This window comes from Phocoena phocoena, chromosome 6, assembly GCF_963924675.1.
Source record: "Phocoena phocoena chromosome 6, mPhoPho1.1, whole genome shotgun sequence".
NCBI classification, from domain to species: Eukaryota; Metazoa; Chordata; class Mammalia; order Artiodactyla; family Phocoenidae; genus Phocoena; species Phocoena phocoena.
In genome coordinates, this window is record NC_089224.1 from 68,662,672 (window position 1) to 68,918,444 (window position 255,773).

Consider the following 255,773-nt stretch of genomic DNA (forward strand, 5'->3'; position numbering starts at 1 on the left):
TCCTACGTGTGGGCCTTGGAAGAGAATATACTCACTTGAAGCCATTAAGGGAGCAGGTAATAGTTTCTCAAAGTGGCAGGTGTTGTTCTCCTTTGTATGGTTTATAATGATCCTAAATCACCCTCAGAAAAAAAATCTCACTCACTCTATACTCTTTAATTAAGATTTCTGTTTCTGCAACATTTTGGTGGTATTTATGTCAAATGTTTACTTTTCAGAATGTCTCCCTTTTTCTGTCTTTTTTTTTCTGTTTTGATCAGGCTGTAACCATGCTCTGTGCTCCACATGGGTGTTCCTTGGAAACAAAGCATTTTTGAGATGGCAGGATTGGGACTAGTAAAAGAAAACAGGAAGATCTGTGAGCAGAATCTCCTCCAGTACAGATGGTTAAGGAACATAGATAGGGGAGTGTGCTGAGTGACCTTTGTTTAATGGGGTGTCCAAACCACTGGGTACTCTAGCGTGGGTGGCCATCCTGACTGACCCCATGAGTCAAGAACTGCTATAATGATACCAGGGATGCAAAACAAAGATGTGAGTATGCTGCAGAGACTGCTCCTTTTACAGAGGCTGTACACTTCTCCAGCTGAAAATTTTCCTTTGCCACAGTCCCAGTCAAGCCAGATTGAGTTGATGATCCAATTTCAAAGAATGTTTCCTTTTACAAAACGCATTTCATATCACTCTTTTCTCCAATAATATGGAATCAGTTTTGAAACTCAACTGGAAAACTTATCCATCCACAGGGAGGTTGTAAAAGGCCACCTGCTAACCACAGGAAGCCCAGACGGATATAGGGTGCCAAATTAATTTAAGGTGGATAATGGTTATTTCCTTGTCACTTTCTACACCTGTCCTTGCTCTGCAATAGGGGTTATAAGAAGTATGATGCATGCCAAAGGCGAAACTTTATAAGTCAACTCCTCCAAGAAGTATTCTCTGCGCACTCTTTCTGGAGTCCCCAAGTGCTCTCACATCTCCCTGTGTGTTAGTCAGGGTTTTCCAGAGAAACAGAAACAATAGGGCATGTAAAAATATATATAAGAAGAGAGTTATTATAAGAATCTCCTCACACAATTAAGGAGGCCAAGAAGTCCTAATCTGCTCTTTGCAAGGTGAAGAATCAGGAAAGCCAGTGGTGTAATTCAGTCAGAGTCTGAAGGCCTGAGAACCAGGGGAGCCAGCGTGTGAGGGCAGAAGATGGATGTCGCAGCTCAAGCAAAGAGAGCAATTTCACCCTTCTTCCATTGTTTTGTTCTACTGAGGCTGTCAGCAGGTTGGATGATGCCCACCTGTATTAGTAAAGGCAGGCCTTTACTCAGTCTACTGATTGAAATGCTAATCTGGTCTGGAAACACCCTGACAGAACACCCAGAAATAATGCCTTACCAGCTGTCTTGGCATCTCTTAGTCCAGTCAAGTTGACATATAAAATTAACCATCACACTGTACTCACTCCCACTGTGGGAGTTACTTACTCATTGTAACTGTTCACTTACCTGTCTCCATCATCAAGCTTAGACTCCTGGAAAGGCAGGGCCAGTGCTGTCTGTTTGATTTCCCAGACCTAGCACCAAGCCCCCATGTACTTGTGGGCTGATTTTAGTGGCTAGATTTGGGTTTGGGGACTCAGCTGCCAATTGTCATGAGGCTCTTATACTTCTTTAGGCCAGGCTTTCCCTCCCAGGCCCCACCGTGACCCTTTTACCTCCATCACTCTGCTTAAAAGGAGATAAATAATACTACATTTGTACAGTGGGTTTACATGTATTGTCTCATTTGTATTATTATTCCACAGTAGTAGATGAGGTTTAAAAACTGAATACCATGTTCTTAAATTTGCAAATGTCTGGAACAAGAATTGGGAACAATGGCAATATTCTGAGCTTCCCAGAAGGTAACAACTATGGGGATTTTGTGGACATCTGAGAGAAGTACATGCACAGATGGTTTGCCTTTTATTGGCCCATTTTGCCCAGAAGGCAACACTAACTGAAACAAAGGAGCCTTATACCAGAAGGGTATGGGGTCACAGCCTTCAGGGTGGCTGTGGATCCTTGCTCTGGTCTCTCTCTCTCTCTCTGCTCTGTTCTATATTGCTCATCTTGTTACTTCACAATCCAGGACTTATGACATTTTTCTTCTCTGGACTGGAAATGACAGAGCTGTCAAACATTAGTTTCTGATTGGTATCTCTGAGTCAGGTAAGAGGGCTGGGGTGATTAAAACTGGGCTCACATGTATCTTCCCAACAGCCAAACAAGTGTTCAGAAGTATAGGAAGAACTTGTTAGGGAAGATACCCAGGAGAATGTTTTCGGTGGTAAAGTCAGTGGAAAGCAGGCTTCCTTTGTGCCTAAAGAGATGGCACCACTTGGGCAGGAGCCCTGTGGCAGAATCTCCATTAAGACGTCAAAGTAAACTGTATGAAATTACTTCTAGAAAGCAGCTCAGATGAAAAAATCCAACTTCATAGAGCAAGAACTGTGATCATGGTAAGCTCTGACAACTATAATATAGTTGGCCGAGAGTGGAAAAATACACTTGAATTCTGAGGAGGCCTGTAGATATCTTGGATAATCTCAGCTTGTGTGCCAAATGTGTCATGGTCTTTTCTTTCCTTTCTCTCTTCTCGTTCCCTTTTCCCCTCTTCTCCTCCCCCTTCCCTTTCTCTTTCCTTTGACCTCTTTCTCTAGACCCTCTTCCTTCTGTTCTTTCCCTTCCCTCCTCTATCTTCTCTGATCATTACTTCCTCCTGTCCTTCAAATGATCAGTGCCCCTTTGCATCAACAAATGTGTACCAAACTTGTGCTTTTGCCAATTACCACGCTAAGAGCTGGGGTGTCAGAGTGAATCGGTTCTATTTCCTCCCCAGCACCCAGGGATGATTTCATGGGCTTTGCCTAGCCCCTTCCTGCATCCCCAACTTCTATTTCCTGGAACACTCCCCACTGTTATAAGGGCAGCTTATCAAAAGTATAATCTAAGGTTAAATAATGTGCTTATTGTGCAACCATTGTTTCAGGTCAAGTCCCCTGGGTACAGCCTCCAACTGCTCCTTTTCTAGTATCATCTCTGCCCCTTTCTCCTCCTCTTAGAAATTCTGGAGGTGCTATTGCTCCTGCCCTCAGGCGGCTCACCACCTAGGGGAGCAACATTTAGATTAATTGCTTTAAAATTCTTTAATCACTCTGGTAGTTGACAAGACTAGCTGGCACAACTGATTTAGAAATGCCCAATTTAGCAGACTGTTGTGCTTGGGCTCCAAGGATGGGTGAAACAGAGGAACAAGAAGCCAGTTCTCGGGGTACTCACTCTGATTGCATAACAGGGAGAAGCATCAATTAACAGAGATTCTGGCCAGAACACCCCATAATGCCTCCATGTCCAGTCAGATAAAAACAGTTCACTCTGTAAGTAAATAATAGCTTAGTTTCTGTTGCAGCCTGATTGAGATCAGCTAACCTTTAGGCAAGGAGCATGACTCTTGCTAAAGCTTTTGACAAACTCTTTTCAGCTTTATGCAAGAGATTAGGTTAACTCTTGCAAAACTGGTTCACCAGGAACAATGACTAAGTGGATTTTTTCAGTATCTGGCATATTATGTCTGAGTAGCTATAAATATATTTACAAGTTGGAATTTCAAGGGAGAGGAGTATTAGCTTGCTGGAAAACAAGCCAACTGCATTATGGGCCTACACCCAGCCAGCATGCTGTGTTTTCATCTTCACTTCTTGCAATTTTGTTTTCTTTCTCAAGGACTTTGACTATGTCATTTTTTCTTTAGCACTAATAATTTCTCTCTACCCTGCTCCCATTGTGAATGTGCGTGTGTGTTATGTGTGTGTGTATCTTTCTACAGGGGGGTGGAGAATCCCATGCAGGTGTGTTCATGTTATTAAACGTATATCTGCTTATTAATCTCTCCAGTGACAAAAGGCAACGGACAAACAAGCGATGCTCTTATCCCTCCTTCGCAGTGGTGAATCTGAAAGCCAAGAGAAGTTTTCTTTCAAACAGGAACTGTTTTGGAGTCTGAACAACTTTGCATTTAGACAGTGCAGCTTTCAGTTCCAGATCTTGGCAGTGGGGCAAGCAGAGGGTGTGGCAAGTACAGACTTTGCCACAGGGCAGTGTTTCCTACCATGTGTTCCCTGGAGTTACTGACAGGAAGGATGCTACTAATCAATTTATTGAAATAAGGATGTCCAATGAGGGAACTTTCTTGAAGTATTAAATATACTACCGTGCCTTGGGCGTAGTCAAGGGTGAGTTATAATACGTGTCATTTTTCATATTTATCATTGAAACCACATCACCCGCAGTCTTTCTCTAAGCCCAGCATTCTGAGAAATACTTTAGTGGTGCCTGAGGGCCTAGGGAAGGAATGGAATGAGTGAGGCATCCCAGAATAGAAAACTAACCTCATAGTTCCTGTTGGTTGGTGGACGATTTTCCACTTTCCACCAATGAAATTGATCTGAGGAGAGTAGACCGAACTGGGGACTCCTGTTTGAGGATCCAGGGCTTCTGGAATTTTCCCTGTTCCTTTATACTTTGCTCTACCATGTTCAGCTCGAAAAATCAACATAATCCATTTGATTACAGAGCTGAACCTTTCTCCAGAGTGAGGGATTTTAACCACGCATATATTTAGACATCATTTATCATCTGTTCATTTGTCTTTTTTAAAGTTCAAGTCAAATCCTGGTAACCTAAGCACATACTTATACTGATCCTTTTACCACTCCCCTTTCTTCTCTGCAAGTTGCTTTCTCTGGTTTCTACGAACTCATTACTGCCCTCAAATTTACAACTTTGTCTTCCCTGTGTCACCTGCTTGGTCTCAGCTGTCCAGGACTCTGCCTTGGAAATCTCAGACTCACATTTCTATATGTCCCTGTGCTCAATTCTGGCTGGCCTCAGAATCCCCCAGTCTCCATGCCAGTTCTGCCGACAATGCTGTCTTTTGTCTCAAGGATGAAGCCCCAAAATCTCCACTTCTAAACGACACCCCAGTGGATTCTGATGCCCACCCAGGATTGAGGAACACTGCTCTAGGTTCTGGGCACATAGCCCCCTGTCTTTTTTTCCTGGAGCCCCTCGTGGGTCATGATTCCATTTCCCCTTCCTCTGCCCTCAGAAGGGATAATGATGGAAGTATTTGTAAAGTTTCTCCTATGTCCCAGGTGCTTTAAATATATTGTTTCATATTTCACAATACTCTTATGGAGTATATATCATCATCTTTATTTTAAGGATGAGGAAAACAAGATTCAGAGAGTCTGGGTAATTTTCCCAAAGGTACACAATTAGGAAATGGCAGGGCAGGGGTTCAGACTCTGACCTGTCAGCATCTACAGCCTTACCACTTAAAAAGACTGGTCCCTGGACCAGCAGAATCAGCGTGCCTTGGGATCTTGCTAGAAATGCAAATAACCTGGGTGGCGTCTCAGACCTACTGAATCAGTTTGTTTGAATGTGGGGACCAGAAATCTGTATTTTATCAAGCCCCTCAAGTGATTTTGATGTACCCTAAATTTAAGAAGGACCGGGCTTCCCTGGTGGCGCAGTAGTTGGGAGTCCGCCTGCCGATGCGGGGGACGCAGGTTTGTGCCCCGGTCCGGGAAGATCCCACATGCCGCGGAGTGGCTGGGCCCATGAGCCATGGCCGCTGAGCCTGCGTGTCCAGAGCCTGTGCTCCGCAACGGGAGAGGCCACAACAGTGAGAGGCCCGAGCACAGAAAAAAAAAAAAAAAAAAAGAAGGACCAATCTAGAGTACCATGTATTTCCCCACTCTTTTGTCTCTTTTTCCTCATTTCTTGCCTCAGAAGAATTGCCTTATTTCTTTCCCAGTAACACCACTTTCAGCTTACTGTGCAGCCTCACTCATATCTTTCTCAACCAGCAGTTTTATTATGCACACCCCTCTCATTTCCTTTACAACATTTGTGGTATCTGACTGAGCAAACACAGGGCTCCAACCTGGCTTCAGGTTTTGCCCTATCTTGCCTCAGTCTCTCAATATCTTCCCTTGAACATTTTAAGGCATTGAAGACACTGACTTGCAACTCTCTTTTCTAAACTTGGGGGTGCACATGTACACATGGGCACATGCCATGCACAAAGAAATAAGTTTGATCATACCAACTAGGTGCCTCATTAATGTCTATACACTACAGCTGGGAAATCCCTACTTGTGGTCTACTTCAAGTTCGGGTTCCCAGACAAAGAACTGCAAATATCCAGTGGCTTTGGAAAGTTTCATTTAGCATTGGACTGTGTCTCTTCCAAGTGAAGCAGTGGTGGGGAGATTTTTGAACATGGATCTGCTGATAACATGGCACCTCCTCAAAATTATAATCTCATTAAGGGTTGGATGATGTCCAAATCAAACCAGAAATGCAAGACCAAAAGACAACCCTCAGAATGGGAGAAAATATTTGCAAATGAAGCAACTGACAAAGGATTAATCTCCAAAATTTATAAGCAGCTCATACAGCTCAATAACAAAAAAACAAACAACCCAATCCAAAAATGGGCAGAAGACCTAAATAGACATTTCTCCAAAGAAGATATACAGGTTGCCAACAAACACATGAAAGAATGCTCAACATCATTAATCATTAGAGAAATGCAAATCAAAACTACAATGAGATATCATCTCACACCAGTCAGAATGGACATCATCAAAAAATCTAGAAACAATAAATTCTGGAGAGGGTGTGGAGAAAAGGGAACCCTCTTGCACTGCTGGTGGGAATGTGAATTGGTACAGCCACTATGGAGAACAGTATGGAGGTTCCTTAAAAAACTACAAATAGAACTACCATATGACCCAGCAATCCCACTACTGGGCATATACCCTGAGAAAACCATAATTCAAAAAGAGTCATGTACCAAAATGTTCATTGCAGCTCTATTTATAATAGCTGGGAGATGGAAGCAACCTAAGTGTCCATCATCGGATGAATGGATAAAGAAGATGTGGCACATATATACAATGGAATATTCCTCAGCCATAAAAAGAAACGAAATTGAGCTATTTGTAATGAGGTGGATAGACCTAGAGTCTGTCATACAAAGTGAAGTAAGTCAGAAAGAGAAAAGCAAATACCGTATGCTAACACATATATATGGAATTTAAGGGAAAAAAATGTCATGAAGAACCTTGGGGTAAGACAGGAATAAAGACACAGACCTACTAGAGAATGGACTTGAGGATATGGGAAGGGGGAAGGGTGAGCTGTGACAAAGCGAGAGAGAGGCATGGACATATATACACTACCAAACATAAGGTAGATAGCTAGTGGGAAGCAGCCGCATAGCACAGGGATATCAGTTCGGTGCTTTGTGACCGCCTGGAGGGGTGGGATAGGGAGGGTGGGAGGGAGGGAGACGCAAGAGGGAAGAGATATGGGAACATATGTATATGTATAACTGATTCACTTTGTTATAAAGCAGAAACCAACACACCATTGTAAAGCAATTATACCCCAATAAAGATGTAAAAATAAATAAATAAATGAAACAAAACCCAGAAATGCTCCCATGCCACTCTGCCCTTAGTGAGAGGTTTCAGGGTGGCAAACACCTCTTGGTGACTCTGCCTCTGTCTACACGTGCAGAAAGTCCAAGTTGCTTGGCAAAAGTCTGATTGCTCTAGAAAAACAGTTTGATCCTAACTTCGAAAGAATTTTTATGCTATTTGGAATATATTTGAAAAATGAATTTATTATAATATCTTTAACCTCATAAATAATACATAATGATTAATGAAAGATTAGCATTTTGGAGTTCAAAATACATAGTTTCTTTGGACGGTTGATACATCATTGTTATTTATTTATTTACTTATATTGAAGTATAGTTGATTGTAAGTGAACTAATATTATATTAGTTTCATGTGTACAGTATCGTGATTCAGTATTTTAATAGATTAGACTCCATTTAAGATTATTACAAAACGGTGGCTGTATTTCCCTGTGCTCTACAATATGTCCTTGCTGCTTATCTTTTTTTTTTTGCGGTACACGGGCCTCTCACTGTTGTGGCCTCTCCCGTTGCGGAGCACAGGCTCCGGACACGCAGGCTCAGCGGCCATGGCTCACGGGCCCAGCCGCTCCGCGGCATGTGGGATCTTCCCGGACCGGGCACAAACCCGTGTCCCCTGCAACAGCAGGCGGACTCTCAGCCACTGCGCCACCAGGGAAGCCCTCTGCTTATCTATTTTATACATAGTAGTTTGTACCTCTTAATCCCATACCCCTATCTTGCCCCTTCCCACTGGTAACCACTAGTTTGTTCTCTATATCTGTGATGCCTCATCATTAGGTAGAATAAGAGGAAATAGAAAGTTGACAGGGGAAACTTAGTTTAGTTTAACCCTAAACTAAATTATTTAGTTATTTTTCTTTAGTTGCATTTAGCTTCCAGATTGTTTCTTCAGTGCCACCTTTCACAAGAATATTCCATGAATAAACATTAGGCTATATCCCTGGCTATCTGTAATGGTCATGTTATTCTGTTCAGTGGCTTGCTTGTGGGATTGTATCCTAACTGGAATTGCAGTTGGTATATCAAGATGCATTGTATGCATTTATATCTTTCTTTTTTCTTTCTAAATGTTTCCTCACTGGGTTAGAGCTCCTAGCCATGAGTAGTCTCGGATCAGCTTAATTACTAAAAGAAGAATTATAGTTTTACTGTACAGTGACCTTGTAAGAAGTACCAGTGTAGCTCAATTTCAAATTCTGCTCACATTTCAATATATTTTTGATATATTTTGCTTAGCAGTTTATTTGTTTTCTCATTGCCACTGTTTTTCCTGATCATACAACTCTATAAAACTCAATAATGGGGAGTGACTCAAAAGTTTGGTTATTTTTACTAGTAAACTATTTCGGGCGTAAGCACTTCACGTTTCACATCCTTATGCTCCACAGCACTGTAAATAAGTCTTATTTTTTTTCCCCTTGGGTTCAAGAGAATATTTTGGAGATAATTGGCAGAAAATAGAATTAACAATGCTATCAATTTTCATGTTGAATAACTTTAGAGGGAATGATGGCATCTTATACTTAAGAATAAGCATGCAAGGAGTTGTAAAAGTTGGCAAACTGCAAGAATAATACATTTATAAAATTGTGCTATGATTAAGTGTCCTGGCTATATAGCTTATTTCCTTTCTAAATGTTTAAAATGAAATTTAGAGCACAATTGAGCTTGGCTTGGATAGGCAGACTGTATATTAACTGGGGATTTAGTTAATATCCAAGAGCTGATCTACTTCTGACAGTAAGACCCAAATAGCCCCCTTGGAAGTTTCCATAGAGGTTGATTAACCTTTTAAAATCCCTCTTTCTCCCCTTCTTTTTGGCCTCTGCCTTCTTTAGTTGTGTGCTAATTTGCTACATAGAATCTTGATTTTCTAGAATTGCTACCTTGATGTATGGGGGAAAAGAAAATTTAATAAAATCCTTGATTTTGAAAATCTTGAATTTTTCATATTTGATTTTTTGAGGAGAAATTATTTAAATTTATTTCTGTTTTAACAGTCTCCATGGAGTAATGATTAAATGTAAATTGTTCAGTATGCCTTTTCAAAGTTTTACTTGTTAAACCTCAGAAATATTGAGTCAATAATCTCTAATTCCCTGTTGAAAATTTCCACAAAGCAGAAACATAAATGTCTTCATTGTTAACGACAGACAAACAAAACCAATAACAACAACAAAATAATTTTTACACTTCTAGGATTCTATATACGGTATTGCATGAGTTTTATTTATTAGATATGTTCCAATAATCTTTGTTATTTAAGAGCAGATGAATTAACTTCACTACTTTAACCTCTTTGGCTCTGCCTATTGCCACATGACTCTTCATTAGCAGTCCTAAGAACAAATTATGCATCAAAATTCCAATTAAGAGTCCATTGTTTGCCTACTCAATATCCCCTAGGAGAAATCTTATACAAGAGCTTTTGTTTCAGAACTAAGTGCCAGGAAAATTTTGCTGTCCTCAAGTAATGGCATGTTTTCTCCTTCTAGACAATGAGACCCATGTAATTGATCATATTTTCCTCTGTGATTTGGCTGCCGGGAAGCGCAGAGCCAAACTTGCAGCCCAAATGTTATGGCTATGTAAGGTCCTATGGCCCACATAGCTGGGATCTTGATATTGATTTTCAGTCTTGACTCTGGTTGACAAAACATGCCATTATAAAAAAATTATAAAAGTATCTATAGGCTATCTGAAATTATTATAAAGTAGGCTATAAATAAACCAGTCAATTGTTTAAAAAATAATTCCGTTTTTGCAGGGAGATGACTTTATGAACGATCTTTAGATTCACACTTCAACCCTCAGAAGCCCATATCATTTTCAGTATACATTTCATGTGCATTTACCATGTGCCGGACAGATGTGCTCCTGGCAGGGAGGTTTCTAAGTATTAACAGAGTTCAGTCTCTCAAGGGCCTTTGGAGGCTCTAGAAGGAGGGACAAATACAAATTATGCAAGACTAAATAAAATAGGTGTTGAATAGCAGTAAACTTTTTTGATATAAGGGTACAGAGAAAGGAACAATTTATTCTCCAAGGACTTAAAAGATAGAGGTTTTCTCAAAGGCAAAAAACTGAGGTCGTTTCAAGCCAAAGAGGCTATATGAAGAATGCATAATGTTGCTAAATTGTAGTGAGAAATGACAAAACAATGTTGTTACAGAACATTATTAATGAGCAACAGATTATCATTAATACTGCTTCTTGAGGAAGACGGGTTTATGTAGAGGTGGGTAGAGTTTTTTAAAGAGAGCTTCTGGGAATTTCACTACACTAGTCCTTATCATATGCAGTTCAGCTTAAGAATTGTATTTCTCCTTTTTCTTGATAGAGGACTATCATTAGGACTATCAATCATAACTGGGGCTATTTCTGAGTTGACAGTCATAATGAAGAGAGGAAGCAAAAGAGGAAAGGAGACAATACAAGAAGAAAAGGGAAGGAAAAAATGATGACAGGGATTAACTGTATTTTCCTAAGGTGGAGAGAGCACATGAGGATAAAAAGCGTATGGAATTCCTCAAGGTAAAGAGTTTCTCTGGATTGGAATTGACCAAAATAGAGAAGGGTGAAGAGACTATGACATATGGAAACTTCTCCTCGGGAAAAATGTCAGTGGAAAAGTTATTGGGTCAGATAACATGGTGGCAATTTGACAAGGAACACAGTTGGGTACAATTAAGCCATCAAGCTTATGATATGTGTTGTGTAGGGATGGGGAGGTGGGTTGGGGCCCAGGTGGGTGGGTAGGAGAAATCATGTATCCTGGGTCTTGCCCATATATTGATGTTAGATTCCACTGACCATGTCACCACCTGAACTGTTTGACTTTGGTAGCTAATTTATAACATCAAGAAGAGTTGCCTAAGCAGAATCAGAGGGCAGTTTCATAAACAGCAATTGCAGTGATTCCTGCTGGCCGGGTGCTTTCGGAAACAATTTACACAAGGGCTGATTTCGACATGCACTAATGTATACAGTTTAGCTAGTGTTTTATATGGAAACTGTGATAAACCGTTCTAATTGGTGCTTAATTTACATAGATTAGAGAGTTCCACAGGCCCACACATTAATGCTTGGGGATTTTGGGTCATTTAATGGAGATGCCAATTTGATTCAGATAAATAACCAATTTTAGGGAATCCTGCTAAAGTTTGCCTGATACAAACTAGACTATCTTATTTTATTTTAATTTATTTTTTTGTACCAAGTTATTTATTTAGGCAATGATTGTAATAGTAAAAGCTTGGAGACAACTTAAATGCCCATCAACAGGAACTGATTATATAAAGTATGTCTATCCATAAAATTAAATCTGTGCATTTAAAATAATGAGGCATGTAATGATAGCACACTGTCTAAGATACATATTTAAGTTAAAAAGGAAGATGCAGAACAATGTATAAAGTATTCTAACATATGTCTTTTAAAAAGAGATGGAGTCCTGTATATATGTATCACATGTGTATGCCTAGTGTTCCTCTGGAATGCCACTAATGACAGAAACGAATTGACAGTGTCTGGCCTAGAAGGAAATATTAAGGGTCAAGAGTAGGAAGGAGACTTAACTTTTCATTGTTTCTTTTCAAACTAGTCAGTCTTGAGGTTGTTTTTGCTTACTCTTGTCCAGTGGCCTCAACTAGCTTTCCATCTCTTTGCAAGATTCAGGACAAAGGGTATCACTGTATCAACACGAGGCAGGAAAGCTTTGATTTTCTAGTCCTGTTCTATGTGGATGTATCCCAGATTCCTCCACAACCTGGATCAGAGCATCTGTGGCCTTAGTATGAAGTTTTGTAAAAGGTTCTTCTTCAGACAGATGAATGAGAAAGATTTCCTCCTTCTGTATGAAGATAGCATAGCAAGCAGAGTGGGATGGATCTCATCCATGGCTTATCTCTGAGGTTAGGTACTGTTGTGCACTCTGCACACTGCACAACCATTTGTGGTGGCCCTGAACTGGGTCACCTTGCTGGGAGAGACTATGAGTTCCAGGCACCTCACTTGGTATATCACTAACAGAAAACTCAAGCTCTAGGTAGATCATTACACCTGCCCTACTTTTCCACCTGCTCTCACAGTCTTCAGGGTGGCAGAGTCCAAGGAAGTAATTATAAGTTGATGTGGCAAATGATATGAGTGCTATGGAGGAGAATCTATGAAAGGCTTTCAAAGAGTGAAGAGGAAGCCATTCTGCATGGGGGCAGTTGCATCAGGTGGAGCCGTCTAAGTCAGTGTTTCTCAACTGGGGCCCTCTAAGGGATCTTTGGTAAAGTTTGGAGACATTTTTGGTTGTCTCAACTGGGGGTTATGGTGCTACTGGTGTCTAGTGGATGAAGGCCAGGGTTGCTGCCGAACATCCTACAATGCACAGGACAAAGAATTATCTAGCCCAAAATATTAGTAGTGCTGCCATTGAGAAACCTGGTCATATGCTGTGGTAATAACTTAAAAAAATCTCAGTGGCTTAACTCAACAAATAATGGTATCTCCCTCATGCTGTACATCCAGTCTGGGTTGGCAATGCAGTCCTCCTCATTGTAGTTCCACCAGGGAGTCTGGCTGATGGGGTCTGTGTGGGCTTCCACCATCACTGTGACAGGAGAAAGGAACTTAGTGGATGGCACAGGAGAGTTTTAAACTTCTGCTCAGAATTGGCACGTGTCCTTTCCAATCACGTTCCATTGGCCGTTATCTATCATATGACCAAGCCTAGATTCACAGCAGGTGGGAAGTTCATTTTTGTCTTGTACCCAGAAAGAGGAAAGAATGGGAATTGTTTTGAACTGCCCTCATGACTATTGTACTGATGATAGCAATGGTTGTGGCAGTGGTGCGGGGATTTAGTCAAGTCTTCTGCTGCATAACAAACCACCCCAAACTTAGGGGCCGAGGACAGCAACAGTCATTTAATTAGCTCATGAAGCTGAAATTTGGATAGGTCTGGAAGGGAACAGCTCATCTCCACACCATGTGGCATCAGCTGAGGCAGCTCGAAAACTGGGAGCCAGAATCATCTGAAAGCTTGATCACTCATATGTCTGGCAGTTGATACCGGCTAGACTGAGACCTCAGCTGTGACTGTCAGCTGGACCACCTACACATGGCCTCTACATGTGGCTGTTTGGCTTCCTCACAACATGGTGGCTGGGTTCCAAGGCAGAAAGTAAATGCTGCCAGTTTCTTAAATCCTGCTCCTGGAAACTGGCACAGCATCACTTCTACCGTATTCTCTTTATTGAGGAATTACAGAGCCCAAATTTAAGGGGAGGGAACATAGACCTCATGTTTCAGTAGGAGGAAGGTCAAAGAATCTGGGGGCTATGTTTTAAAACTGTTTCTCAGGTCAGTGACAGGGTTGAAGAAATGGCAAGATTTCTTTAGATGGAGTTTGGGGAATGAGCATTCTGAACAAAAGCACATCATATCTGAATTATTCTCAGTTTTCTAGGTGGTCCTGCCTCCTAGCTATTCACTCCTAGTGCTGACATAAGCCTTATAGAAATGTTTTGATCGAATTATAAAATATATATCAAGTGCGCTGTTTCACTAATGTGAAGTGCAATCTGGGTTTATTCTGATTTAATTGTCTAAAATTATACATGATTCATTCTAATGCAAACAAATGAAATTTTTAAAAAAGCATCACCAAATTTTTCTGTTAAATTTTGTTTTTCTTTAATAATAATAATAGTTTAGTTCATAATAATAGTTTAGTTTACCTCAATTTTGGGATTTAGTAGATTAGTGGCACTTATTCTGCTTTGGATTCATTTTGCTATGAACTTCATGGTTCAATTTTGACTTTAAAGCAGGCTGGACTTGACCTGAAACACTTTCTTCAGGAATCAGATGCAATAGGGGTTGAGGAATAGCATAAATGGGCCATCCTTTTTCTGATTTTGAGAAGGGGATTATTACCAATATCCATGTGTTTTCCTGTCTTTTCAGAGTAAGTTCTGGCAGCGTTGGCTGTGGGTCATAGAACCGCAGAATTGTACAGCAGAGAGCATCTTTCAAGGTCATCTAAGTTGAGTTTCCTCATTTTGCATATGAGAAAAGTGAGAATCAATGAGGCAAGGTGACCTCTTAGAGTTACAACTCACTATTACGCAGAAAGAGGAAGGGCAGTTGGTACATGGTGGAGGGGCCCCATGTTGGTACATGAAGGACAGTTGGAGGGGACCCACTGATGTATTACAGGGAATCGAATGTTGCCCCCTATATTTTTCACTGAGGAAGAAGCAGCTTCTTAGCTTCTACTGCATTGGCTTCTCTTGTGACCCCTGTCCCAGCCGTTGGCTCCATCTACTCCACATTCCTAGCCCTGGACCATTCCATCTGCCTTCTGTTTATGTGCTGACAGCTGCCTTTCCCCTCATCCTTTGTTCTTGTTCTTTTAAATCCAAGGGGGAGTTGCTCCAGTGACAGCATTTGAATTCAGCTCATGAAAAATTCTATAACAAGTATACTTGACTGTTCGATCTCTGGCTTCTCCCACATATTTGCCCTTTATACCCTGACATCCATAAGCTTCATTTCCTTGGAGCAGATTACAATTTCAATGGAAAGGAAATGTGTAGCTTTCAAGCTGAGCTCAGTTCTAATAAGAATCAAGCAAAGCTCAGTCCTGGGCCACTGTGGATACTCAGGCACTGAATCAGGCTGTGGCCATCTCTCTGAAAACACAGCTTCATTGTTATGATGCTGGAAAATCCCTGACCTCGGTTCAAATTCCAGCCACACCATTTACCTGCTGTGTGATCTGGGCAAGATGCTTAAACTCTGCAGACTCAGTTTCCCCTTATATAATTGGGAACACTAATATTTGTTAGTGCATCCTGTGTGTCAAACTCTTATGGTTTATGATCCAGTGAGGAAGATGGACATGAATCAAATGATCACAAATAAATATAAAATTATAAATAGGTAAATCCATAAGCCATGAGTCCATAAATCAGGACTTCCTGGGCAAACTGGGATATATGGATCCTCCCCATCCTACCTTTCCCATGACAAAGAAGGTTGGGAAAGACTTCCCTGGGGATGGGAAGATGGAACTGAGATCTACAGGAAGAGTGAGGATTACTAGGCAAAAGGGGTAAGACAGGAACATTTAGGCCAAGAGAGCAAGCAGCATATGCAAAACTCTAAAGCAAGGGGAAGCATGGAGCCTACAATGGATTGAAGACCCGTATGGTAGAAGACTAGAGGAGTGTGTGGCAAACGTAGGGGCCAGAGCACTTGCCTGTCTCATAGGTGTTAGGAATGTGGGCTTGATCCTGGCTGGTTTTACACAGGGGAATTGCAAGACTAGATTTGTATTTTAAAAAGATCAGTCTGTCTTCAGAGTACAATTGAGTTCAGTAGTGGTTGTCAGTCTTGGCTTTCAAAGTGAAGCTTTTACACAATACCAAAGCCTGGGCCCCACCCCCAGTGATTTGGATTTAGTTGGTTTAGGGTAGATTCCTGTAGGTTATAATGGTTGCCAGGGCTGAGATTTACTGTAGAAAGCGGCTTTAATGGATGTGGGGAAGAACAACTGCAAAGCTACTCCTGTAGCCCAGATAAGTAATGATGAGATAGGTTTATGGCAGTATCAGGGACCCTGTAGCTATAGAGCAGTGATTCTCAAACTGCACTGGACTTCCAGTTCCTGGAGGACTTGTTAAAATGCAGATATCTCGGCCCCCTTGATTAGGCCTGGGTTGGGGCCTGAGAATGTGCGTTTCTGACCAGTTCCTTGGAGATATTAATGTTGCTGGTTTGGAGACCACACTTGGAGAATCACTGATCTAGAGAAAAGCTGTCAGATTTGGTAGATAAATTGAACAGAATTTGGTGATAGATGGCCTATGCACCTAAGGGTGAGGGAGATTGCAAGGACTCTTTTTAGTTTTCTGACTGTATGGGTTGTGCCATTTATTGACATTCAGGGAACAGCCAATCAGACCAGAAAGGATCATGAATTCAGTGCTGTGCATGTATTTGAGGATGTCTCTGAAACAACTAAGTGGATATATTAAGTAGGGACATATATAGAACTTGGAAGAGAAGGTGATTAGAGATGTAAATTTGAGAATCATTGTATAGATGGTCACTGAAACCAAGGACTTATCTATCAGTGGGACCGCTCAATTTTCCAACCTTCTTTTGCTCTTATCCTTAGTTTCAAAGCTCTGGCTTCTCTTTTTCTTAGCCTGTCCAAAGTGTCATAACCCTTCCAGCCTCCGTGCCTTCTTATACCTTCTTAAAGACTATTCCTTCTGTTTGGAAGAATGTTCACTCTCCCTCTTCAAATTTAGCTCCTTTTGCTCCTTTTGGATTCCACCCCTCAGGCTTGGTCATTAGCAACCAGGAAGCTTTGTTTCTCTGATTTGTAGCATAAATCAAAGTTGGTGATTATGTGTTTATTTGTGTGATAATTTGCTAAATGGTCATCTCTCTTACTAGATTCTAAGAGAACACCACTGCGTCCTGAGGGCTTAGCTCAATATCTGATTGCACTTAAGGAAACCCTCTGAGACAGTTGTTAAGTGTCCAACAGGTTAGTTACAGAGGTGGTCGTTGTTAAAACTGGTAATTTCTCAGGAATGGGGAGACGCAGTCGCTGGTGTTTTTTCAGTGATGAGATTAAATTTTGTAGGACTCCGAATGTGTGAATCAGCAACAGCGCCATCTGGTGGAAATAAATGATGCAACAACTACGACCTGACAGTCCAAGCCCAGGGTTTTTTAAACAAATGCTGCTCTGGGAGAAAAGACTTTTTTATGCTTAAAAAATATGAGTAAAATTTATAAGAGGGAAGATGGACTCTCTTTTTGAGAGAGACAGTTGGAATAATTGGATATTGAAAACAGCGTTTAGTTTTCCAAAAAGAACGACACTGTAATTCAGAGGGGTTTATTCAAAGGACACATATGGAAGGAAATAAGGAAGTTAGAGATCTCCACCCAAAGCCAGCATTACAGAAAAACGGGAACAGGCATATAGCTGTGCTTCTCAGACTGATTTGCATTTGGGAATTGACTGGTCAATGCGGATATTGCTATCTGGTTGTCTTGTAGTCTCCTCGGTGGCAGATGCAGGTCTCAGTTACTTTCTCCTCCCTTGCTCTTGTGGGCCTTCCTCCTGCAGAGACATGGTGTTACTAAAATGGTGATGTCAGGGGCTTCACAATATGGGGGCTTGAAGGTATGAAAGTGGACTCATAATTTTTTTTGTTTCTAAATTTTTCTCAGAATGGGGAAGATATATGGCTTTTTAATTCTGTGATAGGAAATGAAAACTGTGACTAGAGCCCACAGTTTATGAAATTGATTTCACAATGTGCAGCTCTCCTCTGCTTCTAATTCAACTATTCTTGTTGCTATCAGTAGACTTAGTGAAGGACTTGAAGCCAGGTGGATTGATATTGGTCAGTCACTTCCCTGGGTATGATGTCCCTATTGGACAGAGCTTTTGTATCCATCTACTTCACAGACCATTGTCCAGCCTGCACATCGTTTGCTCAGAGGTCTGGTGCCATCCATGAACTGAATGCCTTCCATTCAGTTACGGCATTGTTGGGGGTCATATAATACAGAATATAATCACTGTACCAGTTAAGTGGTTTCGATTCAAATAGCTTAAATTATAAGGGAATTTATTTCTTATATAACTGGTAAGTCTAGCAATAAAATGGCCTTTCTGTGAGGGATGATCCAGTGGTTCAGTGATGTCAAAAACCCTGTCTATTTTTCCACTTTGCTGTCTACAATGTTGGCTTCATCTTAGGGTTGTCTTCCTTTATTGTCATAGGTTTTGTATCAGTCAGGATCAACTGCATTATGCTATAGTAACGTTATGGACTGAATGTTTGTGTACTCTCAATCCATATGTTGAATCCCTAATCCTCAATGGGATAGTATTAGGAGGTAGGGCCTTTGGAAGGTAGCTAGTGAGCAGAGCCCCATGATGGGAAGTGCCCCTATAAGAAGAGGAAGAGACATCAGAGTTTCCTTTCTCTGTCATGAGAAGACACAGTGAGAAGGCAGCCATCTGCAAGCCTGGAAGAGGGTTCTCACCAGACACTGAATCTGTCAGTACCTTAATCTTGGATTTCCAAGCCCCAGAACTGTGAGAAAATAAATATTTGTGTTTAAATTACCCAGTCTGTGATATTTTGCTCTGGAAGCCAGAGCTGGCTAATACAGAAATTGGTACCATGAAGTGGGGTGCTGTGGAAATGGCTTTGGTACTGGGTACTGGGTAGAAAATGGAAGAGTTTTGAAATGCATGCTAGAAAAGCCAAGATTACCATGAAAGGACTGTTAAAGGTAATTCTGGTGAGAACTCAGAAAGAAAAGAGGAACTCCATAAAGAAAGCTTCTATCTTCATAAAGCATAATAATTAATCATGAATAGAATGATAGAAATATGGATGGTAAAGGCCGTTCTGATGACGTCTCAAACAGAAACGAGAAACATGTTATTGGACAATAGAGAAAAGGCAGTCCTTGTTATAAAGTGGCAAAGAACATGAGTGAATTTTGTTCACATTCCAGTGTTTTGTGGAAGGTAGAACCTGTGAGTGGTAAACTGGGTATTTAACTGAGGAGCTTTCTAAGCAAGGTGTTGAAAGAGTAGCTTGGTTCTCCCTGACTGCTTATAGTAAAACACAAGAAGAGATAAATCAATTGTAGAAGGAATTATTATGCAAAAAGGAACCAGAATTTAAAGATTTTGAAAATTCTCAGTGTATGCAGAGAGGACAGTGTGGTGGGACAACTGTTTGATAGGACTTTAGTATGAACCATGGACCTAATCAGCCACCTCAACAGAAACTCTGCCAGTTTGAACTGAAGGAGATGACTGTAGGACTTCTTAGATCCCACAGGACTGGACCATGGTGCTACTCAGCTGTGAAGGTGTGCTATTCTTCAAGACAAGGGAAGAACAACCCCGAAGGTGATTTAGAGGTCATCAGAGCTGCCTGCCTCCTTGATTCTATTCGTTTCCTGTCATGCATTATGTTCCCTCTCTGTAATATTCTCTCCTGTGAAAATGAAAAGGATAAGATTCAGTCATTACAATAAACTAGTTACGCTACGGTGTTGATGCTTCACATCTACCATACTTCATTCTATGGTCTCCATGGAAAAGGACCTTTGATAGCTGCTCACTCCACTATTCTTCTCTTCCTTTCTTTTCCTCCAGCTAGGAGCAGCATCAACGGCTTTTGCTCAAGGCTATCCCCAGGATCTTCTGGTGAGGGTGGGACTGTCTGGCGCCACATACTTTTTTGAGCCACAGACCAAGGGGTTCAATTCCATGGAGCCACTGTCCCTCTACTAATGCTGTCACTTCTGACCCTCCCCCAGCTCTCTCTCCTTAAATCTCTTTGCCTTAGGACAGATCAGTTTTTCCTCCACTTCTTCTTTACAGGGCTCTGTGATGCTGATGACTCAAGGCCAATGCTCGTACTTACCTCTTTTTCAAGCCGCATCATCTCAGAAACTAGGTGATAGTTTTTCCAGCCTCTAAAACATGGAGATAGCATTCTCAGTGACTGAGTGTCATTGCTTTATGGCACGTCGAAGACTAGTTAAAGAGTGGATGTCGGAATTCTCAGAAATCTCTTAAGTGGAGGCACCAGGGGAGCAGATATGTGCTACATTTAGTTACTCATGCAGGTGTTTATTTAATTGCCTACTAAAGATGGAGACTAGTTTGTTTATTTTAATGTGATATAACTTAAATGCAATAAGGAGCGTAATTTTAAGTGTACAGTTTGATGAGTTTTGCATATGTACACATTTATTTAACTACCATCCTGATCATACAGAGAGCATTTCTAGCATCTCAAAAAGCTCCCTATGCCCCTTCCTGGTCAGAACATCCCCCAAGGTATTTACTTTTGAAAAAAATTATGTTATAAATGTTTCAAACATAAAAGTGTGGAGAACAACAAAATGTACCCCTATACATATATCATCCTTATACTTATTACCCAGATCCAGTGTTTTTAAAGATTTTGCTGTACAATATTTACCTATTCCCCTTCTCTTTATGCATGTGTGTTAACTATTTTAAGCACACCTCAATTATCACATCATTCTATTTTGATATACATTTCCAAAAACATGGATATTTTCTTACATAGCCATAGCTTTATTGTACTGTGCGTTAAATGATGTGGAATCATTTAACACACAGTACACATTACAATCTCCCTAATTGTCTGTGTATAATTTATTTGGTCAAATTGAGATTCCATCAAGGCCCATGGTAGTCCTCTCTCTCTTTTTCTCCTTGTCATTGACTTGTTAAAGATACTATGAGTTGACCTGTAGAACGTCTGTTTCCTTTAGGTGGTGTTTAACTTGTTCCTCCAGCTGCCATTTTCTTTTTTGACTGGAATTCAGCTCTAAAGCCTTCATCCAACGCAGGTTCAGGTTTTTGCAAGAGTACGATGTTATATATTTCACATCACATCACATCACTTCGGGAGGCACATCGGATCTGTCAGTTTCATTTTAGTGATATTAATATTGATTCTTGAATTCAAGTGTTCACAGCCTGACCTCTCCCTTTCCTTATCAACCTTTCATCTAATGATTTCCACATTAGCTTTAAACATTTATTCTGCAAATATTTGTCAGAGCCTCTACTGAGTACCATTAATGTGCAAGATACTGGGGTTACCAAGGTAGACAAAAGGAACTAGTTGCTGACAAGTATAAAGGCTATTCATGTATCCTCAGCCTAAGAGTATACCCCCCAAATATGGAGTTTCTATTTTTAGAGCAGATTTTTCTAGCCAGGGAAAGATGTGAATGGAAAATACAATTGGACCCCAAAGCTTCCTTAATGTCTAATTAATCCTATTACCTTTTCTTCCTTTACTTCTTCCTCATTTTGTTCCTTTCTCTTCTCTCTTCCATTTTTCAATTATTTTGCTTTCATAGTATGCTGGGTATCCTGAAGATCGGTATTAGAAGTAAGGTGCACTAAATTATTCTTGTTTGTATGCCACGGTGATTCATGAGGGAGTTGGTTAGATAGCAGATCATACAACAACCTAATTTTGTCAAAGATAAAACTAAAATACAAGACCTTGTTACTTTTCTAAGTTTACACAATAACTCACCCTAATAAAGGCTGTCTTTACTGGAAGTACCCAGTAAAGTACCTTCTGACAAGCAGCAGGGACTCTTCCAAGAAGAAAGTTAGTCAAAGGCACATAGTGTAAATCTACACCAAAGCACACCTGATAAGGAATTGTATACACTGTCCCCTTTGGAAACTCAGTATACTGTGTATTTAACATAGTTGCTTTCAGCAGCTTAAAGTAGTTGAGTTGTGTATCAGTAGGTGTTCTTCATGGAATTCAAATATTAAAGGCTTTCACTCCACCTTGAAGAAAATGCACAACTAACTAAAGAAATTCACGTTTAAAAAGGAAGAAAAAAGAGCAAAGAAAAATCCACTAGGGTCTCTAAAATAGAAGTGTGTGAGACACTTGACTGTCAGTGGCTTATAGGTGCCATAAAATCTTATATCCCTCCTTCAGTGTTGTGACAGGGTGGAAGGCACATTGGCCACTAACATCTCTGGCATATATTTGTGGATTTGAATTTCATAAAGTGAAATACCATCAGCTGAGGGCTTTGCTGCTACTGTTACAGAGCTGTGGCATCTATCACAAAACTGCCACGTGAGAGACTTCTCAGATGACAAGATGTGGAATTCCTAATGAGAAAAGTTTATTAGAGAGTGGGAGGGAGGGAGACGCAAGAGGGAAGACACATGGGAGCACATGTATATGTATAGCTGATAATTGTATAGCAATTATCAGCAATTGTAAAGCAATTATACCCCAATAAAGATGTTAAAAAAAATAAATAAAATAAATAAATAAATAAATAATAAAATTTAAAAAAAAACAAAAAACAAAAAAAAAAAGAAAAGTTTATTAGAAAAGACTCTCTAATGCTGCCTCTTTAGAGAAGCACGTTTTACGTTTGTAATGGACCAAAGTTCTAGCTGTTGACTTTTCTTCCTGCACAGAGAAGAAAGGACGACACAGTGCTGTTCACGTTGGGCAGGGAAAGTGCTCTTGCCAAGCGGGTCAGCGGGACACAGGGACTGCATGCCTCACAATAGTGCAGACTGGCTCATATTTACTCAACTCTGTGGCCTCGCAGTGCTCTGTGACAGATTTCAGTGTCTGGAAAAGGAAGGGCTACCTTGAGGGCACCTGCTCTTCACCCTCTATTAGATTAAGATTGAAGAACGATAGTAGCCGTGTGTAGCAACTGGCATGAGGGCATCCTGGATACCCACATGTCAGCTCCAGGAAACGGCTACATTCTCCAACTTTCTCACCACATGGCCCTGCGAATGAATAAAAGTCAGTGCTTATTAGGGGTGTATAAAGAGTTGGTAATATACCTCTCACAAGTCCCTGACCCAGATATAGGAGCCATCGTGCCTTGGTTGTTATTGGGAGCTGTGTTGTGTGTGTTCTGTTTAGCTCCCTAGTGGAGAATAATAACAATAGCAACAGTATTAATAATGAAACCCAGATGTCAGCGCAGACCCTCTGTTCTCCGGTCTTCTTCAAGATTTTTACACATTTCCAGGGATTAATGTTGGTTCAGGGCTGGCTCCTACTTCCTGCTTCTGGGAGAACTTATTCCACATTCCTAGCCTCTCATCTCCCATATAAGTTCCCTTCTCTCCACCCCATGCTGAACGAACAGTGTACTCGTCCCCTTCTCTTTGAATTACATGAAAAAAAAAAAAACCTCTCATGGGGCACTTATGTGTAATAATCTTTACTGCACGTTTGAGAACACAGAAGGGGGTTTATATCCTAGCAGAGCAAATATCTTAAATGGAAAATAGAAAAAAATGAAACAAAACAATCCTCAGCTACCACAGTGTTGCATTCCTATTATCTTTTTGCTCCCTCCTTTACTTCTGTTGCCTCCCCCTCAGAAGTGGAAGTAGACCCTACCATCCTCAGTCTCTGCTCTGGGGATCTTCTTGTATATCCAAAGAAGAATGAATGTGCTCTTGGTCTGCTAAATCATCTACTCTGGGTCTCAATCCTTCTCGCCCACCAGTCTCTGCAATTGAAAGGGGGCAGCAGAGAGATTTATTTTCCCAGTGACATAAATTAATTCCTCCCCCTATTCTTCCAACTTGGAAGGCAGATTTCATTATGGTTAGTTTTGATTAAAAACAAGCTTTTTATTTTTTCTCCACTACTGGAATAATAATGTAAGGGAGCATTGCGAGGTATGATTATTCTATTTTCATAATGTTATCTATTATTACTAATATCTTTTTCTTCTCCCAAATGTGGCTGAATAATGTAGCAAACACTACATTATTAAAGATAATAAAAAAGTGGAGTCAGAGCTCTGATAATAAAATTACTGAATTCTCCAAGGCCGAGGACCTGGTTTTCAGTCATGAGTTTCCTAATCCTTGCTCCTACTGCTAGGAAGGCTGAACTGGTTTCCCTGTCTTTATCAGTGAGTCACATTTAGGAGGGACCAGGGACTTCCCTGGTGGTGCAGTGGTTAAGAATCCGCCTGCCAATGCAGGGGACATGGGCTCGAGCCCTGGTCCGGGAAGATCCCACATGCCGTGGAGCAACTAAGCCTGTGCGCCACAACTACTGAGCCTGTGCTCTAGAGCCTGTGAGCCACAACTACAGAAGCCACTACAATAGAAGCCCACACCCTGCAACGAAGGGTAGCCCCCGCTTGCCGCAACTAGAGAAAGCCCGTACACAGCAACAAAGACCCAATGCAGCCAAAAATAAATAAATAAATTTATAAAAGAAAAAAAAAGAGGGGCTGGAAGACAGGAAGGTGATGACTTTTGGGAGAATGCAGAATTTGTATTGTGGAAACTATTCTTTCCTACTCAAAGAAGGACTTTGGACTTGTTCCTCTCCTTTTCCTGTACATTTGGGGATGTATATCTGTTTCCTCCTCTCAACTTGGTTAGGTGCTGACAATGTTCTCTTGTCTTAAAGTTGCTTCCTATTGGACCAGAAGAGTGTTTAATGCTAATGAGACAAGGAGAAAGTGGTAGGAGAGACATGGCTTAGCCAGAGGACACCTGCCTTTCCCACCATTTTTTTGCAAAGATATTTAGATTTCCCTCCATTACATGGATGCCAAAGAAGATGGATGGGGCAAAAGCCTTCTTGCAAATATCTCCCAAAAGGACTGTGGAAGAGTGGATTAAAAAAAAAAAAAGTCTGTAGGTTAAATTTCACAAGGAAGGGGCTGGGGAGTAGAGGCCAAGTTGAAGCTGGATTTTCCATATCAAACGGTATGCAGAGGAAGACCCCTCAGGACCCTGCAATGAACCAACAAATGCACATCCAGTCCCTGGACACCTGCCATGCAGAGGAGGCCCTGTCATGTTGGTGGATAAGAGACAGCAACAACCTCCAGAAAGGGATATCAGAGTTTCTGAGAGCAGCTTGCTGCATCTCAAGTAAGTCAGTGTTACCTGCTCCCACATCAGTTGCCTGAAGTTTTGTGGGTAAATGCAGGTTGGAGAATCAGAGAGGAGAAAGGGAGAAGGCAGTCATGAGAAAGTAGACCATGCCTTCAGTGGGGTGCTGGAAATAGTTCATACCTGCTCAAGAGACTAAGTTTAAATTTTCAGGAATTTTGCCAGTTGTTCATTGGTAGTTTGAATCAGCCCTGGTTGGACTACTCTATAGCATTAATACACAGTGGAAATCAGTCACTGCTACAAATTGGGCACTTTGGATTTTTTCTCCCCTAAAGTTGGTCTACCAGTGTGCCACTGCCTTCTCCCCACCCCAGACAGGTGCTGTCCAGGGACAGTGAGAGCCTGAGGGTGTGTAACTTGTCTGATTATTTTAAGAACAAAAGAGAAATTAAATTGAAATATAACCAGGGAATCCTGTTCCTCAGCAAGAAAAGGGAGGTCAACAAAACAAAATTGGGTCAGTTATTAGAAAAACAAAATACCATTCTATACTGTATTCTTACCACAATTGGCTACTCTGCTTCTGCAGGGGAGGGAAAATAACTTCCCTCTACTTTTCTGAGTTCTCGGTGAGACTTCTGTAATAATAGATTAACAAGAGAAAAACAAACAAGTTTATTAATATGCATACCTCATGGGAGATACTCAGAAGAAAATGAGTAAGCCCGAGGTGGCTTAGAATTCAGACTTAAATACTATCTTAGTAGGGAAAGGGGAAAAAGGATGTAGGCCTCTCAGGGCAGAGTGAATGATTTTTAGGAAAGTTGAATGTGTCCTTAGAAGAATGTATATGGGAGACTTGATAGTTTGTGGCAAAGTTCGTTTAGGCATGGTGTTGACCTCTAGCCTTCTCTCCGGTAGTAAGTCAATCTTCTCTGCCTAATGAAACTCCCAGGGAAGGGATTTATGGCAAGTGAGTTCCTTTTGGAGGATCTGTGTTTAGGCACATAAGGGAAGTTCAGAGAAAGTCTCTACCTGCGTTTGCTGTTTTTCAAGTGCCTTCAGCTTAAAATAGTCAATACACCAAAGTGGCATATTTTGGAGTGGCATGTCCTGAACTCCTACAGTCATATTTTAAGGTGACATATTCTGCTACCTTTCAACTCTGTTATGGATTGAATTGCGTTCTCCCCAAAAGATATGTTGAAGTCCTAACCCCCAATACCTCAGAATGTGACCTTATTTGGAAATGTGATCTTTATGGAGGTAATAAATGTAAAATGAGGTCATTAGGCCCTAATCCAATATGACTGGTATCATTATAAAAAGGAGACATTTGGACATAGAGACAGATTAGCACAGAGGGGAGATGATATGAAGACACACAGGGAGAAGATGGCCATATGACTTAGAATGATGCATCTACAAGCCAAGGAATTGAGGATTGCCGGCAACTACCAGAAGCTAGAAGAGACAAAGAAGGCTTCCCCGCTAGAGCCATCAGAGAAAGCGTGGTCCTGTCAACTCTTTAATTTTGGTCTTTTAGCTTCCAGAACTGTGAGACAATAAATTTCTGTTGTTCTAAGCCAGTTTTTGGTACTTGTTATGGCAGCCCTAGGAAACTAATACAGGCTTCAAAATACAGTTGCAATGGCTAGATTGGCTACCATTTGTTGATTATTTACAATGTGTATGGTGTGTACCAACACCTAGCTTTCTTTATATTATCTGAATGAATCCTTACAGAAGCCCTGTAAGGATGAGAAAACTGAAGCTTCTGTTGGTCATTGCAAAAGAGCATCAGAAGTTTCCAGGCAAGGAGGAGCCTCAGATATCTCAGAATCAGTGGCAGGGAACTGTCACTAGATTTCTCCAGGCAGACAGTGAGGAGCTGGCTACTTACAGGGAGAGTTATTGTCATTCTACCCAGACCCATCCATCGCTCCAATTCACTTAAAAACTGAAAATGTGTCCTTTGGCTTAAGGGATATGACAGTAGACAGGGAGATGATAATGAGCAAACAAACAAATAGGATATTCTCAAACAACTTGCGATTAATTCAAGGTGTTGTGACTCAAGCATCGAGTGCTCCAGTGAAGGAATTGGCTTAAACATTTGCTAGGTGTTCCAGCAACCCTGGGCCAAATGCTTCGGGGCTGAATGATTCTCAAGAATAAAATACCAGGGTATAGAGCAGAGCCAAGTGGAGAAGGGAAAGCATTCTAAAATGCCAATCTGAGAGGTTGTGAAATGGTAGCAGGGCTGTGAGGGAAGTAAAATGGAGAGTGATGAGTTGTGGATCAGCAAATAATTACAGTGATTCTGGAGCCAGGAGGATTACTCAGGAAGCTAACAAACGTGGGGTCGGCTGCCTTAAAACTGCTACACCCAGCTTATTTTGCAATTGTGACTTAAGTATTGAAACTGTAAAGCTCATGACACGCAGCCTGGGGTAAAAATCGGGGGTTTCAATCAATACCAACTGACATAGTAACTTTGGGGGTCAGAATGTCTTAAATGAAATGAGTTTTAGTGGCTCTCAGAAGATAGTGGGAACAGGACATTCTATCTTGGATACTGTGTCTGCTAGAATGAGAGTGACACAGGAACCTTGAAAGTGGCAGAACTTTTTCTCAGAATTCAAAGATTTTGGTTGTAATATGGGTAGAAAGATGCTCCAGGTGATGGCTGTATTTTTTCTGGGCTGATCTCTGGTGCACGTATAGCTCTTACATTTTAGACCCACAGAATGTCTTTATTTACTAAGTGTCTCTTTTGTACTGGGCTTTATGCCAACTGCTGGGGACGCAAAAATGAAAATGTGCTTCTTGCCGTCAGTAAAAGTTAAGTAAATGTCTTGTTTAGAGACCGACGTTCAAACAATTATAATGTAATGTGAAAATGACTTCTAGAGGTCTGCACACGGTGCTCCAGGAGCTCTGAGTTAAGAAGGACCAGCTCCCTAGTGATGACGAGTGGGCTGTCGAGCAAGGCTCCATAGAGGAGCTCTAATTGTAGGACTGGGGTCTGTGAAATAAGTCAGCAGGTGCCAGATTACAAAGACTCTCATGCCAGGCTTAAGGGAGCCATTTAAGTCTTTTAAGTTGTATGGTGACATGATTAAATGTGTTCCTTAGAAAAATCTCTATGGCAGCAGTGTGGAGGATGAAGTGACAAAAATACACACTGGGGCTTACTTTGTTCCAAACAGCAATTTTACCTTTAACTGTGCATACACCTTATTGACTATACTCAAGCCACAAAATGCACAGACTTAGAAACCCTGCATTACACTCCTGCACCTAGGTTTGTCACTGATTCAGCATATGCCTATGCCCCAATCTTATAGTCCTATGATTTTGTTTATGGAATTGGTTAAGACTAATGAGTAATAGGCTGTGTTCAAATGTATAATTTCATAATTCTCACCAATACTGTAGGCTCTCTCTTTTGAGTTTTTCCATTGTATCTTTGGCTTTACAAAATACATTAACACAATTTAATAATAGATCTCTTGGAATATGGTTGTGTGGCCTACAGGAGTCTGTCTAAGCAAAGTCAAAAATAAGATGGGAAGAGTTATTCTACGGAAATCCTACTGTTCTCAAGCTACTGCTGGGTTTCTTTTTTAGTTGTTTGGAAAGAAATAAAACCAAGCATTCTTCTGCATTTAAATAGTCACAAAAAACCAGAAGTTCTTAGTGATGAATTGTATTAGAACTTCTTTTTTGTGTAACCCTATATTCTATAAGCATGGTTCTCATTTCAGTGGTTACCAGAATCGCCTTCAGGGCTTGTTAAAACAGAGTGCTGAAAAAAAAAAAAAAAAAAAAACAGAGTGCTGGGTCCTGCCTCCAGAGTTTCTGATTCAGCAGGTGTTGGATGAGGCCTGAGCATTTGTATTTCTAAGTTCCCAGGTAATGTTGCCGTTGCTAGTCCAGGGACCACACGTGAAGAAACATCGATCGGAAATAATAATGGTTAACTTTTATTTGGCACTTTCTATGTTCCAACTGTGTTCTGAATACCTTATTTACCTTAGCTCATTGAATCCTCATGACAACCTTAAGACTCTCCAATGGTCTAGGACGTCTCCCTTTCTGTATCAGAAAGAGAAATTTGATTCTGAATCACAAGAGAATCTTACACATGGAGAAGGCACCAACTTAAATCTGTGTAGCAAACTTATCCTTGTTTACTGTGCTAATAACCTCCTGTGACTGACCTTTTCTCACCTTCCCTTCTTTGGCCTTTAGGTGAAGATGGTATTTGAGTCAGAATTCTAAGCCACCCTGGAGAGTTACTCATTTTCCCCTGTGTATCTACCATGTGTATTTGAGGTATACGTGTTAATAAACCTGTTTGGTTTTCTCTTATGAATCTGTTTTTGTATTACAGGAGTCTCAGCTAGAACTCAGAAGAGTAGAGGGAAAATTTTTTTTTCTCCTCTACAACATCATAACAAATGAAACTGAGACTTGAGAAAGTAGAGTAACTCAAGTTCACTCAGCCAATAAGCAATGGGTGAGGACTAAATCCAGAATTATACATGCTAGTGAATTGTACTGATTTTCCTGTTGGTGAATTCCTATATCCCAAGTATGCCACGCATCCAGAAACTTTGGGACCCTAAAAACATTTTGTTGTTGTGTTTTGTGACTAATATTTCCTTGTTCTAAGATGAACGTTTTTCTTTGTAAAAATACTCAAATTTTTAGGTAGAGACTTACTTCCTCCCCAGTGGACATTTCTGACTAGAGAGAAATTGCCAAACTTGTTGACTCACAACAAAAATAAAGAGCATCTGCTATTTAGCTTATGGCTTTTAGTTTGGGGAGGTGGTAGGAGGAAGACTAGATTGCCACCACTATAGATCATTTCATTTTTATTTTATTCAATGTCGTTTACAGTACTGTATATAGAGGTGGTCTTGAGAGCTTTATGGAGATTATTTTTTCAGTAGTACAGATGGTTCTGCTAAATATTTAAGGCGTCTTGGCGAACAAGAATATGATGCTGACTCAGGGGAACTTGGTCATGTAACTCACTTTGTTTCAAGTGCTTTGACCTATGAACATTTAAAATGGACACATATTTTATTGGCTTATTAACTCATTGCTGGAGCCACTGAAGGCCCAAGCTACAGCTTCATGCCTGACCACAAACCAAGGATTTTTTATTGCTTATTTTACTGGCTCTTTGCCTGTTTTCCTTTCTCTATCCATAACCACGTATGTATAATGTCCAACAAACACTCTCTGTCTCTCTTTTTCTCTCTCACGAACACACACATACATTAACACATCATTTTTCATGGATTTGTTGGGTCAGAAAAAATTTTTATGTTCTGAAGCTAAGTATAAAACATTTCCTCTGACCACAGCAATGCCAAGTTCAGTTTTAAGCCTGTTATTTTGTTGGAATATAATGGGAGAAAGGGCCATCATCACTTGGTGATAAAGTTTCTTGTAATTATGAAGGAGAAAACATTGATGCCCAATATGCTTTTAATTTTAATGCCAGTATGTCAAAATTGAATACATTTCAAGTATTTACAATTCTTCTGCTGATAAGCTCTCATTGTAATCCTGAACATAACTGCAAAAAAGGAGCTATATACTGAAATTCGCCATGAAAATTACCTTAGAAATGAGCCAAGCTGAAACAAGAGTATACCCCCATGCTTCTGAAAGTTTACAAGATTTACTAAATATTTTTAATATGGAATGGTCTACAAGAGCCTCCTCTATTCACTAGCTCAATATCGTCACATTTCTACCCTCCATCTAAGGGGAGTTGATCATGGCTAGAAACGTTTCTAAGTGCGGGGTTGCAATTTACCCCCACATTTATCCTGCATTTATTTATTACTTATTTATTTATTCCTGCAGTTATCACATATTCAGCAAAATATTACAAATTTTACTTATTTTTCTTCTTTTTTCTGTCTCTTTCCACAGGTCTACGAGCAGGGATTTTCATCTGTTTTGTTTACTACTATATCCTCAAAGCCTGTAACAGTGCCTGACACACACTAGGCATTACATAAGAACTTGGTGAGTTAAATAAGCACTTGTTGAGTGAATGGATAATAAACAAATCAGTGAATAGATTAACTGTGTTGGTTTACTATTCATCATCAGAACTGAAAAAGTTTAAAGAACCTCTATTTAGTTATGTTATGGGATAGAGATCTCTTCCATCTCAGAGACCTTCCTTTTGAGAGGAAAATAGGATATGTGTTTACATGTGCTCTGTCAAATACCTAATAAGTCAGACAGAGAAAGATAAATACTGTATGATATCACTGTATGTAGAATCTAAAAAAGCTGAACTCACAGAAACAAAGAGTAGAATGATGGTTACCAGGGGCTGAGGGTGTTGGTCAAAGGGTACAAACTTGCAGTTGGAAGATGAATAAATTCTGGGGAGCTAATGCACAGCATTGTGACTATAAACACACAAACACACAATGGAGCTACAGCATGAGGTACGGGAAGGGGAGTCAGAGAGCAAGCATGGATGGGTTGGGTTGGTGTCAGGTAATGAAATAACTTTAACATCAGACCACTGATTTGGGATTTCATTGTGTGGTCACTTAAGGAGGTTTTAAGCAATCAAAATGATGATTTAGGAAGATTAATCTGGTGCAATTGTGAAAAGTAAAATGAGAGGAAGGCTTCAGGCTTGGCTTGATTTAAGGTTCAAATAATATCACCAAGATACATCTCTCATTTGTTTATTGTTGTTTCCATTACTCTAGGAAATGGATGCAAAAAGATATTGCTGTGATTTACGTCAAAGAGTGTTCTGCCTATGTTCTCCTCTAGGAGTTTTATAGTGTCTGGTCTTACATTTAGGTTTTTAATCCATTTTGAGTTTATTTTTGTGTACGGTGTTAGAGAATGTTCTAACTTCATTCTTTTACATGTAGCTGTCCAGTTTTCCCAGCACCACTTATTGAAGAGACTGCCTTTTCTCCATTGTATATTTTTGCCTGCTTTGTTGTAGATTAATTGACCATAGGTGCATGGGTTTATTTCTGGGATTTCTATCCTGTTCCATTGATCTATATTTTTTGTGTGTGCCAGTACCATGCTGTTTTAATTACTGTAGCTTTGTAGTATAGTCTGAAGTCAGGGAGCCTGATTCCTCCAACTCCATTTTTCTTTCTCCAGGTTGCTTTGGCTATTCAGGGTCTTTTGTGTTTCCATACAACTTAAAAATTTTTTTGTTTTAGTTCTATGAAAAATTCCATTGGTAATTTGATAGGGATTGCATTGAATCTGTAGATTGCCTTGGGTAGTACAGTCATTTTAGCAATATTGATTCTTCCAATCCAAGAACATGATGTATTTTTCCATTTGAGTCACCTTCAGTTTCTTTCACCAGCATCTTCTAGTTTTCAGAGTACAGGTCTTTTGCCTCCTTAGGTAGGTTTATTCCTAGGTATTTTATTCTTTTTGATGCAATGGTAGATGGGATTGCTACCTTAATTTCTCTTTCTGATCTTTTGTTGTTAGTGTATAGAAATGCAAGAGATTTCTGTGCATTAATTTTGTATCTTGCAACTATACCAGATTCATTGATGAGCTCTAGTAGTTTTCTGTTGGCATCTTTAGGATTATCTATGTATAGTATCCTGTTTTCTGCAAACAGTGACAGTTTTACTTTTTCTTTTCCAATTTGGATTCCTTTTATTTCTTCTTCTTCTCTGGTTGCTGTGGCTAGGACTTCCAAAACTATGTTGAATAAAAGTGGTGAGAGTGGACATTCTTGTCTTGTTCCTGATCTTAGAGGAAATGCTTTCAGCTTTTCACTGTTGAGTATGATGTTAGCTGTGGGTTTGTCATATATGGTGCTTGTTATGTTGAGGTATGTTCCCTCTATGCCAACTTTCTGGAGTTTTTATCATAAATGGATGTAGAATTTTGTCAAAAGCTTTCTGCATCTGTTGAGGTGATCATATGGTTTTTATTCTTCAATTTGTTAATGTGGTGTATCACACTGATTTGCAGATACTGAAAAACCTTGCACCCCTGGGATACATCCCACTTGATCATGGTATATGATCGTTTAAGCTTAAAAGCTTTTGCATAGCAAAGGAAACCATAAACAAAAGAAAAAGACAACCTACAGAATGGGAGAAAATGTTTGCAGTGATGTGACTGACAAGGAATTAATTTCCAAAATATACAAACGGCTCATGCAGCTCAATATCAAAAAAAAACAAACAACCCAGATAAAAAATGGGCAGAATATCTAAGTAGACATTTCTCCAAAGAAGACATACAGATGGCCAGCATCACTAATTATTAGAGGAATGCAAATCAAAACTACAATGAGGTATCACCTCACACTGGTCAAAATGGCCATCATCCAAAATAAGTGCTGGAGAGGGTGTGGAGAGAAAAGAACCCCCCTATACTATTGGTGGAAATGTAAATTGGTACAGACCCTATGGAGAACAGTATGGAGGCTGCTTAAAAACATAAAAATAGAGTTACCATATGATCCAGGGATCCCAATCCTGGGCATATAACCAGAGAAAACTTTAATTCGAAAAGATATGTGCACCCCAGTGTTCATTGCAGCACAATTTACAATAGCCAAGACATGGATGCAACCTAAATGTCCATCGACTGATGAATGGATAAAGGTGTGTACATATATACAATGGAATATTACTCAGCCATAAAAAAGAATGAAATAATGCCACTTACAGCAACATGGATGGACCTAGAGATTAGCATACCAAGTGAAGTAAGCCAGACAGAGAAAGACAAATATCATATGATTTTGCTTATATGTGGAATCTAAAAGAATTATACAAATGAACTTATTTACAAAATAGAAATAGACTCACAGACATAGAAAACAAACTTATGGTTACCAAAGGGGAAAGGGTGTGGGGGAGGGATAAATTAGGACTTTGGGATTAACAAATATACACTACCATATATAAAATAGATAACCAACAAGGCCCTACTGTATAGCACAGGGAACTATACTCAATATTTTGTAATAACCTATATGGGAAAATAATATGAAAAAGAATAGATATACATATATGTATAACTGAATCACTTTGCTGTATACTAACACAACATTGTAAATCAGTATACTTCAATTAAAAAAAAAAAAAAAAGAAGAATATATGGTGCTTTGGAAGCCAGAAGAAGTAAATCAAGATGGAAGGAATAATGGCAAGAAATTTTGATGCAAAGAAGTTAAGGTTGATGAAGTTTTAGGAAAAGGCTATCAGATTTGGTGATTAGGATATTCTGGCAGTTTTAGTTAAGGGCTGAAAGTCATGGGAAGCTGAGCAAGCAGTTAGGCCCCTGTTATCTGATATAATGACATTGTAGGGATTCAGTAATCAGGGTATTTAAATTCTTTCTACCAATGTTTAGTAGCTTGAGGACATGAACAGAGAAGGTAGCAGGCAGGAGACAGATGCGGGCATGTCTGGTAGTTGGGATTTAAGGTTTGAATGGGAGAAATGGGTTTAAGGATTGAAGTTTGTTAGAAAAGACAGCATTGAAATATCTGACTATGGGATTTTGCTTCAGAAAGGAGACAAATGAAGTGAGAAGGCCAGAAGAGGATTTAGGAGACTTTTCAAACTGTGCTCTCTATTTCACCTTGGACCAGTGGGTTCAAGATAAGGCCAACCTGTGCTCATCTCAATACCTTCCTCCACTAAACATCACAGAAACTTTGCTTTGATCAGTTTCGGTTATTAGGGCTCTATGCTGGGTTTCTTTTCTGTTTGTCCGCCAGGTCTACTTTCCACCCTCTACATTCTGCTCTGTGACCTGGTAGGCTGATGAATAAGGACCATATCCATGGGTTATCCTGCTCTCCTGCTTCTGTTTGGATTTAGCCATTGGGGAACACTGGTCTGAGACTGGAGAAAGGGAGAATGTGAGGGAGGTATTCATTCTTCTGGATCCCTTCCTATAAGGTCGTTTTGGTCCTCTCCCCTTCAGGCCTAGAGACGGTAATAATGCCCAGCTTTCTTAGCCCTTCGTGATTTCTCTATACTCTGACACACATTTGAAATTGCCTATATAAATTATTCTGCATATGCTTTACTTTCTCAAATTACCCAAGTTGAAAGTTCCATCTGGACCCTGTCTGACACAATTTTTATGTAAGATTTCATTATAAAAAGTTGTCATCACTAAAAAAATGTTTGAAATCAGTAGACTAGTACAGGAGTTGGCAAATTTTTTTCCTAAAGAGCCAGATAGTAAATATTTTTGGTTTTATGGGTTATACAATACCTGTCACCATTCCTCGATTCTGCTCTTTTAGTGAGAAAGCAACATAGACAATAAGTAAGTGAATGAATATGCCTGTGTTTCAATAAAACTTTACTTACAAAGATAGGCAGTGGGTTTTATTTTTGGCCTATGGGCTGTAATTTACTAATCCCTGATATAGGACAAGCAGCCTTCTGTTGGATGCATGAGACTGATTCTGAATCTGAGAAGATTTTACCCCTTAGGGGATGTTTGGCAATGTCTGTAGACATTTTTGATTAGCACAACTGTAGGAGGGGTATGCTTGGGGAATGTGCCATGAGCTAGTTCTTTTGTTGTTTTTGGTACACGGGCCTCTCACTGTTGTGGCCTCTCCCGTTGCGGAGCACAGGCTCCACACGCGCAGGCTCAGCAGCCATGGCTTACGGGCCCAGCTGCTCCGCGGCATGTGGGATCCTCCCGGACCAGGGCACAAACCTGTGTCCCCTGCATCGGCAGGCAGACTCTCAACCAGTGCGCCACCAGGGAAGCCCGAGCTAGTTCTTTTGATTATAATCTTCTGGGGCTCTGTGTTTAAGACTGGCTACCTTAACATTTCAGATGGAGAAGGAGAGGAATTGATAACTCCAACATGGGTTATTGTACTATGAGTTTTAAATGAACCTATATATCATCCTAAAACTATTGAACCAGAGCAAAACGGTGACATTTGTATTCCCTGAACTGAACTGATATTTCTTTCGACTAATGTCTTCGTTAACTGACAGGGGACCATATCTCACTCCCCACACACCCCACCACTATATCATTAATTGGTGGACAAGTTGAAGAGCAAGGACACACAGAGATCTGTGTCTGGATGACATCATAATTTTGATCAACTAAACAGTCTGGCAGTAGCTTTGAAGAGATGCTTAACTTTTGGAAATCACTTCTGTATTGCAACCAAAGCTATTAAGTTTAAAGGTCCATAAAGATGAGATAAACAGTCATAAAGACGTTTTGAAATTCATACACAGTGTGTTAAATGGATTTAATCACTGTCATTTAAATATGGTGATGTTTTAGCAATGTCCATACACTGGCAAAAATCAGATCATTGACTGCTTAATGGAGGACAAAAATTTGGAGAAGAGTGGATGAGATGTTACTTATGTATGACTTCTGAGTCATTTTTACAGGGTTTTCAAGGAAATAACTTGACTCTAGTGTACTACAGTGGAAAACAGCTCTATACCTGGGTCCATTCTTTTTAAAATTAATTTTAGAGTTCTTTTTTTCTATTGGTTGCTTTTATCATAGTCTAACTTATAGATTGACAATCCTTAAAAGGTCATTTTAGAATAATTCTGACCCTGAATACCAGGGAAAGAAATACAATTGAAACATGAAACCAAATTTAGCCAATGTATCAAATACACAATATAATCTTAATCCTAGCTAGTATTGATTATTTCCTATGTGTCAGACAATATACTAAACAGTTTTCCTGGATTTACTATTTTAATTCTCCTGGTAAACTAGAGGTATGTGCAGTTATTGTCACCCTCATTTACTAGATGAAGAGAACTGGGGCATGAAGAGATTACATAATTGGTTCAAAATCACAAAGTAGCACTGTTGGAATTTGCACCCAGGCAATTTAATTTCACAGCCTACACTTAACCACTCTCTTACACTGCTTTCATTTTCTGTATTTTTGTGGTGAATATGATAAGATAATTTTGAAGGCATTATGGTATGTTTGATCTTAATAACCCTGGTAATAAAGCTGTCTATAATACAAGTAAGCTGTGTGGTCTTGGGGAAATCACATAACTTGCATCAGTAAAGTGAGGGGGTAATACTGAGTGATTTCTAAAATGGCTTTTCTAATCCAACATGGTATTTCCAAGATAGTGTTTAATATTTTTTAACCATATCCTTCAATCAAATGGTCATCCTTCAGCATTAAAATATTTGGAGGGCTTCCCTGGTGGCGCAGTGGTTGAGAGTCTGCCTGCCGATGCAGGGGACACGGGTTCATGCCCCGGTCTGGGAAGATCCCACATGCCGCAGAGCGACTAGGCCCGTGAGCCATGGCCGCTGAGGCTGCGTGTCCGGAGCCTGTGCTCCGCGGTGGGAGAGGCCACAACAGTGAGAGGCCCGCATACCGCAAAAAAAAAAAAAAAAAATTTGGAATAGACGCTTTCCAAATTTGCTGAAAAATTTCCCAGTCTCTCTTTGACCCCATTGGTTGATGCTTAGATGTAATAAGAAACTCCACAGCCAAAAAAGGAAGAATATTGTTTAAGTCTTTACTCTGTCATAAAAGAGATGTTTTGCCAATATAGAAAATTCACAGAATTTTACATCTGTAAAGCCATGATCTAATCTGGCCCTCTTACATTGCAAATGAGGAAGATGAAATCCAGAGAGGTTCAGGGACATGTCCAAATTCACAAAGTTACTTCATAGTAGAGCTGGGCTACAATTATCTGGATTCAGATCCCAGGTCTCTTTCAGTGAATCACAACCACTTCTATTTTAATTTCCCCAAGTCATAAAAAACCACTGGTGTTTTAGTCTGGGTTGTTTAGTGGAACAGAAAGATCTGGGTTTGAATCTCAGCTTTATTGCATACTAGATGTGAAACGTTGGGGAAAGTTAAAATGTAAATATGTATGTGTGTGTATATATATATATATATATATATATATATATATATATATATATACATATATAATGTCCGGGGTTCATATAAAGTCATCCCGTGTCATCTTTGGAGGATTGGTTCCTGGATACCACCCCGCATCCCCAAAGGATAGCTGTTGAATATAGTGTATTAATGTTGTAAGTCTGTTTGTTTTGAGTTTGTGAAGTCTTGTTATTATATAAGAATTATCATTATAAGTAGTTTATATCTCATTTTGTATTACACATTTAAATTAAGCAAAATTAAGTAAAAAAATTAGAGAGATAGAGAATTTTTTCAAGAACTATTCATACATTTTCTTCTAAGGCATGAAAATGCTTAATGGTCCAGTATGATGACTCTTTTTAAGTGTTAGAGATTTTCTTAGACCCTCACATGATGGCGGCTGCATGATTCAAATACGTTATCTGAGACAATACCAAATGTTAAAAGACCACTGTGAATTTCAAAGCTTCCAAAATAATTTCATTCATCACACAGGCATTTACATGCGTTTTACAAAATGACAGCACATGAAAAGGCTCTCCACTGCAGCATGACTTGTAAGAGCAAGAGTGGAAACAACTCAAATGACCACCAATAGAGACTATGAACTCGTGATGTTATATCCATATAATGAAATATTATGCAGCTGAGAGAGGGCATGAGGACTATTTCTATACACAGCCAGAGGTAATCTTGAGGATAAACTGTTAAGTGAAAAAGCAAGATAGAGGAAACATGACTCGTAAACTACCATTTATCTAAGAAGAATATGTGAGTATGGATATGTGTTTGTACACATACATATGAACATATGAATATAAATATATATATGTAAGGTGATGGTTAATTTTGTGTCATCTTGGCTAGGCTATGGTGCCCAGTTGTTTGGTCAAACTGGTCTAAATGTTGTTGTGGAGGTATTTTTTATGTGTGAGTAACATTTAAGTCAATAGACTTTGAGTAAAGTAGATTACCCTTCTAATGTGGGTGGACCTCATTCCATCAGTTGAAGGCCTTAAAAGAAAAGACTGAGGGTTCCCAAAGAAGAAAGAATTTGACCTCAAGACTGCAAAATCAACTCTTAACCTGAATTTCCAGCTTGGTGACTTTCCCTGCAAAGTTTAGACTTGTCACTCTCCACAATTTTGTGAGCCAATTCCTTAAAATCTCTCTCTCTCTCACGTTATATATATATATGAATGGAGATGAAAATGATGAAAAGGATGGGGATAGAACAAGTGAGTCTCTTCTGGGTATAGCTTGCTAGTACATAAGACTTTGGAACCAAGTTAATATTTTCTATAATTAAAAAAAGGCAAAGTAAAACAGAACAATTTCTTAAAAGAAAGTAAAAATAAACATATTAACTATGAATCAAGTTGGTGGCAAAACTACACAAGATAAATGATTTCAATTGATTTTAAATCATTGTTAAATCATCTCCAGTGAGATTAAAAACAAAGGTAGGAATTGAGGTGTCCAGGGCAGCACTTCTGCACAGGGCTGCACACCAAATTGTCGTGTTGCTCACAGCAGTTCTTCACTGGGAACACTAATCCCATGTGTTAGGTGCAAGGCTTCTGCACACAGCCCCACTACAGGCAAACAAAACTAGACTAAGCCCTAAAGAAAGCTGTGTGGCTGACAGGGTCTTGGTGCTCCGGCTGGGTGTCAGGCCTGTGCCTCTGATGTGGGAGAGCCGAGTTCAGGACATTGGTCCACCAGACACCTCCCTGCTCACATAATATCAAACGGCAAAAGGTCTCCCAGAGATCTCCATCTCAACACTAAGACCAGGCTCCACTCAATGACCAGCAAGCTACAGTGCTGGACACCCTATGCCAAACAACTAGCAAGACAGGAACACAACCACACCCATTAGCAGACAGGCTGCCTAAAATCATAATAAGGTCACAGACACCCCAAAACATACCACCGGACGCAGTCACCAGTCCCCTCTACCAGGAAGCCTACACGACCCACTGAACCAACCTTAGCCATAGGGGGCAGACACCAAAACCAACGGAAACTACAAACCTGCAGCCTGTGAAAAGGAGGCCCCAACCACAGTAAGTTAAGCAAAATGAGAAGACAGAGAAACACATAGCAGATGAAGGAGCAAGGTAAAAACCCACCAGACCAAACAAATGAAGAGGAAATAGGCAGTCTACCTGAAAAAGAATTCAGAGTAATGACAGTAAAGATGACCCAAAATCTTGGAAATAGAATGGAGAAAATACAAGAAACGTTTGACAAGGACCTAGAAGAACTAAAGAGCAAACAATGATGAACAACACAATAAATGAAATTTAAAATTCTCTAGAAGGAATCAATAGCAGAATAACTGAGGCAGAAGAAGGGATAAGTGACCTGGAAGATAAAATATTGGAAATAACTACTGCAGAGCAGAATAAAGAAAAAAGAATGAAAAGAATTGAAGACAGTCTCAGAGACCTCTGGGACAACATTAAACACACCAACATTCGAATTATAGGGGTTCCAGAAGAAGAAGAGAAAAAGAAAGGGACTGAGAAAATATTTGAAGAGATTATAGGTGAAAACTTCCCTAATATGGGAAAGGAAATAGTCAATCAAGTCCAGGAAGCTCAGAGAGTCCTATACAGGATAAATCCAAGGAGAAACACGCCAAGACACATACTAAGCAAAAAGTCAAAAATTAAATGCAAGGAAAAAAATATTAAAAGCAGCAAGGGAAAAACAACAAATAACATGCAAGGGAATCCCCATATGGTTAACTGCTGATCTATCAGCAGAAACTCTGTAAGCCAGAAGGTAGTGGCAGGACATACTTAAAGTGATGAAAGGGAAAAACCTACAAGCAAGATTACTCTACCCAGCAAGGATCCTATTCAGATTTGACAGAAGCATTAAAACCTATACAGACAAGCAAAAATTAAGAGAATTCAGCACCACCAAACCAGCTTTACAACAAATGCTAAAGGAACTTCTCTAGGCAGGAAACACAAGAAAAGGAAAAGACCTATAATAACAAACCCAAAACAATTAAGAAAATGGTAGTAGGAACATACATATCGATAATTACCTTAAATGTAAATGGATTAAATGCTCTAACCAAAAGACATAGACTGGCTGAATGGATACAAAAACAAGACCCATATATATGCTGTCAACAAGAGACCCACATCAGACCTAGGGACATATACAGACTGAAAGTGAGGGGATGGAAAAACATATTCTATGCAAATGGAAATCAGAAGAAAGCTGGAATAGCAATTCTCATATCAGACAAAATAGACTTTAAAGTAAAGACTGTTTCAAGAGGCAAAGAAGGACACTACATAATGATCAACGATTCAACCCAAGAAGAAGATATAACAATTGTAAATATTTATGCACCCAACATAGGAGCACCTGAATACATAAGGCAAATGCTAACAGCCACGAGAGGGGAAATCAACAGTAACACAATCATAGTAGGGGACTTTAACACCCCACTTTCACCAATGGACAGATCATCCAAAATGAAAATAAATCAGGAAGCACAAGCTTTAAATGATACATTACACAAGATGGACTTAATTGATATTTTTTTAGGACATTCCATCCAAAAACAACAGATTACACTTTCTTGTCAACTGCTCATGGAACATTCTTCAGGATAGATCATATCTTGGGTCACAAATCAAGCCTTGGTAAATTTAAGAAAATTGAAATCGTATCAAGTATCTTTTCTGACCACAATCCTATGAGACTAGATATCAATTACAGGAAAAACTCTGTAAAAAATACAAAAACATGGAGACTAATATACTACTAAATAACCAGGAGATCATTGAAGAAATCAAAGAGGAAATCAAAAAATACCTAGAAACAAATGACAATGAAAACACAATGACCAAAAACCTATGGGATGCAGCAAAAGCGGTTCTAAGAGGGAAGTTTATAGCAATACAATCCTACCTCAAGAAACAAGAAACATCTCAAATAAAGAACCTCACCTTACACCTAAAGCAATTAGAGTAAGAAGGACGAAAAAACCCCAAAGTTAGCAGAAGGAAAGAAATCATAAAGATCAGATCAGAAATAAATTAAAAAGAAATGAAGAAAACAATGGCAAAGATCAATAAAACTAAAAGCTGGTTCTTTGAGAAGATAAACAAAATTGATAAACCATTAGCCAGACTCATCAAGAAAAAAAGGGGGAAGACTCAAATCAACAGAATTAGAAATGAAAAAGCAGAAGTAACAACTGACACTGCAGACACTGCAGAAATACTGACACTGCAGAAATACAAAGGATCATGAGAGATAACTACAAGCAACTATATTCCAATAAAATGGACAGCCTGGAAGAAATGGACACATTCTTAGAAAAGCACAACCTTCCAAGACTGAACCAGGAAGAAATAGAAAATATAAACAGACCAATCACAAGCACTGAAATTGAAACTGGGTTTAAAAATCTTCCAACAAACAAAAGCCCAGGACCAGATGGCTTCAGAGGCAAATTCTATCAAACATTTAGAGCAGAGCTAACACCTATCCTTCTCAAACTCTTCCAAATATAGCAGAGGGAGGAGCACTCCCAAACCCATTCTATGAGGCCACCATCACCCTGATATCAAAACCAGACAAAGGTGTCACAAAGAAAGAAAACTACAGGCCAATATCACTGATGAACATAGATGCAAAAATTCTCAACAAAATACTAGTAAACAGAATCCAACAGTACATTAAAAGGATCATACACCATGATCAAGTGGGGTTTATCCCAGGAATGCAAGGATTTTTCAATATACTCAAATCAATCAATGTGATAAACCATATTAACAAATTGAAGGAGAAAAACCACATGATCATCTCAGTAGATGCAGAAAAAGCTTTCGACAAAATTCAACACCCATTTATGATAAAAATCCTCCAGAAAGTAGGCACAGAGGGAACTTACCTCAACATAATAAAGGCCGTATATGACAAACCCACAGCCAACATCATTCTCAATGGTGAAAAACTGAAACCATGTCCACTAAGATCAGGAACAAGACAAGGTTACCCACTCTCACCAGAATTATTCAACATAGTTTTGGAAGTTTTAGCCACAGCAACCAGAGAAGGCAAAGAAATAAAAGGAATCCAGATTGGAAAAGAAGTAAAGCTGTCACTGTTTGCAGATGACATGATACTACACATAAAGGATTCTAAAGATGCTACCAGAAAACTATTATGGCTAATCAATGAATTTGGTAAAGTAGCAGGATACAAAATTAATGCACAGAAATCTCTTGCATTCCTTTACACTAATGATGAAACATCTGAAAGAGAAATTAAGGAAACCCTCCCATTTAGCATTGCAACAAAAAGAATAAAATACCTAGGAATGAACCTACCTAAGGAGACAAAAGACCTGTATGCAGAAAACTATAAGACACTGATGAAAGAAATTAAAGATGATACAAACAGATGGAGAGATATACCATGTTCTTGGATTGGAAGAATCAACATTGTGAAAATGACTCTACTACCCAAAGCAATCTACAGATTCAATGCAATCCCTATCAAAATACCACTGGCATTTTTCACAGAGCTAGAACAAAAAATTTCACAATTTGTATGGAAACACAAGAGACCCCGAATAGCCAAAGCAATCTTGAGAAAGAAAAACGGAGTTGGAGCAATCAGCCTCCCTGACTTCATACTGTACTGCAAAGCTACAGTAATCAAGACAGCATGGTACTGGCACACAAAAAAATATATATAGATCAATGGAATAGGATAGAAGGCCCAGTGATAAACCCATGCATATATGGTCACCTTATTTTTGATAAAGGAGGCAAGAGTATACAATGGAGAAAAGACAGCATCTTCAATAAGTGGTGCTGGGAAAACTGGACAGCTGCATGTAAAAGATTGAAAGTAGAACGCTCCCTAACACCATGCACAAAAATAAACTCAAAATGGATTAAAGACCTAAAGGTAAGGCCCGACACTATAAAACTCTTAAAGGAAAACATAGGCAGAACATTCTGTGACATAAATCACAGCAAGATCCTTTTTGACCCACCTTCTAGAGAAATGGAAATAAAAGCAAAAATAAACAAATGGAGCCTAATGAAACTTAAAAGCTTTTGCACAGCAAAGGAAAACATAAACAAGACCATAAGACAACCCTCAGAATGGGAGAAAATGTTTGCAAATGAAGCAACTGACAAAGGATTAATCTCCAAAATTTACAAGTAGCTCCTGCAGCTCCATATCAAAAATACAAACAACCCAATCCAAAAATGGGCAGAAGACCTAAGTAGACATTTCTCCAAAGAAGATATACAGATTGCCAACAAACACATGAAAGAATGCTCAACATCACTAATCATCAGAGAAATGCAAATCAAAGCTACAATGAGGTAACACCTCGCACCAGTCAGAATGACCATCATCCAAAAATCTACAGACAGTAAATGCTGGAGAGGGTGTGGAGAAAAGGGAACCCTCTTGCACTGTTGGTGGGAATGTAAATTGATACTGCCACTATGTTGAACAGTATGGAGGTTCCTTAAAAAACTACAAATAGAACTACCATACGACCCAGCAATCCCACTACTGGGCATATACCCTGAGAAAACCATAATTCAAAAAGAGTCATGTACCACAAAGTTCATTGCAGCTCTGTTTACAATAGCCAGGACATGGAAGCAACCTAAGTGTCCATCGACAGACGAATGGATAAAGAAGATATGGCACATATATACAATGGAATATTACTTAGCCATCAAAAGAAACGAAACTGTTATTTGTAGTGAGGTGGATGGACCTAGAGTCTGTCATACAGAGTGAAGTAAGTCAGAAAACGAAAACCAAATACCATATGCTAACACATATATATGGAATCTAAAAAAAAAAAATGGTTATGAAGAACCTAGGGGCAGGACAGGAACAAAGATGCAGACATAGAGAATGGACTTGAGGACCCGGGGAGGGGGAAGGGTAAGCTGTGATGAAGTGAGAGAGTTGCATGGACATATATATACTAACAAATGTAAAATAAATAGCTAGTGGGAAGCAGCCACATAGCACAGGGAGATCAGCACAGTGCTTTGTGACCACTTAGAGGGGTGGGATAGGGAGGGTGGGAGGGAGACATAAGAGGGAAGAGATATGGGGATATATGTATATGTATAGCTGATTCACTTTGTTATGAAGCAGAAACTAACACACCATTGTAAAGCAATTATACTCCAATAAAGGTGTTAAAAAAAAAAAAAAGAAAAATGGCCAAATTTGGTACAAGTGAATTTATCATGGACTGATGAATAAGTGACTAAAAGATTGATCTCCAGGAATCCCAAGATCTGGTCAGTGTAGATTTATAGTGATTACGTTGCACCTCAAGAGGTATTTTGATGTATTGGTATAACTAGCTGGCAGTTCACCATTTAGAGAGATTCAGCCTTGGAGGAGACTCCTCCCAATTCAGAGTGCCTCACATGCTTCCAAGGAGACTGACACCATCGATCGACAATCCCGATTCAGCCAAGGAAAGCACTTTGACACAAGAGAAATTGTGCGAGTGTTTATACCAGGCATAGTAAACTCATTTTCAGCTGACTCAAAGCATAAATCAAAAGCATTTGGAGGGGCAACAGAATATATAATCAGTCACAATTTAGGGTAAAAGAAGAGAAATGACCAAGGGAGAACAGGAAAAAAACTTCAGTAGGGAAATTACCTCAAACTTCAATCTTCAAATTAATTGTATTTCAATAAGTTGCAAGTTATTTGTGTTAAAAAGAATAAAAGAACTAGATAGAAGAAAGTGAAAATGCAGTTAAAAACTGAGAGAATAGGAGACCTGTCATATCTTTTTATTCTGGAGTGAGTTGATGGACTCTTTAGCCAGACTGAGGAGAGCAAAGGGGCTTATCACTGGTGTTCCCTCCTATCCTAACTTTGAATCCAGAAAGCACAACTGGAGAGCTTTTTTTCTGCCCCAATTCAGTGCTCTGTTTTCTCATCTTATCAGACTTCAGTTCTGCTCTAATTTACTTTGGTCGTTGGCTGAACTGAGGATGCAATAAAAAACAAAAACAAAGGTCTTGCAGAAAGAAAACCAATGGTTGCCAGGCACTGGGGGAGAGTGACATGGGGAGCGACTGTTTAATGGTAGGGTCTCTTCTTGGGGTGATGAAAATGTTTTGAAACTAGATAGTGGTGATGGTTGCAAAGCATTTGAATGTACTAAGTGCCATAAATTTTACACTTTTTAATGGTTAAAACAGTGTATTTTATGTTAGTGAGTTTTACAGTAAAAAAAAAATTAAGGGCTCAAATGCAGTGCATGGGGGGGGAATGATATGGGAAAGAATGGGGAGATGCTGGCATCATGGAAGCCAAAGGGAGATAGAGAGTGCGGAGCTCCAGGGACTGAGCTAGAATCAGTGGGACTTCTGGCTCAGAAATGAGTCCTGGTTTTCTTTGGTGAACTCAGTTTTAGTTCTTTCTTAGCACTACTTCAGCATCTAATTCAGTTTACCCAAGATTCATACAGAAGTCATAAGTGGGCTAACAGTCTAATGTAGGCTGTAGATTTTTTCCCCTAGTATCTTTTGTTTTATTTTGTCATTTAATTTATTTATTTTGTATAAATGTATTTAGATGGGGTAAGCTTTCTCCAATTTTGTATGTCCCCCGTGGATCCCTACTATTTTAAATTATTCCAGTTTCATTTATTTATGATAACATGCCTGGTCCATGAAAGCATTTGTGTTTGCACCCCTGATATTTAAGGAACTTACACATATAAAGCACAATGCTAGAAATATTGATAATTACTCCAAATGGGCTTTTGCTTCACGGAGTCTTCTTAAAATGAAGACACATGTAAATGGTTTATTACAACATAGGCAAGATAGTCATTTTCCTCATTAGTATAGTGGTGAGTATCCCCGCCTGCCACAGCATAGGCAGGATAAGTGCCCAAATGGTAATAAAAATTAAGTGCATTGGGAACAAAGACAAATGTAAAGAACATGTAATATCTGATTCCCTTCCACTTTCACTCATTGCATTGAGATTTTATTGCAGTGAATGCAGTTAAAGACAAATGGTATTTGTTAAGAAGTTGGAAAGAAATACCATCAAATCTGTAATTAATAGTCATCAGGGCATAACTTTATTGTAGCACACTTATAGCTTGGGAATGAGGAGTTGTATTTACATCATTAATGAAAACAACTTTGGCATATATATATATATATATATATATATATATATGGAAAATATATACACTTGGATTCTTAGCAGTTTAACAGCAATGCTCTCGGGAAATAAAGCTGCTATGTATTGACTCCTCCTGGGTGTTTTATATATGTCATTACTGATCCTCATAACAACCCTGCAAGTTAGTGTATGAGAATCTTGACATTAGTGAGGAGACGTTCTAAATATGTCCGAAGCCCTCAATTTCAAAATGTGGACATGGACCTTGGCTTTCCTGAATCACATTTTTTTCAAGAATCAGATGTCATTTGTGGATTGTCTCATGTTTCATTAAAAACATTTTTTCCAACTATTAGAATCTTAGCTTTATCTCTGCTTTGCTAGCTATTTTAACAAACAAACAAAAAACCCACAAAATCACCTTAGAGAAAGACTCCACAAAAAAATGAGTGGAGAACAGGAGCTGGCTAAGCTGGGCAGTCAGCTAAGATCACTCACTCACTGTGTGAGGATTTGTTCCAACACATCAGCCTCCTAGAACTGCCCAGAGTGTGCTTGTTCTTCATATCATATTCTGCTGGAATGAACATAAATTTGCACAGCTTTATAGAAAAGTTTTATTATTATATATCCAAAGTTGTTTAAATGAGTCTTTGGACTCAGTAATTTATCCTAAGGAAAATAATAAGATATCCATAAAGATTTATGTGAATGTTGATAATTGTTAGTTATAACAGTGAAAACGTACAAGGTGACAGTTATCAGTTTATTGTCTCTGAGCTCCAAATTCACCCTTCTTTGTCTTCCTTTGTGTTACTCTAGCTAAGTCCTATAAACGTTTCTTTTGCCAGCTGGCGGGATAGTCATTTCATCAGTAGAGGGCACTGGGTGCAGTAGTTGCAAGAAAACACTTCTCTTCCAGGTTCCAGTCCTCCGTATGCATTCTGAGCCCCACAGCCATAAGCAGGAGCTTGAGCTGCACCCTCAGGCCATCTCTCCCTATCTGCAGCCACTTGAGAGCAGCTTCAGCTGTCTGCACCCACAAGCAATGCTGGCCACTTCAACAGGCACACTCTGGCCCGCCCACACCAACCAGCAAAGGCAGGTCACTCCTGCAGACCAGCTCCCGCCTACCAGCTCCCGCCTATCCACACCCAGCAGCCGTGATGAGCTGTTTTTACAGATCAGTGCCAGCCTGTGCCCTCAAACAAGTTTTTTTTTTTTTTTGCCACTGCAGGCTGCCTGTGGTAGCGACTCCCTCTTTGAAGAGGTTTGAATCTGAGCCTTGGGGCCCAGAGGGCTAATCCTAGTCCTTTATTGTTCCTATTCCTCAGGCTAGAGGTAGTACCTGCTTTTTTTTTTTTAATTGGAGCATAGTTGATTAACAATGTCGTGTTAGTTTCAGGTGTACAGCAGAGCGATTCAGTTATACGTATACATTTATCTATTTTTCAAATTCTTTTCCCATTTAGGTTATTACAGGATATTAAGAGCGTTCCCTGTGCTATACAGTAGGTCCTGTTGGTAATCTGTTTTAAGTATAGCAGTGTGTACTTGTCAATTCCAAACTCCCAATCTATCCCTCCCTTCAACCCTTCCCCCCTGGTAACCATAAGTTGTTCTCTAAGTCTGTGAGTCTGTTTCTGTTTTATAAATAAGTTCATTTGTATCTTTTTTTTAGATTCTGCATATAAGTGATATCATATGATATTTATTTTTCTCTGTCTGACTTAACTTCACTTAGTATGATAATCTCCAGGTCTATCCATGTTGCTGCAAATGGCACTATTTCATTCTTTTTAATGGCTGAGTGATATTCCTTTGTATATATGTACCACATCTTCTTTATCCATTCATCTGTCGATGGACACTTAGGTTGCTTCCACGTCTTGGCTATTGTAAACAGTGCTGCGATGAACATTGGGGTGCATGTATCCTTTTGAACCACGTTTCAAAAAACCATGTTTCAAAAAACCATGTTTTTTTCTGGATATATGCCCAGGAGCGGGATTGCTAGATCATATGGTCGCTCTATTTTTAGTTGCTTAAGGAGCCTCCATACTGTTCTCCATAGTGACTGTACCAATTTACATTCCCACCAACAGTGTAGGATGGTTCCCTTTTCTTCACCCCCTCTCCAGCATTTATTGTTTGTAGTTTTTTTTTTTTTTTCGGTACGCGGGCCTCTCACTGTTGTGGCCTCTCCCGTTGCGGAGCACAGGCTCCGGACGCGCAGACTCAGCGGCCATGGCTCACGGGCCCAGCCACTCCGCGGCATGTGGGATCTTCCCGGACCGGGGCACGAACCTGTGTCTCCTGCATCGGCAGGTGGACTCTCAACCACTGCACCACCAGGGAAGCCCTGTAGATTTTTTTAATGATGGCCATTCTGACTGGTATGAGGTGATATCTCATTATAGTTTTGATTTGCATTTCTCTAATAATTAGCAATGTTGAACATCTTTTCATGTGCCTCTTGGCCATCTGTATGTCTTCTCTGGAGAAATGTCTATTTAGGTCTTCTGCCCATTTTTTTTTTTTTTTTTTTTTTTGCGATATGCGGGCCTCTCACTGTTGTGGCCTCTCCTGTTGCAGAGCACAGTCTCCAGACGCACAGGCTCAGCGGCCATGGCTCACGGGCCCGGCTGCTCCGCGGCATGTGGGATCTTCCTGGACTGGGGCACGAACCCGTGTCTCCTGCGTCGGCAGGCAGACTCTCAACCACTGCGCCACCAGGGATGCCCCTGCCCATTTTTTTATTGGTTTTTTTATTTTTTTTTTGATATTGAGCTACATGAGCTGTTTGTAAATTTTGAAGACTAATCCCTTGTAGGTCACGACGTTTGCAAATATTTTCTCCCATTCTGTGAGTTGTCTTTTTGTTTTGTTTATGGTTTCCTTTGCTCTGCAAAAGCTTTTGAGTTTAATTAGGTCCCATTTCTTTATGTTTGTTTTTATTTTGTTTATTTTATTATTTTTCTTTATTTTGTTCCTGGTGGACTTTGACTGAAGGGCACTGACAGCTCCCAATATTATTCCATTTTATGGATGTATCCTCGTTTATTTAACTAATCCTTTATTGTTGAGCTTTTAACTTCTATATCAGTCAAGGTCCAGTTGGGAGACAGAAACCACGACAGTTATTTGAACAGGGAAAAATTAATACCCCCACAAAATAACTACTAAAATAGGTAAAAGTGGGCTTTAAGAGATCCAAGTATCACAAATTAAAAGAGCAGGTAATTTAAAGTTAGAGCCCCCTTAGAGCCCACTCGTACCTCTTTTAGTAGTTATTATTTTGGTATTAATTTTTCCCTGTTCAAATAACTAGTGGTTTCTGTCTCCCAACTGGACCTTGACTGATATAGAAGTTAAAAGCTCAACAATAAAGGATTAGTTAAATAAATGAAGATACATCCATATAATGGAATAATATTGGGAGCTGTCAGTGCCCTTCAGTCAAAGCCCACCAGGAACACGCTTGTAGCTAAACAAGTTGGATTTGTTACTTTGTAGAAAGGGAGAATGCACATCAGGGGAAAACCACAGGATGTTTCAGTAGGAATGTGTTAGAAAGAACCCATTACAGGATTTGCAATTTGGTTGGATGATTTGGGGGAAGGTTTAAGAAAGAAATTTGGTCTAGATTGTGTGTTGTCAGAATGTGGGGGTAATTCTATGGTTGGACATTTTGCAGTTGCCATAGTGATGTGTTTTTGTCTGTACTTACACAAAGTTAAGAAGAGGCCTTTCTTTATTTCATCCTGTCATGATCTCAGAGTAACCTTGTCTAAGGTTGGTATTCTGTGAGATTGTTTATGTCCAATAGGAAACTAACATGGCCTTGCTCTGAATGTTAGATTGGTTCTGAACATGAGTTCTTTTTCAGAGCTTTCAGCTATCATGTAAGAAGTCTGCCTACCCTGGGGCCACCACATGGAGTGACCACATACTTACATATAGAGAGAGATGGCCCAGAGTTCAAGTCTCCAGCTATTGAAGGCTTCCATCCTGGCTAACAGACAATTGAATGAAGAAGACTTTGAGATGCTGTCAGCCCCAACCATTGTCTGACCACAACTAGGTGAGGGACCTGCATGCAGTCAGAACTACCAGCTGAGCCAAGCTGACCTCCAGACTTGTGAGTAAAATAAATAATTACCATTGATTTGAGTTACTATTTGGGGGTGGTTTGTTTTACAGTAATAGATAACTGATACAATGTCGGATAGGCAGTTAGCTCTATAGTTCTGGAGCTCAGGAGAGAGATCAGACATGGTGGTACAGATCAGGAAGTCCTTTAGCAAGGAGAAAGCACTTGAAGTCATAGATGAAGTCATCAGGGAGATAATGTACATTGAGAAGAAAAAAAAGAACCCACAGTGGCACCTTTACAATAACACTGAAGTGATCAAGACGAAAGAAGAATTTGCAAGGAGACTGAGAAGGAGTTATCAGATGACATCCATGAGAGATGAATGTTAAGGAAGTAAAAATGAGAGTATGAAGAAAGAGGGCATTTTCCACAGAGTCAAATGCTGTGGCGGGAGATCAAGTAAGACAAAGACCGAAAAGTGTTCTTTGGATTGAGCAACAGTGAGTTTACCTTGTTGGCAAAAGTAGTTTCAGGGGGCTTCCCTGGTGGCGCAGTGGTTGAGAGTCCGCCTGCCGATGGAGGGGACACGGGTTTGTGCCCTGGTCCAGGAAGATCCCACATGCTGCGGAGCGGCTGGGCCCGTGAGCCATGGCCGCTGAGCCTGCGCGTCCGGAGCCTGTGCTCCGCAACGTGAGAGGCCACAACTGTGAGAGGCCCGCGTACAGCAAAAAAAAAAGTAGTTTCAGGGAAACTAGGGGCTAGGCAGTGATGGGGGCAGAAGCCAGATTGCAGAGATAAGGAGAGAGGAGAAGATCAGAAAGACACCAAATCCCATGCTGTTTTACTGCATCATGCTGACTTCCTGCATACTATTCGTCTGTATATAATTTTTTCTACAATTCAGTAACCCAATAAAACACTCACATCATGTCATGAACCTTACAATGCCACAAAAGCATGGGTATATCATGTCCTGGTATATATTTAGTGTCATACTTTAACCTGCAGTTTCCAGTTATAAATGCATTACTCTGTGTGTTTGTCTGTCATTATAATCACTTTAAATCTCTCATTGTTTATTTCTCTTGAAAGTAAAATAGCTCATCATTTAAAATAGTACTCAGTGTTCATTGGTGCCTTGTAATTACTTCAGAAAAACAATCTCAGTTTACAGGTTATAAACTCCTGAAGCATCTCTGCAGGAGGAATAGCTTACTTTCACCAGAAAAGTCTAGGGAAAATTATTCTAGTCATAGCCTGCTAATTCATTGGCCTGATTGTCGGAGCTCCCATGACAGTTCACTCTCTTGGGAGGCTGGTGTGGGGCTCTGCTTATCCAAGGGGGAGGTCAAGGCCTCCTTGGCAACAGGGAATGAGTTGCAAGGGAGTTGTGGAAAGAAATTCTGTTCAGTTCAACCTGTAAGTAGATCTGGACATAATGGCCTCATCTGGCTCCTCTAAGTCTCTCTTTCCCCCCTTTTTTCAGGGCGAATCTTATCCCTAACTCTTTCATTATTTGCTTGTGGTTTCCTTGCCAAAGATGTGTGGAGGTAAGCACTATGATGAGGATGGGAGTTAAGGGTTTTTGAATGAAGAGTTTACGTTTCAAAGGACTTGAAATTTATATTTCAAATGTCACTTCCCAATGAGCCTTTACACGTAAACAAAACACGATCAACAGACTTGGAAGGTGAGGAATAGCATGCATGTTTGACTCCTGTTGCATTCCTGGGCTATACTGGCTGTAACATTTTTTTTCTTTTTTTTTTTTTTGCAGTACGCAGGCCTCTCACTGTTGTGGCCTCTCCCGTTGCGGAGCACAGGCTCCGGACACGCAGGCTCAGCGGCCATGACTCATGGGCCCAGCCGCTCCGCGGTATGTGGGATCTTCCCAGACCGGGGCACGAACCCATGTCCCCTGCATCGGCAGGCGGACTCTCAACCACTGTGCCCCCAGGGAAGCCCCTGTAACATTTTTTAATAGATTCTATAGTTACCTTGTAAATATCACCATCGAGTATATTATATTTAAAAACATTCTTTTGTTAGGTGTAGAAGTTTAAAAGGTACTATTATTTTTAAAAATCTGGTTTTGGCATTTTTTCATATTTTAGGATATTAGAAGCCTCTAAAATGGAAATTTTGTGGGCAGTTCTCAGCATTTGAGAAGCCCTGCCTGGGGCAATAACTTTGACCCTGTGTGGAAAGGTGTGGAGGATAATTCTGTGAGTGCTCAGAGGGGTTTGAAAAGTTGGAAACGAACACTTGTGCATTGAGCACGTTTCGTTGTGCTTAGCACCATACTAGGGGCTACACATTCTACATTTAATCATGGAGAATTGCCTGGAATGAGGCCTAAGAACACAAAGTCCTGGAGGAGATGATTTGAGCTGTCAGCAGAAGGGAAACTGCAGTATGTGGGACTTAAAAACAGCTTGCATGCGGTATGGGATAAGGGTAGAGGGAAAAAAATCTTGGCAAATTTATTCTGCACAAATACTTGTGTCATCCTCATTTGTGTAGACTTTGTGACTTTTTCCCTGGGTTCATCTGGTTGGCAGATGGATGTAAATGCCTTTTAGCCTCAAAGAAGGCACACAGAAGGCACGTACGAATCTTGGCTGTGTGATAAACAGAAGCTGAGCTTCAGAGAATTTCTGGTATGTGTGCGTGTTTGTGTGCACGCGAGCATGTATGCACGCGTTGGGGCTGAACGTACCACTGGTTTAAATCTGATTTTCAACTGGGAAGATTTCATGTACTTCTTTAGTGTGGCCCAAGTGAATATCATTTTGGCAATGAAAAGTAGAGCATGTTCCAAAAGTTCTTTTCTTTTGCCATCAGGGATAGCAGTACTTTTATTTATAGTAATTTCAGGTCCCCAAATACCTTCAGCAGTATTAATGGAGCAAACAACAAAAAAAAATTAAGCAGCAGATGATTAGATCATGTGTTATTTTATGGAGTACTTTATTTTCTTGCCTTTGGAAAATACAGGCCTTTTTTTCTCAACTGTGGTAATAGCTAATTATTTTTATTTTAAAACATCTTTATTGGAGTATCATTGCTTTACAATGGTGTGTTAGTTTCTGCTTTATAACAGAGTGAATCAGCTATACATATACACATATCCCCATATCTCCTCCCTCTTGCATCTCCCTCCCACCTTCCCTATCCCCCTCGAGCTGATCTCCCTCTGCTATGTGGCTGCTTCCCACTAGCTATCTATTTTACATTTGGTAGTATATATAAGTCCATGCCACTCTCTCACTTTGTCCCAGCTTATCCTTCCCCCTCCCCATGTCCTCAAGTCCATTCTCTACATCTGCATCTTTATTCCTGTCCTGCCCCTAGGTTCTTCATAACCATTTTTTTTTAAGATTCCATATATATGTGTTAGCATACGGTATTTGTCTTTCTCTTTCTGACTTACTTCACTCTGTATGACAGACTCTAGGTCCATCCACCTCACTACAAATAACTCAGTTTCATTTCTTTTTATGGCTGAGTAATACTCCATTGTATATATGTGCCACATCTTCTTTATCCATCCATCTGTCGATGGACACTTAGGTTGCTTCCATGTCCTGGCTATTGCTGCTACTTTACCAAATTCATTGATTAGCTCTAGTAGTTTGCTGGTAGCATCTTTAGTATTCTCTATGTATAGTGTCATGTCATCTGCAAACAGTGACAATTTTACTTCTTCTTTTCTGATTTAGATTCCTTTTATCTCTTTTTCATCTCTGATTGTTGTGGCTAAAACTATGTTGAATAATAGTGGTGAGAGTGGGCAACTTTGTCTTGTTCCAGATCTTAGTGGACATGGTTTCAGTTTTTCACCATTGAGAATGATGTTGGCTGTGGTTTTGTCATATATGGCCTTTATTATGTTGAGGTAAGTTCCCTCTGTGCCTACTTTCTGGAGGGTTTTTATCATAAATGGGTGTTGAATTTTGTCGAAAGCTTTTTCTGCATCTACTGAGATGATCATGTGGTTTTTATTCTTCAATTTGTTAATATGGTTTATCACATTGATTGATTTGAGTATATTGAAGAATCCTTGCATTCCTGGGATAAACCCCACTTGATCATGGTGTATGATCCTTTTAATGTGCTGTTAATATTTTGTGCTGTTAATATTTTGTTGAGGATTTTTGCATCCATGTTCATCAGTGATGTTGGCCTATAGTTTTCTTTCTTTAGGCCATCTTGGTCTGGTTTTGGTATCAAGGTGATGGTGGCCTCATAGAATGAGTTTGGGAATGTTCCTCCCTCTGCTATATTTTGGAAGCATTTGAGAAGGATAGGTCTTAGCTCTCCTCTAAATATGTGATAGAATTGGCCTGTGAAGCCATCTGTTCCTAGGTTTTTGTTTGTTGGAAGATTTTTTTTTTTTTTTTCCCAGTACGCGGGCCTCTCACTGCTGTGGCCTCTCCTGTTGCAGAGCACAGGCTCCGGACGCGCAGGCCCAGCAGCCATGGCTCACGGGCCCAGCCGCTCCGCGGCATGTGGGATCTTCCCAGACCGGGGTACGAACCCGTGTCCCCTGCATCGGCAGGCGGACGCTCAACCACTGCGCCACCAGGGAAGCCCTGTTGGAAGATTTTTAATCACAGTCTCAGTTTCAGTGCTTGTGTTCGGTCTGCTTATATTTTCTATTTCTTCCTGATATAATTTTTTTCTAAGATTTATTTAAAAGGAATATTCTTGCCTGTGCAACAGGAATATGGACAGTACAGTTGACCTTGTCTCTTAGTCTTGATGATTTAAAGAAAAATACATACATAAGAATCAAATCCTTTGAATTTGTTAATATTTATTATAATGGAAATATACATGGAATGGAAATATACATGAAATGAAGCTATATTGGAAACATACAGCAGTAACTAGAAAATGTCTATTATTTATTGAGCAACTACCATATACTACATTCTTTCATATACTCATTACCTAATTTATATTCAAAGAATCCTATTAAGGTAAGTTTTAGGATCACCATTTGTTCCAGTTTTGTCTCAAAAATATTAGGTAATTACTCCAAGGACTCTGAATAGCAAAGCTGGGAGTTTGAACCTAAGTTCGGCCAACTCTGAAGTTTATATTCTTTCCACTCAAACATGCTGCCCCTTAAAGTCATGCAATTACTGGGAATGACACTCAGTTCTATCACTAGGAAGGCAACTGTGTTTATTAGTCAACACTGTTCATATTCAAAGAACCATTTACTGAACTTCTGCTTTCTTCTAGACATGATGATAAATGATGTGGAATCTAGAGATCAAAGATGAGGTGTCCCTGCCTTCACAGAACCCACAGGTTAGTGGGAAAGTCTAGAAAGAATATTAATGATTATGATGCAGGATGTTAGACATTATGAGAAATATAACAACAAGCTACTACTAGAGCCTGGGAAAGACCACAGGCTCTGTGTGCATGTGTGGTGTGTGTGGTGTGTTTGACTGAGGTAAGATAAAGGACATTCAAATGGAACAGCATGTGCAAAGTAAAGTGATGGAGAACATATGGCTTATATGAAAAACTGCGAATTGTTTGGTTTACCTGAAACATAGTGGTAATGGGTGGCAGAGTGATGGGAAATGAGAATAAAAGGTTTTGAGAGGGACTTCCCTGGTGGTCCAGTGGCTAAGACTTTGCGTTTCCAGTGCAGGGGGCACAGGTTTGATCCCTGGTAGGGGAACTAAGATCCCACGTGCTGCATTACCAAAAAAAAAAAAGCCTTTGAGAATGGTGAAATCAAGGATTTTACTTTTTGTATGGCCATAAACTTTCAAAATTGTCTTGATAAGATAAATATTTTCCTTCCTATCTTTTGAAGACACACTGTACTCTCATAGTATTTTCCCAAAGAGGAAATGCAATTAGCACACAAGTATATGGGAAAAATAGTCTTATTGGTAATCAAAGTAAAGAAAAATATTAACCCAACCAAAGGATGAAACTATTAAAAATATCCAGTATTGATAAGGATAAGATGAGCTAGGCATATTTGTATTTTGCTGATTGTTCTATAAACTGGTCCAACACTTTTGTAAAGTTAAATATATATTAAGATATTTTAAATGTTTATGCCCTTTGAATCAATGGCACTAGTTTTGGAACTCTGTAATAAGAGAGCTATAAATATTTATTGCAAGTTTCTTTAATGGTGAATCATTAGAATCAGCCTAAGTCGCCAGAGTACATCACTTTGATGCAACTTAAGATACCATTAAAAATTATGTTTATGAATAGCATATAAAATGCATCTAACACAATTCTAGCTAAAAAAGTAGGATACTGAAATTGTATATATACATATATATATATACATACACACACGTATATATCCCTTCTCCCACTCCCCTACACCATATAAAACTATGCATTTTGTGTATATATATATATACACACACACACACACACACACACACACACATTTGTATCCCCTGTCTTCCACTCCCCTAACACCCAATAAAAGTATACATTAAAAAAGAAACTGGAAATAAATCCACAGAATGTTAATGGTGGTAGTTGGGTTTTAGTGATAGGACTATGGGGAATTTTTTCTTTTTACTTTTTTTTTTTCTTTTTACTTTTATGCATTTTCCATATATTCTTTAATGATTGTTTAACTGTCAGAAATAGTACTAAATATTTTGTTAATGAATAGGAAAAGATGCTTGTAGAGTCCAGTTTTATTTTTTTGTTTCCTGTTGTCTGGTAAACTATTCTCAGATAGACCTGGCCCGCAAGGGGATAATTCTTTTTAAAAATTCCCAGTATTGGCAAACTTTCTCTTGGAATAGCTCTGCTGAACTCAAATGAGATCTTTTCTCCCTAAGCTACTTGCCCTTCTGTTTTTCTGGAAAGATGGAATTCATGAAAAATTACAATCTATAGTCTACAAATTGCTATGTACTACAGGGTCTATTAAAGAGTATGACATTTTATTTTGAGAACTATATCTCCCAGACTACAATGCCCCATAGCTAGTCTCACATCAAATGCAACCTTCCTGAACAACTTACTTTCTAAAGAGACAGGAGCTTTGAGAAAACAAAGCTCCTGTCTCTTTAGAAAGTAAGTTGTTAGGGAAAGCAGGTGGCTCTGAAAACATCAGCCATCCACACACTCTACCTCTTTGAGAATAGCGAATCTGAACAAGTGTCTCCTTGTCAAGGATGAACAATCACAAAAGACATTAATGAAGCCCATAAAAATAAGAGCAGGGTGTAAGAAAACATGACCATTATGAAATAGCACAAAGCTATGAGGAAAGAACAAGCCGGATGAGAAGATACCAAGTGAGACTGAAAGAGATGGGAGAGATAGTAAAGACTGACAAGGAACTAAAGTAATGCAAAAACAATAAAACATTCATGCCAAGGGAGTAAAGAGTCAATGATGCATATACTCACATGGAAAACAAACTTGAGAAATTTTTGCAGAACATAGAATAAAAGGACAAGAAGATGGAAAAGGAAAAGGTCATGGATATAGAGGGCAAAGAATGGAGTTTAAGCTAAAGCTAAGAACTTTAAGTACTCCTAAGGAACCAACGAAGATAATATAAACAGAATAAATATTAAAAATATAATGGAATAATATTTATTCTGTTGAAAGAAGTCAAAGTATGTAGATTGAAAAGGCTCACAGATTCTAGTAAAAAGCATTCAGAACAACCCCCCCCCAAAGAAATACTGCAAAGTCCATTTTTACAAATACGTTAATTATTAGGATTTAAAAAATAAGTGCTCAGGAAGTAGAAAAAATTTGCCAATAAAGGAACAAAAATTAAACTCTTCCTTATGTAACTCTAAATTCCAGAAGAACTTGGAGATATATCTGCAAGCTTTGCAAGAGGCTGGATTAAGATGTGGATATTCGGGACTTTCCTGGTGGCACAGTGGGTAAGAATCCACCTGCCAGTGCAGGGGACACGGGTTCGACCCCTGGTCCAGGAGGATCCCATATGCCGCGGAGCAACTAAGCCCGTGCACCACAACTACTGAGCCTGCGCTTTGGAGCCCCCGAGCCACAACTGCTGAGGCCCGCGTGCCTAGAGCCTGAGCTCCGCAAAAAGAGAAGCCACCACAATGAGAAGCCCAGCAATGAGAAGCCCACGCACCACCGCAATGAAGGGTAGCCCCCCACTCACCGCAACTAGAGAAAGTGCACGTGCAGCAACGAAGACCCAATGCAGCCAAAAAAAACCTTTTTAAAGTAGATATTCAAAATTAGGTAAGCACACTTTCATTGACAAAGGTGGTAGAAAGATGTACTTTTAGAAGTAGAAGTTCTCTACCTCTATATACTTTTCTGCAAAATATAAGATAAAATATAAATAAAATGGGCTTGACAGTGTACATTAATCACTAACAGATGATTCAAAAACATAATTTAATAACAAGAATGTTAGCATTTAAAAGATGTGTAGAATTTTTCCTTATCCAATTTGCTCAACAAATTTGTGGATCCATAATAACTTGATATATTTTGTTGCTTGAAGGGGAAGCTTGGCCTTATCTTTCCTGTTTTTGCTCTTTTCATGGTACAGGAAATATATTTTTGCTAACCAGTTATTCACTTCATGTTTAAAGTGGCCTTTGTTGCCCTTTTGTATGGCTGTTGTGTTAGGTCAAAGGTAGTTTCCTGCCACATGCCTAGGCCACTTTTATTTATTTATTTATTTGCGGTACGCGGACCTCTTACTGTTGTGGCCTCTCCCGTTGCGGAGCACAGGCTCCGGACGCGCAGGCTCAGCGGCCATGGCTCACGGGTCTAGCCGCTCCGCGGCATGTGGGATCTTCCCGGACCGGGGCACGATCCCGTGTCCCCTGCATCGGCAGGTGGACTCTCAACCACTGTGCCACCAGGGAAGCCCTTATGCCACTTTTAAATGATGTGGCACTGCCCTCAGTTCCTACTGTGGGGACCACATGCTTTGTCCTACTCGGGTGCAGCCAAAATTGGACCATGGTAGGCACCTGACCCATGACCACCAAATTATAGGTGATTAAAAGAATGGGAGCTGAGTCAGACTGTCTAGGTCCTAATCCAAGGTTTGCCACTTGACTTTGATCTTCATTTTCTTCTTTCATAAAATGAGCTTAATGATTATTCCTATTTGATTTGTTTGAAGTAAGGATTTAGAGTTAAACCATATGCTATTTGGTACATGATACCTAATCCTGTTGCATGTTATTGTTATTATTATTATTTGAAAAGATGGGGTAAGTCAATCAAATTCTCTCTCCTCTTTTGAATTTGATTTGGGAAAATCAGAATCAGGCAGCTAGCAATGGGAATAAGAGTTTAAAGCATGCATAGAGAGGAGCTATGAGATAGAGTTGCCAGGGGTGATGGCAATCTGGAGTTCGCAGGTAGGGGAAACTAGATTAAGCAGATTGTGTCTTTAGGCAAATCTGATATAAACCCAGACAGAGTCACATCACCTCACTGAATGCGTGCCCTACAACAGTTGTTTTTAGCACATATACATTCACCCCTTAGAGACAGTTTCTCTCTTCTATGACTGCTGGACCTTTCAGCTTCACGAAATAGGGTAGCTCCCTGTTATGGACTGAATGTTTGTATTCCCAGAAAATTCATATGCTGAAATCCTCATAATGTGATGATATTAGGAGGTGGGTGGGAGGGCCTTTGGATGGTGATTAGATCATCAGGGTAGAACCCTCATGAATGGGATTACTGCCCTTATAAAAGAGACTACAGAGAGGTCTCAAGTCCTCTTTCTGCCAGGTGAGAATAAAATGGGAAGACTGCAGTATGCAACTAGGAGAGGGCTCTCATCAGAACCCAACCATGTTGACACCCGAGCAGACCTGTGAGAAATAAATTTAGCCTCCAGAACTGTGAGAAATAAATTTCTGTTGTTTATAAGCCACCCAGTCTGTGGTACTTTGTTATAGTGGCCTGAACAGACTAAGATACTCTCATTATACAGGGAAATCTGCCAGAGTTAAAGGTAAGAAAAGGGAACCTGGGATCCAGAATAGGGTCGAAGTGATCTTCCATTCTTCCTTTGATGTCTAGTCTGCCTTCTGTCTCTGCCAAGCAACAGAATAAAGACCAAGCTTCTACCCATAGTAGGTAAGGCCTGCCCTGATCTGAGGATGGGCCAGCTTAAAGGAGCCTTACTAAGTGCATTTGGTAAAGAAATTTGTGTACATTTCAATTAGTAACATTGTACAAGTTTGGACTTGTACAATTTCTAAGAATAATTATGAAAAATGAGGTCATTCAAAAGGCTCATTTTCTAAGATTTCAATATATAATTAGAAATGTGGTATGGAATAAATAAAATGGCACAGTTTGGGGGTAGGTGCCTTGTATATTTCTGTCCCAGATCTTTCTAGTGCTTTTAATTCTTTCAATAATAAAGAATACAGCAACGTGTGGATCTTTGAATCTATGGTATATAGTAACTTAGAGCAGTGGTTCTCAACCAGGGATGTTTTTTGTCTCCTGCAGACATTTGTCAATGTCTGGAGAGTTTTGGTTGTCATAACTTGGGGGCTTGCGATTGGCATCTAGTGGGCAGAGGCCAGGGATGTTGCTAAATATCCTACAATTTAGAGGATGATCCCCCCACAAAGAGAATTATTTTGTCAAATATGTCAATAGGGCCAATATTGAGAAACTCTGCCCTAAAAAAAGAAGTCTAGAACTTCTATTGAATGTTCTTTTATTCAATCAACTAATGAGAAGAAATATGGGGGAGACAAGCAAAAACATCAGCAGCCCTCCATGGCGTTCAGAGTTCCTCAGGTCTGGAGCATTTCAGACGTTTGCTGTTTACCAATGACGACCAATTTGTTTATTTTCTAAAGTTCAGAGATTTCACAGGGACATATTATTAAACTGCCTATTATTTTCTCTTTTCACAAGCCTATTTTAATGGCCTACTATTGACCTGTCTGGCATAGAGATCTTATTGTTCTGAGTGCTGGATCTATTTTCACTTACTCAAGATTTTCCTAGTCAATACATCCTTTGACCTGAAAATTCAAGAAGTATAAATCCTACCCATGGTTCTGCTCTGTCTCTGTCCCCAGTTGGCAGGTCTTCTACAAGCTCTTCAGTGTACTTTGGATATAGTACCTCCTATCAGTTTCATAATTAGAACACTTTATTCCTCTGAACTGTTTAATTTTTTAAGTTAATCTCTCTGGTTAGCCATAAACATTCAATTCTGAATTATTCTTCTAGTGTCAGAATAGAAGTCTAAATTATTACAGTATTAGAAGACTAATCAAGATCACCACGAAAACCTCATGAATATCCCACTGTGCCTTACCTAGCATCTGATAGGATCAGATATATCTTGAAAATTTGCCTGACAAACATGTTGACATATAGTTTTATTAACGAATCCTAGAAAGTCAGTGGAAAAATCCCTTCTATTCTAAGTTGTTCAGGCCACATTCTTGGATATAGGGGATTCTGCATAAACATCTTCATAGCTGGAAAAGTATAAGAGAATGAGTATTCCATTAATAAGGAATTCCTGATTTTTTAAAAATATAGTCTAGCACAGAAATTACTACTTAGTAATTTTTTTAAACATCTTTGTTGGAGTATAATTGCTTTACAGTTAGTTTCTGCTGTATAACAAAATGAATCAGCTATATTCATACATATATCCCCATATCCCCTCCCCTTGCATCTCCCTCCCACCCTCCTTATCCCATCCCTCTAGGTGGTCGCAAAGCACCAAGCTGATCTCCCTGTTCTCCCTGTGCTATGCGGCTGCTTCCCAATAGCTAGCTATTTTACATTTGGTAGTGTATATAAGTCCATGCCACTCTCTCTCTTTATCCCAGCTTACCCTTCCCGCTCTCTGTGTCCTCAAGTCCATTCTCTACGTCTGTGTCTTTATTCCTGTCCTGCTCCTAGGTTCATCAGAACCACTTTTTTTTTTCTTAGATTCCATATATATGTGTTAGCATACGGTATTTGTTTTTCTCTTTCTCACTTACTTCATTCTGTATAGCTCGGGGGTAGAACGTTTGACTATCTAGTAAATTTTGAAGGGAAATTTTTTGAATTGCTATAATTTTCAGAGTTTTCTCCTGAAGTAGTGTAGGTGATGATCATGTCCCCCATTCTAGAGAACTTACTGTGGTCCCAATTTAAATGCAGCTTCTCAGACAGTCCCTTCCTGGTCTCCTATTTAAAACATATGCCTTAAGCCCCACACCCCGTCACCTGCCTATACAAGACCAATATTTATCTATCCTATTACTCTGATTTTCTATCTAAAAGGATCTTATTTTCTCGTACACTAATCTATCATTCCTTGTACACTATAATGTCTGCTTTCATCTCATGAGTAATTAAAGCCTGGAAGCCTGGGAGTTATATTTGAATCTTCCTTTTCCTTGCTTTTTCCTACAATTCTTTAAATTCACCAGCTAGTCTTGACTATTCTAGGTCCAAATATGTCTTGAAGTCATCTGACTCTCCCAGCGTTCACTGCTGTCACTGTAGTCCAGGGCCCCCATCGACGCTCACTGCACTATAGCAGTCTCCTGTCGTCCCACTTTACTGCACCCCCATCTCTAACCTATCTGCACAAAGGAGCCGGAAAGAGTTAAATAAAAATACCAACTGTGTTGTTCACTATGCCATTATACTATTCCAGGCCCTGTTATATGTGGGTTCTCAATAGTATTGGCTGAATGAAGGCACAGACAGAAATAAATGAGCAGAGAGAATGAATTGACAGAAAATATCCTTCTGTCTCATCTTACAGAGGGGGCTAGTGACACTTGTTTAAGGTGGCAGAGCTACTACATGTCAGGTTTGGGACTAAAACCCAATTTTTCTAAGAATGGTCAAGGGTTTCTTTATAGAAAACACAGTCATATCTCCTCATTCCTTTTTTTTTTTTTTTTTTTTTTTTTTTTTTTTGCGGTACGCAGTTCTCTCACTGTTGTGGCCTCTCCCGTTGCGGAGCACAGGCTCCGGACGCGCAGGCCCAGCGGCCATGGCTCACGGGCCCAGCCACTCCGCGGGATGTGGGATCTTCCTGGACCGGGGCACGAACCCGCGTCCCCTGCATCGGCAGGTGGACTCTCAACCACTGCGCCACCAGGGAAGCCTCCTCCTCAGTCCTTTTTACTCTTAACGAATTAGTTGCATTTTATTTCACTTTACTGCACAATCATTGTTCATCTGGATTGGAAAATTGATACCCATTTTCTGTAAAAATCATTAAATTACTGAGGAACATAAAGGAGTTAAGAAGCAATTCATAATCCCTCTGAGCATGTAATTTTTACTTTCATCTTTATGCTTTTCTTCTTCATTGTTATTTTTTGCCATAAGTATGCATTTATTTTTATAGTCAGGAAATATAGAGTTATATCAATGTGTTAAGAATTTCATTCATGGGAAATAACTGCTGGTGATATTTTAATGTAATTTATTCTAATGTTTTGTGGGTTTGTTTGCAATTTCTGGGATATGAATTTACATAATGCACAGAAAGATATTTTAAAGAATGCTAACCATAAGTTTAAGAAAGTAGGATTCATAATTTTAAATGTGGTCCACACAATTAATAAATATAGCTTAGCATACTACTTCTAATCCCTTGAATTTTTATAGCAACTGACTTTGACTGCAAAATGTTCACAGTCTTAGAAACCTAATTATTCCTTAGAAAAATCCTTTGAGAAAGGGAAAATAAATTTTCTAGACTTTTTATTAGGTAATGATAGCAATAGCATAACTCTACCTATGTATCTATACATACTTTTAGAAGCCACATTAATATATAAAAAATATTTGACATTTTCCCAAGGATTTTCTCAGCAGAAATTGTTTTTGGATGTATGTATAAAGCCTTGAAGTAATTTATAAGCTTCTTCTCTGGTCTCCACGTATGCTGGCAGACTTACTGATGTAAAATATATGCTTGAAATTTACTATAATATTTGTTATTAAAATAAGCAGTCTTATCTAATAGGTAGAGGAATAAATTAAAGGAATTTTAACACCAAAATTATCTTTTCTTAATTAAACAAGGATTGTATTTATTTTAAAATTACATTGTCATACTCAAGCTGCCCTCAAATGTAATTTAATTTTCTATTATCTACATTTTAAACTAGCTATTTTTTTTCATTGTTCATCTTTCTTAGTTCTTTAGGCACTATCCACCCCTTCCCCAACTCTAGCAACCAAATTAATTGCATTTTGCATCAAAATAATTTAAAATAGACCAAAGAACCAATTCCATAGGCCAATTTGCAAAAGCATTATGCACCTACATATACAATCAGAAAATGCATTTCTGATAAAATGCATTAAAAATAATATAATATAAATTAATATAATTAAAAAAAATTAAGTGCTTAGCATAATGCCCAGCACAGAAAAAGCACTTGGTACATGTATGTCAATGTCTTTGTAATTGTCATTTCTATTGATGATGTGTATTGGTACTACTAAAGGTTAATGGGATGCCTGTATTATGCATGATAATATTACAGTTAGGGTGACTATATGTCATAGCTGGCCTGGGAAAACCATGGTTTGTGTCCATTGTCCCAGTGTCCTTTACAGCTTAATATTTTAGCACTCTCAAAAGTGTCCTGATTTGGATGATCAATCGCATGGTCACTGATGTATAGTACAAAAGTAACCGTGATGAGAAGGCCCCAGTACAGTCATCACTCATCTCTTGATTTGGGCTTAACTGTATTCAGGTCTAGTGAGAGGGTGACTGGCCTGAATGACAAGACACTTTCCAAATGTGGGAAAGTATATTTAACATTAATAAACTCATTCCAGTACCTATCTCCTCTTATGTTTTGTAGATGAGAATCAGACAACATTTAAGAAACTGAGACCACAGCCTTTAAACTCACCTCACCCTTCCTGTCAGAGTTGTTTTTAGTTGGGATTTGGTTTTGGATGAAAATTTAAATAAATTTCTTAGACATGCCCATCTTTTCATTTGGCAGACAAGATGGACTAGAATTGGGGTGGTCATAATCATGTTTGTGGTTGTGGCACAAACCAGTGACACTTGAGTGGCAGCTTTCCCATACCAGCTACTTGTGATTTATTTTGGGGTTGTAGGCACTACTTCCATTCTTGATTTTTTTGTTTTTTTCCTTCAGGGGTTATCCAATCTGTCAACTTAAAAATAGCTATGTAGTCATATACATGTAGTCTGATTGCCACCCTCCAGTTTGATCCATGTATTGCCTCTGTGGTTTGTCGATACACCGCAGTAGGTCTTATAACTTGAAATTGTGCTTTACTATATGTCTTACATCTTTATGACAATGTCAAATGGATGTACCATGTCAAAGACAGTCTTCTTCACTGTCCTCTATTAGAGAAAGTTCAGTGATGGCTCCAGAATCTCCTGGATTTAGTTCTGGCTGCACAATTCATGAGGCTTAGTGCAAATTGAAAATGTAGAGCCTCATGTTAAAAAATTATTAGGAATTTCAAGGTGGCAACAGCAGAACATTAAGTCAAGAATGGGGCCCTTGTATTCGTGAGATCCCGTGCAACTGCATAGATATTGTACCATGCAGTTAGCCCTTTCATCTTTTAGTCTCCATTTTCCTTCCAACTGACAATTATGGACCACTTATTATGTATGAGGTACTATGCTTGTTATTTAATATAAAAATAAACTAATTTTTAGATTCTAATATTCCTGCTTTTAGATTTTGATGATTAAGACCCTCATCAGATAGATAAAATAGCACACAAATTGTGGCTATATTTTTGTCGCCTTCAGATCAAACATTTAGCTGTAATTTCCTATTCATCAGTCCTAAGTTGCAGTTCCTCTCCTCCAGATTCTTATGATCTATGTACTAACTATAGGATCCCAGCAGTCCCCGTCTCCCTGTATCTCTAACCATCCCACACATTGCCTGTTCTATTCCTACAGAGAGATTTATTCATGGCTAGGTAATAGATCATGCTATTAAGGTGTTAGTTGAAATGGGTTTAAAGCAGGGGTTTAAACTCAGATGTCTCCAGGGGTTGGACAGATAATATGAAATGTTCTTTTTCTGTTGTCAATTAATTTCATTTTTAAAAAGACTCAATATAGGCAGAAAAAAATAACTTCAGCCCAAAGTTAACTTAAGAGTTGTCAGTTTCCAATTTTTCTTTTCAGTCAGATTTACTGGAATATAATTCATATGTAATCAGTTCACTCTTTTAAGTGCGTAGTTCTATGAGTTTTGACGAACACCTACATTTGTGTAACAACCACCACAGGCAAGATATAGAATCCCCCAAAATTCCCTTGTGCCTTTTTGTAGTCAATTCCTCCAGCTCCTGAGAACCACTGGTATGGTTTTTGTCTCTGTAGTTTTGCCTTTTCAAGAATGTCATATAAATGGAACCCTACAGTATGAACCCTTTGGAGACAGACGTCTTTCACTTAGCATAAACATTTGAGATTTATCCATGTTGTATTTGGGTTGTTTCTACCTAATTTTCAAAGATATGTTTCCTACCTTCCTTCCCTCCCTTCTTCCCATCTTCTATTCTTCCTTTTCTCTTTCCTTCTTACTTTCCCTCTCTCCTTTTGGGTATCAATTGTACAAAAGTAAATTAATCTTGGTATTTGTTTCATAACACACTATTATTATTGGCCCATGCATAGCTTTTATTTTAATAATTTTATTGAGATAAAATTGATATACAATAAACTGGACATACTCAAGTATACAACCTGAAAACTTAGATAGATAGAAACTATCACTATCACTGTCACTGTATTTTCTAGAAAGTTTTGTAAATTAAATAATACAGCATGTACTTTTTCCTATCTAGCTTCTTTCACTCAGCATGATTATTTTGAGATTCATGTATGTTGTTGTATGTATAAATAGTTCATTCCTTAGTATTATGAAGTAGCATTCCATTGTATGGCTGTATCACAATGTGTCTATTAACTTGTTGATAGAGATTTGGATTGTTTTCAGTTTTGGTTACTATAAATATTCATGTAAAAATCTCTATAGGGACATGTGCTTTCCTTTCTTTTGGTTAAATAAATATCTTAGAGTGAAATAGCTAGGTCATATGGTAAATGTACGTTTAACTTTTCAAGAAGTTGTTAAACTGTTTTCCAAAGTATAGTATGTACCATTTTACATTCCTACCAGCAGTGTATGAGAGTTCTAGTTGGGATTAGCCAGTCTTTTTCATCTTTTCTCCTACACTTGATATAGCCAGTCTTTTTAATATTAGCCATTTAAATAAATCTGTAGTGGTATCTACTGTGGTTTTAATTGCATTTCTCTAATTACTAGTGATGTTGAGTATCTTTTCCTGTGCTTACTTGCCATCATTGTCTTCTTTGGTGAAATGTCTGTTTAAATTTTTTGCACATATTTTATTGAATTGTTTTCTTATTAACTTTTTTTTTTTTTGCGGTATGCGGGCCTCTCACTGCTGCAGCCTCTCCCGTTGCGGAGCACAGGCTCCGGACGCGCAGGCTCAGCGGCCATGGCTCACGGGCCCAGCCGCTCCACGGCATGTGGGATCTTCCCAGGCCGGGACACGAACCCGTGTCCCCTGCATCGGCAGGCGGACTCTCAACCACTGCGCCACCAGGGAAGCCCCTCATTAACTTTTGAGAGTTGTTTTATATATATTCTATTATATATTCTGATTTTGAGTCCTTTTGCAGATGCATGAATTGCAAATATTTTCTCCTTGTCTGCGATTATGTTTTCATTGTCTTAAAGTACCTTTTGAAGAGCAGACTTTCTGAAATTTAATAAAGTCCAATTTATCAGTTTTTTCTTTTATGGATTGAACATTTGGTATTATATCTAAAAAAAAAGATGTCTCTGCCTAACCCATAGTCTTCTGTGTTTTCTTCTAAAATTTTTACAATTTTAGATTTTACACTGGTTTACAGTCTATTTTGAGTTAATTTTTGTACATGGTGAGATGCAGATTGAAGTTATTTTTTAAAGTTGAAGTACAGTTGATTTACAATGTTGTGTTAGTTTCTAGTGTATAGCAAAGTAATTCAGTTATACATATATATACATATTCTTTTTCATATTATTTTCCATTATGGTTTATGACAGGATATTGAATATAGTTTCCTATGCTATACAGTAGGACCTTGTTGTTTATCTATTTTATATAGAGTAGTTTGTATCTGCTAATCCCAAACGCCTACTTTATCCCTCCCCCACCCTCTTTCCCCTTTGATAGCCATAAGTTTGATTTCTGTGTCTGTGAGTCTATTTCTGTTTTGTAAATAAGTTCATTTGTGTCACAGTTTAGATTCCACATATAAGTGATATCATATGGTATTTGTCTTTCTCTTTCTGACTTTTGAAGTTCATTTTTTTAATGTATGGACATCCAATTGTTTTGACATAATTTATTGAATAGACTATTATTTCTCCACTAAATTGTCTTTGTACCTTTGTTAAAAATCCTTTGACCATGTATGTGTGGGTCTATTTCTGGTCTCTCTTTTCTGTTGCAGTGATCCATTTTGTCTCTCTGGATACCAGTATCACATTGTCTTGAATACTGTAGCTTGCTAGTAAGTCTTGAAGTTAGATAGTGTGTGTCCTCCAGCTATTCTTTTCTTTTTCAAAGTTGTTTTTCCAGTTCTAAGTTATTTGCATTTGCATATAAATTTTTGGTTTTAGCTTGTTGATTTATTCACTTTTATTGCTATATAACATTCTGTTTTGTAAATATTCCATAATTTTTATATTCCATAATTTATATATTTTTCAAAGTTTTGCTAAGAGTTTCCTATCAAAAACAGTGCTGATAAAATGCATAGTATTTGAATCCTCATGAATATGTACAAGAGTTCCTTCTGCATATTCTTAGTAGTAAATTTGCCAGGTCATAAGTTAAGCAAAAATTTATCTTCACAGGATTTAACTGGATTGTTTTCCAAAGTGGTTGAGCTAATTTATACTTTTATAAGACACATACAACAGATCCTATTTATCCTAATTGTCCAACATTTGGTATTGTCAGGCTTAATAATCTTGCCAAACGGTGAAGATTGATACCTGTTGGAGGAGGTCATGAAGAGGATATGATCGCTGGTGGACCCATGAGCTGGACTTGGGCAATTGGAGGCTTCTCACCCCCCTCCCCTGTCCTTGGAATGTATGTTCTGCCTACAATTCCCATAGCCGGAGCTGTTTTGAGGACATAGCCTTGAGAGAGTAAGGTGTTGAAACCATCTGGAGTGAATATGTGACTGAACCCAGTTAAGGCCTCTATATAAACTCCTAAGATTCTGGCAGGTGGATGCAGAGACCTACTTGTCTTGTGATGCCCAAGACAAGTTCTCCTGTAAGTTCCCTTGCTTATTAAAATTGCCACCTACCAAGTAGGTGCAAAACCAACCGTTGTTGAACTGGGCAGGAGACTGAAGAAATGGATCTTGGAAAAGAGGCATCCATGGGGGAATCCCAGGGTTGGCCATCATCCTTCATGTCAAGAGGGGTTGCTCACATATTAGATGCTTATGGACCACCACGTGAGTATGGCGATGCCCTGAAAATGCCCACTGGTTTAATGCACTTGTTTGAAGAACTGAGCATAACACAGTGCTGCAAAGGAGAGAAATGAACCGCTGCGCAGTGGGCTGGACTCTAGGGTGGGCAGTACAGCTTGACACTGATGACCAACCAGAGGCTGAAGCTTGAGTTACAAAGTTGGAATAAGAACTGAGGTTAGAGAACGATGTGCACTGTCCACTGCCCTGCTCGCTTCGGGGCTGGCAGACAAAGTGGGAGAGAAGGATGGTTAAGTTGGAGACTTCAGCATGCTGTTTTGCAAGGCCAGGAGGGCTCAAGCTGCCATGGATTAAGGTCTGAGCACCTGTGACAAAGCCCGATTGGGACACTAAGTGGTGGACTCCCTGGGAAAGCGAGGAAAACAAAGGTGGATTTTATGGTGATTGACAGTGAAACTGATGATACACCCCATGTCATTGGACCCGTAATTCAAAGGAAAGCAAAAACACAGCAACAACAATCCCAGCCAGTAAGGCAGCCCCCAATTCAGGAAACATACCTGATGAGAGAATATATGCTCACTGAGCTTATTGATATAATTATCAAGTTCCAACAAAAGGCCAGGAAAATATCCAGGAATGGTTAGTATGGTTACAGGATTGAGGGGCAAGGGAGAGGGGGCAATGGCATTTCTCTGACTGGGCAGGAGGCAGAAAAAAGAGCAATATCACCACACAGCCTTCTCTCCAGCTCAGGGGTGCTCAGGGGTGAGGGGCAATGGGGAGGTCAAGGCACTCACTCCCTTATAGATTGGATTATTCTATTCTACAGGGAAGCTTGACCCAGTAAGGGGGTCTCTCTGGACATATGAGGCCCTGGATATATTTAGAGGAGGTACAACAAATTCTTAGGGAGTGGGAAATGAGGTAGGCCATCTATGCCCCTGTCTTTGAAGGCCCTGATTGGGCTACATTCACTGCAGGAATGAAAGCCAAGATACTCCAGTATGCCTTCGGTACCTGGTATGCGGCACTGATACCCATGCTGAGCCCAGTCATAAGAGGAGACGTTTTTGATGTTGGGCAGGCTACTGCTGATCTGGGGGATACTGACAAATCCCAGGAATAGGTACAGGATGTGGGAAAGACCTGAGGCAGAGAGGGAGCTCAAGAAGACAACAGGCTAACCCAATTGGCTGTAAACGGTCTGGTACGAGCAACCCAGAAGCAAATGTGGTTTGACCTCATTGCTGCAGGGATCACACCTGAAAAGATAGACGGGCAACATAACACTGTGTTAGCTGGCCTGTGGAAAGCCTTGAAAGCTGAACAAGAGCTCAGACCTGCCCCACCTACCCTACCATCCCTGATGTACCTACTGCTACAGCAGAGGCCTCAGGAATACAGTCCTATTCGGGGTGGGTACCTCCCACTCCCCGGGTGTAGGATATAAGCCAAGATGGCCTCCAAGTGAGGGCCGTTGGGGGCAATTGGAGGCCACATGTTGAGCTCACTATTCACTGGTACCCCAGAAATAAACAAAAGGTGACAGCTCTGATTGATACTTGAGCTGAATATACTCTAATACCTGGTAAACTTCAGGAATTTTCTGGGCCTTTCAGCGCCATCGATGGTTTCCAAGGGCAGTTGGTTATGGTCAGGAAGGTCCCTTTGACACTGCAAATTGGATGTTCTCCCCAAAAGAATATGAGGATTTTATCTCTCCAATACCAGAGAACATATTGGGCACGGACATCCTGCAAGGCCAAACTCCGCAAACCTCTATCGGTGAATTCTGCCTCCAGGTTAGAGTAATCAAACCAGTACTGCTGAGGGGAAATGCCAACTGGGAATCAGTAAGCCTACACTTCCCCCTAACGAAGAGTGGTAATTGTCAAGGAAATAGGAGGAACTATCCAAGAACTGCACTGAGTGGGTATTCTACACCATGTCCATAGCACTTTCAACAGCCCATTATGTTCGGTAAAAAAAGGCAGATAGCTCATGGCAGATGATGGCGGATTACTGAGAATTGATCAAAGTTATGCCCCCCATTCATGTAGCTGTGCCCAAACTTGGCACCATCTTAGATAATTTGGCCACAGTCCTAGGAGTGGACCATGCTGTTCTGGACTTAGCAAATTCTTTTTTTCAGAATACCTTGGCTGCTGAGTCACAAGTTCAATTTGCTTTCACATGAAAGGCACAATAATGGACTTTTCAAATTCTTCCCTGAGGCTACCTGTACAGCCCCACAAAATGTCATGGGATGGTGCCTGGAGATCTGTCCCTGTTATTCTTCCCCACATCTGTAAAATGGACCCATTGCTTTGATGATATAATGTCGACATATGAAGCCTTGCTCTGCTGACTTCACACTCTGCAGATTTTGCTGGAACACCTGTGAGCAAGTGTATGGGAGGTGAATACACAGAAAACTGAAGGTGCAGTCACCAATGTAAAGTTTCCGGGAGTCATATGATCAGGTAAGATGTGAATTGTCCCAGAGCTATTATGGACAAGGTGCAAGCCTAGCTAATCTCTAAGAACATGAAAAAGATGCAAGCTTTTATAGGAATTTTGGGGGTTTGGAGGACTTTTATTCTCTACCTGGCACAGTGTTTCCATTCCTTATACTGCCTGGTAAAGAAAGGACATGTGTGAGCCTGGAGATCAGAACAACGAGCCACCTTTGAGAGGGCAAACATACTAAGGAGATTAAAGCTCTAGGCATCTCCCAAGCAGGGCTACCATTTGAGTTAGATGTGTCTGTGACTCCAGAAGGTATGGGTTGGGAACTGTAGCAGAGACAACAGAAGGAGAGAGTAGCCCTAGGATTTTGGTCCCAACTCTGGAAGGGGGCAGAAACCTAGTATAGCCCATAGAACAGTGGCTCCTAGCAGCATACACAGCACTCTTCCAGTAGAGCCTCTCATGAAAGAACAGTGTATCATGGTAAGAACTTCTGTTGCTGTCAAGGTTGGATTGCGAATATATTCCACCGACCTACCTCTGCCATAGTTCAAACTCCCACTTTGACTAAGAGGCATGCCTATTTGCAGAAGAGGACTAACGTGTCCTCCAGCCCACTGTCTCTAGAAATGCAGGTACAACTAGGCCCTATAGAACATGTAGGTTTTCCAAATGCCTCTGTCCCTAGTCCTGTGGCAGCCCCTGTAGGCTGTAGAGAGGGAATAGTGGAAGTTGCTGCTGATGCCCAGTAAACAGAGGGGTCTAGTAGGGGCAACCCACCCACATGGACTGCACTTGCTATTCAGCCCAACACTGACACCATCTGGATGGAAACAGGAACAAACCACAGCAGCCGATGGGCTGAACTCATGAGCCCTGGCCATTTCCCTTTGCACTGAAAGTTGGACTGTGGGCAACTGCCCTCCTCTAGCTTCTTGGGGTTGACATGGCTGGTGTCACCACTGCACGGAGGGAATTGGAAAGCACTAAAGCAGTACATAAAGGAAGAACAAACTAGAATTAGTACTCTTAATTCATCTGACATTAGCGATAGTGATCCAAAAACCTGGCCTGTGGCACACACTATCAATGGGTATTCTTTTTATGTCAGTCAAACTACACAGCCCATCAAATTGCTGACCAGAAGGGTCCTATGAATACCATCATCAGAGCCATGGGTGGCTACACTTAGATTTAGGATGTACTCACCTCGGCTTTTGGACCTGTGAGCACCCATTCAACCCTACACTGGGACCAGAAAAAGCATTTTAAACAAAACCTGCCTTACTGTACCAGGGATATAAGATATCACCAGAACTGTGCATTCTGTTACATCAAAAGATAGTGACTAGTTTGGTACAGAATGGTCACACCATACAGGTATTTATTGGGGAGACCCAAATGAAACCCAGTGGTTCTGTGGCATGAATCTTTGGCCATGGCTTCCATCTAGGTGGTTCGGCCACTGTACCCTGGGTTTTCCCTGGGCACAGGAGAAAATCTATCCCACAGCAACAAAAGTTGCCAACCTCCTTCTCCTCAAGGCCAGAAGGGTGCATTCTGTTTTCCATTGGTACGATCATCTGGCTGCCATCTTTGTTCCTTTCATTGGCCTGGAGGATGGTATAGCTCACATAAAAGCCCTTATTAAATTCACCCAGCAAGCCTTATGATAGCCGACAGAACCTGTCCTTGCTGAACACTAAAATGTCTCTAACGAGGAAAGCTGTCCTCTGAAATAGGGTGGTCTTGGACAATATTACTGCCTCCCAAGGAGGCACCTGTGCCATTACCCAGGTAGAATGTGTGTGTTCACACCATGCAGCATTTTTACTAAAGCACACGGGGATTCAAGTGAACACCCTGAGTAATCCAACCCCCACCTAGGGAGCTTAATAAATCAGTGGTTTGGATCATGGGGCTTTTAATGGAAAAAATTGTTTCTTACTTTGTGAATTGTTACCTTAATTTGTGTTTTCTCTTGCACGTGCCCATATTGTTGCTGTGGTATTTGCCTTTAATGTAGCCAGATAGCCGCAAATGAGCCATGCTAATGAAATTTCTTGTTGACCACTCAGGGCACGTTGTAGAAAAAGGTTGCATGTAAAATTGTAAGAGCCAGCAGGAGGGGTGGAGAGCTGGAGGAGGTTGTAGAGAGGATGTGACTGTTGTTGACCCTCAAGCTGGACCTGGGCAATTGGAGGCTCCTTATCACCTTCCCTGTCCTTGGAAGGTGCATTCTGCCTGCCTTCCCTGCACCAGAGCCGTCTCAAAGACAAAGTCCTGCAAGAGCAATGTGTTTTTGAGACCATCTGGACTGAATACAAAACCTAACCCAGTTAAAGCCTCTATATAAACCCTTAACATTCTGCAGGGCAGTGCCGAGATCTACTCGTCTTGCGACCACCAGAGACAAACCTCAAATGTGAGTTCCCTTGTTTATTAAAGCCACCAGCTATGAATCTGGAGTGGCCTGCCTCTTTCTTTGGTCTCTCCTTGCCCTCCATGCATGGAGCCAGTTTCAAATTTCACCCGGGGAACTTATGAGGTTTAAACTAGCATGCCCCTACCGCTTGTGGTCTTGATTTGCATTTCTCTAGATGACACTGGAACTTTCTTCATATGTCTATTGGCTGTGTGTTCCCTCTTCTGTGAAATTACTGCTGATGTTTCATTCATTTTTTTGTTGTTGTTACATCTTTATTGGAGTATAATTGCTTTACAATGGTCTGTTAGTTTCTGCTTTATAACAAAGTGAATCAGTTATACATATACAAATGTTCCCATATCTCTTCCCTCTTGCGTCTCCCTCCCTCCCACCCTCCCTATCCCACCCCTCTAGGTGGTCACAAAGCACCGAGCTGATCTCCCTGTGCTATGCTGCTGCTTCCCACTAGCTATCTATTTTACATTTGGTAGTGTATATATGTCCATGCTACTCTCTCACTTTGTCACAGCTTACCCTTCCCCCTCCCCATATCCTCAAGTCCAGTAGGTCTGTGTCTTTATTCCTGTCTTACCCCTAGGTGCTTCATGACATTTTTTTCCCTTAAATTCCATGTATATGTGTTAGCATACGGTATTTGTCTTTCTCTTTCTGACTAACTTCACTCTGTATGACAGGCTCTAGGTCCATCCACCTCATTACAAATAGCTCAATTTCGTTTCTTTTTATGGCTGAGGAATATTCCATTGTATATATGTGCCACATCTTCTTTATCCATTCATCCAATGATGGACACTTAGGTTGTTTCCATCTCCGGGCTATTGTAAATAGAGCTGCAATGAACATTTTGGTACATGACTCTTTTTGAATTATGGTTCTCTCAGGGTATATGCTCAGTAGTGGGATTGCTGGGTCATATAGTAGTTCTATTTGTAGTTTTTTAAGGAACCTCCATACTGTTCTCCATAGCGGCTGTACCAATTCACATTCCCACCAGCAGTGCAAGAGTGTTCCCTTTGCTCCACACCCTCTCCAGCATTTATTGTTTCTAGATTTTTTGATGATGGCCATTCTGACTGAGATGATATCTCATTGTAGTTACGATTTGCATTTCTCTAATGATTAATGATGTTGAGCATTCTTTCATGTGATTGTTGGCAGTCTGTATATCTTCTTTGGAGAAATGTCTATTTAGGTCTTCTGCCCATTTTTGGATTAGGTTGTTTGTTTTTTTGTTATTCAGCTGTATGAGCTGCTTATAAATTTTGGAGATTTATCCTTTGTCAGTTGCTTCATTTGCAAATATTTTCTCTCATTCTGAGGGTTGTCTTTTGGTCTTGTTTATGGTTTCCTTTGCTGTGCAAAAGCTCTGAAGTTTCATTAGAGCCCATTTGTTTATTTTTGTTTTTATTTCCATTTCTCTACGAGGTGGGTCAAAAAGGATCTTGCTGTGATTTATGTCATAGAGTGTTCTGCCTATGCTTTCCTCTAAGAGTTTAATAGTTTCTGGCCTTACATTTAGGTCTTTAATCCATTTTGAGCTTATTTTTGTGTATGGTGTTAGGGAGTGATCTAATCTCATACTTTTACATGTACCTGTCCAGTTTTCCCAGCACCACTTATTGAAGAGGCTGTCCTTTCTCTACTGTACATTCCTGCCTCCTTTATCAAAGATAAGGTGACCATATGTGCGTGGGTTTATCTCTGGGCTTTCTATCCTGTTACATTGATCTATCTTTCTGTTTTTGTACCAGTACCATACTGTCTTGACTACTGTAGCTTTGTAGTATAGTCTGAAGTCAGGGAGCCTGATTCCTCCAGCTCCGTTTTTTGTTCTCAAGATTGCTTTGGCTATTCGGGGTCTTTTGTGTTTCCATACAAATTGTGAATTTTTTTGCTCTAGTTCTGTGAAAAATGCCAGTGGTAGTTTGATAGGGATTGCATTGAATCTGTAGATTGCTTTGCGCAGTAGAGTCATTTTCACAATGTTGATTCTTCCAATCTAAGAACATGGTATATCTCTCCATCTACTTGTATCATCTTTAATTTCTTTCATCAGTGTCTTATAATTTTCTGCATACAGGTCTTTTGTCTCCTTAGGTAGGTTTATTCCTAGGTATTTTATTCTTTTTGTTGCAATGGTAAATGGGAGTGTTTTCTTAATTTCACTTTCAGATTTTTCATCATTAGTGTATAGGAATGCCAGAGACTTCTGTGCATTAATTTTGTATCCTGCTACTTGACCAAATTCATTGATTAGTTCTAGTAGTTTTCCGGTAGCATCTTTAGGATTCTCTATGTATAGTATCATGTCATCTGCAAACAGTGACAGCTTTACTTCTTATTTCCAATTTGGATTTCTTTTATTTCCTTTTCTTCTCTGATTGCTGTGGCTAAAACTTCCAAAACTATGTTGAATAAGAGTGGTGATAGTGGGCAACCTTGTCTTGTTCCTGATCTTAGTGGAAATGCTTTCAGCTTTTCACCATTGAGGACGATGTTGGCTATGGGTTTGTCATATATGGCCTTTATTATGTTGAGGAAAGTTCCCTCTATGCCTACTTTCTGCAGGGTTTTTATCATTAATATGTGTTGAATTTTGTCAAAAGCTTTCTCTGCATCTATTGAGATGATCATATGGTTTTTCTCCTTCAATTTGTTAATATGGTGTATCACGTTGATTGATTTTTGTATATCGAAGAATCCTTGCCTTCCTGGAATAAACCCCACTTGATCATGGTGTATGATCCTTTTAATGTGCTTTTGGATTCTGTTTGCTAGTATTTTGTTGAGGATTTTTGCATCTATGTTCATCAGTGATATTGGCCTGTAGTTTTCTTTCTTTGTGAAATCCTTATCTGGTTTTGGTATCAAGGTGATGGTGGCCTCGTAGAATGAGTTTGGGAGTGTTCCTCCCTCTGCTATATTTTGGAAGAGTTTGAGAAGGATATGTGTTAGCTCTTCTCTAAATGTTTGATACAATTCGCCTGTGAAGACATCTGGTCCTGGGCTTTTGTTTGTTGGAAGATTTTTAATCACAGTTTCAATTTCAGTGCTTGTGATTGGTTCATATTTTCTATTTCTTCCTGATTCGGTCTTGGCAGGTTGTGCATTTCTAAGAATTTGTCCATTTCTTCCAGGTTGTCCATTTTATTGGCATAGAGTTGCTTGTAGTAATCTCTCATTATCTTTTGTATTTCTGCAGTGTCAGTTGTTACTTCTCCTTTTTCATTTCTAATTCTATTGATTTGAGTCTTCTCCCTTTTTTTCTTGATGAGTCTGGCTAATGGTTTATCAATTTTGTTTATATTCTCAAAGAACCAGCTTTTAGTTTTATTGATATTTGCTATCATTTCCTTCATTTCTTTTTCATTTCTTTCTGATCTGATTTTTATGATTTCTTTCCTTCTGCTAACTTTGGGGTTTTTATGGTTCTTCGTTCTCTAATTGCTTTAGGTGCAAGGTTAGGTTGTTTATTCGAGATGTTTCCTGTTTCTTAAGGTAGGATTGTATTGCTGGAAACTTCCCTCTTAGAACTGCTTTTGATCCATTCCATAGGTTTTGGGTTGTCATGTCTCCATTGTCATTTGTTTCTAGGTATTTTTTGATTTCCTCTTTGATTTCTTCAGTGATCACTTCGTTATTAAGCAGTGTATTGTTTAGCCTCCATGTGTTTGTATTTTTTAACAGATCTTTTCCTGTAATTGATACCTAGTCTCATAGCGTTGTGGTTGGAAACGATACTTGATACAATTTCATTTTTCTTAAATTTACCAAGGCTTGATTTTTGACCCAAGATATGATCTATCCTGGAGAATGTTCCATGAGCACTTGAGAAAAATGTGTATTCTGTTGTTTTTGGATGGAATGTCCTGTAAATATCAATTAAGGCCATCTTGTTTAATGTATAATTTAAAGCTTGTGTTTCCTTATTTATTTTCATTTTGGATGATCTGTCCATGGTGAAAGTAGGGTGTTAAAGTCCCCTACTATGAATGTGTTAGTGTCGATTTCCCCTTTTATGGCTGTTAGTATTTGCCTTATGTATTGATGTGCTCCTATGTTGGGTGCATAAATATTTACAATTGTTATATCTTCTTCTTGGATCGATCCCTTGATCATTATGTAGTGTCCTTCTTTGTCTCTTCTAATAGTCTTTATTTTAAAGTCTATTTTGTCTGATATGAGAATTGCTATTCCAGCTTTCTTTTGGTATCCATTTGCATGGAGTATCTTTTTCCATCCTCTTACTGTATGTGTCTCTACATCTGAAGTGGGTCTCTTGTAGACAGCATATATATGGGTCTTGTTTTTGTATCCATTCAGCCAATCTGTGTCTTTTGTTGGGAGCATTTAGTCCATTTACATTTAAGGTAATTATCGATATGTATGTTCCTATTCCCATTTTCTAAATTGTTTTGGGTTCATTATTGTTGGTCTTTTCCTTCTCTTGTGTTTCTTGCCTAGAGACGTTCCTTTAGCATTTGTTGTAACGCTGGTTTGGTGGTGCTGAACTCTCTCAGCTTTTGCTTGTCTGTAAAAGTTTTAATTTCTCCGTCAAATCTGAATGAGATCCTTGCTGGGTAGAGTAATCTTGGTTGCAGGTTTTTCTCCTTCATCACTTTAAATATGTCCTGCCAGTCCCTTCTGGCTTGCAGAGTTTCTGCTGAAATATGAGCTGTTACCCTTATGGGGATTCCCTTGTGTGTTATTTGTTGTTTTTCCCTTGCTGCTTTTAATATGTTTTCTTTCTTTGTATTTAATTTTTGACAGTTCGATTAATATGTGTCTTGGCGTATTTCACCTTGGATTTATCCTGTATGGGACTCTCTGTGCTTCCTGGACTTGATTAACTATTTCCTTTCCCATATTAGGGAAGTGTTCAACTATAATCTCTTCAAATATTTTCTTAGTCCCTTTCTTTTTCTCTTCTTCTTCTGGAACCCCTATAATTCGAATGTTGGTGCATTTAATGTTGTCCCAGAGGTCTCTGAGACTGTCCTCAGTTCTTTTCATTCTTTTTTGTTTATTCTGCTCTGCAGTCGTTATTTCCACTATTTTATCTTCCAGGTTACTTATCCGTTCTTTTGCCTCAGTTATTCTGCTATTGATCCCATCTAGAGTATTTTTAATTTCATTTAATGTGTTGTTCATTGTTGCTCATTTCATCTTTAGTTCTTCTAGGTCCTTGTTAAAGGTTTCTTGCATTTTGTCTATTCTATTTCCAAGATTTTGGATTATCTTTACTATGATTATTCTGAATTCTTTTTCAGGTAGACTGCCTATTTCCTCTTCATTTGTTAGGTCTGGTGGGTTTTTATGATTTTTTTTTTTTTTTTTGCTGTACGCAGGCCTCTCACTGTTGTGGCCTGTCCTGTCGCGGAGCACAGGCTCCGGACGCGCAGGCTCAGCAGCCATGGCTCACGGGCCCAGCCGCTCCGTGGCATGTAGAATCTTCCCGGACCGGGGCACAAACCCATGTCCCCTGGCATCGGCAGGCGGACTCTAAAGCAGTGCGCCACCAGGGAAGCCTTGCGGGTTTTTATCTTGCTCCTTCATCTGCTGTGTGCTTTTCTGTCTTCTCATTTTGCTTATCTTAATGTGTTTGGGGTCTCCTTTTTGCAGGCTGCAGGTTCGTAGTTCCCGTTGTTTTTGGTGTCTGTCCCCAGTGGCTAAGGTTGATTCAGTGCGTTGTGTGGGCTTCCTGGTGGAGGGGACTAGTGCCTGTGTTCTGGTGGATGAGGCTGGATCTTGTCTTTCTGGTGGGCAGGTCCACGCCTGGTGGTGTGTTTTGGGGTGCCTGTGAACTTATTATGATTTTAGGCAGCCTCTCTGCTAATGGATGGGGTTGTGTTCCTGTCTTGCTAGTTGTTTGGCATAGGGTGTCCAGCACTGTAGCTTGCTGGTCATTGAGTGAAGCTGGGTGCTGGTGTTGAGATGGAGATGTCTGGGAGATTTTCGCCTTTTGATATTATGTGGAACTGGGAGGTCTCTTGTGGACCAGTGTCCTGAAGTTGGCTCTCCTACCTCAGAGGCACAACACTGACTCCTGGCTGGAGCACCAAGAGCCTTTCATCCACACGGCTCAGAATAAGAGGGAGAAAAAGTAGAAAGAAAGAAAGAAAGAGAGAGAGAGAGAGGGAGAGAGAGGGAGAGAGGAAGGGAGGGAGGCAGGGAGGGAGGGAGGGAGGGAGGGAGGAAGGAAGGAAGGAGATAAAATAAGATTAAGATAAAATAAAATGAAGTTATTAAAATAAAAAATAATTATTAAGAAAAAATAATTTTTTAAGAAAAAGGATGGATAGAACCCTAGGACAAATGGTGGAAGCAAAGCTATACAAACAAAATCTCACACAGAAGCATACACATACACACTCACAAAAAGAGGAAAAGGGGAAATAATAATAAATCTTGCTCTCAAAGCCCACCTCCTCAATTTGGGATGATTCATTGTCTATTCAGGTATTCCACATATGCGGGGTACATCAAGTGGATTGTGGAGCTTTAATCCGCTGTTCCTGAGGCTGCTGGGAGAGATTCCCCTTTCTCTTCCTTGTTCGCACAGCTCCTGGGGCTCAGCTTTGGATTTGGCCCCGCCTCTGCACGTAGGTCGCCGGAGGGCGTCTGTTCTTCGTTCAGACAGGACGGGGTTAAAGGAGCCACTGATTCGGGGCCTCCGGCTCACTCAGGCTGGGGGCAGGGCAGGGTACGGAGTGCGGGAGTGACATTGCACCAGCCTGAGGCGCGCCGTGCGTTCTCCCGGGGAAGTTGGCCCTAGATCCCGGGACCCTGGCAGTGGCGGGCTCCACATGCTCCCCAGAAGGGGTGTGTGGATAGTGACCTGTGCTCGCACACAGGCTTCTTGGTGGCAGCAGCAGTCGCCTTAGCGTCTCATGCCCGTCTCTGGGGTCCGCGCTTTTAGCCGCGGCTCGCGCCCGTCTCTGGAGCTCCTTTAAGCAGCGCTCTTAATCACCTCTCCTCGCGCACTAGGAAACAAAGAGGGAAGAAAAAGTCTCTTGCCTCTTCGGCAGGTCCAGACTTTTCCCCGGACTTCCTCTCGGCCAGTCGTGGCGCAATAACCCCCTGCAGGCTGTGTTCACGCCGCCAACCCCAGTCCTCTCCCTGCGCTCTGACTGAAGCCCGAGCCTCAGCTCGCAGCCCCGCCCGCCCCGGTGAGTGAGCAGACAAGCGTCTCAGGCTGGTGAGTGCCGGTCGGCCCCGATCCTCTGTCGGGAGTCTTCCCGCTTTGCCCTCCGCACCCCGGTGGCTGCGCTCTCCTCCGCGGCCCCGAAGCTTCCCTCCCGCCACCCGCAGTCTCCGCCTGCGAAGGGCCTTCCTAGTGTGTGGAAACTTCCTCCTTCACAGCTCCCTTCCTGAGGTGCAGGGCCCGTCCCTATCCTTCTGTCTCCGTTTATTCCTTTTTCTTTTTCCCTACCCAGGTACGTGGGGGGGGTTCTTGCCTTTTGGGAGGTCTGAGGTCTTCTGCCAGTGTTCAGTAGGTGTTCTGTAGGAGTTGTTCCACGTGTAGATGTATTTCTGGTGTATCTGTGGGGAGGAAGGTGATCTCCGCACCTTAGTCTTCCGCCATCTTCCCCATGTCCTTCTAACTGTATTGACAAATTCTCGTTTTGTTCATTTTTATTAGGTTTTATATCTTCCTATGTGTAATATTTGTTCAAATCATTTCCCATTTATTTCCCTTTTGGGGGTGCTGATTTTCTTCTTGTTGATAAGTAGAAGTTCTTTGTTTTTTATACTTTTATGAAGTGTTGTGTGAGTTGTAAGTATTTTCTACTTTAATTTCTTTGAAACATCTTTCGATGAATAGAAATTTTAAATTTTAACATGCGTGAATTAATCTATGTTTCTTTGTTGGTTTCTGTGTTTAATCTTTTGTTTAGGATTGTTTTTATAGTTTTTTGGACAGGAAGCTTGAAGAACATCTTGTTAATTTATTTATAAGTTTATTATGGTTTTTGTTAGAATAGAATTTAGAGTTATTTTACATATTTTTAAAGTTAATATAAATTAAATTACATACTGTTCTCACTCTAGATTATAGATCCAACAATTTGCAACAAAACTTCTCAATTTCCTTATAAATTCCCAAGTTAAAGAACCACATAACTTTCATTATAAATCTTTAAATGTAAGTACTTGTATCAGCTATATCCTATCTTACTATTACAGTTGAGATCTAATGTCCAGAATAGGAAAAAGCTAAGTGAGCATCACTTTACAGAGCTTTGTTTTAAACCATAATTCCAGGTGTGCTACACACTACTTTAGCTAAAGACTATGTAGTAGGCTTTATATTCTAGAAGGGTCAGATCTGTGCACAAATCCATCTGTGAAGCCAAAAGCTGCCTTGGTGTAATGTGCCACCAGGATCCATTTCAAAACAGTGTTTCCTCTTGCCAAGGTCAGCGGCTATCACCGAAGTAACCAGAGAATGCCCGTGTTCTCCCTCTCAAAAGGCAGCCTCTTTTGCAACATTAGATTTCAGCACTTTTTGTCCCTTTCTTTTCAGTGATGGAAATCTTTTTTGTTTACCATTTTAAAGCAAGGATTACTACCTTCCTTTGAGAAGTGTTAATAGAAAAAAAATTTTTTTTAAACTTCCCAGAAAATAAGTTTCCTGTTATAGCAAGTTTTATTTTCAGAGAATTTGAGAAAATGAACACAATATTTCCAAGTTTCCCCACATTGAGATTGACAGCTAAACTGAATGCACTGTGGCTTTGCAGCTTAAACCTGAACTCCACACATAGGAGTATCTTCTTTATTTACTCATTTAATTTACAAAGTCTGCTTAGTGGTCAGTATTTCTCACTTTTCTAAAAGTGCTTTCCCTTACACTGCCCTCTGTGCATGTATTTAGGATAAAACCCTAGAATGGAAGGTATTTAAAACGAGGCAGGCAAGCACATACAGAATGGGATGAAGCCAGATTTGCTTTGAATACCACTTGCACGATCAGCTTAGTTTTATTTCAGACATGAGCCCCACATACAACCCTTTTGACCTGAGTACTCCATCCCTAAATGGCAAACTAAACATTCATGAAAATTTAATGGTGAGGAAATTAGTACCTTCTTATGTTTCAGACTGTGAAATGGCACCAGGGAGCACTTTCAGCAACAGGCAGAACTGTGTGCATGTGCCGGACCAGACCTGAAACATTTGTCCCTTCAACCTGTCATCCTTCTTCGCGTTAACCGGCAGCCGAGACGTTCTGACAGGACACCACCAGGATGCCACCCAAGAAAGGTATTTCAAAATAAAGACCTGGTTGTAGGATACTCTACCTTTCTTAGAGATTGGGCACTTTGAAAAGTTTGTTTCACAATTTTTGTTTCCTCTTTGGGGTATTCCCCTTTCTATTTTTTCTGTGGGGAGCGTCCCTTTGTTTCTTGAGAGATTGGGAAGGGTTCAATATCTCTTCAACTTCTTTTCTTTAAGGGATGTATGATTTCACCAGCTAGTAAGTGCTTGAACTTACCTTTCTTTCATTTAAGAAGCTAATGGGGGAAAGCAAAATACACTGATATTCCAGTGCAGCAACTCCTACTTGGGGTTTAGTCCATAGCAGTGACCTCTTGTCAGATCGGTGTGTGGGCCGAGTTTGTGAGGGAGACCTGTCCTGCTTCAATTTGTGAATTAGATACAGTTCTGAATTAAGAAAAGCTGAAGAGTAGAGGAAAGAGGATTAAGGCAGAGAAAGCTAAGAAGAGAGACATAAAACCCTATGGGGGGGTATTTATGTGAAGGGAAGCAGTGTGATGAAACATTCTTGGTACCTGTGACTTGCCACAGAGGTGCGTTTTCAGTACTATGGAGATAGTGGGTGGCATATTCAGTTGTCATTTTGTGATGCTAATGCAGCTTACTTTGGATCTGTTGTCATCCTCATTTCAGTCCCCAAAAGACAAACTGGTAAAAATTTTAAATATGGAAAACCTGGAAATGCATATTTGCTTTTCAGCCTAGAACTTCTAATCCAAATGGCCTTGGTCTCTGTCGTTCCTTTAGCTGACTTATTTAATCTTAGAACGGAAAGTGGAGACAGAGATCTCATGTAGAGATAATCTATTAAAGTCATCCAGGCCTGTGTCTTGAGAATCTGAGCAGTATCCTATTTAATATGCTCAGTTATCTTATGGACTTCAAACATCTGGGCAGTCTTAGGAATATTATTATCAAAACAGGTCATTGCTTTTAGAAAACAAAAACAAAAACAACCACTTCTTTTGAGGCTCAACATACTTTTCCAAAGAAGCTATTAGAAATAGCTCATAGTTGTGTATTAGCTTTTAATAGGTGGGGTTGGTTTTCCATTAATAAGTGTAGGGTTCAAATTTTATATAAGATGTTCAACTTCAGCACCTTTAGGGTGTTCCAAGCTGGGGTCCTCAAACTCCTCAGGCTATTTGGTAGTGAAGGTATTGTCAGGCTCTCTTTAGAACTCCAGCAGTTTTTACAAAAACTTGCAGTAAGGCTGCTCAGGCTATCTTAACCATTTGTAAAAATGATGCTAATCCTGAATTGTAATTTAAAATGTAACATGTTGAGATCTTTCCCCCACCCTCTCTCTTTCATCATTGTTTGAAACAGATTAACAGATTAACTAGAAAAGCCCTCAGAAATTTTCCTTCAGTGCATCAAGATTGTGATTTAGATTTAGATTGTGATTTATAGACAGAAACTGCCTATTGGTAAAATAGTGGTCCTAAATGGCTTAGATGAGTTAATGTTTGTGAAAGCCATTTGTAAACTCTGATACAACATACAAAATAAAGATGGCAATCATCGCCTTGTTTCTATACTATTGTTTGGCCATATGATTTTTTTTCAACAATGCAAAAATAAAACTCAGCCCTGCTCATACAGATTCTTCAAAATTCTAGATTTGTGGTGCTCCAATAAATGATCTTTTGTCATATTTAAAGCTGGATAGGTAGCATTTTCTACAAGAGATAAATGATATACAGCTGTTTTGGGATATTAATTCCCATAGAAATTTATTTTATTCATTCATTCATTTGGTCACTTATTGGTGCATTCAACAAGCAATTCATTTGATTCTTTTTATGTGCTCTGGGAAGAACGTGATGTGACAGAGTTCTTCTCAAAGAATTTGTAGATTAATGTGTTTGGAGCAGTACTGAATAATTATCAAAACAAAACCAGAGCCAGAAACATTGCTTTGCAAGTTCTTTAAGGCCTTTAAAAATTAGGAACATTGAGGTATTTGTTTCCAGCTTGGCCTTTGCTTTCAGGATTTCTCTGAAGTCGACAGCACTTCCTGGGTCTGAAGTGCCCATTAGTGATGACTAAGGACAGTATTCCTATGACTGATAGAATGTTGGCACTGTTTTATTTCCATTTTGTTCATTCCACTTTTAAAAACAGTGTTATTGATGTATAATTTGTGCACAATAAACTGTACACATTTAAAATATACACTTTGGCAAGTTTTGACAAATGTATACATGCCATAATGACCACCACGATCAAGATTTCTACTTCCCCCAAGTGTTCCGTATGCCCCTTTGGCATAAATCCACACATTCTACTCCCACCTCCCATATAGTCTACCCCTAGACCTAAGCAGCCCCTAATCTGCTTTTTGTCACTGTAGATTAGCTTGTGTTTTCTAGAATTTCATGTAAACGGAAACATGCAGTATGTACTCTTTTGTGTCTGGCTTCTTATATTTAGCATAATACTTTCTAGATTCATTCACATTTCAGTAGTGTTCCTTTTATTGCTGGGTAGTATTCCATTGTATGGTGTACCACAGTTTGTTTATCCACTCACCTGTTGTTGAACATTTGAGTTGTTTCTAATTTGGGGCTATTATTAAAAAAATTGCTATGAACATTTGAGTATGTGTCTTTGTGTGAATGTCTGAGTTGGAATTGCTGGGTTGTATGGCAAGTGTTTGATTAACTGCATAAGAATCTGCCAAATTACTTTCCAAAGTGGCTGTATAATTTTGTGCTTTCACCAGCAATACATGACAGTGCTAGTGATCTACATCCTCACCAAAAGTTGATATTGCAAGTGAATCTTTGTAATTTTAGCCCTTGGGGAAAGTGTGTAGTAGTACCTTATTGTGGTTTTAGTTTGCATTTCCCTAATGGCTAATGATGTTTAATGTGTTTTATGCTATTTTATTTCTTTTAACCCATATATCTTTGTTCTTTATTCTTTTAATTTCTTTTGGAGTGTTTTTTTATTTCATTGTATCTCCTCTTTTATTGGTATATTAGCTTTTTTGTTGTTGTTATTCTATTTTAGTGGGTTTACAGTATACAGCTTTAACTTATGGCATTCTACCTTCAAATAATGGTATTCTACTTTACATATATATATATATATATATATATATTTTTTTTTTTTTTTTTTTTTTGCGGTATGCGGGCCTCTCACTGTTGTGGCCTCTCCCGTTGTGGAGCACAGGCTCCGGACATGCAGGCTCAGCGGCCATGGCTCACGGGCCCAGCCGCTCCGCAGCATGTGGGATCTTCCCAGACCGGGGCACGAACCCGTGTCCCCTGCATCGGCAGGCGGACTCTTCAACCACTGCGCCACCAAGGAAGCCCCCACTTTACATATATTTTAATAGCATTACTACAGTATAATTTTATTCCCCTCTCCTATACTTCGTGTTATTGTTTTTGTACATTTTATTTCCACATATATTATAAACTCCACAGTCTATCATTATCATTTTTGCTTTAAATACTCAGTTATCTTTAAAAGAAATTTTGAAAAAGTTTTTCATATTTATCAATATATTTACCATTTCCAGTGACTTTTCTTCCATATTTTGGATCCAGATCTCTATCTAGTATCATTTTCCTTTTGCATGAATAACTTCCTTTAATATTTTTTGTAAAACAGGCCTATTGGCAATGAATTCTCTCAACTTTTGTTTGAAAGAGTCTTTACCTTAGTTTTTGAAGGGTATTTTCAATGGAAACAGAATTCTAGTTTGTTAGGTTGTTTTCCTTTTAGTGTTTAAAGGTTTCTGTCTTTCATAGTTTCTGATGAGAAGTCTGTGATCATTCTTATCTTTATATCATTTTTCTTTGTCTACTTTTAAGATGTTCCCATTACTAGTGTTCATTTTAGCAATTTGTTTATGCTCTGCCCTTGTATAGTTTTATTAATCTCTTTTTCTGTTTGGAATTTGCTGACATTTTTGGATATTTGGTTTATAGTTGCCATCAAATTTAAAACAATTTGATCATTATTTCCTCACTTTTTTCTGACTTTCCCTCCAATTACATATATTTTAGACTGTTTACCATCATCTCACAGTCACAAATGTTCTTTTCATTTTTTAATCTTATTTTCCTTCTATGTTTCATTTTGAATAAAATTGATGTCTTCAAGTTTGGTGTTCTTTTCTTCATCAACATCTATCCACTGTTTATCCCATCCTATGTATTTCACATTTCAGATACTGTATTATTCATCTATAGAGTTTGGTTTGTATTTTTAAAATATTTTTTATTTTTTTCATTTTACTCTTAAACATGTGGAGTGTATTTATAATAGCTGTTTTACTATTGTTGTCTGCTAATTCTATCATGCTGGTCTTTACTGGATCTGTTTCTATCAGTTGATTTGATTGTTCTTCTGGGTGGGAGACATTATTTCCCCAGCTTCTTTGCTTACCTGGTGATTTTTAAATTCATTGTTGGAAATGTTAAATTTTACATTTTTGGGTCCTGGATTTTTCTGTACTCCTTTAAATATTGTTGGATTATTTTCTGGGATGCAATTAACTTTAAATTAGCTGGACGCTTTTGAGACTTGGTTTTAAGCTATGTTAGGGTGTTTTCAGAGCAGGGCTAATTTGGTCTGGGCAATAACTTTCTGAGGACTCTAACCAATGCTTCTTGAATTACAAGGTCTCTCCTCGCTGACTGCTGGAAAATCCGAACTTCTCCTGACTCATGTGAACTTCAGAAACTATTCTGCCCATCCTTTCTAGTGTCCTTTCCCTGGCCTTGGTAGTTACCACACATGTATGCACACATCAGTACTCAGCCAACGTTAGAAAAGATTTGTCTGCAGATCTAGAGCTCGCCATCTCCCCCGCCTCTGTGTGTGTTTGTGTGTGTGTGTGTGAAATCAGAACTGTTTCTCCTTAACTCAGTGAGACCACAAGCCTCTGTTTGGGTTCCCCCTCCCTGTGTTGCAGCCTAGAAACTCTCCTCAGACAAAATGATCAGGCAATGTCAGGGTGCATCTCATTTGCTTTCCTTCTTTGAGGAATCACTGTTTTGAGCTTTCTGTTGAGCAGTGTCTGAAGAGATGTTTCATATATTTTGTCTGGATGTCTAGCTGCTTAAGGTAATAGGGTTAATGCATTCCTAATTACTTCATTGTGGCTGGAAGCAAAAATTCCAATACTGGATTTATAGTATGCTTTGGCTTGAGTATTAGAGGATTTCCTTCAGTTACCATAACTTTTAAATGATATAAGGTAAATACCTTCAAAACATATTTTTCTACTTTGGAGTAGTACTCACAGGTATGTTTTTTTTTTACTAAAGATACAGATTTTTAGTATTTGAGTTCCATATGCCAATATTCAGAAATACTAAGTATATTCTTGTAGTGTATTTTAATGGGGAAAAAAAGATAAAGTTCCACTCTTGTCTGATGTCTTCATAGGTCTTCGAAAGGCTTGAAGAAGGGGCATGAAGTCACTAAATAATGATTTATTTATTTTTGTCTAGGACAGTAAAAAGGATCCAAACCAAAACTGTCCTAGACAAAAAAAAATACCCCTATGTAGAGGCTGAATCTCTAAGGCTTTTCCTCTTGGACACATGCTACAACAATTGCTTCAATTTGGAAATTTATCCCTAACACTAATTTAAATATCTCATATTAGTATATGAGAATTCTTTCTCCTCTTCTTGTTGTGGTATTGGAAAAAGTCAGTTCCCATCAATGTAGAGATTCATATTTACCAGTACTATTATTAAATTATCCTCTATTCTTTTGTGTTTGAACAAGCTGTCTTCTTTAATTTTAATTCATTTAACACAATACAACAAAAAGTATAATAGATATTCCTTGACTTGAAGAAGCTCAAAACCTATTTGAAGAGATGAGACAAAGACATAGAAAATATTAAAAAGGAGTGTAAGACCATTACGAGAAAGATGTTTGGGTGCAGGATATGAAGTACCAATTGAATTGTGGAGGCAATATATACTATGCACTTTTTCTCATTTCCAATTATTTAATCTTCTTCTATGGCTCTCTAGTGAACATTCTTCAGTTTATCCAGATCACCCCTTAGCTGTGGAGCCGAAACATTCCGTAGATACAAGTCTGATCAGTTCTGGGTATGTCTGGATGATTACTTTAAAGTTCTGACTGCTGTGGTTCTGTTTATGCAGAACTGTACTTGCTCTTATCGCCACACCATATCATTAACTCTTGGCAGTGTGGGGAGTGGAACAAATGTTGGAATCATGCAGACCTGGGTTTGAATCCTTGCTTCACTTCTTATAGGAGTTAGAACTTGAGTGGGTGTGTTAGTTAAGGGCAATTTAGTTAAAGACAACATATTCCAGCTTAGCTAGCCTAAGCTAAAATATAGGGGGGGGGGATTCCCAGAGCCCAAAGGAAGAATGAAGTTGAGTCTCAGGCTCAGCTAGAACTAGAGACTGAAGCTCTATAGCAAACCCAGGAAATTCTCTTTGTCTTTTACCTCTGCAAATCTGCTTCATTCTTTCCAGTTGCATGTGGTTTTCTCTCTTTTGTAGTAGATGTGACAGGTAAGACTGAGGCTAAGAGTACCTAAATCTTCCATTTTCTCAGCCATGTGGGTGAATAAATGTGTGTATGTTTATGTCAGGATACAATTCACAGAAAATGTTGGGGAGGTAGTAGGAAAGTTCGCATAAAAGCAGAGTAACTGGGTTAATAAAATGATGGTTGTTTACTATAACTAATCATTTCATCTCTTTTAGTCCAGCTTACTTATATATAGGAGGTCTTCTATAAATATTAACTTTCTTGTTCCTTTCTAGCCAGTTTTCACTCTCTATCCTAGATAGTTTTCTGCTAATAGTATATAGTATGTAGTAACCACAAACAGGAGCATGTTGTATGGCTGATTCACTTTGTTGTGTGGCAGAAACAACATTGTAAAGCAATTATACTCCCAAAACAAACAAATACAGAATTATTGAAAACAACTTACATTTCTATCATTTATCAAGGCAAGATTTCATATATTCTTCCTTGGCCAAATAGATACAGTGGAAAGTAACAGTGGTTGAGTGATTTTGATGAGTCTTCATCCAAGAAGGTTGCTTGTTGGAATGAGGATTGTACAGATACAGAGGCTGCCTGTGGAGTGAAATATTGGGGTCATACCTATGGGAGTATTGCAAAAGGCCCTTAGGAGAATGCATTAACCAAGTCTTAGACTGGACTGTGTATTTTAATACCTTGATACCAGAAAATGAGTATGGCTTATCAAAGTGAGGTGATTCTTATAACTGTAAATTACCAGAAAGCTACAGGATCTACCTGAAAGCCAGGGCTGGAAAGTGAAATCTGATGGGATCTGATTAAAGATAACATTTATTTAATTTTTAATTAAATAATCTATGCTTACTGAAGTGAGCTATAGTTATAGTTAGTAGGGCACACAGTAGATTTTGATATAAATATCCAGTTCTTTTTCTTAAGGGAACCAGTTAGAAGCTTTAATCAAGACAGCTAAGGAATTTCTTTCGGGCTGGTATGGCTCATCTACCCTTCTGTGCTCCATTCTGCTCCTGGTCTGATCTTGCCTGGGAACTCTTAATTGTGAAATCTTAATTATCTATGACAGAGAGTTCACAATCTTTACTTTTTAACTCTGAGAATGACTTCATGATGCTATATGTCTTTTTCTACACCTGAGGGCTAATGGTTTATCTGTCCTATTCCTCACGTCTGTCCTTTCTCCTTGAAGGTGGGGGGGATGGGGGTGGGGGAGTGGGGGGGATTATCTACACATTGTGTAAATTGAAGAGGCCTTCCTACCCTCTTGATGTTGATGCTATCTTCTTTCTGCTTAATGTCTAAACTGAAAATGGGTCCCTCATTTATGCACCACCGTGACATTTCCTGGGTAATGAATAATTAAACAGTCTTCCCAGCAAGAGTAGTTCGTTTTGTTTTGTTTTTTTATTCCACGGCTAATATTGTGTGAAAGTTAAACTTGCAACTAGCCCAAGCCTTAAAATATGGTGATTTTGTGAAATAGAATTCTCTAACTTCAAATATACTTCCTTTTCATTGAACTTACTGAACTACATTCAAGTTAATAATTCAGTTCTTAAATATCTGGTTTTTGAGAGGCAGTGACTAATACAATAGCATCTCCTCCCCCAATACTATCTACCTTTAAAAAAATATTTTTGTTTCAAAGAAAAAGAAGTTTTCCTGCCTTTGTATTTCTGTTCCAACTCCCCAGATACACAAACAGGTTTTCATAGTTCCAGAGTTTCTCTGACTCCACATAAAAGATTTCAGTATAGATACATATTGGTAATGCTAACCTCCCACAGAATACTTAGAAAATAATGGCAGGATATACTTGCAAGTTCCAGTCAAAATTATGAAGTGGCCAAAGATTTGTGCCCTCCTGTGGCTTCCCCATATTATAATAATACCATTGTGATCTAGGATCCAGTACTGTAAACTCTGTCCTCCACTTTTCTTTTTAGCTTGCTTTCATTTGATTTTCATTCGGGTATCTGGATGGAAAATATCAATACATTATTTTTACACAAGAATGTAAATTATTGGTAGGTAAAGGAGTGCTTTTTAGTTTTCTGCCATGGCTTATATTTTTTCAGACCTTGCCTAATTCCTAGAGTATCATTCCATTCTGTCTCATCCTTCATCAGAAAGCTTAGATGGTTTCGCATTGTTTCCATGTGACGTTTAGATTTCCCAAACCAGTATGTCAGGGTCTCCTGCTATTTGAACTTCCTCTTACTTTAAGTTCATATTTAATGCATTTGACCCACTCTCCATTCCCTGCATGCCCAGCACATTTTCCAACTTCTATATGTTATTTTACTGAAGTAATCACCTTAGCCCCTCTCAATCTTTTCCTATCATCACCCTGCCCATCTTCAAGGCTCAGGTGATTCCCACCTCCTCTGTGATGCTTTCCTGGATTTCTTCAGTAAAACATAATTTCTTCCTCTTCATACTTCCTGTGGCATTAAGTATGCATCATTAACATGTCACTCTTCTTCAAGTGCCTTGGAGTGAAGATGGTATTTATGTTCCTAATATGGATAGTTACCACTTTTTCCAGACCAAATATTGACACACTAGCCAGATCATTTTTTTCCAATTTGTGCACTTCATATATATATATATATATATATATATATATATATATATATATTTTACAAACTTATGAAATTAAGTTTATTTTCTTAGGTTGAAAAAGTTCAAGGATGAGGTGAGTCAATTGGCTTGCTGCTAAACTCACTGACAGTTAATGTTTGCTGGCCAGCCATTATTACCCTAAAGAAAATCTACATGAGGAACCAGATTATAATGCAAATGTTGCTTGGAGAGCCCATGCTCAGTGCCAGGATAGGTTGAAAGACTTGAGGGATATTTCAGCCAGGTCTGATGGAACATTCCAGTTTTGCCGGCAGGACAAAAAAACAAAAACACAGAGCAAAGACATTAGAATGGCTTGTCTTCTTCAGAATATGGATCTCTTTCCACCTGATAATGCTTAATAAGCACTAACGTCACTTCCTTTTTGGCTTCCCACTTTCTGTGCCTCTTTTTCTAACCAATTCCTCTCTTCCAACTGCTTTTGTTTTTCAAGTACATCGATGACATTATTTTGGCTACTTATTATGCCCTGGGAGCCATTCTATCTCTTTAGAAAGCTTTGCATGTGTCAGATCTCATCTTTTATGTTTTGATGTTTAATAACACTCAAAGGTTTTGTTTTCTTTTGTTCTAATAATATGAAAGTGTGCTCATTTAATAGGCTATATATTTTTAAATGTGTTACTTTTTTTAAATATAGAAAATTCTGCAACAATATATCATGGCTAGCAAAATATTTGTAATCAGGACTCTTTCAGAAATTTCAGAATGTATCATATCACTGATTACACTGGAAGATACGGGAAAGCAGGGGCATGGCTGACTTTTAATACCATGTATCTTCTACTGCCACAAGAATAGTAAGACTTAGTAAATATTTATTGAGTGATCGGTTGACTGTACTATGAATAGGTACATGGATAGTGAGTAGAGTGATCCTAGGCTTTATAAGACACCTCCTGAGACCCACTTTCAGGTAGGTGTAAGAAGGCATGAGTGTAGTCTAGGACCCCACTCCTTGTTCTTAGCTCCTGCTTGCAGGGGGTGTTAGAAAAGGAGGTTGGCCTCTGATACTATTTTCCTTGGTAGGTTATATGGCATCAAAGGCAGAACTTAAGGAAGTAGGTCTATTTTTAGACTTGGTGACTTATTTAGATAGGTTGTTATAGAAGGTGGTGCAAAGATATTCACACACAGAATATCAAATCCAGGGTGCGTTAATGCTGCATTCAGTGACCTGGGAGGGGTTGGGTGGAAGCACCTGTGAACTGAAATAAACCACTGCAAGCTCCTCTTTGGAATCCACGAGTTTGGCAGCTGGTGACTCAGGCTGTGGGTCAGGAGACCTGAATGTTACCTTTGGCACCATGATGCCACCTTAGTTTATAGACTTTGAGATTAATCTAATAGACTTTCAATCATTTGGTTCATCTAAAAAAATCTGTCCAGCTTTTTGCTCCCCTCTAAACTTCTCCTTGTCTATGTGTAGATGTAGGTGAGGGTGCTAGATGTTTGTGAGCTATCAGCATGGACCACTAGGAGGGAAAATTATCCCACTCATGAGAAAGAGGCATTGGTTTCTCTGTGAAGAGGAATGGAATGGTCTGTATAATGGTGTGCAGAAGTGGGAACACAGCCTGCCGTTCCCTGCCATGGTTCCTCTCCATCCCCCTGCAGTGACATTTCCCTTGCATGGAGTAAGCTGGGGTTATATGAGGAGCAGAGCTGCCGGACCGCACAAATGCTGTAGTGAGAAGACAGGAAATTAAAATATATATACACTACCAAACGAAAGGTAGATAGCTAGTGGGAAGCAGCCGCATAGCACAGGGAGATCAGCTCGGTGCTTTGTGACCGCCTGGAGGGGTGGGATAGGGAGGGTGGGAGGGAGGGAGATGCAAGAGGGAAGAGATATGGGAACATATGTATATGTATAACTGATTCACTTTGTTATAAAGCAGAAACTAACAGACCATTGTAAAGCAATTATACTCCAATAAAGATTTTTTTTAAAATTTCAAGAGGAAAAATTTACAGTAGCTACTTTAAAAAGTGCTTTGATATTTAGAGGCACAAGAGATAGAGTTAAGGAAAACACAAGATCTTTTCTAAGGAAGTAAGGGAAGAGCCCTAAGGAAGCAGCCCTGATCTCTTTGGGCAGAGCTCTTCTCTGTTCCCTCCATGGCCAGTGTCTCCTCCTTCCTGAGACTGGGCTCATGATCTTTCTTCCTCTTGGAAGGGTATAGGAAAGGCCCCAAGCAAGACTCAGGGGGAAATGTGGTAAGTCTGAGACTGGAAGGAAGTTACTGTGTTATATCCCTATCGTTCATCGGTGGATTGGTTCATTCATTCATTTATTCACTTCACTCGTTCATGCTACAAATATTTACTGAGTGCTACGGTTTGCCAGGCACCAAGGAGAAAGAGTTGAAGAAGACCAACAAAGGTGGGTCCTGCCTTCCTGGAGCTTACTGCTTGTGGAGAAAATGAACAGTGGCTCAGTTAGCAAATAGCTAGATAACATAATGTCAGATGCTACAGTGCTATGAAGAAAACTAAAGCAGGGTACGAGAACTAGTGACACCTGGCAGTTTTCGATTTCTCCATCTGTCTAGTTGCTCTTGCAACCTCAGTGAGGTGGCATGGCAAAGAAAATTTCCTGTGTTGACTTTCAAGTTAGGACACTTTTCTACCCTATGTTCTTCCTCCAGCCTCTAAGGTCTAATCCCTTGGATTCTGCAGTGTAAGTCAGCTTCCTTCCTCTTAGCTGCCACACGTTCACTGTAAAAATGCGCATGCACTACACTCCTTTGCATGGATACACCAGACTTCTCTGTTTTCTCGTTTTCGAAATGTTGTAGAGATCGCTCATCTGCTGATATTCCTTCTTTCCCTTTGTGTTGTGGGTTAGTACCTTTTAAAATTTCTTCACTACCATGTGTAGTTAGATCTTGGGAGTAAAGGCAAACATATATACAGCCCACTATATGTAAATGGACTTACCCACTGAATCTGTTTAAACATTGGGACAATAACACAACCACCACTGGGTTTCTCTGTGGACTCTGGACATTTTTAATCCCTGTAATTTTTCAGTTGCTTAGCGGTAATATAGTCAGGTATGTTGAGTTGAAACAGACTGCCAGATATTTCTCCAGGAAAGATGGGTTTATTGGGGATCAGCAGAAAATTGCAATTAGGGGTCTGCAACCATGGTGAGCCATGTACAAGTCCCTGCATGGAAGGGAAGGAGAATGCTTTTTTAGAAAGGAGCAGGGGGAGGGATAAACTGGGAGATTGGGATTGAGATATGTACACTACTGTATATATAATAGATAACTAATAAGGATCTACTGTATAGCACAGGGAACTCTATGCAATACTCTGTAATGACCTATATGGGAAAAGAATCTAAAAAAGAGTGGATATATGTATATGTATAACTGATTCACTTTGGTGTGCACCTGAAACTAACACAGCATTGTAAATCAACTATACTCCAATAAAAATTATTAAAAACAAAATAGGAAAGGAAATTGAAAGGGCTTTAGTAAGCCAAGAGTCCATGGCTTTTCACTGGCTGAGTCTGTGCTAGGAAAGGAATCTGTCTTCTTCCTGTTGTGCTCTGTTTTGGTCACAGGGTGTGAGAGCTCCCCCTTCTGGCCTCCCAACTCTATTTAATTGAGGTTTCTATTTATTAATTTTTTACAGGTAACAGCACCTATTGTTATAAATTCCATCTCCCATCCTCTGTTTACCTCACCGGGGCTGTAAGTTCCTCTTTACCATTCTAATTCTTTTTTAGAGATTCAGTTTAACTCTCAGAATTGTTCACAGGGAGCCTTCACCAATTTGTCAATTATGTGTAGAATTTTCTATCCAGTAACAGTTCCTACAGGGGTTTCTGCTTGTAGGGTTTTGCGCTGGTAAGTTGCAGTTCTCTGTATTTGCCTGTCTCTGTCTCTAATTTGGGGGGGGACAGCAGTTTGCCCTGTGACCTCGATTCTCTGACAGATCTTAGAAGAGTTGTTGATTTTCAGTTTGTTCAGCTTTTTCTTGTTAGGATAGGAGTGATTTCCAATCTCTTTACATCTGGAGACTCAGTGTGAGTCTACCTCTTTTATGCACCTTGCTCTGACCATTTCAGTTCCCTGGGATGTTTCCTCTTTCTTAGCTCTTATTTTTGACATTAAGTATCAGGGTACTTACTTACATTCCACCTTACACCAACTATTTTATTTGTGCATAGCCTGTCTTCTAGCTAGACTGCACTTCCTGAAATGAAAGAAAAATATCATATTTACTTTATGGTTCCCCAGATTTCATTAGATTAATATAGAGTTGGGTGTCTTCTATATACCAGACACTGCCACATACATTTTACTTATTTAATTATCACAACACTACTATGAAATTATTTGTTTTTACAGTTTGTTGAGATGAAAGCTGATGCGGCCTGTGGTCATGCTTTTTGAAGTGGCAGAGCTAGGTTTTGAACTCAGGTCTGCCTGATTCTAAGAATGAGACAGTTCCTTCAGCTAAGCTACAAAGCCCTTCCTAGTACTTTGTCTCCATAGATAGTTGTTGTATTCTTGTTCATTGAGTGAATTAATGGATGAATTATCTGGACATTTCACTACTGTTATCTTCTCTGTAAAGTGAGGATGATGGCAGGTACCTGACCTAAGAATGAAATAGTCACCTGAGGTCTCTTACTTTGGTAACCAAGAGAAAGTAGAGTTAGTTAACTGAAACTCTCTCCCATCACTTCTCCTTAAACTTCCAGAATGTCTCAGAGACATTTTTCTGAGCTCCATTGCAAGGTGGAACATTTTAGCCACTACTGAAGAAAGCACTAAACATTTTATGAGTTGGCTCTTTCTTCCTAACATTGTTGGCTAAGTTCTGCCTGCTTTATTCCTGTTTTTTCATGACGTTTTATAATCTAGGCCTTCTTTACAGAGACACAAGGGTATGTTTTATAACTGCAAGGGTCAAGCAAGTAAGAGTTTGAATGAGATTCTAGGAGACATAGTGAAGCAGTAACCTCTTACTTTCTGTAGCTTTTTTTTTTTCAAAAATTTCCCCCATTTTTTTTCTCCCTAAATCTCAGTCTTAAAATTAAAAAAAATATAAAACAAAACACAACTTTGCTTTTTAAAGTATCTTTAAAAGTAAATATGGTAAGTATTTATTTACCTTAATAATTTGGAAATACAGAAAATGTCTAAAGAAGAAGAAACTGACTTCTCACAATCTCATCATCCAGTTATGGCTGCTAACGTTTTGGCATATTTCACCTCAGCCTCCACCCCCTTTTTGCATAAGGCATTTATTTCAGATCACTTATATTCTGTAATATACTGAATTTTTATAATCTTTTTATATGATATGTCAAACATTTCTGGATATCATTAAAATACATATAAATATTATTTCTATTTAACAGACGCATAGTTAATTTATGTGACCATTCAAAACTGGTAATTCCATGTGGAATCAACTTGAGGTGATTGAATATGAAACAAAAAAGAAAGACATGGGAGGCAGCCAAGGCTCTTGACTCATGTTTTTTTGTTTTTGCTTTTATGTATTTTTGGTTTTTTCCCCCCCATGTGACTGGAAGAAAAGAAATCAACTTATAGAATTCTAGAACCTTTAGCATGAATAGATTTCTCATTTGGTCAAGATGGAGTACAGATACTGAATTTACTCTCCTTTCTGAAACAAAAAATGGACAAAATATATGAAACAACTGTTTTCAAGACATTTCACCTCAGACAACAAAGGATAGAGACCTCTAAGAGATGGAAAACAAATGAGGTGAACTCATGATTGCCCCAGCTGACTGTCTAGAGAAAGTCTCCTGGCCACGGTGCAGGTAGGTAGGGATATAAACAGAGACTAATGAGCTCTCTGAGTTGAGGAGATACAGCTTAGAGCCCAGGGAGACTGAGGCAGCTAAAATTCACAGGGAAGACTCCCAGAGAAGAGAAAGCTGGACAGAAAGAGAGAGAGAGTTCTGGAGATCTGCACTGTTCCTACTGACTTTTCAACTGAATAATGGTCCATGCATGCAAGTGGTTGGGGAAAGAACCCCCAAAAGGATTAGAGGGAGCAATCACTAGAGCCTGCACAGGTCTGGGAATAGTTCCTCTTTCCACCAGCAAGAATATAAAACCTCAGAATTCATGCAATACCAGTAGAGTACTCAGAAGCATTTTTCCTCAGCAATAGGGAAAAATGAGCCCTAGACCAAATGTTGTTCTAGTCCCACCTAACAGCTTAAAAGTGAGACTCTAAAGGATAAAACTGTTTTGAAGTAACTTAAATGCATACCAGAACAAAACTGAAGAATATTTATAGGAATATAAAAATATTTAACACCCCAATAAGGAAAAATTTATAATATCTATTATGTAATCAAATATTATCATGAATACAAAGAAGCATAAAAATACACATAATTATAAATAAACATAATTGCCCCATAAATGACACAAATGATATAATTAGTAGACAAACAGTTATTATAACTATGTTACACACATTCAAGAGGCTAATGGGAAAATTAAGTAGTGGCATAGATGAAATTAAAAAGATAAAATTAAACTTCTGCAGATAAAAATTGCAGTGTCTGAGATGAAGCATATGGTACATGGGATTAACATCAGATTAGATATTGCAAAAGAAAAGATTAGTGAACTTGAAAATATGTATGACAATAGTAGCACAAAGTCTGGAAGGGAAGAAATAGAAACATACTGGTGTAAGGTTTTACACTATACATGAAACGGTATATCACTTGAAGATAGACTATTATTAAGTACCACTATTATTAAATTATTATTTACCCTAAATCAGCCACTCAGTATAGCATCAGAAAGAGTATAGATAGTAAGCCATAAGAGACAGTAAGCTAGAATCACTGGGAAAGTCAGTTCATCCAAAAGAAGGCTGAAAAGAGGAAAGCAAAAACAAAGAGATCGGACAAACAAAAATTAAATAGCGAGAGGATAGATTTAAGCCCAATTATGTAGATATGCACATTAAATGTAAATTAACAGTTAGAAACTGTCAGATTAGATTCAAAAATCAAGATTCAACTGTATGTCGTCTATGAGAAACCCACTTTCAGTATAAAGATACAAATAGGTTAACAGTAAAAAGGATGGAAACAAAAAGTCATATGAAACTAATCAAAAGAAAGCTGGAGTGACCATGTTAATACTGGTTGAGTTCTATTTCAGATCAAAGAATATTACCAGGAATAAAGAATGCCATTTCATACAGATAGGGGTAAATTTATCAAGAGGAAATAACAAATTTAAACATTTATATACCTAATAACAGAACTTCAAAATACATAAAGCAAATACTGATAGAACTGCAAGGAAAAATAGGCAAATTGATTATTATAGTCAGATTTCAGAACGCTTTATTGTAATAATTGATAGAACAAGCAAAAAAATTAATAAGCATATAGAAGACCTCCACAACACTATCAACCATGTTGAACTAATTGAAATTTATATAACTCCACCTAAGAAAAACAGAATACACACTCTTTTCAAAGGCATATAGAACATCTAGCAAGATATGCCATATTCTAGGTCATAAAATAAATCTCAATATGTTTGAAAAGATTCAGATTATACAGAGTATATTCTCTGACTATGGTGAAATTAAATTAGAAATCAATAGCAAGAGATATCTGGAAAATCCCCCCAAATTTGGAAAGTAAATATCACACTTCTAAATAACCCTTGGGTCAAATAATAAATCAGAAAAATTAGAAAGTGTTTTGAACTGAATTAAAATAAACACATAGCATTTCAAAAGTTTTGAGAAGCAGCTAAAACAGTATTTAAAAGAAAATTTGTAGTATTATACACCTAGATTAGAAAAAAGGAAAGGTCTCAAATCAGTAATCCTAGCTTCTACTTTAAGAAACCAAAAAGAAAAGGAGTAAATAAAACTCAAAATAAGCAGAAGAAAGTAGGTAATAAGGGCTAAAGATGAAATCAGTAGAAAACAAAATCAACAGAGAAAATGACACCAAAAACTTGTTCTTTGAGAAGATCAATAAAATTGATAACTCACTGGCCAGACTAATCAGGAATTTATCAAGAGGAAATAATAATTTTAATTAAACAGTTATTCACCTAGTAACAGAAGACAGAAATGAGGGAGGAGACATCACTACAAACTCTATAGATAATGAAGGAATAATAAGGCAATATTATAAACAACTCATGACAATAAATTTGACAACTTAGGTAAATTGTACAAATTACTTGTATGATAGCCTACTAAAGCTCACTCAAGAAGAAATAGATAACCTGAATAGAAATTGAATTTATTATTTAAAACTGCCCCACAAGAATATATCAAGTTCTAATTGCTTCCCTGGAGAATTCTTTCTACTCAAGGAATCAGACAGACATTCTAAGAAAACCACAGACCAATGTATAAAAACAACAATCAGAAACTGAAATTTTACAAATATCATTTACAATCAGAAAAAAATTACAAAGCACTTAGAAATAAATCTGATCAAAGTGGTGTAAGACCTGAACACTGAAAACTACAAAACATTGCTGAAAGGAATTAAAGAGGATCTAAATAAATGGATATACTCATTTGTGGATTGAAGTTTCAATATTGTTATCAATTCTTCCCAAACTGATCTGTAGATTCAACACAATTCCAATCAATATCTTAGTTGGCTTTTACAATTTTTTTGCATAAATTGACAAGCTGATTCTAAAATGTATATAGAAATGCAAGAACCTAGAAGAGACTAAACATCTTTGTGAAAGAAGAAGAAACTTGGAAGACATATTTGCCCTTATGGTTCATTATGAAGCTATAGTAATTAAGACAGTGTATGGGCATAATGGTGGACAATCAAAAGAAGACAGTTTCTAGGTCGCGAGAGTTATAGTTCCTAAAAGTAGATGGCAGGCACATATTAACTTTCCCCATTCCCTCAGGATGCCTCAAAGTAGTGGTTCCCAAAGCATGGTTTGAAAACTAGCAATATTATTAACATCACCTGGAAGCTTTTTAGAAAAGGCAATTATTGGGGCCACCTACTGAATCAATATTTGTGGGAGAGGCCCAGGAATCTGTGTTTTCATAAGCTCTCCAGGTGATTCTGAGGCACAGTAAAGTTTTAGAAAGTACTGCCTAGGCCTCTCCCTGCTACAAATCCTCCAGGATTTGGGAGACAGGAGAAGAGGTTTGGAGACAGTGGCATAACTCAGTGTCACAGAGTGAAGAAGAAAACTGATGGCCTTTGACCATGGAATCCATTAAAACATACTCTCAGTGCTGCCAGGCTGAGCTGATGAATAAAAAATAAGCTAATCTCATTTCTGGCCATTAGGCTATTGAAGATAATTGGGCTACAAGGTGAGCAATCAACTTTACCAAGCACAGGCAGTTGGCACAATTTGTTGCTTGGAACTAACTTACTGTAAGTAGATGGTTGAGAATAATGCAGAGGTCATGAAGAGAAATCCACGGTTCTGAAATTTTCCTTAAGTCTTTTAAAATTCTCTTTCTCTCTGTCTCTGTCTCTCCCTCTCTTCCACACACACTAAAACACATACACACACATGCATTCACAGTGACATCTCATGAGACAGGATGTGGAACTGAACAGTTCTGACGAATGTCTGAGTGATAAGATCACCTTCAAGAGACAAGAGCTGAAAGTCTATTCTGGCTCAGTAAGACCTAGGAACTAGTCTCTTGGGGAATACTTGATTATGTTACGTAGGCCAAATAGTTTCTGACGTTAGCATTAGAGCTTTAGTCCTACCTTCAACTGCCTGAAGAATGTACTATATTGGATTAGGAAACTGAGCCTCGTGTAGTCTGGTCCTGCTTTCTGGATTTAGGATGTGGCTTGTCTCAATAACCAAAGTAAGTCCATCTCACGGAAAGAAAAGGAAGGGATAATGGGGAGTTAAAATTGTAATGAGCACCTGAATTTATTTGTTGCTCTTTTAAAGGGGTCTCCTCTTTTTTTTTTTTTTTTTTTTTTGCGGTACGCAGGCCTCTCACCGCTGCGGGCTCCCCTGTCGCGGAGCACGGGCTCCGGACACGCAGGCCCAGTGGCCATGGCCCACGGGCCTAGCCGCTCCACGGCATGTGGGACCTTCCCGGACCGGGGCACGAACCCGCGTCCCCTGCACCGGCAGGCAGACTCCCAACATTGCGCCACCAGGGAAGCCCTAGAGGGGTCTCCTCTTAAATCAGCATCAGCTTTCTTTCCTACCTCCCACCTGGCTGTCATAGAACTAGGTATAGATCTTAACGTTTAACTATTGCCCTTCCCTGTGGGACATAATGGTTACCATTGTACTCCCAACCTTCTGGCATTTAATCAAGATAAAATTGATTACCTTTAACTGAAAACAAAAAATCACTTATAATCAGGATACTGATATATTAGCAGGGACAAGATCCCAACTTTTAGTGGACTTGGCAGACTGTCAGGTACTGTCTTTAAGTACTCCCCACCCTACACCTCTATTTTTCTATTGACAGAGAGTCATAATAATTTGTCCTGTGGATGCCAGTTGCTTTTTGTTCAACTTAAACCTGTGCTACAAGTGCTTCTTCAATCGCTGCAATCAAAAGTTTCCTAGTGAAGTTGCCCATTGGCTTAGGCAGCACGACTTTCAACGCTGGTTGGCATCATAAACAGGCATGGTGAGGGGTAGCTAAGAGTATCAAGAAACGGAGAGTTTAGGGTAATATTTTATTTCTTGTTTTTATCTTTTGATGATTAGTCTTTAACATAATCTCAGACTGAATACTGTGGCAATTTTCCTACTTGCAGAGTGCAAAATATTGAGGTAAAAGTCAAAGTAGATGTGTCTTTCTGTCTTACTAGAATTTTAGGTGAAAGATGTCAAAATTTTGTGTTTAAGTATGTGTCATAAAGCATTTGAACAATCCTTGTCGATTATTATAACCTTTGCTATGTGCCAGGTACTATATTATGTACAATGCATGCATTTGTTACTACATTTAGTTCTCCTTGTATAATGGTTATTATTCCTTCCTTTCTCTAAGGCATAGAGAATTTAAATAAATTATCCAAAGTTATGGCATAAAGTTGTGGCAGAGCCAAAACTCAAATATGATTTTGTCTGAGTTAAAAATTCAGGCTTTCTGCTAGAGCCAACTGCCAACTTGAAAATTCTGAGTTGTCTTTTCTAGTTCTAGGATATGAATGCAATAGTCTTAGGAACCCAAATGAACAAAAGTCCTTTTTTAGGACGAGGCCAGTCATGGAAATAAACTTTGTTCTTTTTGGGGGGCCACACTGTGCAGCTTGTGAGATCTTAGTTCTCCAACCAGGGATTGAACCCAGGTCCACAGCAGTGAAAGTCCAAGTCTTAACCACTGGACCACCAGGGAATTCCCTAAACTTTGTTTTTTATGACCGTGATCTTGAAGGAATTGGAATTAATCCAAATGGAATCAAGTAGTGAAACACATTTATTTATATTGATTAGTCTCCTGCCTATTTCCAGAAATATTTGAAGAAATGTGACAAAAAGCGAATATTCCGAAATTCCCTAATGAGCATAATCTCATTCTCTTATGAACTCTAATAGATCTTTTGCTTGTATTTCTCTGGTGGAACTTGCCAGTATATCTTGTGTTGTTTCTAGTATTTGTCTACTTCCGTCAAGTTGATCCTGAAGGCAGATACTCTTTATGTTAGGATTCTTCCGAGAAACAAACCAATAGGTTCATTCTGTCTCACACACACATTTAATTTCACGAGATTCACTTGTAAAAAGCATTACTCCAATTAACAAACCATCTAGTGTTAATTTGAGATAGAGATGGCTGAAGTGCTTCTGACTAGTCTTTCAGATGTTAAATCTCCATCCTACCATTGTGGATTACTAACTAGAGTACTCAGATGTTAACCAGCTGCCCATAGGATATAAATTAACACATTTTATGTGGGCTATTTCAATAAAATGACAGACTACATACAAACTACTTAAGGGTTTAGTCTTATTGAATATTATAAATTGAGCCTGTGAGGAAAAAATTGGCATGGGTGGATAGGTGGTCACAATGCTTATAAACTCCTGAGGGCATCTAGTATTCAGAATTCCTTTTCATTAACTGAAGACAATGTTGGCTAATATCCCTAGTCAGTAGCAAATCCTGTAGTGTAATTGTTCCTAAGCAGCTAAAGAACAGAAAAAAGAATGATTCATTCTAGTCAATGATTTGCTTTTTCTTTTTTTTTAAGAAAAAATAAACTAAATTATTTCATCCTTACTCCTATTAACATTTTGTCAGAGAGACGAGTTCTAAATTTCAGAAAACAAATCCAAGTTCTAAGCTGCTCTCATTTTCTTTTTTCTTCCTCTGTCTTCTGTTGCAGCACTTCTCTCCCCAATCAGCCTTCATCCTGACTCTGCCCCTGACTCTTCTTGTTCTTTAGAAGACACTCATTAACATTTGCTAATGTATGCTAATGAGAAGTAATTAGCATCTTCTCTGTGAACAAAAGCTGGTGCTAAGAAGGATGTGTAAAAACTGTACAGAGTTCGGCCAGCCTTGCTTCAAGCTTCTTTATGCTCTGAGGACAATCGTCTGCTTTCAGTTGTTTCACAGTTCTTGTGTTTTTTGTTTGTTCTGTTTTGTTTGTTTACCCGTGAATCCTGACAACCCTTCTTCTTCATGATTGGGAATATTACAGAAATGCTGCGGGGGACAGAAAGATTCCTTTTGGTTCTAAGCAATTCAAGGATATATAAGCATAGCCACCAAGGGTTTATAGCACACTATTTTCATCTGGTTAGTAGCACAGAAACTCACACAAGAGAACGTATTTTCATTTCAGCACACTTATTTACAGTGGTTGCCGTTTATGGCGGTAATTGCAATGTGAGAGCACACACTCTGAATATATATTATGACAACAGGGTTAAATAAGAAATGTCCTTTGCCCCAAAATAATCTGAATGCAAAGAAAGACTCACCACTTACTTTTCTGTAACCACAGAGAGCTCTAAATGCCTTTGTAAATAGCTATTTATTTACTGAATATGTGTATGTGTAGTTTAAAAAAAGTCAACCCTCCAAACCACATAGAATAAGAGTTGTTTTTGTTCTTTCTGTAGACCAGTGGTGTCAAGAAATATCTAATTGCAGTTTCTCACAAATACTCCTGTATATAATTTACCATTTGAAGAACTATGCTTCATCATTTCATATTTGCTCTTGTGGCTCAGGGGTGGTAGAATTTGGAAACATACCAGCTACCCATTTCATTCAGCCTGTTTAATTTTAATTTCATGTAACATAAAAACAGAAGGAAAAATTGCCAAACTATTCGGGGTGCATCCCCTTCCCCTCTTCTTATGTGTATAAAAAACATTTATTTTCCTTGTGAAAGGATAGAAGGGGAATCTTTATTTTGACTGAATTTTCTATTTTTCTTTTTGTTAGTCTCTCTGGAACCTCGTAGTAAAACATGTTTCTCCACAGACTTCATTCTTTTCCTGTATTCCTCAATGCAACTACAATATGTTATATTGTGTTTTTAATAAAGCAGGCATCAGCAGCTATTTATTCTCTGCTTCTTAAGGACTAAAGAGCCTCAAAAATAAATATTATCTAAAAGGAAAAACATTAGAGAATGACAGCTACTATTTTTTTTTTTTTGGCCTGCCCCGTCTCCTTCTTTGGTGAGTCTTACCAAAAACCAAAATTATTATTGTTTTTTGTAATTTTATAACCACAGTGATTTAAAATAACTATTTAGTATCTCCAAGATATCATAATGTTTGAAAATATGACCAGCCTTTTGGCATTTATTATACAAGTTTTCATCAGAGTGTTCTTGAACATATGTGCCCCATGGTTTTTTTCAGTGGTCTTAATGAAGACCTTATCGTTTTAAGGTTTTTAGTGGTATTAAGGAAAGGTGCTGGCACCTGCAGAAAGAGTATCAGCCTAGGTTTGTCACATTAAACCTTTCCCCCAGATACCTTGTTTATATTTAAGTGTAATGATCTCATTCTGTTATTTCCACTCCTGGGGATTTTTTAAATGTCTTATAGTTTACAGGTTCATTAAGGTATTTGATTGATATAAGAGCTAAATAATTATTCTTTTTACTCGTTGGCTTCCAAAATATCATGCTCGATTCCATCATTTGAAGGACTTGGGATTGTTATAAACAAATGTCATGAATATCTTCTTATCTGACCTAAAAGTAGCAAAAATAAAAGGAGCTGCTGATTTAAACTGAGTCAGATTTTATGTCCTGGGTAGATATTTGAGAGGAAGAAGAATCACATTCCATCATTTTTGTTCACTTTGACAGAGAGTGGCTTCTGTTCCTTACTTAACACCCACCAGTAATAGTTTTTTCATAGATGAATGGAAGCCGAGTGCTGTGCCATTCTCTACAGGGGAAATGATACTTCAATATGGTTTGGTGACCCCATCTATTCAAATTAAACTACTGAACTTCAACTGTTCCTACCTAAGCTATTCTCCCTAGAGCCTCCTATCTCCTTTCCTTGAAACTCCACCCGCTGCTGCCCAGGCCAAAAACCTTGGAATTGTCCTTGATTCTTCTCTTCCTCTCATATTCCACATTATACCACATACTGATGACACGGGTTCTTCAGCTAAGGTTTGGAAATGTGCTTATTATGGCATAGATTAATATCTGTCTGAGGTGAAAGGTACCTCATTTATTTTTTATTTATTTTTTCTTAGGTAATACAATTCAAATTTAATTAATGAGCGGTTTCTACCATTTCACAAGGGAACATGAAAGTGTGTGTATATGCACAGTTTTGATAATGGCAGTGCCTTTTTTAAAATATCAGAGCTAATTTACTTCCCCTTATTGTATATAAATTTTCACATCATTTTTCATTTTTCCATTTTTTAAAAGGTTATACTCCATTTATAGTTATTATAAAATATTGGCTATATTCCCTGGAAATGTACCCCATTTTATATGCGAGGAGCTGATGCTGACATTTCCTCACACACAAAGGAACCCTAAAAAGAAACACACTAGTACATTGCTAATAAACATAATTAGTACATTGCTGGTATAACCCAAGTAAACTTGAGTTTAGGTATGAGTTATAAAGTCATTCTTTTGCATCAAATAGCAAGACTCCTTAAGGACGGTTATTTCCTTCTACAGTTTACAAACTCCTACTCCAGAGCACTTTGCTCTGTAGACCCTTGTAAATGCACAATAAATGCTAATTGAATAAATGAATTTTCAGTTTCCAAAGTAATGACCTGGTGCTACAATAATCCCTTCAAAAACTAGAGGAACAGGCAACATCATTAAACTCTTCCTGCCACTGGGCCACTGATACTGAAGAACCATAAAATACTTTCAGTACTATAGATTGAAAAAGAAAGCCTGGAACAACATCCACTTTTCTGAACGATTCCAATGCCTCTGAAATGTGACATTTTGCTGTTGTTTCCTTTTACTGTTTTTAATTACTGTGTCTATTTGCATGAAATGAGGATCTGGGTTGCCTAGGAGTTCATCTGCTCCTATTGCATATTCCTCTCTTAAATAAGCGTACTTCAATGCAGTTTTGCTTGCTGCCTTCAACATTTAGACAGGAAACCACTCCCCCCCTTCACTGTCCTCCCATCACTCCCCAGGAGAGAGGTTATTTTTAAAGTACATAATCAATAGGCTTTGGGAAGCATCCAGAACATGAGGGTGGTCATATGATTGGGAGCAAGCTACTAAGGACTGCTGAGAGAAGGGATGGCAATAGGCCGTGCCGAAAATTGTCTGAGAAGGGAAAGACAGTCTGTAACTCCCATTTAAGCGTTCTGAGTTATTCTTTTGCACAGGCTTTTGTCTGGGAGGGGCTTCTTAGATTGGTTCTTCAACAACGCCTTGAGTTGCAGGAGATGCAGATCAGCATTGACAGTTGCTTTTCAGACCAAATAGTGTTCCATTAAAATTAAGCTTGGTCTGAGGCTCTTGATGGAGTCTTCAATCTCCTGGTCAGGGTGCTGCTGTTTAGTTCTTGATGCCGATGATGCCTTTGCTGAGGGTTTGAGTCAATAATAAACCAATTATGATCACAGTAACTATAAAAACAACTGTTCCGTGGCCCCTGACTCAGCTTCCAGACAAAAGGAATGCTGTTGAATAAAGAAGGCACCTACTGAAAATGTGCAGATGATCGTGCACAGATGAGTATCACTGTTGGAAAGTCACCTGAAGAGCAGTGAAGGGGCTATTTCTGCAATACTCTCCATTACATCACTCAGAAACCGTAGCTCTTTTTTCTTCTTTACTTGCAACCACAGGGCTATCTCCCCTTATGGATTTTTAGGTTTTATTTAATGGCCATTTATAACTATCCTTCCTGTACCTGAAAAGATGACCTATGACTCCAGCCCTGCTTTTTCTCTCCCCTGCTTGTCAGAGGAAATTGATTTCTTGCTCATCTCCTTGGCTTGGGACATTTCATTCTACTGCTTTTGTTTAATATATGATCCTTCCTAAAGATTTGCTTGTATTTCTAGTTGTTTAGTATTTTCTTCCATTTCATTATTTAACTTTATTTAATCATGTCTAGTAAGTTGATTATTACAAATCATTATAGCATTTTATGTGAATTTTTGCTTTGGCTATGCATGGTGCAAAAGAGGTTATGTGTCAGACTTTGCTATTTGTCCTCAGCTGTTTCTATATTATGCACGCTGATCAGACCTTGCTCTAAGGCTAATCTTATATCATTAAGATGCCTTCCTGAGTGAATTCTTCTTTGGCTGAAGAAACTTGGGGGCAGCATTAATTGCAAATAAAGACCATGGCCTATTGTTGAATGTAAAATATCTCTGAGAAGTGTCTGCCTTCACTATTGCGAACTCTCAGTAGTGACATAAAGACCTTTGTCCTGTGCAGATCCAGTTACAACCGGTGACAGAAGGCATATGTCCACTCTGAACAAAACAACACTTATTTTCATATTCTATGGCTGATGTTGAGTGATAACATTTTTGCATATCCTAAAAATTTTACACAGATGCTGTTTAAAGGCAAAAAATGCTTTTTACAATAATCTTCTTTGTGAATGGAATTTAAACTCTGAATGTGCTGCCTTTTCAATATGCCTGTCAAGTTCTGAATAATAACCTTTGACAGTGCTGAGCAGAAACAAAACCAGAGGTTGTTTCCTCTGTTCACAGCAACATCATTTGTTATCTTTGATTTTTTGGACTTATGCCCATCCACCTTAAATAAAAATAGGTAAATTAATATTTTAAATGAGTTACTAGACTCATGGTTTAAAGAAATAGTCTACTGCAATTTTTACCATGGCAATTTGCAGATCTTTGTCTCTGGCTGACAACCTGTGATGAATGGACAGTAGTTGACAAGGGGAAAATATCTGCCAATTAATATATTTTCCTATATTACTGTACCAGTAAAATTTTATAAAACCTTTATATGCCTTTATAAAAATGGAGCAAATCTAAAAACAAGGTGCTGAGGATGAGGTGAGGAGTAGACAGAAGAAGTGTTCTTTGTCTTGGAAAGAACTGTAGAATCAATCACCTATCTCCACATAGTCAAGATAAATCATATATGGGAAGATTTAAGCTGTCTGCATATAATACCCATAGAAATAATTCAAATAGGAAATATCAGGTTTTAAGCCTTTTTGAAAGATTCTTTGACACTGGGTACCTGGTCATAATGAAATATTGTCTATTTTAATAACTTTATTTATAATAACCAAGTGGTTTGTGCATGTGTATATAGCTTTGCCAACAATTCCTTTTACCATAGAATGAAATGACCCAACACACCCTAAGTCTGCTTCTTGCAGTACAGAATTTATTTTGGTTGAAGTTATTTTGAATTGAGTTGACAGGTTTATGATTGGTATGTTTTGCAAATCGTTGAAGACGATGAAGCAGAGAAGTCCTTGCACAGCAATGTATAAGATATTGTGGCTGTATATCTTTAATAAGCAATGCTTATTTTGACAAGTTTATTGAAAAAATTTATTAACTGCACAAAAAACTTTACAATGAAAATAATAACAGTAAAAACCAGTTATTAACAATTGTACCATCATTTAAAGAATTACTATATTTTTCTTTCTTCAACAGTGCAAATCCAAGTGGAGGAAAAAGAAGATGATACTGAGGAAAGTTCAAGTAAGTGGGGATGGACATATCCCCACTTGGGATATGTTTCCCGTGGAATAGTGGTGAATTCAGGGGATTTACCCTTTTATCTTGTGGGAATATGCTACCATATGCAAGCAGAGAAGCATGTGTGGATGACTTTCGATGGTCTCACAAAAGAGTTCAAGACCATTAAACAGAATCTCTACTCGAGATTCCATTCAATTGGCACACACACATTCCACCCAATTTATAATTTACTCATGAGTAAGTAGATGGTAGTTCAGAAAAAATTTGCTCTTTTACTTCTTTACTATTTTCCCCCATGAAAATCTTTGTCCTAAAAGCTTTTCTCTAAGGCTGAATCTATTACAATATAACAGATTGACCTTTTTGACTGAACTGATCAGGTGGTTCAATAAAAATGAAAAAACCTGTTCTTTTGTACTGAATTCATGGGTATTTTGTCGGAATTGCTCTGTTGTTCTTACTTTGAGTAGGTTCAGCTCAAGAGCTGTGACCCCTTTCCAGGCATGCAGACCCCTCATGGACTGGAACAGAGAAAGATCATTATATGAGCAAAAGTTTTGAGTTTACCAAAACTGAAAGAGCAGCATCTCAAGAAGAGTTCAATTAGAGAATACATCAACACTGTCAATTAAAAACCTGAGCCCAACATGACAGCCAGTGAATGTTCATGATGACAGTTGGTTTCATTAATTTGGTACATTTTACATGAAAGCAGCCCAGAGTCTCACATAGATCCTAGATGCTATGACTTGACAACTGTCGGGGAGGAAAAGTAATTTTTCCTCTACCCTCCTGAGTTCTTAGCTGATACCCCTATAATATAAGACAGTTTAACAAGAAAAAAACCAAAACAAACCAGAAGTTTATTAACACATACACCTCATGTATACATGGGAGATATCCAGGAAAATGAGTAACTGTGAGGTGGCTTAAAATTTAGATTTGAACACCATCTAAAGAGGGGAGAGGGAGGGCATGTAGGTCTCTTGAGAGAGAATAAATAAGTTTTAGGAGAATAGATGGGAATTATGATAGTTTATGATAAAGTGTGTCTGCATGTGGTGTTGACCTATAGTCTCCTGTGATAGTAGTCTATCTTCCTTGGGGATGAAACTCCTGGGGAGGGGATTTATGACAGTTGAGCTCCTTTTGGAGACTCTGTCTTTAAGCAGCTAAGAGAAGTTCAGAGAAAGTCTCTTCCTGCATTTGCTGTTTTTCAAGTGCTACAGCTCAAAATAGTCAATACACCAAAGTGGCATATTTTGGGGTGGTATATTCAGAATGCCTTTTTGACGTGGTATATTTTGCTACCCTTCAAAACTGAATCAAGCCCATTCCAAAAGGTAATGTATGCAAATCCACATTTAGTAGGCAACTGTAAAACATTCCTTTTTTAAGAATTTGAATATTTGGAAACTAGTTAAAGCACTAAATATAGCCTTTTTGTCCTAAGTGCTAAAATATAAATATAATAATACACTTTTCATCCATGGTCAAACTCTGCGAGCTTAATAGTTTAGCCTTAATATGAAATATACTAAAATGCAGGGTAGTAAGTGGCTGCTAGAGTTTTCGAGCTATTTGTGGGTGAAATTGTTTCTCAGTTCCTATGAGGCTCTGTTCTTTCTACAATTAGTGACTAAAATGAATAATAAAGGCTGGGTAAATTTTCAGAATGCCAGAGTGGGGTTCAAATAACATGTAACATTTGCCACAGTATTTAACAAATGGAAACTCATTCTTGGTTTTGATGACAAAATATAGTTTTCCAAACCTGGTTAGAAAAGTTGCTCTCTGTTAGTCAAACTTTAGTAATGGTAATATTTAGATCTTAGATTTGAAATATCAATAAAAAATTTTGATAAGTAATGTTAAAAAGATAACAAAAAATAACAAAAAGATTTTAAAAGATAAAATAATGACACACACATATGTAAAAATTAAGACATTTAACTAATAAATGTGGAATCTGGTGAGGCATTTATAGCAGTTACCAGTTAAAGGAAAATTCAAAGAACAGATATATATATAGATCAGGAATATTGAAATGATTGTGCAAATAAGGCATGACTGTTTTGGGGATTTTTTCTTTCATTTTCTTTTTCGGTGGTGGAAGGTTGTCTCTGCATTTAGCAGAGTTCACTTGCTTGTCTACAGACAAGAACTATTTTGCATTGCTATCTAGTTATCCGTAACTTACAAAGTTACAAAATAGCTTCCATAGAATCAGAATCAGGTAACACAGAAGGGTATGGTGCAGACAATTCATAGTTTTCCATTAAAGCACAAATTTTTCCCTGAGTAGCTTCTATTTAAGAAGATAGTGATAATTAGGAGTAATATTTGTTTTTTGTAATAAACATCAGAAGTTGACTCTAAATATCAGAAGTTAAAAAACAAAGATGAAAGTGAAGTAGGATGTATGTCATAAACGGTGAAGGAAGGAACTGAATTCTCCCTCTACTCTTTACCTGGAAGCTTCCGAAGAAGTTATGGACATGTGAGTCATTAATTGTTAGTTGATGAATAAAATAAAATAATGTCATTTTTCTCAGTTTTGTATTAAATTTACAAGTTATTTATATCTATTTCTAATCAAAAAGATAAAATGATCAAGCAAAGGTATTTACTATCAATTTCATTTAAGAAACAGGAAGAAATATCTAGGCAAAAGAAGAAATATTTGAAGTCAAGAATGAGAATAATTTTACATAAAATAGGTAAGCAACAAGGATTTACTGTGTAACACAGGGAACTGTATTCAATATCTTGTAAAAACCTATAAAGGGAAATAATCTGAAAAAAATATATATGTATGTATAATTGAATCACTTGCTGTATACCTGAAACTTACACAGTACTGTAAATCAACTATACTTCAATTTTTTTTTTAAAGTAAAAAAAAGAAAAAGAATGAGAATAATTTGAATTAGGAGGAATGTCAAGGCATACATTAATTTCCTCAGAATTTTTCTGGTTTGTAGCATTTCCTTGTCATTCTTATTCTTTGTTCTGAGATAGAAGTAGTATTAGCACATAGTGTTTAAACATTCAACCCTTATGTGTTGAATTGGTAACCTATAAACTTGGTCTGAGAGATCATGGTGTGATATTAAACTCCAACTCATCTAGTTACCCAAGTAAATGAAGGCTGGAATTCTAAGCATTATTAGAATTTGGGGATCGACACTGACATATGAGTAGATAAACCACAAGAAATGAGAATTTAGATAAATGTATTTATTTATTTTAAATTTATTTATTTATTTATTGGCTGTGTTGGGTCTTCGTTGTGGGCTTTCTCTAGTTGTGGCGAGCGGGGGCTACTCTTCGTTGAGGTGCGCACGCTTCTCGTTGCGGTGGCTTCTCTTTGTTGCAGAGCATGGGCTCTAGGCACGTGAGCTTCAGCAGTTGTGGCACGCGGGCTCAGTAGTTGTGGCTCACGGGCTCTAGAGCACAGGCGCAGTAGTTGTGGTGCAAAGGCTTAGTTGCTCTGCGGTATGTGGGATCTTCCCGGACCAGGGCTCGAACCTGTGTCCCCTGCATTGACAGGCAGACTCTCAACCACTGCGCCACCAGGGGAGTCCCTAGATAAATGTAATTAAGTGGCAGGCTATGAAATATATATGGCATGATGCATCTTATCTTGATATGGCAAATTGCTGGATTATGGTCTCAGATGTGTGACAATGATAATTTAAAAGTAAGAATACATTTGGTAGCGGGAGAGCACTTTTCTGATACTGCTCACTGAAGCATTAACTGCTATGTTTAGGTGAAGAGGAAGAGGAGGAGGAAGACAAACTACCTCGAAGAGAGAGCATGAGACCAAAGAGGAAACGGACCAGAGATGTCATCAATGAAGATGACCCAGAACCTGAACCAGAGGATGAAGAAACGAGGAAGGCCAGAGAAAAAGAGAGAAGGAGGAGGATGAGGAGAGGAGAGTAAGTTAGTTCTTATCTGAAATTGCTTCTCATTCAGAAGTGCCTGATGCTGAAAGAAGACCACTCCCTTTAGGCACTCCCTGGCCTTAAAATTGGTAATTAAAACTGCTTTCAGAAAAACAGGCTTCATCTGCCATTTTACTCCACTTAGTTAAATGTATTTTGATATTAAAATAGAATTGTAAAATGAATATATATTAAGAATGGACTTATGAGAAATTCCCTTATGAGAGATCTAAATTGTCATAGGTCATTAACATATTTAGTTAATTTAAATATTTTAAAGTTATCCCATTAGTTAAGTGCATCGTTACTGAAGTTAAGTGAAAAACTCCTAAACAATGAACGCAAATCACTTATCTTACAGAGTAGGAGTTGGCCAACCATGGTTAATTCCAACCCAAGGGCTAAGAATGGTTCTTACAGTTTTAATAAAACTGTAATTTAAAAAAAAAAACAAAGAGGAATATGGGACAGAGCTGTATATAGCTCCCAAAGTCTAAAATGTTAACTAACTGTCCCTTTACAGAGGATTGGGATTGTCATTTCCTTTTTAATATAACCTTGTGTCTTTCAGTTCTACCAGGCCAACGTTTTTCTGAGTGCTGTCTTTGTGTAGAATAATATATCAAATGCTGTTTAGGAAAAATCCAAGAAAATAATTTTCTAGTCTTTGCTTTCTGGAAAATTGCAGATGGCAGGCAGGTAGGAAAAGTGTACATGTAAAACACATTTACTGATAGAAAACCTAGACCCCTTGGAAAGGATTTAAGAGAATAGCTCCTCTGCCACCCCAGGTGGGGCATGGGAATCACCATGAGGTGATGGGATCTCCTCTGAAACAGTCCTAGGACTTTAAATGGTGAGGAACTTTCCAAGATAGCCTCCCAAGATGACACATTGCAGTACTCAATAACAAGCTATTATTTTCCTCTTCAAGTAATTGTAATTAAATACAACTATGTGAACATTTTGTCAGGTAGAGAAGCTTAGCATTAATAGACGATGGTTCCTTTTAAAATAAGAGTAGCCCTACCCATTTCTTCATTATATTTTTATTGATTTAAGTTTTTAAATCTCTCTCTTCCTCTTCTTTCTCTTCTTCCTTTTTCTCCTTCTCCTCCCCAAGTTGCTCCTCTTTCTTCTCTTTGAATACTAAGACATCACCTGCTTTACGTTTTGACTCTGGCATTTTTTATGTCTATCGTCTTTTCAAGTATTTTTATGCTTTGTTCTTTTCAAAAACAGAACACCCTTTTAAGTTCCATGTCTTATTGTGATTGTTATTGCTATTATTATGTAGTAATATTTCCTACTAGCAAAGCTTATGCCTTCTGACAGTGGTATTTCATTGAGAAAACATCACCAATAGACATATGCATGATATAGGTTGTGTTCCACAATTTGCTTTTCCTCTCCACTTGTGCCTCAGAGATGTCCTTTTTAAAAGATGACTTGGGTGGGAATTCCTCTTGTCTCCTGGTCTGTTCAATGCCCTCACTTCAGTGCTCAACCTCTAGGAATAGGACCATATGAATCAACTGGGTCTTGGCCCCTGTTACTTGGGGCAATCTTGTCCCTGTGAAAGTGTCTGTCCTTAGCTGATCCTACTCTCATCCTGATTCTGAGAAGCCAGAATCACCCCTGGCTCCCTCCCTCCCCACTTCTCCACAGAGCCAAACTTGAAACCAACTAAATCCAAGGTTGTAATGTTAACTGTCTTTGGAGATGGTTAAAAAACACTGCCTCGTTTGGCATTTTGGAGTATTTCTAATAATATTACAGGCTTTTCTTGACCCAGTTTTAAGTGAGTAAGTAATATGTTCATAGCACTGAGAAATTCAGCACCTTATACCTCCTTTTTCCTAACAACTGTTGTTTAAATAAATCAAACCTAAGATAGAAAGCCATTCTTACACAGATTAGCCCTAAATTTTAGAAGATAAAGCATGTCAGTGCTATGCCCTTTTAACATGATTAGCACTTTCTTTGAGTGGTTCCTAGAAAAGCAGTTTCCCTGTAATACAGTGTTTTAGTTATGCATTATCATATTTTAATTATGCAAAAATGTAATATTTTAATTACCTGCATATTTGAAGGTAACTTAGCTGGCAACAGCTATACCTTGTAGCACAGCATGATCTTCCTGGAGCAATGAACAATTAACAGCAAAGACTTTAAAAATATACCAGTCTAAGATCATTTAGTGTAGGAATAAATGTCTTTCCATACCATTCTAATCTTGGAAGACATTGTTATATTTTAGTATATTTGATGGTAATCCAATATACAGAAAAACTCTGTACATAAACATTTATTCAATAAATATTTATCCAGCTCCACTTCTGTGGAAGATAATTTGCTAATTTCTTTGGAAGATATGGATATGAATATGCAATTGCCTGCATTCTCTAGAAATTCATACTATAGTAAGGGAGAGGCCACTTAGACACAAATTATTGTGAAACAAGACAGTATAAATGTGCCAGAGAAGTACAAAGTGATTTAGAGTCTTAGAGAAAAGTATTCTCATAGGGATAATCAGAAAAGGGTATTGAAGACATTTCATATCATTTTTGAAGGAATCATAGAATTTGAATATGTTAAACATACAAAGTACTGGGTTTAAGATAGCAGGAAACTACATAATTAATGTTAGGAATGTAGAGAAATAAGCTTTAGTTACATGGTAAATCCAAACATCAAATAGATCATTCTTTGTGAGTATTTTATTATGGTTTTACAGCACCATAGGATTTTATATAATAAATATCAAATAATTAAAATAGAAACAACCTAATGGCAGTCAGAGTTGTATCTTAGTGGATGGTATTTCCATAGTTCTCTTGAACCAGGATTACTATTCTAAGCCAAATGTCTGCATCGGTCAAAAAGAAACAAAGTATCAATGACAAGTGTATTTTAGAGGGTTAATTTAAATTTTTGTTTCAGTAATCATGACCTGATTAAAAACTCTGGACTGGTAGGAAAGAAAGGAGATTGCGAAGTCATTTTATAAGGTGGGCTGTAAAATTATGGGTATGTCCTCCTATTATTCAGCTGAAACTTTCAAAAACATCTTTTTCCATAGCCCTACTGTGTGTGGTCATGAGTTTAGTGAACGACAAAATATGTTTCTGACTAACACTGAGTCAGATTACATTTTTTTGGTCAGTCAGGGTCTAGTTAGGAGAAAGAAACTCCAACAGTTAATTGAAGAGAGAGTATTTAATAAGAGGACTGTTTAGTAGATATAAATAATTGCTAACTAGGTTACTGGAAAGGTGAAAGAGAACACGAAGTATCATGGTGACAGCAACTATAGGAAGCAAATAGCATACTAGGGGCTGGAGGAACAATGGAAAGAGGTTGGAATTAAAACTTAAAAGCATAGAGGAGAGACCCACGGAGCTGAAACTATTGCAGAGGGGGACGATGCTCAAGTGGTGCTGGTGTCTACTGGGAGAATGATGAAGCTGGTTCTGCTAGTGTTGGAAAAGTCGGCAAACTAGTTTCACCTGCAGCTATGGGAAGGCCCTGCAGCTCTTGGGGTGAAGAAGCATCACTAAAGAGTAAACATCACCACAGGAAGCAAACAGGAAACCAAAGAAAGGAAAGACCTAGTCCCTTCTTAGTGTCTTCTATGGGCAGCCGAAAAATGAGCCAACTGACAAACCAGAAATGTACCCTACAGAGTCACAGCCACAGCATCACAATATTAAGTATAGAAGGGTAAATTTGAAGTTAAGCAACAGCTCATAACTGAAACAATCTATAACCAAAAAAAAAAAAAAAAAAAAAAGGATCTCTGCAATAGGCCATTACATTCCTCAATTTAAAAATCACGTTGTTCATGTTTAGATTTTGTTTTCTTTGAGTTTTGGACCCTTTGATATTTTTGCAATACTAGGAACACAGAAAAGATACATCTCATTTGCTCAGTAAGAAACTAAATTCCTTTGAAGGCCTCTACAAAGGATTCACTTCTGTCATATATACTTCAAGTTGAATTTTATCAATTGAAGTTTTGAGTTTAATTAACAGATTAAGTTACCTTTGAGGAATAGATTTTTAAATTTTTTCCTATTTCAGTTTTTCTCTTTCTCTTGAGACAGGGCTAACAAATTTTTTAATGGCACTTCAAAGACGTGCTCACCTCTAATTTACTGTCCTTGTTGAAAAATAAAGTTTTTAAATGAAATGTAGAATTGGTGGGGGAAGGTGTACAGGGGAACAAAGAAGAGAAGAAAATATATTGATAGATCTGTAACTGTTTCCACACATTTTCTAGTTCTGAGAATTTGAGACTATGGACATAAAATGGTTTCAGTACTTCAGAATGTAAACATTATTGTTTAAAGTTATAATATTTCCAGAAATCCTGCATCATTGTTCAGATACAAGCACTAAGGCTTGTGGATCTCAGCACACACCATATATAGTCAAGTTGCTGTACATTGATCATCTGAGTATCTGGTAGCATTCTTTAAGTTTGGAAGTCAAGCAAAACTTAACTTTACTAAAGGAGGTTTTTTTTGTTTGTTTTTTGTTTTAAGGGAAGAAGAAGAAGAAATTGATGAAGAGGAATTGGAAAGATTGAAGGCAGAGTTAGATGAGAATAGACAAATGATTGCTACTGTCAAATGCAAGCCTTGGAAAATGGAAAAGAAAATTGAAGTTCTCAAGTATGGTGCCACTTTTCAAAATTAGAAACATTTTCTCTGCTATTGATCTCCCAAATTCTCTGAGTATTACCTATATATTATAGATAATACTATATGTGATACATCATATATATAATACTCATTATATATAATTTTCATGGTCATATATAACATATATGTTACCTATCATATAGTTAACATATATCACTAGAGAGGCTGGGCTAATTATAAAAGAAAACAATCATGATTAAATTCATTATTTGGAGTCTTACAGTCTCAGATCACTTTTAATAATTTGTTCCTTGAACTGAGAATTTCCTTAGTTTAATACATTCATTACTATCTCTCTGAAGGAGATAATATATTTGAATTTTACAAGTTTGTTGGATTGCACACTCTAGTTTCTCTGCAGGGTTCCAGCCTCAAATGATATATTCATGTGACAGCTCTTATTAAAGCACAGGGAGGATGCTAAGCCAACAGAAGAGTAAATGGGATTCCAATTAAGGATTACGCTAATAGCTATTCCCTGGTAACATGTAAGCGACCCAATTTCACTCTTTGTTGAGTCTTGACACACTCAGAGACACATAGATTTATAAACTCCTGATAAGAAAAGTCAAATGTTTATCCCTTTCCCTTTTGGGATTGGAAGCAGATTCGCTTCTGAGGATCACACTATATTTCTTTGCATGGTGGTTTGGGGAAGTGGGGCATGAATAAAAGGGACCATGTCTGTGATAACAGCCATGTTTGCATCTCACAGATGTGATACAGATTGCAGTTTTTACACAGAACAATTTTTATAAACAGTGGTAAATTTCCAAAGCTCTCCGTCCACAAGCCTATTTAATAACGTTAAACATTACAGTGTATCTATAATAATGTTAAGGTGTTTTTGTCTCTGGTGATGAAAAAATGACTGAAGCAGCTATCAGGATAATTCACTACTAATCCTGGCTCTGCAAGAGTTTGTGTGTTATTTAAGGAAATGGCTTAAACTTCTGGGGCCTCAGTTACCTCATATCCAAAATAAAACAAGATATTCCAGGTTTACCCTATGAGGTGGGAACCTAGGCATCATTTCTAATGTTATTGCTTTGTTTCGTGGAATAAGGTTTCCAAGTTCCAAACAGTGGTCTTGCCAGAAAGCTTTTGGAACACCACACAACTGTAGGCTGGGAACCACTTATGCATGTGCTTGTACACCAGCCATAAATGAAGACAAAGACAAGTCGCATTTCTGGTTCCATGAAGCTATTAATGTATGCGCATATGCATGTGTGTGTGTCAAAGTAGTTTTCATTTAATGAAGTGATAATGATGCTAAATGATAGGTTTAGGAAATATCCTTACTTGGCAAAATAGAAGTTTGGTAACCTTATATTGTTTCCCAAAATATTGGGTGGGCCAAAAATTATCCTCAGTATTTTAAGTAAAAATAAAAGACACATTTTTCATTTTCATCAAGAACTTTATTGAACAACGTATTCACCCTTTTGTTCCACTACCTTCTGCCATTTTTCAGGCAACTTCATAATTCCATCTTCCCAAAACTTATCTTTTTGAGCAAAGAACTGTTCCAGGTACCTTTTACAGTCTTCCAGGGAACTGAACTTTTTTCCATTAAGAGAATTTTGTAAAGACCAAAATAAAGGGAAATCCGAAGGTGCAATGTCTGGTGAATGTAGCAGATGAATCAGAACTTCCCAGCCAAGCTGTAACAGTTTTCGCCTGGTCATCAAAGAAACATGCGGCCTTGCATTATCCTTATGGAAGATTATGCATTTTCTGTTGACTAATTCTGGATACCTTTCGTGGAGTGCCGCTTATGGTTGGTCTAATTGGAAGCAGTACTTGTTGGAATTAATTGTTTGGTTTTCCGGAAGGAGCTCATAATAGAGGACTCCCTTCCAATCCCACCATATACACAACATCACCTTCTTTGGATAAAGACTGGCCTTTGGTGTGGTTGGTGGTGGTTCATTTCGCTTGCCCCACGATCTCTTCCGTTCACATCATTGTACAGTATCCACTCTTCATCTCCTGTCACAATTTGTTTTAAAAATGGAACGTTTTCATTATGTTTCAGTAGAGAATCACATGTGGAAATATGGTCAAGAAGGTTTTTTTCGCTTAACTTACTTGGAACCCAAACGTCAAAGTGATTCACATAACCAAGCTCGTGCAATGATTTTCAATGCTTGATTTGGATATTTTGAGTATGTCGGCTATCTCCTGCATGGTATAAAGTTGATTGTTCTCAATTATTGTTTCTATTTGATCGCTATCAACTTCAACTGGTTTATCTGACCATGAAGCATTGTCCAGCCAGAAATCTCCAGCACGAAACTTTGCAAACCACTTTTGACACATTCGATCTGTCACAGCACCTTCTCCATACACTGCACAAATCTTTTTGTGTGTTTCGCTTGCATTTTTACCTTTCTTGAAATAATAAAGCCTGATATGCCGAAAATGTTGCTTTTTTTCTTCCATCTTCAGTATTAAAATGGCTACACAAAAACTCACCAATTTTGATAAGTTTTTTTTTTTTTTTTTTGGCGGTACGTGGGCCTCTCACTGCTGTGGCCTCTCCCGTTGCGGAGCACAGGCTCCGGACGCGCAGGCTCAGCGGCCATGGCTCACGGGCCCAGCCGCTCGGCGGCATGTGGGATCTTCCCAGACCGGGGCACGAACCCGTGTCCCCTGCATCAGCAGGCGGACTCTCAACCACTGCGCCACCAGGGAAGCCCTGATAAGTTTTTTTTTTTAATGTATGCTGATATGACAGCTGTTACATACAGTCTAACAAAATTGTTTCAAATGAAGTTAAAGACAACTAAGTGCTGCTAGAGGCATCTTACGGAAAAAACCAAATGAACTTTTTGGCCTACCCAATATGTTTTGAAATATTGCTGACCATGAAATTCCCAAACCTGGGAACCACAGGTAACTGTATATAGAAAGTTGTAAAATTGGAAAGTGATAATATTGTGAACTGTCAAAGTGTGGTGTGAAACTGCATTAAAATCCTCCCTTTCCACCTGCGTGGAGGTGTAGAAGTACCCCCTCACTCTTCTTTGCCTGCATCTTCCATATAGGGCAGTGAAGAAGGGATGGGTTTCAGTCTTAAATCTCAGATCTTCCATTTAATACCGGTGCAAATTTGAATGAATTGTGTAGCCCTCTGACCTTGGGTTTCTTATGAAATTTTACTAATTTACAGGGCTATTGGAATCATAAAGTGAGTTATTTCATATGAAACACTTAGCAGGGTGCCAGAACATAGCACAAAGCTGGGAAACACAAGTTGTAATTATTATTTCATCTCAGGACAGACTCAGTGTTGTCTGATTCCCTGTAGTATGACAGGAGAGATAGGAAGGGTACAGGACCTGGCAGGACTAGGTGGGAGCAGACTTAGCCATAGGCAACCCCAGGAGCCTTGGGGGATGGTGGCACATTGGTATAGCAGTCTGGATGGACAACTGATTTTGATGCTCCAACAAAGAAAAGAGGGTATCTTGACAGTTTGGCAGAATCCACGGTCAGCCGCTTTCAGATCTTCCAAAATGTACCCACAGGGTAATCTTGTGGCAGATTCCAGGTCCTGGGGCCTTAGGCTGGAGTCCAGGGATAAAGCCATTTTTAGAGGCGGGGAGAGATATGGGTTGGGATGGAAGGAAGGGCAATACCATGCCCTATTACTAGGGCAGAGGTTGAAAATGGGGAGGCTGCAGCTGAATCTAGACTATAGGTGTTTTTCATTTGGCCCACATGCTTTTTGTTTCTTTTTCTTTTATTGTTTTTTTAAGAATTGTGATTAAATATACGTAACATAAAATTTCCCATTTTAATCATCTGGGGGTGTATATTTTTATAAAAATGTTTTTTCTTTGTTGTTAAATTTTAAAAAGTGGGAGATTTCAGATTTTAAAAATCCAGATGTTCAGCTTCTCCTGGATAAGAAGAAAATCTGGTCCCCATTCCTACATGAAAATAATAGCTGGGGCTAAGCAATTGCTGTCCCCTACTAACAGGGCACTCCGTCTTCAGTGTGCACAGCTCCCAAACAAGCCACATCTCTTATTCACGCTCCTTGGCTGGACCTTATAAGCATTCAAGTTTGCTGCCTCTTACCCCTGTAGCTGGGGAGCAAGTTAGGCATGCTATCAAGACAGTGATTCAGCAAGTTGGAGTGAAAGCCAGCTCGCAGAATGGAAGCACAGATTTAGGCCCAGAGACAAAACAACTATGGCTTCTCACCTGTCAGCAATGCTCACTGTCTTGGGATGATTCTCCACAGCCAGAAATGGCTCCGGCTTTGTGGCTTTGCAGTATTCTGTACAGCTGGTACCACTGGCCATGGTCAGCCTGATTCTCTTGGTTTCAGCCTCTGTGATAAAGTCGTTGGTACTACAGTGCCCGACCTGTCTCCCTTCGTAGGTTTCTGAATGCTGTACTGAGCTTCTCCCCCACAGATTCCTATCACATATTAGATAGTGGTCAGTACTTCTTAGAACATGCAATAAAGGTTCTCTACCCCAGTGTTACTAAAACATGGGAGTCAGGCAGCTTTCCTCCCACCCTTTTATTCCATTCAGAGACATCAAACTCTGAGAGAGTGTGTCTAAGGATTATGTTATTCCCAGAAGTAGCCTCCAATCATCACTTCTGGCTAAGTCTATGGAATCCAAGGCACTAGGCCCAATATAACTGGAGCAGATATTTTCATCACAGGTTTGGATCTGTATCTAGGTTCTGAGGCTTCCCATTTGCCTCTGGACTCTGAAAAACTTGTGAAACTTCTAAAACAGAATTTATAGAGGGTCAAGGTTTTAAGATATGTTTTAGAGTAAAGCCTCAGGAATGGTAGCTTATGGTTCTGAGGATGCTGTGGGAGACTCAGGGGTAGTTCTCATATTTTGAAAGATTATCTACCACTAGGAACTTGAGCATTCTCAGGGCTGAGGGTCAAACATTGGTTAATATAAGCAGTAAATACATAGGCACGAACCTCAAAGAATGGGTTGTAAATCCATATGGACTCTCAAACATGGTTTAGGAACTGGAGCTCAGCATTTTTTTTTTTTTTTTTTTTTTTTTGCGGTACGCGGGCCTCTCACTGCTGTGGCCTCTCCCGTTGCAGAGCACAGGCTCCGGATGCACAGGCTCAGCGGCCATGGCTCACGGGCCCAGCCGCTCCACAGCATGTGGGATCCTCCCGGACCGGGGCACGAATCCCGTGTCCCCTGCATCGGCAGGCGGACTCTCAAACACTGCGCCACCAGGGAAGCCCGAGCTCAGCATTTTTGAGGCAGCAGAATTGGCTCCTTAGGGCTGAAGAGAAGCCACCTCCTTTCCACCTTCACTGTGGAATGTTGTTTTTCAATGTATGTTTTCCTGTGTATTGATACAGGTTCAAACATTCATGTATCTTTAAACCTACTGAATAAAAATATCTGGGTGGAGGGGCAGGGGTGTCTGGCCCAGATCAGGAATGTGTATTTTTAGTTTTACTCTAAAAGTCATTAATGTACGGTCAGGATTGAGCGTCCCTTTCTTCATTTCTGAAAATCAGAAAACTCCATTAAGCAGAACATTCTATTCTGTGGACTGTTTATTGAATGGGTGAGAATGTGTGGGGGTCAGGGCTAGGAAAAGGGAAAGAGTAGTGGATTTTCCAGTTATTTGAAGGTCGTTCCTATTTTTTATTAGTTATCTAACTGAAAAATATCCAACAGCAAGGATTTTTAGCTTAATATGTGTTTAAGTTTTTAACGGATTTAACTCAAAAGTTGGATGAATAGATCTTTCCTACCTATAAAAGTGACTGCACTAATGTACCAGCCAGCATAGGTGAAATAAAACACCTGGATGGAAAATGACAGATTTACTTACTAGTCATCCTGAAAACTAAAACCTTTGACTATATCAGAACATTCTATGTGGTAGATTAAAAGCCCTCATCACTTAACCTAAATAAACAACCACTTTATTTTGTTATAGTGGAGTAGGTTTTGGATTGAAAATTAAGAGATTGGACTCTGGTCTAAGCTCTAACTTCTAACTTTACCTCTCTGAGCCTCAGTTTATTTATTTATAAAATAAAAGGACTGGATTGTAGGCCCATAATTTTCAAAGTGCTGTCCTCAGAGTTTAAGTTTGGTGAAATCCCTTTATAAAGGGCAAAGGAGGCAGAGGTCAGAGGGAGGACTGCTTGGCCACATGTCAGCGTCAAGCAGAGGAGACCTGTGGTTTCTTTTCTATACAATGTACTTCCATATAAAGCATTCATTTGAAGAAAAAAATGCTTCTGTGCCTATTAACATAAGAAATAGCTTTAAGAAACCCACTTAATTGGATATTTAAGGAAACTTATTTTAGGGATGGAGCAGTTCTATCATTCCATGAGTTTACAGATTAAGGTGTGGAAGTACATACTCCAATATACTTTTGCATGGAAATGGCTCTTGTGTAGAAGCCATTTTAAAATTATTTATTTTGATGAAGAAGATGTTTATTTAGCTATTATACTGCCTGCTTTAATTTCTGAGCTTTGTAGCACCCTGACCCAAGTTCCCAGGAATTGTCCATTGGCAGACTAGGCCTGGTGATTTATTAATGAAACACCCAATAAAGCCAAGAAGGTTACTCTTAGAATTTCATTTACTTTTAAACAGGTGCTTGAAAGTGTCACCTAGTCCTTAAGGTAACATTCTTCCTTAATCAATCTTTCTTCGTCCTTCGACAGTGCTTTTTGGTTTTCTTTTCTTTTCTTTTTTGGTAGGGGAAACTAATATAATTCATAGGCAAGAATTGTGATTTCAACTTTAGTTCAAAAAGGCCTTTACTTCATCTGCCACTGTGAAGGAATGAGGGATTCCACACAAGAGGACTTTTAAGCGTGTGTACTCATCCACTAATACACACTTCAATCATTTGAAGTGTGTATTCACCAAAAACTCAACCAAAGCAGAGACCTTTAGTTCTTGTACATTACAGGTATCTTGGGTACATTGATTTTCTCATCCAAAGAATGGAGAGTCTGTAGGCCATTAGTGGCAGCTGAATTTTGTTGATCAAAATGTAACATTGACATCCAATTTTTCTACTATTTAATAAGAGTCCCCTAGGTATCAAGCATTATGCTGTGACCTTAGACAAGTTTCTTAACCTCTGCATCCTTGAGTTTATCCTCTATAAATGGGGATAAAAGTAGTAGTACTTCATAAAGTTCCTGAGAGGATTAAATCATTTAATAGACCTACAGCACTTAGAATGATGCCTGTCACATGGTAATCATTTTCTACACCTTCTTATATATCATCTTCTTCTTAATTGCATTTCATTATACACTACTTTCTCAAGTATTATCAGTCAATGTATCACATATGGTAAGCCACACTGAATTAATTTCCCCAGCTTGCCAAAGTATCCTAGCCTCCAAAAATTTTTGATAAACAGCAGCTTACCTAACTTGCACTCTTTAGAATTTTAGCTGTCAGTGATAGCTATTTTTCACAACTTGTTATTAGACTATCCATAAATATATGATCTTTGAAAACTGATTAAAAGGAGAAATTCATTAATTATGACTTCAAATTATTTAGGAATGCTTTTAAATATATTTGACATACTACATTAACAGTAAAAAGAAAGCAAATGTGCACATGATAAGCACAAAATAAGCTTAATTTGAGAAGCTTATCCTTGTTGTTTTGGGAGAGTATCATACAGATCTCAGATAAGGTACTAATTATGAAGATAACCCTTAACTTTATCATGTTTATAATAAGATAATAAGCAAGGTATTTTTGAGGACGTTTTTATGTATATAACCAAGAAATGGCAAGTAGAACACTACTTCGGGGGACTTAAGCTTGTTGCTATAGAATAAAAATGGTTACACCTTATTAAAATGCATATACTGAAAGTAAAGTTTGGAGAACATTATATTAGAATATCATAAAAAATTAGATGAGCTGAAGAAAGGGAAATAATTTTCCATATTCAATATAATGTGTCTAAGATTCCCTCTGTCCTGAAAATTAGAAACTTTTAAGTTAAATATAAATCACTTCTTTCAAAGAGTCATATTAATTATGATTTTGTAATATATATACACACATATATATGTATATACTACTATACATATACATACATATTTACCCTCAAATATCTATAAAAGATACATGATTCTTGGGCTTCCCTGGTGGTGCAGTGGTTGAGAGTCTGCCTGCCGATGCAGGGGACACGGGTTCGTGCCCCGGTCCGGGAGGATCCCGCATGCCGTGGAGCGGCTGGGCCCGTGAGCTATAGCCGCTGAGCCTGCGCTTCCAGAGGCTGTGCTCCGCAACGGGAGAGGCCACACAGTGAGAGGCCCGCGTACCGCAAAAAAAAAAAAAAAAAAAAAGATACATGATTCTTTGGCTGAATTAAGTTTTATATTTTATGAACTCACTATTATAGTGTTTCTTGACCAGTGGTTGGTCACAGTGATCGGGAAAGCTTAAAAGGGAGGCTATGGAAGGAAACTGTAAAATAGTAAGACTCCAAGTCTACTCAGCAGAAAGACTAGTTCACACAGGAGTATAATATGCTCTGTGGGTGACCTCACCTAAGTTGTGTTGCCAAATGCTCAGGAGAGACTCCAGATGTAAGTTTATCTTGTGGCAAGAGATTAAATTTACCAGGTAGTCTTGATTATTCGCAGAGCTCACTGAACTGCCATCATTTTAAATTTCTTGCCCACTCTTGGATCAAAAGGCAGAACATACTGTTCTAACAGAAAACTAAGGCTTTCTAGTATTCCTAAATATCACCACACAAAATTTTGAAAAAAAATATTTCACAATACTTAGAAATGTTGACCAGGGGCTAAATATGAAGACACAGGTGTTGTACAGAAATATTTTACCAAACCTTTCAAAGCAGAATGGCTCCTCTCACTCTGAGGCAGTGCCCCATGAATCCTTCTGTTTCACAGTATTCAGAATTCATTAAACATGTTTGATTAGAATGCACGTGAACCACGCAAAATTAGCACAATATGTCTACCAATCCCTGAATGTTGGTATATCTAAGAATATGAGATTGTACTTGAGGTTCATGGTGGAAATATCTCCTTTCTTAAGGAAATTTCTGCAAACCGAAGCCTGGAATGCCTTTCTCTGCCTACTCAATTTTATCAGCCTTTTAATGTCCAGTTTAATTCTTATCTCATCTACAATGTCTTCAACAAGCTCTCAAGCCTCCAGGGCCCTCTCCCTTTTTACTTCAAGGCTGCCTAGCACTGTTGTGTAACAATCTTATGGGCCTATATCTCTTTTTTCTTAATGGAGTTTAAGCTTCAGAAAGGAATCTACATGTTTCTTTTAGTTTTTTCAAAACACTTAACTCACTGCTAAAAACATAAAACACTAAATAAATACTTAGAAAAAATGGCTAAGTAAAAAGGAGAATGAAAAGATTATAGAAATAAAATAAATTTACTTATTGATCAGAATTTGATAGGTCCTTCTTACATCTATGTATAGCAATCTGTATTTTCAGTGCTATTTCTACCTTCTTCTGAGTACAATTTTCCCACAGTGAAGGAGGGAGAGGATACACTGACGTTTTGCAAATTTTTGGTGTTGAGAATAGTTGAGGTAAGATTTTAGATTTAACTTTTCTTGTTACTTGTCAGCTCTTGATCTTACAATTCATTTGTGGCTTTAAGGACACATTCTCCCTAAATCTCATTTCTGCTCAAAACAAAGCAATAACAATAGACTGGGATATACCTCAATGTCTTAGGGATATGGCCTAGAGCTCTGCAGCCCACGTAATGCCACCCCTACTTTCAGGGGTATTGTTTTAGGTATTAGTGTTGTTAACTGCATGCTCATTGATTCATTAAAACAAAAGACAAAAATCAAAATAAAATCCTTGATACAGAGCTTAATAAGATCTGGAGAGATATTAATGAAGTTACTATTACAGATTGTTTTAGATGGAGAAAGAATTCTTTATAGCAACTTAGTTGCACATTGTCTCTGCTGACAACGTTACAAATCTTAGAATTTTTTGGTGTCCTTGTATGGCAGAAAACCAGTTTATGCTGTGACCAATATCTAAAACTCCGCAGAAACTTTTAGCTCCTGGGGAAATCTATATGGTCTTCTTTCCCCTCTCCCTGCTATTATAATACAAAGGAAAATTATTAACCATAAATTGATTTTTAAATTAACCAGGTAGAGCAGAATTCGGAAGAGATTTCATAAGCAAGTAGAAAGAGGATCTAGTGTGCTTTCTTTCTTTATTAAACTACTAAAGCCCAGCTATGTTGTTTCTCCCTTGATTCATTTAAATTACTCTGAGATGCTTGACTGACCTCTAGGGTACAACTAAAATATGTTTGAGTTTTTATTTGACATTTAAGCCAGCCATGAAAATTAGCATTGTTTCATAGTCCGGGGAACAAAGAAGTTATCCTAGGTCTGGAGAATTTCTATGGGTAGTAACTTTGAACTTAATACAGATTTGACTTACCCAAGCTTTGCTTTGGTTATTTACCAACACCAGCAGCTGGCTTTGACACTTCTCCATGAATATCATCAGAGCTGATGAAAAAATTGTCTTAAGAACTCTTTGTGCACAGATAGATTATTGTTATGTTTATTGCTGATGAAATGTTTAGAAGTCTTGGTGCTCTCTCTGTCTCTCTCTCCATATATATATATTTTAAACGGTGAAATCTGTGAAGTGGTGCTATTTAAAGGAAGCACACCAAAATAAGCCACATATATAGGGTGAGAGGTTATGTGAATATACAGACAACATTTTTGCTTGTTCTTTGTTCCTTGTTTTCAGATTGTTTCAGACGTTCTCAGTCAGTTACTCTTTAGGGATATAAGATAAAGAGTGAGCTAGGGACTTGAAAAATAAAGTTATTCACCAAAATAAATTTATCAGGCTTCAAAATATGTAGAGTATTACCAGTGCAGGGAGACACCAAAATAATCATATTTAATCATATTTGATATAGTAGCTTTTTAGCTCAAACCTCCAACAACTTGCTTGGCCACGTAAAAATCTCTTAAATTTACTACTCTCAACAAATAATATTTGGTTTAGTTCCGAATTTGGTCCTTAACTAGTTGCACGTTGGAACCATTTAGGGATGTTAAAAAGTACTGATGCCTATGTTTCACCCCTAGAGATTGTGACTTAAGTGGTCTGGGAATGGGGACACCTGGCCTTTGAAATTTTTAAAAGATCCCACAGGTGATTCTGAGGTGTAGGTAGTTTAGGAACCACAGCCAGATTATCATCTAGTCTTCTTTTAGGTGTTCATTCATTACAATAGCATTTGTTGAAACTCACTTCTGTGCCAGGTGCTATATTAAATATTGGGAAATTACAACAAAAGACATGGACCTTGCTTTCAGGAAATCCCAGTGCAGTGGTGGAAATGGACCATGGGTTAACTACAATACATGAGGTAATTACTACATGAAGGTCAGAGGTTAAATCACCCTGACCTGGGGCTGGAGGCGAGTGTTAGAAAGGAAAATCAGGAAAGACCTTATGGAGGAGCTGTAGTGTTGGCCTGGCTGTTGAACTGAAAATGGAAAGGAAGAGAACAGGTGGAGAAGACAGGAAGGGCATTCCAGAAAGAGGAAACAGCTTGTATAAAGGCATTAGAAATCAAGTTACATCCAGCCTCTCATTTTGTTTTCCTCTAATTCATCTTGCACATCATTGTTGCAACAGTTTTCATATAGTACACTGTACTGCACTTATCAGTTTCCTGCTAACAAAATGCTCATGGATCGTTATAGAGATCAGAGTGAATTCTGTACTGCTTAACTGGGCATCAGGGCATGCCAACTCCTCCTCTAAAGTACTTAGAATGTTTTCTTCATCACCCACCAGAAGACCCCAGGTGCATTTCCATCTCTTCACCACTGCTCACACCATTTCCCTGCGCTGTAACGTCCTTCCTGCAACGTTGACCATGTAGCTGAATCCTCCTTTTGTTCAAGGTTCTTTCTAACCACCCCACTCTCTCATCTGAATCTTTCAGCACTTAATTTTACTGTTTATTCATTTGGTAGTAATTAGATGATGCCCTAAATATTTATCTATGTCTTAGCTTTCTAATAGAATTAGAAATGCCTTACACAAAAGCATAGAGCCACATTCTTTTTTTTTCTTCATACAGCACAGTGCCTTGAAACAAATAAAAATCTGTATTTTATTACTGTAAACAAAACTGTATGATAGTACTATAACTTTAGAAAATAGAGGAACTAATTATCTGCATAATTGCCCAGTCTTTGGACATTGACACACACGATTTTTACATAGTTGTAAAGGTAGTGTACAAATCATTCTTTATTCTGAAGTTTTACTCAATGTATCATATACATTGCCCAGAAAAATAATAAATGTCTTTGAATAATAATCAAAAGTACCATTTACCCCTGATATACCAAGAACTGCTTTGTTTATGTTGTCTCAACTTTTACATGTCCTTATACCAATCCCATGAGTTAAATAATGATGTTATTCTGGGAAGAACTGGACATACGAGCTCAATTCCTAGCTGAGCTATGCCACTTACTCTTTGGGTAAATTTGGACACTTCTTTTACTGATCTAATCCTCAGTTTCCTCATATCTGAAATGGGTATAATAATAGTTCCCACCTTGCAGGATTTGGTGGGGATTAAAGGAGATGATGGACATAAATAGTGCCTGGCTTATGGCAAACATTCAGTATGCTAACTGTCATTGCTGTTACTGTTGCTGGTCACATTTTATAGGCGAGAAAGCTTGGGATCAACAACATCTCCCCAAGAGCACACAGCTAGTACGTGACAGAGCCAGGACTCAAATCTGTGTCTCAGTTGTAAGATACAGGTCGCAGAACTGAATAGAATGTGGTCCTAGTCAAAGGAGAGAGCTCTCTTTTTGTCTCTTACCACAGACTCCCCAGCTGTCCAAGCATCCTGAGCTCTCTGCAACAGCACAGCATGGCTGGAGCAGGACTCGGGCTGGCACCCACCAATACCTGCTCCCCAGCAGCATCATAGCTGGGGCTCTGCAGCCGGACACCTGGGCACTCTCATCAGGTCTCAGATGTAAGGCTGAATTCTCTCCTGCTCTTTTGGTAACAAGACCAATTCCCACTATTCTCACATCTCACTAGGGTCACAATCTAAGGGGAAATGGACTGGCTTTCTGCAGGGTTTTGCCTGGAAGTATCTAGTCCTTGCTCAACTTTTTAATTTGGAGAGTCAGCATAAAAATTAAAGTCAGCTCTGTTAGTACTATTGCTGTTAATAATAGTTACTCCTTATAGTGCTTTTCCTGTTTGCCATGGATGCATTACATACATTGTTACTAAACACATCACATACATTATTTCCTATAATGCATACAACAACCCTGTGGAATAGCTATTACTGTCTCTGTTTTATAGATGAAACAACTGAGCATCTTAACCATTATAACTGCTGCCACCAGCATCCCCATTATAAAAGCACATGCTTTGAATTCTCAGTTCCAGTATTAGGATGACTTAAAATAATTCTGCCAGTCTAATTATGGAGTTATATTATCTAGAAAGGCCTATAATCCTTATTTTCAATCTCTGTCTATTAGACTGTCTTCTTACCTCCTCAACTTTCTTTCAATTACTCAGTAATATTTTAGGAAAAGTCAGAGTTCTGACTTTTAGTCAGTTTAAATTGGTCAACTTTTTTTTTTAAATGGCATTGTTTATTAGGAAGAGACCTTTCATTCTTCTGATCCCTTTACTGGGAAGTAATGTTCATGAGCACAAGTTTTGATTACAGTTGCCTTAAAGACCAGTTTTGAAAAGTCTTTTGTTTACTTGAGCAATAAGTTGGTTGCTCAATGATACTATCAAACTGAGAACAAGAGGAAAGAAAAGTCAACTTAACCTGTTTCCTGGGATGAGAATGTGTCAAAGGCAGCATATCATGTCCTAAATCCCTTGTGTCATCAGTGTTGTATCATGTGTTATAGGTGAATTATCTTTTTTGTAAGTTAGGCCAAAGCGTGCTCCTTCAACTAACTGTGAAAGCATTCTTGAAAGCCCATGAAACCTTATTATTCTAATTACCGGCACAAGGGGTTGATAAATAAACTATGAGGCCAGGTATTATTGTCATTAAATAGACCTTGCTCAATTATTTATCCCTGGGTCTGGGGTTACAGCTCAAAGAGCTGTGCATATTGTACCAGGGCTTTGAGCTCTGAGACCTGGAGACTGGATTACAGTCTTGGCAGGCAGCTTTTGTTGAATGCAATTCAAGGGGATGACACACATTTTTCAGTCAGATATTTGGATGGTTTGAGGCCACCAGATAGTCAAAGTTTATCCACAAGAGCCTATTTCATTTTAGCCATGTAGATAAATCCCTTTAAATTATCCAGATCAATACAAATGGGTAGGAAAATGGACTCACTACAGGAAAAATATAAAGAAGATATGTTGCTTTTTAGTTTTCAAAGACTCTGCTCTTGGTTTTTTTGCATTCTGACATCTGTTATGGGTACTTTAGTGTCATAAGTATCAGTCAGTGTTTATCTCCATATTGACTAGTTTCTTTTTGTATCTTGTTTCTAACAGCACAGTGAAAGATGTTGTCTTCTGGTTAAGAAATGTGTTATCAGGGAGGATGGGATTGGGTGATACTAGTTTTCTTCCATCCTGAAATCATGCCAGCTCATTGTAAAGGTCAGCCCCCAAAATAGTGTTAAGGTGTGTTCTTTCACTGAGCTCTTCCCCCCAAGTATCCCCTCTTCTAGGCTGGAAAGGTGCAAGGGTGCTTTCTTACATCCCAAGAGCATCAGATTAGGGGGATCAAGAATCTGTTCTTGGGCTTCCCTGGTGGCGCAGTGGTTGAGGATCTGCCTGCTAATGCAGGGGACACGGGTTCGAGCCCTGATCTGGGAGGATCCCACATGCCACGGAGCAACTAGGCCCGTGAGCTACAACTACTGAGCCTGCGCATCTGGAGCCTGTGCTCCGCAACAAGAGAGGCCGCGACAGTGAGAGGCCCGCGCACCGCGATGAAGAGTGGCCCACTGCTTGCCACAACTAGAGAAAGCCCTCGCACAGAAACTCAGACCCAACACAGCAAAAATAAATAAATTAATTAATAAACTCCTACCCCCAACATCTAAAAAAAAAAGAAAAAAGAATCTGTTCTTGCTTAACAATTCTCTGCCCACCCCATACCCCTGGCTTTGTTTTAAAGTCATCCCCTAGATTTCTGATGAGTTGAGTCTAGTAGTTATTTTGGCCAGGGTGGGAAGTGGGCAACAGGAGGCTCTAGAATGGCTGGTCAGGGAGCCCTTAGGTATGAAACCTGGGGAAGATCTCTTGAAGGATCGAGGAGCGGTTAGGGCATTCGGGCACTTGTGACTATGTGGAGTAGAGTGAAGTCCAGTCTTTCATTTGAAAACCGTCAGGATATGTATGTTGAGGGTGGGTTAGGGTAGTAATTGGAAGAGAAGTATGAAACTATGCTTAGTATCAGGGATAAATTGGCAATTTAAGAGACAAAAAATAAAAACTTGTTTAGATTGTCCAAAGGAAAATATATCTATAATAACTGATAAGAAACCTTATGAATGCCATGAAAATAAGTTTCTGTATTTGTTAAATGAATTTATAATCAATTTTGTGGTGACTTAAATTTGGTTATAACCCTGACTTCCCTCTCTCTCTTAAATCTTGCTAGTTTAATGTTCCTGTAACATAATTATCAGCTCACAAAATTTAAAATCTTGTCAGAAATATGGAGCAGAATAGCTATGTCTTTACACTCCTGTCTGCTTAGAGCCGTCATGTTTTCTAATTGGCCACTCAGCTAGAAAGTGATCTAATTCTAATAGGCCAAACTGATGTTCTTTAATTATCTGCTAATCATCAGGAGCAGTGGATATCCCCATAAAATAGACACCTTGTTACATTTGAAAAACAAATTTTGATTTTACTACTAAGAAGAATATTTGGTCCTCCATTTATATATGTTTATTATAATAGAGAATGATATGATAATTCCTGTCTATACTTGGTTTTATGAACTTCAAAATTCTTGATGCCAAATAATTGCTATAACATGATGTATAGGTTCCTAAAAATTTCTACACTGTGAAAAATTGGGTAATGAAAACTACAGGGCTTGCAGGAAAAATGGGGATGGGGCACAATATTCAGAAACATCATCAGTGACACATTAAAAAAAGATAGAAATTTAAGAAAACGGCAGCAACATTTTACACATGTTTAATGGCTGAGAAATACATAAACACTGCAATAAATATGGCAGTTTACCTTTAAAAAGACCAGAAGTTTGCTTGTGGAAATGACAAGATTGCAGTTTGTGAATTATTGTGAAGCATGGAAGGAGGGTCATTGTAACACCAGCTCTGAATGGATGTGACTTTTCTAACACATGGGGTGCCATGAAATAGCTGGTTGATGAGGTGTGTGCATTTTGTATATATACTGCTAGGTTTAGATGGATGTGTTTTTTTCTTGTATTCACCCAGTGTTTCTTGTAGATAAAATCACATGTAAGCAAACACAAAATTTGTGTTATGTTCAAATTGTTCCGTAATATAAAACAATCATGTTAGAACAGATTCTTGGTTTCAAAACAAGTGTTACAGTGGAATTGACAGTGTAAATAATTCCTTCAACACATTCACATCTATAGTCTCATCTTATTCTCGCCACCACCCCAGCAAGCAGGGAAGCAATTGCCCAATTTTTGTTTGTTTGTTTGAGAATCCTGACCTGTTAAAAGCTACACAGTGACTGAAGGAAACTGTCCCAGAGCTTGCTCGGGTGTGTGCGAGTCCTGAGCTAGTAGTCTTTCCTCTGAGAAGTGGGATGCTCCTTAACATGAGTACAGAGAGTGACAAAAACATGGGCAAAGTTATAGAGACAAATCACAGAGTCTGGGTTAGAACTCAGGTTACTTGATTTTCAGCTTAGATCAGTTCAACATTTTATAAAGTGTCTGCTAAGTACCACACTCACTCCTGTCTTATCATCTCTATAATACATAGTTAAAGCTTAACTGTGATAACGGTTTTTTGATTGCGTGGATCTAAAAACCCAGCCATGAGAGCTCAGTTTATACTTGTTGATGGGGCTTTATTGAACATTTTAAAATGTGTAGAATGTTCTAGAAACTGTTTTTCAATTAATCTTCACAGCCCAGAAGTCATGTCAAATGTCAGGGTGTTTGACAAGGCCAGCCTAATAAATCTTCTTCATATCTAGAAAGCTGTCCTAGTAAGTTTCTGAGAAGACCGAAGGGAAGGGTGCAATCCCAAAGTCTAGGAATGATTTTTCCTTCAAGCATTAATTGATGTGGAAAATACAATTATTAGATACTCCCTTGTCTCTGTCTATCCAAATTATGCCATTTAGGTCTATTTCAAGAAGGTTTCAGTTTACTAAACACCTCCTGTGTTCAAAGTAGTGAACAGTGCTGTGAGAGATACAAAAAGGACAAGATATTGTCCCTGCCATTAAGGAAATGATGTGGGAAGTCTGTTTGATGACTGAAGAGAGTCTTCTCTGTTGTGCTTGTGTTTTTATGGCAGGTCGTGGGTGGGTGCACATGCACAGGTGAGTAATGGGGCACCATTTTCTAGTTATCAGCTAAGTTAGCAGACATGTGCTGTTTTCATCACTGGGTATTGTAAAATCATGAGTTTAGCATTGATACTAAGGAACACAGAAAATCCTTCACCAACTTAAGGATGAAGTTTCATTTTTCACTTTTTAAAGAGTACTTTGTGTGTTGTTTATTTATAGTCATGTGTTGAAGGGGCTTGTCTGTAAAACCACATATTCCAGGGGCCACCTGACTGACGACAGCTTTGTACCTGTAGAACCAATGTCCAGGTTTGGATTATCCCTTGGTTCTCTTGGGTTATGCATTTTATGGCCGTGGAGAGGTCAAGGCAAGCCTGGACTGCCTCTATTTTAAAAATTCTTTTCATATCTCAAACAAGCAACAATAGCAAAAATGACTAAAAAGGTTACAAAAGTTGTATATTTAACATGTTCACTTTATCCATTTTGATGAATTAATGCTTTTTACCACAAACACAAAGACACTAATGTGACTACTGTAAATGTACAAATATTTGGGAATAGCGTTAAAGTTTAAATTTGAAGCCCTTTCAGAATGTGAGGCCAAAAAGTATTCCTTTCCTTTTCTCTCTTCCCTCAACCCCATTTGCTTTACAGAGTATGGTTTTTCTGTTTTAAGTCATAATCGCTTTTATGAGATTAAATACCAGATCAATAAGTGTGTTCTGTGTCAGTTTGTCCTAAACTCCCTGCCCTATTTTTTTTAAAAAAGCAATGCTTAAAAAAGAAGGAAAGAAAGTATTTTAAAATAAACATTCCGACTGCCAGAATCTGAAGTAAACTTCAGATTCAATTTTGTATGTGGTAGAAATGAGAACTAGGGTTCTCTATTTTGACACTTAGCATAAATTCCTTGCTTTTTGATGACTCCAGTGAGACTGAAATATCTCATTCTTTCTGACCAGAATTAAAAAACTTAAACATCCATTACAAGTCCCAAGGTTAGGAAATTCAGCTTACATTCACTTGTTAAGGGTTTGAAAGTGTCTAGAAGAAATCAGGCAGTAGACCTAATAAAATTGAATATCCACTACCTTTATACTGTATTAATCTCAACCCACCACCACCCACCCCTTATTTTGTTTTATTTCCTCAGGGAAGCAAAAAAATTTGTGAGTGAAAATGAAGGGGCTCTTGGGAAAGGAAAAGGAAAACGGTGGTTTGCATTTAAGATGATGATGGGCAAGGTAAGTATTTTCTTAGCTCAATTTGGTTGGTGCCATTTATGCTCAGTGGAAGCCATGTTGCCCCCGAGGGGTGGTAAAATTGGTTCTGTTCTGAGTGAAAAAAATGTTATGCGTTATGTCTATACATAGGTACATATACAGTAGATAAAGAGTATTCTGTGTTACTGAAATTTGGAGAAAGGGATGATTCAGAAAAAAAATTGTCCTAAAAGGCTCTTTAAAGGAGTTAAAATGAAAATAAGTCGATAAACATTGATTTATGGCAAAAGACTGACCTGTGTGCTTTTATTACTTCCAAATGTAAAAGGTTGAGCCCCTTTCATTTTCATTCCCTGGGAGTTAAGGGATTCTGGGTCAAGGTTTCTTTCTCAAAATGTGTACAAGTTACATGGCCATATAGCTGTTCTCTACCATGAACATCAACTGTAGATTGGATAGAAAATAAGAAAAAACAAGTGATATGCCAATATAAACATAGATCTTTGGAAAAGATAGAAAAGAAACTAACATTTATTTAGCACTTACTATGTGCCAAGCACTGAATTAAATCCTTCTATAAAAATTAAATCTTTATATAAAAATCTTTCCATATTTAATTCTCACAGCAAAGTAGGTATGTAGGTATTATTATCTCCTCTTTACAAATGTTATACCACCTGAGGCTAAATATATTCCCATAAAGATGGGGGTTTTGTGACTGAAGTTCATATATCTTAAATATGAAATATTTAGATAGATCTGTAATATATATTTATACAGCATATATATCATAGATTAGTTTTGTCTGTTTTTACAATTTAAATAAATGGAATCATATAGCATTTATGCTTTTGTTTCTGGCTTCTTTGATGCAATGTTATTTTCATGCGATATGTTCATGTCATGTGAGTTATAGTTCATTTTTATTTATGTGTTGTATCTCATCGTATGAAGATGCTGTAATTTATTTATCCATTCTGTTATAGATGAATATTTGGGTTGTTTCTGGTCTAGGTAATCTTTCAAACTCCAGACTTGTCTCAAATCTTATTTAGGCTCCCCATGTCTGTCTAGCTCACCCATTATCTCAGCATAATCTGTACATGTGCAAATTTATCTGCCCCATTCTCATTCTTCTTCTTAGTGGTCCTCTTGATCATGGGTAACCCAACATTGTTGGGTAAAATGGAAGGAAGATCTTTTATAAAAACTAATTTATGATTCTTTTTCTTCTTCCTTTTCCTATAACACCATGCCTTTCCATTTAGCTGACTGTTCTACCTCTACCAGAATGAAAAGACATAGCACTTACCATCCTGTATAGAAATTACCTGTTCATTTACAGTGTACTTGATCCAGAAGCCCTTCAAGGCAGGAACTATGTCTTATTTATATTTCTTTAATTTCTTCATGCAATGAATATTTAATTAAACACACACCATTTGCTGATCACCTTATTAGGTGCTAACTCAGTCCCTGCTCTCTTATTGTGTGGTAGAATAAACAGATATTTCTCAGTGGTCAGCATATTTTCTGTAAAACAGAGAGTCACTAAACATTTTTTAATTAAATTGGTCCAGGGGTAGGTGGGGAACAGGGAGGCAAGTGAAACTAGCATCTCCCCCAAAAAGCAATATGTGATGCCAGAGAGATCTTTCCAAGCTCATTGTCATGAGATATTTTGGGATGAGTGTGGGAGATAAACATCTTAACAAACAAGCAGTTGGGTTTTACTGTTGTACTTGGCTTTCTTTTCAGAAATGGGTAAAATTTCTCCGTGATTTTGAGACCTTCAAAGCTGCTTGTGTCCCCTGGGAAAATAAAATCAAGGCAATTGAAAGTAAGTGCTCAATCTCATTAGATGGGGAATGCTGTCCTAGATAAATGTGTCATAAGCTAATCAGATGCCTTTCTCAGTTTCTGAACTATTGGAAAGATTAAGAACAAGAAAACAAACAAATAAAGACATTTTCATGTCCTCTTTGCTCACTGTGAAGATTTGCTAGCACTTACCAATCACAGCACTGGAGACCCCATTCTCCCTTCCTGCATTAGACCAAAATATTTTTTTTGACCTTGTTTTTTCTTCTACACATGGAAGTCAGTATAGTGCACAATGACACTGAATCATCATTGGGAAGGCAGAGATTTTATTTCGGCAATGAACATGACATTGAAAGTAGGTACTTTAAATATTATAAATTAACTATATTTCAGTTAAAAAACTCATATACAAATATCAAAAAAACAGAAAATATATATTCACTTGGATGTTAGGCAGTAATCAAAATGAACAATGTCTAAAAACAGTGAAGAAATCTTAAAGTATCATTTTCAAACCTCTGAAGTAGAATAAGCAATAATCATCCAGGAACTCGCTATATGAATATCACATTGTGCCTTCATTTTGTACAATATTCATAGTGTACAGAGAAGGCAGGAGAATGTACTCAATCAAAAACCTATTTAGTATAGGGCTGTAGGCTTAGAGTAAGGCAAATAAAAATTTTAAAGTATTGTAAATATGATAGCATGTCATTTCTAAGATAACAAAGAATATAAGGAAAAGGGGATAACATTTAAAATAATTCTGAGCATAATCTTGCCATATTCCGGTTTGTAATAGTTTTGACTAGGATCTGATTTTCTCCCATGCCCCTCCAGATAGCAGGGCAGATTTTCCTGCTGGCTAAATGTTGCGTTGCCTAATTAAAATAGAGTCTCCATAGGGAGATAACACAGTTGATGGATATTTCACTGACAAGATTGGGCACATTTTAGGAGTGACTATCCCTCAGTCCTCTGTCCCTCATTATCAAATGGCAATGAATTAAAATACATCAGCTCATTAATGGAACTTCCTCACACATATTCCTGTGCCATCCCTTTCTTGCCTTATTTTCCTCCTCAACACTTATCACTATCTAAAATACTATATTACTATATCTCAATTAAATTTAATTAAATTTAAAAATAAATTATTAAATAAATAATAAATAAAATAAATTAAAAATACAGTCATTTCATTTCATTTTGTGTTCATTTTTTCCAATAGACATGAAGGCGGAGATTTTGGTTTGCTCTTTCCCGGATCCCTAGACCTAGAACTTGCTTGGCCCTAATAAATATGTGTTGAATAAAATTAAACAGAAGACATTTTCCAAATATCTACTATTCTAGGAAATGGAAAAAAGAAACTTAGACACATCAAAAAAAGAATAGTCATCATGAAATTCTTAAGTTTTAACTGCGCAGCTAAAATATGGTACCTTGAGAGCCATTGTGAAACAGAAGGCCCTTTAGAGCATTAAGATCCTGATACAATGTGTGTTGAAAGAAGTCTGGATTTTTTTCTTGCTTTGCTACAGATTTGCTGTTTGACTCTGAGCCAGCCATTTAATCCCTCTGAGCCTCAGTCTACTCATTTATGAAATGATAAGGATGAATCTTAATCAGTTATGAGATGTATCCCAAGAAATTTGTAATTAATGATAGCTAAAATATATACAATTTGCAAATCATTTATTTTTAAAGTACACTAGAGCAGGTTCCAGTCTATCTCAATAGCAATGTCATGGTCACATGTGTTGCAATAGCCTGTCTTGAGTGGAATAGAAACAAATGGAATTATTTTTATTGCCAGAAGTTGCACATAGGAATGAGTTACACATATGACCATAATTTATTGTGTGTGTCACAGTGGGAAAAACATATTGAGAGCTACTCAATAATACTTTCAGTTATCTTCCCTCCTCCCCTCTTCCCTCAGAAATTTGGAGCAGTCAATCTGGACAGTTCAAACAAATGTGGATTATTTTCCACATTTATTTTTTGATTAGGTTGTCCTGATATTTTTCACTTTTTGTGGTGCTTTTTGCCTCACTGTGGAGAATTGACACTTATTTTCTATTCTATCAACAATCACCATAACAACCATTTATTGAGTGCCACTCAGAAACCCTACAAACATTATTTCATTTAATCTTTAACATGCTGGCATTGTGCATATTAGCTTTCTGTTTTAGAGTTGTGGTCAATAACTGTCCCAGAATAAGTTAGCAGAGGAGCCAAGATAAAAGGTGAAGTCTGTCTGGGCCCAAAGCTTGCCATTTTCTCAGTGTAGTGTGCTGGGTTTTGCTCTGAAGAAGATTTTATAAACTTTTTCTTTTGCACCGGGTCCTAGAGAAGATTAGACCAGGACAATGGCATGATAAGTAATTACAGATTTCCTTGATATTTATCCTATTTGGGGAACTATTTCCCACCTTCTCATGTATTTATTTTTCAATGAGTTATTTATTTAATTATATATTTCATATTCTATAAGATACGTAATGTATTAAGCTCTTAATGATAATCATAAGTGCACTGTATACTTTTGGATATTGCATTAGTTGAAAAGTATGAAACCTATCTAAGAGTAAATTAGCAGAGTCTTTGGATTGGACTAACCATCTCATAGAAAGTACCTTACCACAGGTAGGGAAAGCGTGTGTCTGTGGTAGTCTTTCAAGCTGAACTGAATGAAAGGTGGAAAGAAATGGGACATGCAATCAGTTTATGAAAGGTTGAGGTCTTCTTGTCCCTTTCTGGCTCTATAGTTTGGGCAATGCTTTGATATTTAGGGCTCTCTATTTCCACATTTGGCTTTTCCACAAAATTTAGTTACAATCAGTCCATGTAAGCGTGTGAAGTTCTTTGCTTTATACTCTTGAGTTATAAGTTATTGAAACAGTTAAATGAAAAACAGACTTATACTAAGAGAGGCCTGAATAATTTACCTTCTCTGCAAATTTTTTTTCAGAAAAAAGTAGGTTAAGCATGTACCCTATTTATAATATTTATACTTTATATTATAAAACTAATATAAATGCTTTTCTTTTAAAGAAATGGCCATTTAATCTTATAAAAGTTTCAGAAATGTTACTATATTCCTTTTAAAGGTCAGAATCATCTAACATAATATCTCATTTAATCTTCTGAATAAGCTTGATGTGATTGATTAATTGATTGAGCAAATACTCACTGAGTGCCTACCATTTATTAGGCATGTTTCTCGGCACTGGGGATGCAATACTGACAAAGACAGGCAAGGGTCGATCTTACATTCAAATGTGTTGATATGTGTGTGCGTGGGTGAGGAGACAGTTCATAAAACACAAGCAAATAAATAATGAAGATGATTATGGACTGTGGTAAGTGGCAAAGAGAAGCACTCTCTTCGTGTTCCCCCAAAAGTCTTTCTAATCCGCCATGCTCTCACTCACTGCTCCATCTCTAAATAAATACTAACCAAATATTTTCCAAATTTGGTTTTGAAGGAGTCCCAAATTACCAGCCTTCATTAAGTTTCCACAAAGCTCTGTCCCGTACTTGGCAGAATCACAAGAGGAACTCAAGTCTAAAACTCATGCTGTTTCCATTTTGATTCCAGTAGGACCTGGATCCCTATACTAGTGTGGACCAGGTACTCACCTGATGACTCCCAACTTTTTTTCATATAAAAAATAGCTTTGATAATTCTTGTCATGGAGGAATTCCGTGAAGTTCTACATCACATGGTGATGCTGTGGAGTTTTACTATCATGCCAGCCTTGTAAAAGGCCTAGAACCACGTGGTTACCTGCAGAGATGCACCTTATTAACCACATTGCATTGCATATTTTGCTAAAGAAGCTGTGTATTTGTGCTCCCTGGAGTACAAGTATAATATATACCTACTGTGACTCCAGCATTACTGTTAAAACCATGGATTAAATCATTAAATGTCTTTCAAGCTGGAGATTACAAGTCTTTCTAAGAATCAAAATCTGCTTCTTCCTAATAGTAAACTACAGCATCAAAGGTGTGATAGACCTCTTCTTATTTTAGACCAGAAGTAGCTTTAGACAGACAACCTTAAGCACAGAGTTTAAACTGCATGTTTCCCTGCTGGCCTAAAGGCACCAGAAAATATGAATTAAATTTGCCACATTTAATTCCCTATCCCTAGACCAGTTTGAAAGAAACTGTGCTTTGAATCCTAGCCTAACAAGATGGTATTTATATTGTACTTTACAGCAGGTGATTTAACTGGTCTTTTCCCGTTTAGAAATGTTCATTATTTATCTGCTTGTCTTATTACCCATCTGTTCAAGAGGAAATTATACATGATGACAGACTACAAATTACTCTGCCTTAATAATAAATAACCAGAGGGAGAGATGAAACTTTAACATTAATTTAAAGGAAACACAGAAAATTCAGGAATAAGAATATTACATAAGCTTTAGGCCTCACTTTAATAAATACCAAAGACTTTTCATATATTAATAATTTACTAATGAAATAGCATTTATTAGTTAGATTAAAGAGAAAAGGAATTGGTCATTTATGGGCACAATCCAAATTTGTGAATTTGACCAGCCTTAGCTGATTGATGGATATTATCTGTATCTATTCTTTCACACACACATTCATTGCCTATTTATTCTATATAGCATAGTTGTTTTTGTTTGTTTGTTTTGCGGTACGCGAGCCTCTCACTGTTGTGGCCTCTGCCGTTGCGGAGCACAGGCTCCAGACGCGCAGGCTCAGCGGCCGTGTTTCACGGGCCCAGCCGCTCCGCGGCATGTGGGATCTTCCCGGACCGGGGCACGAACCCGTGTCCCCTGAATCGGCAGGCAGACTCTAAAACACTGCACCACCAGGGAAGCTCGCATAGTTTTCTTTTAAAAAAATGAATTTAACTATGATTATACTTGAGGAGCAATAGAGCACTGTGAATAAGAGAAATCGAGATTTGGAGTCAGACACCTATAGATCAAAACTATCTGATTTAGAACTCTGGCTCCATCATTTACTATCTACGTAACTATCAATACATATGTAACCCTGGCTCCATCATCTACCAGGTGTATAACCTATGGAATTTAGTCTCTTGTAAAATGGGAGTACAATAGATTCCCCTGGCAGGGATTTGATGATGATTAAATGAATTAATTAATATGCAGAGATCAAATAGGTATCTGGAACAAAGATTCATTAAATTTTAGCTATTATTATTATTAATCAAGTCTTGGATCAGTCAACTGCTGTGTTTAAGCTTTTGATTCCCCATCCACACAGTAGGACTAATAATTCTTAACCTTATCAGGTTGTCGAGGTAGTAAAACAAGTTGATGCTGATAATGTTCTTAGTATATGCAATTGACCATCAAAATATGTTAGCTACTATTATTATTATTCCTCATTATTGTTCTTTACAAGAGTAAATCAGTTTTATTTGAGAGACTAAGCACATGGAAATGACTGTTCTTTTTAATTATGCTCTTTTAGGTACACTATAGAAGGGTTTCTTTTTTTAGGAAATGCCTGTTCCAGTCAACAATCTCTAGGAGGATAGAACTGCTAGGATAAATAAACATGAAGAGGGAAAACGCCTTCTTTTTCATTTTTGTGTTGAGAAAGGGAAAGGGAATATGGAGCTTTGATGTCAACTGGTTGATTTGCTTTCTCTCCTTTATGATCTTTGATCTTTGTTTGTTTTGTTACTGTTCTTTCCCCTTCTGCCACTGGTAGGTGTCATGCAGAAGGAACATTGTCTTCTGGATACTTTGGTCTCTTTGACCTGTGTCTAGGTCTTTCCTACAATCACTCTGGTTTTAATGAAATCTGTTTTCTTGCAATTCATTTCTTTATACCTAGGATTTTGTAAAGAAAAGCCTTAGCTGTCACTTCTCTACTTCCAAATAAAATTGTTGTGAAGCCACTGTTAAGTCTAAAAACTGGAATTTGGAAGCTTTGGAGTCTAAACTTTTTCACCCATTATGAATATGGATTATACATAGGGTAGGGGGTACTTTCTGAAACATTTTTTTTTATTGGAGTATAGTTGCTTTACAATGTTGTGTTAGTTTCTGCTGTACAGCAAAGTGAATCAGCTATACGTATACATATATCCCCTCCTTTTTGGATTTCTACAGAGTGAAGTAAGTCAGAAAGAGAAAAACAAATATTGTATATTACCGCATATATGTGGAATCTAGAAAAATGATACAGATGAACCTATTTGCAAAGCAGAAATAGGGACACAGACGTAGAAAACAAACATATAGACACCAAGTGGGGGAAAGAGGGTGGGATGAATTGGGATATTGGGACTGACATATATACACCACTATGTATAAAATAGATAACTAATGAGAACATACTGTATAGCACAGGGAACTCTACTCAATGCTCTGTGGTGACCTAAATGGGAAGGAAATCCAAAAAGAAGGGTATATATGTATACGTATAGCTGAAACATTTTAATTTGCTTCTCTTTTTTGCTTTTAGGTATATTTATACTCTGCCCTCATTTGCCAGGGGTTGTGTATGAGGGACTGGGAAAGGGTGGGCCATGGTGCTAATTAAAAGAGCAAAAGTGTAAAAAGCCAGTAAGGAAGGAAGGGAAGAAGGAAGGATGGAAGTAAGGGAAGGGTGGGTCAGTATCCTGTGCTCGGAACTCTATACCAGAGGGTTTCACGAGTGTTTCCAAGGAAAAGCTTGCCCTGGATACCTAAAGATGAATGTTGTTGATGAACAACTGGAAGGACTAACAAGCTGGAAGTCCACTGCCTTCAATAAAACATGATGAGTGAACCTGGCTGAGGCAGCCCTCGGGTAGTTGATACCAGAGAACATAGATAAGGGCCATGAAATGATATGAAATCACTGGGAGCCAGGTGGATGATCATATGTCCTGAGAGAGGAGGATCTGCTTCAGCATTTCTTTACACAGACCAGTGCATCTGGTTACAACACGTGGGGGGCGTGTTTTGCAATATCACACACTTTTAGAAATCTTGTAGAACTCTGAACCCCTCTACAAAGTGAAACGAGTTCCAAATATTCAGACTTAAAAGTAACTGACATCTTTCAAAATGTCCAATTAGACATTGAATTCCTTTTAGGTGTCTGTAAAAACTACCACAGTACGGGGTGGGTGGGGGTGGGTAGAGATTTCTAACTCTTACCTCTTAGTAATGGTAACTGAGTTTTAGCTAGGTACATGATAGCACAGTTTAAAGACTCTATCTCCTGGCCTCCCTTGGTAAGTTGTGGTCATGTAACACAGTTCAATGGGATGTTAGCAGAAGTGATGTGTTCAAAGTCCAGTTTATGCCCTTAAAAGAAAGGATTTGCCTTCCACTGCTTTCCCCTCTTTCCCACTGGCTATCATATGAATATAATGGAATGAGCTGGAACAGCTATTTTAAACCACAAGATGAAAGCTGCAAGTAGAGAATTTCACAGCAAGAAGACTGTAGGAGGCTAAGTCCCAGATACCATAGAGCTACCATATCAGCCGTGTCATAGTTACACTCAATCTGAAACATGAGAGAGAAGAAGCCTTCTATTTTATCTTCTTTTTGTTTTTATATTTTTATAGTTTCATTGAGGTATAATCAACAAAAACAAATTGCACATATTTATGTATACAATTTGATAACTAGGGGCATGTGTATACACACATGAAACCATACAATCAGGAAACAAAACACACACTCCCCTCACAAAAGTTTCCTTGTGCCCCTTTGTAACATATCCCTCCATGACCACCACCATCCCCAATCAACCAGCAATCTGCTTTCTGTCACTGTAGATTGCATTTTCTAGAATTTTGTACAAATATTTTTATGGAGTATGCATTTTTTGCCTGGCTGTTTCATTTATAATTATTTTGAGACTTATCGATGCTTTTGCATATATCATTAGTTTGTTTTTATTAGTAGTATTCTATTGTATGTATATGCCACAATTTGCTTATCCATTATGGACTTGTGAGTTGTTTCCAGTTTAGCTTTGGGCTATTACAAACAAAGCGGCTATGAATATTTGTGTACAAGTCTTGGGTTAAGACATGCTTTTATTTCTCTTGCGTAAATAACTAGAAGTAGAATAGCTGGTCTACTACTATGGTATGTGTTATGTTTAACATTTTAAGACACTGCCAAACTGTTTTCCAAAGTGGTTGACCTAATTTCCATTTCCATCAATAGAGAAAGAGAGAGTTCTAGCTGCTTCACATCCTCAGCAGCATATGGTATGATCATTCTTTATTTCAGCCGTTCTAGTAGGTGTGTAGTTGATTTTCATTTCCCTGGTGACTAATGACATTGTGCATCTTTTCAGGTGCTTATTTTCCATTTATAGAACTTCTTAGGTGAAGTGTTTTTTCAAAATTTTTGCACATTGTTTATTAGAATGTTAGTCTTCTTATTGAATTGTAAGAGTTTTTTGTATATTATAGACCCAACTACTTTGTCAGATATATGTTCACATGTCTTTTCTCCCATGCTGTAACTTACCTTTTTATTTATCAGAATCTTTGGAAAAGTGAAAGATATTAATTATGATAAGGTGCAATTTAAGGATTTTTAAAATCTAATAGCATGTACTTTTGGGGTCCTATTTTTAAAAAACCTTTGCCAAACCCAAGGTGACCAAGATGTTATGCTGTGTTTTCTCCTAGAGTTTTATAGTTTTAACTCTTAAATACTTAAGTCTATGACACATTTTGAGTTAATTTTTGTAAATGGTATGAGGTAAGAGTGGAGAGTTTTCATTTATTTTTGTTTTATTTTATTTTACATATGGGTATTTAATTGTTCCAGCATCATTGTTGAAAAGATTATTTTCACCATTGAATTGCTTTGGCACTTTTGTAAAAAGAAATCAATTGATTATATATGTGTAGGGCCATTTCTGAATTCCTCTTCTGTTCCATTGATCTATGTTTATCTTTATGTCAATATCATACTCTGATTACTTTAGCTTGTGGTAAGTTTTGAAATCAGGTAGTATAAATCCTCCAATTTTGCTTGTTTTTCAAGTTTTTTCTGGCTATTCTTGGCATTTTCTTACAAATTTTATGATCAGTTTATCGTTTTATAGAAACTACCTTCTGAAATTTTGATTGGAATTGCCTTGAATCTATAGGTAAATTTGGAAATGATTGCCATCTTAACAATACTGAGTCTTTTGTTCTGTGAACACAGTATATCTCTCCATTTATTTAGGTCTTTTAAAATGTCTCTCAACAATGTTTTACAGTTTTCAGTGTACAAATTGTATGCATATTTTATCAACTTTATCCCTATTTCATATTTTTGATGATATTATAAGTTGTATTGTCTTTTAACTTCCATTTTTGATTATTCATCGCTAGTGTACAGAAGTGTTATTTATTTTCAAAATTTAACATTGTATCCCATAACCTTGCTAAACTCACTGGTTAGTTTCAATAGCTTGTTAAAAATTCTTTAGGGGCTTCCCTGGCGGCGCAGTGGTTGAGAGTCCGCCTGCCGATGCCGGGGACACGGGTTCATGCCCCGGTCTGGGAGGATCCCACGTGCCGTGGAGCGGCTGGGCCCATGAGCCGTGGCCACTGGGCTTGCGTGTCCAGGGCCTGTGCTCCATGGCGGGAGGGGCCACAGCAGTGAGAGGCCCGCATCCCACAAAAAAAAAAAAAAATTCCTTAGGATTTTCTACATAGACAATGAAGTCATCTATGATTAAAGAAAGTTTTATTTCTTTAAAAACAAAACCAAAAACTACCACAGTGTTATGAGAATAAGTAAGTGGTACCTAAAGAGTGAGCTAAGTCCTGGAAATAGAGGTCTGACTCTCATGTGAGCTTGGTCTCATCTTAGTAAGTGGAGGCTGAAATTTGCTCCACATGAACCTCCCTCTTCCTGTAATAATGCTCTTCCATCAGTAATGCTTCAAAAGCTAGAGGCCTCAAGAAAACCAATGGTCCCCAGGAGATGTTTTGCTAAATGAGTCAGGACAAAGGGCCTGATGCAGTGGGTAGCTGAGAATGTTCACTGATTCTTCTTGGGCAACTGAAAATGAAAACTGGGAAGACTGGGAAAACTAGCAACTTGATGTTGAATCTTAAGTGATTATCAAAGAAACTTGGCTTTTGTTAATCTATGAGATCTCAACCTGAGACTCAAATTCCGATTTTTTCTTCCTCTTCCATTCTCTGATTTAAGAGAATGTTTTGTTTTTGGACTCAGTGAATAAAAATTGCACAGATCATTTCACTTTCCCTGGGGTGAGTGTGAGCTGACAACACATTCTTGCCTATGCCCTCCAAATTCATTCCCCAGACCTGAAGTGACTGTTTAAAGGTCAAGTTCCCCTGCCCCACCCCCCACTGCTTAACACCTGTCAATGACTTCATCACATTTAACATAAAATTCTCACTTTTTACCTTTCCCTAAGAGACCCCACACACTGTGGTTTGGTTTCTTTCTTCATCCATATCCATCACCACTTTCCTTTGTTCATTGTGCTCCAACCAGACAGCCCTTAGGTTTGTCCCTCAATTGTCCTGAGCTCTTGCTTCCCTCACGATATTTGTTCCTGCTCTTTCCTCTGCTTGAGCTGCTCTTCCCCAGCTCTGGGCTTTGCTGCCTGTTCCTTCAACTTCAGATCTGTGCTCAGATGTTACCTCTCTGGGATACCTTCCTTGACAAGCCTACCTAAAGCAACCCCTCTCATAATTTTACCTTCTTCCCTCTAGGACTGACCTGGCTAAATTATTATATATACTTTTATAATAATATGATTATATGTAATATGATATATATTATGTATAAATATATAATACATATGTCATATACATATATAATACATACCTATATGATATATATCATATATAACATACATATATACTATGTAATACTCATAATATATACATGTAATAGATGATATATAATATTACATATATCAAACATACATATAATGTAATATAATATGTATTATGATAAATGTATATTTCTTTATTTCTTTTAAAATTATTGCATATTTGTTGTTCCCACATCTCACTAAAATGTAAGTTGCATTAGGGCAGCAACCTGTCTCTGATATTGTGTTTCACATCTAAGATAATTCCTGGCAGAAGATAAATATGTGAAGAGTAAATGGACTTCGGCTTCTATACTACCTGTGAAATGCCATTTACACAGGAGAACAGCAGAGGATGGTGTATAGGATAACCGTCCATAAGAGATGTGGTAAACTTTTTTGAGAAGAACATTGTTGCTTGAGAAAAAGGAAGAAGAAGTTCAGTAACTATCAAAATAATTAGAATGATGCTAACTACTGGCCAGGCATTGTAGCAACTGTAATAGGGAAGAACCTTTGAATTCTATTACAGTAATCACTAAAGGGATGTTATCTATAAGCTTAAATTATACATAATGGCCCATTTTGGGGAACCCTGCCTTCCAGGTAATGAGCACTAAGCTAAAATACCTTTGTTTAGCTCATGGGAGACATCCTGACCAGGCCCACCTGTGAATGACTGCAGGAAGGGAGAAATGAACACATCCTCTTCAGAGGCTGGATGGAACCAGGAAATGTTTGGCTTTACTCCCTCCCCTTGTTGTATTAAAGAAGCCTGAATTCTAACTCAGGCAAGATGGTTCTTTGGGGCATGACTTCACCATCTTCTCGGTCTGCTGGCTTTCCGAATAAAGTAGTTATTCCTTGCCCCAACACCTCATCTCTCGATTTATTGGCCTGTCCTGCAGGGAGCGGTAGGAGCTTGGACTCGGTGACATAACCACTTTATATACCTTTGTTCACTTAACTGTGTTAACTCAAAGAATAAGATGGGCTCTTCAAATAGCAATCCTAGCTGCCAAGCAAAACGCAGCTTTCTCTTGGATGGACTCTAAAGATGTAGTCATTCTACACAGCTACATCTACTTCCATCATGTTAACATTTTCTCCTTCTGGATAGAAAAAGAAAATGCTAGAGCCTGTAAAGAAAAGAACGCATGTGTTGCAATGAGAAGACTTATTTTGAAAAGCACCAAGACATGGCTTTTGTCTTGTTTTGACCTTTCTTCCAAACTTTTATTTTCTTTTGAATAGGTCAGTTTGGCTCATCAGTGGCCTCATACTTCATCTTCATGAGATGGATGTATGGGGTAAATATGGTTCTCTTTATCCTGACGTTCAGCCTTATCATGTTGCCAGAGGTAAGATTCTGACTTCCAGTTTACAAAACATGCTGAAACAAGCTTCTTCTGCAATCACTCTACTAAAAAAAACTCTTTTCCTTAAGAATAAGATGACTATCTAGCCACCTACGCTCTTAGAGTCATAGTATTTGTAACCAGATTAATCTTCAAAATGGTGCCCATGAGCCGCAGGTCCTAATCCTTCTCCAAAGGGTACGTGAGCCTCCTGAAATCATATATGAAATGTGTGTATTGTGTATGTTGAAATGAATATTTCTCTGTGGAAAGATTCCCAAGGTGGTCCCTGTGCACAAATATTAATTGCTCAAGAGGAAGACTTTGACATCTTGTGAGTTCATTTATTTTGCCAAGTTTGCTTTGAAAGAGACATTACTTAATGCAACTCAAGGCATCCAGCTTTTCTATCTGAAGAAACACAAAGTGAGCAAATTTTTCCAGGTATAAAATAAGATACCCCCCCCTCCCCGCCCCATTCCATGGGTCTCTTAAGACCAAGGTCAGTGAGGAGAGTAAAACTGATAGTGGGTCCAGATTGCAGAAGAAGACAAAGCTCTGAGCTGGGGTCGGGGGAGGGGGGAGATTCAATTAACTCAGACCAAGAAGCAACACTGAGGTTGTGGACTTACCCATAAGAAGTTAAATGACTCTGACTTCTTTGGATGCTATCATACAGAAGTTGGGAGGCTTTGTTTAACCTACAAAGGATCTTTCCAGGTACCAGTGTTTCAAAGCCAATGTATTTAATACAGCATTGGCAACAGCCAAAACTAATTGTTTTGAGTGACCTTTTATCCCCATCTTTTAAAATCAAGGCCAGCTTTTATATCAAGCCTCCCCACAAGCATAATACTAATACTACTAGTGCCTTACATGCATAATGAGTTTCAGCTTTTAACAATGCAAAGCACTTACACTTTTACTTACTGAGCTTCACAACAAATTTATAAAGTAGACTATAGAAGAGTTTTTCTTTCTCCATTTAAAAAAACATGGAAACTGAATCACATAATGCTTATTAGACTTAGCTAATACCACAGGGTGAGGTTTTTTTTTAAGCTGATCCGGGACGAGGACCCATGATTCTTCTTTTGTAACAAGATTTTGCACCTTATTTTGCTAGTTTTATAATCTTTGAGCTAATTCTGGGGGTTCTGTGGCTATCTGGCTCGTAGAAGACAGTAGACATAGATCAGAAATCCTCAGACTCCTAAGGTCATAAGTAGAGTTCAACTCCTAAGCAGAACTTTCAGGCAATGCAGCACAATGTATGTGTTCATCTATTTCAAGTTAACAACGGCTTTGTTTTTGCTCATCTCTCTAAGGAAATCTGAAACTCCATCACCAGCTACTTTGATGCTCTTCAGTGTCAGATGCAGGGTATACAGGGAGCTTTATCAGCTGCATTTACTCTTTCCCTGCCACAGCATGCTGCTTCCTTGTGGAGGAAATGAAAGGTTGTAGCGAATTCAGTCTAACTTTAGGAAATTGCAGATGCCTAATGTGCAGTGGAGGGAGCTAATATGCGTTCCATTAGGTGTATTCCTAGAACTAGGAAGTGTATTGGTTTTGGATGCTTTTTACAGGTTGTGTTAGGTGTTGAGGTGTATCCTGTTTTCTGGGCATTGATTACGACTCCAGCAAATGAACAAAAGAGGTTGGGCTCCCTGCATGCTAACTTTATAGAACCAGCAGAGGGCAGGACTGGTCATCTCCTGCCAACAATGCTACATTTTTCAGGGACCTCCACCCAGCAGCCTCACTCAGCATTCCTCTGATGCATTTACCCTTTTGCCCAAAGTTCCTGTGTCACTGTACAAACTGGAGACCCTGGTCTTCTCCGTTTTCTGTGGCCTCCAACTCTGGGGAAAGATAATCTGAGTAGAACCCACCCTCTGTTCTGTTCAGTCTCAGGAAGCCAGAGGGGCTGCTGTGGAAGCCATGCAGTTTGTGTGGAGAGAAGGAGCAGGGGCTGATTTGCAGCCCTTGCCTAGTCAAGTTCTGCACCCAAATTTCCATCCACATTCATCCTCCTCCCTTGGCCCCAGCCCCAGGGAAGGGATGTTTTCATGTCTCACAAGAAGCAGCATCTGCTTGGCCAACCGTGTGTCTGCCCTGGGGCTAGAGGGGTGGGTTTTTTTTTTTTTTTTTCCAGTTTTCAGTAGTGCTCCTAGTATGACCCTACTCTTGTCCCGTCTCTGGCTGGCTCTGCCCGTAATCATATCTCTTTAATCTGGTAGCACAAGATCGGGGAGGTAAACCTGAATCAGTGGTGAAGCAGATATGACAGTCAGGGTATAGTCTTCCTGCCTAGTTGACACCCTCTAATGGTATGAGTGATTCTCTTTACTCCTCTCTTCCTTGACATGAAGGAGAGACTCTCCCTCCACCCCACCCCTGAGGGGTATTCCCATATGAAGAAGTGCTTAGTACGGTTTTCTTGAACACTATAATCCCCAAAAGGCCACCTCTCTCCTTTCCAGACCTCCTAAATGAGACCAGTTTAGAGGTGGTGGTGGGTAGTTGGGCTCCAGCAAGCCCTGAACAACGTGGTTGGCTCCACTGCTGGTGGTCTGCGGAAGTCAGAATGCAGGGTCCTTAGCATTCCTTTGTTCTTAACTCTGGATTTCGTGGTCGATTCCCAGAAAATGGGACCCCACATGGAGACCCACAGAGTCCCCATGAAAAAGTTTCAGAAGTGCTTTTAAACAAAACTGTTTGTGATCACATGTGTGCCTCAGACTTTGTTTCCAATTGTTAACTGATTTCTTTGTTTCTCCGTATAGTACCTCTGGGGTTTGCCATATGGCAGTTTACCTAGGAAAACGGTTCCCAGAGCTGAAGAGGCATCAGCAGCCAACTTTGGTGTGTTGTATGACTTCAATGTAAGTGATTCCACACAGCTGTGTTCATAAGAGGACACATTTTTCCATATTCTGAAACTCCGCGGCCTCCTCTTCTGAGGCCAGATGAAGGTCTAAGAGAGATGTCTCTGCCCGCTTTAAAAAAAAAAAAAAAAGAAAGAAAAAGTAAATAGGGTTTGGGAATGTGATAATATGATTAAATGGGAATATAGACTATTAAATGAAGGTGAGCTCAGAGTTCAAAGACTTCACAAGAATATTATTATCTCTGACTTCGAAAAAGCACAAAGGAAGAGTTTGCAAATGTGCTTTTTGGAAAATCTTGTTGAATTCTTCGGGCTTTGATATTTCATATTAACTTCTTCACCTCCTAAACAAATCTATTTAACATTACTGAATAGTCAATACTAAATAAAGCTAAATAGTAAGTACTAAACAATACTAAATTCTAGCTTCTGTATAATATGAAAATGAGCATCACTTGATCGTGGTACCCAAATGAGCGTTATTCCATTGTAGCACTAGAATGAATATTACACTTCGAGCTCCCCTAGGTGGGGATTATTGTCATGGCAGGGACTCATTTCTGCCCATTGAAAAATCATTTTGGAGTGTGATTCAATTCTGTGACAAAAATTCAATTCCACAGATTCTTTTTAAAATAGTGGCCAGATTAGAGATGTTTGGAAATGTATAGGATGAGAAAGTAGCACAGTGGAGATTGGGGAATTAGTAATTCAGGAATTTTTAAAGAGTAGAAAATGAGAATAAAATTTTATGTAGACCAGGGAATGAAGGAAGGAGACAATAAAGTCTTCAGGTTTATAGAATTAATATGCATATATTTCACAGATGTTTTGAATTCTACCCTCAACCTCTCTAAATCATGAGCTTCCTAAAGAGCAGCTTACATCTGCTGCATCTTCTTTGAAGCCCTTAACATAATATTCAACCAATAGAGGCTTAATGAATCTTGTTGACTGGGAATCCTGAGCAAGGGGGAGGATTTGTAGAGCATTGAGATAAGAACCAAAGAAATTTATGTGAGCAGTACCAGCAAATGTAAACTTTAGGAAAGGTTCTCAGGCTCTGAGTAAACAAGGCAGCTATAGAGTAAGCATAAGGCAGAGCGGCAGCCCCAACTTGGTGGCCTTTGGAATCTTAAATCACACCCGTCAGTTGGAATTTTCATTTCCAGTCAACATTTATTTATGGAATATAAACAGGCACTGGTTTTACAAAGATGAATGTGACATGGCTCTTGACCTCAAGGTAGTCATGACAGTAGAAGAAAGATACATAGGCAACTAGTATACAGTGTGTTCCACACTTAGTAAAACGATGGGAAAAAAAAAAAAAATACTGGGGAGCCCTGAGGAAGCAGTTGTCAATTTTGCTAGGGTGTCTGGGTTTCAGAGTGGAGATAGCCTCTGAGTTAGATTTTACTTCTTTTATTTCTTCTTTTATCACTTCATCTTCTTCCGTCTCTCTATCTTTATCTCTCTCTCCTTCCCCCATTTACATTTCAAATAATTTATTACTATGTACCCCCCCCCACTATTTTTATTTCTCATTCTCTTCCTCTGATTAGTTAAATAATAAGCTTCCAGTCTGGTTAATAAGAAAAAGAACTAATAATATTATTGGCATCTTCTGTTGTTTTAGTCATATCAGAGAAAGGAAGAACTAAAAATATGAACAAAAGGCCTTTTGGCTTTTAAACATATTTTTGAAGTTTCTACACTTATAAATTTGTCAAGTAACTGAAATAAAAAGTTTTGCAAATAGTGTCCCTTTGAGATTTTAAAGGTATTAATAACTTGAGGAAGACAAAGAGGAAGGTGGCACTAAGAGAGCTGCTAAGGGGTGTACCAGAAGGTCTAGGAGGTGAATACAGGAGGAAACTAGGGGAAAGGTTTGGGCAGTGAGTGTGCTCACCAAGATTTTATTATTGCCCTCGACAGCTCTCATGTCCAGTTTGGTGAAATACTATTTACAATGGATAGAAGAAGATGGAAACAGGAGTATCCTATGATAGTCACTTTCCTTTATAACTCTAGGCCAGCCTAGAAATTATTCTAAGACAATGTGAGATTATTAAAAGGTCAAGAAAGAGTCATTAAAGTGATATTATTCACTTATTTCTTTTTTAATTTTTCTGTGTACTGTGATCACTCGATTATTTGACATATCACAAAATAAGAGTTTTAAGAGAGTGCCCTTAGATCTTCTATCCCATGTCCCACATTATAAAGTTAGGGAAACTTTGAGTCTCAGAATCGTTTTTTAGGGTCTTATGGCTAATAAAAGCCTCCTAATCTAGTGTTCTTTCTATGTCTTGTATCACATCAGTAATTTTTCTGTCATAATTTCCAACATCCTTCTCACTGACAGTTTCTGGAACACAGGCTGACTCCATTTAATGCTGTATCTCACAAGGGGAGAAGGGGTTGAAGCAGTTGGATCCCATTTCCACCTTTCATAATAAACATGCAATTCGTAAATTAGCTTCTCAAATAGAAAGTTTCAATATTTACCCTTTTGCCTGAATTCTTTACTTGCTTCTTAGAACAATTACCTCATAGAGATGCCCACTCTGTATTATAAGATGATCTAAACGGACAGCCCAGTATTTCATCTATCATAGCACCATGGAGGAAGCCATTGTCCAGATGTCCTTGAGATCCCTGGAAACTCAGAATTCTGTACTTCCAAAGAGCCCAGAGATGCCAGGAGAAAAAGACATGTTACAGGCCCAGGGTAGAGATGACTGGTGCCTAAATGATCTAATTGGAACATGAGCTGGTTTTTTGCATCTAAGAAGATTAATGTACCAGCTTAGCTAAGCAATGCCATATAGATGCAGGTGAATAGAAGCAGAATCAATTTATAGGACACTGTAAAATAGATGCAAGCATGACCTCTTGTGGTAGAAGAGCCTATAGGTTGGGAAGGATCAGAAAACCTTTGGGCTGTAGGTGACGAGGTTGTGCAGGGGGAGCTGCTTCTCTGTTGAGTTCATATTAGAACCTTGGAACTTCTCTCTGGACCCCCTCCCCTGGAAGTATCCCCTTGGAGCTCAGTGCTCTGTCACCTATAAGCATGTATCATAATTCATCCAAATTCCCTTTAATTAATAGCAGACAAGTACCATGTGATATATGCAAGGTCAGCCAGTCTTATGGCCTCTCAAGGTCACCATTTACAAAGCACCATATTTTTTATTTATTTATTTTTAATTGAATACCTAGGGATGGGTCTTACTGAACAGGAAGAAAGTACGTTTTATTAAAATAGTAAGAAATAGGGAGATTGTCTAATGTGCATGTTATGAATCAAATTGGCAGAAGTAGTATTATTTGAAGCTGTAGAATTAGAATGAGTTTAAGCCAGTAAGAAGAGCATGTCTTTCAGATGAATGGATAAAGCAGATGTGGCACATATATACAATGGAATATTACTCAGCCATAAAAAGAAACAAAATTGAGTTATTTGTAGTGAGGTAGATGGACCTAGAGTCTGTCATAAAGAGTGAAGTCAGAAAGAGAAAAACAAATACCGTATGCTGACGCATGTATATGGAATCTAAAAAAAAAAAAAAAAGCTACTGATGAACCTAGTGGTGAGGCAGTAATAAAGATGTAGACATAGAGAATGGACTTGAGGACGTGGGGTGGGGAGAGGGAAGCTGGGGCAAAGTGAGAGTAGCATCGACATATATACATTACCAAATGTAAAATAGTTAGCTAGGGGGAAGCAGCTGCATAGCACAGGGAGAACAGCTTGGTGCTTTGCAATAACCTAGAGAGGTGGGTTAGGGAGGGTAGGAGGGAGGCTCAAGAGGGAGGGGATATGGGGATATGTGTACACATATGACTGATTCACTTTGTTGTACAACAGAAACTAACACAGCATTGCGAAGCAATTATACTCCAATAAAGATGTATTAAAAAAAAAAGAGGATGTCTTTGTTGGCAAGCTGTTTGGAGACATGAGAATGATGTAGGAATGATAGAGAGGAAGAGACTGTAGAGCTTTGGTATTCTCGTAAGGGAGAGAGGGAGGAACTGAGGTGGAATTTGGAATGAGCTTGAGCTGATATCAGACAGTGAGATCATATGAGTAAAGATTTGAGTTGTGAATAAAGGGAAATGCATTTAGCTTTCCAGCTTGAGAGCATTTTGTACATTGCATATTGAGATAAATGGTGAGTCAACTTTGCCTGCCCTTTTCCCCTGGTCATCATAGATATGGGAGGTGGGGGGAAGCCCTAGAAAGAGCAGGAGAGGAGAGTTAACACCCATTCTGTGTTAAGCAGGCACATACATTAAATTTTATCTTCACGACAACCCTTAAAGAGGAAGATCAGTAATCTTTTCAGAGTTGAGGGGATTGGAACTCAGAGAGGTTAGTTTCCCAAAGACAGCACAGATAATGAAAGGAGGCATTGAAATTCAAACTAAAAGGTGGCTGACTCCAATGAAAAATTGTTCGTTGTACTCTAACATATCACCCCAAGCCTATTCCTTCTGCCCACTTTTGCCACATCTCATTCTTGAGGTCTGTCCTCAGAGGAGACTGTCACAGTCTAAAGGTTAACAAACAGCCGTTCAGTTCCTTATTTTATTGGCATCATTGGTTCTTTTAAGTAGTGATATTCTAAAGCGAGAGCATCCTCTCTCAGGTAGTCTCAGTTCTCTAAGCTCCTTCATCTCTTATTGTACTGGCCACATTTAGAAGAGATATTTTTGTGATTCACATATGGAATGATACATCTTTTCTTTAGGAATATTTCAGTAGTTCAAATATGTCCTTGTTTTCAGGGAGCTCCCCTTTTTGAAACTGAGGTAAAATTGACTTACAACATTATATTCGTTTCGGTTGTACAACGTAATGATTTGATATTTGTATATATTGCAAAACGGTCATCACAATAAGTCTAGTTAGCATCTGTTACTGTAGTGAGTGGCCTCATGAGTCTTATGGGTGAAAATGGGAAGATAATGAAAATATCCAAGTTTCTGGCTGGGGTAACTGGGTAGGTTGGTGGATCATTCCCTGAAATAGGAGGAACAAACAGGTTTGGAAGAACTTCTTTTTTTTAATGTTTATTCATTTATTTATTTATTTTCTTTTTTTTTTTTTTTTTTTTTTTTTTTTTTTTTTTTAACATCTATATTGGAGTATAATTGCTTTACAATGGTGTGTTAGTTTCTGCTTTATAACAAAGTGAATCAGTTATACATATACATATGTTCCCATATCTCTTCCCTCTTGCATCTCCCTCCCTCCCACTCTCCCTATCCCACCCCTCTAGGTGGTCACAAAGCACCGAGCTGATCTCCCTGTGCTACGCGGCTGCTTCCTACTAGCTATCTATTTTACGTTTGGTAGTGTATATATGTCCATGTCACTCTCTCACTTTCTCACAGCTTACCCTTCCCCCTCCCCATATCCTCAAGTCCATTCTCTAGTAGGTCAGTGGCGTTATTCCTGTCTTACCCCTAGGTGCTTCATGACATTTTTTTTCTTTTTCTTAGATTCCATATATATATGTTAGCATACGGTATTTGTCTTTCTCTTTCCGACTTGCTTCACTCTGTATGACAGACTCTAGGTCTATCCACCTCACTACAAATAACTCAATTTAGTTTCTTTTTATGGCTGAGTAATAGTCCATTGTATATATGTGCCACATCTTCTTTATCCATTCATCTGATGATGGACACTTAGGTTGCTTCCATCTCCTGGCTATTGTAAATAGAGCTTCAGTGAACATTTTGGTACATGACTCTTTTTGAATTTTGGTTTTCTCAGGGTATATGCCCAGTAGTGGGATTGCTGGGTCATATGGTAGTTCTATTTGTAGTTTTTTAAGGAACCTCCATACTGTTCTCCATAGTGGCTGAACCAATTCACATTCCCACCAGCAGTGCAAGAGTGTTCCCTTTGCTCCACACCCTCTCCAGCATTTATTGTTTCTAGATTTTTTGATGATGGCCATTCTGACTGGTGTGAGATGATATCTCATTGTAGTTTTGATTTGCATTTCTCTAATGATTAATGAAGTTGAGCATTCTTTCATGTGTTTGTTGGCAACCTGTATATCTTCTTTGGAGAAATGTCTATTTAGGTCTTCTGCCCATTTTTGGATTGGGTTCTTTGTTGTTTTGTTATTGAGCTGCATGAGCTGCTTGTAAATTTTGGAGATTAATCCTTTGTCAGTTGCTTCATTTGCAAATATTTTCTCGCATTCTGAGGGTTGTCTTTTGGTCTTGTTTATGGTTTCCTTTGCTGTGCAAAAGATTTGAAGTTTCATTAGGTCCCATTTGTTTATTTTTGTTTTTATTTCCATTTCTCTAGGAGGTGGGTCAAAAAGGATCTTGCTGTGATTTATGTCATAGAGTGTTCTGCCTATGCTTTCCTCTAAGAGTTTGATAGTTTCTGGCCTTACATTTAGGTCTTTAATCCATTTTGAGCTTATTTTTGTGTATGGTGTTAGGGAGTGATCTAATCTCATACTTTTACATGTACCTGTCCAGTTTTCCCAGCACCACTTATTGAAGAGGCTGTCCTTTCTCTACTGTACATTCCTGCCTCCTTTATCAAAGATAAGGTGACCATATGTGCGTGGGTTTATCTCTGGGCTTTCTATCCTGTTACATTGATCCATCTTTCTGTTTTTGTGCCAGTACCATACTGTCTTGACTACTGTAGCTTTGTAGTATAGTCTGAAGTCAGGGAGCCTGATTCCTCCAGCTCCGTTTTTTGTTCTCAAGATTGCTTTGGCTCTTTGGGGTCTTTTGTGTTTCCATACAAATTGTGAATTTTTTTGCTCTAGTTCTGTGAAAAATGCCAGTGGTAGTTTGATAGGGATTGCATTGAATCTGTAGATTGCTTTGGGTAGTAGAGTCATTTTCACAATGTTGATTCTTCCAATCCAAGAACCTGGTATATCTCTCCATCTATTTGTATCATCTTTAATTTCTTTCATCAGTGTCTTATAATTTTCTGCATACAGGTCTTTTGTCTCCTTAGGTACGTTTATTCCTAGATATTTTATTCTTTTTGTTGCAATGGTAAATGGGAGTGTTTTCTTAATTTCACTTTCAGATTTTTCATCATTAGTGTATAGGAATGCCAGAGATTTCTGTGCATTAATTTTGTATCCTGATACTTTACCAAATTCATCGATTAGCTCTAGTAGTCTTCTGGTAGCATCTTTAGGATTCTCTATGTATAGTATCATGTCATCTGCAAACAGTGACAGCTTTACTTCTTCTTTTCTGATTTGGATTCCTTTTATTTCCTTTTCTTCTCTGATTGCTGTGGCTAAAACTTCCAAAACTGTGTTGAATAACAGTGGTGAGGGCTTCCCTGGTGGCACAGTGGTTGAGAGTCTGCCTGCCGAAGCAGGGGACACGGGTTCGTGTCCTGTTCTGAGAAGATCCCACATGCCACGTAGCAGCTAGGCCCGTGAGCCATAGTTGCCGAGCCTGCACATTTGGAGCCTGTGCTCTGCAATGGGAGAGGCCACAACACTGAGAGGCCCGCGTACTGAAAAAAAAAAAAAAAAAAAGTGGTGAGAGTGGGCAACCTTGTCTTGTTCCTGATCTTAGTGGAAATGGTTTCAGTTTTTCACCATTGAGGATGATGTTGGCTGTGGGTTTGTCATATATGGCCTTTATTATGTTGAGGAATGTTCCCTCTATGCCTACTTTCTGCAGGGTTTTTATCATACATGGGTGTTGAATTTTGTCAAAAGCTTTTTCTGCATCTACTGAGATGATCATGTGGTTTTTCTCTGTCAATTTGTTAATATGGTGTATCACGTTGATTGACTTGCATATATTGAAGAATCCTTGCATTCCTAGAATAAACCCCACTTGATCATGGTGTACGATCCTTTTAATGTGCTGTTGGATTCTGTTTGCTAGTATTTTGTTGAGGATTTTTGCATCTATGTTCATCAGTGATATTGGCCTATAGTTTTCTTTCTTTGTGACATCTTTGTCTGGTTTTGGTATCAGGGTGATGGTGACGTCGTAGAATGAGTTTGGGAGTTTTCCTGCCTCTGCTATACTTTGGAAGAGTTTGAGAAGGATACGTGTTAGCTCTTCTCTAAATGTTTGATAGAATTCGTCTGTGAAGCCATCTGGTCCTGGGCTTTTGTTTGTTGGAAGATTTTTAATCACAGTTTCAATTTCATTACTTGTGATTGGTCTGTTCATATTTTCTGTTTCTTCCTGGTTCAGTCTTGGAAGGTTATACTTTTCTAAGAATTTGTCCATTTCTTCCAGGTTGTCCATTTTATTGGCATAGAGTTGCTTATAGTCGTCTGTTAGGATGCTTTGTATATCTGCAGTACCTGTTGTAACTTCTTTTTCATTTCTAATTTTATTGATTTGAGTCCTCTTCCTCTTTTTCTTGATGAGTCTGGCTAATGATTTATCAATTTTGTTTATCTTCTCAAAGAACCAGCTTTTAGTTTTATTGATCTTTGCTATTGTTTTCTTTGGTTCTATTTCATTTATTTCTGCTCTGATCTTTATGATTTCTTTCCTTCTGCTAACTTTGGGTTTTGTTTGTTCTTTTTTCTCTAGTTCCTTTACCTGTAAGGTTAGATTGTTTACTTGAGATTTTTCTTTTTTCTTGAGGTAGGCTTGTCTAGATATAAACTTCCCTCTTAGAACTGCTTTTGCTGCATCCCATAGGTTTTGGATTGTCGTGTTTTCATTGTCCTTTGTCTCTAGGGTTTTTTTGATTTCCTCTGTGATCTCTTGGTTATTTAGTAACATCTCGTTTAGCCTCCATGTGTTTGTGTATTTTACAGTTTTTTTTCCTGTAAGTGATATCTAGTCTCATAGCGCTATGGTCTGAAAAGATGCTTGATATGATTTCAATTTTCTTAAATTTTACTGAGGCTTGACTTGTGACCCAAGATATGATCTATCCTGGAGAATGTTCCATGCGCATATGAGAAGAAAGTGTAATCTGCTGTTTTTGGATGGAATGTCCTATAAATATAAATTAAATCTATCTCATATATTGTGTCATTTAAAGCTTGTGTCTCCTTATTAATTTTCCTTTTGGATGATCTGTCCATTGGTGTAAGTGAGGTGTTAAAGTCCCCCACTATTATTGTGTTACTGTTGATTTCCTCTTTTAGAGCTGTTAGCAGTTACCATATGTATTGAGGTGCTCCTATGTTGGGTGCATATATATTTATAATTGTTATATCTTCTTCTTGGATTGATCCCTTGATCATTATGTAGTGTCCTTCCTTGTCTCTTGTAACATTCTTTATTTTAAAGTCTATTTTATCTGATATGAGTATTGCTACTCCAGCTTTCTTTGAAATTCCATTTGCATGGAATATCTTTTTCCATCCCCTCACTTTCAGTCTATATGTGTCCCTAGGTCTGAAGTGGGTCTCTTGTACACAGCATATATATGGGTCTTGTTTTTGTATCCATTCAGCAAGCCTGTATCTTTTGGTTGGAGCATTTAATCCATTGACGTTTAAGGTAATTATTGATATGTATGTTCTTATTACCATTTTCTTAATTGTTTTGGGTTTGTTTTTGTAGGTCCTTTTCTTCTCTTGTGTTTCCCACTTAGGGAAGTTCCTTTAGCATTTGTTGTAGAGCTGGTTTGGAGGTGCTGAATTCTCTTAGCTTTTGCCTGTCTGTTAAGCTTTTGATTTCTCCATCAAATCTGAATGAGATCCTTCCTGGGTAGAGTAATCTTGGTTGTAGTTTCTTCTGTTTCATCACTTTAAGTATATCATGCCACTCCCTTCTGGCTTGTAGAGTTTCTGCTGAGAAATCAGCTGTTAACCTTATGGGAGTTCCCGTGTATGTTGTCATTTTTCCCTTGGTGCTTTCAATAATTTTTCTTTGTCTTTAATTTTTGCCAGTTTGATTGTTATGTGTCTCGGTATGTTTCTCCTTGGGTTTAGAGTCCTGTATGGGACTCTCTGCACTTCCTGGACTTGGGTTGCTATTTCCTTTCCCATGTTAGGGAAGTTTTTGACTATAATCTCTTCAGATATTTTCTCGGGTCCTTTCTCTCTCTCTTCTCCTTCTGGGACCCCTATAATGCAAATGTTGTTGTGTTTAATGTTGTCCCAGAGGTCTCTTAAGCTGTCTTCATTTCTTTTCTTTCTTTTTTCTTTATTCTGTTCCACAGCAGTGAATTCCACGATTTTGTCTTCCAGGTCACTTATCCATTCTTCTGCTCAGTTATTCTGCTATTGATTCCTTCTAGTGTATTTTTCATTTCAGTTATTGTATTGCTCATCTCTGTTTGTTTGTTCTTTAATTCTTCCACGTCTTTGCTAAACATTTCTTGCATCTTCATGATCTTTGCCTCCATTGTTTTTCTGAGGTCCTGGATCATCTTCACTATCATTATTCTGAATTGTTTTTCTGGAAGATTGCCTATCTCCATTTCATTTAGTTGTTTTTCTGGAGTTTTGTCTTGTTCCTTTGTCTGGTCCATAGCCCTCTGCCTTTTCATCTTGTCTGTCTTTCTGTGAATGTGGGTTTTGTTCCACAGGCTGCAGGATTGTAGTTCTTCTTGCTTCTCTGGGAGAATTTTAAAATGTACTGAGTTCAAGGTTCTTGGGGAACATCCAAGTGGAGTGAGATGTGTAATGGGTATTGGGCATATGATCTAGAATTCCCACCATTAGTGTCAGTTATGGATCATGGCACAAAAGGCAAACAGAAGTTTTCTTTACAGAAGCCAGCATGGTTAAAAAGGCAGTGTGGCATAATGAAAAGAACTCAGTCATGGGATTTAGACAGACTTGGATTTGAATCCTACCACATACTACCTGTGTGGTATTAGACAACCACTCTGAGCCTTTTATGCATGGGTGGGCACCAAAAAAAACTGTCTACTTCACAGCTTTTTGAAGGCCAGAGTTCACTGCCTAGGGTCCCATAGACAGGTAGAAGTTCATTCCCTCTACTGAAAATGAGAGGATCTGTGAAGGCTCAGCCCAGCTTCATTGTAATCTACATGCTTCCTAGCTTAGAACCGTATAACATCAGTTTTATAACTCTAGATCTGGGTTGGAGCAAAAGGAAAAGAAACTTGGAGGCGAGCAAAGCATTAGATGGAACTTGGCAAGTCTGGTTGGAGAGAAGGAGGGTGGCTGGGGGCTGGATCTCAGCATGTACCACATAAGTGCCAGGCTGGCTGCTATTCTTATAAAGTTGGTCGAGGTTTGTTTTGGGTGTTGTTAGCCATTTCACTCCTTGCTTCTCTCCCATGTCCCGAGCGTATCAGAATTTAAATGATGTCATTCCCTATCTTTCATCCACACTTGAAGCTTTCTTTAACACTAAGGTATAAATGACTGATAACAGTTCAGAGAAAAGTAGAAATATACTCCTACTAGTGTGGTACTACTTCCCTTTCACATACCCTCAGCAGTCACAGTTCACAAGTTATAGCTTCCTTTCCTACTAGTTCTGACTTCACGGTTTTTTTTTTCAAAATAATGGTCTGACAGTTACTACAAACTAAAAAGGCTTACTAAGGATGATGAAACTCATTTACCATCATGGGGATAGAATGTTGTCTTTCACAGTGAGTATTTATTTGTAGTGAGAAACACCAAAGGGGTGGAACTCTAATATAATTTCAGGTGACACATACTTATAAAGGGGACATTTGCATGCAGGACTTTTTCTAGGGGCCTCTGTAATCCAGTCTCCCACTCCATCTGTGTATAGTATTTGGCAAATAAGTTCTCGATAAAAGTTAGTTAGATAAATAAATACATGAGTTGATTCCTAGCGACTGCATCATCAAAGCATTCTCATAGATGCGTGTCGATTTCTGTGGACTAGACCAGCTGCAGCATTCAAACAGAAATTAGAGTCTTGGTAGACAATGTGCAAGCATGGAACCTAGAGTTGGACAGGAATTTTCTGTGCTCATTTGAAACTTGGCTCTGACTGTGGTTTCTCTGTCACAGATTTTGGGATGGGAGAGTGCTCCCACAGGGAAAGCCATGTGCGCTGACATGGAAACCGAATGGAACCTTGGCTAGGCTAGGAGTCGTTGCTATTTTAGTCACTTCCAGATGTCTGCTATTGGAGTTTTAAGGGAAAGGGAAAGATGTGTGGCGTGTGGTGGGCCACAGGGTGGAAGGGGAGGGGGGAGACCTCTTTTAAGCCTTTCATTGTGTTTAAAACCACCCCTCAATATGCTACTGAGATGGATTGGATAAGGCTTTTAAAAATTGTGCACTTCAACAGTACCTCCTCTTTTGTTTACATGCTTCACTGCATATGTAGAAATAGACCAACTGAAGAAACCTTTGCGAAGTAATCAGGATTCCAAAATAAGGGCTCTTACCCGCATTGGTTGTGATCTAATATTTATTGAGTGCAGCCATTGAACATAGGCTGAATGACACATACACCAGGTGAGTTAGCTGCCCCAGAAGCTACTGTGCTAACCTAACAAGCTCACCAGATGTTTGTTACATATCTACTTTCTCCTTTCATGTTATTTTGGAGGTGGCTTTTAATCCCAATACTGTCACTATGAATTAGAAAAAGAAGTCAGGTTGTAATGTTTATGTATGTGAAGATGAGGCCCTTTGAAATCTTTTCAAAAGGGGTGTCTAGATCCTTTCCAGGAGGTCCTGGCACCCACTCTGAACCAATCCAGGGGTCCAGGGACTTCTTGTTTCTTTGTTTTGCTGGGTAGGTATGGCATTAGTATGATGCAAATCCTGGTAGGCAAAGAAAGCATAGGAGAAGCAGTATAGCACAGTGGTTAAGCATATGGATTTGAATTAGACAGACCCTGTTCAGGTTCAGACTCTGTCACGTACTAGCTATGTGAACATGGACAAGTTACTTAACTTCTTTAAAGCTCAGTTTCTTCATCTGTAAAATAGGTGTAGAGCTACTGAGTCTTTTTCAGGTGGGGAAGTGATGGTAAATAACACCCCCTACCTTGTCGACCCAGGTTGTGAGCTAACCAGAAATAAGACAAAGGGTTAGACAGATGGAGGTCAACATGCCATCTTTATTATTGTTAACGCTGATATTAAAGAGTATGGCATCTTTTTATGGGCAAGTGGGCTTCAGAGGCAGACCTTCCTACCTATAAGTCCTAGACCAGGACAGGATGCCCCTCACAGGGGCAGAGCACAGCATGGGATCTCAAAGGAGGAGGAAGAGTGGTGCCCCACATCATCCCCATTCCTCACCCATGCTCTACTGTCAGATGAGTCTCTCCTCCGTGGGGTTAGTATGAGGCAGTGGAGAGGGGCTGGGAGTTTTACAGTTACGGTTTTTCTCTACATGGCAAGTAACAAGTGTAGAGGAAAACGATTGCCCCTAACGGCAGCCACTTCAAGAGGGTTCTTGTGAGGATTCTGTAAGAAGAAGTAAGGTGTTCAGCACATGCTACCAGCTCAAAAAATTTTATTGATTGATATTATTACTGCAATTATCTTCTCACTTCACAAGGCATAGTCGTTTTAAGTTATTGTCAGAGAGATGAAATCAGAGAGAAGCTGGGGAAGTGGATATATAGTAATACAGAAACAATGCTGCCAAGCTAAGAGTGAAGAACACAGTGAATGAGAGAAGGAGAGGAAGATGAAGACTATTATAAGGGAAGCAACATCAAAATATGCCATGTTCTGTGTATAGAGAGCAGTTACTCAGGTGGCCTTGGAAGATGGTGATTCCAACCCTGGCAGATAATTTTTGGGAAACAGAATGTAATTTCATGAATAAACATGCTTGTTAGGGGATAATAGTCTTGATGAATGAAAGGTTGTGCATATTGGTTCCAATGTCATCTCACCTGCTCCTTGTTTTTGCTAAGTGTGAGCTGAGATGTGGCCTCTGTGGCTTATGAAGAACCAACCTAACTGTGGCTCAGGTGACTGGAAGTGGAAACCTGCCATGACACTTTGAGGAAGCACATTTCAGATCCTCCCCCCAATATTAAGCAGGCTCTTAAAATTGTAAATTTAATGACACCATGAAGTGTGTTTTGATGTTTCAATCAGTGGGCATTTCACAGTAATGGCTCCACAGCTGAGCAAGCCTATAGTTGGTTAAAAATTTGGCCTATTTAGAAGTCCCTGAATTTCAAGTAAACCAAGAGACTGTCAATCAATGTGGAAGCTGAAACAATCACTCCATGAAGCAAAACAATAGGGCTCACATCAGAGCCATCTCCCAAGTTTGAAAATTAATGTCATTTTGTTATTCCTCTTAGAAGTCGATCTTTTTTCTTTGAGTTGCTCTTCACAGCATCTGTTAAGTGACTTTGTTGTTGGATTTTAAGGATTAGCTCAATATTCACAGCATCTGTTAAGTGACTTTGTTGTTGGATTTTAGGGATTGGCTCAATATTCCGTCCTCTTTTACGGCTATTACGACAATAAACGAACAATTGGATGGATGAATTTCAGACTGCCGCTATCCTATTTTCTGGTGGGGGTCATGTGCATTGGATACAGCTTTCTGGTTGTCCTTAAAGAGTAAGTTTCATTGGTCTCTTGGGAAGCAAGCATTGATTTCTGGAATCAAATGGAAAAATTAACTTGAGAATTGGATTTTTTTTTTCTGTTTCATGTCTAGAGAATGCAGAGTATTTAAGAGATAAAATGTGGTTTTAATACCTACACTAATGTTAGACTATTACATCTCCCAAACAAAAGGGTTGAACACAAGTGCAGGACTTTGATCATCTCACTGGGTCACAGTGATGGTTGCATGCCTATCCTGTGGTTAAGCATATTTTAAAATTGTGCTTTTTTGTACTTTAAGGTGTGAATCAATGTTTCAAACAAGACAGGGAAACAGCTGCTGACCCCTCTTTTTGCATACAGAGAGGTTTGTGAGTTGCAGAATCAGCTCAACAGACAGAATCTGTTGTTCTCTGTTCATTAAAACAAACAAACAAACCAGAATAATCACTCATCCAAAAAATTTCAGCTGTGTAAGACAGCAAAAACAAATGGCCCTCAAGGAGACTGTCATGATCAACTATATAGTCATGTTTTCTTTTTGAAGAGGATTTATTAGAGCATGGAAAAGAATTTCATTGGGGAACTGATGAAACTGCAGCTCATTTTTTCTCCCTGTCTGAAATATATTTTTAAAACCTCACTTGAAGACACTGCAGGAACCTAGCACAGTCATTTAGGGCTATAAATAATATGAATAATCCATCCTTTAGCTAATTTTCTGAACCAGTTTAGCAGGTGTTGAAACATCTCAATTAAAGTCTTCACCCTTTTATTTAACTATGCACAAGGTAAATTGGCCTTTTGCTTCATTGCAGGGAAGGACCTCTACCTGAGGGTCCAAGTCCTCTTGAGCAGGAGCTTTCTGGAACAGTCTTTGGCATGCTTTGTGTCCTGTCCCTGCCAAACTTATTGGTTCCTCCGGAGAAAACTATTATGCTTAGTTTTTAAGCCCTTTCAGGACTTGAAAAAGGCCTTAATGGAGATCCCATATCCAAATTCTTTATCTAGTTGTCCAAGTGTAATCAGAGACCCTAAGTATGTAAAGTATCTGTCTACCTGATCAAGTACTACCACATTCCAAAAAATCTAAGATATTTCTAGTCTTTTGGCCATTTTGATTTGGCAGGACTAAAGTCAAGGGTACAGTTACATTACAGAGGCCTTGTGAGTATCGTTTCCATATTGGTCCTTTAGTCTCCATAGTCACTGAAGAAAGCATGTCTATGGATGTCCAAGTCCTCAGCTTCTTTTAGTGACTGTGCAGAGGCTACATACCCTAGTGGGCTCTTGAGCCATTCTTCATGGAATCAAATACCAGCTCTAGCCCATTCTAAAAGAACTTTGACAACTTGTTCAACTGCTCTATTTTCCCATTTCTAATAGAGGTGTAATGACACCTTGATGTTAGGATGGCTATGAGGACAAAATGAGTCAGTATATACAAACACTTAGAACATAGTTGGCATACGGTGATTGACAAATGTTAACTGTTTTATTAGGATTATAATTCATAGGCTTATTGAAAAACCAAACAAAGCCAACATGGTAGGAATTGAGGTCATATGATAGCCCCAGCAGTAGGGTAGTCACATATGGTTATGTAGTTATACATTAATAGATTTGCACATTTATTATAATAATTTTCTGGCAGATGAGTGTAAAGCATCTAGAACAGCATTATGCAAAGAACTATAAGACAAGGTACATATAATTTAAAATATTCTAGTAACTATATTAAACAAATACATAGGTGGAATATATTTTAATAATATATTTTATTTAACTCAATATATCAAAAGTATTCCTTCAACATATAATCAATCTAAAATTATTATTGAGATATTCTCTGTCTTTTTTGGTACTATGTCTTTGAAATCTTATGTATGTTTCACACTAGTTGCATTTCAAGTGCCCAGTAACCACATATTGCTAGTGGCAAACTTATTAGCTAGTGCACCTCTGCAGGAAATGGCAGCTTTTCCTATTAGCTCAAAGATGCCATTTAGGATAGCTGTAGGGCACAAATTCTCCATTTTCCCCCTCAAAGTCATCCATGTTATGCCACCCAAACCAGCCTGATTTTGGTCCCTCCCTCTGGCAGGGGACCTTTGGTTGTTCATTACCAGATTGGCAAGTCGTTTAAGTTCACTGGCCTATATGGCAAGACAATTCCAAAGCAATTTATGACGCCTACCCCACTCCTAACCCTGGGGGCAAGGCTTGGTAGAACAACTGACGAGATATAAATGATTGTTCAGAATCCTATATCATCTCTTTCCCCCACCACTGGCCCCAAACAAATACATTCTTGGAATAAACATGAGTGGCTTTATGGGATACATGACTCAAATCAAGGGAAACTAAAACTGAATACTGACATCAACTAGGCAACTGGTGGACTTTGCCCTCTTGCCCATATTCTTTGTCTTCAGCATCCTCATCCATAAAAGGGAAGCAAATATCTATATTTGATTAATTAATAGGGAAATTGGAAGGAAAATTAAATATCCAAGAAAGCACTTTTAGATTTTAATATAGGGTGACTAACTTTGTTGACCCAGGACTCTCCTGGCTTTAGCATTGAGTCTTGTGCCCTGGAAACCTACTCAGTCCCTGGCAAAGCAAGACTTCCATCATTCCTTGCAAATTGTATGTTGAGGTAGCTTCTCAAAGATATAGTTGTTCAAAAATATAACCCCCTTGAAAAAGGAGGAATTTTTGTTTAAGTATGTACACTTTTTTTCTCTACAGACAAGGAATGGAGCTGTACATGAAATATTTTATAGCTATCAGGGCCATCTCTTAGTAAAAATGTGTTGTTAGCAGAGGTTGTCTTCAATATCCTTCCTCCCTTTCTTGTCACTCCCTTTTAGTATTTCACTCCCTTTCTTGTCAATTCCCACATGCTAGACGTTCCCTGTTTGCTTGTCTGGCTAGAGCTCCCTTCTCTGGAAGGCTGTCTGCAGCTACAGAATCTTGCCTGTGATAAAGCTCCATTCAAGACTTATCTGTCAAGTGGTCAGTTTTACTTGAGGCCCTGCCCTTTGCTCAGTGACAGGGCAAAAAGGGGTGATGGCATCTTAATCAAAAAAATCATTTTCTCCCTAGGTTAATCCTTTGGAAATGTTTGATTTCAACCCTTTTTGACCTACAAAAAGGCACTTTGTATGGTTCAACATATTTCATGGTGTCCTAGCTTGGGTACCAGAATGAAGTCAGAAAACCTAAGCCCTTGACCCACCCCTGTGGTTTACTTCTGTATAATGGCCAGCAAATCACTTGATAATTTTATCCTTCGGCTTCCCCAACTGTAAAAAGAGAATAATATTAACTACTGTGACCTCTTGTTAAGTTTTTGAGAAGGACAAATATGATAATACACATCAATACCATTTGCAAAGGGTAAAGTGGTAGATTGATGTAAGGAATAATTATTTTTTGTTATCTTTCAAACACATTAGCCCATCTGAAATATATAAACCTCTGTAAGGAATAGGACTAAACAGTGGGGGAATTTAGATGACCTTAGAGATACCTGCCAAACTACATTGTCAGCTTTATGTCATTGTACTCCTTTCTTTTTTCAGTTCCATATCACTGCAATATTTAAAAAACTAAAACCTTATGGGACCATTTTATAATATATATCATATAATATTTTAATTTTGCACTTTATAGTGGTAGGGGAAAAAAAGGAAGTGGAGTAAGTGGAATATAGATCCTTAACCACTGAAGTAAGTAAATGTACTTTAAACTGTCCAAGCAAAAAAAAAATTAAAACATCACTGATTAGAATATATGTAACCACTTGCTATTAAGTTGTATAAAAATCTTGATTTTTGGTCAAGAGTTGTCAAGTATGGAAAACTTCCATGCATTCAGTGTAATCACTCTTTGGAAGGAGATTCCAAGGGGAATTGGAATCTGTGAAGGAGTTTCCTGATCTGACCTGGGTTAATCCATCCCTAGGCTTCACAGGGTCTGGAAACCAGCTAAAATTGTGTACAACAGTTTAAGAGTCTATACATATGTTTTTCCTGATGAGGGGCCTGGTGGTTTTCACCGGATTTCTAAAGAGATCCTTATCCCACAGAAGTTTCAGAGCCTCGTATATGACCCTAGGAAAACAGTTTAGGAAAACAAATAAAAAATACGTAATTTTATATAACCTGTTTAATTGTTAAAATCATCAATGGTTAGTAGTCTTTTAATCTTGAAGGTCTGGAAAATGAACAGCTTAATAAATTAAAACAAAAAAATATATTTTTAATAAACTTTTATTTTCTGGTTATGAGAACAAACTTGTTTGAAAGTATATGTCTTTTAGATATTGCTTCTCCAATTTCCTTATAATTATGATGTTTTGCTATTCTCTAACCTCTCCCTTTCTGCTTGTATTCTGGCTGCTGGATTAAACTTCCTGTTTGTATAGGATGACCAAAAATGTTGGTGATGATGGAGGTGGTGACGACAACTCCTTCAACTTCAGCTGGAAGGTGTTCACCAGCTGGGACTACCTGATTGGCAATCCTGAAACAGCAGACAACAAATTCAATTCTATCACAATGAACTTTAAGGTAAAAACACCAACTTCAAGAGCCTTTTCTTGGTATTTCTAAGAGTAAAATTGGAGCCATTCCAAATGGTCTAGGTAGCAAAGTATCTTGACAATTAAAAGAAAGATTAACTCATCATTTCTTCCTACCAGGATCTGGGCAGGGTTCTGATTATGACTGGAAAATGATTGATGACCCATGACAGCATTACTTCTCTCTAAATTTGGTAATAAAACAATGCCATTGGCTTGAAACAGCCAACCATTAGTAATCAGAGTCGGATATTTTAAATAATAGAACAATGCTCGCTAATTATTTACAGGAATACATTAGCACAATATTTTAAATGACTCTAAAGTATTATTTTGTAGTTGTTTTAAAAAACTGTACTAGAAGAGACTTTAGAATGAAGACTATCTTAGTAAATATTAACTCAACCAGAGTTTGTTTGTAAGAATTCTTCCTTCTCTATCTTACTTTTTCTCACTTGCTGGCAATATTCACCTGGTTTGTGGAATCCCAGATTTTCTGATGTTTGCAGAAATAATTCCTGAGTTCATGATGCTTTTTGTAGCTCAGATATTTCTTTTTTCTTTCTGTTTTGCCTGGGTACAGGAAGCTATAGTAGAAGAAAGAGCAGCCCAAGCAGAAGAAAACGTCCACTTGATCAGATTCCTGAGGTTTCTTGCTAACTTCTTCGTGTTTCTAACACTTGGCGGGAGTGGATACCTCATCTTTTGGGCTGTGAAGCGATCCCAGGAATTTGCGCAGCAAGATCCTGACACCCTTGGGTGGTGGGAAAAAAACGAAGTTCGTCTCTGCATGCTTTTTATGTGCTTAGAATCTGACATTTGAGATTTTGTGGGTTGTGCTTCAATGTTGGGATATGAAATATGGCCGCTCTTTACCTACCTCTGTCATCCTGACCTGAGAGTGAACCAACCTCGGCACACGTATCCCTATTCCAGCCTTACTTCCAAATCCGTCTACTGTCTGTTTTTCACTTTGTGACATTAGGGAAAGGTAGAGTTGGAAGAGAGATTAGAGCACATATTCCAACCAGTACGTTTTATAGACAGAGATAATGAATCTCAGATTAGGTGATGTGTTCATGGTCTCAGTACCATGGTGAACAATGAGAGTTAAAATTTAGGAATCTTGATTTCAAGCTCGGCACTCTCCATGACGCTATGTTGCTTTCTCTGCAGGTCCTGCATCTATCTCTGAAAGATCCAATTGTCCCCTGAATTCTTTGAAGCAGCCATGATAAAGCCCTGGGTTCTTATGTTTATTTCACTGGAAACATTCAGATTGCCTCCCCCACTTTGGGCAGGACTGGACCTCTCTCTGTTTTTCACTAGCAGCCTAACTGCTTCACCTCCTCTCCTTACCCTATTATCTCCCCCTCCAAATGCTATTCAAATGAGGAAGCCCAGCTCTCTGAAAGGAATTAAGTATTATGATTGCGATTTGTCTTCAGGGTATCTGCCCATTTAGCAGGTCCAAGAAAAGAGGTCAGAGGTAGATATTTAGAATCAGGAAATCACTGGTCATGTGTTGTTTCTTGGGTCTGTTCCCTTTCATAAAATGTTCTAGAATACAATGTGGCATCATTTTGAACTTGGGCATTTTCAGTGTGTGGAGATTTAGGTGGTGGGAAGTGTAGATTTCCCACACTGAAACTTCTGCAGAGTCTTGTAGACCAAACAGATTATGAAAGTCTTCATAAGCATAGAATTTCCTAGAAGAATCTTGCACAGAAAATGGTATAACCTACTTACAACAAAAGGCTCCAAACAAAAACATTCTAGGTATTTCAGAAGCAGTAACACTGAAGATGGGAGACCATATATTTAAGAGCCTATGACGGCATAGACATTTCTTGGAAGCCTGTAAAACAGAGTCATTAGGTGGAGTTATTTTACTTATTTAAAACAAAGGGGAACCTCAAAGCATTACTAAGTTTGCTTTCCAAATTATCCTTGCAGTTATGATAGCATTTATAGGCAACATTATCATGCCACTTTGGTCCGTGGTTTGTACTGATCATATTTTTGTATTAATAAACCACAGAAAAGGAGGGATAATTGATTATCATCAAAAGGGTCACTCTTTGTAAGTACATGTTTAATATCCATCTTAGGGGACCCCTGATTCCTAGGGGCCAACAAAGGTAATAATGGGGATTCATGAAAAACTTTACAAATTTGATGAAACAGAATTTAAATTTACCTTATATAAGATTGCATAGCTCTGCCAAGTTTTTACTTTAGGCTGAAATTGTATCATGCTGATTTTATATTATGTCATGCTGACTTTTAGCTCCTGCTGGTCATACTTATACAATCTTCTTAGTCAAAAGGGAAAAACATATTGACAATTATTTTCTCAATATAGTTTGGTAGTTCTAATCATTCAAAACATGGAGTCTACCAGGGGGAAATGGGAAATGTTAAACAGTGACAGTTTGAGCCAGGTATTCAGGTAAAGACATTGCCAGAGTCACCTGGAACCTTTTTTTTTTTTTTTTTTTTTTGCCCCTTATAGTTTGCATTCCCGCAAACTCAGTATTTAGTCCTGGGCCCATCTCAAGGAATTCATCCATTCTAACTGATTAAACTAGCCCATGTGCTGATGATTGCCAAATTAGTATTTCCAATTTGGACCTCATTCCTCAAGCAGATCATTTTCCATTTCCTTTGGAAATCTTGTTGTGAAGTGCAGAATCAGTTACCACGTATAACAGTAAATATTCTCTGCATAGAAAGTAATGTAAATCGCATCCCTCATTATACTAGGAAACACTATTATTACTGGCACGTCCACAAGCTCACACACATGTACATCTTGAATATACGAGTTGAATATTGTCTCTGTTGTTTTAATAAGATCAAATTTTAAAAATGCATGAAATAATTTTAGTCTTATAAAATATCAAAGGAATCTAGCTGGAATCTTGCAAATTTGGAGGAAAGCAATAATTTTTAAACACCGTTAACTTGGTTCACCCCTTGTGTCTTCTTGTAGATGAACATGGTCATGTCCCTCCTGGGGATGTTCTGTCCAACATTGTTTGACTTATTTGCTGAATTGGAAGACTACCATCCCCTCATCGCTCTGAAATGGCTCCTGGGACGCATTTTTGCTCTTCTTTTAGGCAACTTGTATGTATTTATTCTTGCCTTGATGGATGAGATTTACAACAAGGTAAATCTTGTGTCTGGATTGTCCTTGCCATCAGCATGTTGTTAGATTCCCAATCTCAAGATTGCCAGAAATGCCTTAGAAATCTCTATTGTCTTTATTTTTGTTTCCATTCCTCTGCTTTCTAGATTGAAGAGGAGAAGCTAGTAAAGGCCAATATTACCCTATGGGAAGCCAACATGATCAAGGCCTACAATGCATCACTCACTGGAAATACCACTGGGCCACCCTTTTTTGTGCACCCTGCAGATGTACCTCGAGGACCCTGCTGGGAAACAATGGTGGGGCAGGTAATGTCACAAACAGAAGTGCATAACAGTTAACGGATTAAAAAAGAGCAGGGTCACTATTTCTTCCGTAAGCGTGGCCTGTTTTTTATTGCTTATTAATGAAAATAGCTGAGACTTATTGACTGTTCACCATATGCTGGCTGTGAATTTCATATATATTATCTCTTATAGTCCTCACATGCATCCATTCAGGTAAGTAGTACCTTTACACCCCTTTTACAGTTGCATGTAAAGGAAGGATATTTTAAAATGGTCTGAGGAAATGTTTACTATCTATCTGTGTTATAATAAAACACCCAGATTTAGATACAACCCAAGTAAATATTTAAGTGGAACTCTAGTTAGTGTTACCTTTTTTTTTTTTTTTTGCGGTACGCGGGCCTCTCACTGTTGTGGCCTCTCCCATTGCGGAGCACAGCCTCCAGACACGCAGGCTCAGCGGCCATGGCTCACGGGCCCAGCCACTCTGCCGCATGTGGGGTCCTCCCAGACCGGGGCACGAACCCTTGTCCCCTGCATCGGCAGGCAGACTCTCAACCACTGCACCACCAGGGAAGCCCCAGTGTTACCTTTTTTCCATAAAAAAAAGAAAAGATTCTTTTGGGAGCATACACTAATACTCATTTCAATAATGTTAATTTTTGTCAAATAATTGCCCCTTAAGCATGAAAGGAAATACTATTTTAGGTTTGTTGTTTTCAGATGACTGTATAAATGACCCCAGTCCAAGACTAGTGGTATTTTAGCAGATAAAAGAAATAATGTTTCATATGGCTTTCTGTTCAATAAAGGGAAACCAAACCAAACAAAAACAAAAAACCTACTTCAGGTCTCTTATTTCTATACAAATCCAATTTATATTTTGAAAAGCCTTTAATTTTATCTCATTAGAATTGGCATTCCTCATGTGCACTTCATAAACTGATTTTGGACTTTGGTTTATCCTTGATGGACAGAAATTTTAAAATATGTCATAGTGCTTCTGTCAGACAGCAGTGCAGTTTCAGCAGTAATGTGGTCTTTGGGAAATTATTTGAAATAATTTTTTACTGTGTACTTATTTTTTTGTAAGATAAATGGAAAATTGAAAGTTAGCATTAGTCTTATGAAGCTAATTTAAACAAATACAGATATCGTTAGATGTCCTCAGCTTCAGATACTCATCTGACTTAAGCCACTCATCTATGATTTCAATTGTGGGAAAAAGTAAGGAAAATGTATATAATGCTAGACAGACGTCACTGAAGACCAAGTCCAAAATGTATGATATAAGTAAGGATTCTATTTTATTTTTTAGGCTTTTAAGGACCCGATAAACCCTTCCCTTTCCAGTTACATGTTATTAAATACTTGATTTTCAGACATGCACATTTCATACACATTTATAGGAACATACTATGTATGCAATAATAAATGAAATGAAACCTGCCTGCAGTTGGTAGAGAGATGCTTGTGATACATGATGCGGTAGACAGAATAATAACCCCTCAAAAACGTCCATGTTCTAATCCCTGGAGACTGTGAATATGTTACCTTACATAGTAAAATGGACTTTACCAATGTGATTAAGTTAAAGATCTGGGGATAGGAAAATATCTTGGATTATGCGGTGAGCCTAACAAAATCACACATGCTTATAAATGGGAGACAAGAGTCAGTCAGAAAAACTGGCTGTGACAGTGGAACCAGAGGTTGGAGAGATGCGCTTTAAAGGTGGGGGAAGGGGTCCACAAGCCAGGGAATGCAGGTGGCCTCTGGAAGCTGGAAAAGGCAAGGACACAGATTTCGCCCTGAGGCCTGCACCTTGATTTTAGGCTTCTGAACTCCAGAACAGTTTATGTTTATGTTGTTTTAAGCCACTAATTTTGTGGTAATTTCTTACAGCAGCAATAGGAAGTGAATACACAGGAGTATATGGGTTTCCATGTTTTAAAACTCCTTGAAGCAAAATCTGGTCACGGCACTTAACACAAGTCTGTTTTATCACATCTAGGCGGCTCCCTAAATCTTCAGCAAGAGTTGAGAGAAGTGAAAAAATATAAAGTGCAGTTTTCACAAACTCAAAGAGTTTGAGATATTCTCTTATGTACATCCCAGAATGCAGACTGGCATGAGGGCTAAGCAAACTACCCTTTACCAGGCAAACACCTGTTAAATAAGATTAATAGAACTAACTGTAAAGAATAAGGTGGAAGCTGCTCACTTCTGAGGCAGAGGCAGTAATTAATTAGACATGAACGTCATGCAATCTAGAATACTTATTTTCTGATTATGCAGAAGCTTCTGGGATGCTCCCACACACACTGAATTAAAATAAAGAAAAAATTATTTAATTCTTCTTCTTGGGAGCCCTTGTACCGTGCAGCTTGTCTTGTCCTTTTTTTTTTTTTTTTTTTTAAATCCTGTCTCTATCTAGTGGTTTTCCTTGCTTCATCATCTTTTCTTACTGCCATTTGTAGTTGGGTTTCCCTTTTCTCTTTCGCCTTCCTTTCTCTAAATGAATATTAAGCACTTGTGGGAAAGTCTGCAGGAGCAGCAGGAGGGAAGGGCTGTGGTTCTGAAACATTTATTTTACCCACTTTTAAAACAAAGTGATTCCAGAAGAAATAGTAAAAGGCAGCTGCTTTGCACGGAATGTTGGAGATATAACCCCAAAGACTTGTTCATTTTTCTATGAGAACATTCCAGATATTTTCTCTTCTTCTCCATGGGTGCCTTCTGCTCTGTTTTTCCTCAAGGATACTGTGGGACTTAATCTCTTTTTGAATTTGAATATAGGAATTTGGTGGCTCCTTTATGTCTCCAGGGAATCTCAAGATGTAGTCACTTAGTCTCATCTCCAGTGACATTTGATAGGTAGGCAGCAGAGCCATTCTTGGGAGACCGCTCTTTGAAGCTATATACTTAGGTCTGCATTTTGGCAAAGGAGAGAAAGCAGACAACAGCTGAAGATAATGACAATAATAGCTCACATTTATCGAATGCTTCTTGTGTGCCAAGCATTACCTCCTTGAATGTTTAAATTACCCTCTAAGTTATATCATTATCCCCATTTTATAGATGAGGAGACTATGACTTAGAGAGGTAAAATAATTTGCTCGAGACCTTAAAGAAAGTCAATGACAGGAGCCCAAATTTTACCTACAAAGTCTGATTAGAGTTTGTGTCCTTCTCCATAGTGCTGAACCGTCCTCTAGAAACATAATTAGCATCAACACATACTCCCAGACTCCTGCCATGGAATATCTGTGGCCCTTTGTGATGCCCCGTCTCTATTATTTTCCCTTCACTTGCTAATGAGCCTCTTAGGTTTACTGACCAAATACATGTCAGGAGAGTAAAGTGTGAGGTGTGGAGTGCAGTGCTCTGCAGAAGGCCTGTGTGGAGGCCATGCTCCCATCCTAGCACACTAGGAACTGGAATTGGATGATGATTCCTTGGTGGGCTGGACAACCATTTTTGGAATTTCCTTTCTTATAAAGCAGTGTATCCCTTCTATGGTATATTAATAAATATTTTTACATTTTAATATAATGTTTGAATCCTCTTCTGCTATTTTATGTGAAAGTTAGGACATTGCTTAAGAAAAATATTGTATTTCAACCATTGGGATGAGGATGCTTAGGAGGTTGTGGAGGACTTCAAAACCACTCTGAAATATTTTCTTTCTGAGGAAGTCTTCCCAACCTGGTGGTGGAAACCTAAAAATATCCCTCACAGCCTACTTCTAATTGATGCTAGTTATTAGAATCTGAACTCAAATTGCCTGGGGAATGAAAAGGCGAATAAGAGTAGGGAAGAGAAAAGTTATATTCAGAGATAACCACAGGAATTTACTATCACTCAATCGCTCACTCCATATTTATTGAGTGCAGGCTAAGTGTCAGGTATTGTGCTAGATACTGGAGGTGCAATGGGGAACAAAAGTGGACCCGGTCTCTGCCGTTGTGACAATTACAATCTCGTGACAATTGCAATCTCTTGGGAACAAAGCCATTAATTAAATAATTATACAACATTTGCAAATTTACAATGGCAACAAAGCACTACAAGAATGCAATGCATGCATTCAGAAAAGCTTGCCCCTAGTCATCCAGGTGAGGGACTTCCCTAAGTTAGTGATGCTGTAGTGATGCATATTAGTTGGTGTAAACTGAGTCAAGAGGTGAAGTAAGGTTGAGTAGCATGAAGACCACATGTAAAGACCCTATGGCCTAAAGAAGTATGGAGTTTGAGGGTATGAAAGAAAGCCAGTGGGACTGGAGTAGAGAAGACAAAGAAAAATATGGAGAGCTAGACAGGAATCGGATTATACAGACACATGGATTATGCAGAAACCTCACACTCACCTTTTTACTCCAGCTGTTGCTGCAGCAAACGACTGCATGCAGCTGTTACAAGACAGTATCTCAACTGAGTTGTATACATATTCTCACCTTTACCCTGCTTCTCTGCTGTCACCAAATGGGACGTTAATACCACATGGGGCCATCCCTGACTGATGGGAATGGGAGCTGGTGGATCAATACTTCCCTTTTCTGTCTCTTGGGTGGACAGTTCTGAGACTTATTCTATATGGCTACTCAGCGGGTCCCCAGAAGAATCAAGACCCAGTTGCCCCAGTAGTGACAGCTTTTAACACTCTCTTGGGTAAAGGTTTTCTCTCCTTTCCTGTTTCATTCTTTTCCATCTCCACCCCTGTTCTTTGATAGCATTTCCCAAAATACACTACTGGCTCACAGGCAGTACTTTTTTTTTTTTTTTTTTGTGCTACGCGGGACTCTCACTGTTGTGGCCTCTTCCATTGCGGAGCACAGGCTCCGGACGCGCAGGCTCAGCGGCCATGGCTCACGGGCCCAGCCGCTCCGCGGCATGTGCAATCTTCCTGGACCGGGACACGAACCCGTGTCCCCTGTATCGGCAGGCGGACTCTCAACCACTGTGCCACCAGGGAAACCCCAGGCACTACTTTTGATGGGAACTAGTGCCAAGATAATTCTTTTACATTTATAGTTTAAAGTTTTCAGTATAATTTTTTTAGCTTTTAATATATTTATATTATAGTTAACTACTGTTTATGGCAGATGGTATACACCTTCTATTTACAATAGTAGGAGTTATTTTTTAAAAATAAAGTATATTAAAGTTAAAAGAAATATTAGGTAAATAATATTTCAGATAGTACTTGGACATGGCAAGAATCGTGAAGGTGGTACACGACTACTTGGAGTTTAGGAAGCACTGCTCTGAAGTATGGGACTGGAAATTAACCAGATAACTGCTAGTCAAATGGGCCTTGCCCTGTGATGTGATTCTTTCTCACTAGTTATTTTAGAGGTGAGATTATATAGGTAGCTGGAAATAAAAACCAGAAGACTTCTTTTATTATAGAAGAACACTGTATTTCTGGAAAAATATGTCTTATTAGATATTCCATGTCTTCAGTCTTAGGGCACGAATTATTGGGAAGGAGCAGAAAGGAAGGAGCAGAAGAAAACGATCATAATGAAAATTTATAATTATATGTCTACTCTTATATTTATTGCCTATTGTTATAAGTTCCATGAGGAAATAGTGAACTTCCCCTCTAACCCACAGCATACACATTTTGCATGTAACTTCAAGTCCACACCACTGAGGTAAAAAGTTTCTAATTTTCCAGACCTTTTCTATACATATACATGTTATGCATATAATATATACATGTATGTATATATGCGTAGGATTTTTTGTTAATAAGTGGGTTCATGCTACATATCCTATTTTGTAAATTTTTAACAACCCATTTCTTATCAGAACATAGCATTTGAGCGCTTTTTAAACAAGTTTATTGAGATATAGTTCACATACCATACGTTTCACCCATTTAAAGTACACAATTCAGTGGGTTTTGGAATATGTTCACATTGTTGTGCAGCCATAATCACAATAGCACTTTGTTTAAGAGCTCACAATGTTCTGTTGTGTGGACACCCGTTTTTATTTAATTAATTTCCTCTTGAGTATATTTGAATTGCTTCCAATTTTGATCTGGGAGAAACAATGCTTTCATAATTATATGTATAGATTTGGACATTTGTGCTAATACCGCCATAGGATACATTTCTAGAAGTGGATTTTCCTAATAAAATCCACACACTTTAAAAGGTGATGGATCTTCACAAACGTCCCCCCACACACAAATGTTGCACCAGTCTAACTTTCCCTTCTAACTGTCAGTTTACGACAGTGCCTATTTCACCACACTCTCACCAATATGGAAAAGCATGGATTTTAAAATATTTATCACTGTGTGGAGCAACAATTTATTGTTTTAATTGTATTTTTATAATGTAGGATTTAGGTATTTTTGAATATTTTAATTAACTGTATATTTTCTTCTTATTTGTGCCATTTGCCATTTTTTTCCTTATTGAATTGCCCATCGATTGTTGTACTGATTTGTAAAAGTTTTTAATGTGTTAGAAAAGCTAGTTCTCCATCATATATGCCACAAGTACTTTTTCCAAGCTTGTCTTTTAATTTTATAAATAAAAAATTTATTTTATTATCTGCTGTTTGCCAGATTCAAGTTTTAAACTTCTGTGTTGTCATTATTTTCCTGTTTTGTGTTCTCATGTCATGCTTATAAAAGTTTCTCAGTAGGAAGACTTCTGATACAGTGGTTTTGGAGCAGGAAATAGTTATTTTTAGACTAATAATATAGGGGTGAAACATTTTTTACTTGCTAGATATGACTAACTAGTTTCTTTACCATTAGTTGCAGTTTTCAAGTTAATACTATTTAGAAAGCATGACAAATTCGATGTTAACATTAGGACCATTTGAAGGGAGAAATGCTCCTTTTAATACAGATAATATCTCAACAGGAATTTGTGCGGCTGACCGTTTCTGATGTTCTGACCACCTACGTCACAATTCTCATTGGGGATTTTCTCCGAGCATGTTTTGTGAGGTTTTGCAATTACTGCTGGTGCTGGGATTTGGAATATGGATATGTAAGTGTGATATTCATTTTTCTCTTATCAGATTATTCCTTTGTGCTTAGTCATTTACGTATACCATGCAAGAAGAAGAATTTAGGAGGTGGGATTGTCTTTTAGATGTCAATAAATGAAGACCAATGAGTATAGTTTTAATTCAGAAGGGGGTCAGACTTGAGTCTCATGGCTTACAATAGTCTAGCAAAAATAGATTCTAGTAAAATTACAGATGGCTAAAGCAGCGGACTTCAACCTATCTGTTAAAATGGTGAACTCAGTAAATCTTGGACCCATAATCAGCTCCCTCCCCATGAAGCTTGCTGGCATTTCTAGAAGCAGGGCAAGGTGAGTAGTATCAACTGCACATTTTCTGTTTGCTTTGAATTCTACTAAGCAACTGCTGGACACTTATCAAGTGCATCACTGTGCAGTACGCTGGAGGGAGAAAGGAGTCAATGAACACGCTGCTTGCTTCATAAAGCTCACAGTCTAATGAGAGCTCAGCAGAGACACAAGCTGGGGGCTCTGAAAGGCTCAGGGTACTGACAGGGCTCTGGCAACTGGTGGAGTAGAATTCCGGCAAGTTGATTTCCTTCCCCACAACAGCACAGGTTTCTCTGAGCCCCACTGGTGTTGATTCCATCACCAGCCCCCCACTATGCTCAACCCCAGGTCCCCCAACAAAGTTTGAGGGCGGCAGCAAAGCACACATCTCTCTGTCCGCCTTTTGCAAATTAAACTGTCATCTTGGGAAATAGGACCTGAGGAGTTGCTAGTATTGATACTCATTTGCTCAAGTATTTCCAGTGGCTTCTAAGTATTTAGAATGAATTCCAAATCCCTGTTCAAGGCCATCGATACCCTGTGTGATCTGCTTCTTTTTTTCTCTCTGAGCTCATCTCCTACCACTTTCGCTCTTGCTTTGTAAAGTCCACAAACACTGGGAGTCTTTCTTATGCTCAAATACAAGATGCTCCTTGCATCTGCCCAAATTGTTCTTCCCTCTAGGGGTGCAGGTTCCTAGAATTTGCCAGGGCTGATTCTTGTCATTAAGGACTCACCCCTAATATGTCACCTCCTTTGAGCTTTCCTCTGACCTTCCAATCCAAGGTGGCCCATCAGGCACTCTCTATTTCAGCACAGTTTTCTTTTCTTTATACGATGTATAACTGTTTGACATCTCCTTTTTTGAACGTGCTTATTATCTGTCTCCCTCTGTTGTAATGAAAGCTTTCTGAAAACAGAGGCCTTGACCTCATGCTTAGAGCTGTGCTTGTCACATGGCAGGTATTATGTTGTCTGGCTGGACTGGCTGACTCAGTGTTGAACCTCCACATCCTAGCGCCATCAAGGCAACACCGTCTACTGACAGAACTCTGCCTGCTTCCAGGGATGTGCCCTGGAATCAGTTCTGCCCTAGTATTCTTGAGCTAATGATGTTTCTCTTCTCACCAGTGAAGGGATATCCTTCCCTGCTGGTCTTCCTCCTGTCTCATGCCCTCTAGTTTCTGGACAAGTCCTACGTTCAGAACTGTTTACAGGACTCCAGGCTAGATTCTCTACCTGGCTACCTGACTTTGAGATTGTACCTTTTATTAGGTCATCTGTCTCCCTCACTGAAAGTGTTTCTTGGAGGAGCCAGAAGCAGTTAGGTCATACTGTTTGGTGGACGACGGTGAGGTAATGCTATAGATCCAGAATGCCCTTGCGTTGCTTTCCCATTCCCTGCTATGAGGTATTCAGCTGGCTTGGTTTCATTTCTATTTTCCTTGCCTGATTCAGCTCTTCTGAAGCAGACATAAAAATTGCCATTTCTTTCTTAGACCATCATTTGGTTTATGTTTGCCTTTGATCCCTAACTGCTTTCTTCTTTTTTTTTTTTTTTTTTTTTTTTTTTGCGGTATGCGGGCCTCTCACTGTTGTGGCCTCTCCCGTTGCGGAGCACAGGCTCCGGACGTGCAGGCTCAGCGGCCATGGCTCACGGGCCCAGCCGCTCCGCGGCATGAGGGATCTTCCCGGACCGGGGCACGAACCCGTGTCCCCTGCATTGGCAGGCGGACTCTCAACCACTGCGCCACCAGGGAAGCCCTGCTTTCTTCTTAAGTGCTAGAAAATTTTGCTTCACATATGAAGTCAATATAACATGACCTGGATGCATAAAAGCTGTAATTATATGACCGTAATTTATTATTTATTGAGTGCTGACAGTGCTCTTGGGTTAGAACAAAGTACAGGAAAAAAGACAAGTTTCTGTTTTAGGTCAGACAGAGTGAATTTGCTTCCACGTTACCTTTGGAAGGCTCATCAGAGAGAAGCTCAGCAGCAAAACAGGTTTTAAATCATTAAGGTTGGATGATGGATCTTTGATATGGATCTTATTATCACTGGCCCACCAGGTGGATAGCTTACATAGCTGAGTGCCTGCTAGGTACAAACCATTGTGAGCAAACCTCTGTGCCTGCTGACAAGAGGATACACAGATGTAAAAGCTGTAAGCCTAAGGAGAGGTTGCAAACGTGGGTCTGCAGGCTAGATTCAACTGACAGATTTTTTTTTTCTCTCGTCTGCAGTGTTTGTTTGCTTTTTTGTTTTTATGAGCTAATATTTTAAAGCTTGGAGTTTTACATTTAAAAAATATGGATTTCTTGGGACTTCCCTGGTGGTCCAGTGGTAAAGAATCCGCCTTCCAATGCGGGGAACGCGGGTCCGATCCCTGGTCAGGCAACTAAGATCCCCCATGACGCGGGGCAACTAAGCCTGCATGTCACAACTACTGAGCTCACACGCCTCAACAAGAGAGCCCGTGTGCCGCAAACTACAGAGCCCACGCGCTCTGGAGCCTGTGCACCACAACTAGAGAGAGAAAACCCACATGCCACAACTAGAGAGAAGCCCGCGTGCAGCAACGAAGAGACCACGTGCTGCAATGAAAGATCCCATATGCTGCAACTAAGAGCCGACACAGCCAAAAAAAAAATTTATGTATGTGGATTTCTTGTTTTTCTTGACATATTGAAAGGCCTGACAACATTAGACCCATATTCCCACTCTGGAGAAATTGGCTGGAGCTGAGGAATTACTGCCCTCTTCTGGTGGAACATTCATTCACCGATTCCTCACACTCTTTGCTACCCTTTAATCCTGCAAGCTCCCCTTGTCAGCACAGAGCAGGAAATGTAATTGCACATTGGAGAAATCACTGTGGGAGAGATCAATAGAAATACAAAGACAGGATGGAGTAAGAGACATATGAGCCAAGTCTTGAAGGAGGGTCAGAATTTCAAAAGACTGAGATGGAAGAAAGAATTCTCAGTGGACGGACTGATGGAAGGCAGGGCCCAGCAGCTGGAAAGTCTGGGTGGTGCAGGCGGAGATGCAGAAATCTAAAATGGAAATGTTTTAGAGGATAAGAGGCCGATGAGAATGTTTCTTTGATATTCTGGACTTACTAATTGCCAGTATGAGTCCAGAAAGTACCTGTCATTGAAGCAAAAGAGAACCTGAGATGGGCAGAGAAGATACTTTTAAGAATCCTTTCAGGAATGAAAGAGAAAAATGTGTCCATTTCTGCCAACAAAAAAAAAGAATTTTTTTTTCTGAACTTTAAAAATAAGTTCATTGTTTAAAAATCTGGAAAAGGTAATATAAGCTTAATATGGAAATAAAAATCACAGGTAATCCCACCATTCATGACATTACTTAGTTAATTGAATTGTAGAGTATTAGTATTTATTTATATGTAGATAAACAAGTACTATAGATTTATATACAGTACTATGGATTTTTATAAAAATATATTGGCATGTATCCTATTGACTAGTTACTTGCTTTTCTTCACCTAACAGTGACCTTTTCTCTATGTTACTAACTGGTCTTCTATAATTTTTAAATGGCTGGGTGATAGTCTACATATGAATGTACAATAACTAGTTATTTTTTATTTGTTGTTAGTTAACTGTACCTAATGTTTTATTATTATATTAAACATTGTAATCGTATTTATTTATAGCCATGTAGATAAATATCTCCATAGATAAATCATAATCTTATGTAAAACTTATTTCCTTATGAGAAATTTCTCTAGGTTGAATTGCTCAGTTATAGAGAAGATATTTTTGAAAAAGTTCATTCACTTTTATAACAATAATTAACCTCTATAAAGTCTAAACTCTGCAGACTCCAGCATTAGATTCAGAGATTCACTGAATATTAAGGTTAGGTGGAGTTTTGACAAAATCAGTCATAATGCTTTTATTTTACATATAAAAAATTAAGAGTCTGAATTGGAGTTGCCTAAGTATATAGCCAGTGAATAAATAAGGACAATGAAATATCCCTCTGGAAAAGCCATTATGTTAAATATACTGAATTATACACTGGTTATATCTGAGTAAATTGGGTTAAAAGTGACTCTGTATATTTTCCAGTTATAAATTCATGGCCAAAGTATTACCACAACAAACCTATGAAGATGAATTGAGGTGGGAAAATTACTGGCTAGGAGCAGACTGTTAGACCATGTAATGTAAGTTAATCTTTCCTAAGACTTCTCTGAGCATAGCAGGTAGTTCTCAGTGTTTCTAAAGAGTTCACTGACTCATGGGAGTGGAATGGTTTGCTCCCAGAAAGGATTTTAACCACCCTGATTCAGCAAAACCACCCTCAGTCCTCTTGTAAACTCTGGGTTTTCTGCAATAGTTCAACACAGAATGCCTTTAACTCTCACTTTAATTTATGTTGACACCATCCTTGCCATTTGTCAATGAAGTAGGTAAATAGTATCCAGGAAGAAATGGACTGAATACATGGCATAGGGTAAGAGTATGTTCAATCTAATTAAAACCTCAGCTTGGTTAAACCTCGTTTAAAGTTACATTTTAAGGTGCTCCTTGTTGAATTTATGTGAATGGAAAATATGGGAGATTTTCCTGAGATCTGATGGAGTGCAAGATTACCCATAAATAAGAGGCATATGATTCACAGACCATCAGAGTATATTACTAATCATATTATACTGTATTATATTTTTATGTAGAGCTTGCCATGTGTTAGAACATCTACAAAATGCTTTACATATATTATTCTGTGTAACCATACCAGCAACGCTATGAGGTAGATAATATTTTTCTACTTTACAGTAAACTGAGGTTTAGAGATTTTTAATAATTTGCTCAAAGACATATAACTGCTCAATGGTGGAGGTAGAACTGAAATCCACATCTGATTGACTTCAAAGCCGTCAACCAGATTTCCATCATATTGAATTTTCACTGTAATTCTTACCCCTAGAAATTTCAAGGACTCTGCCAAAGCATGACTAATTCATGAGCCAATCCATAGCATTTGTAAGTCAAATGCTTAGACAGGTTTCTTGCTGTAGAATGGAATTAGCAGGAGGGGCTGGGATATAGAATTAGGAAATAAACTGATATTCCCTTTCTGGGAATGAGATACTATTTAGCGGTCCAGGAAGATGGCATGATAAAGAGTCAGTAAGAAGTCATGGGTATCCAACAAAGGTGTGAGAACATGGGCAAAGGGACAGAATAGGCTGGACTGGACAGAGTCTATCTGCAGGCAACTAGGGTTATAGTGCAAAGCCCTGAGGTGCTGAATCAACCTAGTGGACGAGGGTTGGATTTGTTCTAGGTTAGTAGTTCGCTAATTTGAGCATATATCAGAATGCTCTGAAGGCACATGAAAACACAGGTTTCTGATTCAGTAGATCTGGGGCAGGGCCTGAGAATTTACATTACTAAAAAGTTCCCAGATGTTGATGCTGCTTCTGGTCTGGGACCACCCTTGAGTGCCATTGCCCCAGTGCCACAGGCCAGGCCAGCCTGCAGCTCTAAGCAGTGTGATTCCAGCTGTAGGAAATGAGATTTGTGTGACGAAAGTCAGGCAGGTCATTGCAATGACAGAATTATCTCTGAGATCCTGAATTGCATTTCACAATATCCAGAGGTTGATGGTTTGCCCCAAATAATTAAACTTGCAGAGAGAGGATGGGTTTTCTCAGGCTTTTTCGTCCAGTGAGTACCATATGTTTTCCTTCTGGGTAGATAACTGACTCTAGCCCACCACAAACAAAGGTCTAAAAATAAAGCAAGAAAATTTCTAGTTCCTTGACTATTACGGACCCCAACCCAAATCCAGATTGGCTTCTCTGTTGCTGGCCCCTAAAAATCTTATTATGGATGAGCAGCCCCTAGGGACTTTATTACACTTACTCCATTTGAATCATTTTGTTAACTCGGGTTACGAGAAAACCTGTGTTTTCTCAAGCATCATTTACCTTTAAGCTTTTTATATTTTAGAGGCAACACTTTGCAAATTGATTTACACTCATATTATTAGTGTATTAGCTTTAAAAAAAAGAAACTATAGTATGATCTCATATTTTTAAAAATCCACCTCTAAAAGAATGAGCCTTGAATTTCATACCGTGTGTGTGTGTGTGTGTGTGTGTGTGTGTGTGTGTGTGTGTGTTTGCTTTCTTTCATTTGTTTCGTTTTTAGAGTGGGAGTTTCTGAGTTTAATGAATGGAGTATAAATTCTATTTTTAAGGTGTTTAGAGAAAAGCAATTAAAAAAAATTTTTTTAAATATAAATTTTATTTATTTGGTTGCACTGGGTCTTAGTTGTGGCAGGCAGGCTCCTTAGTTACGACTCACGGGCTCCTTAGTTGTGGCTCACCAGCTCCTTAGTTGCAGAACGTGGGTTGCTTAGTTGCAGCTCGAGGGCTCCTTAGTTGTGGCATGTGAACTCTTAGTGACAGCATGCATGTGGGATCTAGTTCCCTGACCAGGGGTAAACCCAGGCCCCCTGCATTGGGAGCACTACCACGGAAGTCCCAAGAAGCAATTCTTTAATAACTGAGTCAACCAATTACAGATTTTAGATTAGAAAGGGATCTTAGAAATTATCTAGTTCAGAAGTAGGCAAACTTTCTCTGTAAAAGATTGCACAATAAGTATTTTCACTTCTGCAAGTATGTTATTGTGGTGTAGTGAGAAATATATATTTTGGTCTTCATTCCAATTCCCGGCTGGAGCGCCTAAAATTTTTGTAATTTACAAAGCAGTGATGGTGCTAGGAACATCTTTTGTTCTTATATTTGGTCTTTAACCCTGGCTCTTGATGCAGAGTTCCTAAATTCCTTGGAATATTGTGGGTGATAGGAGCATTATTTTTTCCAATGAGGCAGCTCTTGGTGGGCTCCTGGATAGCTTCAGTTTGGGGGCTTGTCAGCAGAAAGACCTGACCATAATTAGAAACGCAGAAATTTCAGCCTCATCCCCTCATCCTCCAGGGAGGGGAGAGAGGCTGGAGACTGAGTTAATGATTGATTTTGTCCCTGTGATGAAGTCTCCATAAGAATCTCTGAACCCTGGGGTTTCGAGAACTTCCATGTTGCTGAACACATTGAGGTGCCAGAAAGAGGGTGCACGTGGAGAAGGCAAGGAAACTCTGTACCGTTTCCCTCATACTATGCACCTCTTCCATCTGGCTGTTCCTGAGTTGTATCCTTTTATAATCAACCAGTAATCTAGTAAACAAACTGTTTTCCTGAGATCTGTGAGCTACTCTAGCAAATGATCAAAGCTAAGGAGGGAGTCGTGAGACTCTCCAGTTTACAGCCCATCAGTCAGCATAGGTGACAACCTGAGCTTTCAATTAAAGTGTGAGGCTTTCATCTAAAGTGTGGGGCAGTCTTGTGGCACCAAGACCTTAACCTGTGGGATCTGTGCCAACTCTGGACAGTTAGTGTCAGAATTGAGTTAAATTGTAGGACATCGAGATGGTATCCACAGAAAGTTGGGAAAATGCTTGGTTTGGGGGAAGAACCTATACATCTGTGTCAGAAGTATCATGAGTAGAGTGTAATCATAGAGAAAAACAAGTCATTTCCCTTGCATCAGGCTATGTGGTCTCTGTTGTAACTATGACATTCCTGTTTTCATCCCAGACAGCAATAGACAATACAGAAATGAATGAATGTAGCTATATTCTAAAAAAAACTTTATTTAAAAAACTTGATGGTGGTCCACATTTGGCTCATGGGTCATAATGCACCAACCCCTGATCTAGTTCATTTCATTAGTTTATCTGTGAGGAAACTGAGGCCTGATTTGATTAGTGACTGGCTCAGCTCACTCAGCGAGCAAATGGCAGGGCAAAGTCTCATACTCGAGTCTGAATCCCAGACGAGTGTCTGTATCACAAAACCACTTGTCACAGTAGGGAGTGTGGAGGTACCCTTTCTCTGCATCTGGTCAATCAATTTATGCATCAAAGATTTTATTCCTCCAGCTGCCCCTGCTGCACACACAGTATGAAACCAAGGGTTCCTAGTGTGTCCTTTGTGCTTTTCTGGTCACCTGGTTATAAAAATATCTCATCTCAAATGGCCTTTAAGAGGTTTGTATGCTTGTGAGAATAAAAGAAATGTACTTCTAAAAGTTTGAATTTTTTTCATTTTCCTTAGTTTGGTGGGCTAAATCTGACACTCTTCTAAAGAGGCCAAGGTTGAAGGTTTGATTCTTAAACGGACACAGAGAAGAGCTGTTCCAAGGCCACAGATGGTGCAGACCACCGACTGAGCATTTGTCACATGTGTTCTGTGATCTCACAGGGCTCCAGGAGAAAAGGGGAGTTGATCCAGAGCAAAGTGCTCCTGGGGAAAGAGAAAGACTCAGAGCTAACGTTTCTCCAGATTAGAAGCAATTCATTTTCTTCGTTTTCCATGAAAACCACACTTTTTTCATGTTGATTTTAGAACAAAAACTGTCAACCTAACCTCTTTGCATCTTACGAACATTAAGCTTCTTGATGATCTGCAAACTAAGTGAAACACTTTGTATATTCTTTAGTAGTATCTTGAGTGAATTTTTGTTGAAATCATCTGTCATCTTTGTCCTCCTTATGTAGGGTTATTTATTTTTTCATTATGTATCATCTTAGTATTATTATATCTTGCTATTTAACCATTCTTGTTATGTCAGACTTGACATCTACTACCTGAATCTGTTACAAGGCACATCGCGCATACCTTTCAGTTAACTAGGAGAGTACTGTTGCCTTTTGGGAAGTGATGAATTTGACGCCTGGATTCAAGAATTCTTGAGGCAGAGTGTTCAAAAATTGTGAAAGATTTTTTGGGACTCCAAATCAGAGACCTATTTTATCTTCTTACAAATATATTTTTGGGTGCTTGGGTTTAAGAAAAACTGAGACGCTCTCAGGTTGTTTGATTTTGTATGTGTGTGTGTGCACATGAGCGTTGTGCTGTGCGTATATATGTGTGCTAGGGAGGGAGTTATTATGAGGATACATGTGGTCTGAAGCCACACCTGCAGATGTCAGGATCTGGGGCAGTCATCAGGTCCTGCCACTCTATTACTCTCTCTTTGTGGTCCTCTCACTTTATATTTTTTGCTGTTTGCTTTTTCTTTTGTTACCAGTTAGTCAATTTCCTGATTGATTATTCTCTATCTCAAATTAAATAGGACCCAGCTTTATGGTCTTTGCTAATTAGCATTACTCCATTGACAGAGCTTTCTTTCTAAGATGCCTAATGTGTCACCAGGAAGCCTTTGGATGGGTCCTCCTAGGACAGATGCCCACCTCAGTTCCAACTGGTGTCCCCTGTGTACAAAGAACAGCCTGGTGCTGCTGCCCTGAGTAGGATGGTATCATCTAGGAGTGAACACTGGACAATGAGTTGAACAACTTCTTAAACTTTCATTGTATTGCTCTCTCTTTTTTTTTTTTTTTTTTTTTTTTTTGTGGTACGCGGACCTCTCACTGTTGTGGCCTCTCCCGTTGCGGAGCACAGGCTCCGGACACGCAGGCTCAGCGCCCATGGCTCACGGGCCCAGCCGCTCCGCGGCATGTGGGATCTTCCCAGACCGGGGCACGAACCCATGTCCCCTGCATCGGCAGGCGGACTCCCAACCACTGCGCCACCAGGGAAGCCCCTCTATATTTTTTATTGTAAAAGAAATTCACATTTTTTAATAAAAGTATTTTAAATACGCAAAACTTAAAGAAGAAAATAAAAGCATAATCCATCACCCACATATAACAACTATTAATTTTGCCGATCACTTTTAAGTTTTTTCTTTATGCATAGTTTCATATTGAGTAGAAAAAATAATGTATAAGTTTACATATTTTTTGTTTAACATTAGAGCATAGTTTTCTCTTGGTTATATAAATATCCTTCCAACGGTGATTGTAATTAGCTGCAATATATATCATAGCATAGTTAAACTGTATTTACTTAACCAGTGTTGGACATTTAGATGGTTTCATCTCTGCTTCTTAAAATTTGTTAGCATTTAGGATTATTTTGTTAAAACAAATTTCTAGAAGTAAATTTACAGGGTCAAAGAGGATGAAGTTTTTAAAACTTTTCATATGTATTGTCAAATTGTTTTCTAAAAGTTTATTCCAAGTTTTACTTTCACCAGCAGTATATGAGAGCGTATGTCTCATCACACTTCCACAGCATCGAATGACAGAATTTTAAAATGTCTTACTGTGTTAAAAAGGATGCCTTATTATTTTATCGCTAATTATTTATTGTATTGATTATTCTGCTGTTGTTGCTGCAAGAAAGTAGTTGCAAGTCTAGCCATACCTATATAGAAATATGAAACACTTGCCTTTCAGTTTTTGCCATTTGAGATGCTAATACAGTGAATGTCTCCTCTAGCCTTCATACACCGAATTTGACATCAGTGGCAATGTCCTCGCTCTGATCTTCAATCAAGGAATGATCTGGTAAGCCAACTGTGGACAGTTTATCACTTGAAGAAAGCCTCCAAGATCATTTTTGCATGAAGCACTGTAGCCTGGTGTTAGAGAAGTCCACAGTCTGTATCTAACTCAACATTTGTCTTTTTGCAAAGTGAATGGCTATGAAGAGTTTACTTTATTTCCCCATATTTTAAATCTTAATTCTAAAAGGCATCTGCCTGTTTTGCAGAGCACTCCTTCATCAAATACTGGGAGTTTAGGTTCTGGCTTCTAGATTATTTGAAGGCTTTTTATAGTTTCATATCCTGTGATACTAGGATCTGACAGTGAAACATTAATGATCCTATTACCCCATGTTAAGAATGAAAGAAATTAGTGTAAAGTCTTTCCAAGAAACTTATTTTATTTGCAGTCACTATTGAATATGTTTTAAATGGAATTTATAGCTACTTTAAAAACTATTAGCTTACCAAATCCAGTAGTTTATAGAGATGAAATACATGTTTTAGGAAGGTTTAGTTAGAAATATGATCTTTATTTAGTAATTTGTTTCATGGGGCCACTTGCACATCGGAATTATTTCTTTTAATGTACAAAGGATTGTTATATCTTTTATTAAATGAAAGCATTTTCACTGTAAACTTTGACAGGTTAAGATGAGTTGATACAGTAGAAACCATTTTTGACTTTAAAAATGGAATCATAGCAGGAGATTCATCTGTGGACCGTGTGTCTTGAAAATCTGTCACTCTTAACTAAGAACACCCCAACCCACAAGCAGTTACCTGAGCTTCTTTATCCCATTGACACAGATCTAATATTGTGCCAATCACACCATTGTCCTAGGTGCAAGTACTAGTTACTGGGGTCAGTTTTTGTGCAAGCTTCATCTATTACTCAACTCCTTCAACCATAGCTAGTCTGAATTGTTAAACCTTTGTGAGAGCAAACCTCTCTGCAAAAGTAAAAATGATCTTGCTTCAGTAATATAAAGACCACAGTCAAGGGCCTCATCATCCCGCCTTGGGGCCTGTCAGATTTCTGTGCCTCACTAGGTCAATCAATCTGAAGAGAAGACTATGAAAAGATCCTCCTCTCCATTGTCAGGTATGTTTAAAAACGTGATTCCTGTTCCCTTGCTTTCTAAATTTTACAGGTTATGGCTTATATGTCCAGAGAGTCATTAAGGAATGAAATGCATCCTTTCTTCTCCAAGCAAAGAGGAAAGTCAAGGTGGCTCAACATGTGACTATCACCAGAGATAGCAAAGGGCTCAGCTTCCAGATCTTTCATTTCCTGTAGGGGATTCTGCTGTCATGGCAGAAAATGGCTAACGGTGCTATTGGAGTAATGAGAAACCACTGCCTTATATCAGTTTTAAAACTCCCTGGCTCTTATGCAGAGTGTCGTAAATCCCTCAGGCCTGGCGTGGCGCCATTTGTGCAGACATATGCTGCATGTCTATTTCTTGTTCTTTCATAGTGAAGACAACAGATTGGCCTAGAAATTTGTTTTCATTGTCAGCAAAGCTCTTATAATTGTGTCCTGATTTGTTTCACTTGTAATTTTGTACCTATTTAGCCCACTGTTGTTCATATTAAAATTCTTAAATATCTAAACAATCTTCTCCAGTTTTCTCATGGGCAGACCCATCATCAGAATCTTTGCAGTATCATTACACTATCATTTTCTATGTATTCACCCTCCAGATATTGGTCAAATATTGCTTCCGGTTAGTTTGAAGAGGACTTTAGAAAGTGATTGTGTTTTTTGAGTGTACTAAGATATTCACACACTTCCCAGAGTTCTAGAAGCAAAATATTGAATAACTATTATTCCCCTTCAGGTCAACCCTTTGTACAAATGGTCTTTTCCTAACTGCCAGGAAGTTGGTGACAGGGTAGGGATGTGGTGTGGGGAGTGTGTAGTCTAGGTTTAGAAGGCTCCCTTGTACTCACACATGTAATCCACTATTTTATGAGGCATAAGGATCTGATGCCTAAGTATGGCCATTTGCTACAGAAATGATCAAAAGAGGATGGAGATTTTGTGTTCAATTTTATTGGTTTGTGACTGGAGACATTCAGTAACTGCTTTAGGAGTTTCTGAGTAATGAAGGTTATTTACACCGATGTTATTAAAGTCAAACAATTATAGGTAACATCCATTTTTTTATGAATTGGCTGATATGATCAGTAAAACTATATTTTACACGTCTTTTTAAAATAGCGTAGGTTTTGTAATCATATTTTTAAATGATGAAAGCATATCATATCTCTACTCTATCAGAGCAGGGTGTAGCTGAGGCAGAGCACACACAGTGAGAAAGAAGATACGTTTAGATGTTGTTCCAATGCTGTCTCCTGTATCTCCCTGCCAGTCTTGTCACTTTCTGCTACCTCATTTTCTCACTTGATCAAATGTGAATAATTTACCTGACACGTACCGTGTCACTGGAACAATAAGAAGAGCTAAATAAAAGAAGCTTTGATTTGCTTTGATCTTCTTGGAAGAAAAGCATTTTATAAGCCTAAGGTATTACAGTGATCTTCAACTGACAGATGACGGGATCAGGTCTGGCTAAGGGACTTAGTGAGCTGAGCTGATTAGTGAGTCACGGGCAAAGAAAGAATGAGCTTTAAGATTCAGATATCACTGTGCCGGGATCTCTTTTTCTAGGATAATGTTCTTGAGTCATTTGTTCAAAATGCCTATGTGATATTTATTTTTAAATTCTGAAATTTATTCATCTGTAGATGCACTTACATATATGAGTGTCCATATGTGTGCATACAGATAAACAACGCATGCCTATGTATAGGTACACATATATGTGGCTTTAGGCAAAACTGTATCTTAGGATAGACTAGGTTGTGCAGCAATTAAATACAAACCCCCAAATCTCAGTGGCTTAGAAAAGGAAAAGTTTATTTCTTATTTACTCCATGTGTCCAATGTGAGTTGGTAAAGGACTGTGCTCATGTTAGTTACTCTCACTGTGGAGTCATAGACTGTGATAGAATAGGATCCATCTGGAACATCACTGGTCAGAGCAGAGAGAGAAGAGAACAAAAAACCCTACAGTGCTATTAAAGTTTCCATCCCGTAGTGAGACACTTCATTTTTATCTCTACTTTACTGGCCAAAACAAATCACATGGCCAAGCCTGACTTTTAGAAGGGGGCAAGCACAATCACCTGCAAGCATGTTACATTACAGACGTTGGCATTTGGGAATATAATCTAGTGCTTTGTAATTCTGACCCCTCAGCTGGGACTGTCACTCACGTACTTGCTCATGTTTCTGGGGTTCCAGATTCTCTCTTGCTATCCTGTAACCAAGATACACAGCATTGTTCCAAAGTTTACCCTCATTTAAAAAAAACTAATGAACTTTATATCTTAGAGAAGTTATAGGTTCGCAGCAAAATTGAGTGGAAAGTACAGAGTTCCCATATACCCCCTGTCCCCACCCACGCACAGCCTTTCCCACTGTTGACATCTTCCACCACGCTGTACATTTGTTGTCATTGATGAACCTACATGGACAAATCATCATCACCCAAAGTACATACCATTTTTTTAATAGTTTAACTTTCTACAAAATCTATGGTCAATTCAGTATGTTAAATGTTTTTCAGATCTGTTGTATGGAAACCTATCAACAACACAGCACAAACTGTAGCAGGTTAGCACTTTTCAATGAAATGGTTTAATGTTGGATTGCACAAGTTCAATTATAGCCAAAACTAACTTCTTCATCTAACTCAACCCCCTGCTCTCCATAATATACCAAATTTACATTGGACTGATTTAAAAAATTATTCTACATGACCAGGAAATATAACATGCAAACCCTAACTAGAATTGCTGAAGGTTTTATTATATTTGGGACAGTTTAAAAGATAGGATTCTGCTTATACTTCTGAAATAAGTGTACATGTATCCTCTTTTGAGTTTCGGTTTAATAAATTGCCATTATGGTGCTTTATGGTACTGATGGATTTTCTCATCAAAGAAAATTGAAATTTATTTTGTTGAAATAATAACCACTGAAGCCATCAAGTAAGAGTGACCTCACCCAAATGGTTCCTGTTTAAAAGTGGCATTTTAAAATACTTTTTAAAAATCTCATGTACAGACCAGTGGATTTCCTGGACAAACTAAAATAAGAAAGTAAACATAAACTAAATTAAATGGATGTGTCAAATTTTCATTTCATAAACACATAAAGCTTGCAATGGAATATCAACAAAACATAGTATTTTATGAGGCACAAATACGTAATTCCCATTGGCTCTAAAATACCATAACAGCCACAAATAGAAGATAACATCAGAAAAACTTACTTTAACATTTTCTCTTTCATTAAGTAAAAATTAATTAGCTATGACAAAATAATTAATGCACATATGCAGTTTATTTGAATATAATGGGTGATTTTAAGGGTTAATTATAAGAAAAGCTAATTTTTTAATTTTTAAAATTTTGGGGGGAAGTTTTTTTTAAAGCTAAATTTTTAGATATATTAATGATATGAATATTAGGGGAAAGTAAATTTTTTTTACAAGTAGAAGAGAGAAGTAGAACAAATATAATATACTGTTTGGTCTGTTGTAGTTTAAATTTACTAATGATAAGTGGATATAGTTAGCGACCAGCAGAGTTTCTGTGAAAGACGTAAGTACACAATATCTGCAATAATGGGGAAGATGGTAAAATGTGTACAGGAGATGGAAATAGAATTAGTTAAGTTTATTAACATGAAGGGTTTATGTGATTGAAAGTGGCAAACACACTTTCTGCCTTTGGCAAATAAGCATGATATAAAATAAATACGGACTGTGTGACTCTGTTGGGGAGTGAAGCTCCATGGTGAGCAGAGCTCTGTTTTTCTTTCCAGGATGGGCTCCTTCTTCGCTCCCAGCCTCCCAGGCATCAATATCCTTCGGCTCCACACATCCATGTACTTCCAGGGCTGGGCTGTGATGTGTTGCAACGTTCCTGAGGCGAGGGTCTTCAAATCTTCCAGAGGGAATACCTTCTATCTGGGAATGCTGTTGCTCATCCTCTTCCTGTCCACCATGCCCGTCCTGTACATGATCGTGTCCCTCCCACCATCTTTCGACTGTGGCCCCTTCAGGTTCTTGCCTTTGCAATTTCTTTTGGGCAAAGTTTTCTTTCAGGGGTGGAGATGGGAATGGTCACTCGTCGTATAAGCTATTTTTTTTTTCCCCCAAACAGTGACATTTTGGTCTGTAGGAATTGAGCTCTTTTAGATATTCAGGCTCATTATGTGACGTGGAAATTCTTAAGCAAGATCCATCTATTGATATTTTCTCACTTAGCAATCATAAAAGGGAAAATAACTGCTCCAGGCTCTGTCCGTGTAAAATATGTACACTGAATCTGAGCTATTTCTGTATAAGGAGATAACGAAGAGCAAGGTTTGATTACACTAGTCTGGATATGAACATTTTCCTGATGCTAGGTCATCTCATTCAGACATTGGAAGCTATTGTTATTTTTCACATGAACCACCTAATTGAAAATATAAAAGAGGAAGGAAGGGAGGGAGGGAGGAAGGAAAAAAGAAAGATGACTCCACAAGCTACCTAGGAAATGGGATCATTATTAGATAATAATGAATATAAAGAGGGTCACATAATTTATAATCCAAATCTACATGCTAGGAAAAAAATTAAGGATGTTCCTCGTGTATATTCTCCTCAAATAACAAGAATAAATCACACAAGTCAGTAATATAGAGTCAAGAAGGCCCTTTGATCCAGCTTAGAAATATACTTTTCTACAGTTCTCTATGACAGCGTTCCCTGTGACACTTACCAAGAAAGCAAAGTTTCCAGATCTGGAGGATTGAGATTTCATTCTACCACAAGTCCACCCAAGAATCTCTACGTGTTGAGTCACTGATCAGCATGCATTTGAGTTATTTCTGCTTTTCAGTGGGAAAATGTGAATACAAAAAGCCATGTGAATGACAAGCATGATGCAGTAGTGGACATGTATAATTTCTCCTTCATGCTGTCAGACCCAAGTTATTAAATTAAAGTCAAAATATTCTTTGCCCACAGACTTAAGTATAAAAGAAGCATTTTCATTCTAATAATAGTCTGTTATTACTGCTTTCCTGGACATAAAGAAAGAAAATGTTAAGCCTACTGATTGTGCAAAAACAGCTGGAGTTCTGTCATACATATTCAGGAAGCTGAAGTTGACAAGTCCTGTTCCCCCGCCCCACCCAGGTGGGGGGAAGTAAATAATGCAGACAGTGACATCTGGAGGCTAAATATGAAAGTACAGTTTTGGAAGAGCAATTGGTCTTAATAAAGCTCAGGGTACCAAGTTCAAGAGACAAGTCATCTAAAGACTTTGGTTAATTGCAAATTACCCACACAACTAAATATTCAGGATAAGTTTTAGAGGTGCTTTTAACTTTTTAATTGGAAATGGGTCCTTCTCAGAAAAACATATCAAAGGAACTTAGTTGTCTGCCAGGGAAACCCCCCAAGGTCAACACGGAGCTGGGTGGTGGTAACAAAGGTCCATTAATATTAAAAATATCATTGAGCTAGTCACGTACAATGACTGCACAATTTTAGCTTTTTGCATCCTAACTCCTTTGCCTCTTTAAATCACACTGAGTTACTATGATATTAATGAATAAAACTTAGTCTGTGTCTAACACATAGTATCTGACTTTGACCAACTGTTTCCTAATTGGCAAACTTTGGCAGATGAGCAGCATGTATATCACTATTTTGAGATCAAGGAAATTTAAATATTTTTAGTAGAGTATTGGGAAAGGGGTACCTCTGTCCTATTTAGACAGTCTGTTGTTCCTGGAGCAAAAGAATGTATACTTGGTTTATTCTCTAGATTTTAAAGCTTTAAGCATTGTTCTGCCTTGGTAGTGAGGTGAGAAAGGATATATTAGTAGGAGACTCATGATTTGCCATCCTTTTGGACCCTGAGTTTGAGGTGGTTTGACCAGCCTGCCTAGTGAAGTGTATCTGACCCTACTTGGCACCCTGGTGGGCAGCAAATTGGTAAACGTGCATTTGAGGTAGGTTAATAGGACCAGCACAGTAATGGCCAGGCTCTCCCAGGTGCATGTATGTTTTCAGGTAAGGTGGCTACAATACCTTAGAAGACCCATTCTGCAAAGCAATTTGATGAGATAGTCTAGCTTGTTCTGGTTTCATAAGAACTGGCTAGGGAGGGTGAATTTTCCAGAAAATTATTCCAGTAGGCTATTAAGTGGATTTACCTTAACAGTTTGACAATTAAAAAACTATTTCTTTGGTGTCCAGATGAAGAAAATTCTAATTGCTCTACCACATTTCCTGACACTTGATGTTTCTCCCCCAGCTCCCTCACTAATAATTCTGGACAATTTGTAGTTCTCTAGGTTCTCACACACCTCCCTGCTAACATTATGGTAATTATAACTTCGTGTATTTTCATCTAACTGCAAAGGTAATATGTGTTTATCCTAGAAAAAACAGAAATTATAGAAATTTTCACATGAAAATAAACACTAACCAAAGACCTGAAATAACAACTCTCAACATTTTTTTGGCATTTTGTATTCTGGTTTTCTTCTTATGCAGATTTTTAAAATAACTGAGATCATATAACATGTATGGGTTTATATTATATCGTGACACTGCTATTACATTACTCACTTGATGTGTTGATTTTTCTTAATAGTGTAGCTGACTTCTAGAGTTTAGGGACAGAATATTTTCATCTCTGTGAGTCAAAACACAGTAGAGTGTTGGCCAGTAATTTGAGTTAATGAATGAAGAATGACTGTTTGTCATGCATTAAGCACTAGAGGAGATGTAGGTGTACATTGGGCATTGATTCTGGCCAGGTGGACCTTTCGGTCTGGCTGAAAAGACAGACATAGACTATTCTAATTAGGGTGGATGGAGCTATGCCCAAGAGAGCTATAGATTAACTTCAGTAACATTTCACTTGGCTGTATACTCGCAACAGGCTGGAAAGGACTTCTGGGAATATGTATACTTTGGTTCACCCGTCAGAAAAAGGGAGTGCCAGGATTTGTAGATGCTTCTATAGTTTGTGTATAATAAAAGATCTGGACTCCTGGTAAGAGACCTGTCCTGGAAAAGGCACCCAAGAATCCTCAGAGATACTAATAACTTCACATTTCTCATACACTGGATGCAAAGAAGACCTTTGTGGGTAGGGATGGTTTTGTAAAATTCCAGTTCCCTCATTCTGACATTCATCAAACACAGCCCTAGAGGCTGGAGAAGGTGGGGTGGATTGTCTCATTTTTTCTCATCCTCCTTGCCTGTCTCCTCATTCTGGCTGTATTCCATATGTCATGGTCATGAAGCATGGTCAGCTAGAATGGATGAAGAATGAGAAACCTTAGTACAATAGGTTGATATAATCTTAAATTGTCAGTAAGCTTCATCCCCCCCTTATGTATCATAGGTCTTGCTAGTCAGTGTGTAGATCTATAATTTGTGAAGCAAAATTTATACCTCTGTAGTCCAGTGACTCCTGACAAGATACTTGAAGTCACTCTCAGTCTATTAAAAGATACTGGAGAGAAAAAAAATCTGATCTGGAACTTGTGGGTCCTGTTCAATTAGTAGTTAAGAATGTATAAAGGTCAAAAAACAAAAGTGAAGCCAAAATATTTTACTCAGTGTTATGCCAACCTTTATTCTCATGATACATACAAATTGCTGATAAATAATGCAATATCTTCTCTGAAAATTACATCATTTCATAGTAGAATCAATATGTATATACAGAAAAAAATAATTTGGCATGATGGGTGTTACCTGATAATGCTGAATATTATATACTAAGTTAAGACAGACATCCTGCTCTCATTTCTCTAGTTTATAGGGGCTGAAAACAAACTCACTAAGGACCTTTGCTTTTTAGGCTTGTTTTCTTTCTCTTCCCATTTTCTGTTCTTAGCTGGTATTCATTAGGGCCCGTCCAGAAGAAATACTGAGAGAGAAAGGATTCAGCATTCAGTGCAGTTACCTATTAATAGCTCAGATGAAAGAGGTCTGGTGGAAGATGAGATAGAAGCTGTAACATGGAAAGAGATATTGGATTATTTGTGAATTTTATTCCATTAAGCTATTCCTTATGCTCATTTCCAAGGCTAATTAAAAAAATTGAGCACACTATTTGTTCAGCCCAAAGAAAGTATTCTCATATAATAACAGCTGCTGAAGAGTAGACTTACAAGCTATTTATAAAATATATTTTCATACATATATAAGGTATATTTATATTTTATATAACATATTTGTTCCCAAGTAGCCCAAATCTTAGAAATATAGCTTTAAAAAAATCTTCTCCTGGAGGGAAGGGATAAATTGGGAGATTGGGGTTGACATATACACTGCTATATATAAAATAGATAACTAATAAGGACTTACTGTATAGCACAGGGAATTCCACTCAATATTCCATAATGACCTCTATGGGAAAGGATTCTTAAAAAGAGTGGATATATGTATATGTATAACCGATTCACTTTGCAGTGCACCTGAAGCGAACACAACACTGTAAATCAACTATACTCCAAAAAAAAAATTTTTTTTAATCTTCTCCTAATGCTGTGGTTAATTTCCTAACTGCTTTGACTATGTGTTTGTGTTGGCATAACATTTCTCATATCTTATACATTTGTTGACAGTATGAGGCCAAAGTGTCAGGAGTTGTAGCTAAACATCAGATTTCTAACCTGAAAGAGTACTTAGGCAATGTTTGAGAAAAATTTCTAGTTTTCTTGCTATAAACATAGTTTTTACATCTTGCTATAAACATGGTTTTTACATCTGTTTTAAATGAACTTCTCTCCTTTTTTTTTCAGTGGCAAAAATAGGATGTTTGAAGTCATCGGAGAGACACTGGAACATGATTTTCCAAGCTGGCTGGCAAAGATCTTGAGACAGCTTTCTAATCCTGGATTAGTTATTGCTGTTATTTTGGTTATGGTGTATGTGCTTTCCCTCCTCATAGAAAGAGCCTTTGTAATGTTCTTCCTGCGCCTTTTAAGTTTCAGCGTTTTCAACTCTCTTTCTCCCCAGGGGTTGTGCTGTAACCTAACCAATTCAGCACTGATTACGTGGTGGTGAGAGGGTAAAACTCATGAGCCATATTCTGATCCTACTGCATGTAATTTACAGCCATCTGCATCTGTCTTTGCCTGCCTAGGATTATAAGATTTGTTTCCCAAGTAACCAAAATAATTATCAGTAAACAGCTACAGCAAGGGAAACATAAACACTAAATCTAATCAGCACATCAAGCTTCCTCCCCACCCCGCTGACCTCCACCTTTTTTCCATAAAGCATATGGCTGTGAATACACAGAAGTGATGAGCCTCTAAGTTAATATTCCCCTTGAGGGCCCTATAGGCTATATTTCAGGGCTAAAGGCTTAAGGGGTCTTAGAAATTACCCTGTCCTTCTTCCTAGAAGGCCATTAATAACTATGTCTGCCCATGATGATAGAATCAGAGGACCAGAAGGGTCTTGGAAAGGTCACTTAGTCTATCCTTTCGAAGTCAGAGATGATATCCAAAGGGAAATTTGAGAGGGGTCTTTTGTTCCCGTATTACTTTCATTGGTTTCTGAGTCTTGGCCACCACAGGTAAACTTACATTCTAAGCAAAAAAAAAAAAAAAAAAAATATATATATATATATATGCTTCCTATGGAAGAGCTACAAAAAGTGCCCCAGTCCTTCCTTTCAAACCCCAAGGCCTTCCTAAATAAAAAGTCTAGAACTGCCACTGATCTCAATCAAGGAGGGCAAGTATGAAGTCACCCTCGTGGACACTTTAGTGGAACAAAGCTGACACAAAGCGTTGGATTTGTTTAAATAAAGGTAAAACTAGGAAATCTCAGGGAGAGATTGGGAGAGAAATCCCAGTGATTTAAGTAAATGAACTGGGTTCTGGGCCAAGTTGTTAGGATCGTCTCTGTGATGGTCGTGGTCACAAGCCACATCAGTGAGGGCAGGTGTCATCTTCAAGTTTATAAATTAAGAAACTGACTTGGAGGAGGGAAGGCATTTTTCCCTCCGTGAGAATACATCAGAAATGACAATAGTAGGGCTTTGACAGTAAATCCAGCACTCACCCCTTTACACCATGATGCCTTCTTTGAGGGAGAGCTAATAGCCTGTAGGGATAATTAAATAGTAAAACAGATTATTTTATGTAGTACAGAACCTTGATCATGGGGTGCCGTTAAGAATCTGATAGTAAATCTCTGGTGCAGATGTGTTAGACAATGACTTGCTGGATGCAGCGTGTTTCACCAGATGGCCCTGGAAGTGATTTTCCTTCTTAGTGTTTTTACGATATAGTGGCTTTTGAGAGCATGGCTTTTAGGAGTCGAGGCCTTTTCATGGTAAAAAGGAGGTCTTGTTTTAAAACACACACACTCAAAACAATGTCAGATTTTATGACTATATTCTTGACTTATTGAGAGAGATTTATTTTTAAGCAAAGGAGCAACATTGTTCTAGTGCCACTAATTAAAGATTTAATAAGCTGCCCCAGGGGTATGGAAGAGGAATGAACACTGCCTTTGTTCCAGGCACGATCCATATATTAACTCATTTAATTTCCACAATAACCTTAAGAAGTTGGCCTCATTAATCATATTATTGAAAGCACATGGAAGATCTGCCCCAAATCAAATGGCTAATAGGTAAATTCAAACCCATGTCCTTTTATTCCCCACCACTTATTTCCCACCTACTCATTTACAGCACCAAACACTGAGTTCAGGCTGAGTGGAAATGCTCAGAAGAACTGGAAGCCACTTGTCAGAGATGGTCCACACCCAGGGTTGGCACACTTTTCCTTAAAGGACCATATAGTAGTTACTTCAGGCTTTGTGGTCCAAGAGGCAAAAGTGAGGATATTATGTAAGTACTTATATAACTATTTTAAAATGTAAAAACCAATCTTAGTTCATGGGCCATACATACATAACAGGCTGGGAGTCAGGTTTGCCCCAGAGACCATAGTTTGACAACCCCTGTTATAGACTGTCTAGAGGGAAACTGGCATGATATACGGTCAAATAGATGTCCCACAAGGATGATTTTAGTTCTGACATTTTGATTTAAAACCCGAAATTCAGCTTATTACTGATTTGATTTTTCAAATACTGAGGTCTCATCTTCAGCACTTTATGGTGCCCATACCGTTGGCTTGGATTTTTTTTTTTTTTTTTTGGCTGCGTTGGGTCTTTGTTGTATGGGTTTTCTCTAGTTGCAGCTAGCGGGGGCCACTCCTTGCTGCGGTGTGCTGGCTTCTCATTGCGGTGGCTTCTCCTGTTGCGGAGCACGGGCTCTAGGCACGTGGGCTCCAGTAGTTGTGGCATGCAGGCTCACTAGTTGTGGCTCACGGGCTCCAGAGCACAGACTCAGCAGTTGTGGCACACAGACTCAGTCGCTCTGTGGCACGTGGGATCTTCCCGGACCAGGGCGCAAACCTGTATCCCCTGCATTGGCAGGCGGATTCTTAACCACTGCGCCACCAGGCAGTCCTGGCTTGGCTTTTTATTACCTTTAATTAGAGAATGTTTACAAGCATTTTGAATTTCCCCAATGAATCATATTAAATCAGCTTGGTTGGTTTTTGGGTAACTGAATAGAGTTTGAGCTAGTTCCCTGCAGGCGGTTTCATTCCTTTGGAGACTAAAAAACGATCTATGAAGAATACTCATTGAAGGTGCATCTCAAGGTAGAATAAAAGTGATGGATAAATAGAGAATTACAGAATTGCAAATGACTTGTGAGGTCTTTGAGTTCTTCCTCCAAATGCTGGCACTTTTCTAAGAAAACCCTTACAATACACAGACACACCATATTTATTGAACACCTAATTCATGCCAGATATTACACCAGATGCTTTCATGTATGTAATTTCATTCAAAATCCTATCACTTGTATAAGAAATAAACCCAGCGGAAATGATATCAATAATCTTGTTGCTAGCAGCAGATGGCTCATAAAGGTTATGATCTGGCATGTTGGTGAGTAGGGGAAATGTGTTCAGTAACCAGTTATTTGCAATAAAGGGCAATGCCAGTTACGTGTTTTGTTTTTTTTTTTTTTTTTTTGTGGTACGCGGGCCTCTCACTGTTGTGGCCCCTCCTGTTGCGGAGCACAGGCTCCGGACACTTAGGCTCAGCGGCCATGGCTCACGGGCCCAGCCGCTCTGCGGCATGTGGGATCCTCCCAGACCGGGACACGAACCCGCATCCCCTGCATTGGCAGGCGAACTCTCAACCACCGTGCCACCAGGGAAGCCCCGTTTTGTTTTGTTTTTTAAATGCATTCTTTCTTTGTTTTGCTTTGTGAAGATGAACATGTTTATTTTTGCAAAAATGTTTGGCTGGAATTTGCTCTTTTTAGAAATGTCACTTAAATGCCAGGACTATTCTTTTATGAAATAGTTTCTTGTGAAGGAGAGAGAAATGCAAACAATACATTCTATGGATGAAAAAAAGCCATGTTAATTAACTATGACGATGAGGATTATGGTCTTAGTTGTAAAAGCCAAAGGAAGGGATTTAAAGTGGAAAGTCAGTTTCCTTTTTTTTTTTTCAATTTCCTTTTTATTCCACACATTCCCTAAGCTTCAAGAGATTTTCTGTTCTCTTGGATGCCATTGGTATCGATTTGAAATGGTGTTTTCAATTATAACTTAAAGTGATGTTAATACATTTCCAAGAAGAACCTAAAATTAGGCAGTGAGGAACATCAGACAGAGCCCTGGGCTGTGGAGGAGGAGCCTTGGGGGTCCAACTTCCCAGGTCCACCCCAGTTGCTGTGGAATTCTGAATGTACTTCTTCACCTCTCTGTACTTCAGGCTTTTATCTACAAAAGAGGTTCAGAGTAGAAAATACCTTAAAGTCACTCCAGTGCCAACATTATATGATTTAGTTAATGTAAATTTAAGAAGAATCTTGAGGAACTGAAAAATACCATAAATTTTATTTTATTTTTTTTAATTTAGTTTGACTATCTATTATCTCAATTCTACTGCAAAAGGCCAGAAGGCAGCAAATCTGGATCTAAAAAAGAAGATGAAACAGGTAGGATACAATTTATTTCAGAGAAATATTTGTCTTTATTAATGTCAAGTAGTAGAATGCATCAGGAAATCTCATGTTCTTCTTCTCTACTATTTTTTATTATGTAGCAAGCTTTGGAGAACAAACTGCGAAACAAGAAAATGGCAGCTGCACGAGCAGGTTTGAGCTATGTTATGTTTGCATTCTTTCTCCCCTACAAACAGTATGCTCTTCCTTTTTTTCCTCTCAGAATGGGGCATTTGATGCAGAGGAGCATTACTGCCCCAGCAAGTCACCCCATACTCTTTACTGTCCACCTTCTTAAGCCCTTTTCAGGCATCATATCCAGGGGGTTTGGTTGTTTTCCAGTGGGAGAAAGAAAAGAGAAAGAAAACTTCAGGAATATAAAAGTAGCAGTAGTGATAGAAAAGGGATCTTGCAAATTGACGGAAGATGAAGAAAACATCCACATACATAGTCATACAAAGAGCAGATACAGATGCCTAATCTCTCCTGCCCATTTTGACCATTTTTATACATAGATGGATATACTGGGAAGATGCTAATAGTATCCTCTAGGCTCATCACTGTTGCTTTCCCAGAGCCTTCTCTAATTCGTTAACCTCTCTTACTTTTTAACCTCTTTAATTTTTAAACTATTAGAATAAGGCATACTCTTATTTGCCAAAATTACTGATATGTTTTGCCTTCTACATGGAAAAGTGATGCCTAAGAAATTCAATAAAAATCTTTTCCAACTCTTCCCTCATTCCCAACTCTACAACTCTTTATATTAGTACGGCCTTTTTTCCCCCATAAGTAATAATAATAATAATAATTTTAAAAACTCAACCCCAATTAGTTTAAGTAGAAAAATGTATTGGTTCACGCAAATGAACAGAAGAGTGGTATGTAAATCTTCTGGTCACATTTTACCCCAAGTTTAGAAGCAATCAGGATTGAACCCCATTTCTCTGTGGTTCTTTCAACACTACACTCCTTTTATGTTGGCCAGCCTTTACGGCAGCAAAAGTGGATGCAGCAACTTCTAATGTCGTGTCCTTAGATTATATTTGTCTTAGTTTTTTTTTTTTTTTTTTGTCATTAAGCTACTTGTTTCTTAACTGCATTAATTTTTTTTCACCTCTATTGAGGTATAATTGACTAATAAAATTGTAACACATTTGAAGTGTACAATGTGATAATTTGATATACACATACATTATGAAAGGATTCCCACCTCCAGTTAATTAACACATCCATCACCTCACATATTTACCTTTTTTTTTTTTTTTTTTGGTGAGAACGCATAAGTTCTACTCTTTCAGCACATTTCAGTTATACAATACAGTGTTACCAACTATAGTCACTATGTTGTACATTAGATCCTCAGATGATATTCATCTTATAGCTGAAAGTTTTGTACCCTTTTACTAACCCCTCCCAATTTCCCCAACCTCGTATCTCTAGCAACCATCATTTTACTCTGTGTCTATGAGTTCCACTCTTTTGTTAAAGCTTCCACATATAAGTGATACCATGACATGTTTGTCTTTCTCTGTCTGGCTTACTTCACTTAACATAATACCCTCCAGGTTCGTCCATATTAAATGGTAGTACTTCTTTCTTATATAAGGCTGAATAATATTCTATAGTGTGTGTGTGTGTGTGTGTGTGTGTGTATACACACACACCACATCTTCTTTATCCATTCGTCCATAGATGGACACTTAGGTTGTTTTCATACCTTGGCTGTTGTGAATAATGCTGCAATGAACATAGGAATACAAATGAATGATTTCATTTCCTTTGCATATCAATCCAGAAGTGGGATTGCTGGATCACATGGTAGTTCTGTTTTCAGTTTCTTGCAGAACCTCCATACTGTTTTCCATTGTGACTGCACCAATTTACATTCCCACCAACAGTGCACAGCATCCCCTTTCTTCCCATCCTCATCAGCATTTGCCATCTCTTGCCTTTTTGGTAATAGACATTTTAACATGTGTAAGGTGATGCCTCATTGTGGTTTTGATTTGTGTTTTCTTGATGACTAGTGATGTTAAGCACCTTTTCATGTACCTCTTGGCCATCTGCATGTCTTCTTTGGAAAAATGTCTATTCAGATCCTTTGCCCATTTTTAAATTAGGTTATTATTATTTTGCTATTGAGTTATATAAGTTCCTAATATATTTTGGATATTAACGCCATATCGGATATGTGGTTTACAAATATTTTCTTCAGTTCTCTAGGTTGCCTGTTCATTTTATTTATGGTTTCCTTTGCTGTACAGAAGTTTTTTGGTTTAATGTAGTCCCATTTGTTTCTTTTTGCTTTTGCTGCCTTTGCTATTGGTGTCAAATCCAAAAAATCATTGCTAGGAAAAATTGCAAGCTCTTCCTCTAAGTTTTCTTCTAGGAGTTTTATGCTTTAAGGTCTTACATTCAAGTCTTTTGACTTGATTTTGTGTATGGTATAAGTTTAATTCTTTTCCATGTAGACGTCTAGTTTTTCCACCATCATTTATTGAGGAGATTATCCATTTTCCATTGAATATTCTTGGTGTTTTGTGAAAAATTAATTGACCATATATGCATGTGTTTATTTTGGGCTCTCTATTCTGTTCCATTGATCTTTGTGTCTGTTTTTATGCAAATACCATATAGTTTGAATTACTACAGCTTTGTAATATAATTTGAAATGAGGAAGTGTGATGCCTCTAGCTTTGTTCTTTCCCAAAATTGCTTTGGTTATTCGGGGACTTTTGTGGTTCTGTATGAATTTTAGGATTTTTTTCCTATTACTGAGAAAAATGCCATTGGAATTTTGATAGGGATTGCATTGAGTTTGTAGATTGCTTTGGGCAATATGGGCATTTTCACAATATTAATTCTCCCAATCATTAACACAGAGTATCTTTCTATTCGTGTCTTCTTCAATCATTTATTAAAGAAATTTATTTGTATCTTCTTCAATCATTATATAATGACCTTCTTTGTTTCTTGTTACAGTTTTTGGTTTAAAATCTGTTCCGTGTGATATAAGTAGAGCTATGCATGCTTTTGGTTTCCATCTACATAAAATATCTTTATCCATCCCTTCACTTTCAGTCTATGTATGTCCTTAAAGCTGAAGTGAGTCTCTTGTGGACATCACATAGTTGGAAGCATTTATGTCGCACATATCTGCAGTGCTTTTGTATTTGCTCTAGATTGGGACTATAACTTAATATTATCAAATTAGTATTTAGAATAGTGAATGAAATGTTCTGACTTCTAAGATCTGAATTCTAGTTAAGGCATATTATTACCTTTGTTTTAAATAATATAATGTTATAGCACGCTAATTTACCTGATATTTTCCCATAATTTGTTAAAAATATGTATAACCTTTGTGAAGGCAAAGACTATATCTTATTTATCGTTGTTTCCTCAGCACTTAATATAGGACTTTATATATCAGTCACTCAATATATACCTACTAATTATCTACTGGACAATAAGGAATTCTTTTACTGGAAAAATTTGAAATGAACAGATTTCTATACTAATTACATAAGCAGTAATGAATGAATAAACATTTCAAAAAGAGCAGAACTTTTATTCTCCTGTCTTTAGAATTTGTGAGGATTTTGTAAAATATAGAAATATTTGGCAACAAATATTATAGCAACCTGGAACACATTTGAAGGTATAGATCTCAGGCCACCTCATTCAAAACCATTAAGCACACTGAAATTTTTATTTACCTCTTCTTTATCTTCTTTCTCTTTATTTATTTATTTATTTATTTATTTATTTATTTATTTATTTATTTATTTATTTATTTGAACAGCTGCAGCTGCTGGAGGCCAGTAATTTTCATGGATATTCTGGAGGCCCAGAAGTGTTCCTCATCATACTGTTCAAAACCAATGACTTATGTGAAGGCCCAAGTAAAAAAAGAAGGATCTCTACCTTATTCCAAATTAGGGATTTGTTCCTGCACCACCACTTTCTCCCCTGAGCAAGTCCCCTCACATTTTCTTTAACAAATTGAGTTTAAAATTGTGTGTGATGGAGAAGTATGGATTACTGGCTTACTTGTTGGGTTAATTTAAAAACTTTTTACTCATATGGACTTTCATTTTATACATATCTTCTGCCTTAGTTTTCTTAGCCTGGAAACAGGAATATTTCACCTTCTTTTTTCTTCTAAGGTCAGAAATATCTTTATAAAGTATTCATTGTAATCATTTGTTAACTCACTTTTTTTTTTTTTTAAATTAACATCTTGTTTTCCCTTTTCATTCTGTCTCCCCATCCATGGTACCCACAAATATACACCCAAAACCTTTTTATTTGCTGCTGGATTCAGTATGAAAAGGAATGGGCTTTTTAGAAGAAAAATCTCATGGGTTATCTCTTCGGGCTTCTGAGAGGTACACATAGTTTAAACCATATCAAGAGGTTTATATTAGCAAGCTTTGACCTGAACTGTGTTTTCTCATCCTGATGGGTCCCTACAAGTACCAGAGCCGGAGTCCATCGGGTCTGGGAATGTACTGGTGACCCACATCTTACTATATATGGTGAGGTATAGTTCCCTAGTTGACTTTGGGGTTTAGCCTTTGCTATCTTCATTCCTCAGTGGATGGGTCAGTAGGAAGAGGTTTTGTGTTAGTTTCCCTGCCTAATACTCCAGCGTCTTCTCTGGACTGGACTTTAATTCAGTCAACTTGATTGGAACTTGGATTATTTCAGTGCTCTACTAGACCCTTCCCAGAAGCGTATGTGCAAATTGTGGGGGAGTGAGTTTGTAATAAACACTGGGACCACACTGAGTGCATGACCATCAGGAACTACAATGAGGCCAGTACCTCTTAATCTGTTTACTAAATATTTATCAAACATTATGTGTCAAACATTTATCAAACATTATATATCTTAAGTATCACCTGCTCTCTAGATTTTCTCTACCACTTTTTGCCCTACCTGCTATATCCTTAGTTTCTAGCATCTTCCAGAATACTAGATACTAGAACTTGCAAACCTGTTTTAGGATCGAACAAAATTAATGATACGTTCCCACTCAGGGCAAGACTGTCCCTTTCTTCACAATGACACAGATATTATAGTACACTATCAGTATTCAGAAAAAAGATTTGCTTTCTCTTATTCTCTATTAAGTGCAATGTCTAACAAAATCCAGTTATTATTCTACCTTTTTCAGCTCTCTTCCAAAGTTAGGACATCTTGATGGACAAATAACCCTAGACCTCAGAGTTGGCATCACATGCTTAGTAGATGGGATGCAAACAAAGGAGTTTAGCCCACAATGGAAAACCAAGTTCCTGTGGAAAAAAACAAGGGAGTGCTTTAGCAGAGGGAATCCAATTCAATGTGGGTAAGATGGGAGTCTGATGACTTTACTGCCTCCCTTGAGTCAAAAATATGGACCTGGATAATATCCAGTTACAACTTTCTTTTGCCTTGTTTGGTTCACAAAAGTAAAAAAAGTGTTTCCACAATTCATTTGTAAAGAAATATATATTAAAAGAGTAAGTAAGCAGGCTTCAAAAACAAGAGACTTAAGAATGGGATAGGCAGATGTTCTCAGCTCTCAACTCAGATACGCACTTGATTTTTCAGAAGACACATTGAGACCTAAGAATATTTTTAAAAATAAACTGTAGTCATAGCCTTTATTCATATCTACTTCCTGCAAGAAGGAAACAGCATTATATGATGGTGACAAGATTTCTCAAGGCCCTATATGAGGTTTCTTTTTCTCAAAGTTCTCTTGTAATGGATTGCCTTGGATGGTCCAGCTGCCTTTACCAGGATGGGTCTTGATGACTTAGTAATTATGAATAATGGAACAATGTATACATGAACTACTTGACCTCTTCTGGGAACTTAGGTATTATATAACACACATCTTTTTCATACACACCAAGGAGGTTTCATACAAATCCTTGGTCATTTAAAAATTTATAATAGTGGTACACATTCATTACAGCAAATTTAGAAATTTTTAATAGAATTAAAAAAGCAAAAGAACCTATAATTCCACCACCCAGAATAACTTCTGTTAACATTTTGGTGTATTTTTTTCTCAGATTCACACACACATATAGACTCAATAAAATATTTTGGATCATAAGATATATTTAGTCTTTATCCTACTTTCTTAGTTAACATTTTCCCATGTCATAAAAATTACTTCAGAACATTTTTTAATGGCTACAAAATATTATTTGATATTAATACAGCATAATTAGTTTATTCTACTGTTGTACATTTAGGTTGATTAAAGATTAAATATTAACCTTTAAATTTGGGTCCTTTCAGGACACATTTTTATGCAAAAGCATTAGTTTGTATAGACTTTTAAATCAACACATATACATTTGAAGACAGTTTTGGTCAATTTACTGATACAATTATATTACTTTCTATTACTTTCCTGATTCAGAGTAATTAGCCTTAAATGTCACTAAATTTTCTTTTGATACTGTTTTGCTTATGGCTATATAAAAACTTTTTAGGAACCATCTCATTTTTTTTAATCTTAAGGAACATATTTAAAACCTTTTTTTTGGAAGTCAAGTTTCACATGCTGAATCAAATTACGTATCATCCACATATGATAACCAATACAAATTGCCACCTGGGAAATTAATGTTCTTTTCCTATTTTATCTGATTTACTAAAACTTTGGTCAAAGTTATTGTCTTTATGATTTTATTTGTTATTAAAGGCAACAGGCTCAAAATTATTTCTCAATTCAAAGAATATCAGAGTCCTTGGTATTTTACTGGAAGTTTAATTTCTGTGTTGCTGCTGCTGCTGAGGCTCATATTTCTCAGGTTACCATCACTGTTCAAAAGAAAAGCCTGGATGCATAACCTTGGCATCTTACTCATTACTGGTAGGATACCAATCAGATTCTTTCTGCATCACTCATTGTCCATCATATGTAAACTAACAGAAGCTCCCTAAATCAAATGATGTCATAGAAATATTCCATAACATAGTAAATTAGTAATTGATCATGTCAAATGTATCATGACATCCAAATGTATCCAGGTTAAATTCAGAAGGTGATATAGGTTCTGAAATCCCCATCTGACCATCTGAAGACTTCAGCAAGAATTTTAAGGGGAAAATACCATCTTAAAAGTGGATTAGAGGGCTTCCCTGGTGGTGCAGTGGTTGAGAGTCCGCCTGCCGATGCAGGTGACACGGGTTCGTGCCCCGGTCCAGGAAGATCCCACATGCCGCGGAGCGGCTGGGCCCGTGAGCCATGGGCGCTGAGCCTGCGCGTCCGGAGCCTGTGCTCCGCAACGGGAGAGGCCACAGCAGTGAGAGGCCCGCGTACCGCAAAAAAAAAAAAAAAAAAAAAAAAAAAAGGTCTGGACAGTATAAGACCCCATTATTACAGTCCCTCTTCTGTTAGCTTTCATTTATAAACAAAAATATTCCTCACCAGCCAACACGTTATACTTAAGTGCGTGATGAGGATGAACTGTAAAGAGTAATTAAGAGATCATTTCGTGCTTTAGACAGGAAAACACATTCACCAATTTGCCAGATAATTATTAATAACTATTTTGTATGCCTTGATCTTCAAAGGGAAAGCAAATTTCTAACTTTATGATCTCTGTTGCGATAGTGTATAACTGTGCTCCTTTTATACAGAAAGAAAAGGAGGCAGGCGCAAATTAGGTGATCTGCCCATTGCAGTAGTGGAAACACTGTGGATCGGAATTTGGAGCATCTGTGAGTTACATTCCGCTCAGGTCCTGGGGAGGAGCCTGAGGCTATGTTCAACAGAGCACTGGATCAAAAGAAAGAACTCCCCAGCTTTATTCTCTGTGCTGTATTGTTTTTTACTGAAAACAGGAATACAATATTTGCAACTAAAAAAGAAAATTGGCTAATAGAACTGCTGAGATCTTTGGAAAATCTTTGAATCTTTTGCATCTAGATGCTGTGTAATCATAGCCGACTCATTCTCACTTAGCACTGGTTTCATTCCTATGTATCTGATTGGCCCAGCTGGGCTCAGTGCTGGCCTGCAATAACAGTGAGAATGTGTCCAAACGGAGCCACACAAGGTATCTTTTGCTTTTCCTCAATACTGTAGGTTAGGAAGCACCAAAATGTTATGCATTTTGTTAATCATTTGTTCTTTTATTCAGCAGTTATGCCATGATTCTTTATCAGTCAAACATTCCCAAATATGGGAATGTTCATGCTCATTTAAAACAGGCAAAAATTAACATTTGCCATGTGACTTTATGGAAATGGTTCAACCTCTCAAAACCTTGTGTTTCTCATCTCTAAAAAACGGGGATAATAAGAGTCCTACTCCATAAACTTTCTACTTGGGATTAAAAGAGAGAGATCCTGCAGATATCATAGCACCAAACCTGGCACATAGTTAGTGCTCGATAACAGCCATGGTTGTCACCCTTGTTCTTATGGCGTTCCAAATATTTGTAGCTGTGGTTTAATTATTTTTCTGCTTGACCATACATCTAAACTCTGGGAAGAAATTGAGAACACCATTGAAATGAGAATTTGTCAGGGCCTTATCATTTTTACAAATGGAACACTGAAAATATCATGGTGATCCCCATTATCTAATTTTAAGTAAAAACAATATTACTCTTTTTTTTTTTTTTTTTTTTTTTTTTGCGGTACGCGGGCCTCTCACTGTTGTGGCCTCTCCCGTTGCGGAGCACAGGCTCCAGACGCGCAGGCTCTGCAGCCATGGTTCACGGGCCCAGCCGCTCCGCAGCATGTGGGATCTTCCCGGACCGGGGCACGAACCTGTGTCCCCTGCATCGTCAGGCGGACTCTCAACCACTGTACCACAAGGGAAGCCCACAATATTACTCTTAAAACACTAAACTTTCATACATGCTGAAGTCATGCTTTCTGACTCCTGAAAGTCATTTAGAAGATGCTTCTTTCTGGAAAAAAAAAAAAATCCTGCTTTGTTGTTTCTCTAATACCTGCTTACTTGCTCTGTCAAGTAATCCAGGCATGGAATTAGCAATCTGTAATGTTGATGTGCTTATAAATTAGAGGGTAAGACCCTATAGGCATGGCTAGTGTTTTGCAGGAATAATATAAATGGACTAAATACATAAGGACTGGACTGTGAGTCAGCAGGAGCAGAGAGTATGACTGAATTGAATGTTAAAATCCTAAAGTGCTTTTTTTCTTTTAGGATCAAATATTTTCCCATATGACTTGATAATGGAAGTAAATGGGGGAAATGGATTCATTTATAAATTTTTAGAACTGATTCTATGTGTTAAGGCAGGTCAAACTGAATGACATTAATTAAGAGACATGTGAATGTCATACTGTGATGCATGATGTGAGGATAACCCTGAAAAAGACAATAGATTAACACGTCTGAAGGATAAGGTGCTTAGGTCATTGACCTCAGAATTAATAAATACATTTGTAGTGGAATACGATGGAATAACCCAACAGCAGGTGAAAATTAGCCTGCCACAAAATAGGCCAAGAGCTGGAATTACAACTGATCTCAGTGGAACATGGAATGAGTTGATTCAATGGGAAACGTTTCTCCCTAGTGAAACAGTAGATAACACCCAGTGGAAACACTCAGCCTTTGGATCTGCATCACAGAAAATGTTCCATGTATATCAAGTCCACAAACAACTAAATAATCATGGGGGCTGAGTGGTGGTGTAAAAGAGCACAGGCTTGGGAGCCAGAGCCAAGGTTTAAGTTTTGTTCCTGACTGACTGAGAGTGTTACTCACTGGCCATATGATTTTTTGGTTGTCATTAATTAGCTTTTTGACCCAAGCTAATTACTTATTCTCACTAGGCTTCAATTACCTCATCTTTAAAATAGATAATTGTCTCCATGCGAATTGCTGCACGGATTACAAGATCATGCTGAATATCACTGAGCACCGTTTAGCACATAGCACATAGTTTAGCACCCAGTTAAGGGCTGGATATATGTTACCTCTCATTCTCCTTTTTTGCCAAAATTTTTATTTGAAAAATTTAGTCATGTTTCAGTTTAAAAATTAGAATGATTTTAATTGATCTAATTCAGGGAGTTATCAAAAAACCAATTGCAAGGAAGATTTTACTCAATTGGAGAAAACCAAATCTCTTATAGACCAATAAAAACAGCTGTTCAGATTACTTTAGCACATTCTTGGTTATTTTTTAGTTGGGTATGTTTTAGCAGCATAGTGGCTTAAATTTAAGATAAGCAGCATTAAATGAATAAAAATGCATGTGATTGCCCATCAGGATCTCAGTGTTCTAGCACTGTCTCTGCTACTGGTTAGCTGTGTGACTTGTTGGAAATCATGTCACCTTTTGAAGTCTCACTTGGCAAGATAAGGAAATCGCACAGCATAGTTTCCAAAATTCTTTCCTGTGCTCTAAACCTGAGTGGCCCAATATGATAGCCACTAGCCACATGTGACTATTGAGGACTTGCAGCATGAAATTGAGTTGTGCTGTATATATAAAATACATGCTGATTTTGAAGACTCTGTATGAAAAAGCTAACGTAAAATATTTCATTAATAATTTTTCATTTTGATTATTGGAGAGATTATTTTGCATGTATTTGGTTAAATAAATTAAGTTACTAAAATTACTTGCTTCTTTTCTTTAATGTGGCTACTAAGCTTTAAATGACAGGTAGCTTGCACTTGTGGTTGTGTTTGTTTCTATCGGACAGTGATGCTCTAAAAACTGAGTTTATGGAATATATTTTAGTGACGGTTTCAATTGTACACAGAGCTGGGTTTCAGAGCTACTAGGACATTTCTGATAAGCTGATAGAGCTGGTGCCTTCCACTTATTTGATGGTAGCAGTTGATTTGCACTGTGCAGGTGGTGGGGAGAAGCTGGGGAAAGGAATGGGAATAGATTAGAGTCCAGCGGAGACAGAGTCTGCAGACAGAATCAGATGCGGCCAGTTGGTGGAGGGAGGATTCTGGGACAGTGGGGTACAGGAGACGCTCTGTTGGTGGTCGGGGAGCACACCTAACACAAAGAAGGGAAGACAGACATTCTGCTCTCTGTGCATGGAGCGTGACACCGCTGTGGCACCACCATCAACTGGCAGCTTGGGGAGCATGGGCAGATGGCCCACTTGAAAGGATTCTGGTGTCCTCAAGGCAGACATCCATGACAGGCATGTCTCAGGCATTGGCTTGAAGAACTGGAGGAGCAAAAGAAGTGTGCAGAGCAAGCTTCACAGTGAACAAGCCTCATGGATCAGTTCATGGACTACAGACCAACTGACAAACAGGTGTCCCTTTACAGAGTATTAATGTTTATCTCCCCAGACGTGGGTGCAACAACACTTGGGATCTTAATGTTAATAAATACCTCCTTCGGACCTAAGGCTGATAAAGTCTAGGGAAGTTTTTCAGCTAAGCAGGAATAACAAACTTTTAAAAATCAAGGTTTCTGGGGCTTCCCTGGTGGTGCAGTGGTTCAGAGTCTGCCTGCCGATGCAGGGGACACGGGTTCGTGCCCCGGTCCGGGAGGATCCCACATGCCACGGAGCAGCTGGGCCCGTGAGCCATGGCCGCTGAGCCTGTGCGTCCGGAGCCTGTGCTCCGCAACGGGAGAGCCCACAGCAGTGAGAGGCCTGCGTACTGCAAAAAAAAAAAAAAAAAAAATCAAAGTTTCTTAAAAGCAACGATACGCCAGGTCAAAGAGAAGGCAGCATGCTCATGGTATCTTGTTTAGGTTGTCTGGGCGTGTGGTGGGGCAGGGAGAAGGCTGGAAGGAAGAGTTGACAAACATACACTGTCATTTTTGTGTTGTCTTTTCTAGTGCTTTATAACCAGTGGAGTATAAATGGGGATCACGGAGTTTCCTTTTCTGGGCTAAAGGGATAATATTCTTGAGTCAATGACAAGGTTGAATGCTAAGTCATACCATTTCCTGAGCCTATAAATTAAAAAAAATTAAATGATCACTTTGTGACAAGCACCTGTGGTTAATTTTTCTTAAACACGTTGGTCACATGGCTTTTGACTGGCTTCTTACTGTTGTTGATATGCCTGCTGATCTGTGATAGACTGTAAGAGTAATAAAAGAGATTTGGCCCTAGGGATGAAGGCATTAGCTCTCTTCCCGATTTTCCAAGTTATTTAATTCTTAAATTCATTTTAAAGTTTAGAACTGGATCCAAAATATTATGAAAATGTTACAACTCAGTGAATCACAAGCAATACCGAGTATTCCTTAGTGAATCCAATAAGCCCTTTTAGGAGGGATCTTGGAGTCAGGTTCGGGGTGAGACTGCTGAGATGTTATCCCCACCTGCTGGTGCACAGCCCAGCAAGATGAATCCTTACCTCCTTGACTGTGAGTGACAGCAGGTCTTTGCCTTTCTTGAGAACATCAGCTGGACTTCCAACTTTCTCCCTCTTTGTTCCTCTTCTAATCTCCCTGGAGACAACACGTGAGGCTATGTAGAACCAACCAGTCTTTAGTATCATTTGCGAAACACTAAGCTCTAAGACACAGATGCATTTGTGAGCAGTTAGTATCAGGCACTGTACTAGGTTGAGGAACACAGCACTGAAAATAGCAGATCTCTTTCCTTATGGAGGAAACACACAAGAAACCATCATAAAAACAAACGAATGAGCCAAGTAAGTGAACGAGTAAATTAAAACAACAATAACAAAGTTACCGAACCAGGTTCGTTTTGCCTGATGCACAGCAAGCCAAAATGCTGAGACCCAAGGTTCGCAGCAAAGAGAGGGTTTATTCGCCAGGCAGCCAAGTGAGGAGATGGGTGAACAAGTCTCAAATCCACCTCCCAGAAGGCAAGGAGCTCAGAGTATATTTACAGGATGAAGAATAAAGAAGCAGGGCGGGGCTTCCCTGGTGGCGCAGTGGTTGAGAGTCCGCCTACCGATGCAGGGGACACGGGTTCGTGCCCCGGTATGGGAGGATCCCACATGCCGCGGAGCGGCTGGGCCCGTGAGCCATGGCCGCTGAGCCTGCGCATTCGGAGCCTGTGCTGCGCAACGGGAGAGGCCACAACGGTGAGAGGCCCGCGTACCGCAAAAAAAAAAAAAAAAAAGCAGGGTGGTCTGAGCCGAGAAGCATGGAGAAACGTGAATGGAAAAAGGTGCGGGGTAATCCACGTTCTGCGCAGGTATAACTAGGCTACAGGGCTCTGCACCTCCCAGGCGGAAGTTTCCCACCTTCTGAGGTCAAAAGGTCAAAACGCAAAACGCGCATGCTCAATTGAAGGGTGGGTGGTCCTATCCAGTCTTAACCAGCTCAGCTCTGACTAGACACAGCTGACTCCAAGTTTCTGGAAAATGCGAGTAAATGTCTTACTGTTAGGTTATGTGCCGCTCAGAGGACGTGCAAGTCTTCAAATGACCTTGATTAGTGAAGGTAAGTGAAATGGATTTGACTCGTTACCCATGGCTTCAACAACAAACAGCTTTCGCTGCTGATAATGGCTAAGAAAAAGGTAAAATAAGGTAAATTAATAGAGTGGCTGGGAGGGCTGCTTTAGCAAGGTGATCAGGGAAGCTTGTGTCTGAGGAGGTGACATTGGAATTGAGACATAACTGAGGAAAAAGGGACAAACAGAGGTGCTTCTTTGAAATTTTTGATTACTTAAGATCCCTTGGGGAGTGAGGGGAGCTATAAAAAGTGTTTAAATTACCATGAATTAGATAGGTGGGGGCTTAACAATAATTTGCCCGTTTTAGAGAAATAAACATCACTGAAGAAATAGTGTTGTAGAGTGTGACCCATACGTGCTCTACAAACCACTCTATTTAATAAAAATAAAAGCCCAGAATGATTGAAAGAGTATAAGAAATCATGAAAACGTAGAGGCTAAAAGATAGACTGCTTTTTCCCAAGGTGACTCATCCGGCTTATGACAAAGCTGGGAAGCAGAAGAGTATTTTATTCCGTGGTTTATGCTCTTTCAGTGACGTTGGAGCATTTTTGCTATACGCTTCCTGCTTTAACAGGGATTGCAAACCCGGAGGCCAACAGCGGCCAAGAGAGCAACGCAGTAAGTGAAGTTATCTAGTGGGACCATGGTGAAATGAAGAGATCTGTCCTATAGTTAGGGAACGTGAACTACTCAGTTGTAGCTAACTATTGCAGACCCCAGGCTCCCAGATCTTCTGATTTTTAAAGAGAAGCTGGAAACCTGGACTTTTATGCACATACTATTTTAAACATTAGTAATTAGTGTAAATTAATACACAGACAAACACACACACACCATCTGTTGGCAGGATGCTGTCCAACGGCCATCAGGATGCACTCTGATATTTCTGATATTAGAAGTCCTTCAAATAAACAGTCCTCTTTTGTACATTCTCAAACCATTTATCAGGGTTTTCCTGGTCTTTTTCTTCTTTGAAAAAAATGCAGTTTCTCTGCTGGCTCATGAAGACATTATCTGTGCTTTTCCTGCACCAAGAACCTGGGATTTGAGTTCAGCTCTGACGTACTACCACAAGGGGGAGCTCAAACTTCTTTTTTAAGTTTTACATGAAAACATCAAACACTGGCATAATTTTGTTAAGAATTCTTTCACTAACTGTAAAAACAGACAACAAACTCCCCTGAAACTCAGCATAAAGCGTATCAGTCTAATTTTAATTTTATTTTATATTTTATTGCTTTTATTTTATATATTCAATTTATTTTTTTTTACCATGATATATGCTCAAGGCAGAGGTAAAGAAGCAAAAAGAATACAGAGTTTGGAACCACTGGGGTCCTATAGCTTACAATTCAAATTTAAATTTAAAATAGAAAAAACCCCCAAGATTCTCTGAGACAATAAATATGGTTTCATTTTGGTAAAGGAAAACCAATGGTTAGTCCTAATGGGCTGAGGTATCCAAAGATGGCTCTCTGGCTTAGAACCTAGTCTTTTCATAGGTTTCCAGCTTTACTTCCTCTGTTTCCCTTGAAGTCTCCATGAACCTCTCTTCTAATACATCAGCCCACACACCAAGCCCTGAACAGAGATGTGTTTTGTTTGTTTGTTGTTTCATTTCTTGGTTGCTTCTACCGTATCCACCCCAGTAAAGCCTGGAGAATAATAGTACTTCCCCCATGAGGCTTCGCGAGCGGTTCTTGAGTTAAAGTCTGTGAAGTGCTCCATGCAGGGTCTGACACATGGAACTCCATGTGAGCTAGGAATGATTATAGCAGACACTTGATATGACTGCATCTTATTAAAGTGACATTCCTAGGATTCAAACTGTGACAGAGCTCACAGTTTTCAAGACAGCTTTTTAAGCTTTTGTTTTTTTTTAATATCTATATAAATTGTTAATATTTTACTCTGCATTATCTTTACATAAAGAAAGTTTAAGAACTAGTTGGTGACTAGCAATGGCCTTGACTTTGATATACACTTCTAATCCTGGTAAATATTCTGATGAGTAGCACACAAAAATACACAGATTTTGAATAACTGGATTCCATTTTCATGTACAGTATATTCAGTATAGTCCATATCCAATTTTATGTGCAGATGAGCAGGTAAATTTACAATGAGAAAACAAGACCATTTACTTGGATCTGTTTTCCTTGTATTTAAAGAATACCTGTGTCTCCTATTAAATTCTGTTTTTCTTTTTTTGATGTTGCATCTTTTACTTCATATGTTAAAAAACAGGACAATAGACCCGAAATGGAGTCACTTATGCTAAGACCCACTTCCCCAACCGAGACTTAATTATAGTTTTGGGTCTTCCAGAAATGGAATCTTAAACTAGTTAACTAGGAATCTCCTGATCAGCACTAGTTAAGTCGTCTGCCTGATAGATTCCTGCCATCCCCTAAAGGAAATTAGCCTGGCAATAACAGACAAATTTTTTTTTGAATTTTATTTTATTTATTCTTTTACACAACAGGTTATTATTAGTTATCCATTTTATACATATTAGTGTATACATGTCAATCCCAATCTCCCAATTCATCACACCACAACCCCCTCCACCACTTTCCCCCCTTGGTGTCCATACATTTGTTCTCTGCATCTGTGTCTCAATTTCTGCCCTGCAAATCGGTTCATCTGTATCATTTTTCTAGGTTCCACATATATGCATTAATATACGATATTTGTTTTTCTCTTTCTGACTTACTTCACTCTGTATGACAGTCTCTAGATCCATCCACGTCTCTACAAATGACCCACTTTCATTCCTTTTTATGGCTGAGTAATATTCCATTGTATATATGTAGCACATCTTCTTTATCCATTCGTCTGTTGATGGGCATTTAGGTTGCTTCCATGACCTGGCTATTGTAAATAGTGCTGCAATGAACATTGGGGTGCATGTGTCTTTTTGAATTATGGTTTTATCTGGGTATATGCCCAGTAGTGGGATTGCTGGGTCATATTTTTAGTTTTTTAAGGAACCTCCATACTGTTCTCCATAGTGGCTGTACCAATTCACATTCCCACCAGCAGTGCATGAGTGTTCCCTTTTCTCCACACCCTCTCCAGCATTTATTGTTTCTAGATTTTTTGATGATGGCCATTCTGACCAGTGTGAGATGATATCTCATTGTAGTTTTGATTCGCATTTCTCTGATGATTAATGATGTTGAGCATTCTTTCATGTGTTTGTTGGCAGTTTGTATATCTTCTTTGGAGAAATGTCTATTTAGGTCTTCTGCCCATTTTTGGATTGGGTTGTTTGTTTTTTTGTTATTGAGCTGCATGAGCTGCTTGTAAATTTTGGAAATCAATCCTTTGTCAGTTGCTTCATATGCAAATATTTTCTCCCATTCTGAGGGTTCTCTTTTGGTCTTGTTTATGGTTTCCTTTGCTGTGCAAAAGTTTTGAAGTTTCATTAGGTCCCATTTGTTTATTTTTGTTTTTATTTCCATTTCTCTAGGAGGTGGGTCAGAAAGGATCTTGCTGTGATTTATGTCATAGAGTGTTCTGCCTATGTTTTCCTCTAAGAGTTTGATAGTTTCTGGCCTTACATTTAGGTCTTTAATCCATGTTAAGCTTATTTTTGTGTCTGGTGTTAGGGAGTGATCTAATCTCATACTTTTACATGTACCTGTCCAATTTTCCCAGCACCACTTATTGAAGAGACTGTCCTTTCTTCACGGTACATTCCTGCCTCCTTTATCAAAGATAAGGTGACCATATGTGCGTGGGTTTATCTCTGGGCTTTCTATCCTGTTCCATTGATCTATATTTCTGTTTTTGTGCCAGTACCATACTGTCTTGATTACTGTAGTTTTGTAGTATAGTCTGAAGTCAGGGACCTTGATTCCTCCAGCTCCATTTTTCATTCTCATGATTGCTTTGGCTATTTGTGGTCTTTTGTGTTTCCATACAAATTGTGAAATTTTTTGTTCTAGTTCTGTGAAAAATGCCAGTGGTAGTTTGATAGGGATTGCATTGAATCTGTAGATTGCTTTGCATAGTAGAGTCATTTTCACAATGTTGTTTCTTCCAATCCAAGAACATGGTATATCTCTCCATCTATTTGTATCATCTTTAATTTCTTTCATCAGTGTCTTATAATTTTCTGCATACAGGTCTTTTGTCTCCTTAGGTAGGTTTATTCCTAGATATTTTATTCTTTTTCTTGCAATGGTAAATGGGAGTGTTTTCTTGATTTCACTTTCAGATTTTTCATCATTAATGTATAGGAATGCAAGAGATTTCTGTGCATTAATTTTGTATCCTGCTACTTTACCAAATTCTTGATTAGCTCTAGTAGTTTGCTGGTAGCATCTTTAGGATTCTCTATGTATAGTATCATGTCATCTGCAAACACTGACAGCTTTACTTCTTCTTTTCCGATTTGGATTCCTTTTATTTCCTTTTCTTCTCTGATTGCTGTGGCTAAAACTTCCAAAACTATGTTGAATAAGAGTGGTGAGAGTGGGCAGCCTTGTCTTATTCCTGATCTTAGTGGAAATGCTTTCCATTTTTCACCATTGAGGACGATGTTGGCTGTGGGTTTGTCATATATGGCCTTTATTATGTTGAGGAAAGTTCCCTCTATGCCTACTTTCTGCAGGGTTTTTATCATAAATGGGTGTTGAATTTTGTTGAAAGCTTTCTCTGCATCTATTGAGATGATCATATGGTTTTTCTCCTTCAATTTGTTAATATGGTGTATCACGTTGATTGATTTGAGTATATTGAAGAATCCTTGCATTCCTGGAATAAACCCCACTTGATCATGGTGTATGATCCTTTCAATGTGCTGTTGGATTCTGTTTGCTAGTATTTTGTTGAGGATTTTTGCATCTATGTTCATCAGTGATATTGGCCTGTAGTTTTCTTTCTTTGTGAAATCCTTGTATGGTTTTGGTATCAAGGTGATGGTGGCCTCGTAGAATGAGTTTGGGAGTGTTCCTCCCTCTGCTGTATTTTGGAAGAGTTTGAGAAGGATAGGTGTTAGCTTTCTCTAAATATTTGATAGAATTCGCCTGTGAAGCCATCTGGTCCTGGGCTTTTGTTTGTTGGAAGATTTTTAATCACAGTTTCAATTTCAGTGCTTGTGATTGGTCTGTTCATATTTTCTATTTCTTCCTGATTCAGTCTTGGCAGGTTGTGCATTTCTAAGAATTTGTCCATTTCTTCCAGGTTGTCCATTTTATTGGCATAGAGTTGCTTGTAGTAATCTCTCATTATCTTTTGTATTTCTGCAGTGTCAGTTGTTACTTCTCCTTTTTCATTTCTAATTCTATTGATTTGAGTCTTCTCCCTTTTTTTCTTGATGAGTCCGGCTAATGGTTTATCAATTTTGTTTATCTTCTCAAAGAACCAGCTTTTAGTTTTATTGATCTTTGCTATTGTTTCTTTCATTTCTTTTTCATTGATTTCTGATCTGAGTTTTATGATTTTGTACCTTCTGTTAACTTTGGGGTTTTTTTGTTCTTCCTTCTCTAATTGCTTTAGGTGCAAGGTTAGGTTGTTTATTCGAGATGTTTCCTGTTTCTTAAGGTGGGCTTGTATTGCTATAAACTTCCCTCTTAGAACTGCTTTTGATGCATCCTATAGGTTTTGGGTCATCGTGTCTCCATTGTCATTTGTTTCTAGGTAATTTTTATTTCCTCTTTGATTTTTTCAGTTATCACTTCGTTATTAAGTAGTGTATTCTTTAGCCTCCATGGGTTTGTATTTTTTACAGATCTTTTCCTGTAATTGATACCTAGTCTCATAGCGTTGTGGTTGGAAACGATACTGGTACAATTTCAATTTTCTTAAATTTACCAAGGCTTGATTTGTGACCCAAGATATGATCTATCCTTGAGAATGTTCCACGAGCACTTGAGAAAAATGTGTATTCTGTTGTTTTTGGATGGAATGTCCTATAAATATCAATTAAGTCCATCTTGTTTAATGTATCATTTAAAACTTGTGTTTCCTTATTTATTTTCATTGTGGATGATCTGTCCATTGGTGAAAGTGGGGTGTTAAAGTCCCCTACTATGAGTGTGTCACTGTCGATTTCCCCTTTTATGGCTGTTAGTATTTGCCTTATGTATTGAGGTGCTCCTATGTTGGGTGCATAAATATTTACAATTGTTATATCTTCTTCTTGGATCTATCCCTTGATCATTATGTAGTGTCCTTCTTTGTCTCTTCTAATAGTCTTTATTTTAAAGTCTATTTTGTCTGATATGAGAATTGCTACTTCAGCTTTCTTTTGGTATCCATTTGCATGGAATATCTTTTTCCATCCCCTCACTTTCCGACTGTATGTGTCTCTAGGTCTGAAGTGGGTCTCTTGTAGACAGCATATATATGGGTCTTGTTTTTGTATCCATTCAGCCAATCTGTGTCTTTTGGTGGGAGCATTTAGTCCATTTACATGTAAGGTAATTATCAATATGTATGTTCCTATTCCCATTTTCTTAATTGTTTTGGGTTCGTTATTGTAGGTATTTTCATTCTCTTGTGTTTCTTGCCTAGAGAAGTTCCTTTAGCATTTGTTGTAAAGCTGGTTTGGTGGTGCTGAACTCTCTCAGCTTTTGCTTGTCTATAAATGTTTAATTTCTCCATCAAATCTGAATGAGATCCTTGCCGAGTAGAGAAATCTTGGTTGCAGGTTTTTCTCCTTCATCACTTTAAATATGTCCTGCCAGTCCCTTCTGGCTTGCAGAGTTTCTGCTGAAAGATCGGCCGTTAACCTTATGGGGATTCCCTTGTATGTTATTTGTTGTTTTTCCCTTGCTGCTTTTAATATGCTTTCTTTGTATTTAATTTTTGACAGTTTGATTAATATGTGTCTTGGCATATTTCACCTTGGATTTATCCTGTATGGGACTCTCTGTGCTTCCTGGACTTGATTAACTATTTCCTTTCCCATATTAGGGAAGTGTTCAACTATAATCTCTTCAAATATTTTCTCAATCCCTTTCTTTTTCTCCTCTTCTTCTGGAACCCCTATAGTTCAAATGTTGGTGCATTTAATGTTGTCCCAGAGGTCTCTGAGACTGTTCTCAGTTCTTCATTCTTTTTTCTTTATTGTGCTCTGCAGTAGTTATTGCCACTATTTTATCTTCCAGGTCACTTATCCGTTTTTCTGCCTCAGTTATTCTGCTATTGATCCCATCTACAGTATTTTTAATTTCACTTATTGTTTTGCTCATCATTGCTTGTTTCCTCTTTAGTTCTTCTAGGTCCTTGTTAAATGTTTCTTGCATTTTGTCTATTCTATTTCCAAGATTTTGGATCATCTTTACTATTATTATTCTGAATTCTTTTTCAGGTAGACTGCCTATTTTCTCTTCATTTGTTAGGTCTGCTGCGTTTTTATTTTGCTCCTTCATCTGGTGTGTGTTTTTCTGTCTTCTCATTTTGCTTATCTTACTGTGTTTGGGGTCTCCTTTTTTGCAGGCTGCAGGTTCGTAGTTCCCATTGTTTTTGGTGTCTGTCCCCAGTAGCTAAGGTTGGTTCAGTGGGTTGTGTAGGCTTCCTGGTGGAGGGGACTAGTGCCTGTGTTCTGGTGGATGAGGCTGGATCTTGTCTTTCTGGTGGGCAGGTACACTTCTGGTGGTGTGTTTTGGGGTGTCTGTGGCGTTGTTATGATTTTAGGCAGCCTCTCTGCTAATGGGTGGGATTGTGTTCCTGTCTTGCTAGTTGTTTGGCATAGGATGTCCAGCACTGTAGCTTGCTGGTCGTTGAGTGAAGCTGGATGCTGGTGTTGAGATGGAGATCTCTGGGAGATTTTTGCCATTTGATATTATGTGGAGCTGGGAGGTCTCTTGTGGACCAGTGTCCTGAAGTTGGCTCTCCCAACTCAGAGGCACAGCATTGACTCCTGGCTGCAGCACCAACAGCCTTTCATCCACACGGCTCAGAATAAAAGGGAGAAAAAGTAGAAAGAAAGAATTAGTAGAAGTAGAAAGAAAGAAAGAAAGGAGGGAGGGAGGGAGGAAGGAAGGAAGGAGGGAAGGAAGGGAAAAAAGAAAGCAAGAAAGAAAGAAAGGAGGGAGGAAGGAAGGGGGGAAGGAAGAAAGAAAGAAGATAAATTAAAATAAGATAAAATATAATAAAGTTATTAAAATAAAGAATAATTATTAAGGAAAAAAGATTTTAAAAAAAAAACGGATGGATAGAATCCTAGGACAAATGGTGGAAGCACAGCTATACAGCCAAAATCTCAAACAGAAGCATACACATACACACTCACAAAAAGAGGAAAAGGGGAAAACAATCATAAATGTTGCTCTCAATGTCCACCTCCTCAATTTGGGATGATTCGGTCTATCATGTATTCCACAGGTGCAGGGTACATCAAGTTGATTGTGGAGCTTTAATCCGCTGCTCCTGAGGCTGCCTGGAGAGATTTCCCTTTCTCTTCTTTGTTCTCACAGCTTCCAGGGATCAGCTTTGGATTTGGCCCCGCCTCTGCATGTAGGTCGCCGGAGGGCGTCTGTTCTTCGCTCAGACAGGGCGGGGTTAAAGGAGCCGCTAATTCGGGGGCTTTGGCTCACTCAGGCTGTGGGGAGGGAGGGGCACGGAGTGCGGGACGGGCCTGCGGAGGCAGAGGCCGGTGTGACGTTGCACCAGCCTGAGGTGCGCCGTGCGTTTTCCCGGGGGAGTTGTCCCTGGGTCCCGGGACCCTGGCAGTGGCGGGCTGCACAGGCTCCCCAGAAGGTGGGTGTGGATAGTGACCTGTGCTCGCACACAGCCTTCTTGGTGGCAGCAGCAGCAGCCTTAGCGTCTCATGCCCGTCTCTGGGGTCCGCGCTTTTAGCCGCGGCTCGCGCCCGTCTCTGGAGCTCCTTTAAGCAGCGCTCTTAATCACCTCTCCTCGCGCACTAGGAAACAAAGAGGGAAGAAAAAGTCTCTTGCCTCTTCGGCAGGTCCAGACTTTTCCCCGGACTTCCTCTCGGCCAGTCGTGGCGCAATAACCCCCTGCAGGCTGTGTTCACGCCGCCAACCCCAGTCCTCTCCCTGCGCTCTGACTGAAGCCCAAGCCTCAGCTCGCAGCCCCGCCCGCCCCGGTGAGTGAGCAGACAAGCGTCTCGGGCTGGTGAGTGCCGGTCGGCCCCGATCCTCTGTCGGGAATCTTCCCGCTTTGCCCTCCGCACCCCGGTGGCTGCGCTCTCCTCCGCGGCCCCGAAGCTTCCCTCCCGCCACTCGCAGTCTCCGCCTGCGAAGGGCCTTCCTAGTGTGTGGAAACTTCCTCCTTCACAGCTCCCTTCCTGAGGTGCAGGGCCCGTCCCTATCCTTCTGTCTCCGTTTATTCCTTTTTCTTTTTCCCTACCCAGGTACGTGGGGGGTTTCTTGCCTTTTGGGAGGTCTGAGGTCTTCTGCCAGTGTTCAGTAGGTGTTCTGTAGGAGTTGTTCCACGTGTAGATTTATTTTTGGTGTATCTGTGGGGAGGAAGGTGATCTCCGCGTCTTACTCTTCCGCCATCTTCTGTTCTTTAATTTTTCTAGGTCTTTGTTAAACATTTGTTGCATCTTCTCAATCTTTGCTTCCATTCTTTTTCTGAGGTCCTCAATGATCTTCATTATCAGTATTCTGAATTCTTTTCCTGGAGGTTGGCTATCTCCACTTTATTTAGTTGTTTTTCTGGCCTTTTATCTTGTTCCTTCATCTGGTACATAGCCCTCTGCCTTTTCATTTTGTCTTTCTGTGAATGTGATTTTCGTTCCACAGACTGCAAGATTGTAGTTTTTCTTGCTTCTGCTGTCTGCTTTCTGGTGCTGAGGCTATCTAAGAGTGTTTTGCAAGCTTCCTGATGGGAGGGACTGGTGGTGGGTAGAGCTGAGTGTTGCTCTGTTAGGCAGAACTCAGTTAAACTTTAATCTGCTTGTCTGCTGATCGGTGGGGCTGAGTTCCCTCCCTGTTGGTTGTTTAGCCTGATGCAACCCAGAACTGGAGGCTACAGGCTCTTTGGTGGGACTAGTGATGGACTCTGGGAGAGTTCATAGCAAGGAGTACTTCTCAGAACTTCTGCTGCCAGTGTCCTTGTCCCCATGGTGAGACACAGCCACCCCCCACCTCTGCAGGAGACCCTCCAACACTAGCAGGTAGGTCTGATTCAGTCTCCTGTGGGGTCACTGCTACCTCCCCCTGGGTCCTGATGCGCACACTACTTGGTGTGTGCCCGCCAAGAGTAGAGTCTCTGTTTCCCCCAGTCCTGTTGAAGTCCTGCAATCAAATCCCGCTAGCCTTCAAAGTCTGATTCTCTGGGAATTCCTCCTCTCACTGCCGGAGCCCCAGGTTGGGACGTCTGACGTGGGGCTCAGAACCTTCACTCCAGTGGGTGGACTTCTGTGGTATAAGTGTTCTCCAGTTTGTGAGTCACCCACCCAGCAGTTATGGGATTTGATTTTATCGTGATTGTGCCCCTCTTACCATCTCATTGTGGCTTGTCCTTTGTCTTTGGATGTGGGGTATCTTTTTTGGTGAGTTCCAGTGTCTTCCTGTTGATGATTGTTGAGCAGTTAGTTGTGATTCCAGTGCTCTTGCAAGAGGGAGTGAGTGCTCGTCCTTCTACTTAACCATCTTGAACCAATCTCCTATTAACTTCTGTTAAGATAATCGTTATATCCCTGAAGAAACTTAAAGTTTCCTATTAAAGCCGATTCTTTACTCTCCAATTGGTTGAAGTTCAAAAAGATAAAAATTGTGTGTAGTTATTTTATATTAGGGTTATGGCAGAGAATCTAATCTTCAATTACAACATTTTCTTTAAAGGAAATTTTATTGGTTTTGCATAATTTTGACTTATGGAAAAATGGCCAGTCCTAAATAAAAGCATTCTCTGTTCCTTTCATTAATTAATGTCACTCATTAATTTTTTAACATCTATTTATTGAGTGCCAGTTATGTGCCAGACACTGTTCTAGTTAAGGCATGCTTCCTACTTTGAAAACAAAAGAGACCACCATAGTACATTTTCTTACTAAACACTCAAAATGAAGTGAAAAGATAATCAGAATAAGTAAATTAAGGTAGTTGACAGTTTCTATATCTTAATAGTTTACAAAGCAACTAAGTCTAAAAGGCTTCTGAGTGTGGGTCCTCTCAAGTTCTCTTTGGGACGGTCCCATCTCAGAGCAAAGTGCTTTTACTCACTGCTGCCACCTAGTGGCGGCCCGTCTTCTGAGGAACTGCTGCATGGGGAGGGTGGGGCCATGAGTGACCTGTCCACCTCTAATCCTGTGTCCTATCTGCCTCCTGGCTTTCACCATATCTGGGTTTAGATTATTATAGCATTTACAAATTAATATCCTTGTGATTTGGGAATGAAGAATCAGAATTCTCAGGAATTCTTGAAATGACGTGATTATGTACTTCTAAAAAATTCTTTATTTGCATATTTTAAATTAGTAGTGAGTGACCATAATAATGAACAAAAGTCGTTTTTTTCTCACAGGGTTTTACTAAAAGTTCAGAGGTTTTCTCTATTATGAAACAATATATTGGAACAAAATTATATATTTTAATAGTATATTAGAATGATCTCTACCTGATATTGACATTTTATAATAGAATACACTGAAGTAAGAGAACATAAAAACAAAACAAATGTCAAATAAAAATTATTTCAAATGTAAGGATTATACCATATACATTGAATGTTTAAAAGTTAAAATTCTTGAATTTTAAGACTCAAAGCATTATCCAATAGTCTTGATCTTTGTTTCATGACAAAAATTGCTTTCATTCTGTATTGACGTTTGTTCACTTGTCCAAAACCATCTTCAAGCTGGGTGTTAGAATACATATTGCTTTCCGTAAGCTTATTTCCTTTTTAAACAATTTTGAGGTTTTTGTTGCTTTTGCTCATTCAGATTTTAGATCAGTTTCTGATTTCCTAAGGGTATATTCTCAATAATATTCTACTCCTTGTATTTTCTCTTTTAAGGTATTTACAAGGAACTGTGGCCTACAGCAAATATTCAGACTCTGGAAAATGCTAGAAAATATTGAGTAACGTAACATTAGAATCTGCTAGCAAGGGTCACAGTATTGCATAGAATCAGCAGTTGAAGTTGCTAATTTAAGGACTTACTTTGCTTTCCAAATGTGTTAGTTCTCAGCATTACATTTAGAGAATTAGTTTAAAGCATGTATACTATGAGGATAAAATCACTGACATTTATATTATTTGCAAGAATAAGTCGCTGTTAGCAGTAGATGGGGCCATGCACACCCATTTTACAACATGACAAATGATCATATCATTCCTGCCTCTCTCCTCCAGGTTCCCAGAAACGCTGGTCTTAACCTTCAGGTCACAAATGTCTTGCTTTCAAGGAGATATCAGTGAACTCCTTGGAACCAGTAATGCCTCCATGTTGATTGTTAGCCTCACAGAAGAATTAGTTTTTCTCTTTTCCTTGATTTCTCAACTGATTTTTTTTTTTGAGATTCTGAAAAACATAAAATTTCTGAGACATATGGGAAATTTCCACACTGAAACACCAGTGCAGAATACCCTGGGTTCTTTTCCCACCATTTCTGCTAGAACTTTCCCACACATCTCTTATGTTATCAGTTTCCTCGTAAATCCAACCTGTTGGTCTTTTGTATTTCCAGGATTTGTCACAACTTCCTATCTATTATATTTCTTTTTTTTGTTTTTCAGCATGGCTGAATATCCTTTAAAATGTGTTTTATTACTTCTAGGGGTTTGGCGTGAGAGGGAAAGAGTGTGTCTTTTATACCATCCTGAAGTGAAAGTTTAGCATTTCCGTTTCTGAACTTCATCACGGCAGTGGTAAGTAGATGCCCTTTGTAAATACAGTGTTGGAAATGAAGAAGAGTTAGGATTCCCACTTGCTTGAGAGATAAATTGTGCTGTACTGAGCTATATTAAGTTCCTGTAGCTTGTGCTGGGAAGTAAGTAATTTGATCAGCAGTGATTTGGTTCTTATTTTTTAATGTTTATTAAAATGAACCATTCTCATTGCAATAATTGCTTTAATATATTAATCAGTGCTTTCTGATAAATGCTATATTCCATTATATTGTGCTATTGGAATGACAGGCTCTATGATTACAGAGGTTTCCTCTAATGAGCAAATCTTGCTTCACATGTCTTAACTGCTCACATCTGCCTTCCTCATGCCTGGACTTCTCCAATTAACATGTGATTGTGAGGATATTCAACTTTGGCTTTGATCCTAATGATCTTTATGATGCCCGTTTCTTTGTTATAATGTTTTTATTTGTGCAGTGAAGGCCTTACAGGTAAAAGAGCAGAGTTAGGGAGAGAGAGAAGAGAGTTTCCCTCCATGCCCCTGCCCCCTCCCCTCCATAACAGTTTCTATCAGCCTCAGTTTGCAGCCGGAGAAGGAGGAATTAACTAACTCCCTCATGAAGGAGGACTTGGGGCATCAGAAGTCCCTGACCTTAGTATGTTCATAGTGGGATTTCATAAGTTTGAAAAATGAGCATTGCAAGCCATCAGTTTGTCATGCTGCGTGCAACCCAGCAATTTAACTTGACCCAGACAATACAGGTACCATGAGGATGAAACAATTAAAAAAACTATGGTATTTTAGTCTTATTTTATTAAAAATTACAAGTTAGAAAATTGAAAGGGAACAAGTAACATTACAATTGAGATAAAGATGGAGTTCTTTAAAGATACTTAAATGGTAAATCCTAATCTATTCATAGCTCTTCAATGAGGTGTGTAATTGAGATGGATAAGAATATGTTCAAAATGGTGAAAAGTTTTATTGTAGCGGACGTTTGTCACTTTTGGGTGTCTGGTATCCAAGTGTCCTGATGTATTAATCTGTGTTCTCTGGAGAAACAGAACAGAACTGATAAGGGGTGTGCGTGTGTGTGTGTGTGTTTGTGTGTATGTATCTATATCTATATACACATACGTATTTATTCACTTATTGTAAGGAATTGGCTTATGTGATTATGGAGGCTGACCAATCCCCAAAATCTCTAGCCGGCAAGCTGGAGATCTAGGAGGGCCAATGGTGTAGTTCCTGTCTAATAGCTGGCAGGCTTGAGACCCGGGAAGAGCCAATGTTTCAGTTCTAGTCTGAAGGCAGGAAAAACTGATATCCAAGCTCGAGGCAGTCAGGTAGGTGTAGTTGCCATTACTTGCAGGAGGGTCAGCCCTTTTCTTGTACTCAGACCTTCCACTGATTGGATGAGGCCCACTCACGATAAACAGGCCTCATCATCTTCATTGGACCCACTGGCAGGGATGGGAATGGTCTTTAAAATGCTCATTAAATATATAAATTTCTGACCTCTACCTTTTAATTTTTTCAATCTTAATCTCTGCTGAATGGAGCCCTAAAATCTATACTTTTAACAACCTCTCTAGGTGTATTTGTGCCCAGAAACATTCAATTACTCCTATCTATTTAGATTAACAGGATGATGGATAAAATTAGATCCCTGGAAAAGATGTGATCTCCACTGCCTCCCATCCCAAGGAGAGGTGGCCTTGGAGCATGAAATTGCTTGGACTGTTGAGTTTGTGTTAAGAATCTCAGTTGCCAGTACTGTTAAAGCTGTGTCAAATGATCTCTACCATCAAGGTCATAAAAGAACGTTTAACATTGTGAAGTACTGCAAGGACCCTCCTCCAGAGGGAAACTGCTGCATGACTGCAAATGTAGTCAGGCTTTGAAAGTGGTAGCTGGGCTAGGCTGGAAGGTCCAAGATGGCCTCACTCTCGTGTTGGTGGTTGTCACTGGCCGGAATGCTTCATAATGTCTTTAAGTCTCTCTGAGCCTTATTTCATTGTGATTTCTACTCAGTATTTCTTTTCCCTTTCTTTTTTGTTTTCCCAAAGGCTGTTGTTACATCGGCTTACATTTAACCATATGTACAAAACTTGTAAAAATATGATATATCAAAAGTAATAGGATCCTTGAAATTTGTGCTTGCTGTGAGCTAAAAACTGAAAGCAGAGTTTGTTTCCAGATTAAACATCACATTTTTCAAAATGTATATTGTTTGATTCCTGTAATTGAATATATAGTTAGAGGAAATAACATTTTAAAAAATGCAATAAATTCTGATGTAAATTTAAGGGCAATTTACAGAACCATATTTTACATAATTTGAGAAGTGGAAAGGGGATGGAATTAACACTGCTACAATTTTGGTGTTATTTTCCTCCAATTTTTAATCCATGTGTTTTATAATGTTGACATAATCATTCCAAATGCTGCCTTTAAAATAAGCTTATGCTATAAATATCTTCTTTTCAAATTACTATATCATATTTTAAAATATTTTTAATAGAGGGTTAATTTTGTATCTAATGAATAAACTATAATTTATTTAACCAATTCCACATAAATAGACATGCAGGTTGTTTCCAATTTTGTTGTTGTTGTTTTGCTTCTTTTTCATTATTACTTGAGGCCAGATTCCTATAAGGGCAGTCAGAGCTTATGAACATGTTCATAAGACATTACTAACTTCAGTTCCAAAGAGTTGCATCAATTTACTTTCCCATCAATAATACATGAGCAATAGTTTCTGTCTTCCCTTTCCAGCATTTCCAGTATTCACAAAATGTTACCCTCTCAATAATTTATTCAAAAATATTTATTGAACACTTTACTATGTGCCAGAGTCTGTATATAAAAAGAAGAACGATGCTGAAAGGAGTTTGTGATTAAGTAGGAGAGATGGATACTTTAAAAGTATATATTTCCAGTTCAATTTTAAAAGTCCAATAAGAGAGATTTTCAGTCAAGATGGCACTAGATAATCATGATGGTAATGCCCCATCTGCTTCACATATGTAACAACGATAGGTAAAATGTAAAAATATAAAATTTAAACGGCGTGGCTATATGAAAAGCCAAATACAGCTGAAGTCACGAGCCTCCTGGTCTTTGATAATTAAGTATCTATGGTGTTGGTGCTGGGAGAAACTAATGTGTTGACAAATCCTTCCCCCAACCCCAATGAATAATACATCCTCCTGTCAGTGCATGACGTTTTACAGAGAGAGTCAAAGGTGTTAATAGGTCCTTTAGTTCCACAATGGAAAATGCAACCTTTTCCTTTTATTTTGTTTAATGCTTAATTCATTAAATTTAAAACCATTTTGTTATAAACATTCACTTAAACACTGAACACTCACAATCTCTCTAAATATTTTATACTACTTACAAGGCTAATCCATCAGTACTTACAGAGTTCAGTTAAAAATATCTCAAATATTTAAATGATTATGAATATATTTAATTTTACTCTTCTGAATATTTAGTTGAAATCAAAACATGAAATATGAAATTTTCTTAAAGGCTTTAAACAATTTGAAGAGCGGAAAACCCACACATAAAATAATCATACCAATACAAATATTACAGTAAAATTAAAATAGTTGTAAAGGTAGTGATGAAAACATATAACTACATTATTAATGATTTCATTTTATATTCTTGTTTTTAATCTTCTGTTTTGCTCTCCCAAGATCACAGTAATTTTACCAGATGCTGATTTTTATACCTCCTTAAAGTGGGAAATATTCTGTCCAAACACCAAAGTAAAAGAATACTCAGGCTTGTCAAGGTCTAGGGTTTACATTCTTGATACATTGATTCTCAGTAGAGTTGCATAACCCAAGCAGTCCAAAGTGATGCAAAACTGAGCCACTTACTTGGGATGAGCCCTTTCTAATAATGAATCTGCCTTGTTTGGTTATAAGAACTTCAGTCCATGAATTTTATGAAATTTTGTGTTTTTGAAATTCTAGGAATAATGTACATTTTAAAATGAACAATAATACTAATTCACTGTCCTGTCATTATGAGATTTTTTTTTTTTGGCAAAAGCAGATTTACATAGACTTTTGTCTTCCCTCTCTATGGCTTGGAAAGACCTACTCTCCAAGATACCTTGTTCCTCTTCAATCCATAATAGTATTAAAGACCAAAAACTGGATTCTGGATACATCTGGGTGGTGGACATAGGAAAACATTAATTTAGCCTCTTTGAATTGGTTATACTCAGGTAACTCTATGCTAAGTAGCTGCTGGGAGCTGCAGCAACCCCTCTGAAGAAGTAAATGAAGGCAATGGTCTCACCAGACCCAAGATCATGGAGAAGGGGCCTGCCTGAGCCACTGTTGAAACCACAAGTGAAGCACCACCTAAGACAGGTGCTGGGACTGCTGAGAGGCTGATACGCAGCACGTGAGGAGACTCTTTACTGCAAGTGCCAGAAAGATGAGGATGGAGTGCTGGCTCTCTTGGCTGCTGGAAAATGCCAACAGAATCTAGAACAGGAAGCAAATCCCCTTTCCCCACTCCTGCCTTTCAGACTTCTGTCAGTACTTCCCATGGGTAGAAACTAACCAGAAGCTCGCTGGCAAGTAACTGGGAAAATGGAATACGCAGGTCCCTGGACTCTTAAAATACATAGCGGAACGTAGAAGGGCAGAAATGGGAGCCAAGAGCAACAGGCAAATGATCGTTACAACCTATTCTTCTCAGCGACTTTGAGTGGCTAAAACACATCCCAGGAGGTCATCTATTTGGCTTTTTGAATATATGTCTTTTCTTTCTGAGAACTCAGATAGGTGTGGTACCTTTTTATCCTCCTTTGGATTGGTTTTTTTCCACAGGTTTCTGTATCTCCACCAGGTGGAGTTAGAGGCTAGTTTATTAAAGGGTTAAATTTAGGAAGTAAATTTGGTTGAGGGTTTCAGTTTCAGATGGGATAAAGCAAAGATAAACAATACCAAGGGGACTACTTCTTCCCTCTGATGTTCCCTTTTAGAATGTTACCTTGTTATTATCATATTCTCTTTGACTATTATGTCAGTGTGCCCCATTCTCTGGCTGTGACTTAGGATACTCCTGCTGCAAGGAATAGGTTCATTCCAGCTGGCTCAAGAAAAAAGAATCCTGTATAAATACACAAGAAGGAATATCACAGACAGTTTTGGAAGAGAAACAAAACACAGCCAAGGCGTACCAGGAGCAGAGGCTGCTCTTTGCTTCTTTTAGGGAACACACTGTCACTCTTATGTCTGCTTCTCATTTATTCATTATTCATTCTTTGAATATGCACCGAATCTCCACTCTGGTGCTGGGGACTTGAGATACAGAGGTGCATGAGGCATTAAATGGGAAGAGAGTCATTAAACAAATAAATACACACGCATACAATTACAAATTGCTATAAATATTATGAATAAAACAGGCAGCTTTAAAATAGAGTGCAACATGGGAACTTAATTACAATTAGGAGGTTAGGGGGAAAAAAATTTAAGTGGCATTTAAGTATAGACCTAAAAAGACAACTAAAGGTCAGCACAATTAGAGTGGAACAGGAAGTTTGCTCAGCTATAAAGTGTTTCAGGAAAAATTTAACCATTTCCTATTTATACAGGGGCACTGGGCTTATTCTTTAGCTTATTATTTTAATATGGGTAAACATATTTGTGGTGAATGAAGTCCTCTCAGAATTAGGGGAAACAGTTGTAGAAATCTGTGAAATATACATAATTCTCTTCCATTCAGATTGGTTCTTCATTTTATATTTGCTTTATGTAGAAATTGAAGGTAGAGATCATAAATTTGTTATCAGTACAATGTTTCCCAACATCTGCTGCTAATGTAATTTAAAAGTGCATGAAAATAACTTGCCTTGCATTTTAAGTTGGCCAAGCTCCCAGCTTCTTGGGGGAGTTTTATTACATTAGCTAGCAGATCTGGTTCTTTATCTCTCCACTGAAATGGCACAAAGGCAAACTTGAGCCAGGCACATAAACAATGTCCTTCCTACTGATGATTTTTCTTTTAAATCAAGTCGTTGAGAGCCCCAGGACACTACCTGACATGCATCTGTTATCGCTGTGTCCACTGATGTGGACTGGGCTGTCAGAGGTCTGACATACAGTCCTTGTCCTCTCTGACCCCTCACATGTAGCAGGCTAATTATGAATTAGTGGGTTGGCCACCCTGAGTCAGAATGTTACTGGTGGCTTTTTCCCCCCAGGTCCTGATTTCACAGACAACAGTCTCATTTAAATCCATTGGTTTAATACACCTTCAGTGACAATTCTGATTCCTATGTTAATGTTTCTAGGAACATCTGCTTACTAGATTTGGGATAGTGACTGTAGATAAAAAGAAAAAAATTGAATAACAAGGAGCAGATCCTAAACGTCTACTGGAGTAAAAGAATGAATATAAAATGATCACTATTGTCTCCTAGCTATCTAAGCCTAGCAAATGGACTATTTAAAAACCCTTCCTTTAAAGGAACTATTCCACTTAAAATTTTCTGAGAAATACCTAGAAAATTTACTAGTAATTTACTAACGTAAATTTACTTGCATTGTTTGAATGATAGAATTGACAATGTAAATGAAAACTTTCTAGTAACCCTGAATGAAGATCTCTCACAGGTATTTACTTAAAGAAGAGGAGACTTCCAGGTTTGCTTTTTTGCCTGTTGTTAAGTCATTCCAATAAAAATAACTGGATGTATTTCGTCTCAGTCAATAGTATTTTATTATCTTTAGGGACTTTTTTTGGTCTCCACACAGTTAAAGATTGGACTGCCAATAAGATAAACCAAGATATGAAACATTCTGTTCTTCAGAATTAAAAATTATTTTCCCTAGATATATGGGCATGACTCCCAACTGAATCATCCAAAATAAACTAGATTAATTAGTTCCAGGATGGATAAGATAGATTATCCGCAAAAGGATTACACTTCATATAAGCTTATAAATATTCATTCTCTTATGTCAGTAGTTTTAAATTTAGTCTAGGGGTGTGTAAAGAAAATGAGTGAGCCTAGTAAGACTTAAAAAATTCTGTTCATCTCAATGCATTGATTAAGATGACAGGCCACGATTCAAATTCCACCATTGCCACTCACTATTGTGCAGATTTGGGTTAATTACTATTTTTTTTAATTAAATTTTATTTTTTTTATACAGCAGGTTCTTATTAGTTATCTGTTTTATACATATTAGTGTATACATGTCAATCCCAATCTCCCAATTCATCCCACACTACCACCCCCACTACTTTCCCCCCTTGGTGTCCATAGGTTTGCTCTCTACATCTGTGTCGCTATTTCTGCCTTGCATACCGGTTCATCTGTACCATTTTTCTGGATTTCCCATGCATGCGTTAGCATACTGTATTTGTTTTTCTCTTTCTGACTTACTTCACTCTGTATGACAGTCTCTAGGTCCATCCACGTCTCTACAAATGACCCAATTTCGTTCCTTTTTATGGCTGAGTAATATTCCATTGTATATATGTACCACATCTTCTTTATCCATTCATCTGTTGATGGGCATTTAGGTTGCTTCCATGACCTGACTATTATAAATAGTGCTGCAATGAACATGGGGGTGCATGTGTCTTTTTGAGTTATGGTTTTATCTGGGTATATGCCCAGTAGTGGGATTGCTGGATCATATGGTAATTCTAGTTTTAGTTTTTTAAGGAACCTCCATACTGTTCTGCATAGTGGCTCTATCAGTCTACATTCCCACCAACAGTGCAAGAGGGTTCCCTTTTCTCCACACCCTCTCCAGCATTTATTGTTTGTAGATTTTCTGATGATGCCCATTCTAACCAGTGTGACATGATACCTCATTGTAGTTTTGATTTGCATTTATCTAATAATTAGTGATGCTGAGCAGCTTTTCATGTGCCTCTTGCCATCTGTATGTCTTCTTTGGAGAAATGTCTATTTAGGTCTTCGGCCCATTTTTGGATTAGGTTGTTTGGAGCTGCTCTTATATTTTGGAGATTAATCTTTTGTCTGTTGATTCATTTGCAAATATTTTCTCCCATTCTGAGGGTTGTCTTTTCGTATTGTTTGTAGTTTCCTTTGCTGTACAAAAGCTTTTAAGTTTCATTAGGTCCCATTTGTTTATTTTCCTTTTTATTTCCATTACTCTAGGAGTTGGATCAAAAAATATCTTGCTGTGATTTATGTCAAAGCATGTTCTTCCTATGTTTTCCTCTAAGAGTTTTATAGTGGCCAGTCTTACATTAAGGTCTCTAATCCATTTTGAGTTTATTTTTGTGTATGGTGTTAGGGAGTGTTCTAATTTCATTCTCTTACATGTAGCTATCCAGTTTTCCCAGACCACTTATTGAAGAGACTGTCTTTTCTCCATTGTATATCCTTGCCTCCTTTGTCATAGATTAGTTGACCATAGATACATGGGTTTACCTCTGGTCTTTCTATCCTGTTCCATTGATCTATATTTCTGTTTATGTGCCAGTACCATATTGTCTTGATTACTGTAGCTTTGTAATATAGTCTGAAGTCAGGGAGTCTGATTCTTCCAGCTCTGTTTTTTCCCCTTAAGACTGCTTTGGCTATTCGGGGTATTTTGTGTCTCCATAAAAATTTTAAGATTTTTTTGTTCTAGTTCTGTGAAAAATGGCATTGGTAATTTGATAGGGGTTGCATTGAATCTGTAGATTGCTTTGGGTGGTATAGTCATTTTCACAATATTGATTCTTCCAATCCAAGAATATGGTATATCTCTCCATCTGTTTGTGTCACCTTTGATTTATTTCATCAGTGTCTTATAGTTTTCTGAGTACAGGTCTTTTACCCCCTTTGGTAGGTTTGTTCCTAGGTATTTTATTCTTTTTGTTTCAGTGGTGAATAGGATTGTTTCCTTAATTTCTCTGTCTGATCTCTCATTGTTAGTGTATAGGAATGCAAGAGATTTCTGTGCATTAATTTGTATCCTGCAAATTTACCAAATTCATTGATTAGCTCTAATAGTTTTCTAGTGGCATCTTTAGGATTCTCTATGTATAGTATCATGTCATCTGCAAACAGTGACAGTTTTACTTCTTCTTTTCCATTGTGTATTCCTTTTATTTCTTTTTCTTCTCTGATTGCCTTGGCTAGGACTTCCAAAACTATGTTGAATAATAGTGGTGAGAGTGGACATCCTTGTCTTGTTCCTGATCTGAGAGGAAATGCTTTCAGTTTTTCACCATTGAGAATGATGTTTGCTGTGGGTTTGTCATATGTGGACTTTATTATGTTGATGTAGGTTCCCTCTATGCCCACACTCTGGAGAGTTTTTATCATAAATGGGTGTTGAATTTTGTCAAAAGCTTTTTCTGCATCTATTGAAATGATCATATGGTTTTTATTCTTCAGTTTGTTAATATGGTGTATCACATTGATGGATTTGCATATATTGAAGAATCCTTGCATCCCTGGGATAAATCCCACTTGATCATGGTGTATGATCCTTTTAATGTGTTGTTGGATTCTGTTTGCTAGTATTTTGTTGAGGAATTTTGCATCTATATTCATGAGTGATATTGGTCTGTAGTTTTCTTTTTTGTAGTATTTTTGTCTGGTTTTGGTATCAGGGTGATGGTGGCCTCATAGAATGAGTTTGGGAGTGTTCCTTCCTCTGCAGTTTTTTGGAAGCATTTGAATAGGATGGGTGTTTGTTCTTCTCTGAATGTTTAATAGAATTCAACTGTGAAGCCATCTGATCCCATTTTGTTTGTTGGAAGATTTTTAATCACAGTTTCAATTTTATTACTTGTGATTGGTCTGTTCATATTTTCTATTTCTTCCTGATTCAGCCTTGGAAGGTTATATCTTTCTAATAATTTGTCCATTTCTTTCAGGTTGTCCATTTTATTGGCATAGAGTTGCTTGTAGTAGTCTCTTAGGATGCAGTATTTTTGCAGTGTCCATTGTAACCTCTCCTTTTTTATTTCTAATTTTATTGATTTGAGTCCTCTTCCTCTTTTTCTTGATGAGTCTGGCTAAAGGTTTATCAAGTTGCTTATCTTCTCAGCGAACCATCTTTTAGTTTTATTGATCTTTGATATTGTTTTCTTTGTTTCTATTTCATTTATTTCTGCTCTGATCTTTATGATTTCTTTCCTTCTACTAACTTTGGGTTTTGTTTGTCCTTCTTTCTCTAGTTCTTTCTTTAGGTGTAAGGTTAGATTGTTTATTTGAGATGTTTGTTGTTTCTCGAGGTAGTATTGTATTGCTATAAACTTGTCTCTTAGAACTGCTTTTGCTGCATCCCATAGATTTTGGATCATTGTGTTTTTGTTGTCATTTGTGTCTAAGTATTTTTTGATTTCCTCTTTGATTTCTTCAGTGATCTCTTGGTTATTTAGTAACGTCTCGTTTAGCCTCCATGTGTTTGTGTTTTCTACATTTTTTCCCTGTAATTGATTTCTAATCTCATAGCATTGTGGTCGGAAAGGATGCTTGATACAATTTCAATTTTCTTAAATTTACTGAGGCTTGATTTGTGACCCAAGACGTGATCTATCCTGGGAAATGTTCTTTGTGCACTTGAGAAGAAAGGGTCATCTTCTGTTTTCAGATGGAATGTCCTATAAATATCAATTAAGTCTGTCTGGTCTATTGTGTCATTTAAAGCTTGTGTTTCCTTATTAATTTTCTGTCTGGATGATCTGTCCATTGGTGTAAGTGAGGAATTAACGTCCCCCACTATTATTGTGCTACTATCAATTTCTTCTTTTATAGCTCTTAGCATTTGCCTTATGTATTTAGGTGCTCCTATATTGGGTGCATATCTATTTATAATTGTTATATCTTCTTCTTGGATTGATCCCTTTATCATTATGTAGTATCCTTCCTTGTCTCTTATAACATTCTTTATTTTAAAGTCTATTTTATCTGATATGAGTATTGCTACTCCAGCTTTCTTTGGATTTCCATTTGCATGGAATATCTTCTTCCATCTCCTCACTTTCAGTCTGTATGTGTCCCTAGGTCTGAAGTGGGTCTCTTGTGGGTCTTGTTTTTGTATCCATTCAGCAAGCTTGTGTCTTTTGGTTGGAGCATCCATTCACATGTAAGGTAATTATCGATATGTATATTCCTAGTACCATTTTCTTATTTGTTTTGGGTTTGTTTTTGTAGGTCCTTTTCTCCTCTTGTGTTTCCACTTAGAGAAGTTTCTTTAGCATTTGTTTTAGAGCTGGTTTGGTGGTGCTCAATTCTCTTAGCTTTTGCTTGTCTGTAAAGCTTTTTATTTCTCGTCAAATCTGAATGAGATCCTGCTGAGTAGAGTAATCGTGGTTGTAGGTTCTTCCCTTTCATCACTTTAAATATGTCCTGCCACTCCCTTCTGGCTTGTAGAGTTTCTGCTGGGAAATCAGCTGTTAACCTTATGGGAGTTCCCATGTATGTTATTTGTTGCTTTTCCTTTGTTGCTTTTAATAATTTTTCTTTGTCTTTAATTTTTGTCAATTTGATTACTATGTGTCTCGGCATGTTTCTCCTTGGGTTTATCCTGCCTGGGACTCTCTGTGGTTCCTGGACTTGGGTGGCTGTTTTCTTTACCATGTTAGGGAAGTTTTTGACTATAATCTCTTCAAATATTTTCTCGGGTCCTTTCTCTCTCTCTTCTCCTTCTGGCACCCCTATATGCAAATGTTGGTTCGTTTCATGTTGTCCCAGAGGTCTCTTAGGCTGTCTTCATTTCTTTTCATTCTTTTTTCTTTATTCTGTTCCATGGCAATACATGTGAGAAGCACCTGCTTTGTGTTACACTTTCTTAATGATGCCACCAATTTGCTCTTGGTGACCCTGAGGATTTTTCAGAGTCTAACACATGGAGCATCCCTCAGGGACCCTGGCTGCCCAGGCAGCCATGAGTGCCACAGAGCTTCCTGAGAGAAACTTTTTAAAAAAGACTTTGGGGCTCTAGAATCCAGTCCCTAGAAACCAATATTAAGACATTAAGACATTAAGACAATATTAAGACATATTAAGACAAAAGAAGGCCTATGTATATTACTCTGTTTTGCTTGGAGAAGGCATCCAGTCCTTCTCAGATTCACCTGCACAGAATATGTTCTTGATAGTTATCTGTTGAATGAAGGAAGATGGGGTGAAGCCTAAATCATGGCTCCAATTTGAGATGTGGCATTGGGATGCAAGGGGTCCCGTAGAGTGCTGAGTCACACCACCGTGAACTGTCCGGCCTGTTTAAAGAGGCGTCAGGGGATTGATCCAGTCCAGAAGTATTCAACCTTTTTTCTAATCCTTTTTCAACTAAAAACCTGTTACATACTATGTGAACAGATGCAGAAGGAGATGCTCTGGTTGGAGCTGGAGGGGGCAGGAGGGGTTCTCCAAAGCTCTGGAGCTGGCCCGTTCTTGCCTTGCCTTGCCTCACAAACACCCCCTGCCCTGCTCCATCAAGAGGGCCTGTGAGGCAGTTTGCAGAAACCAGAACCAAGGCACTAAAAAGGGGGTTGTCACTTTAAATCAAGCCTCTATCCTATTGAGCCAAAGAATGATAACCCCTTAGAAGTCAGCGCATCAAAATTGATCTGTAAGAGGCATTATACTAAAAGAACAAGACTGGTTGCACACAGGGTGAGCTGTCACCTTCAACTGGACCAAAATTAAGCAGGTTGTTGGTGTAGGGACCACAGCAATGGGAAAGAGGATGAGGAGCCAGGCACATGCAGTAAGCAGCTGTACGGGCACATATGGCCTCATTAAGGCCATGGGGAAGTAAGAGCCAGGCAGACAGCGTGGGGAAGTGTTAGCAGTTCCTGGGGCCTCGAAGGGACTCACTAGAAGGTCCTTGAAGGCTGGACACCCCTGACTCACTAAAGGGTCCTTGACCACTAAAGGGTCCCTGAAGGCTGAAGACCCCTGACAGGTGCCCCAGACAGAAGAAGGAAGTGACAGGGAGATTAAGAGGCATTTTCTTTGTATAGGAAACCTCACAAGAACACAACAAGAAGGATGGGAGGGGCATGAGAAACCTTTGGGAACTGCTGCCAAAAACCTCTTTTTACTCTGGACATGATGCTCTAAAGGCTTCTTGCCTTCCCGGAAACAGCAGATCACTTTAGGGCAGCCATCCAAGTTGGATTTCATGACCCACGAAGACAAACCTGGGAATGTTACCTGTTACCTCCTCCAGTGGCTTAAAAGGCTGGTCCTCCAATCCTCCCAGCTCAGGTTTGTTCCCACTTCTGACTTCTAAGAATGGAATAAGGTGTATGACTATAAAGGCTGCAAGACTTCAAGCCCCTTCCCTCATGAAAGTGTTCTGGGTTCTGCAGTCTAACAAACTTGTATGAAAGAATGAGTTTGGTCAGCAATTCATTAAACAAAATTCCTCAGTCAGATATATTCAGAGATTTTGGTAAGTCTTCCTCATACAGGAAAAAAAGAGAGCAAGGAAGAATTGATACAAACTATGACTTTATTTTATGATAGAGATGATGAATTTCTCTCCTCTTCTCCACAATGGGTCTGTCAGTTCTGGGTCCACATGGGGAGACCTGTTCAGAGCAGCACTCACTGGGAACAGGTGTGTCAGCATCACTCTGTTCCTCACCCTGTATCCCCTCAAGAGTGACCCAATTGCTCCACAGTCACAGTCACTCCTAGACATTTATCCTGCCTTATGTTTCTTAGCACTCATAACCAGCCAAAAAAAAAAAAAAAATATATATATATATATATATATATATATTTTTTTTTTTTTTTTTTTGGTACGCGGGCCTCTCACTGCTGTGGCCTCTGCCGTTGCGGAACACAGCCTCTGGACGCGCAAGCTCAGCGGCCATGGCTCACGGGCCCAGCCACTCCGCGGCATGTGGGATCTTCCCGGACTGGGGCACGAACCCGCGTCCCCTGCATCGGCAGGCGGACTCCCAACCACTGCGCCACCAGGGAAGCCCCAGCCCAAATATTTTTTATTTATTTATTTATTATCTCCCTCCCTCATTAGAGCATATGCTGAGTAAGAGCATGGAATTTCTCAGTGTTCTTTGCTGTGTCCCCCTCATCTGGAACCTTGGCCAGCATATGTCTTGCCATGTGTTCTAAGTGTTTCCCACGATCCTGTTTAACTTTCTCAAACAATGGGCTAGGTACCATCTTTATCCCCACATTCCAAGTGACAACTTTAAACTTAACTTGATCAAGGCCTCACAGTAAGAACTGGTGGAATGAGGATTTGAACTCACGGCTGCCTGGATTTAGAGCCTTCAGCTTTTAATCTTACGTTCTTCTCTGCAAAGTTCCAGTCGAATTAAAACCACTTTCTTGATGAGGAGATTCTTTTCAGGTGTTTCATTGCCAGTTGGTTTTGTGCCACTGTCTTGCCGTAAAACAAGTAGTGGTCCCAGTAACTGGGGGCCTGGGTGTGGTGGTGTAGGTCTGGGGTCCTCATGACTCAGAGGGCTGGGCCGGAAGATTCTTTTGAACTCAGGAGTCCCTCTGGGTGTGGAGGTTTGACTAAGGAGCAGGTAAACAGAAGAGCATTCAGAAATAGGGCAAACAATAAGAGGGAAAAAAAGGTAAATTAACGAATGAGTAAACAAACCCATGAATGAAGAAATGACTGAATTAATTGGTGGAGTGAAATCATGTAAGGACAGAGGGAAAGTACTGTTTTATTCTTAGTAATCTGGCTGGTTACTTACTCGGGGTTCTGATGACAGAAGAGAAAAGCCTCAAGCCTCCTGTCCCCTCATTATTTATTTTTCAGTTTTATTGAGGTATAACTGACAAATAAAAATTGTATATATTTAAGGTGTGCAATGGGATGATTTGATATTTGTACACATTGTGAAAAGACCACATTCAAGTGAATTAACACATCCATTACCTCACAGTTATCTTTTTTGGGGTGGGGGGTGGTGAGAACATTTAAGATCTACTCTGTTAGCAAATTTCAAGTGTACAATATAGTATTATTAACTATAGTCACCATGGTGTACATTAGATCTCCAGAACTTATTCATCTTATAACTGGAAGTTTGTACCCTTTGACCCATCTTCCCATTTTCCCACCCCTGGCCCTGGAAACTGCTATCCTACTCTCTGGTTCTTTGAGCCTCCCCACCTGCCTGCACCCCCATTCTCTTTGCTCACTTCTACCACAGGCTGGCTGTTCTAGATGGTTCAGGGTCAGACAAGTCTATTTGGAACACTTTAAGAAGCTCTGGAGAAGGCCTTGTGTACCCTTTTTTAATCCGGTGAGGTCAACTCCCCTTGAACTCATTGCAATCAGAGTTTGAATGCCAGCTTCACAAGCAAATGGGCTTAGGATCTGGAAGAAATAACTTATCCTCTTTGTGCTTCAGTTTTTTTCATTACATAATGAAGATTCTTAATTCCCTTGTAACATAATCAGGATGATGAGAAATTGTATGGAATACACATCTACATATACACCTACACACACACACACATACACACACACACACAGCCTAGTGCCATTCCTATAGCTCAATAAATATAGCTGTCATTTATTATGGTTGAGAAGGCAAAAAAAAAAAACAAAAACTGGGAGGAGGGGATATGTCCCAATAGAATTGCCCTGATTAACATGATTAATGTAGGCGAATGATTTTCTGAGTAGCAGCTTGTCTTCCTCTTCCACTTATGTTCTAGAAAGACAGTTTCCCAACATCCTGTATTTTCTTACTGAAGGATGGGGCCATTTGATAACTTCTGTACTTCTTTTACCCTTGGGCTTTTCACAGTGCCTTGTTTCGATTAATATCTAGTTAGATATAGATTCTTCACTTTATCCTAAACTGATTTAGAGGATTTAGAGAATCTTGTTTTTCTGACGTATCGATGCTGGAGGTTGGAGTGGTTGTTCACAGATTTAGATGTTCTGTTTGGCAGTGAGGTGGTGGAAGCACACAGATGTCTCTGGGCTTAAGTGCAGGTTCCATACATGGAAACCAGGTATCCACAAGAAGAATAAATGAATGCTTGATGAACTCTAAGTTAGACTCATCAAAAGTTTTCCTCTTCTAAACCCAGGGGTAAGACAGGAATAAAGACACAGACCTACTGGAGAACAGACTTTAGGATATGGGGAGGGGGAAGGGTGAGCTGTGACAGGGCGAGAGAGAGTCATGGACATATACACACTAACAAACGTAAGGTAGATAGCTAGTGGGAGGTAGCCACATGGCACAGGGATATCGGCTTGGTGCTTTGTAACCGCCTGGAGGGGTGGGAGGGCGGGAGACGCAAGAAGGAAGAGATATGGGAACATATGTATATGTATAACTGATTCACTTTGTTATAAAGCAGAAACTAACACACCATTGTAAAGCAATTATACCCCAATAAAGATGTAAAAAAAAAAAGTTTTCCTCTTCTAGACCTTTTGATAATAACTCTCTGTTATGGGGTGTGCATTGCTATAGTGAGGGGAAGATTGGGAAATACACAGAAAAATGGCTGAGCTTATTTAATATTTAGGAAAATGTACTCCTTTGAGATGGCTTTGCAGTATAATGCATTTTCCTGTGATGGTGGCAAGGATTACAATGCTAATACAATTTCTTAAAGTTCTATAAACCAGATTATATGTGTAATGCATCACTTCTGGGCTGAGGCAGTTTAAAGCTAGTGTGCCTTTTCCATCTACCTCTTCCCTTAAAGTGGCTGCCTTGAAGGTCCTGTGTTCCAGATGGCAGAGCTGAAAGATGCAGGAAGGCTGCAGTACTCACATGAGACTTTATGAGAGTCTTCACTGTGCAAAGCCTTTGCGATTTGGAGGTTTATCTCTTATTGCAGCACATTATGGCCTATCCTGACTAACTCAGGGCAGTTAGGGAAATGCTCATGAGACAAAGCCATGGGAAAAGAAAAGGAAGTGCAAAAACAAAGTCAGAATAAAGTCATGCAGAGATTGACCTGAATTTGAGTCCAGCGTCCGTCAAAGCCTGTGACTTTACATAACACCGCTAAACCTTTTTTCTCATCCATAAAGTGGGAATAAAAATAGTATGTACTTCAGAAGGTTGTTGTAAGAATAAATGAGGTAATTCATGCAAAATCACAGTGTTTTGCGTAGTTCCTGGCACGTAATAAGCATTTTAAAAATGTTTGAAAACATCTGAGATTTGAAAATATAAAATAATACAAAAACTCATCCTGGCTTATGCAGGATGTCAGTTAATATTATGAAAGCCAGTTCAGGCAAAGCGCCAAAAGACAGGTTCTTACATTATAAGACCTACAGATGGATTTCAGAAGGTAAATAAACCCCATGAAATTGTATGCAAAATTGTGTGTATAAGTAAATGTACTTTTATCTAAATATAGTGAATCCCAAGTGAGATTTATTGAGAGCCTTACTTGGTGTAACAGACTATAGGAACAGAGAACTAAGTTTAGATATAAAAGATATTGTAGTGAAAATACTGACAGGAAATGAAGACTGATTAGATTATTGTGAAGCTCAAGGATTTGAAAGACTTAATCATCTTGGAGTCTGCCATGGTAAAAGCTTGCGACTTGGATCTGGTTGATTTGCCTCACTTGAGACTGCTTCAATCTCCATTCATCCCTCCTCAGTCAAACTTCCACGCCCAGAGGGACTCCAGAGCTCTAAGGAGTATTTCCACCCTGCCCTCTGAGTAATGAAAACTCTAGGCTCACCACCACTATACCCAGCTCCACAGCTACTGTGACCCTACTGGCAGATTTACGATTGGATGATGGGACTGAACCAACTGATAAGAAAATACTTGAAAATAAGACCCTAATCATTTGTTTTATTTCAGTTGAAGCTTTGGAAATGCAGAAGCAAGCAATGAGAATGCTTCAGAGAATGAGCTCTGTAGTTAGGTCACTTAACTGAAACGTCCAAAGGTAGTATCTATTCAGGTATGGCTAAATTCAAGAGTGCAAATGGTAATGTCAAGACTCTGTCCATCTACTGGTATTACTTTTCTTTGTGAGTTGACTTCATTACTATCTAGGTTTCTGCCATAGAGGGTGTGATTTTATGTGTAGTTAAAAGTTTCAGCTGAATCACTGAGGTTCAATATCTATTGCCTTACAAAGGAAGTGCTAAACCATATACAAATTTGCAGAGTTAACCAAAGATGAAATATACAATGCTAAAAATAAATCACCTTTAACAAAAGGGTTGGCTTATGCAATATTAAGGAGGAATTCAGAGAAAGATTTCTTTGGAGAAAACTGTTTGTGAGAAGGTATGAGTGGGGAGCTTTAAAAAAATACTCTGAGAGCTTGCTATGTGCCATCTACAATCAGTTTCCCCTTCAATTCACTACTATCTGACTCTCTCCTGAGGAATCTAGAGGATGAGAG

General features: G+C 38.6%; 1 protein-coding gene across 1 annotated transcript; it reads left to right on the forward strand.

Moving 5' to 3' along the window:
• Positions 1-24,906: 24,906 nt before the first annotated feature.
• On the forward strand, positions 24,907-215,025 carry TMC1 (transmembrane channel like 1). The gene is made up of 20 exons (XM_065879898.1): positions 24,907-25,072; positions 112,308-112,355; positions 116,131-116,302; positions 120,859-120,987; positions 139,766-139,856; positions 141,594-141,675; positions 153,750-153,856; positions 156,643-156,741; positions 171,108-171,250; positions 175,674-175,818; positions 176,413-176,607; positions 178,825-179,004; positions 179,130-179,291; positions 186,161-186,289; positions 196,995-197,062; positions 201,941-202,180; positions 206,939-207,064; positions 211,110-211,188; positions 211,296-211,347; positions 215,003-215,025. Exons 1-20 carry the CDS (start codon positions 24,907-24,909, stop codon positions 215,023-215,025), a joined length of 2,436 nt encoding a protein of 811 aa, XP_065735970.1.
• Positions 215,026-255,773: the final 40,748 nt, after the last annotated feature.

What these genes read in the sequence shown, in the direction of transcription:
- TMC1 (XM_065879898.1), top strand. Translation starts at nt 24,907, where the DNA reads ATGCAGAGGAAGACCCCTCAGGACCCTGCAATGAACCAACAAATGCAC. An exon ending in TTAAGATGATGATGGGCAAG is followed by an intron (nt 139,857 to 141,593) that starts GTAAGTATTTTC and finishes CTTTCTTTTCAG; the next exon opens with AAATGGGTAAAATTTCTCCG. An exon ending in TTCGACTGTGGCCCCTTCAG is followed by an intron (nt 202,181 to 206,938) that starts GTTCTTGCCTTT and finishes TTTTTTTTTCAG; the next exon opens with TGGCAAAAATAGGATGTTTG.